The 288,358-nt window shown below is 42.8% G+C and overlaps 3 protein-coding genes, 2 long non-coding RNA genes and 1 other non-coding gene across 15 annotated transcripts; 4 read left to right on the forward strand and 2 right to left on the reverse strand.

The window, feature by feature from the left end:
- The first annotated feature begins 6,705 nt into the window (after positions 1-6,705).
- Positions 6,706-34,164, forward strand: MEP1A (meprin A subunit alpha). Its single transcript, XM_061398356.1, has 14 exons — positions 6,706-6,809; positions 6,896-6,920; positions 7,009-7,059; positions 8,089-8,129; positions 9,179-9,254; positions 12,059-12,176; positions 15,574-15,749; positions 21,142-21,363; positions 22,132-22,281; positions 25,917-26,132; positions 27,928-28,401; positions 29,853-30,026; positions 30,950-31,250; positions 32,590-34,164. The coding sequence occupies exons 1-14, from the start codon at positions 6,741-6,743 to the stop codon at positions 32,744-32,746; spliced, it is 2,250 nt and encodes a 749-aa protein (XP_061254340.1). The 5' UTR covers positions 6,706-6,740; the 3' UTR covers positions 32,747-34,164.
- On the forward strand, positions 12,913-12,984 carry TRNAC-ACA (transfer RNA cysteine (anticodon ACA)). Its single transcript has one exon. It is a non-coding gene; the product is annotated as a tRNA-Cys (tRNA).
- A 10,698-nt stretch (positions 34,165-44,862) lies between the features above and the next one.
- On the reverse strand, positions 44,863-102,690 carry ADGRF5 (adhesion G protein-coupled receptor F5). Of its 5 annotated transcripts, XM_061398359.1 has the most exons (22): positions 102,589-102,690; positions 94,955-95,009; positions 84,606-84,776; positions 82,172-82,348; positions 81,933-82,042; positions 79,297-79,355; positions 77,907-78,052; positions 74,702-74,923; positions 73,515-73,718; positions 67,365-67,535; positions 66,113-66,232; positions 65,752-65,961; positions 62,045-62,257; positions 59,211-59,363; positions 57,082-57,290; positions 56,069-56,248; positions 51,508-52,893; positions 50,064-50,105; positions 49,128-49,187; positions 48,210-48,294; positions 46,731-46,797; positions 46,034-46,122 (listed from the first exon to the last, which is right to left on the reverse strand). In XM_061398359.1, the coding sequence occupies exons 1-21, from the start codon at positions 102,688-102,690 to the stop codon at positions 46,733-46,735; spliced, it is 4,140 nt and encodes a 1,379-aa protein (XP_061254343.1). In that variant the 3' UTR covers positions 46,034-46,122; positions 46,731-46,732. The 5 variants fall into 5 exon arrangements, with proteins under 5 accessions (XP_061254342.1, XP_061254341.1, XP_061254345.1 ...); XM_061398358.1 differs by lacking the exon at positions 46,731-46,797 and having other exon boundaries at positions 44,863-46,122; positions 81,933-82,039; XM_061398357.1 differs by lacking the exon at positions 46,731-46,797 and having other exon boundaries at positions 44,863-46,122.
- Positions 85,598-91,612, forward strand: LOC133236365 (uncharacterized). Its single transcript, XR_009732857.1, has 4 exons — positions 85,598-86,197; positions 87,026-87,133; positions 89,061-89,124; positions 91,387-91,612. It is a non-coding gene; the product is annotated as an uncharacterized LOC133236365 (long non-coding RNA).
- Positions 93,440-102,595, forward strand: LOC133236364 (uncharacterized). The gene is made up of 3 exons (XR_009732856.1): positions 93,440-94,202; positions 94,805-95,035; positions 101,952-102,595. It is a non-coding gene; the product is annotated as an uncharacterized LOC133236364 (long non-coding RNA).
- Positions 102,691-196,883: 94,193 nt separating the features above from the next.
- ADGRF1 (adhesion G protein-coupled receptor F1) lies at positions 196,884-241,565 on the reverse strand. Of its 6 annotated transcripts, XM_061398363.1 has the most exons (17): positions 241,372-241,555; positions 228,819-228,909; positions 226,881-226,958; positions 226,276-226,404; positions 224,817-224,874; positions 221,834-221,983; positions 220,308-220,481; positions 216,078-216,178; positions 215,187-215,245; positions 212,031-212,182; positions 210,482-210,645; positions 208,181-208,369; positions 205,114-206,478; positions 202,992-203,033; positions 201,958-202,017; positions 197,760-197,826; positions 196,884-197,102 (listed from the first exon to the last, which is right to left on the reverse strand). In XM_061398363.1, exons 3-17 carry the CDS (start codon positions 226,908-226,910, stop codon positions 197,014-197,016), a joined length of 2,829 nt encoding a protein of 942 aa, XP_061254347.1. In that variant the 5' UTR covers positions 226,911-226,958; positions 228,819-228,909; positions 241,372-241,555; the 3' UTR covers positions 196,884-197,013. The 6 variants fall into 6 exon arrangements, with proteins under 6 accessions (XP_061254347.1, XP_061254348.1, XP_061254346.1 ...); XM_061398364.1 differs by lacking the exon at positions 228,819-228,909 and having other exon boundaries at positions 197,760-197,823; positions 241,372-241,556; XM_061398362.1 differs by lacking the exon at positions 228,819-228,909.
- Positions 241,566-288,358: the final 46,793 nt, after the last annotated feature.

Raw genomic sequence — 288,358 nt, forward strand, 5'->3', positions numbered from 1 at the left:
ATGTTGAGCTTTAAGCCAACTTTTTCACTCTCCTCTTTCACTTTCATCAAGAGGCTCTTTAGTTCTTCTTCACTTTCTGCCATAAGGGTGGTGTCATCTGCATATCTGAAGTTATGGATATTCTCCCAGAAATCTTGACTCCAGCTTGTGCTTCATCCAGTCCAGCGTTTCTCATGATGTACTCTGCATATAAGTTAAATAAGTAGGGTTACAATATACAGCCTTGACGTACTCCTTTCCCTAATTGGAACCAGTCTGTCGTTCCATGTCCAGTTCTAATTGTTGCTTCGTGACCTGCATACAGGTTTCTCAAGAGGCAGGTCAGGTGGTCTGGTATTCCCATCTCTCTAAGAATTTTCCACAGTTTGTTGTCACCATGCCTGCCAGGTAATAACTGCCTAAAACGTCATCTGGTTGTTATCATAATCATTGCTATTATTTGAATAACAAGAAATGCTATTCAAAGTAGGAAAATTTGTAGGGGGTTACAAACTGCTCTTCCCAGAAATTCAACTGGAAAATGAAGGGGTAGCCAGTTTTCTTCCTTTCCTGGTGTGCCATCACGTAGCCCAGCAGTCCCTAATGTTTTTGGCACCAGGGACCCATTTCACGGAAGACAGTTTTTCCAGACTAGGGAGGGGATGGTTTGGGGATGATTGGAGTGCATTACATTTTTTTGTGCACTCTGTTTCTATTATTATTACATTGTGGTATCTAATGAGATAATTACACAACTCACCATAATGCAGACTCAGTGGGAGCCCTGAGCTTGTTTTCCTGCAACTAGACAGTCTCATCTGAGGGTTATGGGAGAACAAGATGAGGAGTGGCTGTAAATATAGGTTGAAGCTTAGCTGCCTTGCCCTTTGCTCACCTCCTGCTCTGCAGCCCAGTTCTGAACCAATCTGTGGCCCCAGAGGTTGGGAACCCCTGATTTAGCCCATCTATTCACAGGGCATCAGTGACTGATGTTCCTGCTTGCCTGTCTGTGCAAAGCTGTTCTCATTAGTGAACATTGCTTTGAAAAGTGGCTTCCACTGCCATCTTCCCCACTGATAATGAGATCAACTTATTTTGAAAATTTTGATCCAACCTAGGAACATAAACAGACCTGTTGCTAGTTTAGGAAACCTCCTGATTGACTTTGACCAATTATCCCTGAAACCTCCCATAATGCTCCCATAGACACCTTCCCTTTACCTTCCCCTCGTGCTAACTCAGATTCCGGTTCACGTGGCAGATAATGTAATTGGTCTGAATGGACCTGCTGGCCACTTGCATAGAATTCACTGTACCAAAAACAATGTTGTGGTTTTCAAAGGGAAATGAGATGGCAGTTCTCATTTGTTTTCTAAGAGGGCTGAGACTCTTGTTCTCTGGATCAAGTGAAACGTCCGACTTACCATCATCTTGCTTCCATTAGATGACCTCAAAACTGAATGATTTCCCAGGACAAAGAAAAATCCCCAAGCAAGTCCCCACCCATTCCTTCCCCATCATCATCTCTTTCTGAAGAATTTCATCTGTTCACACTTGCCTTCCCCTCCAGCTGGCGTCTCTGGCATTATTCTCTGTGGCTAATGCTGTCTGCCTCCTTGAAACATAGCAGGATCCAGGAATCCTCAGATGATCAGGAAGGGCTTTGCCTCCACCAACTAAGTGTCTTTTCTGAAATTTTAGCCTGTTTCTTTGTCTCCTGACTTCAGGGACAGTAGTGTTGAAATACATTTCTAGGCTCAGGACGGACCCACTGCTGCCCAGGGCAACACATCAGCCAAATAAGCTTTCATTTTCTCGTGAATGCTCTGCTTGATGATAAACAGAAAATCTATTCAGGTCAGTCCCCAAATGCCAAGCCAACTCTGGGGTCAATACTTGTTTCCTTGCTTCTTGATCTTTCTAAATCAGGTCAGATCTGCAACCCCAGCCACTTATGCCTTGTTTTCTGATCACTTCTTCAAATGCTCTATGAAATGCTTGCCCCAAATCCCACGGGAGGCCTGTGAGACCCTCTACTCCCCCGGCCCATGAATTGTTTCCCCTAAAAGAACATCAAATTCATTACATTGTTTTAGCTTCCTCTTCCTCTTTAGAGTCATATTTCCTTTCAGAGAAAAGCCCATCCCAATTGCATCCTGAATGGGAGAAGGGAATGGCCTTTATTTTTTAAAAATTATTTATTGGAGTATAGTTGATTTACAATGTTTTATTACTTTCAGCTGCATAGCAAAGTGAATCAGTTACACATATATTCATTCTTTTTTAGGTTCCTTTCGCCTGTAGGTCATTCCAGAGTACTGAATAGAGTTCCCTGTGCTGTTCAGTGGGTCCTTAATAGCTATTTATTTTATATATAATAGTGTGTAACTGTCAATCCCAATCTCCTAGTTTATTTCTCCCCCTCTTTGTATCTTCCCTTTAATCAACAGTTCTCATGTATTTAGTCTCTCCTCCCAGATGTCATGGTCCAGCTTGACCTCTTGGAGAGTGATAACCCTTGTAATCAGCAGGAGCTAGAGGCTTTTCCTAAAATCAGCGGGCAATCTTAGAGCTCCCAGCTGAGTGTGCTTCAATTTCAAGTACTGTATGAGGATTCAATAAATAGGAAGAGAATTGGGAAAAAATGAAGTAAGCTTCTTGTCTGTCTTCTTCACACTATAAAATGTGGGTGACAATATCTTCTTTAGATCCTATAGAGGAGGAGAAGCTGAAATCAAGATGAAAGCCTATGGAAAGCCCGCTTGGATGTGGAGAGCAGTGTGTATCTGTTAATCCCAAACTGCTAATTTATCCCTCCTTCCCTTTTCCCTTTGGTAAACATCAAGTTTGCTTTCTATGTCTGGGAGTCTATTTCTGTCTTGTAAATGAGCTCACATGTATCTTTATTGTTTTCGTTTCCCCATATAAGCAATCTCATGTGATATTTGTCTTTCTCTGTCTGTCTTACTGTACCTAATATGACTCTTTCTGGGTTCATCCTTGTTTCTGCAAATGGCATTATTTAATCCTATTTATGGCTGAGTAACATTCCATTGTATATGTATACAGTTTCTCAGTCTATAAAATGGGGATAGATAGTGTCTACTTCATAGAATTATCCTCAAGATTAAATGAATAGTGGCCCAGGCCACAGTAAAAACTATGTATTGATACATGTCAATACTTGTCAGTTGCTGCTGCTGTTGCTTCTGTTATAACTGTTATCACCATCTCCATCTCCACCTTGGAGTACCTCAAGGCTGTATATTGTCACCCTGCTTATTTAACTTATATGCAGAGTACATTATGAGAAATGCTGGGCTGGATGAAGCACAGGCTAGAATCAAGATTGCTGCAAGAAATATCAATAACCTTAGATATACAGATGATACCACCCTTATGGCAGAAAGTGAAGAGGAACTAAAGAGCCTCTTGATGAAAGTGAAAGAGGAGAGTGAAAAAGTTGGCTTAAAGCTCAACATTGAGAAAACTAAGATCATGGCCTCCAGTCCCATGACTTCATGGCAAATAGATGGGGAAACAGTGGAAACAGTGACAGACTTTATTTTCTTGGGCTTCAAATCATTGCAGATGGTGATTGCAGCCATGAAATTAAAAGATGCTTGCTCCTTGGGAGGAAAATCACGACCAACCTAGACAGCATCTTAAAAAGCAGAGACATTACTTTGCCAACAAAGGTCTGTCTAGTCAAAGCTATGGTTTTTCCAGTAGTGATGTATGGATATGAGAGTTGGACTATAAAGAAAGCTGAACACCAAAGAATTGATGCTTTTGAACTGCAGTGTTGGAGAAGACTCTTGAGAGTCCCTTGGACTGCAAGGAGATCCAACCAGTCCATCCTAAAGGAGATCAGTCCTGATATTAATTGGAAGGACTGATGTTGAAGCTGAAACTCCAATACTTTGGCCACTTGATGCGAAGAACTGACTCATTTGAAAAGACCCTGATGCTAGGAAAGATTGAAGGCAGGAGAAGGGGATGACAGAGGATGAGATGGTTAGATGGTACCACCGACTCAGTGGACTCAAGTTTGAGTAAACTTCGGGAGTTGCTGATGGACAGGGGAGCCTGGCATGCTGCAGTCCATGGGTCGCAAAAAGTCGGACATGACTGAGCGACTGAACTGAACTGATCACCACCATCTTGAGGAGTCAATTCTCTAAAACTCAGCGGTCAGTAAGTTATGCCCCTTTACATATTTTTTGTCAACAAAGTTTTTTAGGGGTGTGGCCACACTCACGCCTTTATGCTCAGGTCTTTCCTGCCTTCCAGCTGCAAAAGCAGACTTGAATAGTTGCCACAGAGACTACATGATCTGCACAGCCTGAAATATTTACTCTTTGACCTTTGCAGAAAAAGATTTGCCAACTCTTCCTCTAAAAGCCTCTGATCCCCAGGGAACAGGCTGATTCTCTGGAGGTACAGCAAAGGCAGTTGTGCTGGAGATTAAGCCAAGGGCAGAACTCTGTGTGTGAAGGAGAAGGACCAGGTGTCTCAGAAGAGAGCAGAGGAAGCAGTGGGTAGAGGACCTCCTGAGAGGGAGACAGGGTGAGAGGATGTTGGCAGCCTCCAACCTTAGTCCTGAGCAGGTCTGGCCTGGGCTTTCGTGAAGCTAGAGCATGTCTGAAACTCTTAAGGGAGAGTTGTCCCTCTTTCCACCTGCCGATGGCCTTCTTCCACTGCTTTCTCAACTGGTTGATTCGTAAAATGCCCTCACTGAACCCAGAGCATATCACTACATCTAAAACATTTTAAAAAATGTTATTTTTACTGTATTTCATTCAACATGATCACCAACAACCTACTGTGTGCCAAACATCAGGGCAGGTACAGAAAATAAAACACGGACCTTGCCCCAAGGATTGCATAATCTGCCTTTTAACTGCAAAGGTATAGGCCCCTTCAAACCTAAGGCTTGAGGCTCCAGTCTTGCTCACTTGACACCCTGGGGCCAGAAGTGCCTGGGACTACAAATAACTGGTAACTAATTAACACCTGCAATCGAGATCATAAAAAGAAACTCACCAGGGAGAAGCTGTATCTGCTGAAGACATAAGTTCCTACCCAGAGGTTCTGCTGAGCAAAGAGGACGCCTGTCCTTTGCCAGGAGGTGTGTACATGGATAAAAGTGTTATAGTTTGCTGAGTGCTTCCTATGTTCCTGGTACTTGTGGTTTACATAGGTTGTCTCTGAATCTCAACATTACACCCACGAAATAGGTGCCCCTCTTTTTTTTGACACATGGAAAGCAAATGCTCAAAATGCCACACCTGCCCAGTGGCAGATGTAGGATTCAATTTTTCTATTCATCTGATTCCAAGTTCACCACTAGAGTAAGTTGTGCAAATAAGTCTAAGAAGACAGGGAAAGATAAAATCTCATTCGGCTGATAGCAACCTAAATATCCATCAAGAGAGGAACAGACAAAGAAGATGTGGTACAAATATACAATGGAATATCACTCAACAATAACAAAGAATGAAATAATACTGTTTGGGGCCACATGGATGGACACAGATATTATCATACTAAGTGAAATAAAGCAAACAGAGAAAGACAAATATCATATGATATCACTTATGTGTGGAATAAAAAAAAAAGATATATTTAGCTTATTTACAAAACAGAAAGAGGCTCACAGACATAGGAAACAAACTATGGCTACCAAAGGGGAAAGGGGCAAGGAGGGAAAATTAGGAGGTTGAGACTAACATATCCACGTTACTACATATAAAATATATAAAGTGGATAACCAACAAGGACCTACTGTATAGCACAGGAAACTCTACTCAATATTTTGTAATACACTATATAGGAAAAGAATCTAAAATATATACATATGTATAACTGAATCACTGTTCTGTACACCCAAAACTAATACAACATTGCAAATCAACTATACTTCAATTAAAAATTTGAAAAAAGATTTTTATTGAAATAACATTGAGTTTATAGACTAATATCAAATTAATGGCCATCTTTATTATACTGAGTCCTCCTGTCCATGAATATTTCATGTATTAAATAAATATATATGTGTGTGTATGGGAGAGGGCGATGGCACCCCACTCCAGTACTCTTGCCTGGAAAATCCCATGGATGGAGGAGCCTGGTAGGCTGCAGTCCATGGGGTCGCGAAGAGTCAGGCATGACTGAACGACTTCACTTTCACTTTTCACTTTCATGCATTGGAGAAGGAAATGGCAACCCACTCCAGTGTTCTTCCCTGGAGAATCCCAGGGACGGGGAGCCTGGTGGGCTGCCGTCCATGGGGTCGCACAGAGTCAGACACGACTGAAGTGACTTAGCAGCAGTGTGTATAGATAGCTGTTTATGTTCTTCAATAATTACTTTATATTTACATACAACTCTAATTCATTTTTATTTAAGTAATTTGCTATCATTTTATAGATAGCTTTTATTTCTATTATAAAACGGACCTTTTACCTGTTATATTATGCTATGTGGATGAATGGTTATTGCTGGTATGTAGGAATGTTACTTATTTTTATATGCTCATCTCAGTATTAACTTTTTCAAACTTCTCTAGTCTCTGGAACTTGAGCTTTTCTGTGAAACTTTGTATCTGTCCTCAAATCAGCAAAGATATTTTCTCTTGTGACTTCAATGCTACAGAACATATGTAAGGGTCAAAGTTTCTAATCTGACAGCCAGAGCAAGGTCCAAGGTGTCTTTGCTTATTACAAGGTGTCTTTGCTAAAATCTGTTCACTTGCCACAATGATTTGGATGAGATTGGCTTGCATTATTCCTTTCATCTTGTTTTTTGCCCACATAGCAGCTGTATCAGTAAGTAGAGTTCTGCTCTTCAGGGTATTTAGAAATATTAATTCTAGTATATGTTATCCTTTTTCTGTATATTTATTTCTTTTCAGATTAACCATCTTTCTAAAGGAAATGGTAAGAACTAATTGAAATTCACAGAGAGTTTTCTGAACTTTCATTTGCTCAGCAAGACTGATAACAATTTTCTCCCAACTTTTAACAGTATATGATGGAGACTTTGACGAACAGAAGGATATTTCAGAAATCAACTTAGGTGGGTATAATTTCTGCCATTATTAATGTCTTCAAATAATTTAAAACCCTGCGATAGAATTGCTGTAAATCTCTTAATATTCAGAGTATGATACTGAGTAACTTTAGGAGAGAACTATTCATTGGTGCCTCATTAGAATTTGCAGCATTTCTGAAAAATGGAAACATGAGAAGAGAATAATGGTTAGATTGAATTTTCTAGTGAGTATTCAGTGGCTCTAGAAATAAATAACAAGATTTTTGTTTATAAAAAAATTCGTTTTTCCAGTTTGCAGTTTGACACGATCACCTAGTACCTCACTTCCTATTTCAGAAGTCCCATTTCGATCCCTCGAGTGCAAGAGTTTTGATTCCAATAACCAAAAAGTTTCCTTCTCATTCACCTCTCACTTTTTAAGATTCTTGGACAAGGTTTCTTTTTTTTCATTGAAGTGTAGTTGATTTACCCTATTATATTCCTTTCAGATGTACAACATCATGATCAAATATTTTTATAGGTAATACTCCATTCATAGTTACTATGAGATATTGGATCTATTTCCTGTGCTGTACACCGTGTCTTTGTGACATTTATTTTATAAACAGTAGTCTGTACTTCTTTATCCCCTACCCTCGCTTGCCCTTCCCAACCTCCTTTTCAATCTTCACTAGTAAACAGTTTGTTCTCGGTGTCTATGTTTGTCTTTTATTATTCACTAGTTTGTTTTATTTTTTAGATTTCACATGTAAGTGATAAATGTCTTTTTAAAAGACATCTTTCAGATGTCTTTCTCTGTCTGACTTATTTTACTAAGCAGAATACCCTCTAAGTTTTCTTGTTCCAAAAAATGGCAACAGTGGATGTGACAATATATGATATTTATTAGCTATTTACATTTGTTCAATTATAATGAATTTTTGCATCATTTTAAAAAGAATTTAACCACATAAAGAAGAACAACTAAAGACAACAATGGAAAAGACTCATTTTATCAGAGATGCATTTGAGCACTTCTTGTTCAAATATTTCTCTTTTTAAATCCACATCTAGCTGCAGGCTTGGACCTCTTTGAAGGGGACATCCTCCTGCAGGTGAGTACCTTCCAGTGACACCAGAGCATTCCCACAGGACCGGCTGTGACAGTACAGTGGGCCTCTGCTCTGTGTCCAGCCCTGAGATGACCGTTATGAAGATGAAAGAATCTCAGCCATAATTTGTAAGCACAAAGACTTCCGCTGTGGTTGCTGGTTAAAAAAAAAAAAAAAGACGAAAACATTAGCGACCAGAAAAAGAGTCTATAATTATTAAATTTCTTGTCCACCCAATTTTCCTAAGAAGTGAAGAATGAGAGAGAAGGAAATCCACCACCATACTGAAAGTGACTATTTCAGTTTTGAAGAAATGTAGGTCTTTCTCCTTGTTGTTCAATCGCTGAGTCACGTCCGACTCTTTGCAGTCCCATGGACTGCAGCACGCCAGGCTTCCCTGTCCTTCACCAACTCCCAGAGTGTGCTCAAACTCATGTCCATTGAGTCGGTGATGCCATCCAACCATCTCATCCTCTCTCACCCCCTTCTCCTCTTGCCTTCAATCTTTCCCTGTATCAGGGTCTTTTCCAATGAGCAGGCTCTTCTTCAGGTGACCAAAGTATTGGAGCTTCAGCTTCAGCATCAGTCCTTCCAATGACTATTCAGGGTTGGTTTTCATTAGGATTGACTGGTTTGACCCACTTGCAGTCCAAGGGACTCTCAGGAATCTTCACCACCAGTTAGGAAGCATCAATTCTTTGGCCCTCAGTCTTCTTCATGGTCCAACTCTCACATCCATACATGACTACTGGAAAAAACATAACTTTGACTATATGGATCTTTGTCAGCAAAGTAATATCTCTGCTTTTTAATATGCTGTCTAGGTTAGTCACAGCTTTTCTTTCAAGGAGCAAGCATCCTTTATTTGGTCTTAAAAATTTCTCTGGAAATTTCTATATTGTCTATAACGAACATTTATTGTTTTTATAATTGGAAGACAACTTGACTATTTGAATAGTGTGACAGATTGTTTGTGATGTGAGAGTTTACAGAAGGGGAAAAGAAGCCAAAGAGACCAGCCATCCAGTCAGCTTTGCCTTTTGTTTCTGCAGAATTCCAGAAATGGCCTGAGAGACCCGAGCTCCAGGTGGAAGTTCCCCATTCCTTACATCCTGGCCGACAATCTGGGTAACATTAATTGTTTTTCATTGGAAGCCTTGAGTTGAACTCTTCGCTCTCCCCTCTCTTCCTGGTCATCAGCTTCAAAGTTGAGTAACTGCCAACATCTAAGGGAGTCTCTAAGCTCTGAGGATTCTTTATCTCGTTGAAACCCATGCTGCTTAACCAGTCTAAGATACAGAATGTCAAATAGTACTTTTTGAAATGCAGAACACACTAACATGTTAATTAGACCAAGAGAGCAACACGAAGGACAAAATGAAATACAGTTTGACATCATAGCAATGAAAAATGCGCACCTGAAATAAGAGTTTGTTTAAGTGACTCTAAATATGGAGAAGGCAATGGCACCCAACTCCAGTACTCTTGTCTGGAAAACCCATGGACGGAGGAGCCTGGTGGGCTACAGTCCATGGGGTCACACAGAGTCGGACACGACTGAGCGACTTCACTTTCACTTTTCACTTTCATGCACTGGAGAAGGAAATGGCAACCCACTCCAGTGTTCTTGTCTGGAGAATCCCAGGGATGGGGGAGCCTGGTGGGCTGCCGTCTATGGGGTCACACAGAGTCAGACATGACTGAAGCGACTTAGCAGCAGCAGCAGCAGCAAATATGGTACCAGGATACCAATTTCAGCATATTGATTTCTTCCCTTTCTGTTGCAGAACAAACATGTCACACTTTTGAGAACTAGAAAAGGCTATATTTCATATGTTCATCATTCTCGTTCCTTGGTATTAAAATTTTCTATTCTTCTCTGTCTCAAGAGAAAGGACAATATAAGTTAGATTTTGCTCATTGTCAGAAATAATAGCTGGTGGAAGTAAAATAAATATTAGAAGCCACGTGTGGACACTGGCTGACCTCAAGCAGCTGACTGACAGCTCAACAGCCACGATGACGCGATGCCTGTCTGGGAGGCCCTTCCTCTGTGGATGGGAAGACTCCAGAGCAGAGGGGAAGCTAGGACAGTGTTGTTCAATCTGGATGAGCTGCTAGGCTGCTCCCGCTCTCAGGAGACGTAGATTGTGTTTCAAGATTTTCCATCACTTTTATCAGTGTTGCTTCCAGCGTCTTTTCTGGAGAAGAGTTACATAGAAACAAATGTTATTGTTCTCAGTTATGTTCTTCATTGGAGTATAATTGCTTTACAATGTTGTGTTAATTTCTGCTGTACAGCAAAGTGAATCTGCTGTGTGACTACGTATATCTCCTCCCTCTTAAACTTCCCTTCCTCCTCCCCTCCCAATCCCACCGTTCCAGGTCATCACAGAGCACCGAGCTGAGCTCCCTGTGCTATATACCGTTGGTTTTCACGCGCTATCTATTTTACACATGGTAGTGTATGTATGTCAGTCCTAATCTCCCAATGTGTCCAACCCTTTCCTCACTGAGTCCATAAGTCCACTCTCTACGTCTGCATCTCTATTCCTACCCTGCAAACAGATGAGATGGGATTTTTAAATCCACCACTCTCAGTGTTTCCACCATTTGAGTTGAAGATAACAAAAGCAACACAATCTTACAGACAGCATGACTTTAATTATAATCAAACTTCTTTCTTATATTTTGTGGCAACCAAGCTGTCTGAGGTACATATCTTCAATTTAAAGATGTTACTCAGTGAGAATACATAAAAGTTCATGAAAACCTTCAAACAGGTTTAATGCATGCTCTTGCTGTTGTTGTGTGTGATGTTTCCATAATTTATTTACTGGTTATTCCAATGACTTCCTTTAATGACCTTAATATGATTTTATGACATCTGAGTGTAGAGTCTCCGACTCAGGAGTTCCTGAAATAAAGCCCATAAAAATGTGAGATAAGTACACGGTAAAGCGCCAAGAATGATAAACTCTTTGGGAGAATCCCCAAAAATCAACTATGCAAGAATACAGTTTAGTTTTATAGAACTTAGCTTAATTTTTAACTTAGAGACCTACAACCAACGAGTTGATGGGGTTAAAATCCACACACACACAAAGTGAGAAACAGCTGCCTTTCCTCTGGTGCATCTTTCTCCTCCACCTCGTCCTTGTCTCATGCAATACCAAGGTAGGCACGCGCGCAGGTTAAGCAAGAGGAGTGACATTTGATCTTTGGTCATCAAGCCACAAAAGTTACTAACAGGCATCTATTATTCTTGCTGACTCAGGTACATAGGTTTTTGCTGCCTTGGTTCCAAACTTGGGTTACAGAAATCTTTTCTAAGGCTGTCTGCAGAACTCCCTGTCTAGCCTTGTCATTGCATGGGGATCCTATAGGGAAGCCGCATAAATATTACACTTAACTTCTTATGCTTTTAGAACCCTCAAACCTCTCTCAGCTGTCTTTCTCCTGCAAGAGGGAGAGTCTCTTTAGATTGGGGGAAGGAACCCCACTCTCACTGCTTCTTTCCAAGGTAGTTTCTCTGTTTTTCCAGAAGACAGAAGTGACGTCACTTTTGTCTTCTGCTCGGCCATATTGGTCTCTTGAGGCAATGCGCTCAGAATTTTTGCTTAAATGAGGGAAAACGAAAGGGAGAAAGTGGGGAAATTATTTTATGATTTTGTTCAGCCACACATACCATAAGTGTATTCCTATTTTGTAGATAAATATATATATATATACATTATGTATTTAACTTTTAGCATGTTTATATACACAAATGGTTTGTCAGTTTTAGTTTCCAAGGACTACATTTACTATCAAAAAATTTATCATGGACTTCAGTGGATTTCATACAGCAGCATGAGTTTCTATGTTTCTAGGTTATATATATTATCCAAGATCTAGCTAAGGCTCATTGATAGTTTTATTGATTTCTACAGCACTGAATGCCAAAGGAGCCATTCTCTATGCCTTTGAAATGTTCCGCCTCAAGTCCTGTGTGGATTTCAAGCCCTATGAAGGCGAGAGCTCATACATCATCTTTCAGGAGTTTAGTGGGTGAGTATGAAATGTTACAGAGTGTGAAATCCGTCTTCTGATTTATAAAAAGTGACACATCCCTTTCAAAGACTAAACAAAGAAATTGGAAAGAAACTAAAAGCAAAATCAAATATTTCACTGTGAATTTTTTAAAGTGGCATCACATTTTTATTGTGCTCTATAAAGAATGCATTGTTTGGATACCTCTAGGAACCAGGGAGACTCATCTCAGTTCTTTTCTGGGTTGAGGTTATGTTTTAAATTACAGCGTTTAAAAAAAATCAAGTTTATTAAAGCTGCATTCTCTTGATGGTACTGTTTTCGATTATTAGTAATCCATTGGCTAGACTTCTCTGAAAAGTTCTATCAATGTAAGTGATATTATATATTTGGTTTTCTCTGATTTACTTCACTATGTTTGAAAGTCTCTAGGTCCATCTACACCTCTGCAAATGGCACAATTTCATTCTTTTTAATGGCGGAGTAATATTTCATTACATTTCATACATTATATATGTACCTCAGGCGTAGAGAACAAACATAGGGATACCAAGGAGGGGAAAAGGGGATGGAATGAATGGGAAGATTGGGATTGACATATATACACTATTGATACTATGCATAAAATACGTAACTAATGAGAACCTACTGTAGAGCACAGGAAGCTCTACTCAGTGCTCTATGGTGACCTAAATGGGAAGGAAATCAAAAAAAGGGAGGGGATATATGTATACATATAGCCGATTCATGGACTTTCCTGGTGGCTCAGACGGTAAAGCGTCTGCCTACAATGCAGGAGACCCGGGTTCAATCCCTGGGTAGGGAAGATCTCCTGGAGAAGGAAATGGCAACCCACTCCAGTATTCTTGCCTGGAAACTCCCATGGATGGTGGAACCTGGTAGGCTACAGTCCATGGGGTCGCAAAGAGTCAGACACAACTGAGCAACTTCACTTTCACTATAGCCGATTCACTTTGCTGTACAGCAGAAAGTAACAGAACATTGTAAAACAACTATAGTCCAAAAAAAAAAAAACTAAAAACAAAAAGACCTGCTGCTGCTGCTGCTGCTAAGTTGCTTCAGTCGTGTCTGACTCTGTGCGACCCCATAGACGGCAGCCCACCAGGCTTCTCCGTCCCTGGGATTCTCCAGGCAAGAACACTGGAGTGGGGTGCCATTTCCTTCTCCAATGCATGAAAGTGAAGAGTGAAAGTGAAGTTGCTCAGTTGTGTCGACTCTAGCGACCCCATGGACTGCAGCCCACCAGGCTCCTCCGTCCATGGGATTTTCCAGGCAAGAGTAGTGGAGTGGGGTGCCATTGCCTTCTCTGAAAAGACCTACCTGGAGGTTTCTCTTCATATTGCAGTTCCCATCATGGCCTCCAGGTGTTGCCTGGACTTGGTTGTCTAGTTGTGAAAGTGGGGATTTTGTTTATCGTAGATGACTAACAAAGGTAAAGAAGGAAGTTAGCATTCGTTTTAGCTTCTAAAGAAAAGAGTCTTAGACCTCACAAGGTGCGCACTTGGCAGGAGGGACCGTGGGGTAAAAGCAAGTGAAAAGCTCTAATATGCTAGGGTGAGTGCAGACGCAGGATCTCTAACACAGTGAGAATCGAAGGGTCAGGGGAGCAGCACAGAGTGTCAAGAGAGATGCAGGAGGGAGAAGACTGGAGAGGCAGAGGAGATGGAAGAACAAATAGAGAGTGGGAAGAGAGGTAAAATCCTGTATAACACAGGAAGCTCAGCTCCGTGCTCTGTGGTGACTGAGATGGGTGGAATCGGGGGAGGGTGAGAGGGAGGTCCAAGGGGGAAGGGAAATATATACATATAGCTGATTTGTGGTGTTGGACAGCAGAAACTAACATTATGACATTATAACAGAAACAACATTATGATGTAAACGAACATTAACATTATAAAGACATTATACTTCAATAAAAGATAAGCAAATAGTAAATTTTAAAGTTTTTTGAAAATAAAATTCTTTCGTAGAAAAAAAAATCAATCTAGGGACTCTTATTGCCTGTGGTTGGGATGTCTCTTACATTTAAGTTAGAGGGAGAGGAAAAGGGAGGAAGTAGCTCCAAGGAATGACTGGCCCAAAGCACCCCAAACCCTTGGAGATCCTGATGCTCTGAAGCTGGAGGTTAACGGGGCTCTTCCAGAAAGATAAGGTCAAAATTTCAGAGTGGTAATGCTATGGTATTTTACAATTTATACCTTCCTTTGGGGGAGGGTTTTTAAAAATGATAAATAATATATGCTTCCTCTGGATTGTGGATATTTTGCAGAGTAAATTCTGACTTGGTAATGAAATGCTACTATCTAAGAGGCATGGTGAACATGGTGATATTTGCACAGCTCAATACATTTACTAAAGATCGTTGAATTGTACCCTTAAAATTGGTGAATTTTGTGGTATGTAAATTACACCTTAATAAAGTTGTTAGACAATAACTAAGATTCGTTTTTGAGTAGAATTCAAGTCTATTAGCGTTAGAACATATAGGATGTTAGCAATTTGGGGAAAGCAATAGCAGGTAATTTAATGTGATTGTCACCAAGGAACTCACACTTCATTGGTAGCATTTAAAATAACTGGTAAATCTCTCATTCTGTTGAGCCCTGGTCAGTGTATAGAGCCTTGTTCCTCAACTCAAAGGGGGCAAGGAGACAATTTGTATATAGCTCCTGGTTTGCTAATAGAGATGGAAAATCAGATTTCTGAGCAAAAACAAAAATAATTGGGAAAAAGAGGGAAAGAACCTGAGTATGAGGAATTTAGAGTATCTGACAGCAGTTCCTGAGTCCACTATTTTCTGAGGGAATTTATGGGTCCTTTTTGCCTGGAGCCTTTTAGACATAAGTTAGGCAGCCTGCTGTGTGCTGTCATAATGCTGCAGATTGGGAAAAATCCCAAGATATGAACTTGATGAACTTGCATTTTTAATAAGGGTCTTTTTCATAATCATAAAGCATATACCTTCTCATTACAGGAAATTTGAAAAGTCATTAAAATGTAAAGGAGAAAGTATAAATCAACCACAGCCACCACTCAGAGACACCTTAGTGGTATAAACGCAATAGCATTATTTTTTGGAATGCTCCATGGGTTTGTGAAGGTGAAGAAAATAGCCAAATTTTCCTTCTTTTTACCTGATGCATTATTAGGTTTGATTTGCTTCTAAGTAGATACCACTTTTATAATGGTCTGTCACTTGTAAAGCCTACATAATAATCCCTCCAGGAAATGTTGCTTTTTTAACCAGTCATGTAGGTTGAACAATTAGCTTATGAAAAGGCTAATAATAACTTCTTCTTAAAATCAAACCTAACCTTCAAATTTGTATTCTGGAAACTTAGGAATTACAGCCATTTGAAAATTCTCTAGAAGAAAATTTCTCTCCTTTCTAAAGGTGCTGGTCTGAGGTTGGCGACCAACACGTGGGACAGAACCTCTCCATTGGTCAGGGATGTGACTATAAGGCCATCGTGGAACATGAGATTTTGCACGCTCTGGGGTTTTACCATGAGCAGTCAAGGACGGACCGAGATGATTATGTGAATATCTGGTGGGATGAAATTCTTCCAGGTGTGTATGAACCCAAAGTAACCGGTTGGGTGGGATTTGCTATTACCTTTATCACTTGCTGGGATCAACCCTGGGATGACCAGGCCAAACCTATGTGTGAACAGGAGCTTCAGTTTCTCCAGGAGGAACGCAGACTATGATTTCTCCTCTGGGCTGAGTTGATCTGACCATAATTGATCCCAGATAAGGGTCTCAGGAAATGAGGAATCTTGTTCATCTCAATGTGGGGTTGAAAAGTTAATCAGATGCTTTGGTTTTGCTTCAGTGTTATTGTTGAAACTCTATCTAAAATTCTACTTCCTGTCTTAGTGTGTAAAATGAACTAGATCCTTGAGGATGTCAGGGTCCCTTTTTTCAGGATGTGAAATCTCATGTAACTTTAGGAAAGTAGAAACTGTATAATAACCTTGAGACACTTGAGGATGTTTGTGCTCTACCAAATCAATGATAGATGTTTAAAAACAGAACAACTACATTAGAAAAAAGAAAAAAAGCTCTTTTAGTTGAAATTATACTCCTAATTTTGTTAACTGTAGCTAATAGTTTGGAGTTTTGATTAACCAAAACATATAAATCTTTTCTTTCTCCTTTCTAAGTGCCTCTTTTTTTTTTTTTTTTGTCCCCAGCCCATACTTTGTAAAGGATAACACAGTTTTATTTCACATATTATTATGCAGTTATTCCAACAATTCTGATGTTCTTTAGTTTTGTTGGATTTCCTTCAACACTACCTACCTTCTTTGTTTGAGACAACTAAGCTGAATGCTTTTGAGTACATGAAAATATTATTATCAAAGAGTTGCCCAATGGGTGGGGGAAAATTCCATGCTGTGTTTCTGAAAACACCTAGTTTTTAAACAGGAATTAGTCCAGGAGGTGGAAAAGCATTATTTTTGGCAGTGATAGCTTAGTGAAACCTTAATGGATTGGAAATGCCTTAGCGATGACCACACATGGTTTTCATGAAGCAAATCATGGCCTTGTAATTATCTGTTTCATTTAGATCTCAGTTTCACGTATGAGTTCATGGATAGTAGTGCATCTCTAATAATTTTATGGGCTTGGAAGAACTGGCCATACTTTAAAATAAAGTGTGAATCCCCAAAAGACTTCTGCCAGAACTAGCTCCTTGGGAGGAAGCTGCATCACTGGTTCTCATAGGAGGAGGGGGTACCGCTGGCTAATTCTATCAAAAGCACCTACGGGGTTTACAGTACGTGTCCCTCTGGACACCTCCTATTCTGATATTTTATGAATGTGGAGTGCTGGTGGGAGGAGGAGAAAGTATGTGGTTTGTAAAATCCTAATCCAAGGACTTCCCTGACGGTCCAGGGGTTGGAACTTCACCTTCCAATACAGGGAGTGTGGGCCTGACCCCTGGTTAGGGAGCTGAGATCCCACACGCCTGTGGCCAAAAAACTGAAACATAAAAAATAAGCAATATTGTAACAATGTCAATAAAAACTTAACCAAAAAACCCTAATCCATTACCAGGTAGGAAATAATAGATCAAAAACATATGCTTGTCTCCCAGGCCTAATTGCTTTATATCTGGGTCTGTGTAGAGGGGACAGAGAGGGCAGGTCAAAAGTCAAAGAAACAAATCTCTGACTATGAGGCTCAGGGGGTTTGTAGACTTTGTGTTTGCTAGAGGCCTGAATTTCTCACTTTCTCCTCTGTATATTTAACTCTGCCGAAAAGGACATGAGGAAGCAGAAAATATGTGCATTTTTAAGTCTTCAAGAACATGATGCTCAGAGCTTTTAAGATGGTTTTAGGCTATATGAGGGCTTCCCTGGTGGCTCAGTGGTAAAGAATCCACCTGCAATGCAGGAGTCGTGGATTTGATCCCTGGATGGGAAGATCCCCGGGGGGAGGGCATGGCAACCCACTCCAGTATTCTTGCCTGGAGAATCCCATGGACAGAGGAGCCTGGGAGGCTACAGTCCATAGGGTTGCAAAGAGTCGGACACAGCTGAAGCGAGTTAGCATGCATGCAGGCTATATAAAGGATCTTCCCTGGTGGCTCAGTGGTAAAGAAACTGCCTGCAATGTGGGAGACACTGGTTTCATCCCTGGGTTGGGAAGATCCCCTAGAGTAGGGAATGGTAACCCACTCCAGTATTCTTGCCTAGAAAATCCAATGGATAGAAACACCTGGTGGGCTACAGTCCATGGGGTCGCAAAAGTCAGACATGACTTAGTGAGTAAGGAACAACAACAAAGGCTATAGGAAATCCCCTTTCTTGAGGGATTGCCAGGAGAATTTGCAGATGTACTCAGCTCTGGGTTGAGCGTGGATGACTCACCATGTTTGCTCATCTCCGGTCTATGTTTTCATCAGGTGTAATTCCTTATACCTAAATTGCCGACCATCACTGGAGAAATTTTCTCAAACGAGACATTCAGTCCAATTAAGATCATAAGCAATGGCAGTATTATCACTCAGGGGAATTTATGACTTTTGCTGCATCTTGTCTTCAGTTGACAGCAGTCTCATTATTTAACCTAAGAAGGGACTTCCCTGGTGGCTCAGATGGTAAAGCCTCTGCCTACAATGTGGGATACCTGGGTTCGATCCCTGGGTCAGGAATATCCTCTGGAGAAGGAAATGGCAACCCACTCCAGTACTCTTGCCTGGAAAATCCCATGGACGGAGGAGCCTGGTAAGCTATAGTCCGTGGGGTTGCAAAGAGTTGGACACGACTGAGCCACTTCACCTTAACTTACCTTACCTTAGAGACTATTGGCAATACAATTCTCTCCCTAAATCCATCTGTTTCTGAAGTCAGAATTGTGTTTTCTGAATGTTTTTTTCCATTAAGGAGAACACTTCTGAGGTTTAGCAGGGATCTGCAAACTACAGAACTACATACAGCCCATGGGCCATATCTGCTTTTGTAAATAAAGCTTTATGGAAACACAGCCAGGCCCATTTATTTGTGTATTACCTATGGTTGGTTTTCAGCTATATCAGCAGAGTTTAGTAGTTGTGACAGATACCATACAGCTTGCAAAGCCAAAAGTATTTTCTACCTGACCTTTTACATAAAAGGCTTGCCCATGATCTCTGCTTTACAAGGTCTCTTTTACAAGATCTTTACAAGATCTCTCCTTTTCAAGCCCTCGGTTATGAGTTCCTTGAAGGCAGGACCATGCCTGTCGTAATCACTTCCAGGGGCCACCACCCACCTAGCACAGCTCCCAGTAAATAGTAGGCATGACAAAACTGTGTTGAATTAAATTTTAAAATGTATTAAAAACATTTATTGGGTAAAGCATTCTGATAAGTCTCCTTGAATAAGAAAGAATAAAGTCATCTATTCTAATCCAATGATTATATTGAAAGTTAAGGAAAGTAGCTGGTGAATTGAAAGTGCCTTGCCTAAGATGCTGCTGAGAGTCACCAGGAGATCCCAGATCCTAGTCCTCACACCACTTTGATGCTTTTTATCATGTTACCCTCTTAACTGCCATCGAAGGAATGATTTTCTATCCATTGGATTTTCTAGGCAAGAATACTGGAGTGGGTTGCCATTTCCTACTGTAGAAGGAATGACTTTCTTCCTTCCCTATTTGGGTCATTTATTGCTTGCAATCAGTCCTACCTTTGATCCCTCTTGGGTTCAGTCCCCACAAAACCCTTGTGAATTGGAAGGATGAAACATCAGTATTCTCGTTTTATAGTTAAAACAAGTTTTTGATCACGGACTTTTCCAAAAGTATTTGGAGACCACCTGCCAGAGTTCTCCAATCCTGAGTGTACCTGCATTGATATCTTTGAAAGGTGATCACATTTTCTTCTAATTACTAAATACAGTTGGATGGGAAGCTAAAAAGGCAGAAGGAGATGAAGTGGAAAGCTATGATTGGGAGAGTTGAGCATTCTCATTCAGTTTTCCTATCACTCCCTACGAAGACAGTGAAAGATCTGTAAACTTGCCATTCCTACAGCTTCAACAGTAAATTACTCGTGGCTGCTGGATTAAAAGGACATCTGAGTGGTATCTCATTTTGGCATTTCACTTTACAGTGCATATTCTCTTCCATGACCTAATCTCATCAAAAATATTTTCCTCTTCTATTTTGAAAGGAAAGTCCGTTTTCTTCCTATTTTATTTTTTTCATCATGGGGAATTTTATGGAAAAGGAGAATGTGAGCCTTGATTTACAGGGTGCGATGTTCTTGTTAGCTAACCTTTCCCTTTGCCCCTCAAGTTTCTTTTTCCTAACTTGTTGGAGAGTTGTCCAGGTATAACTCTTGGTGGATGAGGTACTAGGCTGTTAGTGAGATGAATCAATCCTGAATATTTTTCTGAATTAAAAAATTCCTTTCTTCTGCCACAAGGAATATCTGCCTCCACTTTGATACTTTATTTTCTCTTTCTTAAAGTCTTATGCATACACACACATTATTTATTTGTACATATAAAAATGAAACTTTGATTTAAATATACATTTAACAACATGCATTTTGTATTATATACTATTATATATGTGTATCAGTCAGTTCAGTCACTCAGTCGTGTCCAAGTCTTTTCAACCCCATGGACAGTAGCACACCAGGCCTCCCTGTCCATCACCAACTCCTGAAGTTTACTCAAACTCATGTCCATTGAGTCGGTGATGCCATCCAACCATCTCATCCTCTGTCTTCCCCTTCTCCTCCTGCCTTCAATCTTTCCCAGCATCAGGGTCTTTTCAAATGAGTCAGTTCTTCGAATCAGGTGGCCAAAGTATTGGAGTTTCAGCTTCAACATCAGTCCTTCCAATGAACACCCAGGACTGATCTCCTTTATGATGGACTGGTTGGATCTCTTTGCAGTCCAAGGGACTTTCAAGAGTCTTCTCCAACACCACAGTTTAAAAGCATCAATTCTATGTGTATATTTGTTATTAATAAAACATGTACTTTAATATTCATTATAATAATTTTATATACTATTATATAGCATACTAATACATTATAATAGGGCTTCCCTGGTGGTTCACTGGTAAAGAATCCATCTGCCAATGTAGGAGATGTGGGTTTGATCCCTGGGTCGGGAAGATCCCCTGGAGAAGGAAATGGCTACCCACCTCAGTAGTCTTGCCTGGAAATCCCATGGACAAAGGAGCCTGGTGAGCTACAGTCCATGAGGCTGCAAAGAGTCAGATGTGACTTAGCGGCTAAACAACAACAGTACATTGCAATATTATTAGTAAATATTAATAAATACATAATAATTATATATATATTATATAATTATAAAATCTGTTAAATGTGTATATGTACTTAAAGAAAATTTATTCTGCCCCCTCCCCTTTTTGGTCTCTGCCTGAGTATCTAGTCAGAGGGAAGGACAGGGAAATAGCATGACTACTCAGGACCTGTGGACTCCCTTCCTGACAGGTTACCAGCACAACTTTAACACCTATGATGACAACTTCATCACAGACCTCAACACACCCTATGATTACGAGTCTCTGATGCACTACCGGCCTCTGTCGTTTAACAAGAATGATAGTGTCCCTACCATCACGGCCAAGATCCCTGAGTTTAACTCCATCATTGGGCAGCGTATGGATTTCAGTGCCATTGATCTGGAGAGGCTGAACCGGATGTACAACTGCAGTGAGTACCTCTGAGTCTGAGGTACAAAGGTACCCCCATTGACCTTATAGGTTTTCCGTACATTTTCCTTTGTGTTAATTTTGCTGATTTCCTGTCCATTGGGAAATGGACAGACTACATAAACTTAGTTTCTCTCTCCTTAGAAAAAAATACAACACCTCCCTCACAGAATGGTTACGAAAATCAATTATGTAGTTGCATTTTATGAAATTGAGAGTATTGGACCAATGAAAGGAGCTGGAATTGTCCTACTTCTTTGGCTTCCTTCTGAAGGATGCATCATCATGTAAAGCTCAAGACAGTTACAGGCTTGAAAGTATTTTGCATCTTGCAAAATTCTTTGTCAGGCTGAGTGGCTCCTAGAGTCATCTAATCCTCAGAGATGGGTTGTTGTCTAAAATGGCTTCACTAGTCTTCTGAGACACATTCTTTAATTCTGTTCAGTATGTACATAGAGAAGATCTACTAAGGGCAAGCTCAGCCATAGTCGTACCTCTTTCTTAATTGAAGGGAGTTGACGGTTGGCATCTACAGCAAAGCATGATGGTAAGCCTTTTTATCCTTTGACTCTGAGGTGTGCAGGGCCACATCTATGTTCGCAGGTTCCTTGATCTAATGGGTGACAGTAAGAGTTGTATTTGAGAAAAATCCAGGCAACAAAAGTTTCATGATCCTGCTAAATAGTGAGGCCTTAGTAGTCTAAGACTTTAGGCATTTGAAATGACATGCCTCAAGTTTTTAACCAGCTGACAAAAATATCATTTGCAGCCACAACTCACACCTTTTTGGACCACTGTGATTTTGAGAAGGCAAACATCTGTGGGATGATTCAGGGTACCAGAGATGATGCCGACTGGGTCCACGAGGACAACGCTCAGCCTGGACAAGCGGATCACACCTTGGCGGGACAATGCACAGGTCAGTAAAGGCAGCGAGGAACTACACTGGGGTGGGCCACCAGATTTGAGGGGTGATGGCAGCCGCAGGTTTTGCTTAAGTAGGAATGTTTGTTATCAAACCTGACACTCCAAATGAGGACAAAAAACATTTCTCATATCCTTATTATTAATGCAATAAAAAGCGTCCAGGTTCTGGACATGCAAAAGAAAGATAAATTTAAGCAATAACAAAACTGATACAGACAGATGGTTGATAAGATACAACTTTGTACTTACAGATTGTCTATTTTATATACAGTAGTGTGTAGTGCAGGGTACTATACTCATTATTTTGTAATAACTTATAAGGGAGAGTTGTAGTATATATATAAATATACATATATATATATATATATACATAAAACTGAATCACTAAATTCAGTTTATATATATATAACTGAATCATCATGCTGCATACCTAAAACTATTATGACATTGTAAATCAACTATAGTTCAATAAAAAATTTTTAATTAAAAAAAAGGATGAAAGTTTGTAAATTAGGGTAATGTCTCTAGAGCAGTGCCCTCTAATAGAACTACAGTTCGAATCACATATGCAATGTAAAATTTTCTAACAGTCACATAAAAAAAGAAACAATAATATATTTTAATATATTTTATTTAATCCAATATATCCAAAATCTTAGCATTTCAATGTGTAATCAACATAGAAGCTATTAATGAGGTACTTCACCCTTTTTTGTAGTGAGTATTTGAAATCTGGTATTGTTTTATCCTTAAAGCACATTTCACTTTGGACTGACCACAGTTCAAATGATCGATCAGCATGCATGTTTGGTAGCCACCATAATGAATAGCATAACTTCAGATAGTTCCTACACCTGATTTGTGCAGTGAAAAAAAAGCCACGAAGTCTGGGGAGACCTGGGTTTAAAATCTGGCTCCATCTGGCTAATTGTGACCACAAGAAGTTGTTTTGTTGCTGCTGTTAAGTCTTTTGGCTTTTGTAAGCTTGGAGAAGGAAGTGGCAACCCACTCCAGTATTCTTGCCTGGAGAATCCCATGGACAGAGGAGCCTGGCAGCTACAGTCCATGGGGTCACAAAGAGCTGGACATGACTGAGCGACTAAGTAACAATAACAAGCCATCAAGCTATTGATACTTTATCGTGAGCATGGAAGGAAATAAAGCATACAGAGCCTTACAGGGCAGACCAGCCACTTCACTCCCTATTACTTTTTCCTCCCATCTTTCCCTTTTCTCTGGAGGTTCTATTTATTTTTAAATTTCTATCTTAAGACCCTTTTATTATGTGCTTGGTATCGAAATCATGTCAACCCTATTTGCAAGCAGGTGGGGTCATAGATTATAATTGCCCTTTAAATTCTGGGCTGTTATCAAGTCCCTTAGTCCATACCTGTGTGACTGTTGGTTAGAGTTCCTTCACAGAAGGGACCTAGCTTATCACCAAGATACCAGGCCACCAGGGGGATTGTCAGAGGTCGTAAACCATGGCTCCTCTTCCTTCCGCCTTGATAGAGGGTGAAAGTCTCTGTCACATATCAGATTATTAAATGTATAATCTCCAGTGTCCAAAGGGTGGTTTATACCCGAGGTTCTCTCTTAATCCCCATTGTAGCCTCTAATCTAATCTCTCCTGTAGGCTTGCTACTAGGTTAACGTGCAAGTTCCAGCTAAACAGAAACGTGATCTCTGTGTGAGAAGAATCTGCTGACTGACTATTCTAGCACTTTAGTAGGAAAGGAATGGACCACGACCCAGAAGGAGGATCTTGAAAAACTTTATCAGGTTAACTTGACCAGCCACTATGCTTCTTCCACAGGAGGCACTTAATGAGACCGGGTTTCCTCTGCTGAGAGCACTGCATTATTTGGGTAGATGCATAGACTCAAAGAGCTTGAAGGATAGAAGCCACTTCCCACTTGAACCCCAGAGAGATGAGTGCACATCCAGTCAGTGGCAGCATCAGGGCAAGAATTCAGGTCTCCTAACTCCCCGATCTGAGTTATTGAATTTGCACTTCACACTTCTGACTATATCTGGTGGAATTCCTGATCAAGGACCACCTAGAGACCTCCTTAGACCTGTGAGCTCTTATTTACCTTAACCCAAGCCCTTGGCTATTCACAACACCTAAGTCTCGGGCTTGTAAGATCAAGTATTGAGAAGAACATACAGGAAAATATAATTTTCCCTGATGAAATAGTAAAGCCATTACTGTATTTTTAAGCTTTGTGGAAAGCTTATTTAAACATCATTGCTTGCAGTCAATGAGGAAGGCATGTGCCCCATGTATGAGGCAGGATGAAGCAGGGATTTGTAGTGTCACAGAACGCAGAACTGTACCAGATGTTCACTTCCTTTTTACTTGGTGAAATGTTTTGAGTGGAGCATTTGGTAAGAGGTTGAGTATTCAGTTCAATTCGGTTCAGTTCAGTCACTCAGTCATGTCCAGCTCTTTGTGACCCCATGGACTGCAGCACTCCAGGCTTTCCTGTCCATCACCAATTCCCAGAGCTTACTTAAACTCATGTCCATCAAGTCGCTGATGCCATCCAATCATCTCATCCTCTGTTGTCCCCTTCTCCTGCCTTCAATCTTTCCCACAGCATCAGGGTCTTTTCTAGTGAGTCAGTTCTTTGCATCAGGTGGCCAAAGTATTGGAGTTTCAGCTTCAGCATCAGTCCTTTCAATGAATATTCAGGACTGATTTCCTTTAGGATGGACTGGTTGGATCTCCTTGCAGTCCAATGGACTCTCAACAGTCTTCTCCAAGGCCACAGTTCAAAAGCATCAATTCTTTGGCACTCAGCTTTCTTTATAGTCCAACTCTCACATTCATACATGACTACTGGAGTAAGTTTAAATGACTTCTTTATATGTGAGACTTGTTCATTGCCCTTGACTTTGAAGAAGGGAGCTGGTTTTCCAAGTGATGTATATGTTTAGCCACTTGCCTGTTTGAAGGGAGAGAATTTTGAGATACCTGAGTTGGGTGAACCCAACCTCTGGCACAAATATAGACCCTTTACCTCCTATTTTAAGTGTCCTTCCAAGGCTTTCTTTTCATTCAGGAGAAACCTTCAATTGGTCCCTAACATGCCTTGAATGCCTCTTCTTTGGACATAGGAAAGGTGATTCTTTACTACTGATCTACACCCAGTTATTAGGCTACAAAAGGTTGAAACTGAATCCTTATCATTGTGAATATGTAAAATCCAACCCTTAAAACTTTGAATCCCATAGTTTCTGACATAACTAGGAGGCCAGCTCTTTTCCTTGGAATGAATCTTTAATAACAAAGTTAATGAAGAAGATGGAATTCATCTCATAGACACTAAATTCCATCAAACTTTGCTTAAACCCTGTATTTCCTTAAGTCAAAGGTGTACATTTCCCAACTTTGGGAACAAAGGTAATCAAAAAGAGACAGTGGAGTGCTATGGCTTCCACCAGCAATTCTGTCTATGGAGACAGTGTTTACTGACAAACAACCTTTCAATTTTCCCGGAAGAGCTCTAGCCTTTGCTGCCTGGATAAGGGCCGGTGCTCACTGTTGTCACCTTACCTGGGCTGAGGGAAGCCTGGGGTGTGGATGGGCAGAGATGGGACTTCGGGGTCCTCTCTCCGTAGGCGCCGGCTACTTCATGTACTTGAACACCAGCTTCGGGGCAGCGGAGGAGGCGGCCATGTTGGAGTCTCGGATTCTTTACCCGAAGAGGAAGCAGCAATGCCTGCAGTTTTTCTATAAAATGTCAGGCAGCCCTTCAGATAGACTGGTCGTCTGGATCAGGAGGGACGACAGTACTGGCAACGTGCGCAAGCTGGTCAAGCTGAAGACCTTTCAAGGTACGTGGAGGCGTCCTGCGGGGACTGATTGGGCTTCACACCCGGGACTGTGCTCTTTGCCCTCCTCCCCCTCCCCCGCCCTTTTCACCCTCCTGCCCGTCTCCATTCCTCCACATCCTCCCAACCTTCCTCTCCTCTGCCTCCTCCTCCTTTTCCTTGGCCTCCCTTCTTGTCTTCCAAATGCATAATGCCTGGCATGCTTTAACCACTCAATGGATGCTTTAACCATTCAAAAGCTGCGGTTTCAGGTGAGGCTGAAATATACGATTGTAAGAGCCAATCAGGGAAAGAATAAAGGAAATAATTGGAATATAAAAATCCAGTTTTCCTGGAACTTTGGAGAAAGCCAGGACAGAGAGAACTGGTGATTCAAGGGTGGAGACTGGAAGGTTAAAGGAAGCAGGAATTGATGCTGAGGGAAAGAATGTGTTTAGATAGTGGACCACAACCATTTCTGCATCTGTTTCAGCAAAGTGAAGGATACCATTATTTAATACACTGAAGTACCTTGAAACCTACTTATGAATTTGGTGGAAAGTAAGCCATTCATATACATTAACTTCATTAAAAATCATTTATATATTCCTAAGTGATATTTTGTGTATTTCTGTGAGAAGATCATGAAAATCACATTAATAAAATGCCAAGGTAGTTAGGGGCATGTGAGAGCAATCTGACCGAAAATCAGGATCCAGGGTTATAAAAGCTAAGTACTTACATTTTTTTTTATTGTGGTGGTGGTTCATTCATAAAGAGAGGGAAAAATGTGTTTTTCTATTTTTTCATTCAGCAAAGAATTTCTCAATTAAAATGAGGATTCCAGGTACAGGAAGCATTCTCTGTACTTCCAGAAGAAGTGGCTGGTCTTTTTTAAAAAAAATTTTTTTCTGGCTGTGCCATGGGACTTATGGGATCTTATTTCTCTGAAAAGAGATCAAACTCATGCCTCCTTTATTAGAAGAGTGGAATCTTAACTGTTGGACTGCCAGGGAAGTCCCAAAAGCCAGTCAATGTTGGTTTTATTTATATATTTTTTAATATTTTGGCCATGCCTCCAAGTATGTGGGATCTTACTTCCCCGACCAGGGATTGAACCCATGTCCTCTGTAGTGGAAGCATGGAGTTTTAACCACTGGACCACAAGAAAAGTCCCCATAAGCTGCTGCTCTTGAAGGGAGGAGGCTTCCTTTGTAAAAGACTACTCAGAAGAACAGGGGCCCAAATCGTCTCTACCCAGGCCACTCTGTGAGTAGAAAATGCTACAAATAATGGTTTTGAGGAGTTCACTTTTCTGGCTGAAATTTACAGAGCATCTTTATTAAATGGAGGGATGATAGCTAGGTGCCCTTTAAGAGGCGAGAATTTGCTGTGTTACAAGTATTGTAAATATGGACATAAATTGTAAATACGGAAATTGCCATCTTTTGACTTTTGTCTTATCAAATGTCTGTTTGGACCATGCAGTGCTAATATTAAGGGATGTGGTGCGTTTATACCAAGGGAAAACCCAGAACCTGCAGAATGAAATAATAATAGAAAAAAATTCATAATTAAAATTTTTATGATAAACAGAGTGGGTGTTTTTTTTGCTTGTTTTCTTGTTTAGCTGTTTTCCCATATCCGATATGTGACTTTGGAAACATTCCTTAAGAAGTTTATAGCAGATCTCTCCTGTGTTCGTTTGTGAAGATTACATGAGATCATTCATGTAAAGCACTTGCCACAGTACCAGGCTCAAAAGACTGCTCCAAAAATGTTGGCCACAGTTGTCACCAATTTTATTCTCTATCCTCAGGAGATTTTGACCACAATTGGAAAATTGCCCATGTGACACTCAGAGAGGAAAAGAAGTTTCGCTACCTTTTCCAGGGCACAAAAGGTGACCCCCAGAACTCGAGTGGGGGAATTTACTTAGATGACATCACTCTGACGGAAACCCCATGCCCCGCAGGGGTTTGGACAGTCCGGAATTTCTCCCAGGTCCTGCAGAACACGGTGAAAGGGGACAAACTCCATAGCCCTCGATTCTATAATTCAGAGGGCTATGGTCTGGGGTTGACCTTGTACCCTCAGGGCAGAACGAGCTCCGGGAGCTCTGGGTACTTGGGACTTACCTTTCACCTGTGCAGTGGAGAGAACGATGCTGTCCTCGAGTGGCCAGTGGAGAACAGACAGGTGATCATGACAATACTCGACCAAGAAGCTGATGTCAGGAAGAGAATGTCCTCCAGCATGGTGTTTACTACCTCCAAGACCCAGACATCTACAGGTAGGTGGTTGGAAGAACTGCCCCTCCACCTGGAAGGGCCAACAGATACAGTTCCCATCTGTGTAGGAGAAATTAATTTCTTCTCACACTTCCTCCTTGGGCACATATTGGTATATCCACTGATGCTGCTGCTGCTAAGACTACCATGCCTAAAATAGATAGCTAGTGGGAAGCTGCTGTATAGCCCAGGGAGCTCAGCCAGGAGCTCTGTGATGGCCTGGAGGGGTGGGTTTGGGGATTGGGAGAGAGGGGATATATGTATACTTACAGCTGATTCATGTTGTACAGCGGAAACCAACACAACATTGTAAAGCAATTTACATTGTAAAGCAATTATCCTCCAATTTAAAATAAATTTTAAAAATACCATCATGTTGGAGCATTAAGTTAAATTTTTCTTTTTTCTTTAATTGATGCATAGCTTATTTACAATGTTGTGCTAGTTTCCGGTGTACAGCAGAGTGATTCACTCATACATATATATTCTTTTTCATATTCTTTTCTCTGATGATTTATTACAGGCTGTTGAATTTAGTTCCATGTGCCATCCAGTAGGACTTTGCTGTTTATCTATTTTATATACAGTAGTTTGTAGCTGCGGATCCCAAACTCCCAATTTATCCCCCCACTCCCTTTCCCCTTTAGTAACAACTTTGTTTTTCTATGTAAATTAAAATTTTCAATGTCATCTTCTCTCGTGTTCATAAATTCATCCATCGTGCATCTAGTCACGATTTGCAATGTGCCAAATTCTGTGCCAGTTTCTTAGAATACAAGCAAATCATGCAGATTCTGCTTCACTGAGCTCAGTCCGAGAAGACGCATCCTGCTAGTCATTTATTAAATACTCAGAATTTGTGAGGCTCTGTGCTGAACTGATGCACTGACTCTTAAAATATTACTGATTGTCAGTATGTCTAGGAAGCAAATTTGCATAACAAAGGAATGGACAAGTTATTATTGTTTTTTTTTTTTTCAAAGAAGAGACGTAAGCCTTGAAAGGAAGATTCTATAGCTGTCTCTTCCCCTTGGTTGAGGAAGTCACTCAGTAAGGGGCCGTGACCCCTCAGAGCAGTGGTTCTCTGCTTCTCCCTCTCCCAATTCTCAGTTTTAATTCTCCTGGAAAAAGTAAATAACCTGATTTTTTTCCAACACATTTTTTTTTCTGATTAACAAAGCCCTTATGGATAAACAAGGTTCTATTGTATAGTACAGAGAACTATATTCAGTATCCTATGATAAACCATGATAGAAAAGATTGTTTAAAAAATGTATATATGCATACATGTATAACTGAATCACTTGGCTGTCCAGTAGAAATTAACACACCTTTGTAAGTCAATTATACTTTAATTAAAAAAAAATCCCACAAAACTCTCTATACTCATCAAAGACAAATGGAAAGTGAAAGCTAAAGCGATAATGTGATTTTGTTATCTGTAACTTTGCAGCTATAAATGGCTCTGTCATCTGGGACAGGCCCTCGGTCGTGGGATCTTATGACAACAGTTGTGAATGTTTCAGAAGCATTGACTGGGGTTGGAGTGCTGTCATCTCCCACCAAATGCTGAAGAGGAGAAGCTTCCTTAAAAATGATGACCTTATAATTTTTGTGGACTTTGAAGGTATTTTGCTGGCTTTCCTGAATATGTAATCCTATGTTCTGGGCGTTCTACTGATTTTACATGGATTTTTAAGCATCTCATGAAAGGTGGGGATATTCTGGGGGGCAACAAGGTTAAAAAATAGATGTGCCCTAAGGGAACAACGTTTTACTCTCTTTTTCGAAGACTTCTATCTTGATTTTAACTGCCCTTGGGAGAAACTACAATTTTAGTGCCATCTTTTTGCATAATTTATCCAATGTGACAGTTTTCAGACTGACTTCAGTGTAGTCTCAATCAGCCTATCCATGCTCACGTTATGCTTCTTTTTTTAAGTTGGAATAAATAAAACCACGATTGGACTACTTTTAAAAATAAACACAGCAAAATAAGACTGAAGTCTTGCCATGTGTGATAACATGGATGGACGTGGAGAGTATTATGCTTAGTGAAATCAGTCAGACAGAGAAAGCCAAACATTCTGTGTTTTCACCTATATGTGAAATCTGATAAACAAAACAAATGAATGAATATAATAAAACAAACTCACAGATATAAAGAACCAGAGTAGCAGAGTGAGGGACAAATTAGGGGGAGGGGATTAAGAGGTACAAACTACTAGAATGAAATAAATTACAAGGGCGTGACGTGCAACCCAGGGAATATAGTCAATATTTATAATAACTTTATGGGGACTGTAATCTATAAAAATGTCAAATTACATGTTAAACAACTTAAAACTAATATAATATTTAAGTCAGCTATATACATCAATAAAAATAAAAAATAATAAATAGCTGACATTATAAAAATCTACTGGATTCAAAGCCACTTTCCTGTGCCACTAAACGTGATGTCCAAGAGAGGTCGACGCGGCCCAGGGAACTTTCTCCGGGAGCGGAAGTGCATTGTTGCCCTCATGTCTCTTTGTCTATTTCCTCAAGATATCACCCATCTTAATCAGACTGAAGTTCAAGTTCAAAACAGCAGGCTGACCCCCCAAGGCCTTGTTCTGCATGGCCAGGAGCAGCAGACCTCAGAAGAAGATTCAAGAAAGGCCCCCTTAGAGACAGCCCTCCCGAGCAGCCTGGCCCAGGGGCAGAGCAGCCGACAGAAGCGGTCAGTGGACAACACGGGTCCCTTGGAGAACCACAACTGGCCACAGTACTTCAGAGACCCGTGTGACCCAAACCCTTGTCAAAATGAGGGCATCTGCGTGAACGTGAAGGGGACGGTGAGCTGCAGGTAGGCTCTGTGGTCGGGGCGGGGGTGGGGCACAGGTGAGGGGTGGCAGAGAGGAGCCCCAGGTCTTCTTACCCTGCTAGAAAGCACAGTCTCAGGTCAGGCATCCGTAGCATCAGATGGTCAACTGTGGCTGTCCTTGACTCCATGAGGCTGTGCCCCGAATCGACGGGCAGAGCAAGGGTCCTGCCAGAGCAGAAGAGTCCTGAATCTCCTCCGGGGCATCGTCAATAACAGCTTGAATGTTGTTGGAATTTTGAACTCTACTACAGGGCTTGAAAGTGACTCAGAGCTTTTAGCTTCCATGCTCCATCATGGTGAGACTCAGGACCAAGCTTAAATCTTCCCTGACTACAGATATTAGTATGAGTTATTAATTATGATTATTTCTATTGTCCATTAGATCATTGTCCTATAATCACAGTTATGTTTTCAATACTAGTAATAAAAATATCTGATATTTGGGGGCTGCTTACTGTATGTCATCTGCTTCCCCAAGCAGTATGTATGCATGATCTAAATTATTCCTCACAGCCTTCCTGTGACATAAAGGCCCTTCCTTTATGGCATAAGAAATTTGAAACTTAGACACATAAGTAGGGCATAAGAAACTTAGAGACATAAGTAATTTGTCTGTGAATGTTGGAGCTGGGATCTGCATCCAGGTCTGACTGTCTGTTACATTTAATAGTTCTTTTTATAATGCTTGTTACTTGTATAAAATATTTCATAAAAGGATGTGTGGGATGACAGAAGCATCACTTTCATTTGACAGAATAGTAGCAGATGTGGGAGCTGGTCTGATTGGTTCAAAATATCAACATTTCTTCTCACCTCTTTTTTTTTCTTTAAACTTTTACTTTTTTATTCATCATGGATTTTTATATCCTTTTTCTTTTTTTTAATAGTAAAGGAAATTTTCTTTAATTATTGAATTTTTTTTTCTTGGCCACACCCTGTGGCATGTGGGATCTTAATTCTCTGACCAGGGATCCAACCCAATGCAGAACCCGTTCTGCAGTGAAAGTGCAGAATCCTAACCACTGGATTACCAGGGAAGTTCCCTTCTCAGCATTTTTTGATCTCCACTTTGTTTCTTCTTTGTTAAACTTTTATTTTGAGATAATTCCAGATGTGCAGATACACTGACACAATACTACAGAATTCCCAGTACCTAGAGTCAACATCTTCGGTAACCAAATTCCGATCAGCAACGCGAAGAAATGAGCATTAACGAATGCAAATGCTCTTAACAAGGCCATAGTTGCGGAGCCGGTCTCTTGGTCAGGAAGCCCTGGGGGCTTGTGTGGTTCCCACTGTGCCCTCCGTCCTATCTCCCCAGGTGCACCTCGGGTCACGCCTTCTTCTACACGGGGGAGCGATGTCAGGCCCTGCAGGTGCACAGCAGCGTCCTGGGCCTGCTGATCGGAGGCGTGGCCGGCGTGGTCTTCTTGACCTTCACCGTCATCTCCATCCTTTACCAAAGGTCAAGGCAGTGATGCCCAAGGATGTCAGCCAGAAGCAGAAATGCCCTTGGACCCTCCCTTTGCTTCCGCTGCTCAGTGTAGTTTGGGGCTGTTTTCTTTCAGCCTTGCTTTGCCTCCAGCCTCCTGTGTGACCCTTCTGTTTTCTATACCCCTGCCCCCACATGGTTCTGTTACCCTGCTCTGTGCTCCCAGTGTACCCAGGGTGTCCTGTGACAGCACTCATATCCCTTGATTGTAAATTCTTTCTTTAATAGACTGTCTTTCTCATAGACAGTAAGCTCCATGTGAGCAGACCCTCCTTTACCATGTTAGCCCAATGCTGGGAGCCTGCCCGGCCCAGCTCAGGGGATCACTTAACAAAACAAATGAATGGGCCAATAACTGAATGAATAACTAAGCTGTAGAAACTCTCTGCTTTCTACTGCAGGTAAGACATGGACAATGAAATGCACACTTCTTTTTGTACCAGAATCCAATTCTCAAATACCCGTTTTTCCATTGGACACAATAGTGTTGTTATTCTTTGAGGATCTTGTGTGTTAAAGAATTTTAAATAAAGATTTCTCCTAGCAACAGCATTTGCTTTCCTCCTCCGATTCTAGGGGGAAATCTTTAATAAATTCAAATAGCTATTTTGTCAGTACCTTCAAAACGTCCAGAATTGTATGTGAATTTGTGTGTGTGTCCATGTGGAGGTGGGGGGGATAATCATTCAAAAGGTATTCCTCAGTTCTTTGTAAGTTTTAAAGTATATTTGATCTATATTCCTGTATAAAATTATCTTATTAACAAATTAAAAGTATCAGGTGAAGAAGGTATTTGTAGACATACTTTCTTTCCACAGTTCCTAAGGAGACAAAACTTCCCGGGGGGAGAAAGCTGCAAGAGAGATCAAATAAGGAGAGCGGAGGTTCCCGTCCTCAGTCAACACAAGCCCCAGAAAAAGCTGGCTCCAGAAGTTTCCTAAAAGAAAATATCAGTACTTAACGGAGCCTGAGTAGTCCAGGCTATCTCTTGTGTGTGTGTTTGCTCAGCTGCTCAGTGGTGTCCAACTCTTTGTGACCCCATGGACTGTAGCCCGCCAGGCTCCTCTGATCATGGGATTCTCCAGGCAAGAATACTGGAGTGGGTTGCCATTTCCTCCTCCAGGGGATCTTCCTGACCCAGGGATCAAACCTGAGTCTTCTGCATCTCCTACATTGGCAGGTGGATTCTTCAGTAGTGCACCATACTGCGCCACCTGGGAAGGCATTACATTATCAGCCTTCTAAGTATATACCTCATGGCCATTCTGGAAATAAACATAAGGGGTTAAGAAGAGTCCCTTTCATGCAAAGGTGTGAGAGGAGTCTGTAGCAGGTGCAACCTCCGCACCCAACACCGACTCTCCAGCCAGAGGTGCGTCAGCATTCCCAGGACGATTGGTTAAAACACAGACCACAGGCACTGCCCCCAGAATTTCTCATTCAGTAGCTCTGGGATAGAGTCTAAGAATTTGCACATCTAGCAGATTCCCAGGTGATGCTGATGCGAGAACTGCTGCTTTAGTGGACAGAAAAGAGGCCTGAACTTTAGGGTCCCTGGCTACAGGCTTGAATGGGCCATCTATTAATAACTTGCTCTGCAATTGTCATAAAATCACTCATACACTTGGTCTTCCTTTACTAATCTTTCAAATGGAAGTAATAGCTGTCTACCTCCTCCCAGCTCACTTTTTTATTTAAAAACTATTTATTTATTTGGTTGTACTGGGTCTTAGCTGTACCATATGGGATCCTTGTTGCAGCATCTTTAGCTGTGGCATGTGAGATCAGCTTCCCTGACCAGGGATCAAACCCCAGCCTGCTGCATCGGGAGCATAGAATCTTAGCCACTGGACCACCAGTGATGTCTCTAAGCCCATTTTAACATCTACAGGGTTACAGAGTATTAAAATGGGATGATAGAGAAGAACGTAGAGTTAGAATATGTGCAGAGTACTGTCGAACTTTCAGATTGGAGAGATCTCCTTCAGTAAAGCTGTCATCCTTTCATGCTCCATCAGAGACTGGAAAAGGAAGTGGTTCCATGTTTGCACAGAACACTAGCATGGGCTGCCCCAAGATGAAATTATAAAGTGGAATTAAGGTTGGAGATGTCTTAACTTCTCCACCCTTTGTGTCACCTAGTTCTCCCTCTCTCGTTTCCTGTGTTCAGGACACTCCCCGCCATGGGCGTCTGCCTGCATCACAGGAAAGCAACAAGCGAGGTGGTGATGTGCTCATGTTCTAGGTCAGACACTGCATTCGGTATCATTCTTGAGCTGTGTGACTCTGGGAAAGTGATTAACCTCTCTGTGCTTAGTTCATTCATCTGTAAAATGAAGAGAAAAAGAATACTTCCTCCACCCTGTCAGGGGTTGTTGTCAGGCTTAAATTAGATTCTAGGACAGCACCAAATAAATAGCAAGAACTCAATAAATGTTGGTTAACATAGAGAGTTACCAGCCGTTTCCATGGAGGGTACATTTCATGTGATTTGTTGTGTCCCTCTCCTGGAGGTTGGTCCGTGTTAAGCCTCATCTCTCCTTGTGATTTTTTTTGTTAAAGGGATGTCCCGCACAAGGGAGAAGAGCTATCCTGAGGGCTATGAGTAATACCCCAGGCATATGACAGTCCCCTGCAGTCAGAAGTCATCTGCCTCTCATGCAAGGCCAGGTCAGCTTGTCCCCCTGCCCCAAGGGCCGGCCCTTTCGGCAGCTGTACTGTTTACTTCTAAATCTTCTTGGATCACACTTTGGCTGCAGAGTCAGCGGCCCGCTCTTCATTGTGTGTCCCAGAGACTAGACTAAAACCTTACCAGCCGGCCGTGGCTGCTGGCTGATGTGTCACTAGCCCTGGGACAGCTGCAGATTCAACAGACTGAAAACGAAAGCCCAGCCCAGCAGTAGGTTTCTGTGGGTGAATGCAAAAAAAAGGGAGGGGGAATAAGACCGTCCTGGTTCATCCTCTAGAAGGCGCGTAGAGGGGAAAGTGGGAAGGTCCCTAGAAGCGCGGAAGGCACCGGTTTTACTTCCTCAAGTTGCCTTCTACACTCCTGTCTGAAATGAGGGGACCAGGTGATTTCCGGGGCTGCTTTTAGCTTTGCTTTTAGATCCATAAATAAGACTCTGTCCATGAAGGAGGATAAAAGACAGAAGGAGGGAGTGATCCCGGCTAGTATCTCTCAGAAATGCACACCTGCCCGCAAACCCATCACACCCAGTGCGATTGCGTGCCTATACTCTGACATCCCTTTCTGCATCATTTCTTTTTCTCCTTGCGAGGATGATAATATGAACGTGTTAGGAGGAGGGCATCGAGAGTCATTCTTCGTGCCTGGTTTCTGTCATTCTTTTCATACGTCCCAAGTTACTTGTCCTCTGCCCGCCGCCCTCCGGGGTCTCACCGCCCTGCCAAGGGTAAGCTGCACACCTTCGAGGTCCTGCCAAGGGGCTCAGAGGAGGCGCTTCCTCTAATAGCCAGCAGGTGGCGATCAAGCCTCAGGGAAAGCCGGCGGGCAGTTCTGGAAGGAGCCCCAGCGTGGAGGACAACTGTCACTCATCAGCCCAACCCGCCGTCCATCAGAATTGCCCTGACCAGGACGGCTGTGAACTGAGCGCCTCTGGGCATGGGAAACACTCGCGGTTTCAGAAAAGCAGTAAAGGGATGTGCGAATTTCCTCGATTAATCAAAATCAAACGCCTCTTGCATTTGGTGAGGTAGGGGGTCGGGGTGGGCTGTTAGGCAGGATGGAGGACCCGGGATGATACCCATCAAAAGTGGTTCCCAAAAAGGCGGGGTCCTAAGTCAACCTTGGAACATGGGAAGTGGGAGGTGGCAGCCATCTGCTCAGGACTTGCCCGCTCAGTTCCTGTTTCTTTTCATGATGAGGAAAGAGCCTGGTGTGTTTTGTTTTGTTTTGTTTTCTTGTTTTTTGCTTTTTTTCTGGACTTCTGAATTTGCTGTGTAGTTTCTAATAGTCATCAGCATACTTCGTTTGGGACTTGGCTCTGCATGAAAAAATAAAAACCTTGGGATGAGACCGGGCTGGAGTAATCCCCAAAGTTGGCCCATTCGTGCAGGGGGAACACTCATGACCTTTCAGTTCGTCACCTCAAAGTTTTCAGGTGAAAAGGAAAGAATAGATGTCTAGATAATTATTTTTAAAATAGACAAGATGCTTGTATCTAGATCAAACCCACACCACATGGAAACTAGTATTTGGAGATAAATAATAAGGGTCTGGCACAGGGCTGGCTTCAGTAATTGTGCCCATCTTTCTTCTTTTTTTTCCCCTGTCTGCTCCATATTCACTTAATTGTAGAGTCATGAAAATTGTTTCCTCTCGAGAGCGTGTAAGAGGATAAACTTCGACATCTGTCCACCAGGACATAAGGAAAGATGGCATGGTGAGGTTGGTAAATGGAAACAATCAGGGGCTTCATCCCCACCCCACTTCCTTTAGGACCCGGGATGGGAACAGAGAGACAGGGGGCTGTGTCAGGCCTGGCCCAGGGGGCAAGTCTGTTCTCTGCTCTTGGCCACTGCTTGACACTGGCGGAGAAAAAGGATGATTTGCAATGAGCCCCCAGAGGGACAGGTGGCCTGTGAGTGATGCTGCTGCTCCTGGGAGAACACCCGGGGTCCATCTGATGCTGGGGAGGCCGAACTCAGAGCAGGCCTCCCCTGGGAACCCACTCATCATGGCTTCATAGGCTTTCCTGCTTCCCCGGGCTTTCATCCCCTGGGACAGGCCCTCCAACCTGAGTTCAAAGGGCCCTGAGGTAGTCACTGCTGGAAGTCGATCTCTAGAGGTCCCCACCTGCAGGAGGGTTCTGAAGGTACCTGGGGCTGGTCTGGGCCTCTGATGGCTCTCCCTACACTGGTGGGTGACAGGGGTCCGGTATATGCCCACTGGGCTGTGTGTGCCTGGGGCAGGGTCATGCCTAGGACTCCAGGAAGACAGACTGGACCCTTGTGGGAAGCACAGAAGACCAATGCAAAGGCATGTCTTGGAGCAACATTGCCCAAAGATTGCCAACCTGCCTGTGTGCTTTGGGTCCTTGTGAGAAAAGTCATCTTGTCACCTGCGGGATGATTTCCTTGGGGGAAATCTTCAAAGTCAGTCATTTGTTGCGTGTTCCCTCACGCCCCCGCGGGCATCTGATGAAGAGTACCCTACCTATGCTGATGACCCCTGTGTCTCTCCTGATGACCCTTGACACCCAGGCTTAGAACTCCCCTGGACTCTCACTAGGGTCACCAGAGCTTACTGTCCCCTCCTCAAAGCTCCCCTGTGGTCAGCCTCTCCCTGCCTTTCAAAGTGATACTGGAAATGATCTTTTGCTTTAAGCAAGTTATTTTTATTCTATTTATTTATTTCTGGCTGCGCTGGATCTTTGCTGCTTTGCGCAGGCTTTCTCTATTTGTGGCGAGCAGGGGCCCTTCATTATCATGCGCGGGTTTCTCATTGTGGTGGCTTCTCTTGCTGTGGCGCTCAGGCCCAAGGTCACACGGGCTTTAATAGCTGCAGCTCACGAGCTCTAGAGCACAGGCTCAGTAGTTGTGGTGCACGGGCTTAGTTGCCCCGCAGCATGCGGAATCTTCCCAGACCAGGGCTCGAACCTGTGTTCCCTGCATTGGCAGGCGGATTCTTAACCTCTGGGCCACCAAGAAAGTCCTAAAAATGATCTTTTATTTGCATGATACTTGACACTTCCAAAACATACTCCTATAAACTATGCTTTGGGGGCTTAAGAATAGACTTGAGAGGGAATTAAAATGATTCCCATTTTTCAGATGGGTAAACCAAGGGCCAGAGAGCTTTAGTGAAGTGTCCAGAAGAATGAGGAGAGGTGTCTTCTGTTCCAGGAGCCATGTGCTTTCTGCTACATCCCGCCAATGAGACCTCAAGCTTTCCCTTCAACAAAGAAGGCGATGGGGATCTTTGGGCCCTTACTTCTTCCTGGGAAAGACATGAAGCTGCCATTTTTCAGGGCTGATACCCCATGCTTGTCAGCGATCTCCAAGGACAGGGTATAAGAGGGTGGCTTTCAAGCCAGCTTGGAGGGGCAGGAGTCGTATGGAAGAGTAGTATTGGGGGTGGCCCAAAATTTCATTCGGGTTTTTCCAGAAGCTGTTACGAATGAATGTAAATGAAAACGAACGCCTACGAACTTCATGGCCACCCCCAATATTTGGAGTCTTATGGATTTCTGGTCCCTTCAGCTCCCATATGTGTAGCATCTCTGCAGAGACCGGCCTGAATGATGTGGCAAGGCCTGTTTAAAATTCATTTTCCTACCCTGGTGCTCCTACAGAGAAAGGAAACAGAACAGCGGAAGCTGTCCCTGGTTTATGCTCTCAGCTGTGCTCCCCGGTACAGCAGCTTCTAGATACATGTGGGGCCTTAGCACTGGAAATCTGCTGGGCACCTGTGGTGTAAAGCACGCACTAGATTATGAACACTTGGTGTTAAAACAAGAAGGAATATAAAATAGCTAATTAAGAAGTTTACACAAATTACACCCTGAAATGCCAAGATTTGGGATCTGTTGGGTTAAATCAAATATATTACTGCAATTCAGCAATATATATATATTACTGCAATTTTACCTCCTGACTTTTTGTAAAGTGGCTCCTACAAAATTTAAAATACACGTGGAACTTCCCTGGTGGCCCAGTGGTTAAAACTCTGTGCTTCCAATGCAGGGGGCTCAGGTTTGATTCCTGGTTGGGGAACTAAGATCCCACATGCTGTGAGGTTCAGCCAATAAAAAAAAAATACACGTGACTGACCTTATAGTCCAACCAGACCATTCGGCGCTCCCCAAGTTCCTCAATAGTTCAAAATGTATTCCTTTTCACGTAAAGGATTTTAGGAAGCATGCTTTTCTTCCTATTTATATGAATAAAGTATAAACTTCATAAAGTCAGGGTTGGGGAGGAAGTCTTCAAAATACAAAACTAAATGCCTTCCTTTCTGAATGATGTATACATTATTTTACAAAGAAAAACATCAGGACAGGGACTTTCTAGGTCCAGTGGTTATGGCTCCAAGCATCCATTGCAGGGGGCACAGGCTCCAACCCTTGCTGGGGAACTAAGATCCTACCTGCCATGTAGCACAGCCAAAAATAAATAAATAAAAATATTCACACACACACACACAAAGTAAAAAAAGACATCAGGGCAAACGACCAGAAAATTCCAAAGTCCTGTGGCCCACGTAGTCATGTGATGGCAGCTTACCCCATGAGAGGTCGATGGATCTTTTTTCAGAATATTCATCTGTTTACTTGCTTGTGCTGGGTCTTAGTTGCAGCATGCAAACTCTGTTGCAACACATGGGATCTAGTTCCCTGACCAGAGATGGAACCTGGGACCCCGGCATTGCGAATTCAGTCCCTCCGTGAGTCTCTTCTCCAGTACTCTTGCCTGGAAAATTCCATGGATGGGGGAGCCTGGTAGGCTACATCCAGTTCATGGGGTTGCAGAGTTGGACATGACTGAGTGACTTCAGTTTCTTTCTTTCTATAGTTCCTTTTGGAGAAGGAAATGGCAACCCACTCCAGTGTTCTTGCCTGGAGAATCCCATAGACAGAGGGGCCTGGTGGGCTGCGGTCTATGGAGCTGCAAAGAGTCGGACACGACTAAGCAACTATCAGACACACACACACACACACACACACACACACACACACACACGAGTCTCTCGAGGTATGAAAGCGTTTGCAGTTCCAAATATGACCTGCAGGTGGCAGTACTTCACTGGTGGTGGGGAGTTGAAGGCGACGTGCCCAGCATTGCAGACGCATTTTGGTTTGGTTTTTAAGGAGTGAGAGGTCAGATGAACAAAAGCTTAGAGGACAGGCCAGCACCTGTGTGTTCAGATCTCTGCCCTGTTGGCCTAAACGTCAGTGGTATACTAGCTCCTGGGCTCACTCTACCTGCCACACCAGACACACAGTGTGGGGAAGGTTGTCGGCTGCAGAGCTGTGAGCCTCTTTTCATCTGGACAAATTAGGCTTTCCCACATGACACCCTTTCCCTGAATTGTCCACACACCTGGAAGCCATGCCTTTGGGAAAGGTGACTTTGGTTGTATTTGCGTATTCAGCAGACAGAATAGGATGGACATATTTGCAGCACGCAAGCCGTATTACTGATACTATCCAGAGAGACCCTTCTCAGAGTGATTACTCCTAAAGATAAAGGAGAGTTTGCAGGTCACCATGTCTACCCCTCAGACCTCATACAGATTCTACAGAGCAGTGTGGGGTCCTTAACTTCTTTTTAAAAAATAATCTGAAGATAAAACTTGTGTCATCTTCTCCCCTGGACTGTGAGCAGGACCTGTGTCTCTGATGAGATATCACTCCCATGAGTAGATTACATTACAGGGAAAAGATGAAGGGATCTTGCCAGTGTAATTAAGGTCCCTAATCATCTGGCTTTGAGTTCATCTCAAGGGAGAATATCCCAGGTGGGCCTGACCTAATCAGGTGAGTCCTTTAGAAGTGTGTCTGGAGATCAGAGACTGAAGAAGTACCAGAGATTCAAAGTGGCCACAGAAGCTCTTCTGTTGACTTTGAAGAAGCCAACTGCCCTGCTGGGAGAAGACCATAGGGCAGGGGATGGTAAGACACCTCCAGGAACTAAGATGACCTCAGTCCTGTAACTAAAGAGTAGAAATCTGCCAAGCAACTGCTGAGCTTGGAGGAGGACCCTAGCTTTCAGATGAGACTGCAGCCCTAGCTGACAGCTTGAGTTCAGCCTGGTAAAACTTTGAGCCGAAGGTGGCATTAACCATGCCCAGCAACTGTGTGATAACTACCGGATATGGTTTTCAACCTCTAACTTTGTGGTAATATGTCACACAGCCATATAAGACTAATATGGGAAATACAGGACCTGTTGCAGAAATATCTATTGCTAACAGAAGCCACAGGGCTCTGTTTTCAGCTGTCCATGAAAATGCCAACCAAGCCACATCCAAATGTCAGAACAGACTTTTTTTTTTTTTTGATTCCCCGACAGTCAGGTACTGAAGACTTTACCTCCAGGTCTCCTGTTTAAAGCCTCTTAAGTTTTTGGGCTCTATATGCTGAGTGGGAATGTGAATTGTGTGAGGAAAGATGTTAGCCCTCAGCTTGTGAGCTTCAGACACCCCCACCCACGTCCCCACCCCTGGAGAAGAGAAGTGACCATTTGCTGGAGAAGGAGTTAAATTCTGGTGGACGTGGAGAAGTCTGAAACAGCGGCAGTAGCCTATTGCAAAAGTGGAGACAATTTATATTAAAAAAAAGCTTCACACCATCTTTTTAGATATTTTATTATTTTAATCAGGGGAAAGACATAGAACTATATGTTGTTGTTGAGTCTCTAAGTCATGTCCGACTCTGTGATCCCATGGACTGCGGAATGCCAGGCTTCCCTGTCCTTCACTATCTCCCAGAGTTTGCTCAGATTCATGTCCACTTAGTTGAGAACCCCATGGACAGAGCTGTATGCTGGAATGCTATTATTAAGACATGATTGAAAATCCCAAGTCATAACTTTAGAAACCTATAGCATCTCACTTCAAAGCTGCTGCTACTGCTGCTGCTAAGCCTCTTCAGTCATGTCCGACTCTGTGGGACCCCATAGATGGCAACCCACCAGGCTCCCCCATCCCTGGAATTCTCCAGGCAAGAACACTGGAGTGGGTTGCCATTTCCTTCTCCAATGCATGAAAGTGAAAAGTGAAAGTGAAGTCGCTCAGTCATGTCCGACTCTTCGTGACCCCATGGACTGCAGCCTTCGAGACCCTTCAGTCCATGGGACTTTCCAGGCGAGAGTACTGGAGTGGGGTGCCATTGCCTTCTCCGCACTTCAAAGCTAATACCTCTGAAATGATGAGACACTCTTTTCATGGGTGTTCAAAAAACACAAAGCCCCTCCTTTATTTTGGACATTTGGGGAATCAGACTTCTGCTGGCCCGCGTCACTGACTTTCTCTAGGGGATGTAGAGCCCCATTTGACAGCACCTTCGCCTGCCACAAATAATATGTGTTCTTCCTACAGGCCACTTCTATGACCTCACTTGTTTCCTTTATCTTCTAAAATGGTTGTGACTTGTGACTCAGAATAATGTCTTCTGCCACCTCTGTGCTTGCTGGTTGCTATAATCTTTCTCATCCCCACAAAACTTTATTTTTTAGTCTTTCAACCTCTGTGAAGTTCCCTACACAAACCACAAAGAGCTATGTCTTCCCACAGTGTTTCTTAATTTCTGGCCTTAGCAACTAGATCCTGAAATCCCCACGGACTTGTATTTACCTCTTTCTCCAAGTAAACAGCATGACTCGGACGGGAGGGTGGCAGATGCATGACTCATCCAGGAGAGGATGCGTTGCACTGGGCTCAGAATGTTATTCTGGGCTGAGACGACCTCTGTAGTTTGTATCCACTGCTCAGTGGTGGATGCTCTGACCTCATACCCTCTGAAGCATCAGTACAGACTCCATTGCAAGAAACTGACTTACCAGAAGGTCCCTTAATGCAAGAAGGTTTTGCCTGGTGGAACCAGCTTTATACACTGAGAGATTTCAGGGACGTGGGAAAGTAGTGGGCACTTTCCAGGTGAGGTAGGTGCCACATCTCACTTTGTGCCAACACCAGCATTCCCGTTCTTCCTTCCCTCGGAAATCTGCTGCCCAGAGCCCTGAAATCATTGTTGATTGAAAACCAGTGACCCCAGGGCCAAGCATGGCTCCTGTTGTAATTAACAGATTCATAGATCACTCTTTTTTACAATGTTGAATTCTGTTGCTTATTTCAGGGTATTCTTGGCAAAGAGCAGTGACTGAACTATGCCTCTTGGAGTTGAGCGGAAAACCAGCATGTACTGTACTTCTCCAATGTTTTGTTTGTACAGCTTTTCCGGAATGTGGATCCAGTACTCTGACTTGAAAGGAGGGAAGTACAGGCACACCTTGAGCGTGTGTGTGTGTGTGTGCACTGGAGGTGAGGGAACGTGCCTCCATTAATGAATGCTGGCAAAGAACCAGATCCCCATCCTGGGGAGCCCCACTGGAGGTTCCTGTCATTATAGAGGTCCCCTTCACAAAATTCAGGACAATAATTCCCAGAGGATCCCTGGGAAGGTCAGTGGAAGGTCAGCGTTTCTTATAGTTCTGTGATTTCGAACAGGAGAACCACAGCCTTCTGAATGCAATGCTTTCCCTGGCTGATCACATCAATACTGCCTAACCCTGTCTCAGTTTTCATGGATAGAACTCCAGAAACCAAATCAGTAAAGCCATTCTTTTCCTGATGTCTAAATCGAATTCAGTTGATCATCCAGCCTAACCTCTGGCTCTGTCTTCTCAGTACCAACTTCTGCCCAAAGTTGATCATCCCCTGGAGAATTTTGAGCTTTATAATCATTTCCTTCAGGGATTTTAAATAATGAACTCTTCAGTTGGGATAATGATGTGACAATTTGCTGGCAAATGTGGGCATAGATATATATGTCACTTGTGAGTATGTAGGAAAAGGGGGAAAAAAAGAGTTCGTTTCCTTGAAACGTGATTGGGATTTCTGTCTGTCCGATCTCTCCCTTCTCATAAAGAAAAGAGAGATAGAGGTAGAATTTAATTAAAAATAAAAGGAAGTGATTTTAAACAGTAAAACTATTAAAAGAAAACTCTTTCAAACCTCAGCGAATAAATGGTAATTGAGTCTCAGCCTCTTTGGTCCTTTCTTCCTGATGGTTGGACCTGTTAGAGCCATCCTTATGAAGACCACACTGCCCATATTTTCAGAGAAGTCCCACATTTTTTATTTCATTATGGCTCCAGGGTCAGACTGTGATTTGGAATATTTGGTTGCTGTAGCTACAGCACATGGTAAACTTTGCTATGGATGTGATTTTAATAAATATTTATATTATATTTTTATGAAATGCACACACACAGGTGAAACACACACAGCCACATAGTTCACAAACAATCTGCACCATCTGTTCATCAAGGTAAAGTGTCATTAGGAGCACAGACTAGCCAGTTGGAGAGCTTTTTCCAGAAGATTTCTAAGTAGTTAGAATAAATACCAATTAGACAGTAGAAAACTCTGAATGTATATTGGTCTGGGAACTTAGGAACTGGAAGAATTAACACAGAGAGACCTATACAGCACATCCAGGGCCTCTCAATCCATAGTAACTACAAAAATAATAATATACAACACTGTAAGATCATTCAAATCTTTTCTAGCATGCACAGAAAAGTACCTGGTTAAAGCTGTTAAATATAATTCATGACAGTTGGGAGGGTCTGTTTTCAGTGCAATATATCACATTTGGAAATGAATGGATAGACAAATATATATATTTTTGCTTATAAAAAGTGGAACAAACCAAAACCCAAGGCTGTTCTACTAAACTACTAATATTAAAAATGTAATCAGCAGGTGGTCAGCTGGGATCTAATCATCTAATCACACTTCCTCTGTCCATTCATTCCTCTTAGCTCCAACCTTAACACACAGTAACACGTATGTATGTGTTTAGCATCAGGAGAGTCATGTCTTCTGTGAAATTCTTGTAAATATCATCATTCACTTAAAAGCATCTTGATGATATAATTTCCTCCCTATTTTTTCATTGCCTTTTTTTTTTTTTTTCCTTTTTTGATCTCTCTTAGCTAAGAAAACACCAGGAAAATATTGAACTTTCTCCATGGCTAATCTTCAGTTTTCATTTTGGAGTCATTTTTCAGTGTTGCAGTAAAAGTATTGGGTCATTAACATAGAAATCTTAACATGTCGTCCTTCCGTTATTCTCTATATTTTTTCCTTGTAGTTTCCTCCATCCCTCTCTTCTTTCTTTCTTCCTCTCTTCCATCCTTCCTTCCTAGAATTCACTGAAGAGTTTCCTAAGTCCTGGCCTTTTACTTATTATTTTAATCAAAGCTTATCTTTGGGCCCAGGGTGTGAAAAGGAAAAATGTCCCTGAAATTCTATTTTACAATATAGACAGAGAAGTTGGCTTGAGTTTCAATTAAATACTATACACATTTGGTATCACACAAGAGACAGGGGTGGGGCAGCAACAGAAATGCAACAATTTCCTCTGGTCTGTCTTTACAAAAGAAAGCCTCTTCCCTCATAAAAAAAAAAGTCTCTTCAGCATCTGCTCCCAGAGGCCTGCGGAAAAAACATGTTACCCACGGCTTGGAAAGGATCTCTTTTGCAGAGCACATCCACTGTTTCCCAAGAGGTCCCATGGGCTGGATTTTCCTGTCCTTAGTTGAGCAATGAATAAGCACTGGATGTGTTTTCCAGGGATGAACTGGTTGTTTCCGGGGTGGAAACATTGTATGTTCCTGAAAAACACAACAGCAGCTCAGCTGAAGGTCACCGCTTCATGATCACTGGGGTGTGACTCTCTGCTGCTCGCCCAGGGGGCGCTCTACTCCAGGAGCCAGCTAAGCCATGCCTGGAAATGAACCCATGCCTGCCCTCCTCCCCAGACCCAGAAGTCCTGGAGAACAAACCAAGCTGTTCTCAAGCATGCGTGGCAGCCGATAAGACAAGCACTAACTACTTCACATCACACCAGCAGCCAGATTTCTACAGAGGACAGGGAGATCTTGACACGGGCAGCCCTCTGCATGCTGCCTCATGCAACAGCCTAGGGGACATCCATATGGAGGAACATCCCTGGTCCCCTTGGGTTGGTGTGACTTGGGGAAGCTCTCAGGAGGGGTCTGAGCCGGGGAAAGGGAGGAAAGTAAAAAAAGAGGAAATTGCAGGGGAAGAAGAGGCAGGACCAGGAAAGCAGCAGGAGTCGGGATAACAACAGGGGTAGCAGGGAGAACGGCCCGGGAGCAACGGCACAGACTGATGCCAGCGTGGGGCGGGGGGAGGACAGAGCAGGAGAACAGTAGGGGCTGTGTGTTGGGCAGGGGAAGTGACACAGTGCCCACCCTACCATCAGATGGGCGGACTGCCACGGCTAACAGGGTTTCCATCATTGCCTGGGGGAGCCCTTGGGGCTGCTGACAACATAAACCAAAGTTACAGTGATTATGGAGCCCTCGAATAGGCCACCTTGGATCAGCATGAATGACCCTGAAAGGCTGAGTGGCAGCGGCCGGGAGACTCGGGCCCTAGGACCTCGGGATCTGGGCCCCAGCTCTTGATCTGACTGGTTCAGAAACAGGGAACACACTTCACTGGCCTTACATAATGTGTAACTCAGATTCTGTGGAATCATTTCATAGAGTTTTCACTGTTCTCGCTTTAATGCAAATGCTAAACACCATCCGGGGCTTCCCAGGTGGCACTAATGACAAAGACCTGCCTGCCAATGCAGGAGACATAAGAGATACTGGTTTGATCCCTGGATCAGGAAGATCCCCTGCAGGAGGAAATGGCAACCCACTCCGGTATTCTTGCCTGGAGAATCCCATGGACAGAGGAGCCTGGTGAGCTACAGTCCATGCAGTCCCAAAGAGTTGGACACAGTGAAGCGACTTAGCACCACAAACACGATCCAGGGACAATGCCTGCCGAGGGGAAGTGTTCTAACATATCCTGGATCTCGGATGATTTCACAACAGATCCAACAAAAAGTGAAGGTCCTCCAGTTTCATGAGTAAAACATCAAGCTGAAGCCCCAAATGCCAAGTTCTCCTGAGCTTTAATAAGTTAGGCATTCCCCAAATTCACTCTTATCCAGAGAGCCATAGTCTGGAAGGCTTTCGACACATTTCATACATTTCTTCGTTTGTGAGATCTGTTCAGTTTGGAGGAGCTGGAAGGAATTCTAGTGCCTGTTTTCCCTGGCAGGAGGTGAGGAGTTGGGGTGACATGGGACAGGAGTTTCAGCTTGCCAGAACAGCTGAGGCCCACTGCCCAAAGTCATTCACATCCTTCATCTTATGTCTAAAGGGAGAAAATGTTCATTGCACATATCCCTAATAGAATAGCTAACTCGGGTGACCCCTCATATGTATGCAAGGATTTAAAAATGCCCATGTGTAAAACAAGAACACTCCAAAAAAAGAAAGAAAAAAAAAAAAAGAAATGAAACTCACAGCGTGGGATGCTATGGTAGGATCCTCTAATTGTTTTCTTCACTGTACCAGAACCCAGAACTATGACCTACCTACTCTTATATAACATGAATAGAACTTTGTGTTTGATCAGGATAGCAATTAACATACAGTTCCCATTTTTATGGTGGATATGGTTTTGATGTAGAGTTCTCTGCAGGCTGAAGGCAGTTGCCCTCTGTACCAACCTCCTGGTAGTTTGGGAAAATATAAGCAGTATTTAACCTCTGCTCCAAATAAGGCCACTGTGGGTCAATGTTATGAAGTAGACAGTTAGACACTAGGGGTGAGATTTCCCCCCGGGGCAAATATGTTTAGGTCAACCCAGGAAACAACTAGAGGACGCTACGTACCTGTTTTACCAAACAAATTGTTAAATCTTCTTGATATTGGAGAACTCATTGAAAATACAGGTGTAGATGAACCTATGGACGTTGACTAGAGAAGAAAAAAAAGAATTACAAAGTAAACATGTTAGTCCAAGGTCCTGTGTGAATCTGTAAGATGATTTGTTTGCTGCCGTCTCGTGGTCACTGCCTGCATTTTCATCTCACCTAAGGAGAGGGCCTGGATGAACCTGAATTTCTATTTCAGACAAATTAAGCCGGAAAGCCTACTGGTGGCCATTAAGAATCTGCCTGCAATGCAGGAGGCCTGGCTTCAATCCCTGGATCAGAAAGATCCCCTGGAGAAAGGAATGGCAACGCCCTCCAGTGTTCTTGCCTGGAGAATTCCATGGACAGAGGGGCCTGGTGGGCTTAAAGTTCTTGGGTGCCAAAGAGCTGGACACGACTGAGTGAATACCACTTTCAATTTAAGCAGGAAAGCCACCTTTGGAACACCGGAGTCTCGTCATAGGTATTAGGCAATTGACCCAAATACGTATTTTACTGTTTGATAAGGTTTATTATCTTCTGACATGTGAAAACAAATAGTTATTTTCCAAGAAGAACTACACAAAATTCATCATTATTCTTCAAATTGTGTTCTCAAGGCTCATAAATGGCCTTGAGTTTCCCCAGAAGATTGCTTCTCGTGGAAATTTGGTCTTAACTTCCAGTTGATACTATCCAAGCTATTGGTCCCTATAACCCCTATTTTAAGATGTGGGGACAGCATCTAAATGCTAGTTCATTGCCATGGTTTTTTATTAAAAGGCAGAATCAGGTACAAAGCAAACACGGTGGGATAATCTGTAATTATTACACTACACTACAATTGGTAGTGGAGAGAGAGGGGTTTTTCAGAGTCTCTACAAAGAAACTGTTTACCTTTGAGTGCTGTGAAGACCATTTTGACCGTGAATACTTATTCAGCAAGGCTTCCTGCACCTGCAGAGTTTAAGAGAAGCCACTGTCAAATGCTGAGAAGGGTTTGGAGAGAAAGGAAGCCTTCTATACTGTTGGTGGGAATGTAAATTGGTAACAGCCACTGTGGGGACCAGTGTGGAGGTCCCTTAAAAAACTAAGAACAGAGCTACCATATGACCCTGCAATCCCCCTCCTGGGCATATACCCAGAGAGCAGTACGGTCCAAAAGGATACATGCACACCAGTGTTCACTGTAGCACTGTTTACAATAGCCAAGACATGGAAGCAATCTAAATGTCCATCGATAGAGGAATGGATAAAGAAGATGTGGCACATATATACAGTGGAATATTACTCAGCCATTAAAGATAATGAAATAATGCCATTTGAAGCAACGTGAATGGACCTAGAGATGGTCATACTGAGCGAAGTAAGTCAGAGAAGGAGAAGTACTGTGTGGCATCTCTCATATGTGGAATCTAAAAAGAAATGATCAAATGAACTTATTCACAAAACAGAAACAGACTCACAGATTTAAAGAAAGAACTTACGGTTGTCAGGAGGGGAGAGTGGGGGGAAGGGATAGTTAGGAAGTTTGGGATCAACATGTATACACTGCTGTGTTTAAAATGAATAACCGACAGGGTCCTACTTTATAGCACAGGGAACTCTGCTCAATGTTATGTAGCAGCCTGGATGGGAGGGGGGTTTGGGGGAGAATGGATACATGCACATGTAGGGCTGAGTCCCTTCACTGTTCACCTGAAACTATCACAACATTGTTAATCAGCTCTATTCCGATATAAAATGAAAAGGTTAAAAAAAAGAGGCCATTGTCAACCTAACATGTCATGGTTCGTTAGACTTTTCTAGGAGGATGACTGTTATGGTTCTTACCTTCTGATCCCAGAGGCATCCAAAGAGTAAAATGAATAATCCCTGAAAAAAATTAGAAAGAAGTGCATTTTAATCATATTATTTACTAATCATATTCTTGTCTAGCAAAATAGGAAGTATTGTTCACATAGCATAGGATTTGTAAGCTACTTCTTTCTACAGCTGCATTTATGGTCAAGTAGATGACAATGATGTAGCAGGTTCACACCAAGGGACCTTCAATGTTATAATGTTATAAGGATATTTTCCATTTCCCTATTTCCACCCAATTATAAGCTGGAGGTCCTGCTGGTTATGTTATTAAACATGCCTCTTATGTCTACAGTAGCCCTCATAGTTGTAATGGGAACATAGGGCATGAGGTAGAATAATCAGTACCTCCTAGTCAAGTCATCATTAGATGTGAGCCTTAGAGTTTGGAGTAGCAGGATTTGCGTGGTCTTGGCATGAGCATCTAGGGTGATGTCTCAGCATGACCTCCAGATGCCCTGCCTACTCACCAGCGCATGGGAGCCTAGGGTTACCATTCATCTATTGGTCAAATCACAATCAAGCATCCCCTCCTTGTGCTCCAAAGGCTTGTTAAAGCCCTCCCAACAATGTGACTTGTATTAGAATTAGTTTTGCACTGCTGGAGAGCAAAGGGAATGTCTTTTACATTTTCATATAATGAAAGTGAAGTTGCTCAGTCGTGTCCAACTCTTTGCGACCCCATGAACTGTAGCCTGCCAGGCTCCTCTGCCCATGGGATTGTCCCGGCAAGAATACTGGAGTGGGTTGCCATTTCCTTCTTCAGGGGATCTTCCTGACCCAGGGATCAAACCCAGGTCTGCTGCAATGCAGGCAGACTTACCATCTAAGCTACCAAGGAAGCCCATTCATATAATGAATGGAGCAAAATTCTTTCAGCCTTCAGCAAATGTTACCTGAGAACCTACTATGTGGTATCAAGCATTTACTTCATTTGTCGAGGTTACCCAACTTCTAGCCTGTTCCAAGGTCTTTGCTGGAACTAGGGAGGTACTGATAAGTAAGAGAGGTGCTTCCACCTCACCAAGGCAGAGCGCATTTAATGCTTGTGGAAATTAACTGGAAAGGCTGTTTGGTTTAACGGTGGTATTTGCGTTTAGGATATAATAGATGGCATCAAGATAACATTGGATAAATAGCAGAATCCAGTGTAGGGGAGGGACTTTCCTCCCATGTACATCATCAAGGCACTTAGCAGGAGGCACATATGCAACTAGACTATAATGCAGGTGATAAGAGGTGTGAGGTTCCATGGGAGCAGAGGAACGTGCCTTTTCTCTTGCACTGAGTTCTTGCCATTACTGTTCTTTAGGGCCAGGGCTGCCTCTGAACTCAAACCCTTCCTCATTCCTCCCCTTGTTTGTGTTTCTACCATTGCAGATCCTGGCTGAGAGCGCTGCCCTGCAGAGCATACCTGGAAGGCATTGAGGAGGGTGAACACAATGTGGAACACAGCGTTGCTCCCCTGGAACACGGTGGCCAGCCCGAAACCCCAGGTGAGCCCCAAGAGCGGCGTGAGGACCCCAATGCTCTTGGCGACCTGGAACAGGCTGCTCTTCTCCTGCTTGCTCGGCTTGTCCCCGACGGAAGGCCTCAGGATCTTGGTGATGACCACGACCGTGATGGTCATGTTTACCACCACGATGATCAGGGCCGGGATGACGAAGGCCAGCAGGGCTTTGGTGTCCTCCCAGTTGAGCCAGCAGGCGTTCTTCCTCATGTAGACCTCCCGGGGCTGGGTGGCCCCCACTGTGATGATGGAGATGACCAGAGGGCAGCCGTACCCCAGAGAAAAGGCGATCGTCTTCTGAATGGACTTGCTCGTGTCGTGTAGAATGAAAACCAGGCGGTAGAAGAGCATGAGCCCCAGGGTCAGCATCCAGAAGAAGACACTGAGGTAGAAGAAGTGGACGAAGAAGGTGGCGGCCACACAGGCCGTCTCATTGAGCGGGAAGCGATGGTCGTGGATGGCGGCGGCCACGATAAACCAGATGTCGGCCACCAGCAGGGAAGCAGTGATGTTGACGATGCAGATGTGGCGCATGGAGGAGGTCCGGTTCTTGGTCACCGATTTCCATACCACGGCCTCCACGACGAGGCAGGCTGCTAAGCTCAAGATGGAAAAGCATAGCCCAATGTAGGAAATGATATCCAGCAGGATTTTCAGGAGAGAATCGGGGTCTGGGGAGTCGGGGGACATGAGGATGGAGAAGGAGGTGAGGTGTTCACAGCTGCAGGACACGCTGTCCTCAGTGACCTCTTTCACATAGCACCCACTGCTGTCCCACCCCCCGGTGTGGTTGGCGAGGTCGAAGTTCCAGAAGACACACTGCGGTATCCCGCCCAAAGGGTGGTTGTTTTTGAAAGTCATCAGAATCCTGAATGGTGTGGTTATGCTGCGGCTGACGGTGGTGGTCATCACCAAGCTGTTGGCAAAGTTCTGTCCCGGAACATCCCTGTCGAGGATGGTTTTGAGAGTTGGGAAAGCCACAGTGACAACAAATGAATCTGGCTGCAGGTGTTCCAGCTGGCATCCATTGATGGTCACGTTGCCCCAGAGGTCAGAGTCCAAGAAAATAAAACTCTGCCTGTACGATTGGGGGTGGCCAGGTTTTATGACCATGCTCTTCATCTGCACGTTAGGTTGGGAGATGGTGCTGTCTTCTGCTCGTAAAACTCGGGAAAATCTTTCCACTGAATCCAATAGCTGTGAGCTATAATTGGTTTTTTGCTGCTGTGACATCTTCCAGGTATTCAAGGCAGACTTGCCAAGGATGATATTGACCGTGGAGAGGACGTGCTGTAATTGACAAGGCATGGGATCAAACCAACGGAATGTTTTCAATCATAAAAGAGAGAGAGAAAAAAAAAAAAAGAACATCTCCTTGGAAACTGGTTAAGTGGGTACATGCAGGCATGCATGCTCATTTGCTAAGTCATGTCAGACTCTTTTGCAACCCCATGGACTGCAGGCCACCAGGCTCCTCTGTCCATGGGATTTCCCAGACAAGAGAACTGGAGTGGATTGCCATTTCCTCCTCCAGAGGATCTTTCTGACCTAGGAATGGAAACCGAGTCTCCAGTGTCTCCTGCACTGGCAGGTGGATTCTTTACCACTGAGCCACCTTGGAAGCTCTAAGTGGGTACAGGGAAAAAGAAAAGAGAAGGGGGAAGTGCAGCATCACAGGCTGAGGGGACAATGATCCACCTTCTTATGGGAAAAATTAGCAGAGGATGGACCCCCCAACTTCAAGACTTTGTGAAATGTTTAGCAGTCGTGATGGTGAGAACCACCCTTAAAACTCACTAAAGTCGACTCAGTAGGCTGGCAGAGATGTTTATTAATTGCTTTATGTTTTATTTTATTTTAAATCTCAAGCCAGTAAAGGCTTTTGGGATGGGTGGTATTTCACCAGCAAGGGTGAGGGAGTCTTGGAAGACCCTCTCAAATGCTGAGCATCAAATAAGACACGTGAGTGTTGTTAAAGGCACCTTTCTTTTTTGCTCGACATTTTGATTCTCTCTCCCATACACTGGGAATTATCATTTGTGGCTTATCTCCATGGAGAGAAGTGGCTTCTCTCTGCCCTTCTTCATGTGGTTCTCTTCTCTGAAATGATGAGCCCTGGAGTTAGTTGAACAGTGGCCCCAAAATGACTTGTCTTAATTCCCAAACTCTGTGAATGTGACCTGATTTGGAGAAAGGGTCTTGGTAGATGTTATTAAGGATCTTGAGAGAAAAATCACCCTGGATTACTTGGGTAGGCCCTAAATCCAGTGACAAGTATCCTTAAAAGAGACAGAAGAGGAGGAGCTAAATGGAGAAAATGAGTCATGTGAGGACAAAGTCGGAGGTTGGAATGAGGCAGCCACAAGTCAAAGAATGCCTGGAGCTACTAGAAGCTGGGAAGTGAACGTGATAGTCATTCAGACTTGCCTGACTCTGTACAGCCCCACGGACTGTCGCCTGCCCGCTCCTCTGTCCATGGGATTCTCCAGACAAGAATACTGCAGTGGGTAGTGATTCCCTTCTCCAGGGATCTTCCTGACCCAGGGATTGCACCTGGGTCTCCTGCATTGGCAGGCTGATTTTTTTTACCATCTGAGCCACCAGGAAAGCTCACTAGAAGCTAGAAGAGGGGATCAAAGATTCTTCCCTAGAGCCTTCAGAGGAAACATGGTCCCCAGACACCTTGATTTCAGGCTTCTAGCCTCAAGGAGCGTGAGAGAGGACATTTCTGTCATTGTAAGCCACCCAGTTTACAGCGGTTTGTTAGAACAGCCCTTGCAGATCTGTATAAGCTCCTTGGACTCTTGTAACCCAGGCTGCTTGCCGGTTGCCTCTGGTTGGGTTTGTCCAGTGAGAAACATCAGCAGGAGGTGGGATGATGAGAGAAGAAAGAAGCTGAGATCTGTTTTTCCTGCATCCTCATTTCTTCTGTCAGCATATCTTTGGTATAGTTATGTCCTTCCAGTACTACAGCTCCTGCTCAGTGATCCCTCCTCCAAGGTTACGGGTGCACTATTTCCCTGCTTTCCCTGTTAATCCTCAAGGTAGTAAAGGTTTCTAAATGTTTCTGGTCTCTGGTTGCCTCACACTTTTTAAAAAATTCCTAGTTTTACCTCTGTAAGTATCCCTTCGCTAAAGTATCTTCATTTGAACTCTGGTGGGTGAATTCTTTACTCTTAGAACACTGATTACTGGAAAAAAAAAAAAAGGAACCTTCTTACACTGTTGTTGGGAATGTAGATTGATATAGGCAGAATGGAAAGTTGTATGGAGGTTCCTTCAAACACTAAGAATAGAACTATCATTTGATCCAGCAATTCCACTCCTGGGCATATACCCAGACAAAACCATCATTCAAAAAGATAAATACACCTCAATGTTAATTGCAACACTATTTACAATAGCCAAGACATGGAAGCAACCTAAATGTCCATCAACAGAGGAACAGATAAATATGTAGTATATATATTCAATAGAATATTACTCAGCCATAAAAAGGAAGGTAACTGTGTCATTTGAAGAAATGTGGATGGGACTCAAAGACTGTCACACAAAGTGAAGTAAGTCAGAAAGAGAAAAACAAATATTGTACATTAACGCATATATGTGGAATACAGAAAAATGGTATAGATAATCTTATTTTCAAAGCAGAAACAGAGAACAAACATATGGATACCAAGGGGTAAAAGGGGAGTGGGATGAATTGGGAGATTGAGATTGACATACATACACTATTACATGTAAAACAGATGGCTAATTAGATCTATTGTACAGCCCAGAGAACCCTACTCAGTGCTCTGTGGTAACAGAAGTGGGGAAAGTGAAAGTGAAAGTCGCTCAGTCATGTCTGACTCTTTGTGACCCCATGGACTATATAGCCTATGGAATTCTCCAGGCCAGAATACTGGAGTGGGCAGCCTTTCCCTTCTCCAGGGCATCTTCCCAACCCAGGGATGGAACCCAGGTCTCCCACATTGCAGGTGGATTCTTTCCCAGCTGAGCCACAAGGGAAGCCCCAACTGAAGTGGGAAGGAAATCCACAAAAGAGGGGATATATGAATATGTATAGCTGCTTTACTCTGCTGTGCAGCAGAAATGAACACAACACTGTAAAGCAACTATACTCCAATTAAAAAAAATAAAGAACACTGATTGCTTCAAAGGTCACGTTTGGTGAGAGACTGTTGAGAATCCCACCTTGTACATATTCTGAAAACCTTTCATTCCTAGTTTTCTTAGAAAGCAGGTAAGAATTCATTCTCTATTAATGAAGAAACTAATGAGATTCTTTAAAAAGTCATCTTAAGATCCCAAGATATACACGCACATGCTAAAAGCCAGAGCTGGCAAGGTGCTGCTTAGGAAAAGAGAGAATTTGCAGTGGAGAGAACTTATGTTTCTTGACCCCAAGTGCTGAGGGATGAAGAGATGAGAAGCCAGACTCCTGTAAGACGAACAAACTCACCGTCATCATTTCTGAATTCACTTGGGTTGGAACTGTTGAGAACAGGTCCAGGATGTTAATAATAGCTCCCAGGGTCCCAGAAAATGAGTCGACTTCAAGTTTCACTTGCTTTGTGCTAATGGAAAGATTCCCTAGGTAGGACGGGAGCTTCTCGTCCTGGGTGGGGCTCTTAACCAAAGCCTAAGAACAAAAAAGCCAACACAATCAGACAAAAAAAAAAAAAAAAAATTGCAACTCATTTATTGTAACTTATGGAATTTGAGGACTCTTGAATTCTCAGCAACATAAGCATGAGAGGTGAAAGTATTTATTTTGATGAAATGAAACATATGTCCTCGCCACATGGCACTCACTTCTACTCTAGGTAAGAGAGGTCAGCTAGCCCCTTCTAGGACTATAGATGACTTGTAAGGATAAAGGAAGTCTCAGACCTGTAAAAGCATAAAGCCCAATTTTTTTTTTCCTATTGATGAACCTTACTTTTAAAAAAATTATTTTTTTCGGCTGTGCTGGGTCTTCATTGCAGTGTATGGGCTTAGTTGCCTAGTGGCGTGTGGGATCTTAGTTCCCCCGACCAGGGATTGAGCCTGCGTCCCCTGCATTGGAAGGAGGATTCTTAACCACTGAACCACCAGGGAAGTCCATAAATCTTACTTTTTATTTTGCTTTCTTTCTGAAAAGATTAGAACTATTAGCTTGATATAAAAATTCTTCAAAGGAGCACATTTAGAGGGGATGACTTCACCAACATGACTTTTATCATTGAGCTAACAGAAACCAAAGTGAAGGTGCACAGCTGGTCCTAGGGCAGAACGCACATTGTGTTGCCTTTCTATTGGTATTCACGCAAAATATTAAGCATGTCTAGAGTTGCATCTTATTCGGAAATAAACAAGTGTAGCTTTGAGAGCAACACGAAGCAGCTCAAAGTCCATTTTCCTAAGTGCTGAGAAATAGGCTCAGCTAAACATAGCTCCCCACCAAGAGCTCAGAGTCAAGGGTTTAAAGATCACCTTGGCCAGCTGGAGCAGAGCATTTATTGGAGCAGAGATGCAGTCATTTCTCTCAATCTGCCACTGGGAGCCCACGCATCTATAAGTTATGATCCCTCCAATAGGACTCTCACGGCTTCTGGTAATGTTCGAGAACCGGCAAAGCTTCTGGATGACTTTCCCAGGCTCCCCAACACCTAGGATAGGATCCTGGCAAGTGATGCTCTCCCCTGCATTGGAAACGTGGATATAAAAGGCACAGTTGAAAAGAGGAGAAAAGATAGTTGAAACAGGACCAGGCTTAGGTGGCGTTTTGATATTTGAACTCATCTTCTTCACTTTCAGTGACCTTTTCTGAGTTTCCACACAGATCTGATTCTAATTTGCACTGGCTTTTCCTCTAAGCCTCATTCCCACCTCCAATCTCCAGGAATTTTCTCTTTGCTGCCTGTAAAATCTAAGCGATGAAAATAACAAGAGCTTAATGTGTACTCATCCAGATAAAAGATATGCAGGTGACCATGAGTGTTAGGGATGCATGGGATCTTCATGCATGGGATTCTCAACTCTGATGCTTAAGAATCACCAGAGGAGCCTTGGAAATACCAATGTCCAGGCTCACTCCAGTCCAAGTAGATCAGAACCTCTCAGGCTGAAATTCAAGCTTCAACAGTTTTTAAAGCCTGCTTGTGATTCCTGGGTGCAGCCAAGGATAAGAGGCACCATTTTAATCTAAAGCTATAATTAGCAGTAGGAATTCTAGGCACCCATGACCTGAATATTCTAGACAATATTTATAAGCATTTATTCCTTCTGGTTTCCCTTAAGGATGACTTCCCTTTTCCTCTACCTAAGACCAGACTTCATTGGAAAATGGCATTTGTTGCAGAATCTCCATCTCCAGGGAACTTGGGACTCTCTGATGAGCAGAAACACCTCCCCATCATCTTTTAGCATTTATTGAGTTCCCAGCCACTGTAGAAAAATCTTAAAACACCTAAGTAATTTTCTATTGGGAAAGGGCTGAGGAATCAGAGTTTGCAAGAAGAACAAAGAGGAGAACAAAGGTAAGTGAATAAAACATGATGGCACCTGGGCTAAGACGGGAGGACAGAGGAGAAGTGACCTTGGCTGCCCTCTGGAAAAGGTGTGCTTGGTGGGGTCAAGGGATGGTGACTCAGAGATACAGGGAGCTCTTCATTGCTTCCTACTTTGGTGTCTGGGCCTCAGATACCAACACCTATGAGAAGGACCAAAAATCCCTCAATAAACTCAAACAGGCTTGGTAACAGAGGCATAGATCCTTCAGACATCATGGGGTTTTTTATAGAGACGATTTATGGGGCCAGGGGATTGCTTATGATGCAGGCCCAGGAGTATCTTTTTACCTTAAAAAATAGTATATGAGGTGGTATTGGCTCAGCGATAACAAAGGATGGGAAAGACAGTTTCTGATGTTTTATTATTTTTAAGATATTTTGATGTGGAACATAAATTTATTATGGTATTGATTCTGTCTCATATTTTGGTTTTTTGACCCTGAGGCATGTGGGATCCTAGCTTCTCAACCAGGGATGGAACCCACACCCCCTACATTGGAAGGTGAAGTCTTACCCATTGGACTGCCAGGGAAGTCCCTCTGATTCTTTTTCTGTAGCTCTGGGAAACAGTGCTGATGGGGGCATATAGTAGACTGGATATTTGAACTTTGCTCAAAGTCTGTAACTTTGCTGAAAGTTCAAAGTGGCCTCAGTCCCATACAAACACCATCCACTCTTAACTGGTGAGGGCAGGGCTTCAACTCTCAGAATCAATGGGTATATGGCTTTATCTGCCGAGCTTTGTTCATTTCTTCCCACCTAATCACTACCAGAGTTAATCAGATAGCCTCTTCTAGCCACCCACAACCGTCTCTAGAGCAGAACTTACCCCATTACATGTGATAACATTTTAAAATCACATGTATCTCTCTCTTAGATGTGAGGCCAAGAAACATAGCTTATTTCTTTTCAATCCCCCATGCTTAGCTCAAGTCTTGCCACATGAAAGAGATTAACACACATTTATTGATGGATGAATGAGGGAGTGAATCAATAAATGAATCTCTGCCCATGACTGTAACATTTTAAAATAATTAAAAGTGCTCTCACCAGGAACCAGGTTAAGCTTCATAGATGGGCTCTGGACTGAATTATTAGCGGCATTGGCAAAGTGACAGAACACATCCACATTTCCTGGACAGGAAACCGAGTCTGCCACGAAATGGTGTTTGTAGCACACTTGCTTTTCATTAACTTCTTTTACTAAAATAAAATCAAAGAATGAAGTCACAACGTAAGTATTCAAAGCACGGATTTTGTTAAAATCATCCAACGTGGATAAACTTGTTCAAACTGTTTTCAAGATTATGTGCCACATTCATCTTTTATGTGGTTCGCAAAATGCCACTAGCCTAGAAGTAACTAAGCCTGCACTGGCATGCATGCTGGCCAAAACCTTACCTCCACCATTCATGGCTCCAAGTCTATGCCCACCCAGTTTCGGACCATCAGAATGCTTTCTCAGCATCCTTCTATCTACTGAAACCCCATCATGCTCTGCACTTTTATCCTATCCTGCTTTCATCGCATTTGCTTAGAGGTCACCAAAGGAGAAGACCTGGAGAAGGAATCAGTTACCTCCTCCAGTATTCTGGCCTGGAAAATTTCACAGACTGTATAGTCCATGGGGTCACATAGAGTTGGACATGACTGAGCGACTTTCACACTTCACTAAAGGAAAAGAGGGTGTCAGAGGATGAGATGGCTGGCTGGACAGCATCACCAATGCAATGAATATGAACTTGGGCAGATTCTAGGAGATGGTGAGGGACAGGGAGGCCTGGCATGCTGCAGCATATGGGGTCACAAAGAATTGGACACAACTGGGTGGCTGAACAACAACAACTCCTACCAGACCCTAAGGTTTTAGCGGGTAGGTACCTGGTCATACTTACCTTTGCATCTCCTAGTGCCTAGGTCAGTGTTTGGCACACAGAAAACCCTGAACACATGCGTGTTTACCACAGAATGTTGAAATGCTTAAATATTTCCGTACCCAGATTGATTTCATATCCCCCTGCCACGCATCCTTCTCTACATTGTCTAGTCTTTATGGGATTCCCCACTTTTCTGAACTTCCATTGTTCTTTCCATCTGTTAATGCTCATTTTGGGGTATTTAATATTCTATATATTGCCTTTTAGGACATATGCTCTTCTAGATATTAATCTACATGCCCCACTTCTTTGATCTCCTTTTCATTGCCTCCTGTATTCATTGTGTTCTATATTAAGCAGGAGGTCCCCAAGAACCATTCTTGAAAGTATGAATGAGCTCCTAAATCCCTGGTGATGGTGTCAGTGAGTTAAGATTTGGGATTGTGAAGTCATATTTGGTTGATCTTTATCTGAATGAATCCTGAGGGATCTGGGTGGAAGGTACATTCAACCAGACAGGACTTGAATTTTTTTTTTTTTTTTTTTTGGTCAGGTACCATTGAGTGCTACCAATGGAGTCTCTTAAGTTAATTATTCCTCAGCTTGGAGTTCCTGGACCACATAGGTAGTATAAATTCAAGCCCCAAACCTAGGCAGGACAATCATAATTCTCAGGTGAAATTTTTACCTTTTATCAGCAATGAGGCCAAGCTCTTAACTCTTGCAGATGAATTTTAGTTTTTTCCTAGATTCTTCTTCTTTTACTAAGCACGTCATTATCTGAGGGCCCTGACATTGTGCTGGTGGGTGGGGTGCCTTAGTTACTGCCTTGGGATCAAGGCCTTCTCTCTAATACACTTCAGAGCTTTCAAACTCAAATTCAAGATTCTGGGTTTCTGATTTTGGCAAATGCCTTCAGGGCATCCCATCATTAGCAAAAACATTTCCTATAATTCTTCTTTTTTTAATTTTTATTTATTTTAATTTTTTAATTATTATTATTATTTTTACTTTATAATATTGTATTGGTTTTGCCATACATCAACATGCATCCGCCACGGGTGTACACGTGTTCCCCATCCTGAACCCCCTCCCACCTCGCTCCCCATACCATCCCTCTGGGTCATCCCAGTGCACCAGCCCCAAGCTTCCTGTATCCTGCATCGAACCCGGACTGGCGATTCATTTCTTATATGATATTATACATGTTTTAATGCCATTCTCCCAAATCATCCCCCACTCCCTCTCCCACAGAGTCCAAAAGACTGTTCTATACATCTGTGTCTCTTTATTGTCTCGCATACAGGGTTGTCATTACCATTTTTCTAAATTCCACATATATGCGTTAGTACACTGTATTGGTGTTTTTCTTTCTGGCTTACTTCACTCTGTATAATAGGCTCCATTGTTTCTGTTACTCTTTGAGCTGCTCAGCTGTGCATTTACAGGATTCTTGCGGTACTATGATTGCATGCTAACTCCTGCACAGAGGGAGGAATGATCAGAATATCTAGTCTACTATATTGAACATGTAGAAGGCTCGTGACGGTAACTTAATATGGTCTTCAACAGCCATCACTAGAAACAATGGGCTCCACTCTCACAGACTCTCAAGATTTTGTCACAAACCACTTGCTCAGATGGTAAAGAATTGGCCTACAATGCAGGAGGCCCAGGTTCGATCCCTGGGTCGGGAAGATGTCCTGGAGAAGGGAATGGGTACCCACTCCAGTATTCTTGTCTGGAGAATTATATGGAGAATTATATGGTGGGCTACAGTCCATGGGGTCTCAAAGAGTCAGACATGACTGAGCAATTAACATTTTCACATTTCAACAAGCCACTGGCCACATAGCAAAATAGAAGGCAGTAAAGCCTCATGGACTCCTCTGTTATATTCTGTCTGATGGAATCCTTACGTCTCTTTACCCCTACTTTAAGAGTAAATATGTAGACTCCATGTATATGGAATCTTATGTCCTAACAATTCAGCAGTGGGCATCTTACCAGCAGGAAAGGACGAGGAACCCACTTGAAAAATAACCCTGTAGTCTGAATCTTCCTCAATGCAGCATCTGATGTGATGGGAGCTTTGGCATGGAATTGCAGCTTCCACAGGATCAACCATGATGTTGGACTCTAGAGGCAGCGGGTACACGATGACATCTTTGGCCATGACCCTGTACAAATTCTTGTATCGAAATACGCAGTGATAGGTTCCTGAGTGGAAGGAAGCCAAGAAGAGATGGAACAAAAGTCATCGCTCCAGAAAGGCATTAGCTGAACCTCAAAAACATCATGCTGAGTGACGGAAGCCAGATGCAAAAGGCCACATATCATATGATCCCAGTTCTATGAAACGTCTACAGTAGACAAATACACAGGAACAGAAAATAGAGTAGTGGTTGCCTAGGGCTGGGGGTTTGGGAGAAAATGAGGTGACTTGTAAAGCGTATGGAATTTCTCTTGGTGGGGGTGGGGAGTGATGAAAATGTTCTCAAATCGACTACAGTAAAGTTTGTACAATTCCAGTGCACTAAAAGCCACTGAACTGTATCCTTTGAATGAATCAATTCTATAGTGCATGAATTTTATGTAATAAAGCAATTGCAAAATCAAAACAAACAAACAAACAGGAAGGCATTGGCTGAAAAAGTGAGGATTGGGTTTCCTTGTCAGGCTGGGACAAGTGCACAGTGACCCCTCCTGGGCCCTAGATGAGAAAATGCTCCGTTGAGTCCCCTCCTGGGCTCTCTGTGCATTTGAACCCAACCTCATGGAAATATTCACTTACTTTTGAATACAATGTAGTGGCTTATCCAGAGTCAAACAGCCTGTTGTAGTGGGATCGAGTTTCAAATCAGGTTCCCAAGACCTCCTTCAAGGCTCTTTCTTTAACCAGGAGGGAAAAAATGAGAATTTTGGTATGTGCTGGGCTGGGGAGTTCTTTGAAGAAAGTTGTCAGTGAGATGGAGCCAGAGCCCTGGGGTCTTGTGACACCCATCTCTAAGGGAGTAGATGCCTCTGGTTCTGGCACATCATTGCACCGCTAAGGAGTGCAGAGGGAAGGGGGAAGAAGGGAGAAGTGGATTGTGAACTCTTGGGAGAGCTTGACCTGTGGACTCTGGGATTAGATGTCTGACGCTTATCTAGAAAAGTCTGAAGATGAGAATGGGCCGACTCAATTTTGCAGGAGTGAAAAGAGAAGGCTGCAGTGGGAGTTGCCTGCACGCCCAGTGCTTGGTGAAGCAGAGTGGACTACGGACAGGGCTTGGGTTGACCTTCATGAAAGCCACCTTTCCCACTGGACTTCACACCAGAGCCCATCAGGGGATGAGCCGCCGCTGGGTCAGCTGCTGTGGGGACAGCTGGAAGTTTATCACAGCATCTACAGTTAAGTAGGACCTTTCAGTGTTGCTGACATTGCTTCTCTTTGTCCTAACTTTGGGGGAGTCAGAGCAGCTGCTGGGCAGAGAAAAAACAAGTAGAAAAAGACCAGAGAGAAAATGCCTTCCGATTCCCATTGGGAGGGAGGGAAAGAAACTTTACACTGAATAGAAAAGTGTAGTCAATTTTGATGAGAACAGATGCTTTTTAGAACCTGAGTGGGACTGTTTAATAGTTCAATATTGTCTGATAGTCGGAAAGGGCTATTGGGCAGAGCAAGTATGAGCTTGGCATAGGAGAAATGGGAATATTTCCCATTCCTGATGGTATCCATCAAGTCCAACCAGACGAAAAGCAGTTATTTCTACAGTGTTGCCTAAGCCTTCCTTACAGGAAAAAATCAAGACAACCTGGAACTCACAGGATCTGGACTGATTAAGCCTATCATTCATGAAAAGCTTTAGAACAAAGTAGTTAATAATTGGCTTCTGGGGACTTGCCTAGTGGTCCAGTGTTTAAGACGCCACGCTTAGTTCAATCCCTGGTCCGGGAACTAAGATCCCACAAGTGCAGCCTCCCCATCCCCCAAAAAAACAGAACTCTTGGCCTCGAGCCAGTCACCTTTTCCCTTCCGCCCTGCCATTCAGCAGATGCATGCATAATCTCAGGCAGTTTCTTACCCTCTCTGGGCCCCAGTGTCCTCATCTGCGGAATGGAGATGATAATGACACTCTCCTCTAGGTTTATTGTTTTAAATTAATTCATGTACTTAAATACTTAGCACAATGTCTATCACACAGCAGAAGCTCAAGAAATGTCAATTATTATTGAAGGGATCCTATCAAATTTCTTTTTCTTCCAAAAATTTGCATTTTCTCTCAACTTAAACAGTATCTAGGGATAAGTATTGGAGAAGGTGATGGCACCCCACTCCAGTACTCTTGCCAGGAAAATCCCATGGACCGAGGAGCCCGGTAGGCTGCAGTCCATGGGGTCGCTCAGAGTCAGACACGACTGAACGACTTCACTTTCACTTTTCACCTTCCTGCATTGGAGAAGGAAATGGCAACCCACTCCAGTGTTCTTGCCTGGAGAATCCCAGGGACAGGGGAGCCTGGTGGGCTGCCATCTATGGGGTCGCACAGAGTCGGACACGACTGAAGAGACTTAGCAGCAGGGATAAGTAGAAAACAAAAACGTTTTTCTTTCCTCTTTTGGAACCAGGCATATAAAACCTTTAGGAAGAATTTTTATACCTCAGTTGGGTGAAACAAGAGTGTGGTAAAAATACTTGAAAAAAAAATCCTCTTAGGAGTTTGGAATTATATGCATACCACTAATGCATAAAATAGATCAATTACAAGAACCTGGTGTATAGCACAGGGAACTATGTGCAATATCTTATAATAACATATAATGGGAAAGAATCTAAAAAAGAACATATGTATGTATATATATATATATATATATATATATATATAACTGAATCATTTCATATAAAAAACTGAATCACATACATATACAAAAACTGAATTGCTTTATATTTAAAACTGAATCACATATATAAGTGATTATATGTGATTACATGGGGATTATATATATCACATATACATGATATCTTCATATATGTGTGTGTAAATATATATATATATATATAAATATACACGGAGAAGGCAATGGCACCCAACTCCAGTTGCTTGCAAAATCCCATGGATGGAGGAACCTGGTGCGCTGCAGTCCATGGGGTCGCTGAGGGTTGGACACGACTGAGCGACTTCACTTTCACTTTTCCCTTTCATGCATTGGAGAAGGAAATGGCAACCCACTCCAGTGTTCTTGCCTGGAGAATCCCAGGGACAGGGGAGCCTGGTGGGCTGCTGTCTATGGGGTCACACAGAGTCGGACACGACTGAAGTGACTTAGCAGCAGCAGCAGCATATAAATATACAAAACTGAATCACTTTGCCATACACTTGAAACTAAACACAACATCGTAAATTAACTATAGTTAAATTAAAACAAAAAATCTTCTCAACGGCAAAGCACAGGCTCTAGAATCAGAGACCAGTTTTAATTCTTCCTCTACAACTTAAGTTGTGGAAACTTAGGCACATTTATTATCCTCGCTGAACCTCATTTTCTGCATCTGTAAAATGGTAATAGTGACATCTTCCCCCAAAGGGCTGTTGCATTGAGTGATGACGTATGACGTGCAGAGTGGCTGGCACAGGCATGGGTCGGGCCAGGCCCTCCATGGATGGCAATGATTCCAGTGTATTTCTAGGGGTCCCAGAACCAGGGTGCAGGGTATCTGGGCTTTCACTCACCATTCCACTCCCTGGTTGAGGTCTTGACTGTCAGCACCGACTCTGCTCTGTCAGGATACCTCCTCGTGGTATAAAACCTTTTGTATATTTTAGTTCCAGCAGAAGTGTTCCAGTACATCTCATCATAGTTACTCATATCGCTGATGCACTTTATAAAAAAGCTTTGTCCCTCAGAAACAGAAATTAGGTCCGGGGTTATGTTTAGCTTGGCTAAAAGAATGCAAATAAAACAGACAAAAGAAAACCAACAACAAGTATAATGTTTAGTCTTTCTGGTGACGTCCACATAGAGTGAAATTTCACATGGAGACAGAAAGCATGAGCGGTCCTGACTCTACTGGGGTCAACGCGGCATTGGTACCTTGCTGCTCCCGGGCTTTACTTGTCTCTAGGCTGTTCTTGGTGGTGCTCTGAACTGTACTCATTTCCATCACAAGCCTTTGGGATTCGCGCACTTCCCCTTTGTGGCTGGAATTATCTCCTAATGATCAGCAGGGCAAAAGGTTGCAAACTTAAGAGTGTTGACTTAACTCAACTCCCCTCCAACCTCTTCCAGGTACCTCAAGGGAAACTCAATGGCTCAGTTCCTATGACCGTATCATTTTCTACTCTTTCGAAATAACTTAAAATGCCATGGTGTACTTTAATTTCTCTCTTTTGTATCTCTTCTCCATGAAAATGTGAGCTCCTTAAGAGCAGGACCCTCTCATGCGTGTCCTTGTTCACATCGCCACCAGCATCAGCACTGGGTCCACTACCCAGTCAGTGCTTACCAAGCAGATGAGTGGTTTCTGGAACGACTTGTGAAGCAGAGGGATCACAGCAGTTACACTGCCCAAATAATTATATCTGGACTGAGAAGTAGAGACACCCAAATTGTTCAGAAGTGGGGACTGATGATTTATCTAAATTGTTTTTGTATCATGGGCACAAAAACATGTTTGCCTGCCCAATTTTTGCAGAGAATGCAGCAGAAAGTTTTAAATGTCTGATATAGGGGTGAAGTTAGAATGCTTTAAGATATAAGCAGTAGAAACGATACTTTTAAGAGTCCTAGAATTAATTGAAAACAAACAAACACTTGTTACAACTGTAAGATAACCAGGAAATAGCAGACTCCTAAAGCTTTCTGCTGCATTCTCTCTGAAAAAGATAAAATGGGAGAGAAAAGGGGGGAATGAAGGATGGTGGGGAGTGAGCCAAGCTATTGCAATTCAAGAGAGGGAGAATGGGATTATGGGAGAAAAAGTAAGATATAAGGGGCATTATCCTTGTGAAGTGAAAGTCGCTCCATTGTGTCCGACTCTTAGACCATGGGATTCCTTCCTTATTCAGTGACTAATCTGAGTGTGAAACCTACTTCAGCTTTTTGCCTTCTCAGTACAACGTAGGCGGTTCCTTCCCTGCAACCACTTTTTCCTACTCTTACCCTTCCTTGTAAGGAATTCCTGTGAATTTAAACGGCAGAGATGCAAATCCCACTGTGTGATTTACCCCAACCACCATCTCACAACCAGGGAAGGCCCGGCTTCACTGCTCATGGATGTTCCCAGTTCACTGGCAGCCCCTGGTTTGAGGGGCAAGCCCAAAAATGCTAGTGAAAGAGTCCTTACCCACAGACATGAATGTCACTTCTATGTCCTTTCTGCCTCTGGCTCCGTGGGCACTGATGAACTCACACGTGTAGACCACTGTCGTTCCAGACGACCCGCTCGGACACTGAGTCCCATTGGCCACGAGGGTGTATGTGCTGCAGCCATTGTCCGTGTCTATTTCAGCGTTTCCTGCAACAACATAAGAGGTTCTCTTGCTGTCACGGTTATCTGACTCTCTGGTTTGGTAGCAAAGAAGCCAAATCGTGGGCTTCCCTGGTGGCTCAGTGGTAAAGAATCTGCCTGCCAATACAGGAGACATGGGTTTGATCCCTGATCTTGGAAGATCCCACATGCTGCAAAGCAACCAAGCCCATGCACCACAACTATTGAGCCTGTGCTCTAGAGTCTGGGAGTCACAACTAGTGAGCCCATATGCCACAAGTAAGGAGGCCCAAGGGTCCTAGAGCTTATGCTCTGCATCAAGAGAAACCACTGCAATGAGAAGCTTTTGCACCACAACTACAGAGTAATTGCCACTTGCCACAACTGGAGAAAAGCCCAAGCAGCAATGAAGACCACACACAGCCAAAAATAAATGAATAAAGTTATTTACAAAAACAAGAAGCCAAATCAGCTAACATGACTCCTTATTTACATCCAGTTTTCTCTTTGAATGGAGAGGCTGCTGCTGCTACTGCTGCTAAGTCGCTTCAGTCGTGTCCGACTCTGTGCGACCCCATAGACGGCAGCCCACCAGGCTCCCCAGTCCCTGGGATTCTCCAGGCAAGAACACTGGAGTGGGTTGCCATTTCCTTCTCCAGTGCATGAAAGTGAAAAGTGAAAGTGAAGTTGCTCAGTTGTGTCCAACTCTTAGCGACCCCATGGACTGGTGGGCTCCCATCCAGTTTTCTCTTTGAATGGAGAGGCTGCTGCTGCTGCTATTGCTGCTAAGTCGCTTCAGTCGTGTCCGACTCTGTGCGACCCCATAGACAGCAGCCCACCAGGCTCCTCCATCCATGGGATTTTCCAGGCAAGAGTACTGGAGTGGGGTGCCATTGCCTTCTGTTGAATGGAGAGGCAGGATGGTATAATGGTTAGTCCTGCCACTTTAGGATCCAGGTGGCCTGGCTGCAGTTTCCAAACTGTATTATTATCTTTTTAAATTTTTTTTTTAATGTGGACTTTTTTTTAAAAAGTCTTTGTTGAACTGGTTACCAGAGAAGGCAATGGCACCCCACTCCAGAACTCTTGCCTGGAAAATCCCATAGATGGAGAAGCCCGGTAGGCTGCAGTCCATGGGGTCACTAAGAGTCAGACATGACTGAGTGACTTCACTTTTACTTTTCACTTTCCTGCATTGGAGAAGGAAATGGAAACCCACTCCAGTATTCTTGCCTGGAGAATCCCAAGGACGGGGGAGCCTGGTGGGCTGCCGTCTATGGGGTCGCACAGAATCGGACACGACTGAAGTGACTTAGCAGCAGCAGCAGAGCTGGTTACAATATTGCTTCTGTTCTTTGTGTTTTGGTTTTTTGGGCGCGAGGCGTGTGGGGTTTTGGCTCCCTGATCAGGGCTCAAACCCGCACTCCCTGCATTGGAAGACAAAATCTAAACCACTGGACCACCAGGGAAGTCCCCAACACTCTAGTACCTACCGGCAGGGTGTTGTTGGGAAAGTCACTAAGCCACGCTCTATCTCAGTTTCTCCAGATGTAAAATGGGGATATATAACAGCTATGACCTAGGATTGTAGTCAGGTAAAAGGAGTTATTATGTGAACACTTAGGATAGTGGCTGGCTGGGGCCAACCCCTAACCAAGACCATGATGATTGCTGAAGTGTGAAAAATTTAAAAAGAGAAGTCATGTTTTTGGATATGATTTCAATTGGAAGAGGAAAAGATGATAGATTATTTTGACTATTTTTATTATTAAAAGGAGGAAGAAACAGGACTCAGGCCTCTGATACTCGTCTCACTTGAGACCTGTTTTTGTAACTTATTCCTTCCTATTAGTCATATGTTTTAGTCGAAGCTTTACCTTCGTGTTTTCTTCGGTTACCAGCAGTTCACCCTTCAGAATAGCTGCTCCTTCCTGTCTTCCTCTCCGTTCCCAAGATGCTCTGCCCTCCACGCCATCTCACTTCCTGCCTGTGTCTCTATGATGCTCTCTTGGACACCTTTTTCTACTTCGGTTCCTTCATCCCTCCCCTCCATCCTTGCCTTCTGCCATGTACCCTGAAGACATTCCTCAAACACTGACAATCTTCCAAAAATTAAAGAAAAAGAAAAAACCCTTCTGATGAACTCTAACATAAATGCATCTTTTACAGCCTTAGCTGGAGGATCAATGATATTTAAAATATTCTGATTGAAAAGGAACCAGCTTTTCTCCCCAGTCTCCAAAATGATAATTCAGAACACCAAACTGATTTACCACCTTGGGTATATTATTAATACCTCCTGGTTCATAGGTACAAAGGTCCATTCATCTCCAAGGCTCATACCTCCACTCATTTTTGGAAAACCTACTTCCTCCACTTCCTCCAGGACCTCTCACTCCATCCCTCTCCCTTGGCTGCAGAACAATGGAAGGTACTAAATGCAGCCTGTAAGTTGGCACTCTGCTTTCCAGAGTAGAGGTGGTAGGCAGTTCCAAGTTTATTGCTCAAGATTAAATAATACCCAATGAAGAATTCCCAGGACATTGAGGATAAGTGAAGGCATGGTTTTCAAAGCTATCATCATTATCAGAAAGCAGTTATTGTGGCAGATTCAATGTATTCAACTCTGTTTTAAATATTGACATTCATTATCTCTTGTCTCTTCTTTCAAAAGTCTCACAAAATGGGTGCCATTGTCTGTATTTAAAAGATGAAAATCTGGGAGCTCCTTAGCGATCTATTGGTTAGGATTTGGCACTTTCGCTGTCCCTGCCGAGTTCAATCTCTAAGATTCCACAAGCCCTGAAAATACCCCAAAACCCCAGAAAGCCCAACCTGCTTGAAAAAGACCACCATCTTCTTAAAGTTAGAAATTCTGACACTATGGATTACTTCCTTTCCATCTTATCCCTTGCTGGAAGTGCTTTGAAAATCCAGTGCAACTGTTTCTGAGATGAGGTGATACGTTCAGTTCCAACACACTGGGGTGAATTATTTAGCTAGATGGCTTTCTCCTGATCTAGACAAATGGCTGCTAAGAGAACTTGTGGAATTTGGAAAAAGATGGCCCCAGCGAGGGGAGGGCAAAGGAGAAGGAAAGAGGACAGGTGTCGAGAGAGAGCAGAGGTTAAATTCATCAGAGAATCCCTTGTACGGGTCCCCAAGTGGCCTGCCCCAGCCAGGGTGGCAGGAAATCCATTGTTCTGTTGTTAGTTGAGCCTGCCCGGGGCATTAAGAATGTCTGTAGCAGGGATGGCCACAGAGAGGTCCCTGAGCATCTGTACTGTAGACTTCCTGGTTCCTTTGCCAGAGGGCAAGGCCTTTCACCACTCACAGTTAAAAGCCTCTAAGTCAGCAACACGGGAACTGTGCAAGGTCTTTCTCCCATCTGGCAGTTCCTTTAGGATGTCTACACCTCCTCTTCTTTAAGAATCAAGGAAGTGGCTAAATGGACCATATGTCAACTTGTTCAACAGTTACCAGATGCCTTTACCATTCTGTGGAGTACTTTAAGGTGGAAACAAATGTGCTTTGAAAACTAGATGTGCTCAGAAAACGTTACATCTCAACTGATCCTTATTTTATTTATGATTTAATATTATCCAATAGGGAAGGCTTTGTAAAAGTTCCACCACAATGATGGATTTCATGGCTTAAGCTACGATTGCTTTAATGATTTTTTTTTTAACTTGAAAGATGAGCACATAATACTGTCATTTCTTAAGAGAAGAATTGCCTATGTGAGGTTTATAGGCAGAGAACAGTTTTCTGTTTCACAGTACAATTTCTGCTGGATCAGCTCATGCCAAGGCTGACTCACCAGGCATGTGTGATATAGTTTGGCCAAGACAAAGACTTGAATTATTTTCTTTTTCTATTGTGACATCCTCGGATAAGTCATTGAATTTGAACCTCAATTTCCTTATTTGAAAATGGAAGGCAAAAAAAAATGTCTGCTTCAAACTTGTGGTCAAAGTTAAATGTGATTAAAGTGATAACAATATGTGCATACTTATAACTGGTTCATACTGTACAGCAGAAACCAACACAACATTGTAAAGCAATTATTTTCCAATTAAAATAAATAAAAATTTATTTTATTTATAAGAATATAAAAATTTATAAGAAAATAATAGCAAATGAAGCAACTGACAAACAACTAATCTCAAAAATATACAAGCAACTCCTACAGCTCAACTCCAGAAAAATAAATGACCCAATCAAAAAATGGGCCAAAGAACTAAATAGACATTTCTCCAAAGAAGACATACAGATGGCTAACAAACACATGCAAAGATGCTCAACATCACTCATTATCAGAGAAATGCAAATCAAAACCACTATGAGGTACCATTTCACACCAGTCAGAATGGCTGCAATCCAAAAGTCTACAAATAATAAATGCTGGAGAGGGTGTGGAGAAAAGGGAACCCTCTTACACTGTTGGTGGGAATGCAAATTAGTACAGCCACTATGGAGAACAGTGTGGAGATTCCTTAAAAAACTGGAAATAGAACTGCCTTATGATCCAGCAATCCCACTGCTGGGCATACACACTGAGGAAACCAGAAGCGAAAGAGACACGTGTACCCCAATGTTCATCACAGCACTGTTTATAATAGCCAAGACATGGAAGCAACCTAGATGTCCATCAGCAGATGAATGGATAAGAAAGCAGTGGTACATATACACAATGGAGTATTACTCAGCCATTAAAAAGAATACATTTGAATCAGTTCTAATGAGGTGGATGAAACTGGAGCCTATTATACAGAGTGAAGTAAGCCAGAAGGAAAAACATAAATACAGTATACTAACGCATATATATGGAATTTAGAAAGATGATGGTAACAGTAACCCGGTGTACGAGACAGCAAAAGAGACACTGATGTATAGAATAGTCTTATGGACTCTGTGGGAGAGGGAGAGGGTGGGAAGATTTGGGAGACTGACATTGAAACACATAAAATATCATGTAAGAAACGAGATGCCAGTCCAGGTTCGATGCACGACACTGGATGCTTGGGGCTAGTGCACTGGGACGACCCAGAGGGATGGTATGGGGAGGGAGGAGGGAGGAGGGTCCAGGATGGGGAACACATGTATACCTGTGGTGGAAAAAAAAAATTAATAAAAATAAAAAAATAAAAATTTTTTTCAAGTGAGAACATGTTTTTTAAAAAATGATCATAAATTATTACACAAAAAGAGCACTATTGCTATTTTAATTTCTTCTACTTATTATTATTCATCAGTACAAACTGAAAGGTGGGGAATTTCAAGCGTGATCTCAGATAACCAACAGGATCAGAAATTGACATTGGTTGAGAGACAAACAGGTTGATAGAGAAAGATATAGAACCAAAGACACAGAGTCAGATAATTAGTGGGAAGGACAGACACCAGGAGGAGAGACTCAGGAATTCGACTCTCCAAGTCAGACTTCAAAGCAAAACCCATGACCTCATCTTTGTCTCTTTGCTGAAGAGGGAAAGGAAAGGGAAGTGGGGACAAGATTTTCTGCAGGGAAGATGCGATAAACCTATGTCATCCCATCACTCCCTCTTGAATCTTCTCTGCCAGAATCTAGTTTACATCCCAGGTATGACACTTATGGATTTCCCCAATGGCTCAGCAGGTAAAGAATCCACTTGCTATTCAAGGAGCCACAGGAGACTTGGGTTCAATCCCTGGACTGGGAAGATCCAGTAGAGGAGAAAATGGCAACCTACCCCAGTATTCCTGCTGGGCTACAGTGCATGGGGTCACAAGGAGCTGGCCATGACTGAGCACAGAGCACACGCGACACTTATATGTACATATTTTGGGAATTTTGTTCTAGCGTGGCTTAGCTGGAGCTGGCCTCAAACCTAGTACTTCTTCCACAGTCTGAGGTCTAGAAAAAACCCAGCTACCTGACATTTGCTCTTTTACCCACTGCATCTCTATTTTTACTTGGCCAAAATGCAAAAAACCTATTTGCGAAAGGGTTTCTAACAGGCTCACCTGGAACGCTTATACTCCCTTCCTGCTTCCATTCAATTTGACTCCAATTCACGTTCACCTCACTGCAGCAGCGCAAAGACACAGGATTGTTGTCACACATCACCTCCGTGGCTTCACTTGCCTGTATCTGGATGGGTATAACTTCCACTTTTCTTTTGGACGCATATTCAAAAATATCTAATGTCAGCTTGCAGATGTATTCACCTGTAGCAAATACACAAAAAGACATGGATTATTACTATAACATATATCTAGTTCCCTAGAAGAAGGATGGCCTCATCTTATGTGTCATGGTGGTACTTCATGAAACATCATTTTCAAAAGCATATGAGACTTCTTATAAGCAACCCTAAAGGAATATTCAGGAGGTATTGAAGGTTGAGGGAGATATTTCTAATGCCACGAGGTGAGGAGTAGAGAGATGTTCTAAGGAAAAGGCAGAAATCTGAGTCCTTTTTGGTAAGGAAAAAAGTGTGGGGATGCTTCAGAGGTACAAAGAGAAGATGGGAAACCCATGGATCATTTTGGCATCCTATTTAACTCTGTGGCAAAGTCAGAGTCAACAAACACCTGATAGAATCCATGTGTCTGCAGTCCAGTTTCTCTTTGAGAGAAAATGAGATGCCTCTGTTGACATCTGGATTGCAGTGATGCTATTAAATTTTAGAATGTCAGGTATAAGAGTTATGCTTCTGTGGTTGCTGGGGAGGAACAGGTGGGAGGGATTCCAACAGAGAAGAAGAAAACCTGGGGAGAGCAGTGATGAATATGTTCACTATCTTGATCATGGTGATATTTGCACAGGTGTATCCACATGCCAAAACTTATTAAACTATATGTGCAAAATTATATGTGTAAGTTATAATTTAAATTATAAATGTAAGCATACTAACTTTACATATGTACAGTTTATTCCATGTCACTTCTACCTCAACAAAGCTCTTCTCACGTTTTTTAAAAATGTTAAAAAAAAATAAACCTGCTTTTTGTCTTAGGTTCCAGCTCATAAGCTTTGGTAAATGTGGAAAATTCTATCTGTCTCCCCAGGCTAAATTTGCTTGGCTCATTCACCATGGGATTAATTTTCAGTTGTGAACATTTGAGCTTCTTTTTGAAGAGGAAAAGTCTGTCTACACACACTACCACAGTTTGATTCTTTCTTAGCCCTTCATTCCATGGCAACCCACCCATGGAACCCCGAGTGATATTGTGGATAATAAGGCGCGACACGGAGGTCATGTTGTTGAGCACAGAGGTGTAGATGGAGACTTCAGTGCTGTTCTGGATGTCGAGGCCCGTTTCCGCCTGCGTCCAGGACACATTGGTGGAAAAAACTTCATTCTCACACATCAGCGTTACTGTATCTCCTTCAAAAATGATTTCTGGTGTGATGGAGAATTTCGTTTCATCTGGAAACCCAAACAAAAGCTATTAGGATCCCAAAGCAAATGAATGGAATTAATGATACTCCCCAATGCCACCACCACAGGTGTTCTCAAGATGTGTCCGTGGTGATGAATGATGCATCGTGTTCCCCACACTCCTTCCCTGGACAGCTGGGACCTGAGGGCCCCGGAGTGACTGAGCCAGCTATTAGGGACGCGGTTTCTAGCTTGGGATCTTTGCACACTTAAGAGTTGTCAATGATGCTAATGGGGATCCCAAATCTATTTTCAGTGTTTCAAATAATCTGTCACAGATACAAACAACAGACTTGTGGTTGCCAAGGGGAAGGAGAATAGGGGAGGGATGGATTGGTAGGTTGGGATTAGCAGGTACAAACTATTATATATAGGTTGGCTAAACAGCAAGATTTTATCGTACAGCACAGGGAACTGTAAACCACAGTTAAGAAGAATATGGAAAAGAACATACAAATATAAATATAGATAATTGAACCACTTTGCTGTACAGCAGAAATTAACACAGCATTGTAAATCAACTATACTTCAATAAAATTTATACAATAAAAATGCAAAAAAAATTCTAATAGTCTGGTAGAAAATTGCACATTTGCTTATGAAAAAGTCACACCAACTAACTTAAACATCAAGTTCCTTTGCCCCTGATTTGAGAAATATCAACTGTTTGTTACTGATAATTGGTACCTCAAGCTGACTGAAAGCTCTGTCTCATGCCTTTGATAAATTAAAAGTGGAAAAACCAATTAATTTTTTACAATAAAGTGTGCTTGGGAAATAAGACATTTTTTAAAGACTTAACACCTATGGGCCTATAAAAGTGGCAGCTTTATAGACACACAGATCTGAATTTGAATTCCGGTTCTGAGCCAGGCATAGCTGTGTGGCACTGGGGAGCTTGCTGAGTATCTCTGAACCTTGGCTTCCTTGTCTGGAAAATAGGAGCAGTGAGAGCTATCTTGGGGGGTGACTTGGAGGGATAGTAGCTATTCTTATTGGTTTCACAGTAAACTTCTTGAGAAAAGTGGCATTAAGTCATTTCACAGACATAAAGAAAAACACAGTATTCTCTATTTTGGGGTTTTTCTGGCTTATATAATATACAGGTTTTCCCTCTAAGCTGAGGTATAGTATTCATGAATTCCATGTATTGAGAAAATCTAAGGCGCTGAGGAATAAGGTTCTGGGAGGCATCTTTTGGATGGTTCTTTACGCTCAGGCCACACCCTGTTCTTACTGTAAAGTGAAAGTGAAAGTCAGTCAGTCATGTCCGACTGTTTGCGACCTCATGGACTATACAGTCCATGGAATTCTCCAGGGCAGAATACTGGAGTGGGTAGCCTTTCCCTTCTCCAGGGGATCTTCCCAACCCAGGGATCGAACCCAGGCCTCCCGCATTGCAGGCAGATTCTTAACCAGCTGAGCCACAAGGGAAGCCTGTCATAGTGTAAACATGGGACTAAAATACCATAGAATTAATTTGGGGTGCTATGTTCAAAATATCCAGGTATCTAAATATCTCTTGCCACATTTTTCAGGCTCCTGAATAAAATAAGATTTCAGAGCATCACATTCAACTATTCAGAAGCAAAGCCTCCTGTGCACATTTCATGTAGTGACCTGAGGCATGCAAAATGATGTTACTTACCATGTGGCCTTGAGCAAGTCATTTACCCTGAGGGTGATTTGCTCTCAATTTGTCCCACCCTCTCCTTCCTGAATGATAGGATGTCTAAGAATATTAGCAGTGAATGTAAAGAGGTAGAGTATGAATCCATTGTCAGGATGGTCTCACTCCTCCTGAGAAGAGGTGCCTTTCCTTCCCCTGTGCCTGCAACAGCCCGTTCAGTGCCGTCCCCATGGTGGGCTGTGTTGTTCCAAAGAGGAGTCCCCTTCAGTCGTGAACCGTGGGCCTGAGTTACACACAACAGCTGCCAGTCATCGCTTGCTCATCACATCTCTGCTCAGTTGACTCCCCTTGCTTTCCCCCAGGCAACAGTAGAGCCACCCACCTAATTACACAACAGAGCCCAACTCTATACCCCATTTGGAAAATGAGGGAGAGCATGTAAAATGCCAGGACTCTTGCCACTGCTGTATGTGATCCAAAGCAGTGGTTCTCAAATCTCCCCTGCAGCAGAATCACCTGGAGGGCTTGCGAAAATACAGGTTGGCCCAGGTTGGTCTGGGGTGACTTCCAGAATTTGCTTGTCTAACAAGTTCCCGGATGCTGCTGGAGGGGCCACACTTTTGAGAACTACTGCTCCAAAGTAACAATGGACCCCTGGTCAATATCAGTGCATCTCATAAATACCCGCCCCCCATCACAATGTTAGTTCTACTTCTGGGGAGGTTTTGGGCCTGTCAACCCTAATATTCATTGGAAGAACTGATGCTAAAGCTGAAGCTCCAATACTTTGGCTACCTGATGCGAAGAGTCAGCTCATTGGAAAAGACCCTGATGATGGGAAAGATTGAGGGCAGAAGGAGAAGCGGGAGACAGAGGATGTGATGGTTGGATGGTATCACTGACTCAATGGACATGAGTTTGAGCAAGCTCTGGGAGATAGTGAAGGATGGGAAAGCCTGGTGTGCTATAGTCCATGGGGTCACAAAGAGTCAGACATGACTGAGTGACTGAACAGCAACAACCATCGCAATGTTAGTTCTCCTTTTTGAATGTTTTGAGTCTGTTAATTAAAAAAAAAAAAAATCCGTAAACCCAGATGGCGCTGTGGCTTTGTAAAATCTCTCCCTGCTGGGACCCTCCATGCCTGCCGCCACCCAAAGGAGGTGCCAAAGTGGCCGATGGTGGGGAGAAGGCACAAAACCTGTATGCCAGGAACTGGAGAGTTTCTCTCCACAGAGGAAGTCGTCATGTGACTTCTCAGGCTTACACATCATGATAAATACTGTTACCATATCTAAGTAGAATGTACTCATAGGAAGGATGCAGCAATCGTCTACTTACTGCTGTAAGTAACCTGATAGGAACTGCTCTCCATCTTGTAGGTCTGATTGAGGTTCTGTGTGACTTTCTCGTTCGCTTTACGCATTAACGCAGGTGATGCTGTTGTTGTTGTTGTGATTTCGTACGTCACAACCACACTTCCAGGCCTGGATGGAGACCACTCAGTTCAGTAAAAGCAGTAAGTGACCTGGAAGAGTCTAGATCCTTATGGTTTGTTTGCATAAGAAAGCAAAATGGCAGGAAGAGCCTGGGGACCTTTTTCTTTGAGGGTTCACTGAAATCCACTTATTTCTAAGCTCTAGTTAAAAGCCTGAGGCAGGGTTCAAACACTCAAATGTCTGCAGACAGGTAACATAAATGGCCAGAATAGCCAGATGGGGTGGAGTGAATTGAATCCCACAAGTGGTCCTAGGGTATTAAGTACAAGGTAGAGACTGTTGTCACACAGCCATGCTGACCCAGGGTTACCAGCTATGCTGAATATCCAGTGAAGTCAGAATCCTCAATGCTTCTGGAAACATTCTTAATTTTTCAATTGGCAAGTGACATTTTGAAACACTGGGCGAACATACTCAGGGCTGTCAGGGCACCTAACTCCACGGGGAGGCATTACATGGTGTTGTACAACATTATAGCCATGGCTGACTGGCTAATTTTCTAAAGTAAAGGCATATTTGGGACTTTCCTGGTGTCCAGTGGCTGAGACTCTGTGCTCCCAATGCAGGGGGCCTGGATTTGCTCCCTGGTCAGGGAACTAGATCCCACATGCTGCAACTAAAGATTCCATGTGTGGCGACTAAGACCTGGCACAGCCAAATAAATAAATGTTAAAAAATAAAATAAAATAAGGGCATCATTGCATGACATTATTTCATTTTTGTATTTCTGACCTTCTAGATGCCACATCTTTGTTTGCATAATTCATGCATGCATAGAATAACACAAATCTTTTTCTCACATTCCCCCTAGATAGGTACATCTCTAAGGAGTGAACTACTGTTCATTATTTCCTTCCCCTTTAAGCCCCAGAAATCTGGCTTTGTCTTCACCTCTATCAAACTGTTCCCACTGGGTATCCCAGATGGTGCTCCTCTAACAGGCTTTTGCTTTTTCATTAACCTTTTGGTATCTGCCAATGGAAGCGTGCATGTATGCTAAGTCGCTTCAGTCGTGTCCGACTCTTTGCGACCCTATGAATGGTAGCCTGCCAGGCTATTTTGTCCGTGGGATTCTCCAGGTGAGAATACTGGAGTGAGTTGCCAAGCCCTCCTCCAGAGGATTTTCCCACCCAGGGATCAAACCCATGTCGCCTGCGGCTCCTGCCTTGCAGGCAGATTCTTTACCACTGAGCCCGCCATTGGATAAAATTACCCTGTTATAGCATTCTTACCTGAACCCTGTCACCGTCACCAATTTGAAGCCTGGTAAAATACTGTAACCCTTCCAGAACTGGAAAATAAAGCAAGATGAGTACCATTAATCAAGGTCCACTGAAAGATATGTCAAATGATTTGAAAGAGTAAAAAGTGTGTATTTCTTATCGTGTGTGCGTGCTCAGTCACTTCTGATGTGTCCAGGCAAGCATACTGGAGTGGGTTGCCACGCCCTCCTTCAGGAGATCTTCCCATCCCAGGGATTGAACACGTGTCTCCTGTGTCTAATGCATTGAAGGTGGATTTTTTACCCACTGAGCCACCAAAGAAGCCCATATTACTTATCTTCTTGGGTAAAATGCTCTCTGTATATTTTGTTAAGTGGCCGAACAAGCGCTAGCTTTGTCAGATCTTTGGAGAAGTAATTCCTATTTACCTGGGTCATTCTGGGTTCTCCAGGAAGCAAACGCCAGAGTAAATGTGCAAAAATATTGACTTAGGGAGGCTCCCTGGTGGCTCAGTAGTAATCCACCTGCCAGTTCAGGAGACACGGATTCAATCCCTGGTCTGGGAAGATCCCACATACCTCAGGGAAACCAAGCCCGAGACCCACAACTACTGAGCTGACATGCTGCAAGTACTGAAGCCCACTTGCCCTAGAGTCTCTGCTCTGGAACAAGAGAAGCCACTGCAATTAGAAGCCCATGCATCACCAGGAAGAGCAGCCCCACTCGCTGAAACTAGAGCAAGCTCACACAGCAGTGAAGACCCAGCACAGCCATAAACAAGTTAAATTAAAAAAAAAAAAAAAAAGACTTAGGAAATGCCTAGAGGAAAGCAATGAGGAGGCATCAGAGAAGGCAGACAGAGCCATCAGACCCAAGCGCAACTGAACAGGAGGGGAGGTGAGATGAAATCATCTAGACTGAGCCTAGAAGCACAGTGCAGCCTTTAAAGGAGTCAGGCATTTGTTAGACAGATCTGCCCTGCTCATTCACTGGTAGTGGGCAGCAGTTGGGACCCACGGTCAATTTACATTTCCTGCAGTTGGAAATCTACCAGGTGTCTTCTTGTGACCAATACAGTGCCTGATTCCTCACTAAACACATCACAGTTTTGGTTGAGCCAATGTGGTTTTTACTGATGTTTTTAACTCCACTTTGTTTCCCTGAATTCCAACTCTGCAGGAGATTCAATTTGAATCAAGTTACATTTACAGGGTAGATTACACCCGCAAAGTGCTGTGTTAGGGAGCTGGATGGGCGGGATCAAACAATTAATATGTTACTATCTTTTTTCCTCAAAAGTATACAATGTTGTGTGATATGTGTAGTGTGACTTGCTGCATGAGGAGGAGTCTCATGCTGTGCAGAACTATTACATGCCTGATATGCAAATCGGATATCCAAGAACTCTCCTGTATCAGCATTGCATCATGGCACCGATTACAAATATTAACCCCTACTTGACTAGGGTAAGCGGGAGGCTGCTCCTGGTTTGAGCAGGCGGTTGGCTGCCTGGAGAGTTAAGGGGAGTCATTACATCAGTCTACCTATAGCAATTTGTCCCACACCAGTTGAGAAGCTCTATTCCAAGTGAGTTGATTCAACCAAAGTATTTAGGTTTAGATGAATTAATCCAATGTAAAGCACTTAGAACAGTGTTTGGCACACATTGTACATTGAGGGAATACTCTTTAATTTAACATGAGCAGATTTTCACATGCATACATACTTTTTCATATTCTTTTCTATTATGGTTGATCACAGGACACTGAATATAGTTCCCTATGCTATCCATTTATGTATAATCCATTTTATGGGATTAAAACGAAACTGAAACTAGAGACATCCCCCCAAAAAAACTATCCCATTTTTTATCCATTCTATGTATAATAGTTTACATCTGCTGACCCCAAACTCCCAGTCCTTTCCTCCACTCCCCTTTGATAGCAAGTCTGTGCTCTGGATCTGCGAGTCTGTTTCTGGTATGTGGAATCTGAAGTATGACACAGATGAATCTATCTACATGAGTAAATTTAAATCTGCCTTAAGTGTGAATGCTTAAGGACCTCTAGTATTGAGTGGTGTGGAATCCTCTATGTCAGACTTAACTGTTCTGCACAAAAGATGTTAGGGGTTTCATCAGTGTGGAGTGTAAAGATGAATAGAAATGCACCATCTGATACTTCTAGACCAAGGTTTTGGACCTTTGAACAGGTTTTAGTGAGTTAATGCCACCAAATTTTATCTGAATCAATTCTATTCTGGGAAGAATTTCCACCTATATGTCAAGATGATGTCAAAGAAGGTAGATCAAGATGATGTCAAGGTCAAGATGGTGTCAAAATGCTCAAGATGATGCCAAAAGTCAAGATGAAGCCAAAGAGGTCAAAATGATGTCAAAGGTCAAGATAATGTCATGGGTCAAGATGATATCAGGTCAAGATGACATCAGGTCAAGATGTCAAAACATCCTCTGAACACAGTATGATTCGAGCAGTTCTTAAATCATCATCCCAGAGGTATAGAAATAATTTCAACATAAACTTCATGAATTCTGACAGATTCAAGCAAACAACCCACTGTAAATGCAATAGATTCAGCTCAGCTCAGAGTTTGTTGGTGAAGAAACGCCTGGAACCATAACCCACCGCTGTTTCCAGGTCAGTCTTGTAGGACTTATAGAGGGCAGAGGAAGAGTTCTTGAGGTCTTCTTGAAAGCCCACATTGAGTCTGACCGACATTCTCAGGATAATATCTGCTGAGAACACAGGGCCATATTTTTAGAATCCCATGTTAGCATTGAGTACATACAGGACAGAGAAACATTTTCTTGAGTTGATATCAAATGGGCACTCAACAAACAAACATTCAATGACCAGTTACTTACCTCCCTGGAGCTGGCAAAAAGGTCCCTTGGGAGGCAGTCCCTTAAGGCAACTGCAGTGATGCCCTGCAGAGGAACCATCATGTCCCTGACAAGTGAGATTGTGGAGGCAACTTTCCTGAGGCCACTCATAGCCTGTCTCACAGGAGCACCAGATTTCATTTCCAGTAGGCCTGCAGACTGTCATCAACCAGAACAGTGAGGAGAAAAAAGGTGTAATTTATAGATTACAAGTTCTTATGCTTGTAGGAAATCCTAACGCCACTCCACATTGCCCTTCTGGGAAGTTCAGTGGATTTGCATGAGGTTCTCGTAATTCCCATACATATCACCTTTTGTGAGGCATGGCCATCTAAAAGAAGGCAATGCTAACTATCCCAGCCACTGCCTACAATGATAAGATGGTAAACAGATTCTCAGACTTTTGAGTATATGGCAGCCAACCTCTAAGATGGCCCCAGCCATCCCTGCCTCTGGGTACTCACACCCTGTTATAGATTCCTGCTGGCTCAGTGCTAAAGAATCCACCTGCCAATGCAGGAGACACAGGTTCAACCCCTGAGTTGGGAAGATTCCCTAGAGAAGGAAAAGGTTACCCACTCTAGTATTCTTACCTGAGAAATCCCATGGGCAGAGGAGCCTGGGGGGCTATAGTCCATGGGGTTGCAGAAGAGTTGGACATGACTTAGTGACTAAGCAGCAACAATAACTCATATTATACTAGGATTGTTCTGGATGACCAACAGAATCCAGCAGAAGTGGTGCCATATCACTTCTGAGGTTGGGTTATAGAAGACAATGTGGATTCCCTCTTGGTTACATGTGCTCTCTCACTCTCGCTCTCTCTCTCTCTCCCTCTGATCACTTGGTCTGGGGGAAGCCAGCTGCATTGATGAGGACATGTCACAGACAGGCCTACATGATTAGGAACTGAGGTCTCCAGCCAATAGCTATGGAGGAGCTGAGGATCTACCAGCAACCATGTGTGTGAGCGTGGAAGCAGGTTTTCCAGCCCCAGTTGAGCCTTCAGATGACTGCAACTCAGGCTAATGGCTTGACTACAGCCTCACAAGAGACCCTGAGCCAGAGACATCCAGCTAAACTCTTCCTGGATTTCTGGCCTTCAGAAACTGTGTAACATGATAAATGTTTGTTGCTTTTGTTTGCTTGCTTTGGCTGCGCCATGTGGCTTATGGGATCTTAGTTTCCCAACCAGGGATCAAATCCAGGCTCTTGGCAGTGAAAACACAGAGTCCTAACCACTGGACTGCCAGGGAATCCTAAGTTTGTTGTTTTAAGATGCTAAGTTTCGGAGAAGCAATAGATAACAAATATAGAATATAATTCTAAACTTGTGCCTTTTATATTCAAGCCAGATGTGAACAGCCCAAGCAGACCCCAATCCCATTGAAAACTGACATTGAAAAATGCTCTGAAGACTTTGAAGTTATATCTAAAACTGGACTAACATTCCTGGGAATTCTGCAGGTGGGCATCTAGGCAAAGGCCCACAGGATGACTTTCCAAAGCAAAGTCATCAAAGAACTGTTGCTGAAATAGGAGGGACACCCAAGCCCCCCGGAATCCCTGGACATCGCTGCTGTCCTGCGCGCCAGTAGTAGGAGAGGGTGAAGCGGAAACAGGGAAGTCGAGGCTGCTAGTGAGTGTGATGGGCGCTGGTAATTTGAAGGAAACCAACGAGACCCTCTTGGTCAAAAATCTCTCTCTTACTGACCTGAAATCCCACTGCTAAAGCCTTTTTGGTTGTTTTGTTTTGTTGGTGCTGTTTTCATTTGCTTGTTTTTGAGATAGATGTAGGGGTGGGATTTGAATAACTTTGGACTCCCACGTGAAAAATGAATGTGCCTTAAGGATGGCAAAAGTGACCATCCCCAGACCATCTACCACATTCCAGGTATTGTTTAGTATTTGACACACATTGTCTGGCCTTAAAAATACTCTGTTTTGTGTACTAGGATTTAAAATGCCTTTCAGATAACTGATAAGAACCTACTGAATAGCACAAGGAACTCTATTCAATACTCTTTCGTGATCTATGTGGGAGAAGAATCTAAAAATGAATAGATACATGTGTATGTATAACTGATTCACTTTGTTGTATGGGAACTAACACAATATTGCAAATCAACCATACTTCAATAAAAAATTAATTAGAAATACCTTTCTTGAAAGGATCATAACATAAGCTGTTGGAAGAGAGGAAGGGGGAGACATAGAAAAGGGGGGAGGAAATTTGGGATGCTAAGATATGAATATTGGGTCAGTAAGTCTCCTCACCCACCCATCCATTGCCTCCTGTCTGAGGTTCACTCTTCCCAGGCTGCTCCCCTCCACATCCCACATTCCCAAGCAGCCCAGAGTAGTTTCTTCTGATTAGTTCAATCCTCCTCTTTCAAGCAATAGGCCTTTTACTCACCTGTTGACACCTCGATGCTCAAAATGTCAGTAGCTAGGTCAGTGTCATTCCCTTGAATTGGAAAACTGAGGTTGTTCAAGTAAGCTTTAATAGGTTCCAGGAAGGAGGCATTTTCAAAACTGATCTCAACATCGACGGTGAACTCTTGAGCTGCAGGGCTGCTTATGGCAACTGGAAAGAAAGCAGACAAAGGCTGTGAGCACATACCATGTGGGGAGGAGAGAGAACACACTGACATTTTAGAACTTAAAGCCGATGAAACTTAGGAGTTTAGGATGAGCATATACACACTACTATGTATAAAGTAGATAACCAACAAGGACTCTACCATATAGCACGGGGAACTCTACTCAATACTCTGTAGTAACATATAGGGGGAAAGAGTCTGAAAAAGAATGGATATATGTATATGTATAACTGAATCACTCTGCTGTACACCTGAAATTAACACAACACTGAAGGTCAACTATACACCAACATAAAACATTTTTAAAAAGCCAATGATGGAGACACGTGGATGCCTTTAAGAACTCATCACCCTTTAAGAATTTCTAATAAACATTTTTATTTTACGTTTGTTTACTGAGAAAGAGAAGTTTGTTTACCGATCACCACCAAGTCCTCCCTTCATGGGCTTCCTCTCTATGATTTTGCTATTTAGAGGAGAAATGAAATAGATCTAACTGGTATCAGCACCGTGGTCTCCAGGCATTTGAGAGCTTCACAGACCAAGATGAGAACTTGTCCGTCCTCTCCATTCTCATAACCCCTCTTTGATGTCCAAGGCTGTGTGAGAACAGACTCTAATGAGACAAGAATAGAAGCAGGGAGACCCAGCAGGGGAACTTGGCAACTGTCTAGACAATCAAAGCCAGAGTCCTGACTCACCAGAATGAGTCAGTACATTTCTGACATCGCTCAACGGTCATGCACGTGTTTTGAGAGCTCAAGGATGCATGGTGTGAAGACCTCTGGAAAAAGCCACTAGTTAATTCCCTTTGTTCTTAGCCTGTGCACGCACTGTGGACTCTTTGTTCTCACTCTGTATCTCCCTTGTCCAGAACATGATAGACACTCAACAAAAGCAAAATTGGCAAATTGGAAAGTAAAATAAAAGAGACCTTCAGCAATTCATTGTTTTTCCAAATTGTCTCCAAACTGGTTGCCTGGATGGCATTCTAGATGCGTCTGCTTCCCACACCAGGCAAGCCAGACAATAGATCTACCGGAAGGTGCCTTCGTGGTTTCCACTATTGCATCACATCTGGAACACTGGCTGTAAGCTTCTTAGGGGCAGAAACTGCTTCTTTCACTTCTCATGGCCTTACCCACTCCATCTGGCATGGAGCCCAGCACGTAATAAATTCATGTCCAGTAGATTCTTGTTAAACCTGTGACTTCTGAGTTGAGTCTCAGATTCACCTTTTTGTCATAGACAGAATCTGTGGTTCACTCTTGGCTGAAATACATAACTGGAACAGAAGCCATGGGCTTGGTTGGTAGCTAATGCAGAGCCTTTAGAGAATAGGAGAATCTTTTTATACAGATGCCTTGAGAAGACAAGTTGTGGCTTATTTTATTTTGCTGGTCAAGTAAGGAAAAGATTAATGAATACTTGTAAAATTTTTCCTTTTAAAATATAAGTAAAATCTGCAAAAATGTAAAATCTGGAAGTATGATATATCATATATATGACTATATATATTTAAAATAATATATATGATATATAAAATGATAATATATAAATATACATGATATGTTATATATAAATCTAAAACCTTAACATTAAAATTCTATATCTGTTTTCTAAAAGGGCAAAGAATGTCTCTCATAATATTGTAAGATTTGTTTTAAATATTCCAAGGATTATTTATGTGCAAACCTAAAATGAAATACATTTACTATGGGAAACTCCAACTGATAAATGTTTATTGCAGAAAATGGTAGTATTTGTCCACTTAGAGGTGTAAACTCTGTTTTTCTAGGAGTTTGGTTTTACTTATCAACCTTGTTGAGAATTATTTCTTTTTGGCATTCATCAACTTGCTATAACTAACTCAACCCTTTAAAAATGTCTGTGCACATTTTCTTAAAGTTACAAATGCCTCTTAAGCTGTTTCTTCCATATAAACATGTATTTACAAGTAGAACACAGTGACTTTTAAAACCTAGAATGGAATCTCAGTCTGTCATGATACTACGGCATATCTTGAAGTTTCCTGTTTTCTTTCTGATTTGCAAATGATTCTATGATGAAAAGCAAGCTTCCTGGAAGGACTGCTAGTCTTCTCCTGAGCGATCCTAACCTGTATGTTGTCTGCTAGGAACATTTGCAATGGTGGCTGCATGATATTTGCAAGGTCTGTTTGAGAGCACATTCTTTTCCTGAAAGGTAATGCAGCCATGTTTATGCTTTCCAGAGGATTCAGAAGCTCCAGGATCCTCTTTGCTGTGGTCAGTCTACTCCCCTCCCATGAATGAATGTAAACAGGATTTCCTGGACAGTAGCTGCTTTTCTGATAAGCGAGGTCAGTAACAATCCCACATCACCCACTTCATCACCTGCATCTTTGCCTCCCAGGGTCTGATCCCAGCATGATTTCAGTGCCTGCCTAAAGGCAGTTAGTGTAATTCATCCCTGAGCCCACCTTTCTCTACATGCTCAGAGAACAAGCATGTACTTGAAAAGCACATGGTAATTCCTGGACGTCATCATTCCCCACTGAAACCAAGGTAGTTCTTCTGCTGAGACCCTACAAGAAGCTGAGCCAAAAGCCTAAAATACTACTAAGAGGGGACTTTCCTGATGGTCAAGTGGTTAAGAATCTGCCTTGCAATGCAGAGGATGGGGGTTTGATTCCTGGTCTGGGAACTAAGATCCCACATGCCACAGAGTAACCAAGCCTGTGCCACAGTTAGAGAGTCTGTGTGCCACCAAGAAAGATCCTACATGACTCAAGAAGATCCCATGTGCCACAACTAAGACTCGACACAGACAAATAAATAAATATTTAAATACATAAATATGAAAATAAACGAATAATAAAATAGCTCTCTGAAAGTATATTCCAATGAGGACTGTTCCTGTGACTCTAGTGAGTTATAGTCTATGGCATCTGTGTCCGTTTTCTTTTTTGCCTTGCTGAGCAGCATATAGGATCTTAGTTCCCTGAACAGAGATTGAACCCATGCCCCCTGCAGTGGGAGCACGATGTTTTAACCACTGGACTGCCAGGGAAGTCTCTGTGCAAGTAATCACTAAAGCACCAGCCTCTGAAACCCTCTTCTCCTCATCCATGTTTTATGTTCTTGACAACTTTTAAGGGAGTTTCAGAATAACCCTCAGCCTGAGCAGTGATTCTCCAGAGACTAAGGATGGGGAAATTTTAATAGAGAAATGTCTTCTTGAAAATGGTCAGTTCTTCAAACAGGCTCAAGAACTCAGGCATAGTAACTCAGAAAGCTGTGTACAGGCTGGTCCTTGAGAATCATCTATTCCAGTGGTCCCCACCCCTGGCTGATGATCACCACAGGTAGGGAATTCTACACACAAATACTTTGGAGCCTCAACTCAGGTGAGTCAAGGTAGAATCTTTATCAGTTAGGTCCAGAAATCTGTAGCCTGGGCTGAAGAAGATGCCCGTCCTGATTTGGGTCATTTCTCCCCGTCTAGAGTATCATGGTGCCATGGGCAAACAGAACACGGAAACACCACTGGGCCTCCAGCCCCTGTAATGCCCCAGGGAGAGTACCTGAATTTAAGGGACAAAGCCCAGATGCTCAGGATCAGCATGACTGCAGAGGGTGGGGTCAGGGGGCATGCTTTGGGGTCGAAAGACCACTCTCTGTCCTCTTTGCCTCCTCCAAACCTAAGGGCTTCCGAGCTTGGGACAGCAAAGCTGGTGGTCCTGCCAAGGCTACAAGGGACCCAGAAGGAACACGACCATGCCTCCACACTAAGTGTACATTTTAGATGCCCTTCTGTGCTCCTCGCCTGCCTCCGGGCCACCTGATTCCAGACAGTTCAGTGTGTTTTGTCTTGAGCTCCTTCATCCTGGTATTGTTTGTCTGAATTCTTATGGACTCACGGATACCCCAGTGGAAGGCAGATCATCAGTGTCACAGATGCAGGCCTCTCATTGGCCCTGGAAAGCACAAACCAGCCAGGATTTCCCCTCTCCTTTCCCATAAATCACTGCCCGCCACACAGCACTTATCTTAAAGAGACATTTCTGGAAAGCTGGCCACAAACTGTGACACACAGTTCTGGGTCTTAATCACAGCTGTTTAAGCCAATGATGCGATTTTCGCCTGACCACTTCACTGGGAATTATGGCTCCTTCAGAAGTCAGAGACTAAGTCAATGCATATATCAATTTCCCACCTGCAATAGAACGAGCCTGCTGACTTTGCCCAGGAAAAATGGGTTCACTCTGGTTTTCTCTTGACCAACAGGGACCATGCCTTTTTATTATGGAAGATTTGGCTCTCTGGTTTCTCCCCCTTAGTCCTGTAGCAGGTAAATATTAAAAGCTACCTGTTCTGCTTGTTTCCTAACATGGTCTAGTAGGTAGCAGTCTGACAGCATCGTCTGGCTCTACTAAAGCATTGTCAGTGGAGAATCAAAGATCCTGGTTCTCCCTTTAGCCTTTAGAAAGGTTTGTTCACACAGGGGAAAACTGCCAGAACCCCAGGGGCAGTTGCGGATGGGTGGGGTGGGGGGGGTGGGCAGCACTATGGCTTAAAACATTGGGCTGTGAGGTCTAAAGAAAAGAGTCAATTCTGGTCGCTTGTTATACACCCGAATAATCAAAGTCAGCACCATATACAGTGGTATAGTGCTCCTTACTCAATAAAGCTGCTCTGAGAATCACAGCTACATAACCTTCCTCTAAATATGCTAGCGAGATCTCAGTTTCCTCCTGCAATATATGCACAAGAAGAAGCCCCAGACCACCATCAGTCTCCTGGAATTCCCTCTGCCTGGAGCTCCCTCCTCCCTCCCTTCTTCCGTCCCATATTTGCTCCTTCTTCCAGGCCTCAACCTGGTCACTCTTTGAGCCCACGGGTGCTCACTGACCCGAGGACTCACAGAATCAAGGCATTGTGAAGTTGTTTGAGTATTTTAAGGATCATTTTGGATAACCACTCTTCAGATGCCCTCTATAAACACTCCTGTCAAGTACTTATTAGATTGGCTTGAATACTTCGCATGACATCAAACTTGCCTTGGTGTAAGTGGTCCAGCCCATCATTAGTCAGTTCTGTTAGTAACTTACATCTAGTTCAGACCTATTTCTCTGTAGCTGCTACCACTTCCTTGGCGGTAGCTTTGCCTTTTGCAGACTCCCATTGTGTGATGACTCTGCTTTCCATATTACAAACTTTATACCCTATCCTCATAACCAGATTAAAAGTTGACAGCAGGCAGGCAGTGAGTTTTATGTTCTTGGTGCCCAAAAGGCATTCGATAAATACATACTAAATACATGTTGGAGAGAATTTTTTGCTAAAAAAACAAAACAAGCCATGGCGTGGAATCTCACAGGCAAGAGCCAGAAACACAAGTTGAAAACTATGACTTGTAACTATGAACTTGGACTTGGAGCCAGGGCTGAGATAAATGTCCTCTTACCTGGGAGGCTACTGAACTCTGTGAGCCAAGTTTTGGTTGTTTATAAACAGAGCACTATTTTCTCTGCTCAATTGTTGCTAAGGAGCTGAGGTATGAAGACCCCTAACAAACAGCCTGGCATATAGTAGCCACTTTGAAACAGCGTGTAGAAATAATAATACTGATCATAATGTGGATTATCATTTATGCACATGTCTGCTGGCAGGTCAACAAAACCTCTGATTCTATTCTAACCAGGTCTCCCTTTTGAGCTAGGGAAGCAAACAAACAGGCAGAGCACACCAGCGCTGCTTTCTCCTTACTCTGCCACCACCATTGCCGGCTCAGAGCCCGAAACGCCACAAGTTATCATACGGAAGAGAATGCCAGGAGAACCTGCAAATCTCTTCCCCAGCCTGGAGAAGGCACTGCATTTCCTGAACCCAGATCAAAAAGAGCCAGCCACACCTGGACTGCAGATCTGCAGAAAGTTCAGGATTTCCAGGCTGGCAGCTGGCAACCCAACCTGGTAGGAACCTCGCTCTCCCTGAACAGGCACGAAGACAGAAGCGCCTCCAGCTCGGGGTCAGGACATCCTGGGGCTCCCTTTCTCCCAGTGTCTTCTCCCACCAGCCGTTTCTTCTGAAGCCAAAGAAGAACCAATGTGGACTCTTCAGTCTAGGACCCGAGACACGTTCCCAGTTAACCTCAAAAATCTGGCTTAGGGAACTTGACAGCTGATGTGGAGGATACATTTGTATTATTTCCAACCAACAAGAAACTTTTTTTTAGCAAATACTTTTAAGTCAGGCCATCCAGGCACTTTAGTTATTTGTTTGTTTTTGGCTGCATGTGGGATCTTAGTTCCCAACCGGGGATGGAACCCACGCTGCCACAGTGTAAGCATGAAGCCCTAACCACGAGGCCCCCAGGGAAGTCCCAAGAAACTTCTGCTTTCAATCCGCATAAAGACTAAGTTTCCAGCTGACTGGCATGTTTCCAAAATAAGATTTTCATTCCAGCTCCGGCTTCTGCTTATTGCCTCCACCTTCCCAGTTACCCAGGTCTGTGTATTCCCTGTTACCCCTATGTCAAGCCTGTCCCCAGGTCCTTTGGACTCATTTCTCAAAATGTCTTTCACAAGTGTTCCCTTTGTCCCTTTCCTAGGTCATTCCAGAGACCTGGCCCATGATGGTCAGCACTGCTGAGCATCCTCACTGGTCTCCCAGAGCTGACTTCACCTAATTCCTTCAGCCATAACCATCTGGCAAATTTTCACTTCCGATGGCTTCCACCAGTTCTCTCTCTGCGAGCCTCTCAGCTGGTATGGAATCCACGTCCTGGTTGAACTGAGGCAGAATTCTGAATACTCTGACCAGTGCTTTTTTTTCTCTGCTCCCCAAGAACCTCTCTGCTCTAACAGGAAGTATTCTGCTATTCTTGTCTCTGGCCTCTGGGTTTTTGTTCAGGCTTCTTTTCCTTAACAGAGTTTTGAAAGAATTTTCCTAAAATGATAATATCATGGCATCCATCCTTCTGCTTTCAGGAGTTATATGAAATCTTCTCTGCACCAAGTATAGTTTGGGCTCTTTCAGACACAACATTTTTATTAAAAGTCAGTTACATTTGTTTTAATTAAAGAAACATTAAAACAAACAAAACAAGTACTCTCTAGATAATGTTATTAATATTGAACAATATGTACTAAATATTATTTAATTCTCTCAACTCCTGTATAGTAATAATATATCTGGAGATTTGTATGTGGGTTTCCAAGGTGGCGCAGTTGGTAAAGAATCTGCCTGACAATGCAAGAGACACAAGAGATACAATTTCATTCCTGGGTCGGGAAGATCCCCTGGAGTAGGAAAAGTAACCTGCTCCAGTATTCCTGCCTGGGAAATTCCATGGACAGAGGAGCCTGGTGGGCTACAGTCCATGGGATTGCAAAGAGTTGGACACGATTGGATGACAAAGCATGCATACGCACATATTTGTATGTGTGTATCTATATGTGGGTTTGGGTATGTGTGATAGATTTTTGACACATAATAGGTGATGGAGGAAGAAGTCTATAGCTCAGAAGAAATATGAGTATTGATCCTCTCTTGAAAGGTGATTTCTATCTCAAAACTTAAAGCTCTAAATATTTGTTCCAGTGCCTCAAAAGAAAATTCCTTTTAAGAATTCTTTCTCTTGAAACCTCTGTTTGCCTCTGTTGGTATTAAGCCTCCAGAACACAGACATTCCTGTGTGGCCTTTGTTGGATTTAACATTCCTGTTGCTTTCCTAGTTTTCCGGGGGTGCGATGCTCTTAACTGCAGCTTACATCCTGAGTATCCGTGACCTAGTGCCTGGGACTTTCCATGATCCGTTCTTGCTTCAGTGATTTGTAAAAGTACCAAAGCCAAACCATCTGTTGTAGGTGATGAGCTGAGTCATTAACACTTCCAAAATGACTCCAGACGCCCAAGAGGACACAGGACCACATATTTAAAGAAACAGAAAACATGTTCTCCTAGTGATTTATCATTGCCGTGATCATTTTTAATGAAAGCGTGTCTGGAAAAACTGGGGAATGTCAAATTCCTAGACGTGGAAGTGGTTTCCTCCCTGACGGCTGATCTCTCAGGCTGTCACCAAGGGTCACAAATAGTTGGGAAGTGCAGGAAGATGTTACTTTTCCAGCTGTGGGGTCACCAACCATCCCTGAGGAAGCTGGCAGGGACTGGAGCTGGGACTTAACACAAGTGGTTTGATTTCAGGAAGAGAAGTCTTTCAAAATATTTGACTGGGGACCTCGTTGGCCCTGTTGCTGTCACGGGGACGGGAGGGTTCAAGGAGCTGTCGGGGATGGAGTAGAGATGATGGTACTTGTTTTAAAGCACAGGAAGTGCAGTCTGCGCTGTGGACCAGTGGTCCCCACCCTTTTGGGCACCAGGGATTGGTTTCTTGGAAGACAAGTTTTCCATGGACTAGGGTGGGGGGAGTGGGGGTTGTTTTTGGAATGATTTATTGTGCACTTGACTTCCCTGATGGCTCAGATGGTAAAGAATCTGTGTGCAAAGCAGGAAACCTGGGTTCGCTCTGGGTTGGGAAGATCCTCTGGAGAAGGGAATGGCAGCCCACTCCAATCTTCATGCCTGGAGAATCCCATGGACAGAGGAGCCTGGGTGTCTACAGTCCATGGGGTCGCAAAGAGTTGGACACGACTGAACAACTAACACTTTCACTTTTTTCTTGATTTCTATTATTGTTACATCAGCTCCACCTCAGATCATCAGGCATTAGATCCTGGAGGCTGGAGACCCCTGCTGTGGATCACTTCAGGGAACGCAAGGAGGAGGGTGAGTGAGAATCCCATAGGGGTATAAAACCAGGCTAAAACAGAAAAGAAAGGGAAGGAGAGAAGAACAACAGTATAAACTTTCAGTGAGCATTTTGATAGTTTATTAACAATGTGATCGAATTCTCATTTCAGGCACTGGGTAACAGTCGGATCTGGTCATGGCCTGTGAAGGGCCCACCAGATACCTCTATCCTGCGCTCTGGGCAAGCTTGCTCTCCCTGTCAGCCTAATGTCTCTTTCCTACCGCAAGACTGAAAAGAACAAGTCATGATTTAATCCTAGTGCTACAAGTTAAGAAGTTTCTAGATGGTTGGTCTAGCCGCAAAGCCAGCAGACTCTTAGCGAAAAGGGACACAGCCTCTGAATTCACACAAGTGGCTATGACAGAGACACGCCCTCTCTTTATTTGTTCACTGGTCTGTTGAGACATTGGGCTACTGGCCAGGCTACAGAGAGGAAGAGGGTTCAAGGGGGCTCATGTCCCCTGTGAGTGGCAAACAGGAAGCTAAAGAATGGCAGTGCTTTGGGATAGATGTTGGGCCATGAGGATGTGTCACGGATAATGGGAACCCAGGAAAACAGCCCCTCCCTGTCTGGGGAAATTGATGGAAGAGCTTCTAAGACACGAATCCATGTGAATTGATTCCCCAGACAAGCAAAGGGGGCATGGTGGGTGGGATGCTGACTCTGTGACTCTCGCAGATACAGAGATATGTGAGAGGATGATCGGATTTATGCAGGGAAATAACAGCATCCAGTTGATGCTATAGCAAGATTGTTGTGATGGAAGGAGGATCTGGTCCTTGGAAAATGTAGCCTCCAGACAGACCCACCTGCCCCAGGTCTCACATGGGAGAGGGGACACTGAGGCTCATCCTGCAGGTGTTCACAGCTCTCACCTGCCCCCGACCCTCCAAAAGGCAGAGCCCTGTGTTTCCCAGACCTCTTCTTTGGAATTTAGTGAGGAAATTGGAATGGGAAACAGAGGACTTGGGTCTAGTGGTTAAATTGATCCCTGAGACTAAGTGAGGAGTGAAAGGAGCCAAGATTAAAAGAAAAAGGAAAAAGAAAAGAGGCAATGCTGCTGGGTTGAGAGGAGAGAAGTGGCTTTTTGGTGGTGGTACAGGGCTGCTGGGGCAAGGGCCATGGGGTAATCTTCGGGATCTGAGGAGTGGTGATGGGACAGGACACTTGGATGGAGGGTATTGATAAGATCCCTTTAATATCATTTGACAGAGAATGGAGCGCCTTCGCAGTTACTTCTAGAAATTGAACCCTGAGGAGCTTGGAGACCGAATCATGTAGATACCAGTGTTTCAAAAAGTTACAACACATGCTGTTTGATGGGACTTACTAGAAAAGACAGTCAAGGAAATGTTTACATACCAGCTCGTTTTTGTCTTACTGGATCCTCCTCCATTAGTTCATGTTCATGGAGAAGCTGAAAGAACATTTTAAAAATAGTCAGTGAGTGTTATCAATGTCTTTTCATGATGGTTTTCTGCTCACAGGCCCGGGAATGTTCAAGCTGAGCGTAGGGCTGCTGGCTCTGGGTCAATACCTCATGCCCTGTGAATGGCGGGCCACCAGCAATGGGAGGGTAGGGAAGATGCGATGGATTGGCCTCTGGGATATGACCTTGGCATTGACTTTTTATAGACCAGTCACTAGATCCAGAAGCGGAAGAAATCAGCCTATCTGAGTCTCAGAGTTCCTGCAGCTTGAGGCCTGTCAAGAAGTATAAATTATGCTGTTCTCCATTGCACTGGGGCTTGAATCCTGAGTCATTCGGGCTGCATTTCAGACGAGTCTCACGACCTCTCCTCTGCACTCACTCAGCCTGTCCCCACCCCAGTATTTCTGTGGCCTTGGGACTATTTAGGTTATGCATGTTTAGAAATTGTTTTCTCCTTCTCTAGCCCTTTTACTCCTAGATGGTCTTATGGTTGCTTTCTGGGGCAAGGCCTTTGAGACCCAGCTCTAGAGCCAGACTGCTAGTGTACAGAGCTGTGCCCCTTACTCGCCTGCGACTTTGAGGAAGTTACTTAGTCTCTTTGAGCCTCAGTTTTCTTTTCTGTAAAATGGAATAATAGTGCCGACCTCATAGAATTGTTACGAGAATCAAGCCAACTGCAATGTGGAATATACTAAGCTCTTAAAAGCATTAGTTATATCATATAGTATGATAGTTAAGAGTTAAGTACTCTGCAAACATTGATTCAAATCCTAGCTCTTCCATAAAATGGCTGTGTGACCGTGAGCAAGTTACTTAACCTTTCTGTGCCTCAGCACTCACCTGTAGTATACAGATACAAATAGCTTGCCTCATGAGGTTGTTGTGAGGAGCAAATGATTAATCAATGTAGAACACTAGAATAGCTTTAGTGACATAGTAAGTGCTATTCTGGGGCACAGCATCACACTGTTCTGGGGGCACCATTCACACAGAACACCCCCTGCCCCCCGACTGCATAAACCACTTGCTTCATCTCCATAAAGCTCATCTACTGTCAACACATGGCTTCTTTAAGAACTGACATTGATTGGCTTTGCTGCTGGGCTCACTGCCAGCTCCGAAGCTTATAACCTCACCTTGACCTGATATATCAATAACCTCAGATATGCAGATGACACCACCCTTATGGCAGAAAGTGAAGAGGAACTCAAAAGCCTCTTGATGAAAGTGAAAGTGGAGAGTGAAAAAGTTGGCTTAAAGCTCAACATTCAGAAAACGAAGATCATGGCATCCGGTCCCACCACTTCATGGGAAATAGATGGGGAAACAGTGGAAACAGTGTCAGACTTTATTTTTCTGTGCTCCAAAATCACTACAGATGGTGACTGCAGCCATGAAATTAAAAGACACTTACCCCTGGAAGGAAAATTATGACTAACCTAGATAGCATATTCAAAAGCAGAGACGTTACTTTGCCAACAAAAGTTCGTCTAGTCAAGGCTATGGTTTTTCCTGTGGTCATGTATGGATGTGAGAATTGGACTGTGAAGAAGGCTGAGCGCCGAAGAATCGATGCTTTTGATGAGGTGTTGGAGAAGACTGTTGAGAGTCCCTTGGACTGCAAGGAGATCCAACCAATCCATTCTGAAGGAGATCAGCCCTGGGATTTCTTTGGAAGGAATGATGCTAAAGCTGAAACTCCAGTACTTTGGCCACCTCATATGAAGAGTTGACTCATTGGAAAAGATTCTGATGCTGGGAGGGATTGGGGGCAGGAGGAGAAGGGGACGATAGAGGATGAGATGGCTGGATGGCATCACTGACTCGATGGATGTGAGTCTGAGTGAACTCCGGGAGTTGGTAAGGGACAGGGAGGCCTGGCATGCTGTGATTCATGGGATCGCAAAGAGTCGGACACGACTGAGCGACTGATCTGATCTGATCTGACCTGATATGGGGCTCCTAGCTCATCCCTGCCTCCAAGTGAGTTTTCCTACAATGAGTTTCCCATCCCAAACTTCTTTTAAGTCTCAGTAGAGGAGCCAGATAACCCCCGCCCTACAGGGTGTGTAGTTTACCTTGAACTCCCTCCCCTCACCCCCGCCGCCCCCTTACCAGAGAGCACCACCTGAGACAGAGCTTGTTTTGCCCTCCATGGTCTCTGCCATTTTTTTCTAGTTATCTCCCATCTTAACGATATCAAGAAGAATGGTTCCGAAAACGTCTTCAACACCCGGTGCCAGGCACTGTTAAGTGCTTGGTGTGTGCTTGTTTATTTTATCCTCATGACAATCTAAGGTGTAGATACTGTTATCATCTGCATTTCACAGATGAGAAAACACAGGCGCGGAGAGGTCAAATAACTTGCCTAAGGTCACATGGCCTTGAAATGGCAGAATCGGTACTCAAACCCAGCTAACCTTCCTCCTAAGTCTGCACTTATCCACACAGGCACAGCAGCATCTTGCCAAGCGATATCCTGGGAAAGCACGGGGAAACTGGGTTCCTCTCGGTGACCCCGTCTCTCTTAACCAGTACTTTGTCTCTTCTCTATTGCCTCTTCCACCCCTGCCTTCTTTTCAGCGACTAGTATTAATGTCCACAGGAAATGTGAAGGGACCTGAGAGTCCGCAAATGTTCTTGAAGAAGTGAACAGAGGAATGATGACTGATGTTTGGAATGTGCAAGCTCAGGTGCTGCCTCCTTTGCCGTGAGGTTATCTCAGCTCTACCGAGATGTGAACGGACCAAGAAATAAAAAAGTTGATGTATAGGGCTGGTTCCTGCCCGGCTTGCCCAGGAGTCTGCTCTGGCGCTGAGCCTGGGTAGAAAGAAAGGTTCTTTGGCTGTCTTCCTGCCTCCATCCTCCCTGGGATTCGGGGGAGGTAGGGGGAGCCACCAGGAAGCTTTCTCTGTTCACTGTTTGTGGGCTTGCTGCAGGGGGACTCAGCCCAGGAGAAGGTGACTACCAGAGGTCACCTTTGGGAAGCAGGCCAAGGTTTCATTTCCTCCATTTTCCAGGGGTCGCTAGAGAATTAATGACTTGCCACTGGCAACTGTGGGTTAAAATCAAGGTACATTTCAGTCCTCTCTTGTAGAGCACTTCTAATCTTCATGAGCGTGAGACTCCTCTCCCTTCCCTCCCCCAATCAGATTTAGCAGGTCTCAAATAGGGTAAAGAAAACTGCTTTTTTAACCGGCGCATCCCTGGACAGGAGGCCAGTTTTTTAGAACCTCTGCTCTTTAACTACTTCTTGAATCTTCATGGTGATTATCTGAAACTTTCATGGAACACCTCTATTAAGTACTGCTTCCACATAGCTATCGCCTACTGGCTCCGCTGTTCAGTGAGGAATAACTTTTTATTTCTCACAACTTTTTATGAGAATAACTGACTTTTGATTTTAAACCCTGTAATCATTGAGTTGCTTGCTTTTTGGAAGGAAAGCTATGACAAACCTAGACAGTGTATTAAAAAGCAAAGATATCACTTTGCTGACAAAGGTCCGTACAGTCAAAGCTATGATCTTTCCAGTAGTCATGTATAGATGTGAGAGTTGAACAATAAAGAAGGCTGAGTGCCAAAAAATTGATGCTTTTGAATTGTGGTACTGGAGAAGATTCTTGAGAGTCCCTTGGACAACAATGAGATCAAACCAGTCAATCCTAAAGGAAATCAATCCTGAATATTCATTGGAAGGACTGATGCTGAAGCTGAAACTCCAATACTTTGGCCTCCTGTTGGCCAAAGAGCCAACTCACTGGAAAAGACCCTGAGGCTGGGAAAGTTTGAAGGCAAAAGGAGAAGAGGGCAGCAGAGGATGAGATGGTTGGATAGCATCATCGATTCAATGGACAAACTCCAGGAGACAGTGGGGGACAGGGAGGCCTGACGTGCTGCAGTCCATGGGGTTGCAAAAGTCAGACACGACTTAGTGACTGAACAACAATCATTGGGAAAAGAGGGAGGGAAAACATCTAAAAGCACTGAAGCCTCTGAGCTGTTGTTCACTGGTGATGCGGGTTGGGGCAAAGACCCTCAGCCACCCAGATTTGACTAAGCACCGAGAGTTAGACTGCCAGGTCATGGGGCCTGGATTTCAAGAAGGCAGGTGTTGGAGTCACACCAAGAACTGATCCCTCTGCCTTTTCTTCTCTCTAACTGGAAAAGTCATTCATTCATTCCAAGCCTTGGTTTCTCACATTTTGAAAAACAAGGAATGTGAAAAACGTGATGCATCTCTGGCAGTGCTGACAGCCCATGTGCCCATCTGGCCTGGGCTCACTGGGGTACAGTCTTGCCTGCCTGAGTCTCATGTCACCCCAGTTCGGGGAACTATGAGGCTGCACACAGATCCTGCCAGCGTCTCTTAATGCTGAGTACTATTTCAGACAAAAACCACAGCCTCTGCCTGTCCATGGAAAGGTACTCAGATGGGTATGGGAGGACAATGACCAGCTCTGCCCAGAAAGGATTTCCTGTTTGCCAAGCTTCAGTCAGAAGATACAAGGTCACCGATTCCAGGAAATGCCCCACTTGTTGAACTTTACAAGTAATGGGAGGGTGGGGGAGTGGCCTGAAGAGGGAGCAGACAGTCAGGAATGAGAGATGGCATTTTTAGAAGTGCAAAAAAAAAAAAACAAAAAACCAGGGAGCCAGATGACAAATAAATAGTCACAGATCTCACCCAGTTTTGCATCTTTGCCTCAATTGTCTCAGCAAGGATCCCGTTAAAATATCTTCTCCCTGGGCATGTGAACCCAGGTTTATTTGTACCAGAATAGTAAAAATAACCACCAAATCTTATGCATTTGCTGTGTGCCAATCATGATGCTAAGCCATGTATATCTGAGAACATGTAATCCTGAAGAAGCTGAAGAATGAGACACTATTTATTTCTCATATTATGTGAGAAAACAGGTTCAGGGAGATGAAAAAAGGAGATGAAATTTCCGAAGTTAGTGAGCGTCAGAGCCGGGCTTTGGACTCAGGGTTGATCCCAGCTTTGAGAATCTGCAGACTTGCTGCTCCCAGTGTGACCACTGGGACGGGAACAAGAGTAACTAGTCAGAAGGCAACACCCAGAGCCCCACCCTCAGACTTCCTGAGCTGAAATTTGCACTTTAAGAAGGTTCCCAGCTGGATTCATGCACACATTGAAGTTTGAGAAGCTACATCATCAATCACACTTCAAAAAGCTTTCACACTGTATTTGCTCCCCCATATTCAGAGCAGCATTGTTCACAGCAGCCAGGAGGTGAGAGGAACCCAAATGTGCATTGATAGATAAACAGATTAACAAAACATAGGATATACATACAATGGATCCTCATTCAGACTTAAGAAAGGAAGGAAATTCTGATGCATACTATTAATACAACAGATACGTTTTTAGCACTTTACCCTAAGTGAATAAGCCAGTCACAAAAAGACAAATACTGTATGATTCCACTTGTATGACGTACTCAAGAGTCATCAAAATCATGGAGTTGGAAAGTAGAACAGTGAGTTCTAGGAGCTGGGGTCATGTCGGGGGGCTGAGGGGGGTTTGTTTAATAGATACAGAGTTTCAGTTTTGCAAGATGGTTTTGCAGATGGATTGTGTGACAGTGTGAATGTATTTAACACTACTGAAATGTACACTTAAAAATGGTGACAATCCGTGTGTACTGTTACAATAGTAGAAGTGGGAGCTGAGTGGCAGCCTAGGGCCGTATAAGCTGATAAGGCAGTTTCAAGGGCATGTCTCCAATGGAGTTCTTCAGCCTCCGAACTGGATGAAAATATTATATCTTGAAGGCATATCTAAAGGAGGAAAGTGGGGCCCTTTAGGATGGTGGTGGGAATATCCAGGAAGATATCCTGGTCCACCAGGCTGACGGAGGAGCTTTGTTATGGATGCTTGCGAAGGTAGAGCTGGCACAGTGGAAGGGCATCACTGTAGCCAGGAATGCTGGGAATCTCCAGAACAGAGACAAGGCTGACCCCATTGATCAGGTCAGTCTCTGGCTTTCTCCCCATATGCATGGGGTAAGTGGACTTCTGTACTGACCATGCACATCCTCGGGAAAAGTAATGTTTCCATCTTCTATTTATAAGAGCAAGCTGCTGCATAGAATCACAAGGGTTGTATCCGGCATATTGCAATTTGGAAGAAGAGACACAAAGTATACTTCCCAAATTATGAGAGAAATAAATAAAAAGACAAGACCTAGGTCAAACAAAGAAACATACAGAAACGAAAAAGAGGAAAGAAATGCATAAACCCATAAAAAATCCTGAAAGTAAGAGCAAGAATTTTAAATGACATCAAATGTGAATAAATTATACTCCCCAATCACAGTCAGATTAAAAGAAAGACAGAAAGTGAAGTCGCTCAGTTGTGTCCGACTCTTTGCGACCCCAAGGACTGTAGCCTACCAGGTTCCTCCATCCATGGGATTTTCCAAGCAAGAGTACTGGAGTGGGGTGCCATTGCCTTCTCCACAGTTTAAAAGAAAAGAATCTCAAACGTGCATTGTTTATAAAAGAACCAGTAAAGCAAAGGAATATACTAAAAGCTACACAAAAAATAGAGAATAAAGATCACGCAAACACAAACGCAAAAACAGAACCGACAACTGGAATGAATAGAGGACAGAGAATTAAAATTGAAAATCTCCAACCAGGAAGAGAGGAGACGTTTTCTGATGCTAAAATCTATCAATGAAAAACTCTAACAGTCGTGACAGATCGAATGAAGTAGCACTGAAATATCTTTTTGAAAAGCCAGTAGAAAAAAATACAAGAAGAGAAATGATAATAGCGAACACTGATAAGGCCTTTTTACATGTGTAAGGCACTAGTCTAAAGCATTTTGTAAATATTAACTAATTTAATTCTTGTAGCAAGCAGTAAATCAATACTATTATTTTCATTATTTTACAGACGAAAAAGCTGACACAGAGAGAATCACATCTGTCCCATGAGATTTCATAACCAGTAATATGCCCCGCTTTGGTGCATGGAGTAGCCTAAGGAAAGAAGATCCCAGTGATTCCCACAAGGAACAAGGGGGTGAGCTAAACTCCCATCAACTTCCCAAGGACCAAACAACCAGGCTAATGTGTTTTACAAAAGCTTGGGTGATCACCCATGGCCCTTTCAAGTATATGGATCTGTGATTATAACACGACACAAATTAACACCTCTTGAAATGTGTTTTAGTCTGATGCTCCTGGTTAAAAAAAAAAAATTCCTTTGAGGACACATGTCCTGCTCAGCCCTCAAAATCTGCTTTATCGATGGGCTGTCAGTTTCATAGGGTGGAGCTCCAAGCCTAGAAGTGGTAAATTCATTAAGGAGGGAAGCCCTTGACATCACCACTGATTCCAGAGTATGACGTGTTGTACCCAGGGTGTTATTATCGGATGAATACCATTTATGGCCCACCACTCCCTCCCCCCATTTGCAACATGTTCTCAAAGGCCCTGAACATTTGTGTAAAGCAGTTTCTGCCCATGACTTTCCCAGGAAATCAGAAAAAAATGTGACAGGGAAATATAGCAGACATGGATTTACTCACCGAATGATAAACAATAGACTCTAAATTCAAACTCAGTGTAGCTTGGGAAGAATAAATGGCAATAATCACAAAGCACAAAGTGGTTCTCTTTGGGGACTTCATGTCTTCAAGTTTGAGTTGCCTTGCCTGAAATGGAAATAAGATGGTTTAGAGATAGAGTTGTTTATTTATCAAACTTAGAAAAGGACTAGGAAATGCTGACTCCAAGGTCACACTGCAAATGGGCATTTTCAGGGGAGGGGAGAAAGGAAAGAGGTTAAAGACATCAACTGTGGAAAACTGTCCACTCCAGACCCTGATGAAAGGATAATGTCAGGAGAGATGGTGGCTGGGGAAGACCGGGGATGGTACCTGCGAATGGATCAAAGATAGCAGATCTTTAGGTAGCTTTCCTAGAGACAGAGAGAAGGAGAGAGAAGAGGAAAGAGAAAAGAGAAAGAGGAAAGACTACTCAGTATGAAATACTTTTAACATTATGGTTCAGTACATATGAACAAAAGGATTCAGAGAACAGTCCTTTCCTTTGGCTACATGCAACACACTCTGACGTTTTCAATGCTGTTCTATTCTCTTACCCTATGTCTTCTTTTAAGCCTGGCAGCAATCTATTAAACTGACTTTTCTGTGTGCGTTTCATCGCTAAGTCCTGTCTGACTCTTCTGCAACTCCATGGACTAAAGCCCGCCACGCTTATCTGTCCATGGGATTTCCCAGGCAAGAATACTGGAATGGGTTGCCATTCCCTTCTCCAGGGGATATTCTTGACCCAGGGATTGAACTCGCATCTCCTGTATTGCCCATGGATTCTTTACTACTGAGTCACCAGGGAGGCCCCTAAATAGACTTTAAGACCCATGTTAATGGGCTATGCCCTATTAGTATGAAAAATCCTGGAACTGGTCACAAAAATACAAGATATATTTTACAGATTTTTAGACTATATAACATAGAATATTAATAGAGACTATATCATATATTGATTCTTGATTGCTATCTCTTTACAACGCTGGTGATGATAACAAGGTTTTTTTGATGACCAGATTAATCACGGTTGCATTTGAAAAGTAGAGAATCACATGGAATAATCCCAGATCCTATGCGTCTAGGGACCAGGACAAACTACTTTTCTTTTCTTAGTGACTTTCTAAAATTCATATTTTTGTGAAAAGAATACTTGACAAAGGGGTAGGAGATAGGAACCAAACTAATTGCATCAGGGGCTTCCCTGATGGTTCAGTGGTAAAGAATCCTCCTGCCAACTGCAGGAGACATGGGTTTGATCCCTGGTCCAGGAAGATTGCATGTGGCATGGAGCAACTAAGCCTGTGGGCCACAGCTGTTGAGCCGGTGCTCTGGAGCCTGGGAGCCACAACTACGGAGCCCATGTGCCGCAACTACCAAAGCCCGTGCTTCGCAGCAAGGGAAGCCACACAATGAGAAGCCTGAAAGCTGCAACTAAAGAGTAGCCCCACTCACCACAGCTAGAGAAAAGCCCGTACAGCAGTGAAGACCCAACAGAACCATAAATAAATAAACAAAATTATAGAAAAAAAAACCTAATCTAATTGTATCCTCGAATAAGTCATTTATCTTCTCTGAATCCAGTTTGTCCATCTATGAAATAGGGATACTTAGACCTCCTCTAACTCTCTCACAGACTTTTCTGAGGCTCAAATGTAATTAAAAGTCATGCAGAGCTTCAGTGATGCCAGCTGCAGTGGAACCACCGTGACAGTTAGCGGAATCCAGAGGGCAGCCATCAGGAAGGGCAGGCATTGGCCCAGGCATTGCCATGAGCATCAGAGGACTTGGCCAGGATGGCACACGGAGAGACAGCCAAGACTTACACGCCAGCAAGGATCATGTTTCAATCACCAGTTGTTGGCTGCCTCCTTTTCCTCTTCCCCAAGGGGAAAGAAGGAAGCATAAGGCCCTGGAAAACTGACCCAATTTGCAGATCTGGCAATGAAATACATTTTTTTAATTCTGCAACTCAATGGCTTTTGGAAAATGCTTCGCAATTTAGGTTACAGGAATAGAAATTTAAGGCCAGATGCATCTATCATAGAGAAAGCACAGCAACTCATTCCTTGTTGAAAAGCAGTAGGCTTTGGTGGGTATGAAGCAGGCTGATTTAGCCTGGGGGTAACAACTGTCTGGGGGACGAATCAGGTATTTCAGAGGCAATTTAATCTTTTTAGGCATCCACTTTCTGCCTGTACTAACTGGTTCCATTTTGAAGCAGTTAATCAAGGACAGAAAATTTAGTAGCTGAATAGTTAATGAGTCTCCCTTAATACTTGAGAGCCAGGAAGGGACTGAGGTATTAAAGGGATTGGAGTTGACTGCACGTCTTTTCATCACTTTGTACTATTGGCCTTTGACAGCTAGCAAGGATTACCTTGATCATGATAATGACCAAATGGTCACACCCCCCCCCCCCTCAAATGGTCATGTCTGGTCCCTTTGTATAATAGCCACTGGCCAATGCTTTCTGCCGTCCCCAACTTCCCCCACCATCCTTGGACTTAGTTCTTGATTAAATTGACATCTTTTTCTCTGTTGACCTATTTTGTAGCCACAGAATCACAATTCAACAGAAATACAATTATAGAAAGGACCACACTGTGGGGAAGTGGGTGTTCTCCGGATGCAGAAAAAAGATGACAGCTGCGTAGAATCAGTTCAGTTCAGTTCAGTTTAGTCGCTCAGTTGTGTCCGACTCTTTGCGACCCCATGAATCACAGCACGCCAGGCCTCCCTGTCCGTCACCAACTCCCAGAGTTCACTCAGACTCACGTCCATCAAGTCGGTGATGCCATCCAGCCCTCTCATCCTCTGTCGTCCCCTTCTCCTCCTGCCCCCAATCCCTCCCAGCATCAGAGTCTTTTCCAATGAATCAACTCTTCCCATGAGGTGGCCAAAGTATTGGAGTTTCAGCTTTAGCATCAGTCCTTCCAAAGAACACCCAGGACTGATCTCCTTCAGAATGGACTGGTTGGATCTCTTCGCAGTCCAAGGGACTCTCAAGAGTCTTCTCCAACACCACAGTTCAAAAGCATCAATTCTTCGGCACTCAGCTTTCTTCACAGTCCAACTCTCACATCCATACATGACCGCTGGAAAAACCATAGCCTTGACTAGATGGACCTTTGTTGGCAAAGTAATGTCTCTGCTTTTGAATATGCTATCTAGGTTGGTCATAACTTTCCTTCCAAGGAGTAAGCGTCCTTTAATTTCATGGCTGCAATCACCATCTGCAGTGATTTTGGAGCCCCCCAAAATAAGTCATCAGTTACATAATAAGGGTAAAGGGAAGGTCTTCCACTTAAAGAAAGAAGGCCATTGTTTTGAGAGAGAGGTAATATTAAAAATATTTGACAGCAAATATGGCATGAGCCTGACCCATATGAACAAGGATACCAGCTGAAGCTCAGTCCCACTTTCAGGGTTCCTGCTATGTTTGGGAGGAGTTCTGAAAGTGAACTTTTCTCACCTACATCAATAATGTCTCAGTAACCCTCCAGCTGTTTTTATCAGTGAGGAAGCTAGTGGAGGCTGTTTAACTTGGCTAATGGGAAAAAATTCCCAATCCATCCAACGAAAAGCCCAGAGTAGAATTCCACCGTCAAGGTGATATATCTTGAGTAGGGCTCCCCCTTTTTTTGTAAATCCCCAAGACGTTCCTATTTATTCCAAATTCCTAGAATAAATGTGCTCAGTCATGTCAGGCTCTTTGCGACACCATGGACTGAAGCCCACCAGGCTCCTCTGTCCACAGGATTTTCCAGGCAAGAGTACTGGAGTGGGTTGGCATTTCCTTCTCCAGCATAAATGGCAGACAACAACTAAAAGACTCAGCGATGAGCAGAGACAGAAAAAGAGAATTATCTTATGTCATTCCCAATTTCTTTATCCTTTGAAATTATAAATTCTGGGCACAGTCTACTAAAACTCACCAACCTATATGAGCCTGCTGTGTCTTAGAAAAAGCTGAGAGATATGACCTCATGCTCAGCAGTAACCTTGTGATGGATGAGCAACTTCCTGGTTCCTCAGACTCTATTTTCCTGTCTGTGAAGTTAGAAGATGTGGGAGGGAAACCAAGCACCCTGACATCATATGCCGGGAAGAAGTGGCGTGATTCTCAGCATTACTGCTCTTGGAGGACAAAGGTCTAGATTACTTGAAGCAGTCTTAAACCACATTCTCTCTCAGAGGGATTATGCACCAGGAACATTCATTGTGAAACTGACCTGAAACACATCAGGGAACTGCTCTCCTAAATCTTCTAAACAACCAGGGCTTCAAATAAACTGGTCTCTATCCCTTCATCAGCCCTGAGCAGCCCAATTTTGATTGAAGGGGTGGGAGGAGGTCAAGGAGGTTGTACACCTTGCAAGTTAAGAAGACTGTTCATGAAATGGCCAGATCTATGGGGTCTGATCAAGTTGTGATTCCAAGCTTGGTATATAGAGGGTAATAGTGAGGCTTGTCCTGGAAATGGTTTCCTAAGCTCTACACAGCTCTGCCCTCCTGTGCTCTCAGGTGTCCTCAGCCCCTCTTCCCTGGGGACCCCAGCCTTAACACTCTTCTTGGTTCCTCCTGGGGAGAAAGAAGGCAGGAGGTAAAGGAAAGCCCACATTTGATTACCCTCCGCCCAGGTGCCTCCTCCTTCCTCCAGCTCAGGTCTCTGCTCCTGGCTTGGGTCCAAGCACAACTCCTCCCCTTAACATCACCCTGGGTAGCAGCACCCTAGAAGGAAGCTCCCTGGAGTACTTGAGCATCATCTGCTTAAATGGTTCTTATCCTTGCCTGCGCATCAGAATAAGCTCCTGGGGAACTTCTTGGTTTCCTCTCTTCATTTGTTTGTTGTTTTAACATCATGTCAGACCAACTGAATTAGCATTTCTGGTGGGGGCAGGAGTGAGGGGGTGTGTCTGTATCCGCCCCAGCTGTTTATGATGCCGAGGGAGGTTTGAGGTCTGCAGGTACAAGCTTTCAGCTTCCCATTGCCCTAGCCACACTCCTGGCACTTTCTATCACAACCCTATAGTCCTCTCTCCACTAAAGAAATTACGTAGAAACAGAATCTTAGGGGGAATGCATTTAGGAGGCAATCAATCAATGGTGGATGAATGAATGGATTCATGGGAGTATAGACTCAGAGGTGATCTACCCAATAGTTGATGCAATTCAGCAGCCAAGGCTATTATTTGAGGTTGTGTCATATATTTCACGTAGTATCAAATGTGGTGCACAGTTACAACACAACAGAGAACGTTCCATAGGCCTAAAATCGTGCTAAGTTATGCTTAACTTGCATGCACGAAATGAACTCAGTTATGGTCCTTGGCTCGAAAAAGCTCTCAATCATATCAGGAAGGCATGAAACAGAGACTGAAAGAAAAATATGAGTTTAAAAGACGCTATTTACTAAATGTCTACTAGGAACCAAACACTGCCCTAAATGTAATTATAAGTATGTTCATTCACTTAATTTGCCTCACAATAAGACTAGGAGGTAGGTGTTTCCTCCTAATTCATGCATGAGAAAATTAAGGCTTTCAGAGAGGTTACTAGACTTATTCAGGTTGCCCAGCTAGTAAGTAACAGTAAGAATTGCCCCCATTTTGGCCTGTCTCCGGGGCTTCACTGGTGGCTCAATCGGTAAAGAAACCACCTGCAATGCAGGAGACCTGGCTTCAATCCCAGGATCAGGAAGATCCCTTGGGAAAGGGAACGGCAACCCACTCTAGTATTCTTGCATGGAGAATTCCATGGACAGATGAGCCTGGTGGGGAAAGTGAGCTGCAGTGTGAAGTAATAAGATGACTAGAAAAAGTTGGCCTGGGGGAGTTGGGTGGATTTTGGAGTGACCAGGGTCACTGATCAGACCCTGAAGGATTGGCAATGCTTAAACATGTGATGGGGGAAAGAAAAGAGAATTTCAGGCAAAGGAGAAGACCATAGGTGGAGAGCCTTATCCCTGTTTAAAGGGAACAAAACATCCCAAAGGGTGATGTTTAGCTGTCCCTTGAGCCCTTGGTGGATGTTGCCAAGGGTAGCTTGTCCAACCACTGTGATGAAGGCTCGGCCACCATCCCTGAGAGCACATTGTTCTCCTGAACAGTCACCATCAACAAGGGAAGGCAGAGCTATTTTCTGCTCTGCCTCGGAAAAAAAAATGAATGTAATGGCTTTAGGGCCCCAGTGATTCCCTCTTTCCTGTAATAGACTATAGTGGAAAGAATACCAGCTTTGATGCAAAACAGGCCTGTGTTCTGATTGCAGCTTCACCACTTATTAATTGTGGGTGAGACACTTAACCCCACAGAGGCTCAGTTTCCTGATGTGAGTAATGGGGATCACAGTACTGGCCTTGCAGCATTGTTGTGGAGATTAGAGACTTGTGCCCATGAAGCTCGAAAAAGCCTGGTCATGGTTGCATTTGTTAAGGTCTGATTTGTGCCCTCTAAAATTAATATGTTGAATTCCAGCCCCCAGCAGCTCAGAATGTGACCTTATTTGGAGACCAGGTCTATAATGAGGTCACTGAGTTAAAACGAGGTCATATGGGTGGGGCCCTTATCCAATATGAGCAGTGACCTTATAAGAACAGATACTATATTCGGTCTTAGTCCAAAGGCTGAGAAGTGATGAACAGTGATCTTATAAGAGGAAGAGACCTACACAGAGGGAGAACCACGTGAAGACACAGGAGGAAGACAGCATCTCCAAGCCTCTGAAAAAACCAACTCTGCTGACACCTTGATTTCTGACCTCCAAGCTCTAGAATTGTGAGAAAATAAATTTCTGTTATTTCAGTCACCCAGTCTGCAGGTCTTTATTATGGCACTCTGAGAAAACTAATACAGGATTCAATAAAAATGATACTTCTTTTTATTTTTTATCACCCAAAAAGTGTGAGTCTGACCCTCTCGTCTGGTACCCAATATTTATTATTTATACTGTGAATGTTTTTATGAAAATCAAAAAATGGGTTATCTGACTATAGGACAAAACATACACAGTTAAAACTGAAAGACAGATTAGAATTAATCTTTATGCAGAGGTAGAGACTGCCTCTCTTGGTGGGCACAGTGGGGGAAGGAAGGGGTGGGATGAATTGAGACAGTAGCATTGACATATATACACGACCATGTGTAGAACAGATAGCTAGTGGGACGTGCTGTGTAACACAGGGAGCTCAGCCTGGTGCTTGTGATGACCTAGAGGAGTGGGATGGGGTCTTGGTAGAGGGGGGCTCAAGAAGAAGGGGATCTATGTCTATATATAGCTGATTCATATCGCTGCATGGCACAAACCAACACAACATTGTAAAGTAATTATCCTGCAACTAAAAACAAATTTAAAGAAAATGATCTGCTAAGGAAAAAAGAAAAAGAATTTGCCTTTCGTTCAAACACTACCCCCAGCCCTCCACACACACACACACACACACACACACACACACACGTCTAATTTTTTTAGATGACATAACTAAGACCTGGCAATGTCTGTGTGTCTCAAAGGCAGCTGGGAGCTGAACTAGTCAGGACTGAAGAGGTTAATTAAGGATTTCAAAAATTCTAGATAATGATATTGACCTATAGTGGACAAGTCATTTGTCATATAATGGTGGAGAATAATTATCAGCAAAGATGATGATGGTGATGGGGATGGCGGTGATGGTGGTGGTTACAGATCACTGATATTAGATCTGTTTCAGGCATAGAGCTATTTCAGTATTCATAGTGCTATTACATCTGTCTCAGGCCTAATGCTATAAGAGGCATAGAAGCTCTCTTCAAGAATTATGTCATTTAACCCTCTCAATTAATCCTATAATATCACTAAATTATCCTTAATTATTCCATATTCAAATATGGAAATGGAAGGTTAGAAGGATGAGTAACTCACCAAGGTCAATCAGCTGATACGTAGTGGTGGCAAAATTATAAACGTAGCCATCTATTCCTTTGGGAAAATGGTACCATTTGGGTTAGGGATCTTTTTGGGGTTATCAACAAGAATAAATGAAAAGCTTTCTCTATGTGAACCCTAGTCCAGCCAACTGAGTTCCAGCCTCACCTTGCTACTGATTCATTCATGATCTGGGGCAAGTCACTTGACCTCTCTGCATCTCAATTTTCTTTTTGGCAAAGCCAAGGAGTTGATGGCCCTTGGTGATTTCAAAATTGAGATGAAAAACATGGACTCTGATGGTCCCATTGCTGTTCAAAGAGTCTAAAATTTCTCACAGTTATTTCAAATCCATTGTAACCTCACTGAGGTTTCCAAGGCTAATCATAGCTATCTCTTGCATTTGTCTACTCCACCTCTGATTGACTATGCTAGCTAAGCCTTCACTGCCCCACACAGGCACCACTGCGATGGCTTCCCTTCTTTTCCTCTCTACCCTACCATCTTCAGAGATACAAGACTGACCTTCTGCAAGCACTCTTCACACCTGTTACCTCTGTTCAGCTCTCCACTGCTTCCAGAACAAAAGAAATGGTGTTTGCTGATGCTGGAGGCCCTCCATGACCTGGATCTTATTTTTCAGATCTGGCATATTTAATAAGCATCTATCACATTTTCACAACTAAAGCTGGTAACTTTTTCATCATTTAAAATAGTGCAAGACAGATCTTGAGCTAGGAGTAGTTTTGCTTTTAAAATTAAGACTATGGTCTGGGACTTCCCTGGCAGTCCAGTGGTTAAGACTCTGAGCTCCCAAAGCAGGGGGCAGGGGTTCGATAGCTGGCTGAGGAACTAAGATTTCACATGCCACATAGCATGTCCTAAAGATAAATAAATAAATAAAAATAAAACAACAACAAAAAGACTATTTAAAAAAGGGAGGGGGACAGAAAATGCAAGCAGATACTTAAATAAACATTAAAAGAAAAACACTGTGGTCAAACCTTCACAGTTGATGTTTTATTCACTGACTCCACCAGCCCCACAGGCAATAGTGAATAGAGAAGCAGGGACTTTGCCTTCAGATATGAATCTGAATTGAAAGTTTCTTTTTCAGCCTTTCTGAAACTTGGCTTACTCGTTTGCAAAATGGATTGTTGAGAATTAAATAATAAGTAAAATAAATAAATAAAATAGTGAACGAGATTTTCCATTGTCCATTCAAAGGTAAAAACATGAAAATTAATCTTTGAGATGTAAGAATAATTATTTGCTCAAACTATTTTTCACTCTTTGGCAAAACCAAAGTAATCCTGTGATTTACTTGGTTTCTTAATCTCCGTTTTTTCCCTGCCCCTTTGCCTCAACATTATTGCTGCATATTCAATTCTACCCACCCTTCAGTGCTCAGGAAAATGACTACATCCTGGTTGGAGATTCTCTGCTTTGTTCAGCTATAAATGGGAGGTCAGGTATATTGAACACAAGAAATCTCACTAAAAAGTAGAAGAGAAAGAGTGGCAATTCTTCCCATAGGTAAACTTCCTGGTTTTAGATCACGCACAGAAGGTGATGCTATATACATGGCTTTCTTTTTAATAAAAGAAGAATGGCATTGTATGCTAGGACGCTAACAAGGTAAGCCATGCATCTTGGCCTGCGTCTGACTAACTGAACAGGTTATTGTATTCTTTGAAAGAAGCCAAAGATATATCTTCTTATGTTTTGTTCTATATATACACACATATATATGCCTGAGTCATGTACTTCTGATCAAAATAGAGACTAGATGAGAGACTAAAAATAAATATGCATATATATTATTCTACTATTAGAGAATAATTCAAAGCAGAGTTCTTCTTAATGCAGATGATGGATGGTAGTAGCAAATTTCAGGACTTTCATTGAAAATTTGACTGACATTATTATTCTTTATGGGCTTCCCAGGTGGTGCTAGTGATAAAAAACATGCCTGCCAATGCACGATACACAAGACACTTGGGTTTAATCCCTGGGTTGGAAAGATACCCTGGAGGAGGGCATGGCAATCCATTCCAGTATTCTTGCCTATAGAATCCCAGGGACATAGGAGCCTGGTAGACTACAGTCCATGGGGTTGCAAAGAGTCAGACATGACTGAAGCAACTTAGCACCCACACATGGGCTTCCCAGGTGGCTCAGTTGGTAAAGAATCCACCTGCAGATGTAGGAGATTCAGGAGACACGAGTGTGATCCCTGGGTCAGGAAGATCCCCTGGAGAAGAAAATGGCTACCCACTCCAATGTTCTTGCCTGGAAAATCCCACAGAGGAGCATGGTGAGTTACAGTCCATGGGGTCACAAAGAGTCAGACACGATTAGTGACTGACCAAAGAGCATATTATTCTTTGCTCAAGACTGCAATAAAGACAGGATGGCATCAATAACCTCCCTCCTGGAGTGCAGAAGTACAGATTAAAAACCCTCAAGGGCTCCTCTAACAGCCCGCCTTCACAAATCTGTGTTTTCAACAGCAAAAGGTGATGACTTGCCTTTGCTGACCTTATCTAATGAGATGAATCTCCCTTGCACATGCAGAACTATAAACTAAATATTTATTTAACACAAACACGAAACACAATACCAATAAAAGAACTGCCTTGAAAAATTTTTTTTTCCTGTTTCATTTTCCTTTGCCTTAAAATAAGGTTCAGGAGAAGCATTGTGTCAGGGTAACTCAGTCCTATCAGATTAGAGAGGAACATTTGTTTGTACACAATGGGGGTCAAGTTTTCCAAAACACACACACATGTGTGCGGCGTTGATAACCTTTCATCCTTCTTGTTGTAAATCACTGGAGGGTTTTACAACAGGAGATTGCCATCTCCATGAAACCTCTGAGCAGGAGATTGCCATCTCCATGAAACCAGTAAGTTCCTAACTCTGTTCTTGTCTCAACCATCTTGGTACTTTCATTTACCACGTGGAGGGGTTTTCCTAAACCCTGGCAAGACAATGCCTGAGGTGTTTTTCAGCTGCCACGGAGGGTGGCCCTGGGGTTGGCTGTGAGACTCCAAGGGCTTGGGCATGGGTCCAAGCCTTACAGTTTTGTGGTCTTACTCTTTATGAGGTAAGATCTGAAATAATACTGAGTCTTCCAATAGCAACAATAATGGGCCAATCAGAGCAGTCTCTGATCACTGCAAGAACAGAGGTCCTGGGCCCAAGGGCCCAAGGCAAGAAACGGAGTGATGGAGGCAGAGACTGGAGGCGACACTCCAGACCCTCCAGGGGCCCCAGGGTAGCACTCATTTCTTTACCATGTGGTTTAAATTATTCCAACATTTTAGTAATTGGCAGGACCCTCTTAGATCTTTGTATTCCCTCGCTTCCCACCTCCCAGTTCCTCCATCTCCCTGACACCAGGCATGGGGTCCTTGGCCAATGACTTCACTTCTCTTAAATTTCTATTTTCCTCCCTAGGCGTTTTGTTAGAATTTAAGAATAGTGGATGACAGGGAACTATATTCAATAATTTGTAGTAACTTATAACGGAAAAGAATATATATATGTATAACTGAATCATTTTGCTGTAAAACAAAAACTAACACAACATTGTAAGTCAACTATACTTCAATAAAAATAATTATTTGCCTATTTTGAAGAAAAGATGTGTGTGCTACTTAAAATGAAAAAAAAATTACAGATTAAAACTTACAGATTAAATATTACATATTAATTAAATATTACAGAGTAAAACTCCCTCCCCCCCAAATATAGCACACTGGGAAGTCATGGCCATTCCAAGATTTTCTTAATCTGGATAGTCTGACTTTTGTCCTCATCTCATCATGAAAGGGCTTCCCTGGTAGCTCAGACAGTAAAGTGTCTGCCTACCGTGCAGGAGACCCAGGTTTGATCCCTGGGTCAGTTAGATCCCCTGGAGAAGGAAACGGCAACCCACTCCAGTATTCAGGCCTGGAAAATCCCATGGACCAAGGAGCCTGGTGGGCTACAATCCATGGGGTCGCAGAGTCGGACACGACTGAGCAACTTCACTTCACTTCACTTTATCATGAAAAGCATTTTCTAAAGTGTGATATTCTTCACTAATCCTCGTCCTTCCTGGTTTCTTGTTGGTTTCTGACAACACTTAGCTGCTCCTCCTTCATGCCTTCCCCTTTTTCTCCTTCACTTCACTTTGGGGTCTCTCTTCACTTCAGCCTTTTCTCCTTTCCCTCCTCCTATGATTCCGTCCTCCTCATCCTACACCGTCTGAGTATAGGCTTGCAAACCTCCCCTGGGTCCTTGGCTGATCTCTCTTGACACTCTTAGGGAGCTCGTCCATGTCTACAGCTTTAACTATCCACTTATATGAGAATCCCCCAAACTTTATTTCCACCTTAGTCACTTTTCTAACATCGTCCCAAATGCACTATTTCCACCTGGGTCTAAATTCAGCTCATCCGGAACTAATGCGTCTCTTCTCTCCTAACCCATCTCTTCCCAGATTGACAAACTGCTGGCTTCTTTCTCCAGGTTCCCAGGCTCACAACCCCGCAGGTATTCTGAGTCACAAGCCTTGCAGGCAGGAATGAGAGGAGCAATTCAGCCATTCGCTCAGTCTTGTGAATACCTCCAGCGCCCACATTTTCTTTCCCTCGGCTGCCGTATTGGTGTGGATGGTATCATCTCCTCAGAACCATTATCACCAGAATGACTGCAGCAACCTTCCTCTTTCCCTCCCTGTCCAATATCCAATACCATCTGCCAATTCATTTGCCTAGAACACTATTTGTCATATATTGCTACTATGCCACAGTCAGATACCCTAAACATTCTCAAATGCTCAGAGGAAGTCTGGGCTAATTCACCTGGCAAGCATGGTTACCACAACTGAATGTAAACCCAGATCCAACACAATTTTCTTCTGTAACACTTGGAGACAGAACTGGCTGGCTGACCTACTCACAAGCATTTATTGTACCTTCTTTTGCAAAATGTGTCATAAATATTAACACTAAGTATTGGTTGAAGTGATTGCTACCTCTTAACTTATTCTCACACTATTCTTGGAAACCTGAAATGCCCCATTTCTCCCTTCTGAGATTTACTCATTACTTCAGGTCTTTTGTACTCCCTTAGTAGCAACAAGAATTGCTATCATTTATCAAACTTTAGCTATATGCCGGGCCCGGGCTTCCCTCAGTCAGAAAAGAATCTGCCTGCAATGCAGGAGACCTGGGTTCAATTCCTGGATCAGGAAGATCCCTTGGAGAAGGAAATGGCAATCCACTCCAGTATTCTTGCCTGGAGAATCCCATGGACAGAGAGGAGCCTGGCGGGCTACAGTCCATGGGGTCCCAAGAGTCGGACACGACTTAGCTACTAAACCACCACCACCAGCTATATGCCGGTCATTAGACTGAGCGGTGTACCTGATGTGCTAGGCTCATTTTAATCCTTAAACCCTATATTATTAGAACAATCAGTTATCTCCATTTTACCAACTAAGAAACTGAAACTTGGGTAAGTTAAATCATACACCCCAAGTCACACAATAATAACCAATTCTGTTGCTAAATCTGAACTCTTACCCTTTGTGTGGAATAGACTGCATCTCCCTCCCTGGCTACTTCTCTGGCCGTGCTGCTGCTGCTGCCAAGTCACTTTAGTCATGTCCGACTCTGTGCGCCCCCATGGACTGCAGCCTACCAGGCTTCTCCGTCCATGGGATTCTCCAGGCAAGAACACTGGAGTGGGTTGCCATTTCCTTCTCCAATACTTCTCTGGCCGTAGCATGCATATTTTTCTGTAGCTCTATTGCGGTTTTTGTAGCACAGCATAGTTATTAGGCATATGGACTGGTCAGACTGCCTACTTGCCAGCTTTCTGTACCTTGGGCAACTTAGTTAAAATTGTGTGTCCTTTTGTCTATAAATTAGGTATTATAATAGAAACTGAGACATGGGATTATTGAAATAACTACATGACTTAACCACCTTTGTAAAGTACTGAACACAGTGCCTAGCACAAAATAAGTACTCAGTAAACATTACCTGTTATTATTAAAATCCCCAGGGCCAGTGCTTTGCCTTCTGTTAAGAGTGGAGAGGGCAATGGCACCCCACTCCAGTACTCCTGCCTGGAAAATCCCATGGATGGAGGAGCCTGGTGGGCTGCAGTCCATGGGGTCGCTAAGAGTCGGACACGACTGAGCGACTTCATTTTCACTTTTCACTTTCCACTTTCATGCATTGGAGAAGGAAATGGCAACCCACTCCAGTGTTCTTGCCTGGAGAATCCCAAGGACGGGGAGCCTGGTGGGCTGCCGTCTGTGGGGTCACACAGAGTCGGACACGACTGAAGTGACTTAGCAGCAGCAGGAGTATTAACTGATTAAAGGAAAGGATTCTCTGTCTTTGTAATTTCACAGCTCTTTGCACATCTATCAGTATAGATGCTTCTACTAAGCTGTGACTTTAAAGGTTTCACTTTTGTGATTATCTTTTAGGAAACGGGCAAGACTCCAATTATTTTAACCATCATCACCACAATCAGGCAATGTGAGTTGAAATGCTGAGTTGTGTGAATTCATAGCATCCCCATAGTGAACACAGATACTTAACTCAACAAGCCTTCCTAAAGCACCTACTCTGGGTTGAAACTCCTGGCGAAACTGAGCCTGAGAGGGATCCCACTTAGAGACAAAGATTACAGCGATGAGCGATACTAATTTGGACTCTATGAGGAATGTTGGCAGGGAAGTTTTCTAGGGGCGTATTTTCTGATTTAAAAAAAAAAAAAAAGCTCTGAAAAACAACAGCAACAAAAACCCAACTCTGATTTATTTTCTACCCATCTATATAGGTCAGTCCAGAAAGTGGCAGATCAGGCAAAAGATAACTAGTATTTCTTTTTCTGGGAATTGAGACACATGTTAAAGTGACATTGAATAAAAGGATGACCCCCTCCCACCATAGTCATTTGGCAGCAGAAGAACACATCCTGTTTACCTAGAACATTTCATCAGATTCTGTAAACTCTGCAAGTAACAGGGAGCCAGTGACTCTGCATGGAAGCCAGTGGGGTTGTTTCAGTTGAAACTCGAAAGGTAGGGCCATGTCTGGGGAGCTGGAGTTGCCTCCTCATTCTCACCTGCAGATGTGTGTGTGTGTGGTGGGGGGGGGCGGTGGGGGGTGGCGTTCCACTCATAAACAGCCGCAGCCAGGATCCTAAAACAGGATGCTCACCCCTGCTGGCGCTTCTGGCCCCAACTTCTGGGCGACCTGAAGCAGTATTACTTCTGCTTCACTATTTAGACTTTGTCTCTTACGGTTTGGACTCAGTGGTTCTCAACCTTCGCTGCATAAAAGAATCACTTTGGAGATTTACAAACAAAACCAACCAAGCAAAACAGCATGAGATGTCCCTAGAGATTCTCACTCAGTTGTTCCAGGGAAGTGTCTGGGCACCGTTTTCTTTTGCTCAGTTGCTGAGGATGATGCCAATAAACGGCAGGTGTTAGAACGGGCTCAGATCTGGACCAGGCAATAGCCGAATCTACCTACAGACTTGCAGCACAACTGGGAACCCGTGCTGCTCCAAAACTGACAGAATCCAGCCATCACACTCATTCTCTATATGATTTTCACCCTCATGATGTTATCAACCTCTTGGTTGGAAAGGCAGAGATCTGCGCTTCTTCTCATTCCAGTGCCTCTGGAATTCTGAGCTCCTCAGTTTCATACTTCATAAAATGGGAACAAGCTACCTGCTTTACCTGTGATGAGTGAGTTGAAAGAGAAGGAGGTCTCTGTCAGGGGCTAGCACTGTGCGGTAGGGTGAAATGATTCATCAAGATACCCAGAGAAAGAATCAACGTGGGCAAATTTAACAAGATGGTCAAGAAAGCACCAGAGAATGTCCAAAATCAGAGCCAACTGGCCCTCTAGTTTGGAGTAGAGAAATCTTGGGAAGGGCAAGAAAATGCCTAATAGCAGCTGAAAAGTACTTTGTGATTATTCTTAGACTTGGCATTGCTCATGTAACTTCATTGCAGATCCTCTCCCCATGACCCATACTCATTTGTTCATAGTATTTCATTTCTTATTCACTTGTCTCATAATAATGAATAGAAGGAAAAAACTTAAAGGCCACCTTTTTACAGAAAGCTAAAAGAAATAGAAAGTGAACCCACATTTTAAATACATCTATTATTCATTAAGAAAGGAAATCTCTCCCATTGTCCCCCCATTTCCCTAGAGCCAACTAATTAATCTAGCTGGCTAGCTGTCATTTATATATCTATAAATCCATCCATCTATTCAGTTACTCTTCTTTTATTTTCCAGAACAGAATACCTTTGATGGACTTCAAGAGAGAAGCCCAAACTACTAGTTGAAAATTCTAGAATTTAATACATGGGAGGTTGTCACAAATACTATGCATTGTCCAAGCCAAAACCAACACATAAATAACAATGGTAAAAATGAAAAAAAAAAACTATTTCAAGCTTTTCTAAATATTAAAACAACTGCTCACATTCCCCATGTATTATTTTTTTCTTTACAGTGAGGGGAAGGTATTGTTAAAGACCAATACATGGATCTGACAATGAGAATTTCTTGTACTCCTAAGTGCCCTGGCTTGCCCTAAGAGCTGGGAAGACAGAAAAATCAGTCACTTACCACCATCTAACCACCATCTAACTGGTAAGATAGATGGCAAACAATTGAGTGGATAACATTGGGGAGGGAAGGAAGATAATACATATGGGGCATGCGGGGTTTGAAAAATTGTGAGACATATTCTGTTATAGTAAGAATATAACCATGCATTACATGCATCATTCAAAATGAAAGTCCAGAAACATTAGCTCTTTATGAAGAGAAAAACTGAGCCACGGTGAAGTGGTATGACCCCGCTTTCTGCAAAGTATTAGAAAACACAGTTGAAGCAAACCACACACCACAGGGCAACTCCTCCTTTCTAGAACACTTGAGGCAAGCCTGCCTGCTCTTGATCCCAGTGCTTTATCTGACCTCCTTCCCAGAGCTGACTCGCAAACCCCGTTCCATTCAGTAGCTGGGTAAGGAAGGGGGTAGCTTACATTTTACGTTTCCAGACTGCCTAGGACCCGAGAATACCTGCACACCTCCTGCTACATGCAGGGTAGCCTCCCCGGCTGCCTGGCGTGGAAATCCACAGCAAGCAATTCACGAACCTTCTGGTCTCTATGGTATTTTCTGGCTCAGGGATGGGAAAACTCATTAAAAAGATAGAAAACGGAAAGCTCTTTATATTATAGAGGAAATCCTAAAAGCACCCCAGCTCACTGCTGGACACTCCATCTTCCTAAACACAATCTCATCGACTTGACCAACAGCCGCACGCCCGATGTCCTGGCCAGCCGTGCTTTGTGCTTGCAACATGCAAGTCACAGCTACAGAAAAGAGGATTGTAACTGAAAAGTGCCGTAACAGGAGCCTCAGAGTGACCTAGGTGCCCCTGAGTTCTTACTACCAAAAGAGACAAACGCCAGTAGGAGAAATGCCTGTTACCTGCCCAGCACCGTCGTTCCCAGGCCGGCTCTGGCTCCGATCAGACGTCTAACAAAGTTCCAGCTCTCTGCTATGAGGCCACTTGCCCCGCAGCCTCATGCTCGACGAAGGGCGAGCCAAGCTGGGCTCATGAGGAGGGCTCAGGCAGGACTGGGAGCTCCGAGCCAAGCTCAGCCTCCTCTCGGACCGGTGCCTCCCTGCCGTGGTCCTCCCAGCCTCACACAGCCATCCCCAACGGCTCGCCGCTGTTTGAAAACAAGAAGTGATTTCCTGGTCCTCTTCCCCAGATGGTGTGTGCTATTTCCCTCACGCCCATGGGAAGTCCTTCAGATCCTTCTTATCTGGAAACCTATTCACTGAGTAGCCAGACTTGTTTGGCCAAAGCCCCTAATCCTCGCTTTCCTTTCTTCAGAGAAAAAACTTCAGAAAACGAAACCAAAGAGAGTCCGCAAATGGGGTTGAGCTTATGGCCAGTGTAGGATGCCTGGTTTAAACCTTTGAAAGATGCCCACTAAATGAGACTGTGTTTTCAGAGTGGAAAGAAAATTAAAATTATCAATGAGCGTCATTTCTAGCAGCACCAAGAAATCAGAGATTTTAGAAGTCCCGAACATGGAAAAACCTAGTGAAATCATTTGGTGCTAGCCCTGGGTTTTTGGGAGGGCTGCCCTTCAAATTCACCACATTCAGAGGTATGTAGTTCTTCCAGATTTTCCAGGGAAAGTCTGAAATATTTGTGAATATTTGTGCATCAAATTACAAATTCTGTAACATTTAACCTATTGTCTCAGTTAACACTAATGTTTAAAGATAAGGAGATACATGGAAAAAGGCAGGCTGTGGTTGATTTCTTGGGTTTAAAGATGAATGAGATGAAGCAATTATACTGCAGTAAAAAAAAAAAAGATGAATTAGAATTAGAGTTCTTGAGATGAAAGTGACCTATCCGTCCTCATTTTACAAGCAAGGAAACCAAGATCCAGGGAGAAACAGTGACTTTCCCAAGGTCAGAACGCAGATGGGAAGTGACAAATGGTCACCTCATTGTTCTTAAACATCTCTCTGTGTGGAATACTCTTCAACTTCCTACTCTGAAGCCCTTCCCACAGAAAGCCTGATGAATGGGCCCTCGCCTAGGGCCCAGGAATCTGCGTTGTACGTGCCCCAGTAAAAAGGGCATCCCCAGACTGCACTGAGAGATACCCTCCTAATGTCAGGACAGTGCAAGGACACCAGAGTCAGACTGCAGGGATTCAAACCATAGGGCCACTGATTCCTATTTATGTGGCCTTGGAGATGTTATGAGACCTCACTGACACTCAGTTTTATTATGTGTGAAAGTGGAATAATAATACTGCTGAGGCTGTGAAGGCTCTGATAAAAGCCTGGCATGGAGGATGAACTCCAGAACTGGAGACCTGGGCTCGAATCCTCCAAGCTCTTGGATCTTCCCTCTCCCACATCGTCTCCCTTCCTCCTGGCCAGCCTTCCCTTCCAGCCAGAGCTCCCATCCTGTAGACATGTCAGTAACTACTTGTCATATTCAGGCTGGGGACAAGGGTGAAGTGTTTGGCGAAATGAGGATGAACCTTCAAAATATTGGGTTGGCAAACATTTTGTTCGAGTTTTTCTGCAACTTCTTATGGAAGAACCCAAATGAATTTTTGGCCAAGTCAACATTATTATTCCACTTCTTGGTACTGATTCTCAATTGTATTCTCCAGCCCATTCCACACCAGCATGGGAGATGGTGGTGGCTGCCCCCAACAGCTGACCCTCACCTCTTCTCTGCTGCCAGCCTGGGCCTGGTTATGCGCTCAGGGGTGCACTGTGATAGGTTTAAAGTGCAGTGACATCATTCTCCTTGCTAGACCCTGGGATATGCTTAGACATATGGCCAGATGTGGATGTATGTCACCTCTGGATTTACTATCAATGGCAAAATGTGTGTGCATGCTCATGTCCGAGTCTTTTGTGACCCCATGGACTGTAGCCCTCCAGGCTCCTCTACCCACGGAATTTCCCAGGCAAGAATATTAGAGTAGGTTTCCATTTTCTCCTCCAGGGGATCTTCCCAACCCAGGGATCATTGACAGGCGGATTCTTTACCTTTGAGCCACCTGGCACAATAAAGGGCCTTATTATTTAATCCAGTACTAATTGCCCTACCTGTAGTAAAGTGGTGAATCATTATGAAAAATAAATCTTTTCTTTCTATAGAAAACACTCATGACACAGTAAGTCAAATATACTTCAATTAAAAAATAATTCTATAAAAATAAATAAAATACTACCCTTGGCCAGTAAATAAATAGTAAGACACATAGATACAGAATCAAAAAAGCTTAAATCATATTTTAGAATATAGTCAATCCTTGGACAATGTGTATGGGTCTACTTGCATGCTGATTTTTTTTTTTTTCACTTAAATGCATACAACTGTGTGACATGACCCACAGTTGCTTGGATGACTCCTTGTATCTGAAACCAGGATACAGAGTAACAATTGTAAAGCTAGGTGCAGATTTTCAGCTATGCAGAAGTGATTATCCTTAAACCTGTGTTGTTCAAGGGTCTACTGTATTCTAAATTTCTTGTGCTAAATATTTGCAGTACTGACTTTTCCTATACAAAATGGACAAAGATATTCCAGATTCATTTTTACACTAAACACCTATAATATTAAATATAGGTAGTAGAAAACACCTGGGTCTTGAAAACCCAGAGTAACCTGGGGTGAATCGTGTGGACACCAGATCTTCCCACTCATAGTTCCTCAGAAACTTACTTGGTTATTTCATCTTTCTGGGCCTCGGTTTTCTCATCTGCAAAATCAGAGTAATAATAAGAACTACCTCAGGGTTGTAGGGAAGATTGCATGAGTTCCACACCTGTAAAAATGCTTATGAAAGTGCCTGGCACTTAGTAAGCATGTGTTAAGTGTTGGCTATTGTTATTGTTATTATAGCATCACCAATTCCATGGACATGAATTTGAGCAAATTCTGGAAGATAGTGGAGGACAGAGGAGCCTCCAGTCCATGGGGTCACAAGTAGTCGAACATGACTTAGTGACGGAACAATAAAAATGTTATTTCTGCAGGAAAGAGATTTTTGTTGTAATAACATGGAGGGATTTGGTACTGCCTTTGCCTTTTGCTTTCTGCTGGCTTTGCCTCTGGTTCCACAAAGACTGGCACTTTGAAAATGCCTCCAAAATATATCTTCTTGTCTCTGTCATGAGATTTGGTTCCTTTGGGGGTAGCTTGAAAAGTTGGCTTAAAGCTCAACATTCAGAAAACGAAGATCATGGCATCTGGTCCCATCACTTCATGGGAAATAGATGGGGAAACAGTGGAAACAGTGTCAGACTTTATTTTTGGGGGCTCCAAAATCACTGCAGATGGTGACTGTAGCCATGAAGTTAAAAGACGCTTACTCCTTGGAAGGAAAGTTATGACCAACCTAGATAGCATATTCAAAAGCAGAGACATTACTTTGCCAACAAAGGTCCATCTAGTCAAGGCTATGGTTTTTCCTGTGGTCATGTATGGATGTGAGAGTTGGACTGTGAAGAAGGCTGATTGCCGAAGAATTGATGCTTTTGAACTGTGGTGTTGGAGAAGGCTCTTGAGAGTCCCTTGGACTGCAAGGAGATCCAACCAGTCCATTCTGAAAGAGATCAGCCCTGGGTGTTCTTTGGAAGGAATGATGCTAAAGCTGAAACTCCAGTACTTTGTCCACCTCATGGGAAGAGTTGACTCATTGGAAAAGACTCTGATGCTGGGAGGGATTGGGGGCAGGAGGAGAAGGGGACGACAGAGGATGAGATGGCTGGATGGCATCACTGACTCTATGGACGTGAGTCTGAGTGAACTCCGGGAGTTGGTGATGGACAGGGAGGCCTGGCGTGCTGTGATTCATGGGATCGCAAAGAGTCGGACACGACTGAGCGACTGAACTGACTGAACTGAACTGAGTGGATTAGTGTAAGTGTAGATGAATGACACCAGCTGTGCTGGAAGGAATGAAGAAAACATAGGAGGAAAACCAGTTGTATAGCATAGGGAGCTCAGCTCAGTGCTCTGTGATCACCTAGATGGATGGAATTGGGGGTGGTGGTGAAAGGGAGGTTCAAGAAAAAGGGGATGTATGTATACATATAGCTGATCCACTTACTTGTTCAGCAGAAACTAACACAACATTGTAAAGCAATTATACTCCAAAAAAAGAGGGGCGGTCACTAAAAGAATGTTGCAGGCTCAGAGCTTTGGAAAGCAATTGCAAGAGAGGATTGAATGTCTGATAGCGGAGTTTACCCAGTCCGGGAGAGGAAAGCTCAAAGACCTTCAGAAAAGAGGGTCATTCATAGAGATGTGGATGAACCTTGAGTCTGTCATACAGAATGAAGTAAATCAGAAAGAGAGAAATACTTTATATTAACACATGTATGTGGAATCTAAAAAAAAAATGATAAAGCTTATTTGCAGGGCAGGAATAGAGACACAGAGTAATGGACATGTGGACGCAGGGTGGGAAAGGGAGAGTGTGATAAACTGGGAGATTGGGAATGACGTGTATACACCGCTGCCTACTCACTTCAATTGGGTCGGACTCTGTGCGACTGTATAGGCTTCAGCCCTCCAGGCTGCTCTGTCCATGGGGATTCTCCAGGCAACAATACTGGAGTGGGGTGCCATGCCCTCCTCCAGGGATCGAACCCAGGTCTCCTGCATTGCAGGCAGATTCTTTACTGTCTGAGCTACCAGAGAAGCCCAAGGATACTGGAGGGGGTAGCCTGTCCATTCTCTAGGGGATCTTCCCAAGCCAGGAATAGAACCGGGGTCTCCTGCATTGCAGGAGGATTCTTTACCTACTGAGCTATCAGGGAAGCCCCATGTATACAAGTGTAAAACAGATAGCTAGTGGGAAGCTGCTGTACAACACAGGGAGCTCAACTTAGAGCTCCCTAGAGGGGTGATGGGGAAGGGGGGAGGTGGGAGGGAGGTCCAAGAGGGAGGGGATATATGTATATATATAACTGATCCTCTTTGTTGTACAGCAGACACTAACACAGCAAGTAAAGCAACTGTCTTCAATAAAGTAAGAGTAACAATGTGGGGGACCTTGACTTGGATACGTCTTGCCTTAAAAAACACCCTGCTGTCTGAGTCAGATCCTGGGTTCACACTTTGGAAATGCTGTCTTTTTCCTGTTTGCCTTGGGTTGTGGGGCGCCGTCGACTCCGACATCAGACTGGGCGTCGTCAAGGTGGCTGTCCACTTGCCTCCCTGAGGAGCAATTCCTCTCTCACCCACGGTCCTGTTTGTTGCTAGGAACACTCCGTGCTTGTGGCACTCTCTTCACAATGAAAACAAAGACCAATAAAAAATGGAACCACCATATGGTCTCGGCTGCAACCCAGAGGCCAGTGCTGATGGGAAGACTTTGCCCTGTCACAGCTACAGCTGCTGTTCGCTGGGAAAGAGCCCTTGTCTGAGTTCTAAGATGTTGGAGTTGGTGGCAAGTTGAAACCAGACTTTTGCCTGATTGCGATGGTGCAGCTTGAGTAACTAATTCAACTAGTCACATTATCGACGTTTGTGTTAGTATGAGGCATCACTTATGACTTGAGGGGTTAGCCTCATTGGAGATAGAGTTATTTGCTCAGGCAGAAATGTAAGCACCGAGTAAATGTGTCTTTCCTGGAACATTCCAGGCTGTGTCATGCTTTTGCCCTTCCCCCTTCTTCATCTGGCTAACTTTTAATCTTCAGTTAAGTAGCAGATGTTATTTCTTCCAAAGACTTTCCCACCCTTCCCAGGCTGAGTCAATTATTTTTTCTCCCTGACCTCAAATGAGGAGGTATGTGTCTTTCTGCAGGTACCACACTACACTCAAATGATCATTTTAATGCATTGACTATAAGTGCCTTGAGGGCTGGGCCTTGTCTTATGTATTGTATGCCCAGATCCTCGTTCAGTGTTGGCACGTCCTAGGTGATCCAGAAAAGCAAACAAAAGGACTACCCCATGATCCAGCAATCCGACTCCTGGATATACATCCAAAGAAAACCATAATTTGAAAAGATACATGCACCCCACTGTTCTTAGCAGCACTATTTACAAGTAGCCAAGACAGGGAAGCAACCTAAATGTCCATCAACAGATGAATGGATAAAGAAGATATAGTACATATATGTAGTAGAATACAACTCAGCCATAAAAAAACAATGAAATAATGCCACCTGCAGCAACTTGGATGGACCTATAGATTATCATAGTAAGTGAAGTAAGCCAGATAATAGCAAATACATGATATCACTCATGCGTGGAATCTAATTTTAAGAATGATATAAATTATTTACATAACAGAAACAAACTCTCTTATTTCGAAAACCAAAAATTTCGTTGCCAAAGGGGAAATGTGGGGGGAGGGATAAATTAGGAGTCATTAATATACACACACTGCTATATATAAAATAGATAACCAGCAAGCACTTACTGTATAGCACAGGGACCCCTACTCAATAGTCTATTATAACCTATTTGAGAAAAGAGTCTGAAAAAGAATGACTATGTATATGCATGTGCGTGCTCAATCTCTCAGTTGTGTCTGACTCTTTGTGACCCTTTGGACTGTAGCCCACCAGACTGCTCAGTCCATGGGGTTCTCCAGGCAAGAATACTGGAGTGGGTTGCCATGTCCTTCCTCTAGGGGATCTTCCTGATCCAGGGATTGAACCCTCATCTCCTGTGTCTCCTGCATCGCAGGTGAATTCTTTACCTGCTGAGCCATCAGGGAAGCCCCGAATATGTGTATCAGTTCAGTTCAGTTCAATTCAGTGGCTCAGTTGTGTCTGACTTTTTGCGACCCCATGAATCGCAGCACACCAGGCCTCCCTGTCCATCACCAACTCCTGGAGTTCACCCAAACTCATGTCCATCGAGTCAGTGATGCCATCCAGCCATCTCATCCTCTGTCATCCCCTTCTCCTCCTGCCCCCAATCCCTCCCAGCATCAGAGTCTTTTCCAATGAGTCAACTCTTCCCATGAGGTGGCCAAAGTATTGGAGTTTTAGCTTCAGCACCAGTCCTTCCAATGAACACCCAGGACTGTGATCTCCTTTGGAATGGACTGGTTGGATCTCCTTGCAGCCCAAGGGACTCTCAAGAGTCTTCTCCAACACCATAGTTCAAAAGCATCAATTCTTCGGTGCTCAGCTTTCTTCACAGTCCAACTCTCACACCTGTACATGACCACTGGAAAAACCATAGCCTTGACTAGATGGACCTTTGTTGGCAAAGTAATGTCTCTGCTTTTGAACATGCTATCTAGGTTGGTCATAACTTTCCTTCCAAGGAGTAAGCGTCTTTTAATTTCATGGCTGCAGTCACCATCTGCAGTGATTTTGGAGCCCCCCAAAATAAAGTCTGACACTGTTTCCACTGTTTCCCCATCTATTTCCCATGAAGTGATGGGACCAGATGCCATGATCTTCGTTTTCTGAATGTTGAGCTTTAAGCCATCTTTTTCACTCTCCTCTTTCACTTTCATCAAGAGGCTCTTTAGTTCCTCTTCACTTTGTGCCATAAGGGTGGTGTCATCTGCATATCTGAGGTTATTGATATTTCTCCCGGCAATCTTGATTCCAGTTTGTGTTTCTTCCAGTCCAGCGTTTCTCATGATGTACTCTGCATATAAGTTAAATAAGCATGGTGACAATATATAGCCTTGATGTACTCCTTTTCCTATTTGGAACCAGTCTGTTGTTCCATGTCCAGTTCTACTGTTGCTTCCTGACCTGCATATAGGTTTCTCAAGAGGCAGGTCAGGTGGTCTGGTATTCCCATCTCCTTCAGAATTTTCCACAGTTTATTGTGATCCACACAGTCAAAGGCTTTGGCATAGTCAATAAAGCAGAAATAGATGTTTTCTGGAACTCTCTTGCTTTTTCCATGATCCAGCGGATGTTGGCAATTTGATCTCCGGTTCCTCTGCCTTTTCTAAAACCAGCTTGAACATTTGGAAGTTCACGGTTCACATACTGCTGAAGCCTGGCTTGGAGAATTTTGAGCATTACTTTACTAGCGTGTGAGATGAGTGCAATTGTGCGGTAGTTTGAGCATTCTTTGACATTGCCTTTATTTGGGATTGGAATGAAAACTGACCTTTTCCAGTCCTGTGGCCACTACTAAGCTTTCCAAATTTGCTGGCATATTGAGTGTAGTACTTTCACAGCATCATCTTTCAGGATTTGAAAGAGCTCAACTGGAATTCCATCACCTCCACCAGCTTTGTTCGTAGTGATGCTTTCTAAGGCCCACTTGACTTCACATTCCAGGATGTCTGGTTCTAGGTCAGTGATCATGCCATCATGATTATCTGGGTCGTGAAGATCTTTTCTGTATAGTTCTTCTGTGTATTCTTGCCACCTCGTCTTAATATCTTCTGCTTCTGTAGGTCCATACCATTTCTGTCCTTTATCAAGCCCATCTTTGCATGAAATGTTCCCTTGATATCTCTACTTTTCTTGAAGAGATCTCTAGTCTTTCCCATTCTGTTGTTTTCCTCTATTTCTTTGCATTGATTGCTGAGGAAGGCTTTCTTATCTCTCCTGGCTATTCTTTGGAACTCTGCACTCAGATGCTTATATCTTTCCTTTTTTCCTTTGCTTTTTGCTTCTCTTTTCACAGCTATTTGTGAGGCCTCCTCAGACAGCCATTTTGCTTTTTTGCATTTCTTTTCCATGGGAATGGTCTTGATCCGTGTCTCCTGTACAATGTCACGAAACTTATTCCATAGTTCCTCAGGCACTCTATCAGATCTAGTCCCTTAAATCTATTTCTCACTTCCACTGTATAATCATAAGGGATTTGATTTAGGTCCTACCTGAATGGTATATTGGTTTTCCCTACTTTCTTCAATTTAAGTCTGAATTTGGCAATAAGGAGTTCATGATCTCAGCCACAGTCAGCTCCTGGTCTTGTTTATGCTGACTGTATAGAGCTTCTCCATCTTTGGCTGCAAAGAATATAATCAATTTGATTTCAGTGCTGACCATCTTCTGATGTCCATGTGTAGAGTCTTCTCTTGTGTTGTTGGAAGAGGGTGTTTGCTATGACCAGTGCTTTCTCTTGGCAAAACTCTTAGCCTTTGCCCTGCTTCATTCCATATTCCAAGGCCAAATTTGCCTGTTACTCCAGGTGTTTCTTGACTTCCTACTTTTGCATTCCAGTCCTCTATAATGAAAAGGACATCTTTTTTGGGTGTTAATTCTAAAAGGTCTTGTAGGTCTTCATAGAACCATTCAACTTCAGCTTCTTCACCTTTACTGGTTGGGGCATAGGCTTGGATTACCATGATATTGAATGGTTTGCCTTGGAAACGAACAGACTATACCTCACTTAATTCCTCTTCTTCTTTCCACATTGCTCCAGCTGTGCTGGCCTCCCTGTGAGCCACCATGTTCCATCCCAGAGTCTTAGCACTGGCTGTTCCCTCTGCCTGGATGCTCTTAGCTCAGATATCCTCCTGTCTCACTCCTCACCTCATTCCTACCTTGCTCCAAACACTGTTTTCTTAGTGAGGGCTTCCCTGACCACCATATGTCACATTTTAGCCCTCCCAACCCCCTTCCCTGATGAATTTTTTCCATATCATATATCACTTCTAAAACACTGTGCGTGTGTGCCAAGTCACATCAGTCATGTCCCACTCTTCTCGACCCCATGGACTGTATCCCACCAGGCTCCTCCATGGGGATTCTCCAGGCAAGAATACTGGAGTAGGTTTCTATGCCCTCCTCCAGGGGATCTTCCCAACCCAGGGATCAAACCCAGGTCTCTTATTTCTTCTGCATTGGCAGGTGGGTTCTTTACCATTAGCATCACCTGGGAAGCCCTACAATAACCTATAATGTACTTATTTATTAATATTTTACTGGTTGTCTCCACCTTCCAATCCTCCACTACTGTGGGAGCTCCCTGAGGGCAGAGATGTCTATTTGTTTCATTAAAGAAGTGTATTTGAAAGTTTAACATGCAAACAAAGTTAAGAAAGCCACAATATTAGTATATACCCAGCAGAAGGGTATACGAAAGTCCACGAAGCCTCCACTTGCAAAATATACTTCCACATTTTGACAGAGGAGCCTTTTTTTTTCCTTTTAATTCACAACCAGATGTTGGTAACCCTTTTGACCCAATGTGGCCCAGGGTCCGCTCTCTTTTGGTATTTACTATAGTGAGGCCAGGAAAATTCCCTTCTGGCACTGACTTGTCCTTACACAAGGAAGGAACCGACAAATAATTGGGCAGTTTTATAGTATACCAATGGGCTCATTCTTATCTTTTGTGTGTATATCTTGGCAGAGTCTCTGCTAATTGGACTTGTTCATATTTGTGCTCAGCTGTGACTTTTAGGTTTTATTTGCACTTGCTGTTACTGGACCCATTCCACTAATGGAGAGATTTATTACACATTCTTGGTGTGCATATCTTTCAGAGACTTATTTTGCTGTAGGAGCTTTCCTGTAGAAGCTTTGCTGTAGAGCTTTCCATCTTTTGGACCAATTGGATACATTTGACAGCCATATTCTACGCACCTTATGTCTCCAGTGATGGCACCAACTTTGGCTAGAAATCCAAAGTACCCTCCAAGCGAAGCCCCGTTTTGGATCACTGCCAAGACTACCTTTCCTGCCTTTTCTTGAAAGAGAGAGAGACAGCATAGAGTGGAAATGGAGGCAGATTCAGGACACAGCTCCATAGAGGTGCCATCAACAGCCTTCTCTTGAACTTTGTTGACCTTCTCTCTTGACCTTTTCTTATGGAGGGTTTACCAGCGATGGCCTGGAACCATGTCTGGCCCTCAGATTCCACCTTTAGCTCTTAGAGGTGACATACCACATAGCAAAAAGTGCTCACTGATGCCCATGACATGACATATATCACCCACTTGCTCCAGTCTTGATGCGGATGATGTCAGACTTATGGACTGACCACACTTGTCATTGACTCCTCCTCCCCCTGCCATGTGAGTCTCATGGAGAAAAGCTGAGTACTGGGGGACATGGGTATGCCCTTTTGTCTTGGTCTGGGAAGGAAGCGATTTTGAAGGAAGTTGCATTTGGTCTCAAGCATGCAAATTCCTTTGCTCATGAACACTGGGCGGTCATTCCTCCTATAACTTCTGCTCTTCTATTGTGTGTCTGGGGTGCAGAAACCTGTGTCAGCAGGTTTCACGTACCTGCAGCAGCAGTGAGGGCACCTGCTAACATTTAGCAGACCATAGTTTGGGGCTGCAAGTCTCCGTTCCCCTAAGGTGCCTCCCATGAAGACACCAGGGCTCTTTACTGTTTTCAGAGCCTCGGCACTTCCTCTGACACCAAAACAGAGGTTCCCCCGTTTTTGCCTTTGACTGGAGAAATAACTACCTCCAAATTTATCAAGTTGATGAGTGAACAGCCATGATGCCAAAACCACCAGACAAATATGGACTGAAGAATCATCCATGATAGGAGAGAAATCAGAATCAAAGAATTTTAGAGCCAAGGCGGCCTAGTGGTCATTCTTCCCAGGGACCATGCTAGAGGGAATTAAGAGGCTTCACCAAGGTCATAGAACCCATTAGTGTCAGAGACAGATTTAGAATCGAGATCTTCCATCTTCCCAGACGGGACTCTTAACGTTGTGCCCTGGAGCCTGCCCCGATCCTCTCCAGATACTCAGATACATTTTCTTCTCACCTAAATCGTGACAATTCTCCAGGTACAGGTAAGGGATTGATCCCTAAGCCTAATGCCCAAAATAAAGTGATGATTTCTGAGTAGATAGAGACAGTGTTAACCTTGTGTTAATCTTTTAGTCTTTTCTTTATGATGCTTGGTCCACAATTTAACTAGTACTAGAAATGAAGCTCTAAATAAATCATCCCAATTTTTTCAGTGCCTATATTCTTTCAAGAAAGAATGTTAAATGGTTCTTTCTATCATATTAGGATACAGCTGAATTGGAAGTGTAGTGAAGGGCACCATGGTGGTCTGAAAAAAGATGGTGCCAGGTGACATTAGCAGTATAGACTATCACCTCTGCGGGAGGATTTGAAAAGCAACAGAAAAACCTATGTCTTCTGCCCCTAATTCCTAAACTTATACTTTCAGAGACAAATTGCTTTAAGCAAAGGAACAACCTCTGCTCTGACTCAAATGCCTTTGAAAGGTGGACATGTCCATTTCCAATGAGCTGCATATAAGCTTGAAATAGTTTAAGTCTTCAATGAGGTTTTAATATGGAAATGGCCTGGTGGCTCAGCTGGTAAAGAACCCGCCTGCAATGCGGGAGACCTGGGTTTGATCCCTGGGCTGGGAAGATCCCCTGAAGGGAAAGGCTACCCACTCCAGTATTCTGGCCTGGAGAATTCCATGGACTATATAGTCCATGAGGTCACCAAGAGTTGGACTCAACTGAGCGACTTTCATTCACAGAGATAGCAAGAGGGCAATGGGATAAGGGAGGAGGGATAAGCTAGGAGACTGGGATTGACATATGCGTACTGCTATATATTAAATAGATAACTAATAGGAACCTACTGCACAGCACAGGGAACTTTGAACTTTACTCAATACTCCATAATAATCTACATGGAAAAAGAGTCTTAAAAAGAGTGGATATACATACAACTGATTCCCTTTGCAGTATACCCAAAACAAGCCCAACACTGTAAATCAACTATACCTTAATAAAAAAAAATTTTTAAAGAGAGTGGTGGGGTTAGAGAGAAGTGGAGAACCATGTAATCAGAGAGCAGTTCTTAACTGTGCCTGAGGGCTGACAAACAGCTTATTCATTAAAATCATCCCTCTGTCTGGTGTAAGAGGATGACTCAGCCCTGCTCTTCCCAAAGACCTGCCTCTTTCTCCTCTTGGCTCTGAGGCCCATTTCCTCTTTCATCCTCAGCACTGATCAGTCCCAGAAGCACACAAACATGCTCTAGAATCTCTCTTGAAAAGCCTTGCTTTGACATCTCTTTCCTCACTGACTGCGATATTTTTATGCTCCTTTCACAGCAACTCTTGACCAAAGAGTTGAAAACATCAACGTTTCTCTCCACTTCCTCATGTCTCTTCTCTGACCTCTATGTCAGTCAAATCCATCTTCCTTCCCTAGTGCTGCGCTAGTGGCTCTCATGACAGTCACCATCATTTCCACGTCTCCACGGCCAGTGGTGCATTTGCTGTTTTTATTGTCCTTGATCCAGCGTGTCACAGAGTTGGCTGTTCCCTCCTCCTTGAAACCCCATTTTGTTCAGGCTTCTGCAGCATCCAGTCTTCAGATCGTCCTCCTACCCAAGGGTCTCTTCTCCTTCTCCATCCCCTTGGTGGCCTTTCTTCCTCTATTTACCCTCTAAATTTAGCCTGGTCCCTGGTCCCAGCATTCTTTTCCACCTATGTTTTCTTACAGGGTAGCCTCACCTGGCTCTACACTTGAAAAAACATTCATAGGTGAGAGAAAAATAAAGATATATCTAGGTGGTCCAGTGTTTAAGACTTGCCCTTCCAATGCAGGGGGTGCGGGTTCAATCCCTGGTCAGGGAGCTTAGGTCCCACATGCCTCATGGCAAAAAACCAAAATATAAAATAGAAGCAGTATTGTAACAAGTTCACTAAATACTTTTTAAATGGTTCATGTAAAAAAAAAATCTTAAAAAAAAGATATCTCTAGACATAGACTAAAAAAGCTTGTATCTCCCTGGCCCTGGCTGAAAGGACTATTAAAATAAGATTCAAAATCAGAATATGTGCCCCGGACCCTTTTGGCTATCTGGTGAAGTCTATGATTCCTTCTCAGAATAATGCTTTTAAATGCATAAAACAAATACATAGTATTACAAGGCAAAATAATAACACTGAAATATAGTTATCAAAATATTAAAATAATGTGACTCAGTAATATATTTGCTTCTTTCTTAATCTATTCAATTAAAAGTTTTAATGAGACAGGTTTAATAACTATCACACACTTTATGAAAAGATGGGAATAAACTAGATTTTTGAGGGTCTGCAACATAGTAACGATATCTCTTGGTGACAGAGTCATATGTACTGTTAATATGGCTGTGGGTTGTCACTTAGGTTCCTAATTAAAGGAAATCCTATATAGTAATTAGGTGTTAATAAAAAATAAAGATTTTTTTCTCTTTCAATTTTGTGGACACCACCCCTGAATTTCATTCAAGTGGTATCCATGAAACAATGTATTTAAGAAAGAAAATTGAATTCTTGAGAACTGATCCTTTAAAATCTGCATTTTAACTATTAGATTTTTAAAAAATTGTTAGTTAAAAATGATTAATTTGAAGGTGGGCTTATAAAAGAAAATATGTACCAAAATAATAAGTAACTGTGACAAGGAAAATAGTATGTATTCAATGAATACTTTTCTGATCACTAAATGAATCAAGGGGAGATTTTATTTTATGGGTTCATCCCTTTCCAAGGACTAGGATTATACACTGTCAGGAGAATCCAGAATTTTCAAGGGCGTAGACACGGAGTGGTTTTGACTGCTAACACACTGCACCCACCAAGCTCCCCACTCATTTATAAGGCTACAGGAGTCCCCCTATGTGGACCGGGGTACGCGGGGAGCAGGGGACAGTTGGTGGTGGGCAGGAGATAGTCCACCATCTTAGCCAAAGAGAGAAAATAACTTTTAAGGTAGAGTTAGAAATCCTCAGCACATAGGGGACACTCAATAAATTTCCCAAGACCTACAATACAAGGGTAACATCACTAGGTCAGCATCACCTTCCGGTCAGCCAGCGAAGGCCATGCCTGTGGTAAGCTGGCTGCCCCCCAGGGACACCTCTCGCCTTCCATCTGAGTCCCTGCTCCAAGGTTGCTTCACATCTGACAGTCGGGTCTCTCCACCTCCACTTCCCTCAGTTCTTCGGAGCCATGATATATTCTTTTTAAAATGCTCTTTGAAGAATACATATTATGTCAGGCACAATGACAACATTTGTTTCTGAAAGAAATCGGAAAAGGTGGGGCTGATGCCTGTGTCTGTGAACAACAATGGCTCTCAAATCCAGCCCCAAGAAGGAGCCTAAAATAAGCTCCAGGAGGAGAAGCATAAAATGGGGGGAAGAATGATGAAGATGGAAAATGAAGCACAAATGGTCATCCAGCAACATTTCTGAAGTTCAGCTCCTTGGGGAGCAGGAAGAATGTGCTTTTAAAAGCCCAGAGATGTGGAGCGCAGAGGGCTCATGACTGAGCCTTGGGGAAACAAGCTAGTCTATCATTAACATGATTAGTCCATCATCAGACCGCGAACACCACTTGTTATTTTACCGGAAGTGAATCGCTTCTGAAGAAAATGGAAGGGCACATACCAGATATTATGCATATTACTCAATAAACTAGCTCCTGTTCAAAGCAACTTACTTGTTTTAATATTGGGAAAAGCATTAGTTTTTTGAGTGCTCTATCCAGAGGTTGAGGGAATTCTCTGACTCCTGAAATCTAAGTCATGCATAAGCCATCTCTTTGGAAACTCCTCTGTTCCATTTCATGCCATGATGGCAAACTCTGAGAGTCTGTCTGACCTATCAGTGTGCTTGGTGATCAGGTTGGCAAACCCAAAGTTTAGTTGTCCTGGGTTCTAGCCTGTACTTTTTGAGTGTTTCAGGGACAGATGGAGTTAAGAGATGGTGTTTATGGTGGCTGCTATGGCCCTTGGCAATGATCCAGCATGGAGCAAGGGGTTGCTGCACTGCATGGAGGTTGTCCAGCCCCCTCCAACTCCACGACCTAGGTCAGAACAATGAGTCCAAGTTTCCAAGTTCAAGACCTTTCCTAACTACATCACCCTCTATAATTCAAAGCCAGCCTCTTGGGATCACTGAACTATTTTTAGAGTTGATGCATAGTACACAAAACACAGCTACCTTTGAACAATTATATGATTACTCCAGGACCCACCCCTTCCGTTTGCCTTGTCTGACCTGGAACTTTAACTGGGGGAAAACCACATATATTTTTAGTGTTTTCTTGAATTCCTCAAGTGTTGTTCCCTTTTCCATCTTATTTATGGCCAGAAGGATCTGGTCTTTGTGTTTTATCCAGTGGGAGTTTCACATACATAACTTCTCCTGGGGTTCTTTATTCTCACTAAGGGCTTCCTTGGTAGCTCAGCTGTTCTGCCTGCAATGCAGGAGACCCCGGTTTGATTCCTGAGTCAGGAAGATCCCCTGGAGATGGGATAGAGTACCCACTCCAGTATTCTTGCCTGAAGAATCACCATGGACAGAGAAGCCTGGCAGGCTACATACAGTCCATGGGATTGCAAAGAGTTGGACATGACTGAGTGACTAAGGGAACTCTTATCAGTGACCTCCGGCCCTTGGGTTGGTGACCTCCATCAGTAATTCTCCCATATTGTCCCTTCCTAAGTGCCAGAATCACCTTATACATCAAATGCCTGTCTAGGGATATTTATGTGTACTAAGAGCAATATTTAAGTATCTTTTTATGATTGACATAAAATTTCCCAAGAATTATGTAATACAAAGAAAATGCATGTGTGTATTCCCTAAACCCATGAATACACACAGACACACAGGTACAGACATGCATATGTACACCTTTATCACACACACATACACACACTCCTCTGCATTGTAAATTCTGATCGAATAAGGCAGCAACCAGCACTCATAATTCTGGACCATGGAAGCCTCTAGTATATTTGACATCTGGACCAGATCTTTTATTAACTTTTCCCTCTTTTATATGAGAACATTATTTTCAGTAATAATCCTTATTTTCTTGGTTAATTCTTTAGATTTAGAACAACTAAAAAAGAAGAAAAATTTCACTGAAATATTAATTCTCAGTAAAACATTTCAGTGTGAGCTAACACCTGTATTTGTCAAACAAAATGAGTACACTGTGCAAGTAGTACTCTCCTTTGCTGTTTAAAATTTTAAACACAAATAAAAATTCTGTGAAGTCCCACAGAATGACAGAATTGAAGTAACTGTTGTCCAGTTTATTGTGTATACAATTACCATGCTAATTTGGCTTATTTGTAGGCTGCTGTTCAAATGTAGGGGCAGATTGTGCATGGCAGTATACAGGGCAGTGTACTGTACAAATGCAGGGAGATAGAAACACTTGCGGGGTGGGGGGGCACTTCTCTGGTGGCTCAGATGATAAAGAATCTGCTTGCAATGCAGGAGATGCAAAGGTCCTCTGGAGAAGGAAATGGCAACCCACTCCAGTATTCTTGTCTGGGAAATCCCATGGACAGGGGAGCCTGGTCGTCTACCATCCACGGGTTCACAAGGAGTCGGACATGACTGAGTGACTAACACACACACACAGACACACCTGGAGCAACCTCGGACAGTTACAAACCATCGGGAACTTATTCTTGGAACCAGTGTGTGTAGCGAGGTCCCTGTGTGCCAGGAGCCAGCATATGACAGTTTTCTGAATTAACTTCTATGCAGAACACAAGCTTCATCAAAAGATAAGTAATACAATATGGTAGCTAGGAGCTTAGATTCATTCTATTACTGAAACTTGCCTGTGATAACAGTAATTATATAGAACTTAGACCAACAAAAGATTTGTTTAGGAAGAGCATTTTGTCAGACGTTGTTTGGAATTGCCACTGAACAGTGATCATTTTTGCTTTTTAAAGGCATTTAGTTTGTTTCATTATTGATCTTAAATTCTCCCCAGACATGTACCACCTTATTGCCTGAAACCCAGAGGAACCTCTCCCCGCCACCCACCTTTGTGCCCTGGATTCCAGAGCATCTTGTAAACTTGTCTCGCAACTACAGGAGACTGGTGTTAGAGGGTCACCTATCCTGTCTTTATTAGCCTCTTCTGTTTTAGCCTGGAGTGGTGCTATTAGAAATACAGACCCAAAGGGCTGGAGGAAGGACTTGGCACGAGCAAACAGAAGTGGAGGAGACCCTCTGGCAAAGGAAGACCACTTGAGTCCCCAGACTCTAAGGCAATGCCCATCTTCTCCCAGGGAAGCTCATCTTCCAGGAGTCCCCGACCTGCTTCTCACCTCGGCTCCATCTGGAAACATCTCCCTGACCCTGAGGAAGGAAGAATGGCACAGTCTCTTTCTCAGTACTCTTCTAAGCATCCCCAGGCCACCTGGAGAAAAAAAAGTGTGTGTGTGGCACTGACCCGGAAGTCAGAAGGGTAACCAGTTTCGCTCCACTTAACTCTGAAGGAAGGAAGCAGGAAGCTCTGCATGGGAATGGGGTGGAGTCTCCTCTGGGACGGGCTGTCCTGTTCTTCTCCCTGCCCCTCTGCCTGATCAAGGATCCAGTGCAGAAAACAGAGCCTCTGCCGCAGGTCCCACGCCTCTCTAAGGAGCAGAGACAGGAAACAATCCTTACAGCTACTGCTGTTTACACCATGCCAGACGGTGGGTCAGCGCCCAGCCAAGTCTCATGTTTCTGGGAGGGATGAATGATTTTCATCCCCATTTTACTGCCAGTCTGGAATGCTTGGTCTCAGAGCCTCTGACTCTGTGAGAATGGAAGAACCAGAGCAGCCCATGTCCAAAAGCCTTTCTGTCCTGTCTGGGAGTAGTTAGCTGGGTGGTGAGCCCCTCCTGTGCCCCTAGCATTTCTAGACACTGGAGCGTGAACCTTGAGACCCCTATGGTTGTGCTGCTGGATGTATAGCATTGGGACCCATGGGGTACTGTGAATCACGCCTGTCTGCTCACAGAGCAAGACTTAGAAGTGGGCAAAGTAGGCTTCTGGATAACTTACTAGTATAATGTGTATAATCAGATTCCAGGCCTCTTCTTCCAAGCCATGCATCATTCATTCCTTCACCACATGTTGTTAAAAACCTGCACACCAGACACTAACGGAGACCCTAGAGATAAGTGGTAATAAACACAGCTGTCCCCCAGGAGCTTCATTCCAGCTGAAAGAGCATGCTGGCTGGACTCCCGGTCCATCGCCACCCTTCTCTGCCTGGCTTTGTGCGCCGAGGGATCCACCCCACACCTTGTAGCACCTTGTCATCTGGGAGAGCAGGAGATCCCAGCAGGAGATGGTAGGATGGGAGGAAAGCGGAGCCGGGGATCTGCTGCCCTCCCTCCTCGCTGGGCTACAGTTTGGCAGTGGCTGCATTGCTCCATCCTCAGCCACAGATTCTGGGGAACCCCCTCTTCCACATCCAGAGGTCTTGCCAGGCTTCTCTGACACCCCACCCCAACTTCTGACCCTTTCCTGCCCTACAGGAGGTGATCAAGAGCTTCCTGGTGCTGCAAGTCCCCTATTGACTAAAAGCCTACACCTTTCCAATGAACCTTTGAGAGTGTGGTTTCTTTTTCTGGTGTGGCCTTGACAGATACAGTAATATTGACAATAAACAAATAAGTTATCTATCAGATGGGCAAACATGCTATGTAGAAACATAAAAGTAATAAAGAGTATGTGTGTGGCATCACACTACTTTTTCTAACATGTTTCCCCAAATCCCCTTTCCAACCCTTGTGCCATCCCTCCCCAGCCTCTCTGATTCAAATCTCTTATTATTGAGTTTTCCACTGGATCCTCAAATTTTTCTTATCTGTATTAATCAAAGCAGGTCGGTCTATCATACTTCCTCCCTTCAAATGTGTATCCCAACTTCCCAAGCGAAATGCACTCCTCCAGTTGCCATCGTAGTTCCAAGGTGATCCTCCATTATCAACAACCAGACATGTTTTCTATGTCATGTAGTTTGTGAGTCAATGTGATTTATAATTAAATTTTGTGTGTTTGGGAAGCCCAGCCACTTTGCTCCCTGCAGAACTAATTCCAACGCTTGTTCTTGAAACTTCTTACTAGAAAGACTATACTCAGCATGTCTTCAAAGCATCTTCCTCTCTTGCCTTGCATTCTGCTGGCCTTAGACCCTACCATCTGTTGACTGGTGCTTGTATATTTTTGTAATTTCTGTTCTATCAGGCATCTAGGTGGCCAGTGACAATGAGCCACTTTGGAGGCTGCCATCAAAAAGGGAAGTGGTGGGATGAGGCCACAGGAGGTGGGTTGCTCTCTGATGGAGTTCAGGACACTGTCCCCCCAGATACAGAATCTTATGGTTTGGAGTTTGAGAGTTTGGGAAAATGGCAGAAGCAGGAAAGTCTCTCTGATCTTCCCTTGCCCTTCCACTCTGAAGAAGATCATAAGACCTTCATGTGAGAGGTGCCCTCTCTCTGCCCCTCTCTCTTTGCTGAGAAGAATCTGAGCAAAGAGGACTTGCTAAGCTTTCTCCATTCCCTACACTTCCTCACACTCTGTCCTTCCTTAGCCTTCCTCCACTTGCCACTCTTCACCAGCCCTACCACAGAAGAAGCACTCAGGTTTAACTGTCTCTTTAGGTCTTCATTTCTTCATAAAGGAGTCATCGTCATGGGAAACGTATTAAATAAATGTGTATACTTTCCTCCTGTTCACCTGCCTTTGTCAGTCCAAGTTTCAGACGGAGCCAGTGACTCTAAGAGCTCGAGGAAAGTTTTCTCCTCTCCTTCACCTCAAAGCCAGTGGTGAGACCTTGGGGCCCACTGCTCTTCACACCATATGAGGGAACATCCTGGTGGGTACCGATCAGTACCTGCACTGGATGATCCTCATGGGGAGAATGCTTAATAAGCTCATGAGGTTCAGTGATGGGGACTCTCAAGCCTTCTCACCAGAATCTCAGGGTGGAGTCCAGAATCATTAAAAAAAACTCTCTAGGTGAGTCTTGTGCAAATTACACTCTGAGAAGTACCGTCCTAGAGACCACCTGCCATGTTCCACCACAAAGGTCTTCACAGGGGCCCTTATCTTCCCCCCTGTGATTCACCTTTTTTTTTCAGACATCATCAAAGCAAAAGAGACTCACTGTTTCCTCCTTTAACTAGTGATTCTTTCCTATGGGTAGGAATCATGAATAAACAGGGTCAGCTATATGGCCAAGCTCAAGGCATCTGGATTGAACACAAGCAGGGCTGAATTAAATTAAAAGATGCTTACTCTTGGAAGAAAACTTGTGACCAACCTAGACAGCATATTAAAAAGCAGAGACATTACTTTGCCAACAAAGGTCCATCCAGTCAAAGCTATGGTTTTTCCAATAGTCATGTATGGATGTGAGAGTTGGACTATAAAGCTGAGTGCCAAAGAATTGATGCTTTTGAACTGTGGTGTTGGAGAAGACTCTTGAGAGTCTCTTGGACAGCAAGGAGATCCAACCAGTCCATCCTAAAGGAAATCAGTCCTGAATATTCATTGGGAGGACTGATGCTGAAGCTGAAACTCCAATACTTTGGCCACATGATATGAAGAATTAACTGATTTGAAAAGACCCTCATGCTGGGAAAGATTGAAGGCAGGAGGAGAAGGGGATGACAGAGAATGAGATGGTTGGATGGCATCACCAACTCAGTGGACATGAGTTTGAGTAAACTCAGGGAGTTGGTGAAGGACAGGGAGGCCTGGCGTGCTGCAGTCCATGGGGTCACAAAGAGTCGGACACAATTGAGCAACTGAACTGAACTGAACTAACTGAACTGAGGGCTGAGCTGGGACTGGAACCCAGGTGGGTTCAAAAGTGTTGTGGGGGAACATCAGGAAATGTGAAGGCACCCCACTGCCTATGAGCTCACAGAGGCACAAAGTAACTAGGCAACCAAATTGGTATACCTGGGGGTTTCTACTAAAATCCCTATGTGCAAATTTAACAAATGAGGGGAAACAGCGAGTCAATAATTTATTGTTTCTCGGACTCAATGAAAGTAGTTTTCTGTTTATTTCCTTTTCATACAATCATAGTCCACTTCAGTTATTTTTAGTAACTTCCCTTTGAACTCATTGTTTTAAAACTCATAAGTAACTTGCATCAGAGGTTGAATATATTGTGAGGATAAGAAATGGGTGCTGTGCTTACTAGCTCCATCATGTCTGACTCTTTGTGACCCCATGGACTGTAGCCTGCCATGCTCCTCTATCCATGAGGATTCTCCATGCAAGAATACTGGAGTGGGTTGCCATGCCCCCCTCCAGAGGATCTTCCTAACCCAGGGGTCAAACCCAGGTCTCACACATTGCAGGTGGATTCTTTACCATCTGAGCCACCAAAGAAGCCCAAGAATACTGGGTGGGTAGTGTGTCCCTTCTCTAGGGGATCTTCTGGACCCAGGAATCAAACCAGGGTCTCCTGCATTGCAGGCAGATGCTTTACCAGCTGAGCTACAAGGGAAGCCCCCAAGGAATGGGGGAACTCCATTAATTCATTTTCCTAGTAAACAAAGGTCAAAATTTGGAAAATTGCATTGTTGGAAAATCTTAAAGCATACAGTTAGTCCATTTGTTCTTTATGAAATAGAGATAGTTAATGGAGCTGAATCTTCTTTGGACGAATGAAGATTTCCAGATGCTTCCAGATATTGAGAAGAGTGTTTGCATTTCAATACTCCAGAGAGAGGAACTTAAGACACCAGATTGGTAATAAAACCCTTTTTTATGATTTGTAATTATTTCTGTTCCTGGGAGCCTCATTTTGATTCATTACTCACTGGTATTAAAGATTTTTAATTTGGCCACTAGCTATTTTGCACACGAATATTTTTCTTCAAATCTTTGGTGTGAGAAATTAATTTGTGACCATGACATTTAAAAAAGGTAGTTTGGGTAGGGTTTGGTTTTTAAAAGTAAAGTGTTAGTCGCTCAGTCATGTCCGACTCTTTGTGACTCCACAGACCATAGCCCGCCAGGCTCCTCTGTCCATGGAATTCTCCAGACAAGAATACTGGAGTAGGTTGCCATTCCCTTCTCCAGGGGATCTTCCTGACCCAGGGATCAAATCTGAGTCTCCTGCATTAGCAGGCAGATTCTTTACCATCTGAGTCACCAGGGAAGCCCTCACTTTTCTTGTTCTCATTGCCTTTGGATTTCCCAGCCTCTTCCTGCCTTAGCTGGTTAACCACATACAATGACACCCATCTCACATTTCCACATTAACAGCCCTCTGCACAGAGACTCAGATTCAAGCTGTTCTAAAAATGGAGAGAAACTTGCTCAAAAGTCGCACGTCTAAAGTCTCCGAGCGGGCATGCCCTCCACCTGAGTGTTTGCTCTGCGCAGCAAGTGACTTCCTGCTTTGCAAACAAACTTCCTGCTTGGCAAACAAACGTTTCAAATTTTGGATTTTTAAAATTCCAAAGAACCCTCCAAGTCACCATATTTTGACCACTTACAGAGCATAAACGAGGGCTTCTTAGGTGGCTCAGTAGTAAAGAACCTGCCTTCAATGCAGGAGTCACAGGTTTGATCCCTGGAGAGGGAAGATCCCCTGAAGAATGGAACAGCAACCCATTCCAGTATTCTTTGCCTAGAGAATCCAATGGACAGAGGAGCCTGGTGGCCTATGGTCCATGGAGTCACAAAGAGTCAGGCACAACTGAGCACAGCACAGCAGCATAGGGCAAAATGACCCAGAATATCAGGAATACTTGGCTTTGATTTTCTTACACTATGGAAATATTTAAAAGTTAAAGAAGCATTAGAGCAAAGAAGACAAGAGATTTCAATCATTCCTCCTCCCAGGAATTTTCAAATCAGCAGCTTAAGAATCACCTAAGTACTGTTGCCTAAGTTCCTGGCTTCACACCCCGAGATTCCCCTCTGTAAAGTGCTGAAGATTGGCAGCTTTAACACTCCCTAGGTACTTGCTTGAAATGCAAACTCTTTTTTGTGCAGGGTCCTAACCACTGGACTGCCAGGGAATTCCCTAAAAATGGAAATTTTTGAGCCCACTCCAGACCTGCAGAATCTAAAACTCAGGGAGTAGACCCAGATATCAGTGCTTAAACAAATGTTCAGGGGGTGATTCTGAGGCACAAGAAAGCTTCATAATCACTGAGATATAAATTGATTATTTTACCATGGTGCTTCTCAGTTTGTGAAAATACTGGTATCTGGTCTCCAGGTCCAGGCCAGTAGAATCAGAAGCTGTGCCTAAATTTGGAGAAACACTGGCAGATAGACAGCTGCTGGGTTAGTTGACGGAAAGTCTCTCCTCTCTCTAAAGTGACATACAATTTGCTGTTGCTGTTTAATTGTGTCAGTTGTGTTCGACTCTTTTGTGACCCCACGAACAGCAGCCCATCAGGCCCCTCTGTCCATGAGATCTCCCAGGTAAGAATACTGGAGTGCACTGTCATTTCCTTCTCCGGGGATCTTCCTGACCCAGGGTTGACCGGCATCTCCTGCATTGGTAGGCAGATTCTTTACCACTGAGCCCCCGGGGAAACTTGACATACGATTGTCTTCAGCTAAAACCCTGAATCATTACGGCTTCTGCCTACCCTCCCAGCTTCACTTTTCTCCATCACATTCTTCTCTTCTTACTCTCCCCTCTCTGACCCTCCTCTGTGCCCTGCCAGCAGTGTGTTCTCCAGCCTTTGCCTAGAACTGCCTTCTTCCCCTATTTCCACTGGTCTAATGCCCATTGTCTTTCAAGGCCCAAGTCAAGGTCATTCCAGGCAAGAAGCTGCTTTAACTCCTTCTAGTTGTGTGTACACCTCTGCCTCTCACTTGCCTCCATCAAGGCATGTCCTGAACTGCATTAAAAAGATCTGTGAGCTCTTCTTCTATCCTTTGATTTTCCTAGTCCCCACCCTCATGTCCAGGGAAGGGCCTTGTTTGTCTACTGCTATGTCCGGGCACATAACACACTGTAGTCTGGTGCTCAATTCCTGTTTGTTAATAATGGCTCCCCAGGTTGCACATTATTAGAATTACTATAAAATGTTGAGAACATGGGTTGTGGCACCTGACAACCTTGGTTTATGTCCTTGTTCTATCACTTACTGGCTAAGTAAATTTGGACAAATTACTTAATCTCTTTTCCTCAGTGATTGGTGTTGATGAAACTTTTGTTGTTATTTTTTTACTGAAATATAGTTGATTTATAACGTTATGTTAATTTCTGTTGTACAGTTATACATATATTTACATATATAATATACATTCTTTTTTAAAATATGCTTTTCCATTATAGTTTATCATAGGATATTGAATATAGTCTTCTGTGCTATACAGTGGGAGCTTGTTTATTTGTTGTTATTTTTAATTGCTCTCTCTTGCTGAGAATCCACTCTGTCACAGGGTCTGTGCTGAGTGCCTTTAAAAAAACACTGTGTACATGATGTTTAATTTTCACGATAAGCTAGGAGCTGGTTAGCTATTCCCGCTCGAGAAAGGGAAGCTTGGAAAGGTTAATCAACTTGCCAAGTCTCGTTTAAAAATGACATAGATTGGTGATCAAAGAAACTGAAGAGTCTGGGGTAGATCCAAATCCTAAACCCAGCTCTTGCTTTTATAATATATCGTGCTGAGACAAGCTGCCAAGACACAAACACACAAATTGTTAAAAATGATGGTGTGAAGGATGCTACAAAACGGTACAGGATTCTCTTCCACACCTGGAGCCCACGAAAGGGCTACAAATTCAGCAGGAAGGATATCGCATCAAAGATGAGCCCAGATGGCGAAATCACTAAGCTCCCCGGTGGGGCGCACAGAAGGTAGGGGTGCCCAGTGGACCGTACATGCGTATGTGCTCTCAGACGCATCTGACTCTTTCCGGCCCCGTGGACTGTAGCCCGCCAGGCTTCTCTGTCCGTGGGATTCTCCAGGCAAGAATACTAGAGTGGGTTGCCATGCCCTCCTCCAGGGGATCTTCCTGACCCAAGGATGGAACCAGCATCTCTTGCATCTCCTGAATTGGCAGGCAGATGCTTTACCACTGCACCACCTGCCCAGTGTAGACACTTTTCTAAACACAGGTTGCCAGGTGTTTCCTATATATTGTTATTGATGCATAATAAAATGTCCATCAGACTTCAGAGGAACCATCTAAAGTGCTGGTTAAAAAAATGTGGATTCCCCAGCTCAGCTCTCCTTCCTGCTTCCTGCCCCACATTCCTCCTTGATTTCATAGATCTACGTAGAGCCTGGCAATCTGCATATTGACCAGTGCTCCAGCCACCTCTCAACCATACTAGGACAAACCATGCTACCTGTGGCTCATATTTTACATGCCATTTCCTGCTCTTTTGTACTAATATTTTACATGCATTATTACAAAAACCTAATGTAGAGATTTAAAGGAATGGCATTTTTCAACATAAATAGTTCCTATGTTTTCTCTTCATAGCCCCAGGGAGGAGGTAGAATACTGTCACCACCCAGAGTTGGGTGAGCCTCTGGCCCCACCTTCTGAGACCCACCCCTGCCGTTTGAGCTCCTGGGAGACAGGACCTTGAGTGGATTTGGTACTGACTCAGTGATAAGGCTGATTCTCCTGGGCTGCCCCTGGTTCTCCTTCAAACAATTCAGCAAATCCATCTCTGTGGCTTCAAAAGACCTGCAGGTGCAGCTGGGGAAATTTTACGTAATGCCAGCTGCATAGTGAAGTGGCAAAACCTTGGCAAAATATTAGCCCTGTTCCACCATGGCAACCCCACTTTAGGTGCACGAAAATTCAGCGTCATTCATGACACATTCAGACATTCTCCCTGAGGGAAAATTTAATTCGACATGAAATCCAAGTTGTCATTCCTTTCTGCTATTAAACAGAGACTGAACACTCAAATAGGAAGTGCTCAGGACTCTAACTTCCATCTTGAAGAAAAGTGAAATATTGTTAGCAGTGTAAATGTGAGTTAACTTTAAAAAGTATATTCAGATATAATTTTTGCATTTTAAAAATTTAAATATATATCTAAATAAAAATTTACTAATATCATTTATCCCCAAACAGTAAAGCCATTTATTGTTTACTGTTATTTAAGTTTAGGGACAAGTTCACTAAAGTGTCTGTTAAATGACACTTTGACATTCTCAACTCTTTATAATTTAGTGAAAAACCCCATGTGCCAGGAGCTGTGCTGGGGGTGAGGAATACAAAGATGAATGAGGAAGCATCTCTGTGTTCTAGGAAATAAGTGTATGGGAACAATTACTGAGAATACAAATATGAAAGGCACTATAAGGAAGGGTTGCGAGGATGCCTGGAAGACAAGTCAGCTCATGGATGGAGAGACATGTAAAAAGGAAGTAATCTGGTGGCATTTCAGACAGACTTTGGATAATCAATGGGGGCTTTCCAGGTGGCGCTAGTGGTACAGAATCTGCCTTCTAAGGCAGGAAACACAAGACACGCAGGTCTGATTCCTGGGTCGGGAAGACCACCTGGAGTAGGAAATGGGAACCCACTCCAGTATTCTTGCCTAGAGAATTCCATGGACTGAGAAGCCTGGCAGGCTACAGTCCATGGTGTCACAAAGAGTCGAACGTGACTGAGTGCCTGAGCACTTGGATGATCAATAGTTTACTTAACAGAGAAGGGAGAAAAGAGAACTCTGGACAGAGAGGTGAATTTCAGCAGGGAGGTGATGGAGATGGAGAAGGGAAGGTGGTCCAGATCGTGGCCATTGGGAAGTGGCAGGAACAGTAGGTGAAAGGAACCTGCAAAGAAAACCGAGTAGTTAGAAAGCTAGGAGACTCTGGAACCCCAGAAGGCAGGAGGAGAGCACAGATGGTGGTAGTCCACAAGGGCACATGCTGTAGACAAGGAAGCGAGGTGGGCTTGGGGTCATGGAGGTCACAGAGAGTCTTGGAAGTCAGGGAGATGAGGAGACAGAACAGAGTCATTTGCTGGGTGAGTAGTTACTTATGACACAGGACGTGAACATCAACAATTCTTTCTTGCATTTCACGGTGAGGAGGAAAGGAAGATGAAGAGTAGCTGTGTGGTCAGTAAAGGTTCTGCCACCAGATGGTCCTACGCAGGTTTAAATGACAGTGGGAAGAGCCAATCAGAGGAGAGTGTAGTGAGGTAGTGACGCCACTGAGAGGGTGAGTGTGTGTGTGTTCTCAGTCATGTCCGACTCTTTGTGACCCCATGGGCTATAGCTCACCAGGCTCCTCTGTCCATGGGGTTCTTCATGCAAGAGTACTAGAGTGGGTTGCCATTTCCTTCTCCAGGGGATCTTCCCATTTCAGGGATCAAACCCTTATCTCCTGTGTTCCGTGCCTTGGCAGGCAGGTTCTTTACCACTGTGCCATCTGAGAAGCCTATTGGGAAATGAGATGGGATTAAAGCCAAGCTTTGGATGCAGCAAAGGCCTGTCTCTTCCTTGGAGGCAGGAAAAGAATGAGAAGAGATGGGTGTGGAAGAAGAAACTTTTGTGGAGCTGGGGTCGAGAGGCAATTTCCTCTGAGATGGCAGAGCTGTCTCTTGAGAGTGAATTGTGTGTCTCCCTGTGTGTGTGTGTGTGTGTGTGTGTGTGTGTCTGTATGCGTGTACTTGGCTGTGTTGGTGCTTGGAGAGCTGAGGACACTACAGTCATGAGAAAAATGTGTCTGGGTATCATAATAGCAACTCTGGCTGCACAAGGGCTCAGGTTCCTCTTCTGATCTTCCTGGACTTGGATCACACAGTTCTCTGACTGCTTTGTACTCTCACTACAAGGCATGAGTGTATGTGTCGGCATACAGGTATAAATACATCAGATGGGCTTGAACTTTCTCACAGGCAGAACTTCTGCTTTCCCTTGGTCCCTAGTGGAGTTCAGGCAGGTGGCCTATGCTCCATAAAGAACTTGGTTCATGACAGATCTTTCCACTCATTTTACCGACTCCAAAGGGGAATAACAACTATCATCCTAGGAAGGGCCTGCTCTGGGAACAGGGAATGGGGACAGGGAACTAAAATTGGGTGAGCAGTTTTACTATGAAAATATGTTTTGGTAAATAAAGTAGAAATTTTGTCTGGTCTGAACAATGACTGGGTGTATGTAGTAATACTGAAAGAGAACTTTAAAAAAGAAGCAAGCTTTATTATGGGTGAAGGGGGGAGGTTGGGGGAAGAGGTAATTAGGGAGTTTGGGATGGACAGTACACAGTGCTATATTTAAAATGGATAACCAACAAGGACCTAGTGTACAGCATAGGGAACTCTCCTCAGTGTTATGTGGCAGCCTGAATGGGAGGGGAGAATCGATATATGTATATGATGGGAGAACAGATATATGTGTATGATGGCTGAGTCCCTTTGCTGTCTCCACCTGAAACTAACACAACACTGTTGATGGGCTATACTCCAATATAAAAGAAAAAGTTTAAAAAAAATAAGTTTTATGCTGTATTATCTATCTCCTCTCCACTAACACACACACATATATATACACATACATATGCATACACACATACACACACATATACAAACACACACACATATATACAAACATATACACGTATATACACACACATGTACATATACACGTACATACACATATACACACATACACATATATACAAACATATACACACATATATACACACAAATACATATACATATATACACACATATACACACACATATATACAAGCCTGTCTGCATATGCACCTGTGGGTGTCCCCACACAACCCAAGTCTGCAATCTTTCTGCTTCTTCAAAGGCTGATAGATGGATTTGTCTGTGATGGGGCAGGCGGACAGAAGAAAGGGTTAAGTAAGGCTCTCGAGCAATGCTTCCACTTGTCCTTTGAGGAGTAACAAAGAGAGGAAGCACAGCCTTGGTGGAAGGAAATTCCCAGGCCCTACTTCGGACATTCGCGACCTGCCCTGTGAACCCCTGAGGAGTGTCTGATAATAAACACTTGCAAACAAAACAATCCATAAAGGTGTTTTTACTAACATTTGCACATTTTTCACCAAAGGACTAGAACACCTTTTCCTGCATCTGTGGGCCCAGGGGCAGCCGGCCATCCACCTGCTGACAAAGCCCAACCATCTCATCCAGGCTCAGGGCTGGCATTTCTCTGTGCAGGTCCCCTGGGGTGTCTGATCATGCCGGACCCCATCCTCACAGGCGGCTGCTGGGGTGCAGACAGTCGACCCCACAGGGCAGGTATGGACCCCTGCTTGCAGATCTGAGACCCACTCTTCCTCTTCCCTGGTAATCCCTGACACAGCCCTGAGCTTGGCAGCCTTGACCTTCCCCAGGGTGGGCAGAGATTGACAAAGGCCTGAAAACTCTCCTAGCATAGTGTGTTCATTTAGTAACAAATGAGGACTCTTCCTCTGCAAGGGCAAAAAGCCAAACCAAAACAAAAGCAAAAAATGCAAACCCTCCAAACAACAAAAACCCCCGGAGACTTGATGGCAAATACTCTTACAAAAGGGCTATCCAGGTGGCACAGTGGTAAAGAATCTGCTTGCCAATGCGGGAGACGTGTATTCCATCCCTGGGTAGGGAAGACCCCCTGGAGGAGGAAATGGGAACCCGCCTGGAGAATTCCATGCACAGAGGAGCCTGGTGGGCTACAGTCCATGGGGTGGCAAAAGAGTTGGATATGACTTAGCAACTAAACACAACAAATTGTATGTCACTTTAGAGAGAGGAAAGACTTTCCACTGACTAACCCAGCACTAACCGACATTCTTACAATAGTTTCTTAGAGCCGGCTTAAAGCATATTAGGGCCAAAATACAAAACTTTAAGTGGAAGTCTAGTTTGGGTCAGTGTATTTGTAATACTGCATGTTATTTCTCCTCAAACTAATAGGATGTGAGGTTTGTTGCATCCATTTCCCAGATAAATCAAGAACCAGAAACTAGGATAATATGAAAGATCTAGGTGGGTCAGGTGTCAGATTCCTTTTCGTGTGTGTGTGTGTGTGTGTGTGTGTGTGTGCGTTGGGGCTGTGTGTATAGGCGTCTATGCTTTAAAAAACAAAATATATATATATATATATATATATATATATATATATATATATATAATATGCTTTAAAACCACTTTGTTAATTGTAATCTAACCCAGAGTTAGCCCCATTTCTGGGCTAGACCAGAGTCCACTTCACAACAAGGGTGAGGATTGAGGAGATCCACAGCCACAAATAGAAAGCTGAACTTTTGTTCCTGGAACGCCATCAGTGGTCTCTGAGATATTTTTAGATGAAATAATCATACACACCTACTCATTTGAATGTGCCCAGAGCTGCCGGGGTGACCTGCACAGTGACCCCGGCCCTGAGGACCATGTAGACTTAAGGAGTGACAGGTTCCAGATTTCACGGTGGGCGGGGTCACCCGGAGCCCTGCACTCGGGCCCTGCACGGCCCTTTGTAATGTAACAATGCGCGGAAGCGCAGGCTTGTTAAGAGGAAATTCCCAGGGCCTTAGCTTGGACATTAGACAGTTGCTTTGCTATGCTGTGCTGCTGATGTGCATCTAAAAATAAACATGCTGCTCTGCATGGATTGCTCTGATTTTTGTCCTGCATAGTTGATTATATTTCAAAAGGGTTTTTTTTTAAATTGTTTTCAAAAAACCTAGGTAAACCTGGAAAATAAAATATACTGTAGTTTTGTTTTGATTTGACAAAACACATCACCCGTTGATGTCCGCTTCTGTAGAAAGAACAACAGTTTCTTTTCCCTGAGATTTCAAAACAAAGACTGCGGAAATGAAAAGCATGTGAAGATGCTGCCCAAGCGAGTGCGGAAAGATGTGAGGGATAAAAATGACAAGACCAGAAAGTTCTTCTGAGTCCTGGAAGGATGAAGTATGAGAAAAACATCCTAGGAAGCAGTGGATGCTGAGTACAGGTCCCTCTCTGCCTAAGCTAAATTCTCCTTTTTATAAAAGCCTTCAGGTCCTTAGCTGGCAGAAAGGCTGTTATCATGCGGCTCACTTAGCAGAAAAGGAAAGGTGGGTGGAAAACAATGGTTGGTGAACTTAGAGCAGGCAGCCAGCTACAGCCAGCTCTCCTCTTCCCCGCAAAGGGAAACACTTCACTCACAATCCCTGCAATTTAGAAGATGGCATTACTTTATTTTGCACTTCTTAAAATTAGATTTCCGGCATAGAGAACGGACTTGGGGACCCAGCAGGGGGAAAGAGAGGGTGGGCTGAATTGAGAGAGCAGCAGTGCCGTGTGTAAAATGGATAGCTAGTGGGAAGCTGCTGTGTAGTGCATGGAGCTCAGCAGTGCTCCATGATGACTTAGAGGGGTGGGAGGGAGGCTCAAACGGGAGGGGATACATTCATATTCATACTTCCAGCGGGTTCACCTTGTTGTATGGCAGAAACCAACCCAATGTTGTAAAGTAATTATCCTCCAATTAAAAATGAAAAAATTTTTTTAAATTAGATTTCTGGATGACAAAGAATACATAGTCATATTGCTGTGCTTTTGTTTTACAGATAGAGCAGAAATCGAGGACAAAGATTTGAGTCTTGCTATTACTTGCCTGACCCCAGTGCAGTTGAAAATATCCCCAACTGTGGCAATTTTCCATCAAATAGGAACCTGTTTGTAACACAAGGAGTAACCCACAATCTAGTTGAAGAGTAACCCAAGAAGAGCGGTTTGGAGTGAACTTTTCCCATCTCATTGTTCTCGTTTCTTTTTTTCTTTTTCCTGGAAGTCCAACCTTTTGATTGTTGCTGCAAAGACACTATTTAAAAAGCATCACAGATGATGGGTAGGGCTAGCTAGTCAAAAGGCAGCCTCAGGCACTCTGTAGCCTGATAAATTTTTTTTTTGTATACCTTTATTGGTGGCTTGGACTTGAACCCTGACATCACAAGGCTCTTAGTAGATGTGAGCGGGAAAGACCTTGAGGTCATCACCCACACTCCACCCAGTGCAGGCATCCCTTTGGGAACATCCCGGCCATGCTTCCAGGGTCCTGGAATACTGCCCAGAACAGGGTGTTCACCCTGCCACAAGGCAGCTCACCCAGCTTAAACAATTCTGATGGTGGGTAAGTCGTTCTGTACATTGAGCTAAGACTTTTTACCGTATAATTTCCACTCATGTTGACCTCTTTTCCCACACACAACCATCTTTAAATATTTGAAGGCAGCATTCATGGGCTACGGGGCTTCCCCGGTGACTCAGCTGGTAAAGAATCTACCCGCAATGCAGAAGACCTGGGTTCGATCCCTGGGTCAAGATGATCCCTTGGAGGAGGGAACGGCAACCCACTCCAGTGTTCTTGCCTGGAGAATTCCATGGACAGAGGAGTCTGGCGGGCTACAGTCAGTGGGGTCACAAAGAGATGGACACAACTAAGTGGCTAACACTTTAACTTTCGTGGACTACAAGAGTTACTTCTTACTTCAAATATCCCCTGGTTCCTTCAACTATTCTGCACATGACTTTTTTTTTTTTTTTTTTATCATTTTCACCATCTTGGTTAGCTTCCTTTTTTGAGATCTGATGTATTTTTCGAGGCAACATATTCGGTACTTTATAAATAACTAATCTTATTTACAACCTTGCTTGGTAAATATTATCTGAAGTTTCAGAAAGAAATCTAAGACTCGATATATAACCACTTATTAAAGGAAGCGGCAGATGGAGGATTCAGAAGTGGGTCTGCCTCTTTCTAAGCCCACTCTATGCCTTTGATGAAAAAAAAAATTGTTCATCCGGTATAGGCAAGCTTGATCTCAGACACATCCCGAGACCCACGACAGACCCACAACAGACCCATGACAGACCCACGACACCTCACACGGGTGAACCTCTTTTTTCTGTTGCTACAAGGTGTGCTTACTGATAAAAATTAATGCTAACTTGAGAGGCTAGGAAATGACCGGCAGAAAATGCTTTGCCTGCTAGGTGGCAAGGTGGTTGTGCAGGAAATGTTGAGGCAAAGAGATGCTCAAGGAATAGGAATCACGAAGGAACTCAGGATGTCTTGAAGGCATTTCATTTGGAAGCTTCACACAATGATGGAGCAGGAAGGGAAGACTCAGACAGGGGAAGGGTGGTCCCTTGCAAAAGCCTAAAGAGTCTGCTGCAGCCTAAGCCTAGTTGTTGTGTCTGGAGAACAAATAGAAAGTATTTGTTTCCTCCCAGCTGTGTATGCACTCCATGCAGGTACAAAGCTTGGGGACAAAGGATACCGTGGCTGGCTCCCAACCTCTGATTCTAAGTGAAATGAACACGAATTAGAAAAAACCCAATGTAATCAGGAAGGGAGTCCTTGCAGCTGTGCCGCACACAGTTGAGGTCCGGGATGTCTTCTTTGTTCTGTGTCTTATAGGTTCCTGGATTCTTTGCGCACTACTTGGTGGAGCTACTTCCTTCCCTTCTGGCTGCTTTCCAAAAGCAGAGATTGCCTGAGGATGACACTGCCTCCCTCCTCAGCTGCCCTACTTCAAACCTGCTCTCCACTCAACAGCGAATGCAAGTGGACTCCTCAAAGCTGCAGGGTGCTGCTCCCTGGAAGCCACTGCCTCATTGTATTCCATGGAAGGTGACAAGGACAATGTAATGGCTAAGCCCGGGGCATATGAAATGACTCCCTTAAGATCTCCTCTTTGCCAGTCTGACCCAGGGAACAACCGAGCACTGCCTTTCAAGTCCTCTGGTGACATTACAAACCTGAGTACATAGGGTCCCTGGATAGTATCTTCTCTGTTCTCTCATGAAGACAGGGGCTTCTTTTCCTTATCGCTCTCTGTCTTGTTCACCAGTTGAGAAAATCCAGGTCTACAAGATGGATGTGGCCCCACCCAAGTTCACTTGGCAAGGGAGTTGCTGGTATTGGACTAAATCAGATGCTGAAACACAGCCCACCTTTCTTTCTACTAAATCACTCTGCCTTCGAACTCCTGCCGTCTCTACTTGGATGTGCCAGCTTTGGTTAGAGATAAGGCTTTCAGTTTTCCTTCAGGCTTTTTAAGAAGCAGCAGGATCAAGGAGAATAAAAAACCACACCCTCTCTATGGGCAACTGCATGGAGGCAGGACTCATCTCTGTCTTCGGCCATCATATTCCTTGAGAGTAACACTGGAACTGGTGTGGGAAAGGTGTTCGATACATATTTGCTGAAAAATGAGTGAGTCTCTGTCTTGGAGTGGTGGAGAATGGGGGGCATGGATAGAGAAACACCTCCCGGGAGAAGCTATTCATAGTAAAAAAAAAATTATTCAAAAAGGTATGGCACATGGGAGATACTCAAAATACGTGGTGAAGAAAAGAATCCAGCAAATTTCATAAAGGAGAGTGTGGGGAAATGTTATAGAGGTTGGCAATCTCCTTGGAAAACTCCAAACTCAAGATCTCAGTCTGAAGACGCGGGGTTCTTGGGACAATGTATCCATTCATGGGTCCATCCATTCATGAATTCAAAAACACTGAGTACAAGCTATGTACCTGGCATTGGTTCAAGGATTATGCATTCAGAAATCAATGACCAGGAACTCCTCAAGGATGAAAATAAACCTAGCAACCATCATTTAATGTACTAAGGGCTATGGCAGCAGCATTCTGCTAAGTGCCATAAAATCGCAGACTTGAGGCGCACTTAGTGTAAGGTGGACTGGATGAGGCAGGTGGAGAATCACCCTGCAGTAGGCAGTTGGGTGGCAAAGATGAATGAAGTTATTGGGGACAGAGAGAACAGCACACCTGGACACTGGCAGGCAGCAGAGCTCTCATGTATTTGGAAGGTACTGGATACAGCTGGAAAGTCAGGAGTGAGACGTGAGGCTGGCAGGATGATAACGATCAGAGTTTAAGCTGGGGCTTCACAAACTTGAGTGCATGTGAACTACACAGGGACCTGGTTAAAATGCAGATTCTGTCAATCCGGGAAGGGATGGAAAACTAGCATCTCTAACAAGCTGCCCCTGCAGCTTGTCCTGAGGCAGCCAGTCCCTGGACAACCTTACAGGAAGCAAGGCTATAAGCAGTGGAGTGCAATGGAAGTATTTCACTGAAAAGTGACATTATCAGAATTGCATTTTCCCAAGAACCCTATAGCAGAGTATGGAGAACAGAATGGAGGGAGACTGTGGCTGCGGTGAAATACAGAAGTGGCAAGAAATTTTCAGCATCTGAAAGAAATAAAGTTCAGGGAAGAAAAGAGCAGTAAAGGAAAGAACTGTCAACATTCAAATAAACAGGTGTTGACTGATATTTTATGGACTTACTATAAAATATTTCTCCTAGAGAAAGAGTTGCTTATGAGGACAAAAATGAAACAATAAAAACATAAGAGGCAAAAAAAAAAAAAAATCATAGAAACATGCTGTGTGTAGTGTTATCTGAATAAACCTTGACCAACCGCCCCCCACCCACTGACCCCCGCTTTGGGTCTCAGTAGACACATCATCTCAAGCCCCAGTAAGGACTGAAAAAGCAACCAGCTAAAGGGAGCAAGGCTTCCCAGGTGGCTCAATGGTAAAGAATCTGCCTGCCAATGCAGGAGACAAGAGTTCAATCCCTGGGTCGGGAAGATCCTCTAGAGAGGGAAATGGCAACCCACTCCAGTATTCTTTCCTGGGAAATCCCATGGACACAGGAGCCCGGCAGGCTACTGTCCATGGGGTGGCAAAGAGTTGGACACAACTTAGTGACTAAACAACAAGGGAAGCAGAATCCTGTAGACGATAATCACAAGAGAGCAAATAAAATTAGCTTTCTCAGCCATCACTTGAGAGGCACTTGCATCTAGCTTCAGGAAGCTTCAGGAAGAACAATTGATTTCCAGCAAGTTCTGGAAAATAACACAGCACTCCACCAGATCCTGAACACAGTGCTTATTCATTTCTTATAACTCAACAGCATCCCAAATTAGAAACACCTATTTATATTTGTGTAAGAAAATCCACTTAGGACATCTTTAACTGAAAGGAAAAAAACTCAGAAAGGACTAAAAAAAAAAAAAGAAAGAAAGAAAGAAAGAAAAATCTAAGGAGGGGCTTATATTGCTGAAAAGGAAAGGCAGGTGGTAAACTTTTTTACTTTATACTGAAGCCTCCAAATGCAACTTTTCATGAGATTTCCCTCCAAAGGGAAGAAGACTCAACTTCGTGTTCTAGGTACTCTGCTGGTCAGCATTCTTTATCCAAAGATGCACAAATTCAAAATCCCCAAAGGTCTTCTCCCCTCTCACTCTTTTCCTTCCACATTCCTATAAATAAATAAGCCTCAACCAGATACACAGGTTGAAAACACACAGCCTACAAGAAAAGCCATGTGGACACGCAATTCAGAACAACCTGGTTCACAGTCAACAAGACAAAAGAAAATCCTTACAGGAACCCACCTTTCTCTTCTGTGCTTTGCAGGCTTCTGAAATTTAATCCTGTATTGGAAAGCCCCCAGAGAACCACTTTGGGAAGGTGGAACTGAAGTGCCTCCAGTTCAATATCAGCCGTGGGAGGGTGGGGTTTTCCCAAGACCAGACTCCAGCTCCTTGGAGTCACAGGGACCTCAGGGAGCAGAGGTGAACTGCCATCTAGTCTCTGCTGCAGGAAGAAGCCGACGGACTCAGTGTGGCTGGAGGTGGGGGCGGAGGCTGGGGGGAGGGAAGTTATACAGGAGCCCGTGTTAAATCTCTTCACGATTTCCTGTATTAGGTGCTGGTTGCTTCTCTCCAGGCTCCCTAGAGGAAATAAGACATTGAAACATGTCCTTTGGCCACTGGCAAGAAGAGAATAAACATGCTAAGAATCGTGGAAATGAGAATTTGCAGAACTGGTGGGCCAGCTAGCTTAACCTTGCACCAAGTGCTTTCTTCCTGAAGTTTCTCCAAGTGTTTAACTCTGCAAAAGTCAAGAACGTCCTCATCCTCTTGTAGGGAGCTGAAGAATTTTCTGGCCGCACTCCAGATGCCGTGACGTGGAGCCATTGGTCAGAGGCAGGCGGAAACAGGCCTGGGAAGGGTTGGCTTGCCAGTGAGGGACAGACCCCCTTAGCTCTGACCCTGGAAACCCTGATGACAGTCTGTGTCTAATTCTGGAACACTTCCTCAAACTCTCTGGCCATGTTCCCCTAGGGTTTAAAGAATTCTCTGAGGGCTAATATCTACAGATTGCTAGCAACAGGACTCCTCTCTACATAGCTGGTGGGGTTCAGTGCAAAATGAAAATATGAGGCCACTCCTTCAAAAATTAAGGATTTTGAAATGGAAAAACTTCCCTGGTGGTTTAGTGGTTAAAACTCTGCTTTCACTGCAGGGGGTACGGGTTCAATCTGGTTGGAGAACTAAGATGTTATGTGGCAGGTCCAAAATAATAAAAAATCAAGGGGAAAAGAAGAATTTTGAGAAGGTAACAGCAGAACTTTAAACCAAGTGCGAGACCCTTCTGAGGACAGGAGTCATTTGTGGCTTGAGTAGGTAGTATCTCCACGAAGCCCATCGACCTTAGAGTCACCAATCACAAGTTCGTTTGCTTGAAACACACTAAGGCCAACCAAACTGAAACACTGGACTTGAGAGCAGAGAAAGGTTTTATTGTAGGGCCGTGCAAGGAGAACAAGGGGCGTACACCCCCCCAAATCCCACATTCCCCAAAGGGTTTCAGCAAAGCATTTCTAAAGGCCAGATGAGGAGTGAGGTTGAAGGATGTGTGATGACTGGAGAATAGTTCTCTGATTGGCTGGTGATGAGGTAACAGGACAGGGTCACAGGGGTTAACATTATTCTTAGGAGCCGGAAGGTCCCAGGGCTACTGCTCATGATCAACATGTAGTTCATTTCCTCTATTTGGTGGTGGTTTTTAACATCTGAAAAACTCAGGAAATATGCATGAAATACAATTATCTGGGCACTGTGGAGAGGAACTAAAGCAGAGGATGTAGGGGAGGGGTTCTCCTTGGAAAGATCCCATAATGTCCAGCTGGAAAGTTGGAACCATGGGCATGTTGGGTCTAATAAGCTCTGTCATCAAAAGGCTGGACTCTGCCTATTTCATTCTGAGGAATGACAGCCAGACTTTGAAGGGCAGGGCACTCAGAAGCTGGTGCAAAGCGGCAGAGGCTGGGTTGCAGGTGTGAGCAGGCACAGACCACAAACACATCCCTGAGTTAAAATCCCACCAGTGGTTTCCTGGTGTTCTTTGGTCCACCACCTTGCCTTCATCCATTCTCTTCCCTGAAGTCAGTGCGTGCATGTTAAGTCGCTTCAGGGGAAGCCCTCCGGAAGTCAGAGCAACCTCTCAATTGCTGTCTTCGTGAAACGATCTGAAGCTTAAAATCTTTCAGCAGCCTAAGGAGAAAGGTCAAATGCTTGAACAGGGCTCACAATGCCATCAGGACCAGCACTGGCTGTCCTCTCCCACTTGACCTTGGAGCCCCAAATCCTCTTCTCTCTCCTCACACCCTTCTCCTTCCCTCTCTCTCCACCCCTCTCCTCTCCTAGAAATCTCCTTATGAAGGATGCCCTCTACCCACCCCTACACCTTCAAATCTCAAATCCTCTAGAAAGTCCTTTTCAGATTGCTGGGCCCCTTCGGTGTTTGTCCTTAGGTGACCATGCTTCTCTCTCTCCGAAGAGAGCTTAAGGCACTGAAGGTCTGTCACTTGTGCCATCTCCCGCTTGTAATCTTGATAAAATCATGAACGTGTCTGTTTCAGCATCTACCCTAGGCCTAGGACCCGGAAAGGCATGATTTGTGTAAGATGAGATTTAGCAGGAGGAGCATTATTCATTACAAATCTCCACTTTTTGAAAAGGGGAAAACATATGACTCAGAGGAAAACATAAGATCATTGTTATGGTTTTACTGTTTAAATTCGGGCAAACAGAGTAGAGCGGTTTCACGGGCACTATGGCAGGGCTGTTGCTGAACAGTTACTGAAATGCCACAGTTTGCCATGGGCTGTCCATCCCCGTTCACACAGGGACTGTGTTAGGAGTAGGAAATGATCCCTATTCAGAAAATGAAGCTTTGGACATGCCAAGAGGAGAGAGGACTGAAGTTAGTAAGAAAGGGTGAAGGAAAATGGGAAGAGGTTGGAGGTGAGAAGGCGTGAGGTGATGCCAAATGGGAGAGAGGAAAGGAAAGAGGGAAGAAGCAGGAGGATGGTGGAAGGAAGGGAGGGAAGAAAGGTAAAGATGGAGGGGCAGGAAGAAACAGGAGAGTCCAATGAAGGCTGCAAAACAATGGGGATGGAGGAATGGGGGATGGGGGTGGAGGAGGGGTGACTATCCAGGTTGTCGTCTCCTCTCGAAGTATCTAGAACTCCTTGTTTCCTGCATGACTCCCCAGTGCCTTTCCTGTGCTCGCAAATAAGTCAAACCCATGTTTTCTAAAACCCAAAGGGCAGAAGAGAGTCCGGAATGTGCCACTGAGTAGCTGTTAGGACACAGAAATTAGCTTCTGTTTTTGGCTTGGGTCTGGGAACTTTTTGAAAGTCACAGAATTATTTTTCTTTTCACAATTGTGAATACTTCGTGACAATGTTCCTGCTAGAATTTCTGAGCCTGTATTTGTATATTCTGGTTACTTCTCATGGTTTCTCTGAACCAAAAGGTCACTTCGTGTAAATATAAGGGCCGTGTTTAAGAAGCCTCAGCTGAGGCTGTTGGATTGGAGAACAAAGCTGTAGTAGCAGAGATGTATAACATAATACTTATAAAGATAAGGTAAAGGTGTATTATTCTGAATATCTAGTTTTGTGCAGTTAACTGTAATTCAGTATATGTAGAGACCTATAAGGGGCTTCCCAGGTGGCTCAGTGGTAAAGAACCCACCTGTCAATGCAGGAGACACATGAGTCGCGAGTTTGGTCCCTGGGTTGGGAAGATTCCCTGGAGGGGTAAATGGCAACCCATTCCAGTATTCTTGCCTGAAAAATCCCATGGACAGAGGAGTCCGCCATGCTACAGTCCATGGTGTCACAAAATATTCAGACATGACTTAGTGACTAAACAAAAGCAACAGAGATCTATAATAAAGCAAAGATATTCCTTAAACCAACAGGTTGAATTTTCTTCATGGATTCTCAATTTTGTTTCTAATTAATGGGTGTTACTTTCACTGAAAGTGGAATAGTTGAGAAACATAGTGAAAGATGTGAAAAGGTTAAAAGATGACTGAGGGTCCTGTCAACAGAACACGAAGTATTGTTGCAGACCCTATGTGAGGTCTCAAATCTATAGGGGGTCTATACCTTTGATTATTTTGGCTGTTTTTTAATTCTGAAAGGTGCAGAAACTGATAGTAACACAGATGATTCTTGTCTCTAGAAATACAAATGTTCTATAGGATATGAGTCAATTTTGCATCTATGAGCCAATTCAGTTTAGTGTTCCTGATTTGCCTGCACTAACAGGCCTACTCTTGAGATTTGTTTTTGAAAGAGCTTTAAGGTCTTACCATCCCTTCATTAATAGATGAGCTAAATAAAACCTTTGTCATGTGCTTTATATTTGTATGAGACTGACAAGTTCACCTTTTGAAAATGATCTTTTAACAAAAGTCAGGTGATAATCAGGGAAGTAAGTCATGTTAGGAATTTACAGGGGCAGAACTCTGTTTTCTTCAATATTTTGCTTAATTTTGTATGTTCCCTGAGTATGCAAAATAAAAACAGAGGAAGAATGAAGCATGAAGTTGACTATGAATGAAGCATGAATGAAGTTGACTATGATAGTAAATGACAAAACTGCTTCAGTGGAACCATTAGGAGGGTACAGAGCTCCAGGAAGGGCAGAATTTTGGGAAGCTCAAAGTGAGATATTACAAAACATAACTGGATGCGGGTTTTCTGGGCAGGAGAAAAGCACTGATGCCTGGACCTAATGAAACTAGTTACTTGGAAGCAAGATGACCTTGAAAAGCAAAGGGCATATATTTCAGGTATTTGACAATTTTTAACACACTATTTTCAGAGACTGCAATCACACATACAACCATTCAGAAATATCTTGCTATCAGTATACTTGTGTGGTTTGTTTTTTCTTTAATTTTGATACCTGTTGTGTTTTTAGTTTAGGGTTTTTAATATTAAAGACATAACATGATTTATATTTAAGGAATGTTCTAGGCAATCAATCTAGTCTGCTCCCTAAAGCTCTTGGTGCCAGATAAGCAGGTGTACGTAAAGGCTTTTATGTTTTGTTTTGTTTTTCACTTTTGAGTTAATTTGTCATTGATTCCATTTTTTGAAGGAAAAGAATAACACACCTAAGAGCTCAATGTGGAAGTTTGGATGTTTTCCTGGGAAGAATGGTTGCTGATTTGGGAGACACAAACAATCATGGCAAGTAACAGAACAGGTGTGATCTACTGGATACTCAGAGATCACTTCCTGGAAACACAGGGCTCCTTCTGCATGAGCTCAAAAAAGTCTCCTGAATAGAAAGTCAGTCCAACCAGCTTTGGCTCCACCTACACTGGAGGTGAGATTAGTCATGTTCCATTAGCCTTTTTTAAGTCATTGTCAAATACTAATATCACATTTGTCATTGAAGATGGAACACTGAGAGGGGACTACTTAGGAGTTCTCTGACTTTCATTGTGTCACTGAGGGGTAAAGAGGAAGTGTGTGTTCCATAATATCAACACTGTCAAGGAGAGAACACATATAAGAAAGATCAGTAGGGTTGTTCTTGGAAAGTGAATGTTTGCCTTAAATAAGACCATAGTCATATGCTCCCATGGAAAATAAAGGTGTTAGGAAAAATTAAGACAGAAAGATAAAGAGATAGGGAGGGACAGAAGAAGGAAGGAGGGAGGGAAGATAAAGAGAGGGGAGAGAAAGACAGAAAGAGCTGGAGGGAGGGAGGGAGGGGGAGAGAGAGAGAAAGAAAGAAAGAAAGAAAAGAGAAAGGGGAGGAAAGGAGAGAGAAATAAAAAATAAAAGAAAGAGGTGGGGGATAGGGGAAGGAAGGGAAGAAGGAAGACATAAATCCAGGTGTTTTGGAAAACTAGGAATTCTCATATACTTCTGAGCATTTTGAGGGGAATTAGAAATTCAAACCAGTAACTGTTAAATCACTTGTGAGGGCAATCTGGTGTGTCTAGGAGAGTTCAAAATTCCACTGACTACTGTGTATCTGAGAGAAATGCTTGCCTGTATATACAAGGAGAAAATACGGGTGTTTAGTTTCATTACTATTATTAATAGTTAAAATCTGAAGAAACATATATGTCTATCAATAGGGAAATAAATAAAATATTTTAATATTATTACAGGAATAGTAAACCAGATCTCTAAGTGTCAACATGGATGGATAATTTTTTTAACTGAAAAAAAAAGGCCAGGTGAAAAAAGCCAGTTTCAAAAATTATACACAATGATATATATTGAAAAAAATGCACAATACAATCCAGGCAAAGGAAAATATGGAACAGGACTAAGCAGACAATATAAAATTTTACATTTTGTTCTATGTCTTTGGTGTAAAAAAGAAAAATGGCAAAATACTAATACTTTAAATTTGTCTGGCATGTCATAGAGATGCTGGTTTTTCGCTATAGTTTATCTTTTTAAAAAGAAAAGATCAAAGTCACTAAAATATTATTTTAAAAAACAGAGATATGTTGAGTCATAGATTAGACACATTCTTTTCATATCCTTCACCTGCAACTGTGGTAGAAAAAAAAATCAGGAAAAGAACTCTGGGAAAATGATCATTGTCTTCAGTCCTTGATGGAATGGCATTACTATCTGTGGCTGGATCTCAGATTCACTCACTCTTTCCATGTGAAATGAAACCTTGCGTCCTCAGGGGCCCTTCAGGTACACAGCGACCCGCATGTTTACTGACAGCTCAGCATCATCTACTCCACCTACTCTTTGATACAGTTCACCAGAGAACCAGCAGAACCTCCATGAATACATCTAAAAACTTCCCAGAGACTAAAAATATATGTACCTTAGGAAGTTTAAGAAAAGATAATTTTATTTGAATGATGTAAGGAGATACTTGTTTTTAAAAACTAAACTTAGGTATTCTGCCTCTGAGCATAAATCCTGTTTTGTTTGGTTGGTTTGATTGATGGAATTTTAGCAGCAAACTAGTGTGGGTTGAAGAATTTTTCTTGTTGTAGTGATAGAGGAAGAAACTGCGGCTTTGTGAGGTGTTCCTAAACTTCTCTGAACTCTGACTTTCCTAGTGGATAACGGATGAGAGGTAGGTGAGTCTCAGACTCACATCCAGCCTTTCGAGTCAACATCTCAGATGTAAAAGTAAATAAACAAAGACCATATCTCTTTAAAGATGTGAGAGGGAAGCCACTCAGTCCAGGAGAAGGTACTGTGATGATGTTACAGCCCCTAGTGATGCAGGGCTTCCTCGGTCTCTGCATCCTAGATTGTTACCCTGAGGCATCTCTGCACTCCACCAGTGTACACAACGTGGCTCTGGGTTTAAAGCCTTCTCCCTTCTCAGAAGATGGGTGTCCTATTCTGGTCACCACACCTGCCCCACCCTGTACGTTCAGGCACAAGTCCTTCCCCTTCCCTCCCCACTCCATCCTCCTCGTACTTAGCCATCACTCCCTTGCTCTTCCACTGTTCCTTGATCACTGGCATCTGGCTCATGCTTTCACTCTTTCCTCTGCAATGTTCTCTAGGATTTCTGCATCCCTACACTCAAGACCCTGATCTCTAACCTCCTTGAGCTTTTCCCTGCCAATGGAGCATCAGGTGGGGTCATCCTTCAGTCTCACATAGGTCCATTCATGCAGCAAGAAATCTAGGTCTTCCAGAAGCCTTTCTCTGATAAATGATGCCAGAGGTAAGCTCTCCCGTGAACAAAATTCTAGAATACATATTGTTTGTACTCTTAATATGTTTGTAACTCTTTTTGGTCTTGTATATTATCTATTTATGATTTCATAACTCAGAAGTTCAAATAATAATAAAAATAATGACACCCAAAACCCACTGAGTGTTTACTATATGCCAAGTCCTTGACATATTAGCCTATTTGATTCTTCCAACACACAATCTTCTGGGATGATTTCAGCCTTTCCTATACGATAACCAAAGGAATGGCAGGAGTTTCCGTTCAATGTATTGTGGGAAATCCTTCACCAGGCTTCCCACCCTCTGTTCCTCTGGGATCCTCAAAGAAGGAGGTGGGGGAAGGAGTTGAGTTCCTGTGAGCTGTCCTCACTGGAGGCTACACTGGAAGCAGCACAAAATGGCTTGTTGCCAGGATATAGCGCTTGGTTCCTGCCTTTGAACCCTAAAGACTTCATTTCCCCAAAGCCTCATTAGCTTTGAGGCTACTGGGGAAAAGTTTACTTTGCTGACAGTCTGCAAAAAGGAAGAGGGTAATTACATCAAAATCGAGAAAACAACTTGCACTGATCATTGGAATTCCTGTCGTAAACTCCCTCTGTACCACTCCACAGGGAATTTTCCTGGATGGTATTCTCCTGAAGTCTTTATCTCATATGCCTGGGTTCTCCTTCCTTTCCAGAGCCTCTGACATCTGCCTCCTCCCATGCTCTCACTGCCACGTCAATTTCTAATTCTTCTCACCGGCATGATGCAAAGCAACTCATCTCTCTTCCTGTTTTGCACTCTCACATCCAAATGCCCAGCAAGTTTCAGCTTCAACCTCCAAAATGACCCAAATGAAGTACCTTCTGAAATAGGTTTCCCTGTTTATGCTACTCCCTTAGAAGGATGCTGTACTTTTCTCAATTTAAACAGTAACATTTTCTTTTTTTTCCTCACCAGTGTATATGGTAGCTTCCTGGCATATTCCTGGCTTATCTTTTATTCTATATTGTAAGCATCTTGGCTGCATCTTTTTTTTTTCCTATTAGTAAATTTATTGATGGATTGACCATTTAAAAAGTCAGAATATTTTGACAGTCTTTGTGGTTTTTTTTTTTTTGGAGGCTGATTACTTTACTATATTGTACTGGTTTTGCCATACATTGACATGAATCCGTTGGCTGCATCTTTTAAACAGCTTTGTATATTCCTGTATGTCATGTACTTGTTTGAATAAATAAATGAATAAGAGAAAGAAAAAGCATGAGGACATATGGCTTTTAGGATGGATAAAGAGAAGGGACAATGGTTTCTATCAAAGACTAGGAAAACTTAGAAAGCCTCATTTTCACGGTTGCAGATAATCCAAAGCTGTGAGATAGAAAGTACACAGAAAAATTCACTAGGTCTTAAGAGTTCTGTACGATTCCACAATACACTGCCTCTTACTAGGGCCAAGATAACAAGGAAAAATGTATTCTGTAAAGACAGCATACTGAGGTCTCAGTACCCTCATGTCCTTTGAGTTCTGGAATGAGAAATGGAGGAAAACTAAGTAGCCATCAGGGATTCCCTGCGCTGAACCCTCATACCAGGGCGTGGGCAGCCCTGAATTGAAACCACTTCCTCTGGTTTATCATTGTTGAAATGGCCCCAGAGCTAGTGATTCAGTGCATTCCCAGGGGATAACTTCCATCTGTCTGCCTCAATAAGCTGTCATTTCTTCTCACAGAAATGGCAATGTTCTCAGCTCTTAATTCTTCGCATCAGCTGGAATTTATAGAAACATGTTCCTGATTCCTCATTGAGAATCACAAAGAATCTTCTTCATTTAACATGCTTTGTCCCTAATCATCCCCAGCTACCTTAGGGAGAAAAATCTGCCAACACCACCCAAGATGTGACAATTCCAACCCAGGGTCTCTCCAAGTCAGGTTTTGTTCCTAAGAATAAGAACCAAGAAGCTCACAGTCTGAGCAATTAAGTAATTTCATAACTATTTAAGTTTAGAAACACTTTAACCTCAGAATGTTAACCTCACTGAGAGTTTGAATACAACTTTAATGTCATTTGGAAAAAAATTATTCAGTTCAGTTCAGTCACTCAGTCGTGTCTGACTCTTTGTGACCCCATGAACCACAGCATGCCAGGCGTCCCTGTCCACCACGTACTCCCAGAGTTCACTCAAACTCATGTCCATTGAGTCGGTGATGCCATCCAGCCATCTCATCCTCTGTCATCCCCTTCTCCTCCTGCCCCCAATCCCTCCCAGCATCAGAGTCTTTTCCAATGAGTCAACTCTTCGCATGAGGTGGCCAAAGTACTGGAGTTTCAGCTTCAGCATCAGTCCTTCCAATGAACACCCAGGACTGATCTCCTTTAGGATGGACTGGTTGGATCTCCTTGCAGTCCAAGGGACTCTCAAGAGTCTTCTCCAACACCACAGTTCAAAAGCATCAATTCTTCGGCACTCAGCTTTCTTTATAGTCCAACTCTCATGTCCAAAAATATATATATATATTATTTCAATTGTTCCCCTCATATTTCCATATCTGATGGAAATAGGGTAGAAATGAGGATAAGGTAGTTTAGAAGTCACCAAAAATGTTCTACACCAAAACATAGTCATTTATTTGGGAAGGCACAATGTAAATTTAACAAAGATAAAATTTCTAAAATTAACAACAACAAAAATTTTTACCATTTACTGAATACTTGGACTTCCCAGGTGGTTCTAGTGGTAAATAATCTGCCTACCAGTGCAGATTAGTAATGCAGGAGACATTAGAGACGTTGGTTCTATCCCTGGATTGGGAAGATCTCCCAGAATAAGACATGGAAACCTACTCCAGTATTCTTGCCTAGAGAAGCCCATGGACAGAGGGGCAGGTGAGCTACAGTCCATAGGGTCGCAAAGAGTCAGACATGGCTTTTTAAGCAACTTAGCACATACGCACTGAGTACTTATAACGTACCAGATACTATACTAGTTTGAAAGACATTTCATTCAATTCTAATAATAATTCTGAAAGGTGGATATGAGGCCTTTCATCTTTGCTAGAAAATTAAAAATTAAATCTCAGAGAGATTGTGTAACTTACTCATGGACACTTAGCTCTACTTTACTTTTTGATTCTCATAGTAAATACTGCATAAATAAATTAAGAAAAGAAATAAATGAACCAGTGGCTTCCTGAAACCAACCATGCAAGCTATGTAATTGTCCTTATGCAAAGAAAAATAAGCACAAAAAATAAGTACAATCTTAGTAATAAAATTATGCAGAAATTTAAATATTTTGGATAAAAAAGATTTAAATATTGAACACTGAAGTTTGAAAGAAACTGGTCTAAACAGAGGAGGGAGATGAACATTTTGGGGATATAATTCTAGTCATCATGATAATATTAAAAATACATACTAAGCAGTGGTTTTTAAATGAGTGATAAACCAGCAAAGTATCAAAGATGGCTCAAAGTTATTATTGTCCACTTCTGGGTGTTCTCTTGACCAGTCAATAAAGTTTGGATGCTTCATAAAATAAAGATATATGCAGCTTTCCAATTATGTATTTATTTCATAAAAATTATTTTTCTTGTCTTAACTGCAACAAAATCGCAAGTTATGTTGTTATCAAGATTTTGTTATGTTAATAATAATTCAACTCAGACAATCTTTCTTGGGTCATTATCATTTCTAGATAGCTTTATTTTTCTAATTTATTTATTTATTTTAATTGAAAGATAATTACTTTACAATATTGTTATGGATTTTGCCATACATCAACATGAATCAGCCACAGGTATACAAGTGTCCCCCTATCCCGAATCCCCCTCCCATCTCCTCCCCAGCGTATCCCTCTGGGTTGTCCCAGAGCACTGGCTTTGGGTGCCCTGCTTCATGCATCAAACTTGGACTTGTCGTCTATTTCACATGTGGTAATATAAGTGTTTCAGTGCTATTCTCTCAAATCATCCTATCCTCGCCTTCTCCCACAGAGTCCAAAAGTCTGTTCTTTACATCTGGTTCTCTTTTGCTGTCTTGCATATAGGGTCGTTGTTACCATCTCTCTAAATTCCATATATTTATGTATATGCACTAATATACAGTATTTGTCTTTCTCTTTCTGACTTACTTTCCTCTGTGTAACAGGCTGCAGTTTTATCCACCTCATTAGGACTGACTCAAATGCATTTCTTTTTATAGCTGAGTAAAATTCCATTGTGTATATGCATCACAACTTCCTTATCCATTCATCTGCCGATGGACATCTAGGTTGCTTCCAAGTCCCAGCTATTGTAAATAGTGCTGCAATGAACATTGGGGTACATGTGTCTCTTTCAATTCTGGTTTCCTCAGGGTGTATGCCCAGGAGTGGGATTGCTGGGTCATATAGCAGTTCTATTTCCAGTTTTTTAAGAAATTTCCACACTGCTCTCCATAGTGGCTGTACCAGTTTGCATTCCCATCTAGGTAGTTTTATATATCGATTTAAATTTGGAAAATTTATGGGGAAGGGACAACTAGAATTCCCAATAAATGTCTTAAATATTTAGATTGAGAAATAACCAAGAATTTATATGTTTTGTTCAAATAATAAAATCACATATGATAAATTAACATTATTATAGAAATTCTGTGAGATGTTTTATCATATAAATTGCTGTCACATATTGTGATTTTAACCATTTCTTAAAGCAAAATTTAGACATGTATGATGTTTTAAAATTCCCTCTTTTTTTTTTGAAGTTTTTAATGCAGCATTAGTAACAAGAAAGTTGAAAATAGCATTGTGTTGTTGCATTTGCCCAAATCTCTAATAGAGAACATACCGATCCATAAAAAACTGAAAATCATCCTTACCAATTATGTTTGGGGATTGTTTGTACATGAATCTTCTTTATATTCATGTACATGCTGTACTCAATATGCCAGCAAATTTGGAAAACTCAGCAGTGGCCACAGGACTGGAAAAGGTCAGTTTTCATTCCAATCCCAAAGAAAGGCAATGCGAAAGAATGCTCAAACTACCGCACAATTGCACTTATCTCACATGCTAGTAAAGTAATGCTCAAAATTCTCCAAGCCAGGCTTGAGCAATATGTGAACAGCGAACTTCCTGATGTTCAAGCTGGTTTTAGAAAAGGCAGAGGAACCAGAGATCAAATTGCCAACATCCGCTGGATCATAGAAAAAGCAAGAGAGTTCCATAAAAACATCTATTTCTGCTTTATTGACTATGCCAAAGCCTTTGACTGTGTGGATCACCACAAACTGTGGAAAATTCTTTAAGAGATGGGAATACCAGACCACCTGATCTGCCTCTTGAGAAATTTGTATGCAGGTCAGGAAGCAACAGTTAGAACTGGACATGGAACAACAGACTGGTTCCAAATAGGAAAAGGAGTTCGTCAAGGCTGTATATTGTCACCCTGTTTATTTAACTTATATGCAGAGTACATCATGAGAAACACTGGACTGGAAGAAACACAAGCTGGAATCAAGATTGCCAGGAGAAATATCAATAACCTCAGATATGCAGATGACACCATACTTATAGCAGAAAGCAAAGAAGAACTAAAGAGCCTTTTGATGAAAGTGAAAGAGGAGAGTGAAAAAGTTGGCTTAAAGCTCAACATTCAGAAAACGAAGATCATGGCATCCGGTCCCACCACTTCATGGGATATAGATGGGGAAACAGTGGAAACAGTGTCAGACTTTATTTTTCTGGGCTCCAAAATCACTACACGTGGTGACTGCAGCCATGAAATTAAAAGACGCTTACTCCTTGGAAGGAAAGTTATGACCAACCTAGATAGCATGTTCAAAAGCAGAGACATTACTTTGCCAACAAAGGTCTGTCTAGTAAAGGCTATGGTTTTTCCTGTGGTCATGTATGGGTGTGAGAGTTGGACTGTGAAGAAGGCTGAGCGCCGAAGAATTGCTGCTTTTGAACTGTGGCGTTGGAGAAGACTCTTGAGAGTCCCTTGGACTGCAAGGAGATCCAACCAGTCCATTCTGAAGGAGATCAGCCCTGGGTGTTCTTTGGAAGGAATGATGCTGAAGCTGAAACTCCAGTACTTTGGCCACCTCATGCGAAGAGTTGACTCATTGGAAAAGACTCTGGATGCTGGGAGGGATTGGGGGCAGGAGGAGAAGGGGATGACAGAGGATGAGATGGCTGGATGGCATCACTGACTCAATGGACATGAGTCTCAGTGAACTCTGGGAGTTGGTGATAGACAGGGAGGCCTGGCGTGCTGTGACTCATGGGGTGGCAAAGAGTCGGACACGACTGAGCGACTGATCTAATCTGACACATTTTTGTTTCCTTGTTTTAATACTTTATTGGAATATCACTTTACTGTGCAGGTTATATGCAGTTTCGTTTGATTCATAAAAATATTTTTTCCTTAAAAAAATCCTTAACCCTTTTAAAAAGAAATGGTTGAACTCTAATCTTTTCTTTCTACAAGGTTTTGCTTAAATGTTCATACCAAATAAAGTTCATTCCAACCAACAAAATAGCATGGGAAACTCACATTCAAAATGAATTTTAATTTTCTGCTGAAGACCATAGTTGGTGTATATCTGAACGTCTGTTGTTGTTTGACTTAAATCTGCTATACATTGACATCTTGTCTAAATTAAATTTTACTGCTTTACTAGTGTTCAGTTAACATTGCCATGACATGTTTAATGATGGTTGCAAGCTTGAATTTTACATTGGTTTATTCAATGTTTCAGACAGAGTAATCTTTACATTTGTCCATAGAATGCCATTACTATCCTCAAGTTGAAATCTTGTCTCTTGGGAACAAATTTAAAGTATGTTGAGTTCATTTCTGGTTTATGTGTTTTTTCTTCATCTGAGCAAAATTCTTAGCAAACTTTAAATCAATGCCTAAAATGAAAAGTTTTGTTTTTGTCAGCTTTTCATATAAGCCAAAACTCTTAGCTTTACAAAGAATGCAAAAGCCTACAAAACATTTGTAAATGTTCACCTCTTTATTTCTTCATCTAGCAGTTTTTAATAATTTGTATAATAAATGTAGGCATACAAGTAGACTTTTATTACTAATATAATTCAGTTGACTTGAGATATGCATACTTAAAACTTTTATGTATTAAGTATTCTTATCTTGAGAAGGCAATGGCAACCCACTCCAGTACTCTTGCCTAGCAAATCCCATGGATGGAGGAGCCTGGTAGGCTGCAGTCCATGGGGTCTCTAGGAGTCGGACACGACTGAGCGACTTCACTTCCATGCATTGGAGAAGGAAATGGCAACCCGCTCTAGTGTTCTTGCCTGGAGAATCCCAGGGACGGGGGAGCCTGGTGGGCTGTTGTCTATGGGGTCGGACACGACTGAAGTGACTTAGCAGTAGCAGTATTCTTATCTTAGGACTCTTGATTTAAAATCCCTTTAAAATTTTTCCATTCCAGATACCGATCACTTGTTTCATTATTTTTTAATCTGTGATTTTATCTGTGTTTGGCCACTTTAGCATCAAATTTCGAAATCATTCCTGCTTAACCTAGAAATTTGCCAATGTTTTCTGTAAATACTATTCTGTTATTGCCACAAAAGCATCATTATGCTTGGATAAACATTGAACATAATATTATTCCTTTAATAATATCACCCAGAGCCCAATGTGCTATTTTAGTGATTAAAAACTGTGAATTGTTTTCCATTTATTCAGCCTTTATTTTCCAGTTCCAATAAATGCTATTTTTTCTGTGTATATCATTTTGGTTCCTTTATTGAGAGTCTAGGAGAATCCCATGGATGGAGGAGCCTGGTGGGCTGCAGTCCATGGGGTCGAGAAGAGTCAGACACGACTGAGCGACTTCACTTTCACTTTTCACTTTCATGCATTGGAGAAGGAAATGGCAACCCACTCCACTGTTCTTGCCTGGAGAGTCCCAGGGACGGGGGAGCCTGGTGGGCTGTTGTCTATGGGGTCGCACAGAGTTGGACACGACTGAAGCAACTTAGCAGCAGCAGTAGCAGCAGGAGTTTACAGTCACAAATAATTTCATTGGCCAAAGCTGATCTTGAAGGTGGATTATGAAACTTGGACCAATAGTGTCAAAATACTCTGAATATAAAATAAAAATCAGTTGCCTAGTTAGAAGGCATAGGCTCTGTTTTTATTAAAATGCCCAGAACTTTCATACAAAGATGCCCATGAATTTAAAAAGGAAAATAATTTAAAGGACATCTCTAATTGGGTGCTTTTAGGACCCAGCCTACTATTTATATCTGTAAATAAATATGTTTGGAAGACAAGGCCATTTTATCATACCATTCAAATTATTAAGAAGGACTAAGGCAAAAGTTACAAGCTTTTCAGGGATAGTTTATTCATTCACAAAGACAAAATTCTCTCCTTTAAAACTATTCTGCCTGCCATATTGGAATTTCAGTGTATTTCGAATGTGTTAATGAAGCCATTTTCTCCACATTTAGCCTTCTGAAGTCGTTCCTTCAGTCCCTCGGGCTGGACACTCATTCCTCTCCTTTACCCCATGATTAATGTCATCTGTCAGTCCCAGCGGTTTTATCTCAGCAATGTCTCTTCTATCGGTCCACCATTTTGGGGCTCTACTAACACTTCCTTAGGAGAAGGCGATGGCACCCCACTCCAGTACTCTTGCCTGGAAAATCCCATGGACAGAGGAGCCTGGAAGGCTGCAGTCCATGGGGTCGAAAAGAGTCGGACACGACTGAGCAACTTCACTTTCACTTTTCACTTTCATGCATCGGAGAAGGAAATGGCAACCCCCTCCAGTGTTCTTGCCTGGAGAATCCCAGGGACGGGGGAGCCTCATGGGCTGGGCCATCATTACATCATGTCCAGACTTTCAAATAGGCTTCTAATTTGGATGCCCTTCTACCAGGCTCTCTCATGCTCAAGTCAAGCCGCTCGCTGTACACATTCATTCTTCCGGATTTCCCTTTGCAGATATCTTATGCATCCTTCAAAATCAATATTAGTTTTTTCCTCTTTCATGAAGCTTTAGCTGGTCCTCCCAACCAAAGGATACCTCCCTCTCAGAATATCCTGGTCTCCTCTGGGAAGAACGTTCTTCTTGTTTTGCTGTTGGTTGATTCCTTGTCTCTTTCCCCTTATAAACTATGAGCTTCTTGAAGTCAAAGTCTTGATCTCTCTATTCTTATCTCCTCCATATTCCTAATATGATCCCCTATATATAAACAACATCACTAAAAATTTGCTGAATACACTTAAACAGGGATTGATGGAAGCCTGCTCTTCTAAATGAGCCAATTTTAACATCTCTTCAGGCTGAATTTTTCATTAAATATTTTTTCTTTGTCTTGAACATTGAGAAATGTATGGCTCTAATAGAACGTCTTTTGAGGAGTTAAGTATAATTTTTCTTAACAGCTTCCCATTGTGTGAGTAATGATTCAGATTTCAGATGTGTAGACAAACTCTTTTTAGTCTATTGTATTAGGGTCGCTGAAAGGGTTAGAAAGCATCAGAAAGCAGAAATAAATGACATGGAGTTGCCTTTCCTTTGGCATTAAAAAAAAGGGGGGTAAAGAAACAAATAACATATTACTGATTTACTCTAACAGGATTCCTTGGTTCTTCAGATCTGTATAGATCTTTCGAGAGCATGCATCTTTTCAAATTAGAGTTTTCTCTGGACATATGCCCAAGAGTGTAGTTGCGGGATCATATGGCAACTCTATTTGTACTTTTTAAAGGAGCTTTCATACTATTTCCATAGTGGCAGACCAGTTTACATTCCCACCAACAGTGTACAAGGGTTCCATTTTCTCCATACCTTCTCCAGCATTTGTTATTTGTAGACATTTTTTTATTTTTCTGGTAGACTTTTTTAAAATTAATTTTTTGGAGTTGATTTACAATGTTGTGTTAGTTTCTGCTGTACAACAAAGTGAATCAGTTATACATATATCCACTCTTTTAGATTCTATTCTATTCTAAATTCTATTAGATTCTATTCTCATATAGGTCATTACAAAACATTAAGTTGAGTTTAGTACAGTAGGTTCTTGTTTGTTATCTATTTTATGAATAGTACTGAGTATATGTCAGTTTCAATCTCCCAATTCATCTTGCCCCTCCCCTTTCCCCCTGATAACCATAAACTTGTTTTCTACATCTGTTATTTGTAGACTTTTAAATCATGGCCACTTTGACCCATGTGAGTTGGTTCCTCACTGTAGTTTCGATACAAGGATAACCAATCTAGTTGCTGATTCAGAAAAAGATCTCAGTTTTTATGGGAATAAAAACACCTGTACGAAAAGGAATAAATAACTGCTTCTCAGAGGTGGGAGACTGTGGAACACACTTGTTTTCAAAACTTCTGGTATGAAAAATCTCAGCCAGAACCATAACATCAAACAAGAGAAACTCTCCAAGCATGTTTGTTCCTGTTTGTTTCAACCAGAAACTGCTAAGATATTTTGGCTACCTGGTCTGCTTGCTTCCATGCCGAGGGACATTCTGTCCTCTGGAAGGAGAAAGGAAAGAACAAAACTTGAGCCTGGGAAAAGTGGAAGTAATCGCTTTCCCTGAAGCTAATCGTTTTGCAAAGCCATAAATATGACATGTTATTAATGGAGGGTAATTAATTCGTTCTTCATAGATATCATTCTTGTTTCACCAATGTAGCTATTTTCTCCAGTGCTCTTATTTGACCCAAAAGTACAGACAACTCCTGATAAGATGTGGATTGCCTGACGAAACTGACAAGTCCCTCCCTCAAGAAAGCAAACATTTTGAGATTTACTAGGGCAATTCACATTGAAGACAAATGATACCTTTATTTCAACACTTTGCTCCTATCTTTCTGAAACTTTAAGGCAAATATTTATCCAAGCCATCAGGAAATATGGCTTCAATCAACACAAAATTAATTTTTCACAAACATGTCAATCTCAGAAAGGTAAATTATAAAAGAATAGATTCACAGGTCTACTGGGAACTTTGTAAAAATTTGGAAAGAAAAGCTATTTTTTCTGTACACAAACATTCCTAGTTTGAGGGGAGAGGGATTTCAAATGGCATGGTATATAATTTTAAATATAAAGTGAAAAATCTTAAATGCCTACAGTCAATTATTAGCTTGTGTGATTTATACGTGACTTCATCACACAGTCCTGATATAATACAAAATATTTGCAGAAACAACAGTATAGCATGCCTGAAAAGGGCAATGAAGCAAAGTGAGAACATTACAACCTTGAACGCTTCTTCAGTCCTTGACCACTGTGGGGACTTCCAGTGATCCCCAGACATGGCCTTGAAAGCCTGGGGCTTAAACTATGCCAGGCTTGGTACTTTTGTTTCCAGGGTTCTTCTCTGAATTAGTGGGTGCAGTGAGGAGAAAGACGAGGCAGAAGTACTTAAGAGGCAGAAAGGATTTTCTAGTAGACTGGTTGATAGAGGGCACGGTGAGAAGTTGAAGGAGCCAAGACAATGCCAAGGGTGGTGAAAGACCGAGGAGATCAGTGATGGGGACATTTTCTGAGACAGGGAATATAAGAGGAGGATCCTGTTTGGTGTTGAAGATCAGAAAAAGTCGTGACTTGCTTGTACTCACTACCAAAGTCTTCCACCCTAGGTGGAGGCATTAGCATAGTTTCTGGAAATAAGAAGAATCTGGCAATCTCCCAGTTAGATTAGAGAAGGCTCCCTATGCCTCACATTCCATCTGCGTCTCTACTTGTGCCTTTAGCCTAGCCAGATAGGTGTTCATAGAACATTTAACAATTAAACTGATTCAGCTATGTGCCATTGGCACAGTTGGTGTGAATAGGTACATGTTAATGGAGGCTTGAAGAGGTTAAGTATTTGGCCAAAGTCAGCCACAGAGTAAGTGATGGTGCCAGTATTTGAATCAAGCTGTCACTTCTCTGCAAATGGGGAACCACAGGGCTATGTCACTCTCTTACACAATGCCCTTGCAGTCTGCACACAGCTGTCACATAGCTATCACTTCTCAATCCCTTTGAAATATAGCAAAAAAGCAAGTTAGAGCTCAGCATGAAAACTGGAGAGGAGACAGCCTTCTGATGAGACTTGGTTAAGCAACTCAAATGCTTAAGAAGAGAATGAATTTCTCCCTGGATACTCAGGAGCACAAAATAGACACATTTTAAACCTGACCTTGGTTCCAAATGTAATTCCAACTATCTCTTTTTGGAATTCAGGGTTGCAACTTCTAAGAAGAATACAGTCTGCTGATGACGTTTTTATTCTTTTCCCATTAAGTAGGGAAATATAAGTCATTTCAATGGAAAATTCATTTGAATAAGCTTTTTCTCTTTCATAATGTTAGTGAAAAAACAAAAAAGGTCTAATTATCCAAATGGAAGAGTGTGATGAAATACATTTTCTCCTGGCCTCCTTGCCTCCATTCATTGGCCTCCTCTCATTGACCCACCTGGAAGGCTTTTCCCCTCCTTCCCTATCTTGTGCTACACTTTCAAAGCTCCACATCCTTCAAGCTTGATGTCCAGGTCTTTCAACCCATTACTTCTACTTTTACAAACCCAATATGAGGAAATGATCAAAGATCCATATCCATTGGCATTCTATATATTACTATTTTATTATATATTACAAAAACCCAAAACATCTTGATTTATTTTCTTAATTCTAAGAGCCATACCTTAACACATTTATCCTTTCTAATGCATATTACAAATGATGTATACTTAAGGTAATCTTTTTTAGTCTACAAAATGTTAAACTCATGTTTCATTTAAAAGTCTTTGACAACTTAGTACAAAGGGAAATAGTAAAGCTCTGGTGAAGTTAGGGAGTTTTGGTTGTTGTTCAGTCACTAAGACATGTTTGACTCTTTGTGACCCCAAGAATTGCAGCACATCAGGCTTCCCTGTCCTCCACTGTCTGCTGGAGGGAGTACAATTAGGAAGTAGAGTCCACAAAACCACCCTCACGTCTGACGCCAACTGCAGAGTTGAGGTTGGTTGTCAAGGTCACCCTCTGACTTGATTATCCAGCAGAAGGGTTCATGGAACTCAATGTAAGTTATTATACTCATAGTTATGGTCTATTACAAAGAATGACTACAGGTTAAAATCAGCCAAGGACAGATGTGATAGAGTAGAGTCCCAAGAAAATTCTAAAGGCGGAGCTTCCATTTGTCCTCTCTCCGTAGAGTCATGGACAGTGTGAAGTCCCCTCAAAACAGTGTGTGACATTATACACAGAGTATTGCCACCCAAAGAAGGCCTCCTGGTCCTTGGCTATCCCAGTGTCTACCGGGTTCAATCTTGTAGACTTGAGTGACTCCCTGTATCACCGTGTTATGTATCCTGCTTAGTCTCCAGCTCCTCTGCAGATGGAACAGGTGCTGTGTAGCCAAAGGACCCCATCATAAATTACACTGTTAGACTGTCCGGTTCGGCACAAGACCCCAAGGTAAACAAAAACTCTCTTATCAGGCAGGACATTTCAATGGCCAAAAGAATACTTCCCTGCAGCCAAGGTCAGAGACCAGACCTCTCTTTGGGTGAGATTAATTCTTTACTACAAAGCCCCCCAAGTTGGGCGGGGGAGGGCTGGTTAAGTTAAATCTAGTACAACATGACGGAGTAGTGTGCAGCTCACTAAAAATGTTTTGAAAGTTACTTAGGACATGTGGAAATTTGTAGAGCATTATCCTTATATAGAAGACAGGGGAGTGCTAGAGGTAAAGAACACACCTGCCAATACAGGAGACATAAGAAAGGCAGGTTCAAACCTTGGGTTGGGAAGATCCCTGGAGGAGGGCATGGCAACCCGATTCAGTATTCTTGCCCATGGACAGAATCCCCACAGCCAGAGGAGCCTTTGCGGGTAAGGTCGCAAAGAGTCAGTAACCGAAGTGACTTAGCACACACGTGTACACACACAGTCCTTGTACATCTTCTAAACTCTGTGGGTATGTGTGCGTGTGAGAGAGAGAGAGAAAGATCTTTCAGCTAACCAGTGACATATTTACATCCTTATGCTTTAATGATTTTTTCCAATTGTCCATAAATTTAGTTTCCATGAAATGTATTTTTTATTCCCCAATTTAAGTTCTGGTTTTCTTATAGAATAATAGAAGTTTCTCCATTTTTTTCTGATCACCTTTAGCCCCAAACCAGGTCTTGGGGCCATGTATACAAAGTCAACGAATAGAAAGTCACTTCACAAAGTCAGTTGTAGAGAGAAGAGAATTTCTCAGTAAGAAGTTTCTCTGCCTGTTAAATCTGTTCTTCATTCCTTCTTTCATTGAACAAAGCTCATAGAATATGTGCAAGGCTGGGGCTATAGAGACACATGAGCCATGTGTTCGTACACTCAAAGCACTAGGAATCTGGTCACAGAGGGAGACATATAGAGACCAAACCAGCATGTGTGACAAGGGTGTCCTCTGCCTCCTGAAAACTCAAAGTGCCCCAGCATGTTTCAGTCTAGAAACTTACAAAATAAATGGGAGTTTAATCTAGCTGGAGCTGTAGAAGTAGGGCAACCACAAGGAATTCATCTCTTTCCATAGATCCTGTACCTTTCAGGCCATAAACAGATCTCAGAATGCAGTATTAAGATGGAGACACAGGCATCTGCCACCTTATGGACCCAGAGTCACAATTATCTTTCTTTTCTTCTATTTACTTTGTAGCTTGACCACTTGCTTCCCATCCAACTCTCATACTCAAAAGGCACATTGCATTGCTATTCAAGTCATTAGAATAGCAGGATCGATACCTAAAGGAGGCACCTCCAGCGACATCAAGGTTCCCAGGCCTAATCTTCATTGATTGTGTTAGGTAGTTAGAATAGGAAAAAGGAGCCCAGAATGGCAGTGGCTAAAAGATGAGGAAGGGAAAAACCCATGAAAATAGAACAAAGGAAGGTCTGAGGACCAGAGAGAGGACCTCAGGTAAAACAAAGAGCACTCCCGGCTAGCCCAATTTACATAGGGAAGGCCCCGGGGGAGGAGGAAAAACATATAAAAAGAGAAGCCAAAATTGGGCCATCCACATGGAAGGGCCCCTACCTTGTAATGCTGTCTATCCCCACAGCAGTCAAGGTACCAGGACATGACTTCTGGATTCATTACTCACGAGTCAAGCTGTGGAAGAGAACAGAGGAGGGTACTCAATACACCAGTGAGCCCCTGGGAAATCTCAGATACCTATTCAGAACTACAAATGAGTGTCATTCTAATGAACAACCCCAAAATTAAATTTCTAGGGATAAGATTTCTCAGGACAGCTCTAAAGAACCAGCACAGCTTGGCAGGGGTTGTACTCCAAAACAGACAGGAGATAGATCTCTTGATCCCTGAAAAAGGAGTGACTTGAGCCATCTTGAATGAGGTGTGTTGTTTCTGTGTAAATACCTCCAGCTAAGTTAAAGAAAGTCTCACAGTCCTCAAGAAAAACATTCAGACCCTACAGGATCTCAAAGAATGAGCTGGAGAGTTCTTGGGGTAGCTATAATCTCTCTTTGGGGGATTCTCCTGGCAATGGGGAATTTGGAGTTGGCTAATGCCCCTACCAGTCCTTGTTATCACCATATTGATGCTGCTTATGATTGCCCTGTATTATCAATTGTCTAACCCATTTTGTCGCTGCCCAGGTCAACAAGCTACAACATGCAGTGCCAATTCAACAAGGATATACAAAACTAAGACTGACCATGGAAAATATCACTCACCCTTAGGTGGACACCGCTATAAGGACTCTGAGGCTTGAGACTAGCAAGAGGGGAGGCCCAATGCCCCTTGCCGTCCCAGTTCAGCAGGAAGTAGCCAGAAAGACTTCGATGCCCCTATTCCCAAAGAATTGGGCCTCCCATCTCTTGAGGGGAGAATGTTAGGTAGTTAGAATAGGAAAAAGGAGTCCAGAATGGCGGTGGCTAAATGATAAGGAAGGGAAAAGCCCTCAAAAATAGAACAAAGAAAGGTCTGAGGGCCTGAGACAGGATCTCGGGTAAAACAAACAGCACTCCTGGCTAGCCCAATTTACATAAGGAAGGCCCAGGGGGAGGAAAAAAAAAACATATAAAAAGAGGAACCAAAATTGGACGAGGGGCCTCTCTTCGCATCTTTTGGGTTGGCATGCCCTCATGCCTCAAGGATGTATTTTCTTTTACTTTCTAAATAAAATTGAGCTGTAACATGGAGCTGTAACACTGGTCCATCCAAAGGCTGTAACACTGGTCCATCCATCACTCCAAATTTTTCTTGCAATGAGACAGAACAGAGGAAGTTACACACTCCTCCAACAGTTTCACGGTCATTCACCTGGGACTGTTTCTGGTTTTGCCATTTGTTGCAGAGGAAAACAAATAGATAAAATGAAACAAAATAAAATATAAAACACAAGTTTATTTTCCTTCAAAATAATGATTGACTGAAAGGATAAGTTACAGCTTTTTAAAATAAATACAGGTATACATACATGTACACCAAGCGGGGAAATAAGATACCACTTCCCACTTTCCCTCATACACAAAATCTGCCTCAATGATTTTTGGTCTGAGGACCTAAAAGAATTGTCTTCGGCCTTGTCTTTAATGACAGTCACAGCCGCTATGTGTCATGTGTACATTAGTTGTTTCTGATGTTGCCTTAGGTATTGTCTCAATTATTTTCATAACATCATTGTTATTGCTAAGTTAAAAAACAATCTCCACCTTTCTGCTCCATTCAAAGCCCAAGGGTGTGGGGGAAATCTGTCTACCTACCAGCCGGGCAGTGCACACACACACACACACACACACACAGGTCTACAGGCCAAACAATCAGCAAGAAGGAAATACGTTTTGTTTTGCCTAGTCCAGAAGGGCTTGGCAAACAATGGAGAGAACTGAGATGGGAAAATACCAAAATGCAGCCTGAAGTGTTGATGTGTGTGCTTAAAGAAAAAAAAAAAACAAAAACGGAGATGTGAGTGGCTCTGGATCCTGGTGGGTTGAGGTGAATAAACAGTCACATTCGATGGATGAGCTTTACTCTCCTCATCTCCTCCAGCCATATTTTTTTCCCCACCTTCAGAGCTACTTTCTTCTTACTCCAGATTTACACATGAATAATACAGAAGACAAAATTCTTTTGGCCAGTGACTTCTTTGGTAGTCCAGTGATTGAGAATCCACCTGCCAAGGCAGGGGACATAGAATCAATCCCTGATCCAGGAAGATTCCACACGCTGTGGGGCAACTAAGCCTATGAGCCACAGCTACTGAAGTCCATGTGCCTAGAGCCTGGGCTCTGCAACAAGAGAAGCCACTGCAACAAGCAGTTTGCTGGCCGGAACTAAAGAAAGCCCGTGCGTAGAAACAAAGACCCAACACAGCCATAAATAAATAAATAAAATTTGAAAACAAACAAACAACTGTTTGGGCCAGAGTGAGGCCCATTACTCAAATTGCATGAAGAATGAGATGTCTGTCTACAAACAATGGCTTAAGGCTAGTTTATGAGTTAGTAGGTTAGTACCAAGAAAATGCTCAGATGGTAAAGAATCTGCGTGCAATGCAGGAGACTCGGCTTCCATTCCTGGGTCAGAAAGATCCCCTGCAGAAGGAAATGGCAAACCACACCAGTATTCTCGCTTGGAGAATTTCATGGACAGAGGAGTCTGGAGGTCTACAGTCCATGAGGTCCCCGAGAGTCGGGCACAACTGAGCAATTAACACACACATACTGAGAAAATGCAGGTCAGTCTTCTGGTGGTTTCTTCTCTGTGTTTTTGACATCTGCGTAATCAATTAAATATTTTTTTAGCTTTTATCTGATCACCTGGTTTTCCTGTAGGAAATTTAAACATAGCATAAAAGTTCTCTAAAAAAAAAAGGCAAAGCTGACCTTTCCTCTTATCAGCCAAATGTAACACACACCACACACACTCATGAATGCACACTCACACCCATACGTATACACAACCAATTTCTGGTAACTGAAACCAGGAATTACAGCATGGGTTTATTTTTAATTTTACAATTGTTTAATCCTTTTTTAACATTTCTTGGCTCATTTAGGAAAATGTAAACCCTTAAGGGTATATGTTTTGTGTTCAACTTCCTTTCCATCCTTCTCAGCACATCATTGCTGGGGCATAATAGGAATTCAGAATATGTTAAATAAATTTATAAATGTATGAGTAACTCAGAACATAACTCAATTATTAAATGATTAAAAACAATGTATTTTATTAAGCAGAGTTGATTTACAATGTTGTGAAAAGCTTTTAAATTAGCAAATAAAAAGATGAATTCGCTGGCAGGAAGATGGGAAAGAAAAGGTGTGTGTGTACACAGAATTATCATTCCAGCCCCCTTCAGGGCCACCAGCACAATCTTCTGAATATTTGCTGTCATGACAATATCAGCAGCTTTGAGAAAGGTATGAATTTTTTGAGAAAATAACATTCATCCAGACCCTTTTTTGTGGATATAAGCAGCCATGTAGAACAAGGCAATTTTTAATCTATTCACTCTGTATTTCATGCCTGGTTCAGTCTCATAGAAATTTTCCAAATTTCTTCTGTGAATTCTTGAAATAAACATAAGCTGACAAGAGAGAATACATACATATATCAAGTAGATCCCTTTGGGGTGGAAGACTAAAGCTTGAAAGATGTATTCCAAAAGCAATGGTAATGTCTTATAGGTGAGGGGCCAGAGGGGTGCAAGGGCCCAGGGTACTGGGGAGTCAAAAATAAAATATAGAAAGGAATTTTTATATTCTATCTTATGAACGTTTATATTTGTATTAAAAAAGAGCTAAAAGCAATTGCCGGTGTTGATGTTTAGTTGCTAACTAAGAGTTGTGTTTGACTCTTCTGTGACTCCACTGACTGTAGCCCTCCAGTTTTCTCTGTCTATGCGATTTCCCAGGCAAGAATACTGGAATGGGTTGCCATTTCCTTCTCCAGGAGATTTTCCTGACGTAAGGATCAAACTTGCGTATCCTGCTTGGCAGGCAGATTCTTCACCACTGAGCCACCTGCCACACGGGAGGCTGGAGTTGGATTCCAGGCCCATGCAGCCATAGCGTCCCCTTTGGGCTTTCTGGGTAGCTCAGCTGGTAAAGAATCCACCCGTTATTCAGGAGACCCTGGTTCAGTTCCTGCATTGGGAAGTTCCCCAGCTACCCATCCCAGTGTTCTTGGGCTTCCTTGGTGGCTCAATCTGGGTTCGATTCCTGGGTTGGGAAGATCCCTTGGAGGAGGGTATGGGAACCCACTCCAGTATTCTTGCCTGGGGGATCCTCATGGATAGAAGAGCCTGGCAGGTTACAGTCCATGAGATCACAAAGAGTCGGACACGACTGAGAAACTAAGCATAACTGGGAAGCCCTGAAAGTAATTATAGCTAATATTTATGGAGTACATACTATGTTCCAGGAATTTTGCTTCATGTGTTATTTCATTTAATTCCCATAACAACCCTGTAGGCAGATACTATTACTGCTTCAATTTTACCATTGAAAACACCAAGGCCTTAAAGGAATGAAAATCGCTTGCCAGAGGACACAGGGCTAAGTGCAAGAGCTACAGTACTGGGACTTCCCTGGTGGCCCAGTGGTTAAGATTCTGTGCTTCCAATGCAGGGGGCCCAGGTTCAGCCCCTGGTCAGGGAACTAGATTCCACATGCCTCAACTAAGACCTCGTGTGACCAAATAAGCTTTTTTTTTTTTTTTAAAGAAGCATAGTGTAAACTCAGAGACCAGATTCCGTACTTCTAGTCATCATACTCAACTTCCTCAAATAAATAAAAGTTAAGATTTCATTTTTGGAATCGAAGACTCAATCTTACTGTCTTATAGCCACACCTCCTTTATTTCTTATGCTTTGTACTGGAAACGTACACTTTGGTTCCGTTAGACACACCAAATGTCTATGACTGTATTACATAACTGCTCCCAGCACCTGCAACAACAGGATGAGGAAAATGTATACGCATTGGTGGGGAGTGGAAGCAGAAAGGAAGAGAGGCCAGAAAAAGACATCTGAGCCCGGTGGCCAGTCTTCTTTAAGTGAAAAACAAAAGGCCAAGGGAGATGCACTGGCAAGGGATTGTAGTTGAGGAACCTGAGTATCCTGTTCATTTGGAGATGCCCTAAGCAGAAGTTGTGGTAATGCTTTTTATATGCTTAAAGTCTATTTTTTTTTTATTAACAAGGGAAATATAATTCAACATTTCTTTTGGTTAGTGAGCCTTCAGGAGTCTTCCTTGGAAAAGCCTTCTTTGGCCTGGGCTATTTTTCTTCCTAATTGTCAGGATCCTTAAACTTTTCTACAGGATAATGAATAAGAAAGAGAAATATACATCCAGGGTCCCTTTCTCCTTCATAACTGGCCATAGCCTTTCTTCTCAGCTTTAAACAGGTATTTTCAAAGCTACCTCGATTGAATACTCCAATATGAATGCTCTACTTGACTAAATCTCTGGCACACTGACCTTCATACCCTTGAAAATTGGGTTTATTTTCCCAATGAAAAGGAAGAAGACAAAAGAAAATGTATTGACCTCCTTCCTATAGCATTCAGGAATTACATAAGCTGCTTTCATTTACTTACAATAGGCGATTATCATCTTTCCCATTTTAAACAAATAATTAGAGAAAAGATATTGATACTGACTGCCTATCCAATGTGGTGAGTACCAGGACTGAGATATGAACCCTTGTCTCTGGTCCCTAAAGACTGTAGCTATCCCCTACACGCACTGCTCTGGGGGCAATGACGATATCATATATAATTCATGCTGCTTTATTAGCATCAGCATTATACATGTTAGTAATAACCAATATTTGTTGAAGGTTTACCAAACACCAGACAGTATGCTGAGAGTTTTCATGTTTCTCTCGTGAACTCCTAACAACAGCTTTGCAAAGCGTGGTTATCCTTTGCTTGCAGATGAAGTATGTGGTGTTTGGTAATGGAACCAAGTTAACACAGTAAGTGTTGGAGCCAGGCCTCAACCCCCTTTTTCTTTCTTAACAGTTATGGATTGTTGTGCGGAATATGGCCATCCGGCACTAACACCTGTTCACACCAGTACCAACACTGAATTGATTCCTGAGGCTCATGAAAGCGTCGACAAGAAAATGAAACAGAAAACTCCCACGCTAATCTCCTGAACAGGGCAAGGTTTATTCAGATCCTAATCTCCTGCCCTCAGTCTGGAACATTCCCTCTCGGAGTTCTCTAAGTCAGTGGTTCCCAAATTTGAGTGTGCATCAGAGTCCCTGAATTTGTTGTTCAGTCACTAAGTCGTGTCCAACTCTTTGTGACCTCATGGACAGTAGCACACCAGGCTTCTTTGTCCTTCACTATCTTCCAGAGCCTGCTCAAACTCATGTCCATGAGTCAGTGATGCCATCCAACCATCTCATCCTCTGCCAAACCCTTCTCCTTCTGCCCTTAATCTTTCCCAGCATCAGGTTCTTTTCCCCAGGAGGCCTTCTTACAACAGAGGTCCCTGGGATCCACTCCAGAGTTTCTGATTTAGGAGGTCTGGAGTAGGGCCTACAAATTGTCATTTCTGACAATCTCCAGACATGCTGATGTTGCTGGTTGGGACTATAGTTTGGGCATCATTGCTCTAGTCTAAATGAAACTGGGCAGGTGCACAGCATGTTTGCAGAATTTAATACGTAAACTGTTGTTAACATAAATTCTGGAAGTGATTTCATGAATACAGCTTCTTATTTTTAAATAAAGCTTGATGAGGAAGGGCTGTATAACAAATCCGTCATCAGGTGATGTAGAGGACAGGCAGGGCTTGCTGCTCCCACCCAGGCTACTTCAGGAAAACAAAGTCACGTTATCACCAGCAGCAGGCAAATCTTTTATGCCACGAAGAGTTGTCCTTGGCAGTGCCTGGCCGTGTGTTGTCATGGAATCCAGCCACCTCGCCATGCCCTGTTGAGGGACATGGCTGAGATCTAAGAACCAGGAAACCTTATCCACGAAAGCAATGTGTCCCTTGGCAACACATCACACTGGGGCGCTCCTCTGCTCTGGTTTCAAGTATCAGGTCAGAATTCCAGAGGGGTGTTGCCTCCCATCTGGTTGGCATAAATGTAGCTGTTGGCAATGCTTTATCTGTGATTCCTAGCCCGCAAGATAAAGTCATGCCAAACCCACATGGTATTCTTTGGTGATAAATTTCTTTTCTCCCAAGGTGTTACCTATGCAGAGGCACAGAATCAGAGAAAGTCAGGACTGGATGCGATCTCTGAGCTTATCTCATGAATGCAGAACTGTGGTTTTACCCATGGGAAATTGACCTGCAGAGAAATGATGGAGGCAAACTAGTGTGCATGCGTGCATGCTTAATCGTGTCCGACTCTTTGCAACCCCACAGACTGTAGCCCGCCAGGCTCCTCTGTCCATGGGATTCTCCAGGCAATAATACTGGAGTGCCTTTCTATTTCCTACTCCAGGAGCTCTTCCCCACCCAGGGACTGAACTCGAGTCTCCTGTATCTCCTGCATTGGCAGGCGAGTTCTTTACCACTGCACCACCTAAGGTTGAGCCAAAGGACTCCATCCGAAAGGGAATTCTCTAGATTAGCCGCACAGAGCCCTTTAAGGATATGTACCTGGGCACATTTTTTTAGGATCAAGCCAGGTGAAATGGGGACCAATTACAAAAGAATTTGTGGTCATCAGTGGGGTTCTTCCCCCATCATTTGTCCTCTTCTCAAGTTCTACCCCTTCCCTGACCTTGCCTGGGTTATCTGGAGAATCTGGAGTCAAGCCTGGAAAAATTACTTCATGGTACAGCCTAAGAGTCCAGTATTTATCCCAAAGCAATAAATCTTGATTCTCAGAATATTAGGAATGGTTGCTGCTCTCATGGAGTGAAGCTGGGAGGCTTTCTGAATATGGAAATAACAACCCACTCCAGTATTCTTGCCTGGAGAATCCCATGGACAGAGGAGCCTGGTGGGCCCCAGGGGTTGCAAAGAGTGGAGTGCTCTAGATCCCTCCTTAGGCATGCAACTTACCTAAACTCTCTAAGTCCCAGCTTCATCTGTAGAAGGGGGAAAATAATATGCAACTTACTGTGTCATTTTTAAGATCAAAGGGTGTGATCTATGCTGAGTCTAGCACAGAAACTGGAATCCCAAGGGCCTTGGTCCCTTCTATTCCCTCTCCTATCCTTTCTTTCAAAACCCATTGTGTGATAGTGTAACTGGCAAGAATAAATGTGACTCCACATTGGATCTGCTGCTTTTACTTTAAATTTTGTATTCTATTGCTTTTTCTTCTTTTCCCAGAGGAGGTGCAACATTTCTGGAGGTACTGCAATACCAGATTGATGCATGGAGTGGACAGAGAAAGCTATTGCTTTTGCTACAAGCTAATCACAGATGGGTTGTTGCCTAAGACTTAAAGTATACATAATGGCCCGTCTAGCGGAACCCTGCCTCCCCTGCCTGAGCATTAAGCTAAAATGCCTTTGTTTAGCTAACAAGAAACTTCTTGACCAGTGAAAGAAAGTGTTAGTTGCTCAGTCCTGTTCAACTCTTTGAGACCCCATGGACTGTAGCCTGCCAGCTTCTCTGTCATGGGATTTCCTAGGCAAGAATACTGGAGTGGGATGCCATTTCCTTCTCCAGGGGATCTTCCAACCCAAGGATTGAACGCAGGTCTCCTGCACTGCAGGCAGATTCTTTACTATCTGAGCCACCAGGGAAGCCCTTAGCCCACTTACAAATAGTTGCAGAAAAAAAGAAATGAACACATCTCCTTTAGTCTGATTGGAACCAGGAAATATTTACAACGTACCACCTTTTTTACGGTTTCCCTAGTAGCTCAGACAGTAAAGCATCTGACGCAATGCAGAACACCCGGGTTCGATCCCTGGGTTGAAAGATCCCCTGGAGAAGGAAATGGCAACCCACTCCAGTATTCTTGCCCGGAGAATCCCATGGACAGAGGAACTTGATGGGCTACAATCCATGGGGTCACAAAGAGTTGGACATGACTGATCGACTAGAGCGCGCGCGCGCACACACACACACACACACACACACACCATCTTTTTCGCTTGACATCTTTATGTTCTTATCTTGGCTCCTTAAAAGAAACTAGCATCCGAATCTGGGTAAGATGGTGTTTTGGAACACTAGTCCACCGTCTTCATCTGCTGGCTTTCCAAATAAAGTCTCCGTTGCTTACCCCAGCACTTCATTTCCGGATTTACTGGCCTGTTATGGGACAAGCATGGTGCTTGGACGGGGTGACACAAAAGCAAGCCCTGGCAGCCAGTGCAGGGCTGAAGAGCACATTGTAAGAGCACATTGATCTTTCCTGATAAATCTTTGAGGACTTAGCAAATCTTCGCTCTGAATGAAGTCACTATTTTATGTTTGTTTTGTTTTGTTTACTCTGCTCCTATGACCTTGGGTACAAAATGGAATCTGTGAAGAGTTGGGGTAATTTGTCCATGGAAGTTCACGTGTGACAAGACTGCAGAAAATCTGCCAACCCGTTTTCTCCCAAAGTAAACCGTGAATGTGAAAGTCCAGGAATATTCGCAATCAATTTGGCAACACGCATTTGAATTAACTCTGCATTTTCCTAAGTTAGGGCTTCCCCAGTGGCTCAGTGGCAAAGAATCCACTTGCTAATACAGGAGACACAGGATATGTGGGTTCGATCCCTGGGTCAGGATGATCCCCTGGAGTAGGAAATGGCAGCCCACTCCAGTATTCTTGCCTGGAAAATTGCGTGGACAGAGGAGCCTGGTGGGCTACAGTCCGTGGTGTTGCGAAGAGTCGACTGAGCATAAGGACCTCTCCTTTTCCTAAGTTACCCAATGTATATCCTTTGAGACAACTCACATTTAAATAAAACACTGGTTTTCTAGCAAGTGAAAATCACCTGCCAACCATGGCTAATTTCTCCTTTTGCTTAAAAGCAACTTCTCTTCGCCAGCACCGTTGGGCATAAATCCAGGAAACAGAGGTTTTGTTTCCCAGTCCCAAATGGAGCTATTATGCTCTTAGTTCCCTAATCTCTTTTACTAGACAAAACACAGCAGCAACACTGAAAATTGTTCCTAATTAGAGTAGTTGGATTAAAATGCCTTTCATCTCCCCAGATTCCAGGCTGGCTCTCAGGTGCATTTAAGCATTGAGCCATTTGTCTGGAGCTTATTTCTTGGTCAGAGCCCGCCCCCTGAAGTTTAATGAAGGTAAGTACAGCACAGCTCTGCCACCTTCTTAACAAAAGGCAAATTGTCTTTCCCCATAAGAACCATTTAGAAAGAAATAGATTTGGGGCTTTTGAAAATCTATATCTGGCTGGGATCTGGAAAGGTTCGACAAAATGACCATCCTTCAGGCCCTTCATTTGTTTGGAAGCATCAGAAAAACAGGGGGGAAAATTCATCTTTCTAAAATAACTAGTTGCAGATCTGTAAAGAGCTTATCCAGCATGAGGCATGACAACAATCTAAACACAATTCCATTCTCTGTATTCAATGTGAAACTTTTCACTAGTGAAGTTTCTTACTCGAAATGTTCATTATATTCATGTATTAATAATCTTCATATTCAAACTGGAATAGGCAAGTCAGGCTCTTTATCTTTCTTGACTCTGGGCAGTAGTTAACCCTGTTGCTTCCTCAAAATCCTCTTGAAATGCTTTTCTTTGCTTCTGGATCTCATCCTCTTGGTTTCCCTCCTATTGCACAGGCTACCCTTCTCCTTCCTCTTTACTGAATCCTCTTCCTCTCCCTACTTGTAAATGATGGAGCACCTTTGGAGCTCAATGCCTGGACCTTGTCACTTCTTTCCCCACACCTGCTAGTTGATCTCCTCTGGTCCCATGGCTTTAACCATCATCTCTAGGCTGAGGACTCTAAGAGTGCATTTCTAGCCCAGACCCTCCCCTGAACCATACGCTGGTATACCAAGTGACCTACTGGACAAACTGAAGCTCTCATAGGCATCTCCAACACCTGAAGCAGCTGACCAAGGCTACATAAGCTTGTGGCCAAGCAAGTCAATCAAGGTGACTTCTAACTTCAGAAGTCACCACACTATCTCTAATCACACACACACACACACACACACACACACATACACACTTGCATTTAACCAAAGTCATATGATATGGTTTCAAGAGTCAAATAACTCTATAATTTCCTGATTCTCAGAGATCAACTCTTTTTTAAATTAACTGTTTCTTCATTGCTGTGCTCGGGCTTTCTCCAGCTGTGGCAAGCGTAGGCTTTCTCTAGTTATGGTGCACAGGCCTCTCACTGTGGTGGCTTCTCTCGTTGTGGAGCACAGGCTCAAGAGCGTGTGGGCTTCAGAAGTTCAGTAGTTGTGGCACATGGGTCTAGTTGCCTCACAGCATGTGGAATCTTCTTGGACCAGGGATTGAACCTGTGTCCCCTGAATTGGCAGACGGATTTTTAACCACTGAATTACCAGGGAAGTCCCTGAGATCAACTCTTTTAACTCATTTACTTGATTCTTTTGCTATTTATTTCTGTGTTTCTAAATAACGTGCTTGCATTGTTATTCCTTGGTTTCTCAGTTTTATTGATTTCCAGAAACAAAGAATTAAAATGTAGATCTCTTTCCCCATCCTCCCTAATATACCTCCTATTCCCCACCTTCCCAGGATATTGTTCTCATTTTGGTTATATCAAAATCGTTTCACTTTATTGGTACTCTGCATGCTCTATTTATAGCTGAGGCAGGTAGTATGTTATTGTTTTTCCTTTTTATGCACAATATTTTAATCTCTCTTAGATGTGACTTTTTTTAGTTGCTTGGATTTATGTGTTCTTATGAAAAATCCATCCCCAGCCCATCTCACGATATGTAAGTCTCTTCTAAATAAATAACCACTCAGGTGTATCAGGTACCCTACCATTTTCACCCTGTTGAGCCATTTCCCCTGAAGGTCCAGCCTGGACCTGTCCCCCCAGCTGTTGTCTGGCTAGCGACTCTCTTTACCCCAACCCTGGAGGTTCCTTTTCTCTCTCTTCTACTGAATCTTGTATTCTAAGTCTTCCTCTTTCTGGGTTTATTGCCTCTTTCTGAATTTACTTGGTCTATTTTCATTTATCATGCTGGGCATTCATTCAGCCATTCCAGTAGAGAAACTCATGTCCCTAAGTGAGAAAAAGCTGTTCTCTATTAGCTTCTCTAATGATACCCTTCCTTTTGTTCCTCGACACTTTCTTTCTGAAAATCCAGTTATTTAAATGGTGAAACTTTGGGTCTAGTCCTCTAATTTTTTTCTCTTTCATTTTGCATCTTTTTCTATTATTTCTATTTTCCAAGTCATTGCTTCAACTTTATCTTCCATCACCTCAATTGAAATATATCAGTAGTTATATTATTCTATCTTTAGTTCCAAAGATTCTTTTTGTGGCCCTGATATTCCTTCTTATGGCATCCTACTCATAAATGCAATGTTCTGTTGGAGGGTAGTATTGATCCCTGCCTTTCCTCTCTTCCTAGTTGTGTTTTTTCTCCCAAGTTGCCTTTCTTAGTTTTCTCCTTCATCTTCTAGTCAAGTCCGTAGACTGGGTTCTAAGTGACACCATACTGACTCTTTCTATAGTCTTTTTGTTTGTTTCTGCATTTAATATTGGGGGCTTTCCTAGACAGCCTAGTGGGCTGTCAACTAGTGGGCACATATCTCTTAGCCAGGATAGATTCTACCACAAAGGCATATGGGTAGAGCATCCCTTGACATTACTTCCCCCTTGACCTCCAAGGAGCCTTTCTGCGCACATGTGGTCGGGGAGGTCTCCTGACTTTGGGAATGAGAAATATGTGGTCTGTCCAGGGCCCAGCCTCCTCCTTTAATTGTCCTACTATTTCGCCTTGGAGTTTCAGTCCATAGGAAATGAATGTCGAATTGTTTTATGGAGTGGAGGGGGCATCTACCTCCTATCTCAATATCTCCATATAGTCTATTGCTAGGATGGAGGAAGAGGTGATTACTTGACTACTTGGGGTGAGGAAGGCATCTGAGAGTCTGTTTCCTAAGTTGACTTTGAACTACATGTATGGTTTAGGCCCAGACTCACTTCACTTCTTAAGGAAATTGATGCTGCCAAGTCTTGAGTCTCTTGAGAAATTTTTCAGGATAAATCAGGTTGCCCTTTGGCTTTCTCCAAGACCAAGTGAAGTTGCTCAGTCGTGTACGACTCTTTGCGACCCTATGGACTGTAGCCTACCATGCTCCTCCATCCATGGTATTTTCCAGGCAAGAGTACTGGAGTGGGTTGCCATTTCCTTCTCCAGAGGATCTTCCCAACCCAGGGATCAAACCTGGGTCTCCTGCATTGTAGGAAGATGCTTCACTGTCTGAACCACAAGGGAAGTCCTGCTGCTGCTGCTGCTAAGTTGCTTCAGTCGTGTCCGACTCTGTGCAACCCCATAGATGGCAGCCCACCAGGCTCCCCCGTCCCTGGGGTTCTCCAGGCAAGAACACTGGAGTGGGCTGCCATTTCCTTCTCCAATGTATGAAAGGGAAAAGTGAAAGTGAAGTCGCTCAGTTGTGTCCGACTCTTTGCGACCCCATGGTCTGCAGCCTACCAGGCTCCTCCGTCCATGGGATTTTCCAAGCAAGAGTACTGGAGTGGGGTGCCATTGCCTTCTCCAAGGGAAGTCCTACTGCTGGCTTAATATTTAGCTTTCTTAGGCCAGCTAAGTCAGTTTGCACTCATCCCACCTGCTTTCCAAAGTTCTATTGTTATTCCTTCCTCTCTTACTCTTTATTCTTGGGAGTTCATGTCTATGACCACAGATAATCCCTTTCTCCTGCTGTTCACACCTTTAAAAATTCCCTTCCCTTGAGTATAGACAGAACCTATAACTCACTTCTAGCTGATAGAGTATGACAACAGTTATAGGATGTCACTCCCCTGATAACTTATATTGTACAAGACTCTGTCTTAAAAGCATCTTGGAATAAGAGACTGTCCTTTCAGGCTCAATGATATAAGGTGGCCTTGTAGGAAAATCCCCATGGGAGTGATGTCTAGGTGACCTCTGGGGTCACAGAATAACATCTAGCCAATAGTTGGCAAACAGTCAATGTTCTCATTCACACAGTTGCTGGGAAATAAATTCTGCCAATAACCCGAATGAGTTAGAAATGAATTCTTCCCCAGTTGAGCATCCAGATGAAAATGAAGACCAGTTAGCTCCTTCACAACAATCTGTGAGACCCTGAGCAGAGGACCCAGTTAAACTGTGCCTGGTTTCCCAAGTTAGGGAGACTGAGATCATAAATGCAAGTTTATTTAAACCCCTAAGTTTGTGGCAGTTTTTTATACATAGAAACTATTCCAATGTCTTTCTCTTTTTTAAATTCAATTTTTTTTTTTCAGTTTCTTTATTTTTTGGCTGTACCACACAGCATGTGGGATCTTAGTTCCCTAACCAGGAATTGAACTTGTGTCCTCTGCATTGGAAGGTAGATTCTTAACCACTGGACCACCAGGGAAGTTCCTTAAGTTCTTTTATCATTGTTTCAGTTGCATCCTGGAAGGAAGCTGAAGTGAATGTGTGGTAATCAGTGAGTTAGACAACAATGGCATATGGTATGTGACCTGACACACTTTTCAGTTCAGTTCAGTTCAGTCACTCAGTAGTGTCCGACTCTTTGCGACCCCATGAATCGCAGCACGCCAGGCATCCCTGTCCATCAGCAACTCCCAGAGTTCATTCAAACTCATGTCCATCGAGTCAGTGATGCCATCCAGCCATCTCATCCTCTGTCGTCCCCTTCTCCTCCTGCCCCCAATCCCTCCCAGCATCAGAGTCTTTTCCAATGAGTCAACTCTTCGCATGAGGTAGACAAAGTACTGGAGTTTCAGCTTTAGCATCATTCCTTCCAAAGAAATCCCAGGGCTGATCTCCTCTAGAATGGACTGGTTGGATCTCCTTGCAGTCCAAGGGACTCTCAAGAGTCTTCTCCAACACCACAGTTCAAAAGCATCAGTTCTTTGGTGCTCAGCTTTCTTCACAGTCCAACTCTCACATCCATACATGACCACTGGAAAAACCATAGCCTTGACTAGATGGACCTTTGTTGGCAAAGTAATGTCTCTGCTTTTCAATATGCTATCTAGGTTTTAAAAGACTCTAATTTTGGTTAAAACAGGCAAGTAAACATTTCTAGCTACTTTCTATGGACTGAATAGTGTTCCTGCAAAATCCCTATGTTGAAGGCCTAACCTCCAATGTGGTTATTTGGAGATAGGGTTAGCAGGGAAGTAATTAAGGTGGAACCAGCTGATAAGGGTGGGGCCCTAATCTGATAAGATCGGTGTCCTTTTAAGAAGAGGAGGAGACACCAGAGAGCTCTATTTGCATGTGCAGGAAGAAGAGGCCATGTGAGGACACAGACAAGACAGAAGAGCAGTCTCACTAGAAGACAAGTCTGATGGCACGTTCAACTTGGACTTCCCAGCCCCAGGACCGTGAGAAAATACATTTCAGTTGTCTAAACCACAAGTCTGGGATGTTCTATTACAGCAGTCTGAGCTGACTAATATATTCCTACAGATAGCCGTAAATATGGACATAATTTGCTTTCGTAATTACAAGCTGCTGGGTCTTAGGACATCAGGGCTATGTGTAAAATAGTGGCTAGAAGAGACCTGAGCTCCCTTGCAGACCAAGCAGTCTAGGATTCTAATTACAATTAAATAAACAACGTCAATCTGGCTAGACTGACTTACATAACCCCTCTCTTACTGTAATTCAACTTCTATAACTTCTATCTTGGCACAGCCATTTGCCATCCATGTTGCCCTGCTCACATGATCTCACCTCTCTGTGCCTTAGTTTCAGCTGCTATAAAACAGGGATAATAATATCCCCCCCTCTCAAACTTGTTGTGAAGATTACATGAGATAATAAATGCAAAACAGATACATGTATATGTATGGCTGAGTCCCTTTGCTGTTCACCTGAAACTGTCATGACATTATTTTTTAATTGGCTCCATCCCAACACAAAATTTAAAAGTTATTTAAAATAAATAAATAAAAAATAAATACAGAGTAGAGCCTGACACATCGTGAGCGCATATACATATTGCGTCTTCTTTTTTAATTTCTTACCATCACCGTCAGCATCATTATCATCGCTACTGCTGCTGAAAGGAGCAGATACTTGCTTTAAGAAATACCGCTGCAGACTTTTTAGGAAACTCTGGAAGCAAGGATGAATCAAAGGGCTTAGTTCTTCTGGGCTCTGTGGTCAGGGCTGAAATTCAGGTGAGCCCAAAGTGATGGCAGTATGGAAGGGAAATGTCACTTCCTAGAGAGTCTTCACTTGCTGCCTTGTTATCTCATCCAAAAGTAGCACCAACTATACATGTAAGTAACTTCCAGTAAATGCCTGCTGTATTATGAAAGAACACCCGGCTGCTTTACGGTTTTCCCGAACACCGACAGTCAAACTCTCCCTCGCTTTGCCTCTGACATAGAGAGAATTCTGGGAGGAAGAAATGAAGAACTTAACCTCACAAGGCTTGATTAGGATTGCAGGTAATTTTCAAGGCTGTTAGGGGGCTGTAGAAATGGACTAGGAACCAAAGTCCTAGAAGTGCCCAATAGCCTTTTAGTGTCATTGCAATGCTTGGGAAGTCACTTGACCTGTCCAAGCCTAAATTTCCTCATCCCTTCATTCTGTCTGCCCAGACACCTCACGTCACTGGACGGGGACCAGATGAAAGTTCTTTGTAAATTGACAAATACTGCATTTTATATAAAATCACATTGTTATAGTTTCTAAGTCAGGGCTGCAAAGCTGTCTGAAATGGACACTTTCCATTTTGCTTCTGATTAACCTTCAAACTTCAGTGACTGAATCTAAAAAACAATTAACATGCATAAAATTTGACTAGAAATTGAGGAAGAAAATGCCTTTTCTCTAGGAAATTTCACCAGTGATTTTTTTATAAGAAAGTAAACATGGTCCATCAATGTATTTAAAGTGATTTCATGACATTTCCTTATTCCAAATCAGAAAACTGGAAATGTCACATGCATAATGCTAATTTATGAAAAAGGAAACCACAGTTTGTGGCAGTGAGAAGCTAGTACAACTGACAAAATTTCTGACACAAAATTAATCTTCTACATTTATGAAGCAATTCCTTTAAATCAAACGTTACAGAAGGCAATCTCTCCATTTAATTGAAGATAAAAGATGGTGGTCATGAAGCTGCTGAAAGCTCTTTATTTTATTCCCAGATTTTTAAATCAGAAAATTCCATTGAATATCATTTCTTCACTGACATTGAGCTCTGAGTGTCGATTTACTAAAAAAAAAAAAAATTATCCTTGATTTTAGGATTCTCCGCTTTGTTCAGCTGATGAAAACTGAGTTAGCATGATGTCGTGTGAGGATTCGCTAGTATACGAAAATACGTAGCAGCCTAAAAGGGAAAAAAGAGGATAAGAATTATTGCTGTTATGTTGGAACAAGCTAAGATCAAAATTAGAGTAAGCCTATGCAATTCTTTACAATTTTGGACGGTCTCATGAAGTGAGGGTAGACAGCATTTTATTAATGCCATCGAAGCTTACATCTCTCATATTTCTCTCATTTGAGAAGAGAAACCCCACATTTTCAGATCCTGGGGGATGAGATATAGGTTTGAGACCACTGAATGTTACTGCTGGAAGGAACCTTAGTGGTCTCTTAGTTTTTCATTTTACTGATGAGGAATCAATGTCCAAAAAGGTAAAAAGATTTATTAAAAGCCCTCAGGCTGATTTTGGTGCAACTTTTGTCGTGTATAGCTCCACATTCCTTTATTTTAACCCTAAGACCTTTAATTACACAAATAACATATTATCCCCCACCACTGCCCACATAAGCCTTCAGACTGGTTGGTAGCAGTGATAATAGGACCCAAAGCTTTTGGATGAGCACATTGAGCATTTGGGGTGGGAAATGCTTTTTCAAGGTAAGACACTTGAACTTTATCTGAAATTCAAAGAATTTTGATCAGAATCTAAAGTGAATTACCCATGACAGATGCTTATTCTTTCTTCCTACCCTTTGGAAACTTTGGTCTGTTTTTACTCACCTTTCTGTTGGAATGGGTTGAAAGGCTTTTCGAATCTGAGTGTGACAGATGAATCTGATAACTTCTGCTGCACCAAAGGAAACCAAGTTACTTAGGCATTCAAAGTATTCTTTCACGTGCTTCCTTATTTATTCAGATTCCCTCAAAAGATTACAAATGCTCATCTTTTCTTCGACCAAATGTTCTTAGAAGATGAAAATCTCATTTTTATCACCTACTCAGAAGACAAAAATCTTATTTTTGTCACCTAATTTGAAAGTGAAACTGCTGCTGCTGCTGCTAAGTCGCTTCAGCCATGTCTGACTCTGTGCGACCCCATAGACCGCAGCCCACCAGGCTCCTCCATCCACGAGATTTTCCAGGCAAGAGATACTGGAGTGGGTTGCCATTGCCTTCTCCAGAAAGTGAAACTGGAGGAATACAAATGGAGAAGATGCAAAGCCCTCACTGACCATGGCTGCCTTCTGAAAAGTGAACATTTTATATTAGAAACAGGGAGAAAAAAACACTGTTGGGAATCTTTACTTTTGGGTTTGCTTTATTCTACTTTTGAGTGTTTTTCTTTCTTTGATTATCCAATGAGGAAAATTCTGACTCCCTGCTTTGTAGGGTGGGGGTGTCCTGTCTTACTTTACTAAAGGATTGTCTTTAATGCAGTCACACAGGCTATAACTCCTTCCTTTTTTTTTTTTTTTTAATTTACTTTTGATTTGAGGATAATTGGAGGATATATTATAAAATACTGTGTTGGTTTTTGCCATACATCAACCTGAAATCATCCATGGGTATACATAACATACACATGTCTCCTCCCTCTTGAGCCTCCCTCCCACTCCATCCCACCCCTCTAGCTTGTCACAGAGCACTGCGTTTGGGCTCCCTGTATCATACAGCAAATTTCCTCTGGCTTTCTATTTTACATACGGCAATGTGTATGTTTCAAGGCTACTGTCTCAATTCACCCCACCCTCTCCTTCCCCCACTGTGTCTACAAGCCTGTTCTCTACATCTATGACTCCATCACTGCCCTGAAAATAGATTCATCAGTACCATCTTCCTAGATTCCATATATATGTGTTAATATTTGATATTTGTTTTTCTCTTTCTGACTTACTTCACTCTGTGTAATAGGCTCTAGGTTCATCCACCTCATTAGAACTGACTCAAACATATTCCTTTTCTGGCTGAAAAATATTCCACTGTGACATTGTGATGGTGACTGCAGCCATGAAATTAAAAGACGCTTACTCCTTGGAAGAAAAGTTATGTTTTTTATAACATAGACAGCATATTAAAAAACAGAGACATTACTTTGCCAACAAAGGTCCATCTATCTAGTCAAGGCTATGGTTTTTCCAGTGGTCATGTATGGATGTGAGAGCTGGACTATAAAGAAAGCTGAGTGCCGAAGAATTGATGCTTTTGAACTGTGGTGTTGAAGACTCTTGAGAGTCCCTTGGACTGCAAGGAGATCCAACCAGTCCATCCTAAAGGAAATCAGTCCTGAATATTCATTGGAAGGACTGATGTTGAAGCTGAAACTCCAATACTTAGGCCACCTGATGCAAAGAACTGACTCATTCAAAAAGACTCTGATGCTGGGAAAGATTGAGGGCAGGAGGAGAAGGGGACAACAGAGGATGAGATGGTTGGATGGCATCACCGACTCAGTGGACGTGAGTTTGAGTAAATTCCAGAAGTTGGTGATGGACATGGAGGCCTGGCGTACTGTAGTCCATGGGGTTGCAAAGAGTCGGACACAACTGAGCAACTGAACTGACTGAATAATCCATTGTACCTATGTACCACATGTTTTTTATCCACTCATCTGTTGATTGACATCTAGATTGCTTCCATGTCCTAGGTATTGTAAATAGTGCTGCGATGAACTTTGGGGTACATTTGTCTTTTTCAATTATGGTTTTCTCAGGTCACTAGTGGGATTGTTCAGTCATATGGTAGTTTAGAAAAGTGTAAGTGTTAGTCACTTAGTCGTATCTGACTCTTTGTGACCCCATGGAGTAGAGCATGCCAGGTTCCTCTGTCCATGGCATTCTCCAGGCAAGAATACTGGAGTGGGTTGCCATTCCCTTCTCCAGTGGATCTTTCTGACCCAAGGATGGAACCTGGATGTCCCATATTGGCAAGCAAATTTTTTAGTTTGAGCCACCGTGGAAGCCATGGTAGTTTTATTCTTAGTTTTTAAAGGAATCTCCATACTGTTCTCCACAGTATTAATTTACATTCTGACCGATAGTGCAAGAGAATTCCCTTTTCTCTACACCTTCTCCAGCATTTATTGTTTGCAGATTTTTCAATGATGGCCATTCTGTCTGGTGTGAGATGGTACGTCATTGTAGTTTTGATTTGTATTTCTCTAATAATGAACCTTCTTTTCTTAATAGCAGAGAATGATTCATTAATTTCACATTTTCTGGCTCAAGGCATGTTAGTTCTTCAAGACAATACAATTATCAAGACATACAATTAAAATCACAGAGCATTAGAACTTCTGCTTTGAGCAACTAGTCCAACACTGAATTTTTACAGTTTGAGAATATGAGACCAAAATGTACTAAGTGACTTTCCTATGATCACACAATCAGTTGGCTACAGAGTCAGAAATACAGAGCAGGTCTCTCAATTCCTGAGTCATGGATCCTAATTCACAGCACTCTCCAATGAAATGCAGACCTAGGAAAGTTACTTTAACGCCAGAAACTAATTGCCTCAGTTCAGTTCAGTTCAGTTCAGTTCAGTTCAGTCACTCAGTCGTGTCCGACTCTTTGCGACCCCATGAATCGCAGCACGCCAGGCCTCCCTGTCCATCACCAACTCCCAGAGTTCACTCAGACTCATGTCCATCGAGTCAGTGATGCCATCCAGCCATCTCATCCTCTGTCGTCCCCTTTTCCTCCTGCCCCCAATCCCTCTCAGCATCAGAGTCTTTTCCAATGAGTCAGCTCTTCACATGAGGTGGCCAAAGTACTGGAGTTTCAGCTTCAGCATCATTCCTTTCAAAGAACACCCAGGGCTGATCTCCTTCAGAATGGACTGGTTGGATCTCCTTGCAGTCCAAGGGACTCTCAAGAGTCTTCTCCAACACCACAGTTCAAAAACATCAATTCTTCGGCGCTCAGCTTTCTTCACAGTCCAACTCTCACATCCATACGTGACCACTGGAAAAACCATAGCCTTGACTAGATGGACCTTTGTTGGCAAAGTAATGCCTCTGCTTTTGAATATGCTATCTAGGTTGGTCATAACTTTCCTTCCAGGGAGTAAGCGTCTTTTAATTTCATGGCTGCAATAACCATCTGCAGTGATTTTGGAGCCCCAAAAATAAAGCCTGACACTGTTTCCCCGTCTATTTGCCATGAAGTGATGGGATTGCCTCACTGTTTCTTTATTTCAAAAGTTTATATTATCCCATATTAAAAAAAAAAAACCCTCTAAATATCTATGTATTTTTTTCACACACTTAGGTCAGTTGATTTTTATCAGACACAGAAATTTCTACTTTAGAATCCTTTCTGAAAGACCCTCCATGTCTTACTGAAAGATAAAAGTATGAGGTAATGTCAAAAATACAAAATAGGGAGGCAAGTACTTTTGTTTCTAACTGTACGGTTCCTTACATGGATTGCACTTTTGTGGCAAAGAATGAAAACAGAAATCCTGTCTCCATACAAACTTGGCAGTTTGTGGACTAAAGAGCTAAAATTGCAAGGGACAAAGTTTGTTATACCAGCATAAGACAGAAAATTCAAAGAGAGAATTTTTTATATTAGAAGTTAATGAAGACTTTCCACTCTGCTTTCCTGGAGAAGGAAAACGGGTCTACAGGAGATTAGGCAGAAAGTTAGGCAGAGAAAAGGACCCTACTGATTCTAGATGTTGGAAAACAAGTCAGACTACAGCAAGTGATACGCTTCAAATGAATTTGCTCACAAGAACACTGCAGACCCCCATGCCTGAGCATCTTTGAAGCTTTCCACACATTTGAATTCATTCATTCACTCACTCACTGAAAAACTTTCTGGTGAATATTAACTGTTTGCTGGACGTCATGCCAGATACCAGGAATATAATGGCAACAGAAACTTAAGAGGGTTTACACAAAACTGGGCCTGTTGTGGGACTGTGTAAAAAGTACAGAACTTCACAAATTGCCTCCATGGTAGCAGGAGATAATTACCTTTGATGTCTGGTCCCAACAGCTTAAAGGAGACAACTTGTTGAGCAGCAGCTGTCGCAGCTATAGGGCAAAAAAGATATATTGAGGAGCTACCCATATGCAGTCATACATAGACATATCAAATACAAAACTAGTAAAATTGTTATTTAGTAATAGTATTTCCCAGCGGTATTTAATAGACTATAAGCATAGGGACCTGATGAAAGGATTTTTCTTTTATGTCTTTTCTTATAAAAAAATTTAGAATGAAACAAAAAATAACAGTACCAAAAGCTATAATAATTCAGATTCTAGACATTAGTAATTGGCAATAATTGCTGACTTGAAGTTTATCTTTGAAGTGAAGAGTCTCCTCACTGACTAAATGGTGAAAACCACGGAATTATTTATTTTTATTTAATTATTTCCTTCCAATCCAGAAGAAAGTAAATTACTTCTTTGTAAACAGGGATTTGGGGGCATGTACAACAACAATTATAATAATTATAAAATATCCTTATCTTCTTATTGAAACAAAGGCTACATTTATTAACTTACTATCTTTACTTCTCTCGGCAGAATTGCTAAAAGCTTGGAAAAATAATAAAAGTAGTATAAGTTTTTTTCTACTATCTTTTACTTGCATTAGTCATCCTTCATTAAGAATTCTATTTCATGTTAGAGGCTACAAAATATTTACTATATTAAATTCTAGAAACATAGAAATAAATAGGCTTTTCCAGCATATGGAAAGTTTTTTTGCAGGCTAATTATGCCAAGTCAAAATTTGAAAGTAAAATCAAGTTTCCCCCTTTTTTCTACAGTGGTCACATTATATGCTGTGGTTGATTCACTATAGCTCCATTATCAGCAAAGAGTGTTCAGTTTCTTTGTATGCTGACTGAACCTGCCTTTTGTAAAATTATAGAACTTTTTTATGAAAAAAAAGTTTTTCATGGTCTAACCTCTTATATATATGAATAAGGACCTTAGAACTGAAGGGGAGGGATTAGATTCCTAGGTTAAAGGAGGAAGAGAGAAATGAATACACATACCTTACTATCCAAGAGAATTCCAAAACACAAGATGAAAAGACCCTTTAAATGAAGGAATAAAGCACATGTATTATCTCTTCCATTTCCAGAAAAGAAAGTTTTCATATTATTACTATTCTATTCTATTCTCCAACATTGAAATTATTTCCTTGTCTGTCCCCCTATTGGCTGTGGGTTCCCTGAAAACAAGGATACGATGAAACCTCCTCAGTGCCTGAATTAACACAAAGTACTCAAACATTTTTGTTGTTGTTGCTAATTAAATTATTGAGTAAATAAAGTTTGAAACACACATGGAGCTTCATGTTCCCCTTTGTGTCATCCTAAACCCCAAATAAAGAACTTCCATTTGCTTTTGTGTCTTAGGCTTTCTTTAGACATTAAAGAAATGCCAACTCAGCATCTTATGATGTCAGCCGGCTCTGAAGTCCAAGGCCAAGTGGAGGAAACTGACTATATCAGCACGCTTCCCATGAAGTCCAGCCCCTGGGGAATCCTCGGCAGCGTCTTTCTTGGACCCTGAACTCCTCCTCCTGGTTGGAGCACCCTCAGCTGCTGCCTGTTCAGACAGCACGTCACCAAGGGCCCTGGACGAAAGCTCCCTAACCCTGTCACCATGAGGTGTGTGCTCTCCATGACAGTCCTTGTGCCACCACTAAACATATCCTGGTTTGCTGAAGTAGGTGGAGAACCAACTGCTTTCTGGAGGCCTTTACTGACCACTTACTCTGTGCCAGGCACAGTGCTAAATGCTGAATGATCTCACTGAACCCTCGTATTTACTCTAAGATACAGGTAATAATTGGGTTTCCCAGGTGGCAGAGTGGTAAACAATCCACCTGCCCATTCAGGAGACATAGGAGACCTGGGTTCCATCCCTGGGTGGGGAAGACCCCCTGGAGTAGGAAATGGCAACCTACTCCAGTATTCTCACCTGGAGAATCCCATGGACAGAGGAGACTGGCAGGCTACAGTCCACAGGGTCTCAAGAGCTGGACACAACTGAGCACCAGCACCAGAGCACACAGATGATAGTATTATCCCTGTTTACCAGGGGCTTTCCTGGTAGCTCAGATGGTAAAGTGTCTGCCTACAATGCTGGAGACCTGGGTTCGATCTCTGGGTCGGGAAGATCCCCTGGAGAAGGAAATGAAAACCCACTCCAGTATTCATGCCTGGAAAATCCCATGGACCAAGGGGCCTGGTGGGCTAGAGTCCATGGGGTTGCAAAGAGTCAGACATGACTGAGCGACTTCACTTCATTCACTTACCAGATAAAAGAATTGAGGATAGAAAAATTAAATAACTTGTTAGCAGTCACACAGTTGGATAACATGACATATGTGAGCCTACAGCTATTTAACTCCAGAGTACAAACATTTAACCGCCACTACCCTGAGACATTGTTCAGCGTTAAGAGACCCAGCCAATGTTCCTTGAACCAGGATTGAGGGCTCTCTTCCAGATTCTCCAAATCTAAGGAATACTTTGCCCGCCTACTTGCTGAACACTCCTTGATCATGGTGTGTAAAACCCGTGCTTGACAGCAGAGGTCCACAAACCTTTTCTCTAAAGAGTCAGAGAGTAAATATTTCTGGTTTTGCAGGTCATCCAGATTCTTACAACTGCTCAGTTCTGTCCATGTAAGGGAAACAGCCACAGACCCTATGCAAATGAACTGGTGTGGCTGTGGTCCAATAAAACTTTATTTACAAAAACAGTGCTGCCTGCAGTTGGCCAGGCACTGCTCTGTGGCACACTAGGGACTTCCTTTACACCATTCAGACTCCAAAAGTATTCTAGATTTATTTCCCTTTCCCTGTATGCCTTCACAGAGATCAGCACAAGACAAAGAGGACTGGGTCAACAGCAAGGGGGATGAGTGTTAGCTACGCAAATTCAAACATTTAAAACACTGGAATGGATTACTGAAGAAGCCAAATATTTACTATTGGGGAAAAAAATGGATCTTTTTCTTCTGTTCACTGTTGCAGGCGGTTTTGTTTGTAATAGTCCTGCTGGAGGCAGGGAGATGAGATCATCTCCAGAGTGGTCTTCCCATCCTCAATTCTCTTCCCTCCAGTTACCTGACTATACAATAGGTTATTCTCATTGTTCTTACCTGGAATGCATTGAGAAATGCAAAAATAACGTGCCAAGACAGATTCTGGCCGTCCGCCATTGTTGCTATGCCGAAACCCCAGGTGAGCCCCAGAAGAGGGGTCAGGACGAAGAGGCTCTTCCCTATGCGCTTGACAGTGGCCTTGTTATCCTGGGCCAGCCTTTCTCCAACAGCTGGCCTCCAGAGCTTCGTGAGAACTAATAGCACCACCGCCAAATTTACAGCCACAATAGTCAGGGCAGGAACCGCAAAGGCCAAGAGAGGCTTGCTCCCATCGGACCAGTTAAGCCAACATGCATCCTTCCTTTTGTAGCCATCGCTGGGCTGGGTGACCAGCAAGGTGACGATGGATATAATGAGAGGGCACCCGTAGCCCAAGCAGAACCCGACAGCCACCATCAAAGATGTGGCCATGTGATGGAATACAAAGATCACCCTATATGCCAGCAGGAACCCGAGCAGAAGCATCCAGAAGAACAAGGAGAGGTAGAAAAGGTGTGCAAAGAACACGGCAGCTGTGCAGACGCCAGAGTTTGTGTCCACCGTGGCAGCAACAATAAACCAGACATCTGCAATCAGGAGGCACAGAGCTATGTTCACTATGCAGATGTGACGGCTGTGTGAGGTTTGGTTTTTGTTGACCTGCTTCCAAAACAGACCTTGGATGGTCAGGCATAAGATGAGACTTCCGATGGAGACCCCCAGTCCCACAAAGGTGATCCATTTCACAATGGGGGCGATGGCAGGGGGGACAATAGAGGACATCAGCACAGAGTAGGAGGTCAGGTGAGTACAAAGGCATGTCACCAAGTTTGCAGTTTCATTCTCTAGGTGGCAGCCGGTATCTGTCCACTGCAAATGACTGAAATCCCAAAACACACATTGAGGTTGACTCAGATTCAATTTCATCTTAGAAAAAGTCAGGGAAATTTCATCGATGGAAGAGTTTGGGATAATAATGGATATCAAGGGCCCATTAACCTGAGCATTGTTATTTTCAGCAATGGGTAGAATGTTCCCCAGGGTCAAGGAGGTCATGCTGATGATAGTATGTAGAAGGTACTTCTCGAATTGTCCTGGCCCAATAGACACATGGCCTGTGATGGGACTGGGGGTATTTTGGGGGGGAAATTCAGTTTCATAATTGTAACCTTGATTGCTGAGATTTGCAGATACTGGAATCCCTTTCCAGTTAATGAAGTCTCGAGAAAAATGCAGAGGCAGAGCTGTCGAAGGTACCAGAGTGCTGATGTTTTCCAGTGATTCTAGTAACTGGGAACTGGCATTCTTTTCTTTCTTCAGTAACACTGTCCAGTTGGTTAGCGAAGCTGAATTAAGGATGTGATCAGCTATATTGATGACATTCTAAAATACAAGGATGAAAGTCAATTTGGATTTTGAGTAAACTGGTCAGAGGACTGTGGATGGATAGTCCTTAATCTTAAGCTCAAGAAAATTGCCCAGAGAATTAGCTCAATCAAGGATCACACATTAAAACTTAGCAGTGAAATATAGCATGGTGCTCCACACAGGGAAAGCTTTGGGCTAAGGAAAAAAGATCCACAGAATCACGTCAGTTCCAGGGTGAACATGTCCCAGGAATTCATAAGCCAAACAGGGTTTAGGCGTGAAGGAGGAGAATGCTGCAATGGGGGCTGAAAAATGTGCATTTCTTGCTTCTGAGATAGCAAACAGGACTGCACGACTCCTCAGGCTGAGGGTCCAAGAGTGAGACGTTCTTTGTAACTCCTTTCCCATATTATGTTTATTTTACTAACATCAGAAGTTCTAAATTCATGTCACGAATGTTCAAGCTTTAATTCATGTATATTTATGACATTAACAGAGGAAACTAAAAAACAAAAATTCTTAAACCCTGGACATGCAACAAGGAAGCCTTGAATTGAGTTGTGGGTTTTAAGGGTCATTCTTAGTTTAAGACATTCCTTTTCCAAACATCCCTGAAAGGCAATGTTTTCTCCCCCAGGACCCTTACTCACTCTTAACAGCTCTGGTCCCCAGGCATCTGCTGTGGGCATCTGTCACTCTAGCTGAGTCTCACCCTGAGCCCTCTGTGACTCCTGGCTCAAATCCCATAGTGGGTTTCTTTTACTGCTTTCAGCAATCTCTGCTTTCTTTTGGTTTGTGTTTGCAGCTCTATTTTCCCCTTCATTTCATTTTTAGCTTTTTTTGTGTGTCATTTTGTTTTATTTGGTCTCATTAACAGTACATAGTCAGACTTTTTGAAAAAAACAAAATCTGAGCATCTTTGTTTCAGGGAGTTTAACTTATTCACATTTAATGTCACTTCTGACATATAATGTTCACCTTATATAGTTAAGGACCATTGTGTGATTATGTAACAGTATACATAATATAAAACCCAATTTTGTAAAATATTATATGCTTTAACATATAAAATGCACACATCCAAAATTTTTGGAAAGATACTTATTTAACAAATAGTTCTTGAGTACCTGCTATGCGTCCCTTGTCAATCTTCTAGGCACTGAGATAACACCTACAATGTAAGCAGTTGGCCATTCTAGAGTGACAAGATTACATATCACTTATTTTTCTTTTTGTTTATTTGCATATCTTATAGTGAGCATGTCTTATTTGAGGACTTTTTAAAGTTAATTTTAAAATATCCAAACTAAATCATGAATTCCCCACTCAAGAAATGGAGTTCTTAAAATATACTAAATATAATATACTAGAGTCAGAGTTTATAGCCACAGGAAGGAAAAACTACAGACTCAATATTAAGTATCAAAAAGTTGGCACCTGTATCATTCAGTGTCATGTAGGGCAGAGACTTACACCTTTCCCTTAGCCAGGTGCCACCCAGGCGGCCTCCCTGGAGGCAGCTCCCTCTTACTTTGTACACACACAATTGAATCCTGGGGATTCTTATACATTGCAGAGGAAGCAGCAAAGCTCACACAAAGACTGTTACATGACTCTTTGGTCCTTTTCAACAACATCTCATCAACTGGGGCTTCTGCCATTCCTCCTACCCGATGGAGCATTTAAAGTGAGCCGTTCCAGCTCACGCAGACTTTACCTCCATTGTTGAATTGGACACCGTGAAGCTTTTTCTCAGAGATGAGATATTGCCCAGAATTGACACCACGGAAGCCAGGTTCCCAGCTGTGGTTGATGGGCTTTGCTGGATGACCATCGAAAGCTTCTGCACCAGAGACGACACAGCTGCCTCTGCGTCAGTACTGTTGTGGGCCAGCTCACGTGAATTCTAGCAACAGAAACAGTTACCTTCTAGGAAACAATGTAGTGCTTGTGCTTCATCAGACTTATATCAGTTTCATGGCCACATATAACTAACATTTGTATGGTGCATGATAACCTAGGATAATCATATAACAATGACACTAACACTACGGTGGCTGTCATTCAGTGCTATTTTCCATACACTGTTCTAAATGCTTTACTGGGGATTCACTGATTTGATTTAATCCTTCAGTTCAGTTCAGTTCAGTTCAGTTGCTCAGTCGTGTCCGACTCTTTGCGACCCCATGAATTGCAGCATGCCAGGCCTCCCTGTCCATCATCAACTCCCGGAGTTTACCCAAACTCATGTCCATCGAGTCAGCGATGCCATCCAGCCATCTCATCCTCTGTCGTCCCCTTCTCCTCCTGTCCCCAATCCCTCCCAGCATTAGTCTTTTCCAATGAGTTAACTCTTCGCATGAGGTGGCCCAAGTATTGGAGTTTCAGCTTTCCTTATACTACCCTGTAAAGGAGGTACCATGATTATTTTCATTTTGATTAAGGAAATTAAAATTTGAAGAGTTTCATTAAAAAGTATTTTTATATAAATTATTACCCTAATTATACAGAACCTGAAGTGAGAGTCAGTGACTTTCCAAACAGTACCCCGCTAGGAAGTGGAAAAGGCATGGTCTGCTTGGCACTAAATGTTATATCCGTTTACTATGCTGCGAAATCCCTGTAGAGCAGGGGTCCCCAACCTCCAGAATCTAATCCCTGGTGATCTGAGGTGGAGCTGATGTAATAATAATAGAAATAAAGTGCACAATAAAGTAATGTGCTTAAATCACCCAGAAACCATTCCTCTACCTCCCAGTTCATGAGAAAACTGCCTTCCAAATCGGTCCCTAGTGCCAAAAAGGTTAGGGACCACTGCTATAGAGGATTTAAAGGGATGTACGTGGAGATTTGACTACACTTGGTCACTGGATTTGGGGTTTTACTTTTTCCTTGAGGCTCCTACCTGCTTCCACAACACTGAGCTAATTTGGAAGGCACCTAGAAGGGATATTCTCCTTACTCAAAGCCTGTCAACCCAGGAACCCAGATCCCTGTTTTCATTTTTACTCTTCTCAGTTGACAGAGCTGTACTCTGCCTCAGCACCTGGGATCTGCTTGTCCTTATACCCTGGGGTGGCCTAGTCCCAGCTATGGTTTATGTCCAGAGCTGAAGCAAAGACAGCAAGAATAAGGATAAGCCCCAGAAGTCACCTGCTCCGACCTCCCTCCCAAGTTTACAGATAAGAACCTGAGGTCCAGAAACGGAGGGTAAAGCTTCCACAGTCCCTTGGTGAATACCATGGGGGGTTCTCTGCTTCTGAAGTGGGGTCTCTAGCTGGAACTGAAGCCCTGTTCACTATGAAGGTCTATTTGCAGGACCATATCTGTGAACTGGTCTTGGAGTCCCTTTTAACTGAGTTTTAACTCCTCACCATTTGCTTGCATTTTTCTATTTATCAAGTCTTAAGTACTTGAATCTTCCTAAGAGAGCATCATATGAAGGTCATAGCCCTAATCCAGTGACCACATTTCTAGTTCAACACTGTTGCTACCTGAGGGACCATTAGCCCCCTATTCTCTCCTTTTCCAGTCTATAGAAGGAAATTGGTAAGGTGCATGGCCCTAGAGAGCCATTGCAGTTCTCTCATTCTATATGGTTCACCTCTTGCTGACCCACTCCCTACCCCCATTTCTAACACATGTACATCTTCACTTGTACTAAGGTTATGGCTTCTGACTTAACACCTTCACTGAGATCTTTAATTCCCAGGCTTTCTGGATTTAGTTGCTGTTCTGCCATCTATAGTAGCCCTCCACCACATTGATTCACACCTCTACAGCACCCTCCCCTGAAAACCATCCAATCTGACATTTCTGACATTCTCAGCTGCCACTTAGGCTCACTACTCATGCTTACACTTCCTGGGTTTCCCAGGGTCTGACGTCACCGACATCTGACCAACGAGACAAACTGATACATATTACCTACCCCCAGGAGGGTTCACTGGAGACACCCACTGTGAAACTCAAAAGCAGGGCAAGTCTGCAAAGTGGAAATGCCTTTTTTTTGTTTTACCTTCTTCAGTTCTTCCAGCTCAGAGAGCACACACATCTCTTCAAGGATATGCCACCCAGAGGGTTGGCACCTGACTGTGATGTTTCCGATGTAGCCGAGGCTACAGGGAAGAGTGTACTCGTCATTCTCAGACCCAAATCCAAAGGCAATGCTGTTACACTGGGCTGGAAAACAATAGAAACAGAGAAATAGAGAAAAGAATAGAAACACAGTAGAAGAATGTCTTGACACTCTCTATAAACTATGTATTAATAGCAGTGCTTTAGAAGTCATATTTTCAGAGCCAAACCTAGGCAAAATTCAGGAGTAGAAGAAGTTTATTTTTGATGCCCATCTTTACCCCCATCAGTCCCTTTTCTTCTTTCCTGATGTTCTGCCCTCCCCAAGGCTGGCCCCCTTTCCCTCCAGGTATGTAGTCTAGGCCAACAATCTGACTTTTAGTGAGCTATCAAATAGTAAGTATTCACTGAAAACAAGCCAAGGTGTGATCGCTCCTAGAAAATATTTACCCTCTTTAAGGGCATGCTAGAATACCAGATAAGCTTCAAGATACTATGGGACAAAGTAGGCATGATAAGGTTAAAAGATAGGCAGTTGCCATTTGGGGGTGACATGTCCTACTCTGTTCCCCTCACATCATGACCAACCACTTAGCTCCCCTTGCACCAGGCCCTTCATAATAGGTTCTTACCATGATCGTGACTGGGAGAAGAAAGAACCACAAGGGCTGTGATTTTTGTTTCTTTTCCCCACTGCTCTGTCGTAAGTGTTTAAGCTCTTTGTACACTTAGTAAATATTTGTTGGATAGATGTTGAAAGTGGCAAAAATCTTGGTAAGAGAGATTGAAATTGAATGTAAAGAATTTTTCAAACATTTGAAGAAATGAAGTGGGGTGTGTGTGCCTGTGTATTTCTGTGTGTGTTTGTGTATGTGAAAGACCTGAAAAAAAAAAAAAAACATTCTTTCCTGGGTCCCTTGGATTATAATTTAGGAATGTCATCAGCCCCAGGGCTCTTTCAACATGGACACCAGTAAACTATTGCTGAGTCATTTCCAACAGAGCCTGCAGTGAATCAGTCTTGCATGACATTTACATTAAGAATAAGAGGTCAGATCACCCATGAGCAAGAGTCTGAAATAGTCTGAAATAGTCAGCTGAAATTGAGTTTCATCCTGGCGGGAGTTGGGCGGGGGAGGGAACAGCTGCTTGATAAAGTCAGTCTTAGAACAATTCTGTTTTGGGAACATCTCCAATACATAATCTACTAATTAGGCTCCCACAACCTACTTCCCTGGAGCTTCCCAGGTGGCTCAGTGATAAAGAATCCACCTGCTGATACAGGAGACGAAGGAGATACAGGTTCAATCCTTGCTCTGGGAAGATCTCCTGGAGGAGGAAATGGCAGCCCATTCCATTATTCTTGCCTGGAAAATCCCATGGACAGAGGGACCTGGCGGGCTACAGTCCACTGGGGCACAAAGAGTCCCACATGACTGAGGATCTGAGCCCATATACAGGTAACCTAATTCTACAGAATCCAGCTTTACCTTCTCCGAACACTCTGAAAGAATTTTCTTCAAGTGCATACAGCTGGCGCAGATATTTCTTAGCTTTCTCAACCATCTGCTCAATGCCTGACAGGAGCTCAGATGTGCCACTGGAACCAACAACTTCATACCCAACAACGATGCTTCCATCTCTACAGTGATGATGTGGAAAGAAAAATGAGATATATTTGTTCAGTCACTCAGAGCTTACTCTGTGGGGGTGACCTTAGGTCTGTAGGAATAGATCAAACAGATTTGATTTTTGCCTACATAGAGCTTACATGCTGATAGAGAAGGCAAGGAAAATAGAAACAAATAACCACTATATATAAATATATATAATTCTAAATTTTGTTAAGTGTTATGATAGACAAGCTCAGGGATAGAGTTACAGATATAGAAAACAAACATGGTTACCAGGGTTTAACATGAGGGCAGGGATAAATTGGAAGCGTGGAATTGACATGTACACACCACTATATATAAAATCTTTCCCAGACTTTAGGAAAAGATTGAAGGCTGGAGGAGAAGGGGCAACAGAGGATGAGACGGTTGGATGGCATCACCGACTTGATGGACATGAGTTTGAGCAAGCTTGGGGAGTTGGTGATGGACAGGGAAGCCTGGCGTGCTGCGGTCCATGGGGTTGCAAAAAGTCAGACGGGACTATGTGACTGAACTGAACTGATATATAAAATAAGTAACTAATAAGCACCTACTGTATAGCACAGGGAAGTCTACTCTATACACTGTAATCACCTATACGGGAAAATAATCTAAAAAAGGGTGGATAAATGTATATGTAGAACTAATTCACTTGGTTGTATACTTGAAACTAAGACAACATTGTAGATCAACTATATCCTATAAAAATTTCAAAATAAAGTTTCTTCATATAGATCTTTTTAAAAGCATATTGGAACTTCCCTGGTGGTCCAGTGATTAAGAGCCCACCCTGCAATGCAGGGGATGCAGTTTCCATCCCTGGTCAGAGAACTAACATCCCACATGCTGTGGAGCAATGGAGCCCACGTGCCACAGCTTGAGAATCCGTGTGCTGCAGTGAAAGATCCCATGTGCTATAACTAAGACATGACACAGCCAGAAAAAGTCCCTAGAATAAGCACGGAGAGCTGTAAGATCTGGGTTCTAGATCTTAGGACCCTGGGTCCTAGGAGAACAGCATCTCTGGAACTGAGATGGGGAAGATGGCAGGAAAAGAATGTGAAAGGTTATGATGGGGGGAGATGGAGGACCCCCATTTTGGACATGTTACATTTGACATGTCTACTAGAAAATCAACTGGAGATGTTAATAGGCATTGGATATTTGAGTTTGGAATTTAAGGGAGAGGCTGAAGTCACGCAACATGTTTAGAACCCACCTGCATACAGACGGTATTTGACGTTATGAAAGCCAGTGAGATAATATATATTAATTTAATCCTGCGATTCAATGAGGGTTAGGCTTTAGGGTTATTCTCATTTTATAGGTAAGGGAACAAAGTCTTAAAGAGAAGTTGGGTCAGGTCATTAATTATTAATTGATGGGGACTTCCCTGATGGTCCGATGGCTAAGACTCCAGCCTCCCAGTGTAGGGGGCCTGGCGTTTGGTCCCTGGTTGGGGAACTAGATCCCATATGCTGCAACAAAGAGTTTCCACGCCACAGCTAAAAAGATCCTGTGGGCCACACTAGACCTGGTGTAGCCAAATAAAGTAATATTTCTTAAAAGTTATTAGTTGATGGATAAGAACCTTTGGCTCTCTGAAGCTCAATTTTTTTTTCTTTTCTTTTTTTTAGATTTAAACAAAGATTATTCCAAAGGTCAAATTCTTAATCACTTCATTGAACTAACATTGAGCTACACTGAACTCACAATAAATAAACCCAAATACCTTTTTAGGTTGTAATGGTCACAATGTCGTTTCATTGATATGGCTCTTCTATAGTGTTTGAAAAGTATTTTTCTGCCTATTATTTCATTTTATGTAATTGAGCTTCAGTCAGATTCCATAGCTATTAATAGTTCTGTCTGACAGATAAATAGAGAAAGTGAGAGATTAAGATTTACTTTAGGTCATATATGTAAAGAGCAAGACCAAAATAGTTGCATTTTATAGACAAGTCCACTTTTACTGTGATTTTGTCTATGAATTATTGAGGACAATTTGTAAGATAAATAGATAATTTGATGGAACATAAATTAGAAATATAAATAGAAAACCAGGACCAAGGAAAAGAAAAATGTGAATATTGAATACAAAACTGTTGACTGATTTTCAATTTTGTCTATGAATTTAATAACGACATAGTCAGAAGCAGAAGTTACATGAATTATATAGACCTTGATATAAGAAAAAGGAAGCAGAGTTTTTCCTAGAACTAAATTTTAAAGAATATTATACATGTGATCCTTTTTGTAAGTACATGAGAAGACTTAAAGGATAATGTTCAAAACAGTATATTTGTAACAATGTTATTGAAAATTTCCTATAACTACTCTTTAACTGTGAAAAAAAAAATAAGAAGCTAAATTCTCTGACCTCTAAGTCATTACTTCCTCTAACAGACTATAAATAGCTGGTAATCAATACACACATGGATAACTAACCAAATAGCTTTTGAATTAAAGTATCAACAAAAGGATAATTTACTAAATACCTCTCTATTTGCTGTAGACAATGACTACTGGGCTTTGAAGCATGGTACATAAATGATATCTACACAAAAAATTTAATATTTTACCCAAGGAGCCCCTTCTGGCTCCCAGTTATACAACATTACACCCTCTCTGCTCAGGAGCAAACCCATTCCTTCACAATCCACGAGCCTCATCTCCACTCCTTGCCCCTTCCTATTCATGCCTTCCTGCTTCTTTCCAAGCTCTACTCTGCCATCTGGGTTTCTGATTCTAGTTTCTGATCCATAGTTTTGAGAATGACATTTAATATTTATGCTTGCAAAAACATTTAAGTGAGAATATAGGCCTTCTTCTTCAGACTTTTGCAAGCATCACAGACTTTTATCCAGCTTTAGTAAGAATCCTACGTCAAAGACCAGTTCTGACCTATTTTCTGTCGTGGTCACTTGGAAACAGCATGAGACATCCTTCTTGGCTCTGGGGAGGCCCTTCTAAGACCACTGTGGTACTTACCGAAACTGGATGACTCGAACGGATTCAAAACCTTGGATTCCTTTGTATGCTTCCTTTAGCTTTACAAAGAGAGCAAAGGGCAATGTGTTGATCTTTGTCCCCACACAAGAAAGACATTTGAGCAAAAAAATGGATGCAGACAATAAATAAACCAACTGAAGCCCTGAGCAAAGGAAAGAGACTTGGCAGGAGGTAATTGTGTGTTACAGAAATACTATTAAAATGACAGCAGAGAATGGACACCCACACGCCTGTGCACACACATACAGTTTAATCTTGAGGTGGCTAATAAAGAACGTAGAAGCAATTGCTTAGATTAGAGGATGAATTTGGTGCCAGATAGTATAATAAATTCACCCCAAACCTATCTTTTCCTTCCCCTAAATAAGCCATTTATTTCTAAACTGAATCTACTTGTGAAGTATTTGTGCATGTCTTCAGTTACGACCACACGTGAACCACCAGCCTAGACAGAGGTAGTTTTATGTGACTTCGGTATGAAGTCCAGAATTCTGGAGAGTACTCGCTTTAGCCTCTAACAAGAGAGGCTTCTTTAAGGAAAAAAAAAAATCCCAAATGTTAACAATTGCACTCAGATCATGAAAACTTTCTTTAGACAAATAAAAATCAGAAAATAATAAGGCTTGATTTAATAATACCCTAATGAATGAGCAAAACCAAGCACTAAAGGAATGAGAAGAGGTCAGCTGCTTAACACTCCTTGAAAGAATATGTTTAAAATATATTCCTTGTGGGCAGAGTGATTAACTGCTGGGTAAGAACTAATTGAAAAATGAATAAAGAATATGTGTTAAATAAACATGTTGAATTAGAAAACATCTGAAGTTATGTTTAACCAACAAGTTCTTATGTAATGAGGAAAATGCTTACCTGCATTTCAATTCCAGTGGTATATTTGGCGTACACGGCAGAAGATGAGTCCAAAAGGTCTTCTGTAAATTTCTCATTAATTTTGAAAGTACCCCAAACCTCTATGGAAAATAAGAAATTTACAGAGATAAAAATTACTCACTGGATATAGCATAAAATTACAAAGGTCTAATTCAGCCTATCTATTTGACAGTGGTACTTCAATTTTTTTATTTTTATTTTTTTGGTCAATTTCTTTTTATGATGAATGTTCCCCTAAAGTAAGTAACACAGGAAGAAAAATAATTCTCTTTTGTGGTTTTGGAACATAATGGGAAATTGCAGTAATCAAGACTACCTTTTGTTGTTGTTCAGTGGCTAAGTCATGGTTGACTCTCTGATATTTCAAGGACTGCAGCACTTCAGACTTCCTTGGCCTTCACTATCTCCTAGAACTTGCTCAGATTCGTGTTCAGTGAGTCAGTTGTGCTATCTATCCATCTCATCCTCTGCTGCTCCTTCTCCTTTTGCCTTCAATCTTTCTCAGCTTCAGGGACTTTTCCAATGAGACAGCTCTTTGCATCAGGTGGCCAAAGTATTACAGCTTCAGCTTCAGCATCAGTCCAATGAAAGTTCAAGGTTGATTCCTTAGGATTGATTAGTTTGAACTTCTTGCAGTCCAAAGGACTCTCAAGAGTTTCCTCCAGCAACACAATTTGAAAGCTTCAAGTCTTTGGTGCTCAGCCTTCTTTACGGTCCAAATCACACATCGGTACATGACAACTAGAAAAAACTTAGCTTTGACTCTATGGGCCTTTGTCAGCAAAGAGATGTCTTTAGTTTTTAACACACTGTCTAAGTTTGTCATAGCTTTCCTTCCAAGGAGCAAGCATCTTTTAATATCATGGCTGCAGTCACCATCCACAGTGATTTTGGAGCCCAAGAAAATAAAGTCTCTCATTGTTTCCACTTTTTCCCTTTCTATTTGCCATAAAGTGATGGGACCAGATGCCATGAACTTAGTTTTTTGAATGCTGAGTTTCAAGCTAGCTTTTCCACTCTCCCCTTTCACCTTTATCAAGAGACTGTTTAGTTCCTCTTCACTCTCTGCCATAAGAGGGCATCATCTACATATCTGAGGTTGTTGATATTTCTCCTGGCAATCTTGATTCCAGCTGGTAACTCATCCAGCCCTGCATTTCATGTGATAAACTCTGAATAAAAGTTAAATAAGCATGGTGACAATATACAGACTTGACATGCTCCTTTCCCAATTTTGAACCAGCCCATTGTTCCATGTCCTGTTCTAGCTGTTGATTCTTGACCTGCATACAGGTTTCTCAGGAGACAGGTAAGGTGGTCTAATGTTCTCATCCCTTTAAGAATTTTCCACAGTGTACTGTGATCCACACAGTCAAAGGGGTTAGTGTAGTCAATGAAGTAGATGCTTTTCTGAAATTCCCTTGCTTTTTCTATGATCTAACAGATGTTGGCAATTTGATCTCTGGTTCCTTTGCCTTTTTAAAATCCAGCTTGTACTTCCAGCTGGAAGTTCTCCATTCACATACTTCTGAAACTTAGATTGAAGGATTTTGAGCATTACTTTGCTTGCAAGTGAACTGAGCGCAATTGTATAGTAGAGTAGTTTGAACATTCTTTGGCATTGCCTTTCTTTGGGATTGGAATGAAAACTGACCTTTTCCAGTCCTCCAACCACTGCTAAACTTTCCAAATTTGCTGGCATGTAGAGTGTAGCACTTTAACAACATCGTCTTTTAGGATTTGACATAGCTCAGCTGCAATTCTATCACCTCCACTAACTTTGTTCATAGTGATTGTACTTAAGTCCCACTTGACTTCACACTCCAGGATGTCTGGCTCTAGGTGAGTGATCACACCATCATGGTTATCTGGGTCATTAAGACCTTTTTGGTATAGTTCTTCTCTGTATTCTTACCACCTCTGCTTCTGTTAGGTCCATAGTGTTTCTGTCCTTTATGGTATCCATCTTTGCATGAAATGTTCCCTTCATATCTCTAATTTTCTTGAAGCAATCCCAAGTCTTTCCCATTCTATTGTTTCTCTCTATTTCTTTGCATTGTTCACTTAAGAAGGCTTTCTTATCTCTCCTTGCTCTTCCTTGGAACTCTGCTTCAGATGGGTATATTTTTCCCTTCCTCCTTTACTGGAGTGGGATGCTATTTCCTCCTCCAGTGGCATGGGTCATGACTTCATTGAGTTACATAAGCCCCTTTGCAATGGTAAAGCTGATGAAGGGGATGACCTTATAAGCAGGTAAGCAAGTAAGCACTCATATGTGGTTACAAACAACAGCCACTAGCAATGAAGTATATCTCAATTTAGGCACTGAGCTTAAACGTTGTCCCTATTAAAAAAAAAAAACTTTTTTAAAAATCACTATTTGCTAATTCCAACTTAACCCTTGCTTACCTATCACTGGTGCCTTTCTGCTCTGGGACAGGCTATTCCTTACCTCTGGATGGACAAATCCTGTGTCTTTCATTCAGGACTTGGTTAAATGCACCTCTTTTGCAAGGCCTTCCCTAGGTCCCATATGAAAAGAGTCTTTCCCTCCTTTAAATTCCTACAGTACTTTATCCATACCTCCCTTCCAGCCTTTTCATCTACACATCTATCTGTGAACACACCTCATGTATATACATTCCTACTCTATTTGGGAAAGACCCTTGTGAATGTAATCCCTTTCTGATTCATGCTTGTATTCCTCCAAAGATGGATCAGAAATGGACCACTTTTCAAAGAGTAGGATTCCATCAAAATCTATTGAAAATATGACATTGTCTTTTTACATGTGTTAACAATCTGGCCTACCCAAGCAGCTTGCTAATGCATCAACAGCAAGAGAAATGCCTTATAGTGACCTCCCAGAATTTGCTCCAGATCTGGGTATAAAGATGGTGCTTAATAATTACATGTTATTTGGGGAGGAAAGGATTGGTCATTTGGGATTAATAGATGCAAAGTATGATATATAGGATAGATAATCAATAGGTCCTACTGTATAGCACGGGGAACTATATCCAATATCCTTTGATAAACCATAATGGAAAAGAATATTGAAAGAATACATGTATATATACATATACATATGTATATGGACTTCCCAGGTGGTGCTAGTGGTAAAGAACACTCCTGCCAATGCAGGAGACATAAGAAACATGGGTTCACTCTTTGGGCTGGGAAGATCCTCCGGAGGAGGGCATAGCAACCCACTCCAGTATTCTTGCCTGGAGAATCCCATGGACAGAGGAGCCTGGCGGGCTACAGTCCATTGGGCTGCAAAGAGTCAAACACAACTGAAGCAACTTGGCATGCACAGATGCATACGTGTGTGTGTGTGTGTGTGTGTGTGTATCTGAATCTCTTTGCTGTATAGCAGAAATTAAACACAACATTGTAAATCAACTGTATTTCAATACAGTTTTAAAAATAAAAAAGTAAATAAATAAGCATCGCCTTAACCTGAATTGCTGTGGTCCTGAGAAAGGGACCACGGGATACCCAGGGAAGCTGGGCTATTTCAGGTCCTCCTTTACTCTCTGCTCCACTTTACCAAACTCTGGGGCTTCAAGACAACTGGACTAGTCACTGGGGACATTTCCTAAAGTTATTCAGTCTGTTGGGGGCCCATATCATCTGGGTCACCTTATCATACACTGAACATCAACCTAAGCTGGCAGTAGCTCCCTCAGCATCCACTGGTTTCCTAAGCTAGACTTTCAACTTCCGTTTAGTTTTGGCAATTCATCCAGTACATGTATTTGTTGGCAATTTAGAGCATTTCTTTCACTATAATTACTAGATAACCCTCCCTGTTTTATCCCTCTGAATTTTTATTTTCTGGAAATTGATGTTGGCCCAAGAAGTGGAAAGAAAACATTATTTACTCAGGCTGTTCCCAAGGAATCTCCCTAAATTTCAGAAGAATCATAGAATTGTTGAGGTGAACTAGATGTACCTCCAGGATAAACTGGCACCCAAACACCAACTTGCATATCTGAATTTTCTGCACTTCCAAATTTCTCAGTGTGTCCAGCCAAGCCTAACATGGCATGTCATCTCTGCCTTTCCATCTCCCTGTAAACACTAGCTCTCCTCTGGAAGGCAAAGAGAAACATCGGGGTGCAGAGCTAAGAGTCCTTTTTCTCTCTGTCACATGTGGAGGCAGGAGGCGCCCTGGCTCCCCTCTGGGTATCCGTAGATGCTTACTTGTTCTCTCACAGAAATAGACGCTCTGGGTGAGGTTGCTGGAATGACAGTCACAGGTCTGGGGTGATCCTGCCTTGAGAAGGGAGCAGTTCTGGGGATCGAGGCACTGGGGAGGAAACCAGGAGTAGCTGTCTTCACAGGTACAGCGCAGGGCCCTGTTCTGGTAGCCACAGTCTGCAGGAAAAACAGAGCTTGGTCTTACCGGGCCTTTTTCATAAACGGGCTATAGCTGAGTTCTCATCCTTGGCTTTGACACCGAATCTGAATCAAAAGCTAGAGGTATCTCTCTCCAAAAGCTAGAAGAATGAAACCAAAATGGAAACAAGCATGTTTAAAGTTAAGGAAGCATCCTGCTCAATAGATACTGAGGTTGGATCAGAAATCCAGCGAACAACAATCAAGTATCTTGGAAAGTGAAAGTGAAAGGGTTAGTCTCTCAGTCATGTCTGACTCTTCTCAACCCCGTAGACTGTAGCCCCCAGGTTCCTCTGTCCATGGAATTCTCCAGGCAAGAATACTGGAGTGAGTAGCTGTTCCCTTCCCCAGGGGAATCTTCTCAACCCAGGGATCAAACCCAGGTCTCCCATATTTCAGACAGATTCTTTACCATTTGAGCTACTAGCATCCAAAAGAAGGATGTATGTTCATTGATACCCTTTGAATGGAGAAAGAAGCAGAAGAAGGTTTGTCAACCTGAGAGTTATTTGAAGGATTCTAGAAGGTATTTGTCCACTGTCTTATTGGAGGCTCTCATCAGCCTAGCATCACTCCCCCAAAGTCCCTGTTAGCCATATGGCAAAGACAGAGGGACCTTTCTGTTGAGAGTCATAAGGAAAAATTCTATTAACCAATCCTGTATGTTTCTATTTGACCTAAAACTCCCACCAAAAATCCTTCCTTTTTAACAGACCAAAAAAAAAAAACCCAAAAACAAAAACAAAACCCTGGGGCCAAGTCACCAGACACTGTTGTGAAATTACACACAACTGTGCCCAGGAAGTGGTTCTCTAACTTGATCATGCAACAGAATTTTCTGCGAGGGGTCTCATTTCAAAGTTTAGGAGGCAAAGTCTGGGATTTGCATTTTTTTTACATTCTCTGTTGCTGCTACCACCAGTCTGGGTACCACACCCTGAGAACTTTTGTTTTATAAAATTTCTTAATTTCTCCTAACCCCACTGTGGTGGTTGTTAGTGGGGCTTCCCAGGTGGCTCAGTGGTAAAGAATCCTCCTGCCAAGCAGGAGATGCGAGTTCCATCCCTGGGTCAGAAAGATCCCCTGAAGAAGGAAATGGCAACCCACTCCAGTATTCTTGCCTGGAGAATTCCATGGACAGAGGAGCCTGGCAGGTGACATCCATGGGTCACAAAGAGTTGGACACAACTTAGCAACTAAACAATAGCAACAACATTCTTTTCAGTCATAGCTATTGTAGGGGTGACGGATTCCACAGGATAGCCTAAGCTCTACCCGACTCAGGCATCATATTCCCCATTTCTAGTCCCAGTCAACAGAGATGGACTCACACGTGGTGGCCTTTGCTCTGATTATCTTCACTGGCTCAGGTAAGAAAAATGAGGAAAGCGCACAGAACTTCAGAAATTCCTTCAGCTCTCTTTTCTCCTTGGAATTTCGATAGTGCACCTGAAGCAGCAGCTCATATTCCTGGATTGAGCCTAGGAAAAAGAGAGACAGTCAGAGGCATCCTTTCTCGGGCTGGGAGGGAGATACTGCAGAGCAAGTGAGGGCAGAAGAGAGGTCAGGTTCAGCGTGGGGCTCGTGGACGCTGCTTGGTATTCACTTCCGCTCATCCAGTCATGGACTGAAAATAAACCTCCAGAGTAAAGCATGCAGACTGCCCACACAGGCCCAAGACACATCTCTTCTCTGACTTCTGCCAGATTAGCTGCTCCGTGCTCTCCAATCCAGCTCAGCTCCGATGTCCTGATTGTCCCTACTTCTCAGGTCACATCTAGAGTCAAGCTTCAGGGTCAAGACTGAAGGGAAAAGAGGTGAGGAAGTCTTAGGCACTCTCCCCTCCTGCTCCCTCAGTTCTGGTCTTCTGAAAGCATCTCTGATACTAAACCCCCAGTTCAGACTTCTCTGGTGGTCCAGTGGTTAAGACTTCGCTTTCCAATGCAGGAGGCGTGGTTTCAATCCCTGGTCAGGGAGCTGAGATCCCACATGCCTTCAGGCCAGAAAACCAAAAAAAAGCAATAATATGTATACCTATGGCTGACTCATGTTGATGTTTCACAGAAACCAACACAATTCTGTAAAGTAGTCATCCTTCAATTAATAAAAATAAATTTGAAATTAAATAAAAGAAGTAATATTGCAAATTCAATAAAGACTTTAAAAATGATTCACACCAGAAAAATCTTTAAAAAATAAATAAATAAATAAAACCCCCAGTCCCCTCTTTTCTCTCCAAAGAGCCTTTCCCTCTTATGCACAAATGTTCCACTAGTTAGCTGAGTTTGATACTGAGATGAAATGCCAAAGTAAAAAACAAAGCAAACCTTACTTGAACCTTAACGCACTCTCACCTCCACCTTATCGTTTCTGAGCAGCACTTCTCGTTTCCTTAAGGAGAGGCCATTAGGTGCTTTGCACTGGGAGAGAAGAGGAACCCCACCCAGAATTTACTTAGACACATTCACATGAAATTTGGTATCAAATTCTGTGGGGTCTTAATATCCTCTGTGGACCCCAGACTGAGAATGTCAAGGACTTCAGAGACAAAGAGGCAAAAGATGAGTATCTTTTTCCCCCGAGTTTCATTTCATTGCCATTGACAAAGAAACCTCTAAGAATCCTGTAGATTTCTCAGGACACCACCCTGCTTTCTCTGGGCACAGATGAGATGGAGAGGGCTCCTATGAAACTGCCCTGGGGAGTTGGAAGATTTATAGGGAAGAAAAGCAGCTGAATCAATCCCTAGGCAAGGAGGGCATGACAACCCATTCCAGTGTTCTTGCCTGGAGAATCCCATGGACAGAGGTGCCTGGTGGGCTATGGTCCACAGGATGGCAAAGAGTGGGACATGACTGAAGTGACTGACACACACAGAGGAAAATCCCTAGGCTTCTTGGAAGGAAATCCAGAGGTTGCAGCCTGTCCTGGGACATTAACAGGAGACTCCTGTCTGTCACGGTTGCCACCTACTCACCTCTCCCCTGTCTCCTTCAGGCCGGAAACTCTATCCCAGCCTTGGGAATTACCCCCAGTGATGAGGGCTAAGGAGATATCCACTCCCATGGCTCAGACAGGTAAGAGGTGGGAAACTGCGGAAAGGCTGACCCTGGCCACACTGTCAGGGGTTAATGCTTCTTGTTCTGGAACCACACGGACTGGGGTTGAATCAAGCCTCCACCTGCCCCCGCCCCTCCCTGGGCTGTGTCAGTTTCACACTCTCTAAAATAAAGATGGTGATTGAACCTAACTGATAGGATCCGTGTGGGAATTTAATTCATCTAACACACCTAAAATAGTGCCTGGCATTTGCAGCAGTTCAATGTGTATGTGTGCATTTACCATTTTACAGCATTCCAAGTTGAAATTCTGATTTCATTTTCCCAAAGAATTATGGCCTTGCTACAATGTGGGAAGGTCTATGGCCCTGTGAATATATTGTCAGGTGGCAAATTTACTGTCATCGTTCAGTCGCTAAATAGTGTCCGACTTTTGCGACCCCATGGACTGTATAGCCCGCCAGGCTCCTCTGTCCATGGGATTCTCCAGGCAAGAATACTGGAGTGGGTTTCCATTTCCTTCTCCAAGGGATCCTCCCAACCCAGGAATCAAACCCGGGTCTCCTGCACTGCAGGCAGATTCTTTACCGACTGAACTACGAGGGAGGCCCAGATGGATTGGGGTGAAAGATTTACTGCACCGTAATAAAGCTTTAGTGGTCTGACCCAGGAATCTAACAACCATCTGTGTGTATTGCTTCCATGGGGAAATATACACAATGCTTGAGACACCACACTTACAAATCAAATTTCAGACCACGACTCATTTCTAGATTGAAGTCTGTGCCTTTAATTACATTATTGGGATCAAGATGAGGAAGGAAAGGAAGAATATGGGCAGTTACTGGCTGGGCACGGGGTAGGATACTATGCCTCTATTATATTATTTCATCCTCACAAGGAATTACTATTATTATCATTCTACAGATTTGAGGTATATAACGACATGCCCAAGATCATACAACCCATCAGAAGCACTCCTAGGACTTAAACCCTGCTCTCCTGGCTCCAGTGACTCAGAGGGTAAAGAATCTGACTGCAGTGCAGGAAGCCTGGGTTTGATCCCTGGGTCAGGAAGAACCCCTGGAGAAGGGAATGGCTACCCACTTCAGTATTCTTGCCTGCAGAATTCCATGGACGGAGGAGCCTGGCAGGCTACAGTCCTTGGGTCTAAAAGAGTCAGACATGATTGGGTGACTAATACCTTTACTATCACTCCTGGTTCCAGTGTATGCTTCCAGTCTAAGAGTCTTACCTAGAGGCTTTTCCTTATTCACAATGAGTTCTTGTTTTGTTTTGATGCCTTCATCCCTCTGTTAAAAAGAAAAAAAAAAAAAAAGAATTACAACAAGGGTTTGTCATGTTGTATTTCATAAAGCTGTTTCATACAACATGCTGTATTTCATGTTGTTGGATTTCCCAGATAAATTAAAATTATGTATCTAAAACCTAGCGAGATGGTGAGTGGGTACAAGACAAGACATGGCTGAGACACCTTTTGAGCACAGATCTGAAGGAGGTGGGAAAGTGAGGATCTCCAAGAAAGAACTTTCCAAGAGGAGGGAACAGCACGTGCAAAGGCCACGGGATAAGAACATGCCTGGCACGTGAAGGCCAGAGTAGCTATGTGCTGTGGGGGAGGGGGCAGAAGTGAGGTCAGAGAGTATCTCTAGGGAGGCAGGTCCTGTGGATCTTTCTGGGCTGTGGCAAGGGGTGTACAGGACAGGGAACTATACTCGATGTCTTATAATCACCTATAATGGAAAAGAGTCTGAAAAAGAATACATATGTGTATATATTGGGCTTTCCTGGTGCCTCAGTGGTAAAGAATCTGCCTGCAATGCAAGAGCCATGGGTTCGATCCCTGGATTGGGAAGAACTCCTGCAGAAGGAAATAGCAACCCACTCCAGTATTCTTGCCTGGGAAATCCCATGGACAGAGGAGCCTGGTGGGCTACAGTCTACCGGGTCACTATATTCTTGCCTGGAAAATCCCATGGACAGAGGAATCCGGCAGGCTACAGTCTATCGAGTCGCAAAAGAGTTGGAGATGACTTAGCAACTAAACAACTCAATCACTTTGCTGTATACCTGAATCTAACACAATTGTAAATTAACTATGTTAGCTAAACTAAAATATGTAAATTATTACTTCAATTTAAAAAAATGGGAACTTCCCTGGTAGTCCAGCAGTTACAAAGCCGTCTTCTAATGTGGGGAACACAGGTTCTATCCCTGCTTGAAGATTTAAGATCCCACCTGCAGCATGGCAGCTAAGCCTGTGAGCTGCAATTAAAACTTGACATGGCCAAATAAGTAAATTTTAAAAATAGACGACTTCTTATTTTTAAAATGACTATTGGAAAAAAAACAAAGTGAGAATAGGGAAGAGTCCAAGGATTGCTAACCTCGATTAATGTGGATTTATATGCTTTTTCTCCATCAAAGAGGCCATAGGAGAGGATGTGCTGAGTTAGATGTCATCTCTAGGATGGCTCAGTCCAAGATGCTGGTTTTGCTGTCAAGTCATCTAAGCTCCAGGAGATAAAATGACTCGTCTAAGGCCACACAACTAAGGCAGGTAATGTTGAGACAAGAACCCAGCACTTCTGATTCCAAGTCTATGAAATTATGTCATTTCAGTTGCCTGGAGAGTGATGGGAACTCATAGTGGCAGAAAGACAGAAAGGAAAACAGGACATACACCAGCTAACCTCTAGGAAGCCATCTCGGCCCTCGGTGATCGTGAGGAAGGAGAAGAGCCAGAGAGGAAGAAATCTCATCTTCTGCTGGTCCCTCCTAGTCCTGGACAGGACACAAACAGCTGGAGTCACAGTCTGTGACTAGACGTGTGTGCCATGCAAGGATGAGACATGAAGACAAGTCATTCAAACCAAAATTTTAAAGTGCATTGGTGGGGGTGGGGGTGGGGAGCAAATCTTGACTTGCTTCACTTTGCAACTGAGCGCATTTAACATCCAGCCTTTTATATTTCACTGAGGTTTTCTTTTCATCTCAGTAAAGACAAACACTCAAATAACCAAGGACCCTAGAAACACTAATATTAAGATAGAATCAGAGTGTTTTAGCATTAAAATAGTCATGAACCAATCAGATTTCCTTCTTCATAGTTCATGCGGTTAGCAACAAATTGTCCTCCAGTTCATGGTTATCTCAGAATAATTTAGACACAACTCAGCCCACAGTCATGGCGATAAAATGCCCTTTACAGCTCCATGGGAAAAGATGAAGAGCTGATTCCCCAGCATTGGAATCAGTGCCTGGAGTCAGCAGCACAGAAGATCAGTCCAGCACTTACCTTCCTCTCTGGGTGCCCTTTGAACTTCATGCACGCTTTGTCATCCCAACAGCACTACCCTGTGCTTTGCTCTTTGATCTACATGAAAATAGAACAGTTGGGGAGGGATGGAAGAGGAGGTTGGAGTTAGCAGATGTAAGCTTTTATATAGATAGTAGATAAACAACAAAGTCCTACTGTATAGCACAGGGCTGTGCTGTGTGTGCTTGGTCACTTGGTTCTGTCCAACTCTGCGACCTCATGGACTGTAGCCGCCAGGCTCCTCTGTCCACGGGGATTCTCCAGGCAAGAATACTGGAGTGGGTTGCCATGCCCTCCTCCAGGGGAATCTTCCCAACCCAGGGATCAAGCCCAGGTCCCCTGCATTGCAGGCAGATTCTTTAACCATCTGAGCCACCAGGGAAGTCCAAGAGTACTGGAGTGAATAGCCTATCCCTTCTCCAGGGGATCTTTCCCACCCATGAATTAAACCGGGGTCTCCTGTGTTGCATAGCACAGAGAGCTATATTCATTGTCCTGTGACAAAGCATAATGGAAAAGAAGAGAGAATGTATATATAAGTATAATCCCTAAATCACTTTCTTATTCAGCAGAAATTAATACAACATTACAAATCAGCTATACTTCAGTTAAAAAAAATACAATTAAGGGACTTCCTTGGCTTCCCAGTGACCAAGACTTCACACTCCCAACAGAGGGGGCCCAGGGCTTGATCCCTGGTCAAGCAACTAAGATCCCACATGCCACTACTAAAGATCCTGCATGCCACATTGAAAATCAAAGATTTGAATTCTGCAACTAAGACCCAATGCAGCCAAATAAATGAATAAATGTTTCTTAAAATATTGATTAAATAAAGAAAAAAGACATTAAAGACAGTGCAACTACTGCCACCGATATGGCCTATATGTTAGTAGAGAGTCTTTCTAGGGCTTTCTAGGGCAGCATGAAAAATAAGCCATGGGACACACACCCCTTTTGTATTTACCTGCTCCCCTTAGTGAATGGTGCTCACATGCCCCCATCCCCTGCCTGCCAAGATTCCCCCTAAATAGACTACTTTAACTTTCTTTGGGCAACAATCCAGACTCCAGATCATTCTTCTCCATCTTGCTTCCCCAAACCTATCTGCTCTGAGTCCTGGTCCCTCTGACTCATGCTTTTTGCTTTCTGAAAGTGATAGGTTTTTGTCTCTGGGGTGGTTGTTTTTTCAGATATACACTATGCATATACACCATCATTCGTAAAATAGATAGCTAGTAGGAAGCTGTTGTCTAGCACAGGGAGCTCAACCTGGTGCTCTGTGATGACCCGGAGGGGTAGGATGGAGGGGATGAGAGGGAGGCTCAAGAGGAAGGGAATATATGTGTGTGTGTATGTGTGTGTATATATATATAACTGATTCATGTTGTTGTATATCACAAACTAATACAACAATGTAAAGCAATTATTCCAATAATAAATTTTTAATTCAATTTGTAAAAAATAAATAAAATTAAAATTTAAAATGAAATTAAAAAAAATTTTTTAAATGACTCCATAAAAATAGACATATTTTATAACATGAGTATATGTACATGGGGGCTCCCCAGGTGGCGCTAGTGGTAAAGAACCCGCCTGCCAATGCAGGAGACGTAAGAGACGTGGGTTCGATCCCTGGGTCAGGCATATCCCCTGGAGAATGGCATGGCAACCCATGCCAGTATTCTTGCCTGGAGAATCCCATGGACTGAGGAGCCTGGCAGGCTATGATCCGTAGGCTTGCACAGAGTCGGACACAACTGAAGCGACTTAGTCGCAGCAGCAGCAGCATGCACGCATATTTATATTGGGGCTTCACCAGTGGCTTAGATGGTAAAGAATCTACTTGCAATTCGGGAGACCCAGGTTTGATCCCTAGGTCGGGAAGATCCCCTGGAGAAAGGAATGTCTACGCACTCCAGTATTCTTGCCTGGGGAATTCCATGGACAGAGGAGCCTGGCGGGCTACTGTCTATGGGGATTGCAAGCAGTTGGACATACTGAGCAACTAAAAAAAAGAAAGAAAGAAAAATATGGATGTTAACATAGATACACACATACATAATAAAACGTGTCTATCTATATCTGTATTATGTGTATATACACACTCATACATAATGAAATTTCATATAGATGTAAAATAGCTGAACAGTTTTGTGAAACAGAACTCCTTTTCCTATGTCCTTTGGATATTTTCTATTTGTTTTTATTTATACACATGTTGTTATTGCTTATTTGTTGGTGAACTGCCACATCGTGCTAAACTGAAACCCTGATCCTAAGTTCCAATTTACCACATCCTGCTAAGCCAATTTTCCGGTACCTTCCTGAAGTGAAGTCACATTGCAGAGGGAGCTGGTGCTCTTTCTAGCTCCTTTCCCACTTTTTCTCCACTTCCAGGGATGATTTTTAACATGATCTCCTCTTGTTCTCTTGTGCCAGGGCCTGCTTCCATGTGGGAGGCTTGGCACTCACATGGCTCTTTCTCTCCATTTCTCTCTCTCTCTCTCTGAAAAATCTCTTTCTCGCATATGGCACCCAGGCCTGTGGCTGCAAACCCAACATGAGGAGGCCTGGGTTATTAGTTCCAAGTGTTGTGAAGAAACTCTCTTATCCTCTTGGCCTGTTTATTCTCTCTTCTTCCCCCACTGGAGGGTGGAACATGGGCTTTCTGTCTTCTTGGACTTGTTAGAAATGGTAAACTGAAACTTTAATCAGGATTTCAGACCAGGGATTCCCAGTCACTGGTCCAGAGGCCAATCATGAATAGCCAGACTATGAAAAGGAGAGGGAGGCATTGAGAAGGAGAAAAGGAAACACTTCAGGGCCAATTTGAAAATACAGGCACCCCCATTCCACCATAAATCTACTAAATCTTACACAGACCAGGGTCTGCCATGTGTGTTATTAAAGCTTCCCAAGTGAGGCTGACCCCTAGGCAGCTCTGAGAGCTGTTTTGCTAAACTACTTCTAGGAGAAGAAAAAAAGGTTCTATTCCAAGGCTATTTGGAAAGACTGAAGCTGAAGCTGATGCAAAGACCGGACTCATTGGAAAAGATCTTGATGCTGGGAAAGATTGAGGGCAGGAGGAGAAGAGGGTGTCAGAGGATGAGATGGTTGGATGGCATTACCGACTCAATGGACAAGAGTTTGAGCAAACTCTGGAAGGTATTGAAGGATGGGGAAGCCTGGCCTGCTGCAGTTCATGGGGTCTCAAAGAGTCAGATACAACTGAGCGACTGAACAACCACAATTGAGGCTAATACTGTTATCTGAATTCTCCTTTTGGAGTGTGAGACCAAAGTTTCAACTTACCAAAATGGTTTCTTTGCTTCCTTGGTACACTCAGCTTCCTCTGGGGTAGGGTTGGAAGACTTACAGATAAATAGGGAATAATTTTTTAGTATTAGGTATGGGCCACACAATATTTAGGACACTATTCATTGTCCAGGATGACTGTTGTTTTTTCGAAATTCAAATTTAACTAAGGGACTTCCCTGGTAGTCCAGTGGTTAAGACGCCACACTCCCAATGCAAGGGCCCAGGTGTGATCCCTAGTCAGGGAACTAGATCCCACATCCCGCAACTCAAGATTTTGTGTGCTGCAACTAAGACTTGGAACAGCCAAAAATAAATAAAAATTTTTAAAAATTTAACTGGGCATCCTATATTTGACAAGTAATCGTAGATATGGATATCTCAAGGTGCATGGGTCAAAACAGGCTCTGTGGTTAGCCTGCCTAGGATTCAGATCCCGGCTTTGACATTTATTAACTGGATGCCCTTTGACACTTTCTTAGTCTTTCTATGCCTCAGTTTGCTCATCTATAAGATGGGGAAAGTTGAATAAAATTCAGAGATTCTTTAGAGAATTGAATGAGTAATTGCATATAGAAAACCTAGAGCAATGCCCAGCAGATGGTGAGCCTCAATGATTGATAGGTGCTAATATTAGCACAACTAGCATTTCAATCTCACCACCAGTTTCCATAGTAACTTGTTGGATTATTTCAGAATTTGACTTCAATCTGAGTCAAATTAACTAAGCAAATAAAAGGTACTCCTGGTACTCCTGATGCCCAGCACGGTATCAATGGAGGGATTCAAGCTTCAAGGAAGTAAAAATACTTGTTTACAATAACTGAGTTAACTGATTCTAAAGATGTTTAATTGTGTGTGTGTGTGTGTTGAGGAGTTGTTGTTTAGTCACTAAGTCATGTGTGACTCTTTTGCGATCCCATGGACTATAGCCCACCATGCTCCTCTGTCTGTGGGATTTTCCCAGGCAAGAGTACTGGAGTGGGTTGCCATTTCCTTCTCCATGTGTTGAGGAGGCGTAATCTTAAATCCTACTTAAATTTGCCCTCACTAGAGGCAAGCCCTATGGTATTTTCAGCACTTCCTTCTCAGTTGGAAGTGTCTTGATTATTTAAAAAAAAAGAAAAGTTCTCAGAATCCACGTGTCCTTGCCACAGATGAGGAGCTGTTGTTGTCATCAGCGTGTATGTGTTTGTTTACATCACACCTCGCTGGGGGTCAGTGATACCTGACCTACAGCTGTGTCGGCCCTGGCATCCATGCGAAGGCTTGGCCATAGTGGGACCCCCTTCACTTCCTTGAATTCATTCAACTGAATTCATTCCTGATAATCCTTGTCCTTCAGTTTTTGGAGAACAATCATTAGCATTTGCTATTATGCTTCTGGAGACAGCTGCCCATTGTCTTCTCAGTCTTCCAGTTATATATTTATGGATCAGATTTCATTTATTTATGTCAACAGCTGTCTCCTTATCAACAGTGGTGCTGAACTGGGACTGCTCTCACCTACAGTTTCCAGAATTTTTAGCAATAATCTATTCTTAGGCAGAACTGAACTCGGGCGGCTTTCCTGGCATCAGTATTTATGGGATTGTGTTTCTCCCTCTATAAATAAAAGAATTCCCAGTAGAATCGTCATCCTCCTCTCTGCCTTGAACTCATGTGCATGCACACATATGCGCCTGTGCACGCGCGTGCACACACACACACACACACACACGGGAAGAGCAGATCTCTAACTGGGATATGAAAAAAATTATGATTCAAATAGAACTGGTTAACAGGTGAGAACTTGCCAAACCTTGTTTTCATTTTATTCTTTTTTTATGAGTTTTCAGTCATGTTTTCATTGGGATCTGCCTTTGTATAGGAATCCCTGAGCCATTTGCCTTTGAGAATGTCTTCGTGTTTTTCAATAGGCAGATACAGTAGAGAAGCCAGGTGGAAATATAGGCAGGAAACAAAAAAGATAACCAATGCATCACACTTGGAAAAATATTTGGTGGTTTGGTCATTTTTTTTGAGCTAGACTAACTTCTGGAAGGACTATAAAGATATTTAAAATTTCAGTGAGTGTCTGTGTTGTCTCCCCAGTACAATTTAAACACATATTTTATATATTAGCATGTTTTTAGTATGTTAATATTTAATAAACTTGGTCGGAAAAAACCTAGATGAATTAGACCCTAACCTCAACTTTGTCCTTTTTCTGCTAGAATTTGTGCAAGCTAAAAAGAACTCTTGCTGGACTCAGTTTCCTCTTCCCTAAAGTAAGCAAGAAAATAAGATGCACTCAGAACTGTTCTCATTCAGATTTCATTATTATATGCGCATTTCACAGTTTCTATGTATATACCATTTATGTAGTTATTCTTTACATTAGTGCCTATTAGTAACTGAATCTGAGCTTGGAGAGATTAATTTTTTTTTTTTTTTTACTGGACGCTAGGTAGGCTGCAGTCCATGGGGTCGCTAAGAGTCAGGCACGACTGAGCGACTTCACTTTCATGCATTGGAGAAGGAAATGGCAACCCACTCCAGTAATCTTGCCTGGAGAATCCCAGGGACAGAGGAGCCTAGTGGGCTGCTGTCTATGGGGTCACACAGAGTCTGACACGACTGAAGTGACTTAGCAGCAGCAGTAGCAGCAGTCCTATTTTCTCTAGTTATTATCATTCCTGAACATCTTTTAAGGTGAGCTGAGAATCTACTTATAATTAAGTTCTTAGGATGAGAATAGCAGTGGGGTGTTTTAAGAACTCCCAAGGCTGGAAGAGATAAAAGAACCTACTTAGCTAAGCTGGCCTTTCCCTTGGGACACTTCACCAATCTGCAAAGCTTTAATTTGTCCAATCGCTCCCCCCAATTTCCTAGGCAGGGAGTTTGCTCATCGTAGCTCCACCCCCTTGGGGAAACTCCAAGAACCATGATCAGATCTACTTTTGAAAACAGCTGCTGCATCGCTTGAGTTTCTCTCCTCCAATGTCCCTATTTAAATTTCCGATGGCTCACTGAATGGATCTCCTTTCAGAGTCCAGCTTAAGACCCTATTTCTTCCCTGATCCTTGTTCCTTCAAAAATTAAGAAATATTTTTTTTACAAGTCCCTGTGTCCTTTGCCATTCAACTAGAGAGCATTTCTCCTGTTGCTGATGCTGTCATCATAGCTCAGCTGTCTGCTCCCTCCTCATATGGATTCTGGTGTTTGTTTTTTTTTTTTTAATTCATTTATCTCTTAAAAGAGTTGCGAGAGTGCTCAGTCTTGTCAGACTCTATGCGACCCTATGGACTGTAGCCCGCCAGGCTCCTCTGTCCATGGAATTTTCCAGGCAAGACTACTGCAGTGGGTTGCCATTTCCTCCTCCAGGGCATGTTCCAAACACTGGGATCGAACCCGAGTCTCCTACATTGCCTGCATTGGCAAAGAGATACAGAATGACTTGTTGTTCTTAACTCATCACCCAATACTTCTGGTTTATTTCTCATAGACGAGTCTAGCTCTATTCTGCTGTAAAAAGCCTGACTGCCAGCCTCAAGGGTTGGGTCTATTCCAACCCCCTGTAACTGAAGATTTTCTCCTGTCACTCACGGTTCAGTAGCGCACAAGTTACCACCAAGCCCTTAAAACATGATTAATGGCATTCCAGAGGAGGTGCCAAGCTCTTTCTTGCAGCCAAGACTTAAGCTTAGCAATGGGGACCCAGCCCTCCTGGAATCCCCCGGTCATTATTTGCCATCTTCTCCCGCTTGATTTTGCCTACTGACAATCAGTAAAGCCCAGAAAACTTGAGCTTCCTCTTGGACTGTTTACTTGAAAAAAAGTACCTGAATAACACTCAAGGGAGGGGATAGTTACATAAGAAGAAGTAAGGATAATTCTTTCTAATTTACAAAAAGCTTTCATATGTATGTCTTTGATTATTTTGGCGATTAAGTGGGAATTATTTTGGCTTCACACTTGTATAAAATGAGAAGAGTAAACCTAAATTCTAAATAAAAAGACTATCTTTGATTTCCTTAAATTTCTCTCCCTAAAGAACCTCATATTTCTCTTAGACTCTGGGCCCGGTTCATTTTATTGCTTGGGCCATGGTTTTTCTAAAATTTGAGTGTAATTGCTTTACAATGTTGTGTTAATTTCTGCTGTACAACGAAGTGACTCAGCCATATGTACACATATATCCCCTCCCTCCTGAAACCCATTTCCGTTTCTCCCCCATCCACTCATCTAGGTCAAAACAGAACACCGAGCTGAGCTCCCTGTGAAACGGAGCAGGACCCTATGGTCCTTGCCCTGCATGTTCTCTGCCTGCCTTTTGTCTGTGGAAAACTTTAGTCAAAGAATAATCATAAAAGAGAGAAATGCTGAAACAAAGAAAAAGAGTCAAAGGAGACTAAATAATAATAATAATACAGTCATTAAGCATAGGCAAAGACCTTTAGTTCTTTCTCAAGGTCTATAGATAATATTCAGAGGCATATCCTGTGAGCTGTCTCATAGATATTAAAACACGGGGTGGGAGAAGTTAACTACATGATGACCAGACTGTACCCAGGACACGAGCTGCCACAGTTTCAGTAACTGGCTGCAAGGAAATGGAAACAAATGGACCTGGAACTAAAGATTAACCATACCCCAAACAACTGAGATGATGTTGGTCAGACCACTGATGACCAATTTGAAGATGGCTGTTAGAGATGACTGTGCTGTTTTCACATGTAGCTCAGTTAAGCTCTCTTTGTACAAGAAAAAGAAGAATGTATGTTTCAAAGCTATGTTCCTAACAAATGTGAATGTCATTTTGTATCCAAGGAAACCTAACTCTTCAAGAGTGAAAACACAATTCATCAGGCCTACTGGGAAGAACCTACAGAACAGGCTTTGTGGGGTCTTCAAGGGTGAAAGGTCAGATTAAAGCTTTTACAAACTGTTCTTGTGTGATCTGTTTTTAAATGAGTAAAACAATATCTGACTTCTCATTCAGTGCTCACATTGATAAACCTTGTTTCAAATCTACCAAAAAATACTCATTCTATAAGTTTCCCTAACCGTATTAACAGTATTTTCATCACAATTTCCTAGTAAGTAAAAGCCTATTTTACAATTATATTTCCTCAAATGATTTTTCTAGAAATAAAACCAGTTGCCTGGCATTCTGCCTATCCTGCAAATACCATGCCAATTCAAAACTAAAACGCCTTCAAATTATGTACAGATGAAAAGCAAACACATCATCATGGTAAATTTGTTATTTAGACTCCTATAATCTGTCTTAAACGTCCCTTCTATTAACCTTTTTCTTGTTCATCCTTCATTCCAGATTATTTTGAGTTTTGATAGACATGGCCAAATGAGCCTTCTCATTTGTACCCAGTTATAGTCCCTGGTACAGTGTAGAAATGCCTGTTTCATCACACTGGCCCCAACACGATTATAATGCTTGCCAAACTAATTGGCAAATTTTACTCTAATTGTTTTAATTTCTAGGCTTTTGATTATTAATAAAATAAAACATTTTTTCAGATGTTCATTGGCCATTTATATGTATTTATATGTTATTTTTCTGGTTTGACTATTTAAGTCTTTATATCAAGTGTTTCTATTGAAATGTTCACTTTTATCTTAACAGCTGCTTTTAGGAGCTCATCATAGCATGGATATCAGCTCTTTGTCACTCATGTTATAAACATTTGCCCATCATTTGTCTGTGGTCTCATAACTTTTTATGTTGTCCTGTTCAGCACAAAAGTTTAAAACGTTCATGGAATCACATCTGTCAATCTCTTCCATTTGGATTTTAAACCTGGGGTCATGTTAAAAAAATTTTTCTATGCAAATATGGTAAAAAAAATATCCTCTTATATTTACTTCTCACACTTCTTTAGGCAAGTTCGTTTGTTTGTTTGTTATACACATTTACATCTTCAACCTTCCTGAAGTTATTTTAGGTTTTGGTATAAAATAGGGCTTTGGGGCTTCCCAGGTGGCTCAGTGGTAAAGAATCCGCCTGCCAAGTGGAAGACAAGGGTACAATTCCTGGGTCAGGAAGATCCCCATGAGGAGGAAATGGTGACCCACTCTAGGATTCTTGCCTGGGAAATCCCATGGACAGAGGAGCCTGGTGGGCTACAATCCATGGGGTCACAAAAGAGTCAGACATGACTTAGCGACTAAATAACAACAAGGGCTTTCCTTTCCTTTTCCTCCAAATGAATAGTTAGCTATCCCAGCTACATTTCTCGATGGAACCATTCTTTATTAAGACCACCTGGAAAAATCTTTATCCATTTTAAAGGTGCATACTGTCATCATAAAACTCTAACCTGAATATTTTAAAAATTCTATGCTGTCTTTGTCTTTTCTTTTGCTAGTTACTTGCTTAATTGGCATCTTGGTCAACAGCATAGAAGAGTGTTATGTTATATGCCTAAGAACTGTATCGTTAAGTGTCTTATTAGGAAGAATTAACCTGATATTCTTAAGCAATTAAGCACAGGAATGTCATCAAGCAAAACTGGGCTAAAGTACAAACAAAAAGTCTGAAAGGTTTTCATGGAAAATATAATCTGCTTAATCCAAAGTCTCTTTACCCAAAACGCTGCAGGTGTGAACCAGTCCTAATACCACATTTTTATAGTAAATGTCTGCTTATCCCTAAATAATAGAGGAACCCTTATGACCAGATTTTTTAAAAATTTTATCTTATGAGGATGAGGCAAATGATAAAGAAATTATTTTCAAGACTTTATTTAAAGTCTTTGTTCCAAAGGACCTTCTTTAAAGCAAAACAACAATTTCCACTGTCTGTGGGCCTCTGAAGATTAAAAACTGACATTTGCACTGAGAACCCAGAGACTATGAGGACTAGATCATCCTCATCAACAAAATTTAACTATATTTTGCATTTTTTTCATGTCTGTTCACCTTTTTGGATTTTATTCACTTAACTGACCGTGCACAGGAGATTTACAATAACTCTAGAAAATGCTAGGGCAATTTCACACTTGTTAATTCTTATGGATATTTGTCCTGATATGCCAGAGCCCAGGTTTTCATCTGCCATTGAACTGGAGCTTCTATGAGATTCTCTGTGGCTTGCTGGGGAGTGGGGTGCTGTAAGAGGCCCCCCTCCCCACATTTCCTCTGGTTTTCTGTACTGCAGTGGTGGAATTCAGCAAGACTAGAACCAGCTGGGCATGGGAGAGAGGGTGATGCTTTACATCTTTTGCACCATCCTTCTAGGTTCCTAGATTATTTTCACAGCTATTAAGACCATGTAGCCAGTCCAGAACTTTGAAGGCCTTGACATCCTGTGAGCACATCTCTGCTCAAACACAATCTATGTAACTATGGGTATTCCCTGCCAAAAATCTTTAGAAAGAGAACGATAATTTGAAAGAGAACAATATTTTGAAAATTGCAAAGACATATGTTTAGATTGGGTAGATTGTGGTTTCATAAGGTGTTCTCGTTTGTTTAGTCACTAAGTCATATTCGATTCTTTTGTGATCCCATGGACTTTTGTGACTCCATGGACTATAGGTTCCTTTGTCCATGGGATATGCCAGGCAAAAATAATGGAATGGGTTGTCATTTTCTTCTCCAGGGGATCTTCCCAACTCACGGATCCAACCCCCATCTCCTGCATTGGCAAGTGGATTCTTTACCATTGAGGAAGCCCACATGAGTGGCCTTATGCAAAACTGTGAATTCAGTGACATTGTTGTGGAGAAGCCATCCCTCTACTTTCTGAGTTGTTCACCCTGGGGACACACCCCAGCAATGGCTCACATCCTTCCATACCCGGTACCCTATTGCTTCTTCCAGTTCATGCTTGCACCAAACCAAAGTGCTCGGAAAGCCTTCCTCAGTAATCAGTGCAAAGAAAGAGGAAAACATTATAATGGGATAGACTTGAGGTCTCTTCAAGAAAATTAGAGATACCAAGGGAACATTTCATGCAAAGATGGGCTCAATGAAGGACAGAAATGGTATGGACCTAACAGAAGCAGAAGATATTAAGAAGAGGTGGCAAGAATACACAGAAGAACTATATACAAAACAGATCTTCACAACCCAGCTAATCAGGATGGTATGATCACTCACCTAGAGCCAGACATCCTGGAATGCGAAGTTAGTTGGACCTTAGGAAGCATCGCTACAAACAAAGCTAGTGGAGGTGATGGAATTCCAGTTGAACTATTTCAAATCCTAAAAGATGATGCTGTGAAAGTGCTGCACTCAATATGTCAGCAAATTTGGAAAACTCAGCAGTGGCCACAGGACTGGAAATGGTCAGTTTTCATTCTAATCCCTAAGAAAGACATTGCCAAAGAATGCTCAAACTACCGCACAATTGCGCTCACCTCACACGCTAGTAGAGTAATGCTCAAAATTCTCAAAGCCAGGCTTCAGCAATACGTGAATTGTGAACTTCCAGATGTTCAAGCTCATTTTAGAAAAGGCAGAGGAACCAGAGGTCAAATTGCCAACATCTGTTGGATTATCAAAAAAGCAAGAGAGTTCCAGAAAAAACATCTGTTTCTTCTTTATTGACTATGCCAAAGCCTTTGACTGTGTGGATCACCACAAACTGTGGAAAATTCTTCAAGAGATGGGAACACCTGACCTGCCTCTTGAGAAATCTGTATACGGGTCAGGAAGCAACAGTTAGAACTGGACATGGAACAACAGACTGGTTCCAAACAGGGAAAGGAGTATGTCAAGTCTGTATATTGTCACCCTGCTTATTTAACTTCTATGCAGAGTACATCATGAGAAACATTGGGCTGGAAGAAGCACCAGCTGGAATCAAGATTGCCAGGAGAAATATCAATAACCTCAGATATGCAGATGACACCATACTTATAGCAGAAAGCAAAGAAGAACTAAAGAGCCTTTTGATGAAAGTGAAAGAGGAGAGTGAAAAAGTTGGCTTAAAGCTCAACATTCAGAAAACGAAGATCATGGCATCTGGTCCCATCACTTCATGGGAAATAGAAGGGTAAACAGTGGAAACAGTGACAGACTTTATTTTTGAGGGGGCTCCAAAATCACTGCAGATGGTTACTGAAGCCATGAAATTAAAAGATGCTTACTCCTTGGAAGAAAAGTTATGATCAAGTTAGACAGCATATTAAAAAACAGAGACATTACTTTGCCAACGAAGGTCCATCTAGTTAAGGCTATGGTTTTTCCAGTAGTCATGTATGGATGTGAGAGTTGGACTGTGAAGAAAGCTGAGCATTGAAGAATTGATGCTTTTGAACTGTGGTGTTGGAGAAGACTCTTCAGAGTCCCTTGGACTGCAAGGAGATCCAACCAGTCCATCCTAAAGGAGAATGTTCATTGGAAGGACTGATGTTGAAGCTGAAACTCCAATACTTTGGCCACCTGATGCGAAGGGCTGACTCATTTGAAAAGACCCTGATGTTGGGAGAGATTGAAGGTGGGAGGAGAAGGGGACAACAGAGGATGAGATGGTTGGATGGCATCACCAACTCAATGGACATGAGTTTGGGTGAACTCCGGGAGTTGGTGATGGACAGGGAGGCCTGGCGTGCTGCAGTCCATGGGGTCACAAAGAGTCGGACACGACTGAGCGACTGAACTGACTGACCTGAAAGTGCTCAAAAAAGTCACTGACACCCTAGTTTGAATGAATGTGTTCATTTACTTTTCCTAAGAGGATATGTCTGTCTTTTTAATTGCAGAACGAATGACATCAGAGGGCACATAGATACCAAAGTAGCGAGCCCCCTCGCCCTCAGCACAACAAGACATAAACCTTTCATGAGAACCCTGCCCCTGTTTTTAAAAAAGAGTAAAGGAATACACTGTGTTTGTAGAGAAGCAAGATATATGTACCTATGAGGCATGTCAGCAAAAATTTACATCAACTTGTGGTCATGCATTAAATAGGAGTCTGTGCAAGTCAAGCCTCTTAGACTCAACATGTTCATGCTCCAATTTTAACACTTTATGCTCATGGCTACTATTTTCACATTAAATAACTAGAACAATAAAAGCTGAATAATTTGCTCAAGATTATGCCACTTGGTAATGGCAACCCACTCCAGTTTTCTTGCCTGGAGGATCCCATGGGAAAAAGAGCCTGGCAGGCTACAATATGGGGTTGCAAGAGTCAGACACAACTTAGTGATTAAACCACCGATGGTTGAACAAAGTACTCTATGGGGTCGTATAACATACGATCCTTTTAAATTTGGGTTATGTTTGAGTAATTAGTGGTGTTTTATTAAAAACATAGCAAAGGTTTGTGTTAGTACTCTGATAAATTACAAAATGTATTTTAATCTTTTTTTGTTACTTCCCTTGACTCTGTAATCTGCAGCCTACCGTGTGTTATTACCAGGTTTGATTTAATGGATTTGTCCATGGAAATGCCAAAGTTATCATTTCCCCGCACCTCTGCAGCCTGACCTTCCTTCCATACCTCCTTTGGTAACTTCCCATGATTTAGTCTCTGGCATGGATGAATTACATAGACTAGCAGGCTTTCATACATGGATTCTTCATGAAAAAGAAGAAAAAGGAAGAGAAAAATGACTACGTTTCAAGGCTTGTCAGAAAATATAACGGGTCACTTTGTACTTATTTGAGGGAGAGAGACTAGGAAGTAATTAAAAACATCAGTTTGTGGATTTTTCAGGGCCCAAAGAAGAAGTTAAATTGGGAAATACTTCCTGGAAATATACCAATTAGGTCAAATCTTAAACTAATTCATCCTAAAGTGAAAATAAACTTGATCTTCTTAGATGGCACAATGGACTGTGTTTGTACGATTACCCTTGGTGAAGCTTTCTTTATTTCAGTCAATCCACCTCCCAGACACCACCCCCCAAGAAGAAGGGGTACTGTCTTGAAATCGATAGAGAGAAGGTTATGCTTTGAATCAACAACCTTGAGCCTGAGACTCACATAACATCTCAATTTATACAGTTACCAAGAAACTGAACTCGATTGTATCTGTTCCTTGTTTTCTCCACTCTCCATTCCTTTAGTTACCCTTCTTCAGGAAACAGGATATTGAAATATGGGTTTCAATTATTGAAAACTAATCAGATTAACAGGTGGTAAGGATGATGCTAAGACACGTTCTAAGGAATCAAATCACAGCATTGGGGCTTACCTGTGATTCCACTCTTCACATCACAGCCCCCGGGAGCCCTTCCTCTGGGGTAATCGTGGCTTGATCACTTCTTGTTCTGTTTGGAAAGACAATCGAAATAGCTGAGCCACAGCAGCTCGCTGGCATGTGTACAGGCCACTGATTTACTGGTAACTCCTGTAGCACATTGCTACCCTGTAGGCAGACAAGCCCAGAACACACCCGCTTCAATAAGGAAGAGAAAAATACCTTTCTGTTGACTCTTCCTCCCACTTAGAGTCCCTATCAGGCCTGGTAAGAGGAAGGAAATCAGAGCCCATGACCTAACAATTCTCCCAGCAGACAGAAATCATGGAGGGGAAATGGGAGGAAAATGCTCCAGGGCAATGCAGGACACTTCTGTCCTCGATTGGTGTGTTTCACAGTGTCACTCTGTCCAGCTTCCACAACCAGCCTCCGGACACCCAGGGTCATACCTCTTAAAGCGGAAGGAATGCAGCCCTCCGTGTGTAAATTTCAGGTGGGAAGAGGTGGGTCATACCAGTGGGGTATGGAGAGAGACAGATATTATTTCTCCTTTTCTGATTTTCTTGCACAACACTGAATAATTGGCCTGCTACTTTCCCAGATGAAGCCACCTCAGACTTCTCTTTGAAATACTACAGAATGAAGGTGGGCAAAGGAGAGCCCTGGCATGTACGCACAGGGCAAATGCTTTCAGTATGTTGTTTGCCCTTAGAAAACCTCATGCTAAACCTTGTTAACTTCTTTCATAAGTTTCTTTTTCCCATCCAAGTTGAAAACTAACACTTCACAATTACCAATAATTTGAGGTAGGTGACTCTAAGTCACTCTGTAACTTACAAATGATTTGAGGCAGCTTACAATACTAACACTTAAAATAAAATTACATTAGAATAGACATAAAGAAATTTAAACTGTAATAGTTCTATACACAAACTATATATATATATATGTATATGGAATATTCAAAAGAGAAACTATAAAAGTAGAGCATCAACTAAGAGAAAGAATGTAAATAAAAACTTACTAGGTAGTTGCTGTGTTTTGTAAATTGAAAGCTTAACTCTATGAACAGAGCTTCCTAGCAAGGAAAAGAGGAAGCTAGTCTGGTAGACTGCTCTTATTATCAGAAGAGAGGAAATATATACTTTCTCAGGAAGAACAAAAAGGTCTTTGGAGCACTAAAATCTAATAGAAATCTCTTTTTTTTAGAGAGAACAATATTCCCCAAATTATCAAGGTCCATAATTTCAAGTTGAAGACTGACCTTCAGTGCCAAGCAGGCTGAACCTCAATGTGATCTTCTCGTTTCCAACAACAGCTTGGCCACTTGGTCCACATCCTTGCTCTTCATGACCGGGCCTGGATCTGGTCCAGTGGAAGAGTTGACAAGAGAACGAAGCCATTCTGCCAACCCCCAGTTTTTCAAGGGCATCAACCATCCCTCCTGTGTCACCCACTAGCCTGGGTGGAATAGAGCTGATGTCATAATAGTCAAGTTAATCCCCTTCTCTTCACATGCCTTTTCAGCAGGGTTTTGCCTGTTTTGGAGATGCATCAATGGTAAGTGGAGACCAAATATTCATTGAATACAAAGAGTCAAGGTCTTCTAGACCTGTATGCACTCCTTTGGTTAATCCAATGCCTAACGTTCTAGGATCAGATGCCATCTTTTCAGTTCAGTGCTGCCTTTTCCTTTTGTCTGTATTAAAATGCAAGAGCTTGTAGGCACACTTATGTCACTGATATCTCAGTGTTTATAAAATGAGGCTAATATTTACTAATTACTTAGGGAGAAAGTAGCAGTAGAATTGGGTGGAGGGGGAGGGGAAGAGGTAAGGAAACAGTGGCAGAGTGAACAGATAAAAAGCGATCAATCAGCATGGAACTTGGCATGGTGAGGGCTGGTGGCTCCGATGACAGCTGTTATTCACCTCCAGCTCTTTGTGCCACGAAGCCCAGCAACTTCCTAGGCACTGGTGCGTAGCCCCACAACCAAAAGGACCCCTACTGTTTCTTAGAGCAAAGAAATGGTATCATTTAGCAGATACAGTAAGTCTCCTACATACGAATGAGTTCCATTCCAAGCATGCATTTGTAAGTCCAACAAAGTTAGCTTAGGTCCCCAGCTAACACAGCTGACTATACAGTACTGTGCTGTAATAGGTTTATAATGCTTTTCACACAAATAATGCATAAAACAAATTAAGAAAACACTTTTAGTCTTACAGTATTGTATCTTGGAAAAACACAGTAATACAGAACAACAGCTGGCATACATGGGCTGGTGTCAAGTGAACGGGCAAGAAGAATTACTGACTGGAGGAGGAAGGGGAGGTGGGAGATGGTAGAGCTGAAGGATCGTCAGCAATAGGAAACAGAGGGCAAGCTGTAATTTCACTCACATCTGATGTTGATGAAACCTACATTTCAATGCATCTTTGAAAATCTGCAAGTAGAAGCTTCACTATACAGGGGGCTTACTGTTTCAAGAAAATTAAGCATCTAGTAAACACCAGTGGTTTCACGAGTACATTGATTCTGGTGAAACTCTGAATCCAAATAAATGAATGTGTTTAATAGGCAATTCTATATTTGATAGAAGGTGATCATAGGAGGCCCAATATTTAGGTTGTATCAAAAGAATCCGCCAGCCAATGCAGGAGCTCCAGAAGATTCAAGTTTGATCCCTGGGTCAGGAGGATCCTCTGGAGGAGGAAAGGGCAACCCATTCCAGTATTCTTGCCTGGAAAATCCCATGAACAGAGGAGTCTGGTGGGCTACAGTCCATGGGGTCACAAAGAATTAGACATGACTAAGCAACTGGGCACTCGGGCATGTCAAAAGAGGGTGTGCTTCTCACTACAATGACTCACCACCAAACCATTTAATCACCCCTTGTAGCTTCCTCCTAATAATTTGTTAACACACGCGATGCTGAATTTTTCAATATTTCCTGGTTAGGGGATGGGGTGCCTCTGTCACTGCAGAGAACAAAAAGAAAATGGAAGAAGCATAGTGTGAGCCTTGAGGTGACATGTATGACACGTCTTTGTTATGAACCCAAGAAGAGCCACCTTCTTCAAAGGCAGAGTCATGGCAACACTGCTGCTCTGGTGTGACTGCAATGCTCCTTCTGCCCCCAGATCTCACACACTAACCTATAAAGCAGAAACAAGATTGTTCACCTGATGCTATAAAGGCAGCTAAACAAATGTGGTTTGGTCCATCTGGTCAACTCTACATTTTCCTTTTCTCTGGTGGTCTTGACCACAGAGCTTCCTTGGTGAGGCTGGCTCAAGCATCTTACAAATGCTGAAGAAGAGCAAGAAGGAAGACAGGGGGGTGAGGAAGAGCATCAGGCCTTCTAACTCCATCTATTTGCGTTGGTTTCCTGAACAGTCTGATGGCTTCATTTCCAGCAAAAGAGCAGAGTCACAGGAATAAACAGCAGTAAACCTGAAGTCTGGGAAAAAGGAAATGGCAAACAGAATCGTGTTATCAGAACTAGTTATCTAATTCTTCTGACCTCAACAAACCTTCCTGGAGAGGCAGTTGTGAGTCTGAGACAGTATCTTAATTGAATCGGCAGGTGGACCCACGAAGGACATGAACCCATGCCAAGCAGTGTCCATCCATCTGATATGCTGGATATCCTTTGAACTTGGTTTCTGAGAAGCTCTGATCCAGGGGCAGAGCTTAAATGGGCCACCTTAAATGATATGGTGATTCAAGGGAGGGAGAGGGCCTGAACTGTTTCCCGTGGCTTTATTCCATAATTGTGAAAGGGTTAAATGCAATTAAAAAAAGATTCAGGTATAATTATACAAAAAAAACTGAAAGGAGGAGTAAATAAGGGAAGAGTTGATTATAAAATGTAAATTACAGTGAGTAATATGGTAATTCTTACAAATATGGCAAAACAATCAAAACGGATGTAGTCTCTCACCACTCAGAACTAGGACTTAAAGAGAGGCAGATGGGGACTTATTAGACTGTCTGAGGACAAAACTTGGTCAATGTGACTTATGAGAAACTGTTGTGGGAGGTGGTGTTATTGCAAAATAATAGTATTGCTATTTAGCATTAATATAAAGGACATTTGGACTTCCCTGATGGTCCAGTAGTTAAGAATCTGGCTTGCAGTGCAAGGGACCAGGGTTCCTTCCCTGGTTGGGAAGATCCCACTTGCCTTGAAGCAACTAAGCCTGTGAGTCACATCTACTGCGCCCGCACGCCACAACTAGAGAGCCTGCACACTGCATGGAAAGATCTTCAGTGACTCAGTGAAGACCCCACGTGCTGCAACTAAGACTGGACACAGCCAAACAAATACAATTTAAAAAAAGAAAACATTGAAGTAAACAAGGAAAGAGTTTGAACAACTATAGGAACTTCTCCCAATCACATAAGAGACAAGTGTAACAATCAAAAACCTGGAAATTGACCTAGACAGCAAAGGAGAAAATGAGATGAACTGTCAAGCGTTGAGAATCAGCTGTTTTTACTGCACACTAATCATATTCCAAGGACTCTTCTGAGTCATTTCCACGTGCTTTTATATCCTCAGCACTCTGTGAGGCAGGAACCACTAACATCCCCATTTTACAGATGAGGAAACAGAGGCACAGAGCAGTTAAGGAAATGATGGGCTACGAGAGGAACACAACCTGACTTCAGAGTCTATTTTCTGAACCTCTATTGCTTCTTAAAGACATACGAGAAATACACAGAGAGGTGCCCAACGCTTGCAAAAGAACCAAACGAAAGGTAAAGGCAAGGTTGTCTCAGGTACTAACGAGACACAGCGTTCTTACCATCCGAACTTTCCATAATCAGTTGGAGAGCCACCAAGACCCCATAGAATCCACAGTTTCATTTTATTCAAGTAGCTTCAAGAGTCATTAAATTCAAGGCCCTGGGTAAATTCAACAGTCAGGAAATCTTCTAATTGCTTTAATCAGTTCAGAATGTACTATATTTGAATGTCAGAGATAACACTGAGAAGAGAGAGCCATGGACTATAAAAGTATTGAGCTTTTTACCCCCTACTCTGCCTGTCTTTACAGTGAGAATTATGCAGCACCAAAAAAAAAGAAAGGAATTCCCTGAGAGGCCAGTGGTTAGGACTTGGGGCTTTCACTCCCAGGGCCCGGGTTCAATCTCTAGTCAGGGAACTAAGATCCGGCAAGCTGTGCGGCCAGCAGAAAGAATAATAAAATAAAATAAGAAAGTACTCCCACCTTACTGGACCCCACAGACCCACATGAGGCACATGAAAAATACAACCACAGGCACCAAAACATATCCTTTGTGTTCATGTGATGCTCAGGAATTCACACGAGCACCTGGCAGGCTCAGTGAAGAAGTTCCTACTAACACAAGTGTGTATGCTAAGTCACTTCAGTTGTCTCTGTGACCCGATGGTCAATAGCCACCAGGCTCCTTCCTCCATGGGATTCTCCAGGCAAGAATACTGGTGTGGGTTGCCATGCCCTCCTCCAGGGGATCTTCCTGACTCAGGGATCAAACCCCATCTCTTATGTCTCCTGCACTGGCAGGTGGTTTCTTTGCCTTTAGCTCCACCTGGGAAGCCTTAATACATTTTCCAAGTTGAATTCTGCTTTTACTACACAGGTTCTAGAGTTCAAACCCTTAACAGTAAGATGTATTTCTCCACCCGCTGAAGCAGCAGAGTAAAGTAACACCACAGAGATGGAGAACAGTTGTGAATCTGTTAGATTAGAGGCAAAAAATCCAACAGACTGTCGTTTCATTGCCCCCAGGGGTGCATTTCTGAGGATGAAAAGTTCTCCCAGAACAAATAAATCTGATTCTGTCCCTGGGCACTTTTTCTTTGACATTGTGGCTGTCTTCGGCTTCCTCAAGAGAACGAATATCTGTAGAAGCTGTGACCTGAGATTAAGGCATTCTTTTTTACTTAAGAATTGCTTCTTTTTACCAAACCATAGGTTGACTCCAGGCCTTCCCAGGTGGCTCAGTGGTAAAGAAGCCACCTGCCTGTGAAGCATGAGACACAGGTTCAATCCCTGGGTTGGGAAGGTCCTCTAAAGTAGGAGATGGAAACCCACTGGAGTATTCTTGCCTGGGAAATCCCATGACAGAGGGGCTTGGCTGGCTACAGTCCAAGGGGTCGCAAAGAGTCGGACACGACAGAGCTACTGAGCACACAAGTTGACCCCAAGGCTTCAGAATGTCCTTTAAGCATAGGGAGACATCTAGCGGCCAAGAGTCACAACGTGCAAGAAGCCACCTGTTAACAAAATCCGGTACAACTGCTCAGGTTGCCTGGAGCGGGAGCGCCCAGGGGAGGTGAGGGGAGGAGAGGGCGTGGTCTAACCTCCAAGAATCTGAGCTGTTGTGTCCAGATGTTTGGCACGGAGAAGGCGATGACACCCCACTCCAGTACTCTTGCCTGGAAAATCCCATGGATGGAGGAGCCTGGTGGGCTGCAGTCCACGGGGTTGTGAAGAGTCGGACACGACTGAGCGACTTCACTTTCACTTTTCACTTTCCTGCATTGGAGAAGGAAATGACAACCCACTCCAGTGTTCTTGCCTGGAGAATCCCAGGGACGGGGGAGCCTGGTGGGCTGCCATCTGTGGGGTTGCACAGAGTCAGACACGACTGAAGCGACTTAGCAGCAGCAGCAGCAGCAGGTACTTGCAGTAGAGTTCACTCATTCATCTACTTAAAATTCATTCAACAAACGTTCATACTAAATGTCTACTAGGTGAAAGATGCTGTGGTTCTGGGGACCTCAAAATCTGTGAATACTTCTATTTATAACTTTATCACTTAATAGAAAAGCTTGAGCCTAATAGAAAAACTAGGCCACCAACAATCAATTAAAATCTATTGTGATAAGGGCTACCCACACTACAGCAGCCCCTAGAAGAGGTACTTGCATCTTTGAGAATTAGGAGGAAGCAAGTCTAAACCACAGGTCTCATACTGGCACCCTCAGGGCCCCATCTGGCTCACAGATGTGTTTTGCTTGGCCCAGGCAATGTTTTTAAAACTATTGATTTAGTTGCTAACGTTTAAACATCAGGGGATTTCAGATGCAAATTCAGATTTTTGAATTCCGGCATTTTTTGAAATGGGCATGTCTGACAATACTGTTTCGCTATTCCTGCCTTGGTGACATTTAATTGGAGCTGAGTACAGGCTGCCCATATTCTTGTAGCTTTCTTTCATCACTGCCGAGAATGTACTGTTTCAGTGAATTTTTGGTAAGTTTCGCATGAACAGGGTAAAAAACTCAAACTTAGAAAAATATATTCATTGGAAAATTAGTTTCCAACAACTTGTGTTTCACAGCCCACAGATCCTCATCTACAAAAGCACACACTCTCACCAGTTAAACAGTGTATAAATATGTATCCCCCCTTGCAACTTACACTGGAATTCATTTTATCTGGGTTAAACATGTCAAAACAAAATATGAAACTATAAAGATACTAGAAGAAAAAAGGAAGATGTTGCTCTTGTATCCCTTACTTTGTTGATTTAATGACAACATCTTCCCAAAGTAAAACCCTAACCCAGACATGACCCAAAGGAACAATAGGTATTCAACTATATAAAAAAGATGGGGACGGGGGCGGGGGGTGGGGGAAGATGCTTCATGGCAAAAAAATACAAAAAACAGCATCTACATATAAATAATTGGGCCTCTCTGGTGGTCTAGTGGTTAAGAATCCACCTTGCAATGCAGGGGGCCACCGGTTCAGTCCCTGGTCTGGGAAGACCCCACATGCTGAGGGGCAACTAAGCCAGTGCGTCACAATTACTGAAGCCTGTGCGCCCTAGCGCTTGGGCTCCACAAGAGAAGCGCCTCAGTAAGAAGCCTGCCCACTGCAACTAGAGAAAGCCTTCAGGCAACAGCAAAGACCCAGGGCGGCCAAAAATAAAAATAAATGAATAAAGCTGAGTCTTAAGAAGTGAAATAAAGAAATAAAAATATTTGGGAAAATACTTTGAGTGTATATCTTAAGTGACTTTCCTTGAATATGTAAATAGTTCTCATAAACCTGTAATAAAAAGTTACATATGTTGAATTACTTTCTGGGCCCAAGATGGCCCACTGTTGCCTGGGATGTCGCTGATTAACAAACTCCAACTCGGGTAACTTTTGTGTCCTTGTAAATGCTCCACTTGACCTGAAATGCAGTCTATCCAGTCAGCCAAACAGCGAGCCAACTCTGGGCTCTATACTCGTTTCCTTGTTCTTTCTCACCCCAAGCAGGCAAGCAGACTCTGCAGCCTGGGTCAATCAGATATTTTCTCTTTGCTCTTCCTTATTCCTTGTTCTTTACCTGGTAAAGCTTCCTGCCTTCTGCCCCATTTTGCACTTCTTTGAATGGAGACTTTCTGCTTCATGAAGTGTTAAATAAAGCTTGTTTGTATCAACTGAATTGTGTTCTTTAATCATTTTTACCACAACCAGAGTGAGAAGTGGACAAAATGATGTGAAAAAAACAAAACAAAAATTAAAATAATTCTATTATTTTATTTTTTCACATAAATATATGAAAAGCAAGGAGAAGTCTAACATAATCTGAAAAGTGAAACACAAAACGTTAATGAAATATTATGTTTCCCTTCTCAGGTGGGGCAAAGATCAAAAGGGTTGGTAATACTGTTGCTAGTAGGAGGAAATAAGCAGTCTCATATATAGCTAGTGGGAGTATAAATCAGTAAGTCTCTGTCAAATTTTAAAATGCACATATTCTTTAACCTAGCAATTCCATTTTCTAGATATAAAAACTGCATGTATACTTGCTCATGTGCAAAATGATATTGATATAAATATGTCCAGTGCAGAATTATTTGTGACATGTGACAATTGGAAGCAATATAAAAGTCCACCAGTAAGGTGTGGAGATTGTTTTTATTTAAAACGTCCGCGCAATATAAACCTCTTTTGTTTTAAGCAGCTGAAATTCTGAAATTGTTACCACCATGTGATTCCACTGGCTAGTAAAGAAATCAGTTCAAGAGTGGGACAAAAGCTACCCATAAGAGAAATCTGAAAAATTAATGGCTTTTGCTTCTGGTCTGCCTAATGTGCAGCAAAGAAACTGTTCCAGGAGACTGAACTAAAGGCAATCCATGTAATGCTATGAAATAGTTGTGAGAACTTGTCTAGAGAATAACAACATGCTGAATAAGCTCATGGTCTTAGGTTAAGAAGTTAGAATCCCTTTTAACACAGCTATTGGCTCTCTAGACAGTGTAACTCCAAAACATAATTGGCTTTTAATCTATTTTATTCCAATTAGCTCAATGTGCCAGTCACTATGCCCCAGTTCTTTTCCCAGCAGGTATCGGGCTTTGATGGGAGAACTGTACCTTTGGTTTATAATCCTGGAGCAATTTTGTCCAGCTGCAAGGATTTACCTAGACCCACTTTAATTATTCCAGATATTTAAGCAAAAGATTTGATCATCATACTCTTGACTTGCTCCTTGTCATGAGGCTTAGTTGTAATTGGTCTTAATCACTCAAAGGCCATCTCAGTTTTAATTTTTTCTAGTTAGAAATGGGAATTAGTTACAGCTTATGTCTGACCAGGTCCTGGAGTTTCAGGACTTCTTTTTTTCTTTTCATTCCTCCTTAAGAACAGCTATCCTTTTCTTACAATACGTAGTCTAAACCAGCAAAGCAATTAAAGCATGGTTTGTTTTTTTTTTTTCAGTTATCTACCCATTTGTTCCAACACTGTTGATTGAATAATCCATTTTTCCTCATTGATTTGACATACCACCTGTATTAAATATGAAATTCCCTTATTTCTTTGTGGACTTCACATTCTCTTCATTCATCAGTATCTACCCAAAAACCAGCTTGGCATTATTTGCTATAGCTTCATAATATACTTCTAGATACTTACTCAAGGGAAATGAAAATAATCTATCCACACAAAGAGCTCTATGCAATGTTCATAGCAGCTTTATTTATAATAGCCCAAATCTGGGAATAATCCAAATTTCTATCAACAGGCAGAGGGACAAACAAATTCAGACATAGCCATACAATGGATTACTACTCAGAAGATGTGTAATGTTCTTAGCATGATATCTGGGTGTGTAAGCTATAGTAAGGAAGTTGTGTTCTGTGCAAGAACAATGCTGTACAAGGTATAAGGTATAAGATATTGGGAATTCCCTGGTTGTCTAGTGGTTAGAACTCTGTGCTTCCACCGCAGGGGGCACAGGTTCCATCCCTGGTTGGGAAACTAAGATCCTGCAAGCTGCACAATGCAGCCACCAAAAAAAAAAAAAAAAGCCTTTTTTTTTTTTAAAGGCAAATACAAGGTGTTGCCTTTCTTGGTTTTAAACTGTACTCATCCTGATGAACTTCACCACTCTTTGCCTACTTTGGATTATAGTGTTTCCACGACTGTTTGAGTGGATGATAACTTCCATTCTATTCAAAAAGTATATACCAAGACCCTCTATGCACGGAGCCCAGCACTAAGTACTAATACCTAAGTACTGTCAGAGACACAATTAGAAGTAAACTGGGTCCCAGGATATAAGAAAGGAGGTGACAGTTTTGCATGGGAAACAGCACTAATTAATTAAAAAAAAAAAAACTTGAGAACAATATTAGACATCACAATAAACATTTCCAATGCCTCTTACCTGCTTACATTCAATAAAAGCAACAAGCAGAAGAATAACCTTAGTATCATAAAAACTTAACACCTTAAGCTATGCCACACTCACAGATTCTCTCTCACTTCCACTGGTGGGACAGCCAATTTTTCTTATGACATCATTTTCCATGGACTGAGGCTCTAACTTTTGGCTTTCCTGTTTTTGGCTTTTCAATAAACCATCACGGTGTTATCATACATGAAATTGTTCACCCTTCGCTGAACTTAATTTGTCTTTGGCATGTGGTTGAAGTTATCTCATGGAAGTTATTCCAATCCCTCTTAAAAGAGTCCCTTTAATTTGCCTTAACTTTAATTTTTAGACCTCAAAGCACATTCTTATACAGAGTAAGCTCAAACTTAGTGCTTCTTTCATATATTCTATATATTTATTCATATATTTGATTGGACATATTCTCAAGCTTACACTTCGCAAACTGGGGACCTAATTTGTAATTTGTCATATGTAAAACTTGGTAACAAAAACTTAAAATAAAATCCACTTGAGGACTTCCCTGGTGGTCTAGTAGTTGAGAATCCACCTGCCAATCCAGGGGACACGGATTCGATCCCTAGTCTCGGAAGATCCCACATACCTGGGGGCTACTAAGCCGTGTGTGCCACAACTACTGAGCCCACACACCTAGAGCCCATGCTCAGCAACCAAGGAAGCCACCGCAAAGGGAAGCTCTTGCACCCCAACTAAATAATAGTGCCTACTCACAGAAACTAGAGAAAGCAGACACACAGCAAGGAAGCCCCGGAGCAGCCAAAAAACCCACATAAATTTAGAAGCTTTCAGGAGGAGATCTAAATTTATCTTTATAAAGCAGCTCACTGTTAGGCAGCAGGCCAGGGTTTGGAGTGCAGATACTTAAATGTGGGAAATTTAAGTGGCCCATTGAAAGCCTGAACATACTAAAACAGCCAAACAAACACATGTTTAATTTACCAAGTGTAATAGAGTTCCCCACAGAAACAGGACCAATAGGTTATACATATATATCAATATGGGACTTCCTGGTGACTAAGTGGTAAAGAGTCCCCCCTGCCAGTGCAGGAGACTCAGGTTCAATCCCTGGTCCAGGAAGAGCCCCTGGAGAAGGAAATGACAAGCTACTCCAGTATTCTTGTCTGGAAAAACCCCATGGAAACAGAGGATCCTGGCGGGCTATAAACCAAGGGGTTGCAGAAAGTTGGACATGACTTAGCAACTGAACGACAACAACAGTACCTCTATATAGGTAGAAAGAAATTTACTGTAAAGATTTAGCTCACCACATGTGATTATGGAGACTGAGAAGTCCATGACAGACTGTTGGCAAACCAGAAACCCAAGAGCATGTAGCTCCAGACTGAATCCAAAGGTCAAAGAATCAGAAATGAAAGATCTGAAATCCAGCAGGCTCAGGATCCCAGAAAAGCAGATGTTTCAGTCCAAGCCTGAAGGCTGGAAAAGACCAACATCCCATCTCAGTCAGGCAGGATTGATTCCCTCTGTTCACAGGAGGGTTACCCTTTTATTCTATTTAGATCTTCATTTGACTGATCAACTGATAAGATATCTGCATATCTTATTAGGGAGGGCAATCTGCCTTGTCTAGTCTATCAATTCAAAGGTTAATCCCATCCCAAAACACCTTCACTAACACCCAGGATAATGTTTAACCAAATATCTGGGGGCTCTTTTGACTTGACACATAAAATGAACTGTCCAGCCTAGAGTCTGTGATTCTAGATTTTTCATGCTGCTCTTTAAGGCTCACATAATTTCTACTGCGTTCTTTAAAAATCATGAAAGTATACTCTTCTGTTGAGACTCTTGTATTTAACCCATCAGAAATTGATCAAATCACTGAATTATAGGCATTGCACAGATCAAGACCCTGCTATCCTTTGTTGATGGTAGAGAGAGTTTCAGGCACTTCAGTTGAGTCACCTTAGCAACCCTGATCCCACAGATGACACCTACAACCTCAGTAGATGCCAGGATACATCCCATGAAGAGCCCAATACTAAGTCCAACTACCCCCAACAACTCTTGACTAGTTAAACTCTGGACTCTTCATGTACATGCAACAAGCATCGTTACTGTGTTGGTCACTGTGACCCAAGATCCCAAGGGGTCTTCAAGGGCAACATCTTATCAGGGTGACCTCTTAGGCATGGGGGATATCCTGAGAGGTACTCATATCAATTCTTCTAATCATTAGAGCGCTTTCAGGCGTTGACTTGCAGACAAGATACAAGAAGCAACATCCAAGGAAAAGAAGAGAAGCTTTTGGCTGAGGGTGGGCCACCTTGGGTGGCCTTTGGGAAAAATGTGTAATGACTCATAGAACAGGTTTCTATACTAAGAAACAAGGAGAATTGCTTTTCAGAAAAAATGTGAGGTGTTTCCCTTTCTCCAAGACTGGGGGTCGGGGTGGGGGCAGGCAGTGAATTTCTTTAGGCATAACAACACCTGTGCATTTCCCGCACTGACTCATGCAACCTGTTCAAGTGGTTTTCCATTCCGTTGTCCCACAACAAACATGCCACAACACTTCCTCCACCCACCCATCCTCTTTACCACCTGCTCCTTCCTAAGAGACAGAAATAGCCTCTGAACAAAAATAGCTGAGGCAGTACCACTAATTTACTTCACCTTCTAATTTCACATTTATGGAACACTGCCTAGTGCCAGGGAATCCTGTGGATATATTTACTCAATTAAATCTCACAACAATTATCTATGATGGGTTCTATTTTTTCTTCTCCTGTACAAGGATGAAACTCAGGCTTTGAAAGGCTAGCCAGTTCACCCAAGGTCACACCATCAATGGAAAAGCTGAATCTGGAAGTCATTTGTCTATCTTAGGTTGCTGAGTTATTCATCATTGATCTTGAAATCATGCCTTAGTGCCCCTCTGTCCAAATTTAGAAATCACAAGACCTTAAGTACATGGTTAAAAGCAAACTTTACAAGAAGTCTTGAGACATTTCAGTGGATGAAGTTCCCCTCCAATATGTGCAATGAATAACAGTTTCTGGACCTACTGGTTAAAAGAAATGTCATTTCAGAGGTTTTATTTGGGTCCCAGAATATAAATTTAAATTGCTGGTTTAGATTCTTAAAAGGGTTCAACCATTTGAGAATGAGGCAATGGAGGCTTTGAATCTGCTTTCTTTGTAACTCTACTCAGAATCATATGGCTGAAGATAAAAGTTTTCTTTTTCGCAATCTTATTGAGATATAATTGTGTAAGTTGAGGGTGTTCAATATGTATATATTGTGAAACGATTATCACTAAATAATCTAATTTCATTAATTCAACTAGAAAGCCAACAGAGAAGACCAAGGGAATTGGAGAGAGTTCCTTCAATTACTGACGGACGGACTTACTGATTAAAGTACTAACAATCCTCATCCTTAGGGAACATACAAATTGATAAAGGACATGGACATATAGTAAGAGTGAAACCACGTCACCTATACTAATAGGAATTTGGGTCTAGTAGGAGTGATGATGAACGGATTCCTCCAGATCATTTCATTAGCCTACCCATGAATTGATCCTATATTATAGGAACCCAAATTTGGGGGTTGCCATTCACATTGTGATGGCAGGATTTTCTACAGCATTAATATAATGGCTCAATATTAGATCAGCAGATGTTCAAGACAGTACTGAACACCTAACCCATGCCTGACCACAGAAAACATGTCAGTTGCACCCACTCTGCCGATAAATCTCCACTCTCCATTTCTTTTCCACTTGTCTCTCCTGCTCCACCATGAGAAGCAGTATAGCGCAGGGGTTAAGAATAAGGGCTCAGGGAGACAACTGTTGGGCTAACCATCAGATGACACTGAATGAAGTATTTCACTGCCCCCTCCCTCAGCCTCATCCATAAACCTAGAGCATTTCATGCCTCCCTTGTAGGGTTGTTGTGAAGATTAAATGAGATAATGTGGGTAGAGTGCTTTGCTAATGACTAGCGTTTTACCTCTGCAATGTGGGAGACCACCTGCAGTGCTGGAAATGAGGTCCCTGGGTCAGGAAGATCCCCTGGAGAAGGAAATGGCAACCCACTCCAATATTCTTGCCTGGGAAATCCCATGGACAGAAAAGCCTGGTAGGCTACAGTTGATGGGGTCACAAAGAGTTGGGCACAACTGAGCGACTAAAGAACAACAATAATAAGCATTTAATAAAACGCTTTAAAAAGTGGCTTCCTGAAATGCCCATTTCCCTCTTTTCTGTCTCATCAAATCCTATGGAGACTTTTGTAAATTAATATTGCCTGACAGTAAACAAAGGATGTTGCAGCCATCAAGCCATCAGCCACTGCAGGCACCCTGGACTGTGTACTCTAAGGGGATTCAGGATGGAGAAAAACAGGATGCAGACCTTAGATAATTAAGGCGAATATCAAAGGAATGATCTCAACAAGCCCAGACTCATATCTTTCCTGTACACAGAAAAGTGCTAAATTCATTAACTTGAGATGTGTGGTTTTCTCTCATTAACAATAATTTTTGATGTTCCAACTATCTGGTTTTTGTTGCAAAAAACTCCTGTGTATCCTGGCTTTTCCCCTACCTCTTTTGAACAGTCCCTTGGAGCTATCTAAGGGGTTACTTCTAGGGCTTAGGTCCTCAGCAAGTCCAAGTATGCGAATAAAACATAATTCTCAACTTTTAGGCTATGAGCTTTTTTTTCAAATGAGACTTTAAATCTTGAAACAAGTTCTCTACTCCCTGACTGCTCCAGCTCTTATGGGAATGACTTCCCTTAAAAAACCCATGTGTGTGCATGCTTGATTGTGTCCAAATCTTTGTGACCCCGTAGACCGTAGCCCTCCAGGCTCTTCTGTCCATGGGATTTCTCAGGCAAGAATACTGAAGTGTGTTGCCATTTTTTCCTTCAGGGGATCTTCCCAACTCAAGGACTGAACTGCATCTCCTGCATTAGCAGGCAGATTCTTTACTGCTAAGCCACCTGGGAATCCCTTTAAATAAACCACACCACACACTTAAGCCTTGGATAATAGGCTGATCAGATGCTAGCAACTCCCAAAAAGGAAGTGGTGGCTTGTGGATGGGTTGGGGTAAGTATTCAGCAAACAGGCAAGCACTGTTAGCAAAATGTCACTCATGGTGGCCCAGGTTGGCTAGGCTGCCAGAGTGTCCCCAAGAGGGGATGAGACAGAGGGGACCAGAGATTGCATTTCTACTTTGCCCCCCTCCCCACTCAATCCACCTACTAGCTGCGTATCCTAAGATAAGGCCAGGCCTTGGTTGCTTTATCTGTCAGCTGGGTGGGTTCCCATTTTCCCATGCTGAGATCAGAGAGTTGAACCACTTCTTAATGTAAGACCTCCTCCAGCTTCAGATCTGGGATTCTCCCAAGGTGTGTGGCCTTGCATGGAGGGCAGAGGGGTATCACCCTGCAGCCAGGTGCCCTGTGCATCCAGCCACTCTTGAGGCCTCCACATCCTCTGAATAAACAGGACATGTTGTTCTTATTTCCCTCCACTCCCTCCAAAATCGGGACTCTCTTTCCAATCAGGCCAGAAGCCAACAGCTACTAACACCCAGGCTGCCAGCAGGGCAGTGCCCAGGGCTGGCTGATGTAAACACCGAGGTGGAATGATTGAAGTTTGGCTCTGCCTGTCCCTTTGTGTGCTGTCTTCAGCCAAAGGCCTGCAGGCTTTCATCTGCTGAGCCCAGCCGTGTTCAACAACATTTTTCTTCCTGCCTGCCTTGACTCCCACCCCTTCCTCTGGCCGATGTCTCAAAGGAAATACCTAGCAAGGTCTGAACAGCCCCTGCCATTTAGACTTCTTGTAAATGGAAAGGATGCTGGGAGAGACAGCCGGGTTCTCTGCTTCCTTTAATGCAGACCTGGTGATAACTCTCAAGGAGGAATAAGACACAGTAAGAAGAGGTGATCAGAGAGTTCTTTGGGATGGGGAAGAGGGGGAGATTTGTGATCAGAGTCCTGATCCAGGGACTTCCCTGGTGGTCCAGTGGCCATTCTGCACCCCTGATGCAGGCCTGGGTTCGATCCCCAGTCAGGGAACTAGATCCCACATGTTGCAACTAAGACCCAGTGAAGCTAAATAAATAATTTTTTTTTTTTAAAAAAGAGTCCCTACCCAATCTATAACCAGACAAGTTCTATCTGCCTTCAGATCTTCCCTAGACACTGCAGGAGAAGGTCCATGGTGACAGTGACCAGCAGTCAAAATTAACATTTTTATGGCCAGACAAGAAAAATTTAAACAAAAATTTTCTCTGCCCTTCTTTCCTCTCCCCGCTAAAGTTCACTGTGCATCTGCATTTGGCATCAACCAAACCTCCCCATCAGCAGAAATACCTGCTCAGCCATGAAAAGCAGCATTCTCCTAGCATCAATAAGACAACTCCTTAAAGATAGCATGTTTTCTGGATTTCATAAGGGGTCACATGACCCACCGCAATGGCACTTAGATCAGGATGATGTAAGCTGTCAGTTATAGATTATTTGATGTACAGCTTTCTGTCTTAAAAAAGTTGTAGAAATATGCTTTGACTTCTAAGGGGCAGAATAGTTCTCAGAGCTTTCTGAGATGCTCTTCCTGGGTTATAACCCTAGTGCAAATAAACTTTTCCATTTATTTCTTAGATTGACTGATTAATTTTTCCTTGATAAGTTGAAAGAAGAAAAATCATATGATCGTTTTAACTGATGTAAAGAAAACATCAAAATTCAACATCTATTTATGATTTTTAAAGGGTGTCTCAGAAAACTAGGAATAAAGAGGAACTTCCTCCACTTGATAAACTGCCTACAGCTAATATTATGCTTAGTAGTGTAAGACTGAATGTTTTTCTCCTGTGGTCAGAACACGGCAAGGACATCCACTTTATCACACTTATTCAGTGTGTTGCCAGAAGTTCTCTCTAATGCAAAAAGGCAAGAAAAGAAATAAAAGGTATACAAATCAGAAGGTAAGAACCAAAACTGTCCCTCTTTGCAGATAACGTGATCGTCTACATAAAATCATCCCAAGGAAGCTAATACACACACACACACACACACACACACACACCCCTCCAGTTAAACTCACTTATTATAAGTGAGTTTAGCAAGTTGTAGCATCATCACGCAAAATCAGTTGTATTTCCACATGCTAGCAGTTGTATTCCTAAACACTTATGTAATCACATGGTCAAAAAAAAAGCTATGTATGAATGTTCATAGCAGATTTATTCATAACAGTTTCAAGCTGAACACAAGTCAAATGTCCTTCAATAGGTAACTGGTTAAACAAATTGATATACCCATATCATGGAATACTATTCAGCCATGAAAAAAACTACTGAAACATGTGACAATCCCTGAATGAATCTCTAGGAATTATGCTGAGCTAAAAAAGCCAATAAAAATTACACACTATATCAGACTTTATTTTGAGGGGTTCCAAAATCACTGCAGATGGTGATTGCAGCCATGAAATTAAAAGACGCTTACTCCTTGGAAGGAAAGTTATGACCAACCTAGATAGCATATTCAAAAGCAGAGATATTACTTTGCCAACAAAGGTCCGTCTAGTCAAGGCTATGGTTTTTCCAGTAGTCATGTATGGATGTGAGAGTTGGACTGTGAAGAAAGTTGAATGCCAAAGAATTGATGCTTTTGAACTGTGGTGTTGGAGAAGACTCTTGAGAGTCCCTTGGACTGCAAGGAGATCCAACCAGTCCATCCTAAAGGAGATCAGTCCTGGGTGTTCATTGGAAGGACTGATGTTGAAGCTGAAACTCCAATAATTTGGCCACCTCATGCGAAGAGTTGACTCATTGGAAAAGACTGATACTGGGAGGGATTGGGGGCAGGAGGAGAAGGGGACGCCAGAGGATGAGATGGCTGGATGGCATCGCTGACTCGATGGATATGAGTTTGGGTGAACTCTGGGAGTTGGTGATGGACAGGGAGGCCTGGTGTGCTGCAATTCATGGGGTCGCAAACAGTCGGACATGACTGAGCGACTGAACTGAACTGAATTGACTTTATATAACATCCTTGAAATGACACAATTTCAAGGATCATTAGTGATCCTTGTAGCACTAGAAGTGCTTTACGTTTTGACTATATCCATGTCAATATCTTGGTTATGATATTGAACTATAGTTTTGCAAGATGTTACCCTTGGGTAGCATGGGTAGCAGTATACTGGATCATTCTGTACTATTTCATACAACCTACATGATCCTATAATTATCTCAAAAAAGGAGGTTAATTTAAAAATGCAAGTGTATATAACATGCAACTATGCAAAGTAAATGTAGTATCGAATTTTTAAGAAAACGAACAACAAAAGTTTTGCACACTGACTATTACCCAGTTCTGTGGGCTCCAAATGAGTTATAACACTATTCCACACTCAAAGAGAGGGGGAGTAGATTCCATGTGTGGATGGGGGCATCACAAGGTCACATTAAAAAAAGTGTGTGGAAGGGGAGATATATTTGGGAAATACAATCTATCACAAAGAGAATGATGTTAATCAGGGAATTCTCTTTGGTCCAGTGCTTAAGAAACTATACTTCCACTGCAGGGGGTGCAGGTTCTATCCCTGGTCAGGGAACTAAGATCCCACATGCTACATGGTATAGCCGAAGGGAAAAAAAATGAAATAAAATAAGATAAAAATAAAAGGTAATACAAAAAAGATGCTATTTTATTATTTTTAAAATGGTATTAATCACCATCATATTCTCGATTATTAAAAACATTGGGAGAGCAAAATGGCTTTATCTCCTTTCTCATAGCAGATGTCCTCTAGGAGCAAAATTCCTCAGTGGTTAATACTTGGCGATTTGCAAGTTACATTTGCAAACGGTTGAGAGCCTAGTCATTCATTTACTCAGAGAAAAATTTATTCAGTTTTGGCACTGTGATAAATGCTAAACAAAAATGAGCAACTACAATGGTAATAAAGGGCTATCAAGTCCGTGTTAAAGAAAGTACAGACTACCATGAGACTCAGAGGAATAGACTTGTGGTTGTACCTGGAGGTAAGGGATGGGTTATTATTCAGGAAAAGTCTCCTAGTGATTAGAAGTGAAATAACTCTAGAATTGGGTCTTAAAACAGATATATAGACTATGTGATGCTGCAGTGGCTTTAGTTTGGAGGAAAATGGAGCAATAGCAAGTAAGGAAAGTCAGAAAAGGAAAAGCACCATTCTTGGAAAGGTGAAAAGAGGGAGCGTGATTAGTTTGTGTCTCTACAGGGAGTAGAGTGTGTGAGGTTTAGGTGAGAGATGAAACCGGTGAACTGAAAGGCATGCTGGGGCTGCTTGATTTACGGGTCCCACTAAAGAGTATGGGCCTCATCTCACAAGCAAGAGGGCACCACTGAAGGCAGGTCATTCTAGCTGCTTTGTGGGAGGTAGACTGCAGATGAAAAAACTGGAGGTAAGAGGAGTATTTTAATAATCTAGGAGAAAAGTCAGGGATGGGGAAAAAGAGGGGAGTAGATACATATCAGAGATGCTGTGGTGGTCGGGTCTACAAGACATGGTAACAGATGGGGCGTAGGAGCTGAGGGAAAGAGAGAAAGTTAGGATAACCACCCAGGTTTCTGACTTGGGTGAGTAGATGAATGGTAACATTATTTCCTGGATGGGATACAGGAGGAAGACCAGGTTCTACAGGAAAGATACATGCAATTTTGAGTATGTTGAGTTTGAGTTGCCTATGTGGTGTCCGGGAGAAGAGATCTGGAAAGAAGCAGTTGGAACTTAGGGGAAAACATGGAATGGAAATACAAATATAGGCACCAGCAGTACACAGGTAAGAACCATGGACAAGGGAGAAATTACCAGGAGAAAGCAAGAGGGACAAGATCCAAGGGCCTCGAGGAACATCAGCATTTGAGGGTGGAGGTGGAGAGGAATTATCAGAGAGAGAAGAAGAAGAATTAAGAGGGAATTATCAGAGAGAGAAGAAGGAGAATTAAGAGGGGGTGGTTTCTTAAAAATCCAGAATAGAATCTCAAGAAGCAAGGACTGACCACGGAGGTAAGTGCTACATAAAAGTCAAACGAGTTGAGCATAGAGTCCTTTGCCTCTGACAAGAAGGTCCTTCATGTCTTATTTCAATCATTTTCCTGGCTTTGGGGGCTGGAAATAGTAAAGTTGCTGTCAGGGAGGTAGAGAGCTTAAAGAGGAAATCAAAGGGACTTCCTTGGTGGTTCATTGATTGATAACTTGTCTGCCAATGCAAGACAAGGGGACACTAGTTCGATCCCTGATCTGGGAAGATACCACATGCCACGGAGCAAGAAAGCCCGTGAGCCACAACTACTGAGCCTGTGCGCCCCAGAGCCACCACTCCTCAACAAGAGGAGCCGCCTCAAAGAGAAGCTCGCGGACCGCACTAGAGAAAGCCCATGTAGCCACGAAGACCCAGCGCAGCCAAAAATAAATACGCAAATTAAAAAAAAAAAAAAGAGGAAACCACAGTGATGAAAAGTGAAGCAGGCAAAGTGCAGATAGAAGTGGAGATGTTAAATATACGCTATGCTTTGAAGGATCTTATCTGGGAAGAAAAGAGAAAGGGAAGTGATTGGAGGGGAGATGGGCAGAAAGACACAGGTTAAGAGAGGATGTTTTCAAAAGATTAAAGACACTTGAGCATTTTTATAGGCTGAGCAATGGAGTCAGCTAAGTAAGAAAAAGGACGCTACAATGCAGAGCAGACATAACTTGGAACCAGCTCCGGAAGAAGACATTTGGATGAAGAACTCAACAGGAAGGACAAGCAGTAAATTGGAGAAAGGTCGCCTTTGTCTGAAACTAGAGGAAACAAGTATAAGGTGGGGAGTGGATTCATCTTCTCTCCCAGGCTGGAGGCCAGGAGGTCTGCTGGCAGAGGAGGCTGAAGAGGAAAGCGGAAGCTTTAGGAGGGCACATGTGCTGGAAGTAAACCTCCTAAATGAATAAGAACCTTCTGTTAGGAACTGTTTAGACTACAGCCCCTGGAGGTAGTTTTCCTCTGAAGTGACAACCAACTTCCTTTGAACTTCTTTTGCCCTTTGTTTTTTCACACTTTTGTGTTTGTTTTAATTAAATTGCCCTTTATTCTGGTGAATCATCAAGGAATATTCTGGGATGGAGCATGTCACAGAATGCAAATCAGCTATACTCATTTCTCCCCAGGGATAGAATTAGCAGCCACCCAAGGTTCGGCTAATTTGAGTGACACAACCGTCCTTATCGTGGAGAATTAGAGTAAGTCTGGTTTGGCAATCCACAGAGGTTGCTAAGGGTCCTTGTGAAAGGGGCGAAGTTCCTGGTACCAAGGGGACAGAACTGCTCTGTGTGACAGTATTGTGGCTGAGAAGCTCAGACCAAAAAAGAGCACAACATCTCCTCTGGAGACCAGATCATGGGGCCAAACGAGATGCTATCTGGCCTGTTAGCCTCAGAAAAAAAAAAAAAAAAGATGGTCTTGGAACAATTCGGGCAGGGAGACAATAGAATTCTTTATTTCTTGGCACAGGAATGAATGGATCTTTATTCCAAATGCAAGGCAGGCATTAAATCCAAGGACAATAAATGGTAGGACCAGCATTCCAGGAACAATCATGAGCTTTGCTCTCACAGTGAAAACAGCCCCACGGGGCTTCAAAGAGACGTGTGGGCTTCTTTTCTCTTCTTAAGCAAACACAATGAAGAGAGAACAAGCACTTCCTAAGGTTGTGAATGCCCAGAACTTCTCCTGACCCTATCCCCACCCTGACCCTATCCCCACCCTGACCCCAACCTGAGGAACTCTCGCCTTTCCTGGCTGACAGCAGCGTGGGACACAGAGTGACCTTGAGGTTGAACTGCAAGCTTTCGGGTCACTGCTTTGAGGTCAAGTTTAAAACATGCTCCAAAGTGTAATGAGTTTTCCTAACCTCCTGTACTTCACTGCTTTCCCCCTGTTCTTTGAAGATAAATTTATATGTCTTTGAAAAAGCCCCAAAATAGATCATGTATGCTTGCAAAATAGGTAAACTTGGGAAGTGGGGATGGTCAGATGATTCATGTCAGAAAAGTATGGGGTACTTAGAGTTGCAAGCTCTTTGATGCATTTTAAAAATTATTTTTTGTTTATAGAAGTAAATGCATTTGATCTACCAGGACAAAGGGACACGTCACCTGTATTCTTTGAGTTTAGCTTTTCCCTCCTGAAGGAGAAACTTCATGCTAAAAACTAGCCTGAAAAAAGTTAGTGCTGGTCAGTATGGGACCTAGAGGCAGCTGCCTCTTTGTTGCGTACTTCCTGTCAGATTGGCAGGATGCCATCCCAATAAAAAGTCTCGTGTTTAAAGAAGCAGACAAGACTCCTTGTGGAGTCACCTCTTGTTACTTACCAGAAGTCACTCCTGAGTCAGGGAACTGCAAATAAAATTTGCTCCACATCCTATGATACCCTTCTCCCACGAACATCCCCACTTGAAACTCACGGTTTACATATTCCCATAAGGTCAAGTCAAGGGCGTTTGGTCACATGCAGAGTTATGGAAAACAGCACACAGAGGGTTGGACAAGCAACAAACTCAGAGATTAAAAATTTCTCTAGTTTTCATGTGAGATTTCACATGGGACTGCTTCCCTTTGATAGAGGGCTGCCTCTTCTCAGAACAAGGACATAGTGTGACCCGTCTTTTAGGACAGACCATTACGATTCAGTTCCATGAATATTTCTGTGCTGATTCTACCATTTGCTAAAGATGAGGATCTTAAAAGAACTGGGAAACCAGATCTGGGTCTTACGGACCTTACAATCCAGACAAAAAGACAGAAAGCACACTCACACCCAAACTAGTTTGTTGATTCATTCATCCAATCAACAGATTTCTGTGAAGAATCTCCTTTGAGCCAGACACTACACAAGATATTAGTGAAAGCGCAAATAAGTCTTGATTCTGTCGTTAAAAGGCATACAGTGTAGCTGATGAAAACAGATCCATCTGTAAATATGACCTCTGTTGAAAGGAAATGTGTCAGGGCCTGTGGTGGCAGGAAATTGTTAGGGGCTGAAATGACTTGGTCACACAATAAAAGCTGGAGGAATTTGTTACTGAAGTGGTGAAGGATAGCAGGAGATTAGGAAAAACTACATGGGGAGATTAGATTTGATATCACTCTGTCGTGGTCGGTGCACGGGGTGGAAAAGAATTTCCAGACTTGAGACAGAATGAAAGGAGAATAAAATTTATTAGAGTTGGAGACACTCTTAGAACAGCTGGCCAGCTCAAGGAAGAGCCAACCCCTTTCATGAGCTATTAACCAGTTTTCTCAAGTCACAGAAAATTTCAACTGGAAGGGTAGTATTAGGTATTTGGTTAGGGGGGCACATGATTATTCAAATTGTCTTCCATACTGCATTTGACTTCATATCAACCTGATAATCGGAGAAGGCAATGGCACCCCACTCCAGTACTCCTGCCTGGAAAATCCCATGGACAGAGGAGCCTGGTAGGCTGCAGTCCATGGGGTCGCTAGGAGTCGGACACGACTGAGCGACTTCACTTTCATTTTTTCACTTTCACACATTGGAGAAGGAAATGGCAACCCACTCCAGTGTTCTTGCCTGGAGAATCCCAGGGGCAGGAGAGCCTGGTGGGCTGACGTCTATGGGGTCACACACGGTCGGACACGACACGACTGAAGTGACTTAGCAGCAGTAGCAGCAGTAGGGAGTTAACTGCAGGGTGGGTAATAGGAAGGGCATTTTACCTAATACGGGGTCAGGGAATTGGTCGTTTTAGGCCCAGAGGCTCATGGCAACAGCTGTTCTGAGGCTCAGTCAGTTTCAGAGATTTTTGTTCTGTGACCTTGGTACAGGGCTCCACGCCTGTCTTAGTATAAGGCTCCATGCTCCCAAAGGATGGCTAGAATCTGGATAATTAAAGAGAAGAGGTGAGACCATTCCAGGAACAAAGACCCATCTGATTTGACAAGCAGAGTATTTCCCAGGACAGGGAGGAGAGAGTCAGTGCTGGGGTGAATTACTATGCTTACTTACATCCTTTACAATGCAACAAAGGTGCAGCTCCAGCCTCACACTGAAGCAATCCACCACCAAGAAGTAATCACAGATAAGTAATCACAGATACGATCATTAAAATACAAGGCAGACACAGCACTCATCCAGCTTGGTCGTGTATTTGCTATGTATCTTTGGATCAGTTAGTCAACCTCTCTAAGCCTCAGTTGCCTCATTTTGTTTTGTTTTTAATATTGACTTTTCTTTATTGAAGCAAGGGCTTCCCTTGTGGCTCAGCTGGTAAAGACTCTGCTTGCAATGTGGGAGACCTGGGTTCGATCCCTGGGGAGTTGAATTTATAATCACTCGCTTCATTTTTCACGGTAGTGTCCACCAGATAGGATTGTTGTGAAGACGGAGTTACACATGAAGTAGGTAGATTTCTCCCCAGACTACTTGAAACATCCATTAGTGCCTGTTCTCTGTCAGGTACCTGGATACAGTGCTTGAGACAGAGATTCTAACACATGTGAAATCTTGAGGAACCCCCAGGAAAAAGGACAGAGAGAAGGGGCTGGGGCAGGGAAAGAGCTAGACTAGGATGTGGCCTCACTGGGGACCTGTTTTTCAGTCATTCAGTTGTGTCTGACTCTGCGACCGCATAGACTGCAGCACGCCAAGCTTCCTTATACTTTGCTGTCTCCTGGAGTTTGCTGAAATTCATGTCCTTTGAGTCAATGATGCCATTCAACCATCTCATTCTCTGTCACCCCCTTCTTCTCCTGCCCTCAATCTTTCCCAGCATCAGGGTCTTTTCCAATGAGTTTGCTTTTTGCGTGACGTGGCCAAAGTATTGGAACTTCAGCATCAGTCCTTCCAATGACTATTCTAGCCTTAGCCTAATCCCACAAGGGGCGCTGGAATGTGAACTGTACCAGAGGTCCAATCCTGCCTTGAGGCCAGGGGACCACCTTCTTTTTTTTTTAATATAAATTTATTTATTTTAATTGGAGGCTAATTACTTTACAATATTGTATTGGTTTTGCCATACATCAGCATGAATCTGCCACGGGTGTATATGTGTTCCCTATCCTGAATCCCCCTCCCACGTCCCTCCCTGTACCAACCCTCTGGGTCATCCCAGTGCACCAGCCCCGAGCATCCTGTATCATGCATTGAACCCGGACTGGCGATTCGTTTCACATATGATAATATACATGTTTCAATGCCATTCTCCCTAACCATACCACCCTCGCCCTCTCCCACAGAGTCCAAAAGACAGGGGACCACCTTCCGTGACAGTCTTTGGCTGCAGAGTGGGGATGCTGGACATAACCTTCCTGTGGCTTCAGCCAGCCCAGGGCAATTCTGGGTGGAAGGGAAGGGTCATAGACTGTTGGCAGCACACCCTCACCGTAGCTGGAGGAAGCTACCTCCAGCTGGGGATACCACCATAGCCAGGGAGGGGAATTCAGGCTTCATGTAACAAACTGCCCCAAACCTAGTAGCAGAAAACATTTATTTCTCTGACAAATCTACAGTCTGAGCAGGGTTTCTCTGGAACAGTTTGGGTTACATGGTATCAGCTGGGGTAGCCAGGAAACTGGAAGTGACCTGACTAGGGGCCAGAGCCATCTGTAGTCTCATCCTGACTGGCAATTGGTACCGGCTGTTGCCTGGAACGACCTGCCCTTTGGCTTCTCTGTGAGGCTGCTGGACTTCCTCCTCAGTCTGGATTCCAAGAGTAAGCATCCCAAGAGGAAAGGAGAAAGTACCTGCCATTTTTATTTAATTTACTTTTAATTGGAGGATAATTGCTTTACAATGTTGTGTTGGTTTCTGCTGTACCACGACATGAATCATCCATAAGTATACATATATCCCTTCTCTCTGAGTCTCCCTCCCACTGCCCAGCGCCCCCACCCCCATCCCCACCCTCTAAGTCATCACAGAGCGCTGAGCTGTGCCTGGCGTTTTTTGATTAACAGTTGTCTTTTGATGTTTGATTACGTGGGTAATTTCTTGGTTTTTGGTTTTTGTGTGTGTTTTTTTCCCAGCAAAAACTCCTATATACCCTGGTTCCTCCTTTTCCCCTTTGGAACAGATCCTCAGAGCTATCTGATAGACTGTCTCCTGGGCTATGGTCCTCAGTAAGCTCCCTAAATAAAACATAACTTCAAACTTTGGGTTGTGCATGTTTTTTCAATTGGTAGAGTGAACTGCAGTTCTGCTGGCACTTTATTGCTGATGTAGCACTAAGAAACTTGACGCTTAGACAAGTCAAAAAAAAAAAAAAAAAAATCACACAGCTACTAATTGGAGAGTTCCAGCTTGGATCTCTCAGACCCTGAAGTTCCTTCTGTTTCTACAGCTCCTGTTGCCTCCTTGCCACCTACTTTTTTTTTTTTTTTCTGGCCATGCCATGGTTCATGGGATCTTAGTTCCCCAACCAGGAATTGAATCTGCATTGCAAGGAGGATTCTCGACCACTGGATCACCACGGAAGTCTCCCATCTATGTCTTAAAAGCAGGCTGTTACATCCTTGAAGACCCATAGCAATTGAATAACAGCCACAGTAATCTAGAGGATGACAATTCTTAAAAAGATGACAAGGACCTTGTTTTGAATACCACTAGAATTCATTCTCCTCCAGTCCTGGAATATTTACAGGTCTGGAACTGTCATATTTATCAGAATTCTAGTCAGGCCCAGCTGGCTGCCTCTGGCTCCTGGCCACATGTAGACAATCCCTGGTCACTTGTCAATGTTCCCCAAGGGTGCCTGCTTCATGTTAAAATCCTGGCGGTATGCCTCTTTCCCCTGTATAATTGCACTGGCCATGGGAAGGCTGACTAAATTCTCTTGATGCTTCTGCTAATTCTATGAGCCCTGCAGGCTTGATGAGCCTGGAAACAGAACACGGCTCGCCCAGAGGTGCAATCCAAAGGCTGGAGGCTCCTCAGTATTTTTTTTTTTTTAATGTAAGTGAACTTACATTGTCAAAATGTCATCTTGCAAATTACAGGCAGGGTTTTAGGCTTGAATGGAATGCTAGGACTGAAACTGACGTCAATGATCACCTATACACGGAATCTAGAAAAACAGTACTAAGTAACCTGTTTGCAGGCCAGGAATAGAGACACAGATGTAGGGAACAGACTTGTGGATACAAGGTGGGAAGGCGAGGGTGGGACAATTTGAGAGGGTGGCATTGACACATATATACTACCATGTGTGAAATAGTGAGAACCTGCTGTATAGCACAGGGAACTCAGCTTGCTGCTCTGTGATGACCTGGAAGGGTGAGATGAGGGTAGGGTGGGAGGGAGCCTCAAGAGAGAAGAGAATCCCATGGACAGAAGAGCCTGGCGGGCTACAGTCTATAGGGTCACAAAAAATCAGACACGACTGGAGCGGCTGAGCATGCACAGCAGATTCACGTTGTCGAGCAGCAGAAACTAACACAACATTATAGAGCAATTATACTCCAATAAAAAAAAGCTTATATATATTTTTTAAAAAACCCACCTAACACACTATTTCAGATTGTGTTCTGAGGAGCCCTGAAATGGCCGAGGAGGTCTCCACAGGGGCCTCTTGGGGGACCAGGAAAAGCTGAACAAGTCAGGGTCTTGGTTTCACACCCCAAGTTCAACCACATAGACCAGAGTTCTAACTGTAGCTGCCACGTTACATTTATTTGCAGGGCTTCCAGCTAAAACAAGTCGGAAAACCACTTTTACTGGTATAGAAACTGAGGCTCACAAAGTGTTTGCTGAGGCCAGATCGTGGTCAGTTATAGGGAAGTCTGGGCTGAGCAGCTGGTTCCTGGGCCAAAGCTCTCCCCGATATCTGGGCTCCATCACCACCCTGAGTCCTCCTGTCTCCTTTGTTCTGGGCTCTTATTCCTATGAATTTGCAGCCAGCTATTCCCCAGCCCCTCAGTTGTGAATCAACACACCCCAGATTCTCAAAAGCCATTCTGAGAAGCAAGCTTTCAGGCTTTTCTCTACTCAGTCCAACTCATGGCATATCTTGCTCCGTTGAGTACCAGTTTGAGCTCTGTTGGATCCTGAGGCAAAGGAAAATGGTATGCACCTATGTATACTTACCAAAATCTGCTCCCAGATTTTGAACCACTGGAAAACATTAGTGAAAGTGCTACAATTAAAAAAAACTTATCTGTATATAAGGATAGCTTAGGCTAGCCAGTTGGTTTGCTCACCATTATGAACCCAAGTGGATGCAACAGCCATATAGACCGAGGAACCAAGGGCAGATTGTCCCTTCTGCACAGTTGCTGTTGTTTAGTCACTCAGTTGTGTCCAAATCTTTGTGACCCCACAGACTGTAGCCCGCCAAGCTCCTCTGTCCATGGGTTTCTCCCGGCAAGAATTCTGGAGTGGGTAGCCTTTCCCTTCTCCAGGGGATCTCCCTGACTCACGACTTGAACCCGTCTCCTGCCTTGGCAGGCAGATTTTTATACCTCTGAGCCACCAGGGGAATCCACTGCACAGTAATAAGATCATTTAAAAAGAAAACCAACTCGTAGCAGCTTATTTTTATGTAAAAGTTTGATATTTTGTTCATATGGATTTTTACATGAATTTTTATTAAGTATGGCATTCAATGCTTATTTTTGATGGAAAAAAATCTTGATTGCTTGGTTCTTGATTACCGAGGGTTTTTTGGTGCTCCCTTAAATTTTCTCCCTCACTTGCCTGACCCTACTCCCAGTGCCACCATTCACTTGTGTAGCCTGGCAACTCCTCCTCACTGCAGGGCTTCCCAGTCATTTACAGAACCCCAAAATATAATACCTATATGGCCAGCAAGTATTTTACCTCTTGCGTCCCCCTTAAAAATCCCAAAGACCCACGTTACTTTACTATTTATCTCAGCCTTCTCCCTCCATCAGCTTCATATCAAGAATTCTCTTTTAAATAATAATTCCCTTTAGAGAGGGACCTACTTTTATTCATTCTCTCAACTCCTTTTCCTATGGATACTGAATCAGAACCAGGGCCAGACTTGGTTATCATTAGAACTAAGTCAGACCTGCAGATTCCAGAAAACCATACGAAGACATATCCAGTACATTCGTAGATGGGTTGGCATTTTCCTATTTAACTTGTATCCCTAAGTTTCTTCCTTCTTTGTAATTCCTCATTTAGACAAAAGTAATGTAGAATCACAGAGGAGGCAATGGCAACCCACTCCAGTACTCTTGCCTGGAAAATCCCATGGATGGAAGAGCCTGGTAGGCTGCAGTCAGTGGGGTCACTAAGAGTCGGACACGACTGAGTGACTTCATTTTCACTTTTCACTTTCATGCATTGGAAGAGGAAATGGCAACCCACTCCAGTGTTTTTGTCTGGAGAATCCCAGGGATGGCAGGGCCTGGTGGGCTGCCATCTATGGGGTCACACAGAGTCGGACACGACTGAAGCAACTTAGCAGCAGCAGCAGCAGCAATGTAGAATCAGGGACTGGCTTAGTATGGACTTCTCTGATACTTTCCTTCCCCCACAGCTGTTGATTTTGAAAGAGCCAACACCGACTTGGAAATCGTATCCCAAGGGAGTATTCGATACTAGGACAGATGGATGGATGGATGGCGACTGAGTTCTACAATTTCCCCTACACGGTGACACACCAAGACAGGTGCAAAAACATCAGGTTGAAGAGACAACATGTTGTTTCGCTCTTTCCCTTCCTTCTGCAATATCTTGGAAGTATAGTTAGCAACCTACTTAGCCACTTGTTTACTCCAATTCATCCAAAGGGCTGGCTGTGGTTGGTTGTGGCTGGTACTCACCTCCCTCTCTCAGGCCTGGGGCAACTAGCTGCAGGAAGCCGGCTTGAAACAAAAGCGCCCTAAGCTTCTTACACATCTCCCATCCTTCCACTCCAGTGACTCTGTACTTTTTGTTTATGGGCCCCTAGCCTTGCTCATTCCTAAATCTGGGATGTCCCTTCTGAATTCTATTTCGTTCCTTCTTGTACTCAGGGAGGCTGGAAGGGGTCAGGTCTCTGGGGAGCCCCTTTTCGTTTTGCTGTCTAAGATTTTAGACTGCTGTTGGGTGGGCCTGAAAATCTGCAATGGAAAGCATAGCTGAGAGGCAGGAATCAAACGAAGATAATTTGGAATTTTATTTATTAATGTCCCTGGTGGCTCAGATGGTAAAGAATCCACCTGCAAGGTGGGAGACCTGGATTCAGTCCCCTGGGTTGGGAAGATCTCTTGGAGAAGGGCATGGCAACCCACTCCAGTATTATTGCCTGGAGAATCCCCATGGATAGAGGAGCCTGGTGGGCTACAGTCCTTGAGGTCACAAAGAGACACGACTGAGGGACTTTCACACACACACGAGCTGTACTTAGGGTTTCTCAGGTAGCTCAGTGGTAAAAGAACCTGCCTGCCAAGGCAGGAGAAGCAGGAGACCTGGGTTTGATTCCTGGGTCAGGAAGATACCCTGGAGGAGGAAATAGCAACCCACTGCAGTATTCTTGCCTGGAGAATCCCCATGGACAGAGGAGCCTGGTGGGCTGCAGTCCATGGGGTCACCAAAGAAATGGACATGTAAGCACAACACACATTTGTAGATGATGTTTTCCTATTTCTTCATACATCAATCAATTTTGGATTTTATTTCAGTCATTATGAAAAATATTTTATAGAAACTCTAGATTCTGTTATGTTTCACTGAAGAATATTGATTTTTTTAAAAGGTCAATTTCTGGGGCATGCATGCTTCAGAGATGATTTAGCAGTTTAGGCAGAGTCTAGAAACAGAGTCTGAGGCTTTTCCTCTCTGATTCTTTCCTTTTCAGGATTTTCTCTTCACTTTCCAGCAGCTTTGGTTTCCCTGGATTCCATCTTTTGACTCTTTAAGCCAAAAGGATACAATTTTCCACTTGCTTTATTAACCTTCCCAGACCACAATTTGGGGCCTGTCCTCAGGTTGAAAGCTGTAAATATTTCAAGAAAATAAAGGGTGAGACTTCCCTGGCAGTTCAGTGGCTAAAACTCTGTGCTCTCAATGTAGGGGGTCCAGGTTGGATCACTGGTCGGGGAACTAGATCCACATGCCACTACTAAGAACTGGCAGAGCCAAATAAATAAATAAAAATAAATATTTAAAAAAATAAAAATAGAAAAATAAAGGGAAGTGTACCCAGTGCCATCCATTTTGTGCACAAATCAACTTTCCTCTAGTATCTGCTTTTATTCACTTTCTACTGCCTTCAAGTAATTGGATATTTCAGTAGGTTTTATCCACATTTTATACACACTTTAAGAGGGTTGGCTCAATGGGGACTATTTGACCCAGCCAAAATCAGAACTGTCTCACATGATGTTTCTTCTAAGGTAAAAATGGGCTGGGGGAGGAGGAGGGATAATCTGAAGTTTTATTAACAACCTGGTGATATTTTCAGCTTCGTAAACATTTTTGGGGTGCCTTCCAAGTTCTAGGCACTGTAACAGTGACTGAGAATACAAAAATAAAGTCCACTAACCCTGCTTTTGAAGCAGTTTACACTTTCATTTCAGTTAAGGGGGAAGTAAACCATCCTTTCCTACTGGCCTGGAAAATGTGAGCTCTCTATTGGATTCTGCTGGGAAAAGAAAGGGGTTAAATTCATTACAACGACTGACAGAGATGGGTAGAGAGGAATACATTTCTGTACCAGCTGTATGCTCACCTGTGCTGTTCAATTTTCTCCCATCCTAACCCCAATGATGTTATTGTTGTTTTGTTCTTTGCCTTTCTCTTACAGATGGGAAAAAAAAATGAGGTTCTGAAAGTTTCAGTGTAACTTGTCTGAATTCACATCACAGGATAAGGGAGGAATTGGCTCCAAGTTCTGGTTTCTTTCTACTTCCCTTAACCAAATTTGGAAATACCTGGTCTCTACCACACTCTTTCCATTTGTCCGAACACATCAGGAAACTTTGGATTACTTGTCTGTAAAGATAAAATGCACATGTGCTCTTGGCACCAAATACGAAGACCAGTCAGATGATTTAAGGACCCTTCAATCACTCAGGTCTACACTTCAGCTGGGCTTCCCTCGTAGCTCAGTGGTAAGGAATCCACCTGCCAATGCCGGAGATGCAAGAGATGCAGGTTTGATCCCTGGGTCAGGAAGATTCCCTGGTGAAGGAAATGGCAACCCATTCCAGAATTTTTGCCTGGGAAATCCCATGGACAGAGGAGCCTGGTGGGCTAGAGTCTAGGAGGTCGCAGAGTCAGACATGACTTAGCGACTAAGCAACAACATTTCAAATACTTCAGCATGAATCACCTCCAAGGTATCTGATTTTAATCTAGACATCTCTGAGTTCCAGACCATCTACAAACATTACCTTCGGTGGTGTCCTTGGAACTCCTGTGATTCCTATCCTACCCCTTACTCAATATTTCTCACCCACTGCCTTTGAAGATGCGTGATCTTTCAGTTTTCTCTCTGCAAGGATTGAAGCAACTTATATGACCAATGGTTTCTAATAATAACAAATAAATAATACGCATAACAAAAATGCCTTACATCTAAAGTGTGTCTTTTACTTTCCAGGCTTCTTTTTGAGTCATTATTGCATTTGATCCACACAGTACTTTGGAGTTACCCTCCCATTTCCCTTTCTCCTTTTCCAAGGGAAAGACTAATTACATTTTTTAATGTCTTTTTTAAAAACCAGAACATTGTTTCTATTTTAGGAAGACAATTTTTATATGCCAAAGAACATAAGATCCCAAAAAGATTCTCGTCCCTCAATGTCAGGGATGGTTTCCCACTATTTTCTCTGTTTCCCAATCATCCAGCTGTGTATTTATAATGTAATCAGCCCTTGACAAAAATAATAATCATAATAAACCTCATGTTTACAAGTTTCAATACAATATCTCATTCCATACATGGTGTATAAACAAATGGCAAAAAATTCAGGCTCAGGATGACAACTCTGCCACTCACTAATGTCAGGATTTGGGCCAAATTTCCTCACCCCTCTGGGGTTCCTTTTTCTTATGCATAGTCTGAGCAAGCAATAATCAAGGGTTGGGAAAAGCAAAGGTACATTTTAAGGAAAACCTAGCACAGTGTCTGTGTATAGCATGCTCTTCAAAATAAAAATTTGTTGGTTTTTAAGTGAGGCGGCGGTGGTGGCGGTTTGGTCGCTAAGTCGTGTCCGACTTTTGCGACCCCGTGGACTGTAGCCTGCCAGGCTCTTCTGTCCATGAGAATAGCATTTTCTCCTATTTTTTAAGATGTGAAAGCAAAGGCCCCATTTGTCCAAGGAACTCAAAACTTGGCAGTGACAAAAATGCCCCCTTACTTCCTCTTCACCACCTCTCAGACTGTGACTGCCCAAATCCTGACCCACAGTAGATATTTAACAAATGATAGTAATAATATTCCGTGCCATGAAGACGCTACTATCTGCCAGGCTCTGACAATTTCTATACTCCAAGCATTAACAATAACCCTGCACCCTGTACTTGGTTTATAGATGGAAACAACAAACAGGATATTTTGAAAAGTTAGCTCACTCAATCCAGGGCCTACAGACCATAAATGGCAGGTCTGGAATTTGAACCCACACCACAATACCTGTCATCTTTCCACTGGTTCTTTTCCCTTTATGCTATCTTTCCAAAGGAAAAAATACTGCTGATACATGACAAATTATTGGGAAATTTTTACACTGTGCAACCACTTGATGTGATGTGAGTGAAAGTCACTCAGTTGTGTCCGACTCTTTGCAACCCCATGGACTATACAATCCATGGAATTCTCCAGGCCAGAATACTGGAGTGAGTAGCCTTTCCCTTCTCCAGGGGATCTTCCAAACCCACAGATTGAACCCAGGTATCCCACACTGCAGGCGGATTTTTTACCAGCTGAGCCACAAAGAAAGTCCAAGAATACTAGAGTGGGTAGCCTATCCCTTCTCCAGTAGATCTTCTCAATCCAGGAATTGAACTGGGGTCTTCTGCATTGCAGGTGGATTCTTTACCAGCTGAGCTACCAGGAAAGCCCATGATGCGATGTATTCAGGAACAAAAAAAAATTTTTTTTCCTGCCTGATTGCTGTAGTTTGCAAGTAGTTTATCAAGCAGTGCTGTTTTTGTCTACCCCTGAGATGCAAAGAAGAGAGTGGGCTTGGAAAGGCAGTTCACCCCAGGAGTGATGGGCAAGGTAGGCCTTGTGTAACAAATCCACCAAACCGGGGCCAATGGCTCATGGGCACCAATCCTATTTTCAGGAGGAACACACTGAACTGAGTCATTGGGTATAAACATGTGGTTCCGCTCAGTAGAACCAGACTCCTCCAACAAGCTGTTTTAGTGATGGAAGCTGGACCAATCTGTTTGCTTGTGAGGGTCGACTCCCAGCTGATGTATTTTGGTTGTTCTTGGCTCTCCAAGCACATGGCCATAAGGGAGTGGTTGCTGCGGCTTCCCCAGCTTGGCAACCACAGCTCCTCGGTCATTTACTGGGCATGTTCAATCCTGACAGCCTCTTTCACCTCTCAGGAGAGATAAAGGCAGAGAAGCAGAGAGGAAGGCCAGGTGGCAAGCAAAGAAGAAAACCTATTTCAAGAGGAAGATGGAGAAGGAATTGTACAATGACCCTAAAAATACATAATCATGACAAAATCTCTTCTGAACTTCCATGGGGCTTCACCCTAGTACTGATTCAGATGTTTTGCTCAGAGCTTTGGACACAAGCTCTTCCCATGTAGAAATTTACATATATACATCTGAGTTGCCATGTGTAACTGTATTCAAGCCATTTTCTTATGGGCCATTTTGATAATAAGGGTGGAATGGGCATGGGGGTGGGAGGTAATTGTGCTGAGTTTCACCCAAAGTGCATTTCCAGGCCCAGGAACCAGGAGGCCAGTGAACCACGCTGGAGAGCACAGGAAGAATGTTTACCAGCTTAAGCATTAATCTTATATCCTGGGGCAAAATCTTGTGCTTGCCTATTGCAAGCACAAGATTGGAGAAGGAAATGACAACCCACTCCAGTATCCTTGTCCGGAAAATCTCATGGACAGTGGAGCCTGGTGGGCTGCAGTCCATGGGGTCGCAAAGAGTCGGCCACGACTGAGCAACTAACACACTATTGCAGCAAGAACAAGGCTGAGTAAATTTCTGAAGCCCTAGGCTGTGATGCGAGAACTTCCATTCTGCAGCTTTGCAACTTTCTGGCCTCAGTTTCCTTGGATTCTTGATACAGAAAACACAGGCATGAAAAGGGCATCAAATTTAGACTCTGAAGGCCTGTAGAAAGTTATTTAATCTCTCATAGCTGAGTCAGGGCAAAATTATTTGCCAATAATTGTGTACGGAGCATTAACCAGGCTCTGGGAATGTGGCAAAGAGTGAAACAAACCCATTCCCTTTTAGGAAGGTAAGGTTTTGATGGACCTTACCTGTTAAGACAAGCAGCTAGATAATAGGAAAGTAAATAAATATAAAGATGTGGGATATAATGCCAGAGAGTAATAAGCTCTATGGAAAAAATAAAGCAGGATAAAGAGGGGAGGTTTTGCCATTTTCATTAGAATGGCTAGAGGCAAAAACACCAACCTCAAACAGTTATTGTGAGAAAGCTAAAAGAGAATGTATATTAACATATTCTATCATGAAGCAAACATACCATAGCATTGCTATTTTTTTTTTACTAGTGTATGATTTTTTTCTTTTTACTTTTAATTTCATGTTGGAGTATAGCCAATTGAGTATAGCCGATGACATCTAATAATCCTAAAATGGACTGGTGCAACACTTTGTACCTTAACTGTGGACATAATGTGACTTTTAACCTTGCTGATTGTTCTGTTTTTGCTGTTTGCTCCCTGCATCTGTAACTGTGTAACTGGATTTGTTTCTAGCCACATGAAAGCTTTTAAGTCACAAATGGTTGCTCAAATTCCTGCCACTGCGGCAGCTTCTTCCAACTACTACTTGGGCCCCCTGGATCAGAGACCCTCAATATGAGGGTTAGGAGAATATGCTGCTTCACAAATTTAGAGACGACTCCCCTTATCAGCTCAGAAGCAGTTACGGAATGAAAACGAAGCCCCTTTCCCTAGGCAGCATAATTCTCCTAAAAGAAAAGCGAAGAATGAGAGGGTAACAGGCAGGAAGGTTAGAGGTCTCCAAATGGAGGCTGCAAGTGTCAGACGTTTTTATTTCTCTCTTAAGGGGCAGGAGGAAACAAGCTACAGGTGTCATATTTTTGGCTTTCCTGATAGCTCAGTTGGTAAAGAATCCCCCTGTAATGCAGGAGACCTGTGTTTGATCCCTGGGTTGGGAAAATCCCCTGGAGAAGGGAAAGGCTACCCACTCCAGTATTCTTGCCTGGAGGATTCCATGAACTGTATAGTCCATGGGGTTGCAAAGAGTCAGACATGACTGAGCAACTTTAAAATATAAAAAAATGTAAAATACCCGATTAGAGGAGGGAAGTAAAAGGCGCTTACTCCTTGGAAGGAAAGTTATGACCAACCTAGACAGCATATTAAAAAGCAGAGACATTACTTTGCCAACAAAGGTCCATCTAGTCAGGCTATGGTTTTTCCAGTAGTCATGTATGGACGTGAGAGTTGGACTATAAATAAAGCTGAGTGCCAAAGAATTGATGCTTGGACTGCAAGGAGATCCAACCAGTCCGTCCTAAAGGAAATCAGTCCTGAATATTCATTGGGAGGACTGATGTTGAAGTTGAAACTCCAATACATTGGCCACCTGATGCGAAGAACTGACTCATTTGAAAAACCCTGATGTGGGGAAAGACTGAAGGCGGGAGGAGAAGGGGACGACAGAGGATGAGATGGTTGGATGGCATCACCGACTCAATGGACACGAGTTTGAGTAAACTCCAGGAGCTGGTGATGGACAGGGAGGCCTGACGTGGTGCAGTCCATTGGGTTGCAAACAGTCGGACACAACTGAGCAATTGAACTGAACCGAACTCAGAGGAGGGAATGGCTACCTACTCCAGTATTCTTGCCTGGAGAATCCCATGGACAGAGGAGCCTAGCAGGCTGCAGTCATTGGATCACAAAGAGTCTGACATGACGGAAACAACTTAGCAGCACCAGCAGCATAGCCAATTAACAATGCTGTGATTATTTCAGGTGGACAGCAAACAGACTCAGCCATATGTGTATATGAATCCATTCTCCCCCAAACTCTCTTCCCATCCAGGCTGCCACATAACATTGAGCAGAGTTCCCTGTGCATAGCACTGGTATTTTTGAACATACCATAGCACTGTAATTTTATTTCTTTTTTTTTTTTTTGAATGGCTAAAAGAACTACTTCCCATAAGATAAGAGTGGGGTTCCCGGGCTATGAGAAATAAAGTTCAGCATGTCGGTTGCTTCCGTTTCCTTTCTCCTGGTTTCTTTCAATGCCATCTCCTCAGATTTGCTCCCTCCCCAACCCCCCACCCCACCATTGCTGCAGTGGGAACTTGACCTCTGTAGCAAGGACCTAAAAAAATGTAAAAACTTCTTTGGAGCACTGGTATTTACTGCTACTGATGATAAGTCCACAGTTCATTTCTTTTGCCTGAAGTTCAGGGCTCAGCACAGAGCTCAAATCTGGGAGGCGGGGAGGCCTGTTTGTTTTGGAGTGATCTGTCCTCCAGGTGGTGAAACCTTCCCGGTCAGGAAACAAGCCCCAAAGCAATCGGGCCAAGGGACGCCCTCTGCCCGGAGCTCAACAAAGGGCTCCTCTGTGTAGTCTTATCCCGGATCAGAGAACACCGGCAAGTAGCCATACCCACACTGTGGCCTGACCTGACTCTGGGGATTAAGGTTCTGACCTACATCTCTCAGAAGTTGGGGGGTTTTAGGTTTTAGAAGAAAACCAGTCATCTGAGAGCTGACTCTTCCACATCAAAAGCAGAGCTCTCAAATGTGGTGCTCAAGTGTGACTTGATTTACACATTTGTAAGGAGTTTCCACCTCAATATCAAAGCAAAGCTTTCCTGTGGGTTGGAGAATGTTTGACAAAAAGGTTACAGACCATTACCCATAGGGAGCATTATGGGAAATTGCCAAATAAGAACATTTTAAACATTTCTGCTTGTCCCATCAATAGGTGCTTCCCAGTGTAATTTGAAACTATTGTTTTTCTATGCATTTTTCCCATAAACCCCTACAGGGCATGAACTTTTCTGTAGAAACCCACAGTAACCAGCCTCCAAGATGACTACCACCTGCTAGTCACTCCCTGTGTGGCCTCCTCCACAATGAACCAGGACTGACTGGTGTGACCAATGAGATAAAGTAAAAATGACAGTATGTAATTTCAGAGGCCAGGTCAGAAAAAGGTCTTCCCTGTAGCTCAAACGGTAAAGGATCTGCCTGCAACGTAGGAGACCTGGGTTCGATCCCTGGGTCGGGAAGATCCTCTAGAGAAGGGAATGGCAATCCACTCCAGTATTCTTCCCTAGAGACTCCCTTGGACAGAGAAGCCTGGATGGGCTGTGGGCTGTGGAATTGTAAAGAGCCAGACACGACTGAGCGACTAACACTAGGTCAGAAAAGGCATTACAGCTTGACTCCTTGGATGGCCCCCTAAGCCACCATGCCATAGAGATACTCATGCAGCTCTGCAGCGAGGCTCACGTGAAAAGCAGCTAGAGCATTGCACTCATAGCCAGGCAAGTGAGTAAGGAACCTTGGAAGTGGATCCTCACCCCCAGTGGAGCCTTCCAGTGACTACAGCCCTGCAACCTCGTGAGAGACCCAGAGAAGCCAATCCTGAATTCCTGATCCACACTCACTGTAAGAGATAATACATGATTCTTGTTTTGAGCTATTAAGTTTGGGGCAATCTGTTACAAAGCAAGAGATAACTAATACAAAAGTTATTCTAAAGTACTAGGATTGAATGGAAAAGACTACAGTCTGCTAAACCCACCAGACTGAAATCTCTTTAGATTGAGCACTAAATTCTGATAAATGCTGTCCCATCTTGCCCAGCACCACACCAGTGATTTTTAGAGAATTATTCACTGAAATTGAAGTTGGTGGCTCTAATGATAAAGAACCCACCTGCCAATGCAGGAGACACAAGAGATGTGAGTTCAATCCCAGCATCTGGAAGATCCTCTGGAGAAGGAAATGGCAACCTACTCCAGTATCCTTGCCTGGAAAATTCCATGGACAGAGGAGCCCAGTGGGCTACAGTACATGGAGTCACAGAGAGTCAGACAAGACTGAGCAATGGAGCACACACACATTGACTGAAATTGGCACTGGGTTTTAGAATCCTAATAAAGTCCTAGTCTTTGCCTTTAAGAGACTTGTAGGCATTCTAAAGGAAGAATCTTCTGGGCATCACCTCTGAGCATGATCTTACATTATAGGGTTCACATTATCCTTATGTTCTGTAGATGATATATTGAATTTCCTACAGTTAAAGGTTGAAGGCTACTGATGAGATAGACATCAATTCCCTGGCATTTCTGGCTTGCTTTGCATGTGGCCAGAGTGGGTTCCTACCTCCAAAGAAAGACAGCTGCTGGTGGACACAGGTGCCTGAGGATGGATGCAAGTTGAACCAGTGAGCTCAGTAATGATATGGGTTGAGAGGATGTGGGTGCATTACCAAGTCAAGGCCTTGGCCACAGCAGAAAGACACAGAATCATTACTACAAGATGGTTACTGACACTTAGGAACACAGTCCAAGCCCAGCTATCCAAACAAATCAAATACAGACTATAGCAAAGGCTTCTTAGGCCTAAACTTCCCAAATCACACTTTCTGGGGTAAAAAGAGGAAGTTTAGAGTCTAGGAATCCCCTTTCTCTTCATCAGTCCTAACCACAGGCATGAGATTCACCAGGCTCACCCTGTTGAGACTGTAGTATCGCCTTATTTCCTTGCTGCTGGCTGTCATCTGAGCAACCCTACTATGGGCATCCTATCTAAGGGACAAGTCTATCATTTAAAAATAAACTCAACCTAGGGCTTTAAAAGAACCAAAGGAAAGACTTCCCTGGTGGTCCATTGGTTAAAACTCTGAGCTTCCAATGCAAGGGATGTGGGTTGGATCCTTGCTCAGGAAACTAAAAGATCCCACATGTCACTGTGGTCAGAAAATTTAAAAGAAGAAGAAGAACCAAAGGAAAGGATAGTCTTCTTAAGAAAATCAGCAAGTTAAAGTAGGGGCTGGCACACAGTAGGTGCTCAACAAACATTAGGCTGGTTTCTTTCCAGCCCCTACCATCACAGCCTTAGGACTGCCAGGCAGGAACAGAGCCATAGAGAGAATCTACATGTGCTCTCTGGGCCTGCTTGTATCTTAACCAAGAAAACACAGACAGTGACCCTTTATGCGGACACACTGTGTGTATAGTGATACTGTCTTCTCACTGGGAATCCCTCCCTCTTGGTGAAAGGTGTTGCTGGAAACCCTTTACCTTGAGACAGGTAAACAGGATAGACCATGCAGGAAGATCCATCATGCGGGACAAACCAGAACCTTGGACATGGATCTGAGGAACCAAGTGATTTCCTACTATCCCAGTGGTTCCCTGATGTTTCACACTTGAGGGTCACACCAGGAAAGACATTCCTTCAAAGTCCCCCAGCCTTTGCGCTTGGAGGCAGGGGCTTCGATAAGGAGCAGGGGCAGAAAACTCCAACTGTGCTTCCCTCTCACCTTTGCTTCTCTGAGTTCAACCTCCAGAGGGCACTGATAATCAAAGGACTAAAGCACAACACAGAGGCCAGGTTCTATAGATCACCAGCTGTGCTCCCTACAGGAAAGGAAGAGCCCCAGCAGTGGTTAATTCTCTGTGAATAATTGATATTGGTGAGATTGAAACAGAGGTTTTATTAGCACTTACCTGTCTTCCCCCAAATAATAGAAGGAAATCACAACACCATGGTTTCATGTCTGCCTTTTAGGGTCACTTACCTCCACAGTGTTAGGTCCAGGTGTCTCGCAGGCTTTCTCTGCAAAGAACCCAACATTTCCTGGTCACAGTGAGTAGCAACATCAGAAGCTGAAAGAAACTTCTTGGCCCAGGAGCCAGTCCAGAGTGTTTTGGGGCCACCAGGAGGCAGCAGTGATGCCTCAGGACTGTGTTAGCAAACCAGGATCGAGGTTTTAGAGTTTAGTGGCCATGGTTTCAGACCCCTCCTGTGCCTCTCAGCAGCTCTATGACTTTGGAGATGTCAGGCAACCACAACCAGCCTTACCTGTAAATGGAAATGATCATCTCATATTATTTTGAAACTGAAAATGTTAGTCACTTCAGTTGTGTCCGACTCTTTGTGACCCCATGACTGTAGCCCGCCAGGCTCCTTTGTCCATGAAATTCTCCAGGCAAGAGTACTGGAGTGGGATGCCATTCCCTTCTCCAGGGGATCTTCCCAACCCAGGGATTAAAATCAGGCCTCCAGTGTTGTGGGCTGATTCTTTACTGTCTAAGCCAATTTGTTGCTGCTGCTAAGTCACTTCAGTCGTGTCTGACTCTGTGCAACCCCATAGACGGCAGCCCACCAGGCTCCCCCATCCCTGGGATTCTCCAGGCAAGAGCACTGGAGTGGGTTGCCATTTCCTTCTCCAATGCATGAAAGTGAAAAGTAAAGTGAAGTCTCTCAGTCGTGTCCGACTCTTAGCGACCCCATGGACTGCAGCCTACCAGGCTCCTCCGTCCATAGGAATTTCCAGGCAAGACTACTGGAGTGGGGTGCCATTGCCTTCTCCGCTAAGCCAATATGGCATGGAATAAATTCATTTGGACACATAAAAAGCTAGCTCTATGCCAGGCACAGAGTAAGTGCTTCATAAATACTAGTTCCTTTGATACCATTCTTCTCTCTACTTTAATGATATCATACAGGATGGGTAATTTCTAAGTTTTCCAACAGAAACATCAGTCTCTTACTTAAACCTGACCTCTGTCTCCTTAAAAAATACACTTTTTCATTTGTCTGACATCCCTCAAACAACAAGGAAGAGTAAAGGCTGTGTGCGCATCAGAAAGCCAACCATCCTAGAGGTCTTGGGGTGGTCTGCGGATTTGTTTGCTTGTTTTTAATAATATTTTTTAAAAATTTTATTGAAGTATAGTCAATTTGCAAAACTGTGTTAGTTTCAGGGGTACAGCAATGTGAATCAGTTATACATGTATTCACTCTTTTTTTTTTAGATTCTATTCCCATATAGGCCATTACAGAGTATTGAGTAAAGTTCCTTGTACTATACAGCAGCTTCTTATCATCTTCATTTTTTGTACCCTACCTACTATGGAGTTGCGGGGAGTGGGCAGAGTCCCCAGGACAGGTCAGTCTTTAGGGAATGAGACTGGAAACTTACTTAGCAGGAAATTCTCCTATAACTTGAGGCTCCCTGTTTCCCATCCCCGACTTCAAGTGCCTTGTATGTCTCAAGGATGATACCAAAGCCAAGTTTCATGATGAATAGAGGAAGTTCAGAAGCAAATTTTGAGTAAATACACTTCCTTAGTACTCCAGATGCTCCCCAACGGGTCACTGAGCTGTTGACATGAAACAGGCTCTGGTCTAAGCCGTGAAACTACTGGGCCCTTAACCTCAGTGAAATTTCTGTCCATCAAAGGAGACAAGCAGTAAGCAAGCAGTCATGGCATCGTGCAATAAGCTCTGTGCTTTTGGAGCCAAGGATCACATGTCTAGGACAGAACTGCAAGAGATGGGGATCTAGGCTAGATTGAAGATGACCCACATCCTTCCCCACTTGTCACGTTCACTGCCAGGATGACTCATCCAGGCTGAACCTTCTTTGAGTTCTCTGTTCCGGTCCTGTCAAGTAACCTCTGTGCCTTGGCTTATTTGTCTTAAGGAAGGGCCAAAATCTAGACTTAAAATACTCTAGTGTAGATCCACCAGAGACAAAACAGAGGGAAAATGTGAAGAAAATTAGACTTAAATGTTTTTAATGTGTTTTAAGAATTTATTGAGGCTCTCATTACAGAACTGAAGCTTTCTTTTAAAAAGCTTCTCACTGAGGGTGGGAGAAGGAAGGATTGGGACTTTCGGATTAGTAGATGCAAACTGTTAGTAGATGGATAAATAGCAAGGTCCTACTGTATAGCACAGTATATTCAATATCCAATGATAGACGATAATAGAAAAGAATATGAAAAGAATATATATGCATAACTGTATAACTTTGCTGTACAGTAGAAATTAACACAACATTATAAATCAACTATAAAATAAAATTAAAAAAAAGCTTGGCATTTACCAACCAATCTGGTATGTCTGGCATTGTCCTGGTTTTAGAACTGAAAGTTCCACATCCTGGAAACACCTCAGCCCAGGAGACATCAGAACAGTGGGTCATCCTAGTTCTGTTCTGAACACAGAAGTCCCAACAGAGCACAGAGAAAGTGTACAACCTTGTACTTAAGCCTATGATTTATGAATTTGTGAAGTCATAAACAGTTAATCTACAAGTTCCAAGTTGCTTCCTGAGTATGAATGGAGAGATATATAATATTCAACAAACACAAATATTAGATAACTAATGAATGAGTATTGGGACTATATTCAATAACAAGGAATTGCGGTTTCTTGTTCTTGACAAAATTGCCCAGAATATAGCCTGCTGCTGCTGCTGCTAAGTCACTTCAGTCATGTCCGACTCTGTGCGACCCCATAGACAGCAGCCCACCAGGCTCCCCTGTCCCTGGGATTCTCCAGGCAAGAATACTGGAGTGGGTTGCCATTTCCTTCTCCAAGTTGCTAAGAACAATGGCATTTCCATTTTCCTGGAGAACCTTCACAAAACAGTCTAGATTTTCACAGCATGGGCATGGATATAAGACAGATCTGACCTCAAATCATGTCTTTACACTTACACATTGGGTGGCCCATGGTAAATATCTTAACCTCTATGCATTAATTTCCTTTTCAGTAAAACAATAATACCTACTTTGAATTGCTGGTCTATACATTTTTTTTTAATTAACACAGTATATAGAACATAATGATTACTCTATAAATATTAACTGTTACTGAAAAAGCAAGAACAAAAACATGGTATTTTATTGTCTCTAAGATACCAAGTGGAGTTAATAAGAGGTTAAGAGGTAGACTGCTCGTGAAAACAATTGTGCCATGAAATAGCAAGCATATAGCTTTAGACTGATTGGACATTATATTATGGGCTTCCCCGATCACTCAGTGGTGAAGAATCCACCTGCCAATACAGGAGATAAAGGTCCAATCTCTGGTCCGGGAAGAGCCCCTGGAGGGGGAAATGACAATCCGCTCCAGTATTCTTGCGTGAGAAATCCCATGGACAGAGGAGCCTGGTGGGCTAAGGTCCACGATGTCTCAAAGAGTTGAGCATGACAGTAACTGAACAACAACAGTGAACATTATATTGGATTGGTTAAAAAAGGTTTTTTTTTGGTTTTTCCATAACATCTTGTGGACAAACCCTAATGAAATTTTTGACCAACCCAATATTTCCATGTGTTTCCACAGCTGAAAAAAGCCTTGGGCTGAATATTTTCATTTGACCTTCCAATCACACCCTCCACCCTCTCCTCTATCCCTCTTTGCACTCTCAGAGGCTGGCTAGGTGGTCTCTATCAGCAGACTTCCTGCCCCTCTGGATTCCAGTTGGTTTGAACCAACTGATTGCTTTTCTCAAGTGAAGGTCATATAGCCCTTCTCTGAAGGCTCTCACCAGCCAGTTCAGTCTGCCTCCAGTTGGGGGGACCCGACTCCTCTCTCTCTCCTTCAGGCTTAGAGATGCTAACAGTTGTGCCCTGGGACCGACCATCCTTCAGGGGCTTCCCAACAGCCGGACCACACATTTGTAAATCATGCCTTTGTAAGCTTCTCCTGGTTTATCCCACTGAATGTGCCTTTTGTTTCCTGCTGGAAGGCTGACAGATACAAACATCAAGAGAACATCTTGCTCAGTGATTTCTAAACATAAGTTTGGGAACAACTCTGGGCCAGACATATCAGAATCGCTTAGGGAGATTTTTGAAAAGATGGATTCCTGGACCTCACACCTGGAGAACTCAGAGCCGTCTCGGGTGAGGTTTTGCAAACTGTCCCTCCTTTTTTTCCTCTAAATTTATAAATTATATTTTAATAAAATGTGTACATATATAAAAATATTCCCCTCTCTGTCTCTCTCTCTGGCTCTCTCTGTTTTTCTCTCTCTCACACTCCCTGTGTTTCTAACAGCTCCCTTCCTGATTCTGGGGCATGGTCAGATCTGGGAAGGGCTCACTCTGAGGCCTCTGGGACAGCTGGGCCCTCTTTCATCATCAGTATTTTTTGTTCTCACCTCCCAGTTCACTCTGTTCGATTTCATTTTGGTGATAAACAAAAATACAGCATAAACAGAAACGATATATGTCCTCTGTCCTTGATCTTCATCAGGGTAAGAATTTTGGCCAATCTTTTTCATGTTTAGAGCATTGCCTGACACAAAGTTAGCACTTAATAAGTATTTGTTAAGTGAACATTGAATGGATACTTTATTAAGAACATTCACAGAACTTTGTGGGGCTTAGATATGTTCATGTTTGTGACCTTGAAGAGGATATGAATTAAGCACCATATTGGATTAAACAAAAAAAAAATGATCTGGATAAAGATGAATTCATCATCAAAGCTGAATGAGTTGCTGAATATACATTTAATACCGAGTTCATGGGTTTCCTTTCATTCCCCCCATCTGTCCTTTGAAGCCTGATGTGCATTGGGTGACTTATGCTAAAAGCCAGAAGGTTGCTGTAGACATCAATCGAGGCCACGGGGAGGTATTTGTGAATTGAAAGCCCAATTTATTCAGAGTACTCACGGTGCCTCCTTTGATGCAAAGGTTGTTGTGCATTTTCAAATGGAGTGTTCAAAACAAATTTCTAGGCAAAATAATAACCCGTACTCAGACAGATCTTTCCCACCCCCAGACCAATTGAACCTACATGGTCCTCGGGATTAGAATTGTGGCTAGTTGCCTAAGAGGATGCATCTTTTTTTTTTTTTTTCCTCTTTGCTCCTTACTTTCATTATCTTTTTGAGTGGCTAACAGAAAAACCTTTTGGCTTCCATTTTTCTGACAATATACACCAGTAACTTCTTTAGCTAATTGACCTCTTTTTGTGCCAAGATTAACTTTACTGGAATAAATTTGGTTGGAAAACATTCTAGAGGAAAAACGAAACTTCTCCAACTCTTCATATGGACTCTACTGCTGATCCCTTTTGTAGCATACTCTCTAAATGA

Source organism: Bos javanicus, chromosome 23 (genome assembly GCF_032452875.1).
Source record: "Bos javanicus breed banteng chromosome 23, ARS-OSU_banteng_1.0, whole genome shotgun sequence".
NCBI classification, from domain to species: Eukaryota; Metazoa; Chordata; class Mammalia; order Artiodactyla; family Bovidae; genus Bos; species Bos javanicus.

Coding starts and splice junctions, on each gene's coding strand:
- MEP1A (XM_061398356.1), top strand. CDS start 6,741: ATGATTTGGATGAGATTGGCTTGCATTATTCCTTTCATCTTGTTTTTT. Junction 8,130..9,178: donor AAGGGGACATCCTCCTGCAG/GTGAGTACCTTC, acceptor TTGTTTCTGCAG/AATTCCAGAAATGGCCTGAG. Junction 21,364..22,131: donor GAACCGGATGTACAACTGCA/GTGAGTACCTCT, acceptor TATCATTTGCAG/CCACAACTCACACCTTTTTG.
- ADGRF5 (XM_061398357.1), bottom strand. CDS start 102,690: ATGAAGTCCCCAAAGAGAACCACTTTGTGCTTTGTGATTATTGCCATT. Junction 95,010..102,588: donor AGTCTATTGTTTATCATTCG/GTGAGTAAATCC, acceptor ATGTTCTTTCAG/CTTCTCCATGAACATGAACT. Junction 73,719..74,701: donor TATCACTCGGGGTTCCATGG/GTGGGTTGCCAT, acceptor TATTTGCTACAG/GTGAATACATCTGCAAGCTG.
- ADGRF1 (XM_061398362.1), bottom strand. CDS start 226,910: ATGAAGTTCAAAGGGCACCCAGAGAGGAAG. Junction 220,482..221,833: donor CAGAGCAAAGGCCACCACGT/GTGAGTCCATCT, acceptor TTTTTCCTGCAG/ACTGTGGCTACCAGAACAGG. Junction 216,179..220,307: donor CTATTTCTGTGAGAGAACAA/GTAAGCATCTAC, acceptor TATTTTCCATAG/AGGTTTGGGGTACTTTCAAA.